Below are 288,358 nucleotides of genomic sequence, written 5' to 3'. Positions count from 1 at the left end.
CCTGTCTAAATAAGGTCGGAGTTTGTGGACACAAACGGCTTCCACAGCCTTGGCAGCTCATGACAAGAGCCTCAGGTGATTACTGACATCATAAATAAGAGTGGTAATTGCTAAATCAACAACAGGAGTCGCTGTGCACTTGCTCCCCATGTAGGACCTCTGTCTTTAGTGAGGTGTACTATGAGAATTAATGGTAAAACTGATCTTCAAACAGTACTTTATACTTTGTGTGTCTGTGTGGGTGCAAACCGTTGACATCTTTACTTAGTATAGAGTTGATCTTCTGTCTATAAAGATAATTAAAAATGAATCTTAATGAAGAATGGGATGGCAGAGGGAGAAGGAGGTGGGACAGGAATGGAGTTGGGAGGGCGGGTATAGGGAGAAGAACCGCTATAATCCAAAAGCTGTACCTATGAAATTTATATTTATTAAATAAAAACTTTCTTAAAAAGAAAAAAAAAAAAACCATGTGCTAAAGGGGACGCGGCAGCACCAATCTCCTAGGAGAGGGAAGGCAAAACCAGTGCTGGGCTGGATGAAAGGTTTTCCTGCTGTTCCCCATAACCACAGGGATAGCTGGAATCCAAAGTGGGTGTGGCACCTTGCAAAGATCACCTCCGGAATAACTGGGAAATGCAGCAAGGGCATCTCCAGGCCATGGCACTTAGACCTGTGAATCTTAAGGGGTGTCCCATCCCACCTTGGAACCTCAATCTCTCTCTCTCTTTTTTTTTTTTAAAGATTTTTATTTATTTATCTGAGAGGTACAGTTACAGACGGAGAGAGGCAGACACAGAGAGATGTCTTCCATCTGCTGGTTCGCTCCCCAAATGGCTGCAAAGGCTGGAGCTAAGATGATCTGAAACCAGGAGCAAGGGGCTGCTCTCTGGGTCTCCCACACGGGTGCAAGGGCCCAAGCACTTGGGTCATCTTCCATGGCTTTCCCAGGCCATTAGCAGGGAGCTGAATTGAAAGAGGAACAGCCAGGACTCGAACCAGCACCAGAGGCAGAGGCTTAACCTACTATGCCACAGCACTGTCCCTGAACCTCAGTCTCTTTAAGGTGGGGGTGTTAATAGCTCCCTCCTGGTTTGAGGATTAAATGAGATGCTACATATGCACAAAGCTCAGATGTCAAAATCACAGATAAAGAGATGGTAATGAGGAGGAACTATGACCTGACAAGAGAGGAACTGCAGCCAGAAAGAATATCCCCATTAGGGTGGGGTGGAGCTGACACCTGTGGTTGGGCCGTCTGGTCACCTGGCTTCCAACAGTGGGGGGGGAGGAGCAGCTAGAGCCCAAGATGGTGTCCAGGGTATAAATCACGCCACAGATAAGACCGTGCCATTTTACTAACAGCTTCTTTGGAGCAGAATAAATGCCTGATTTTTCTGAGCTGGCTAACAGACAGCCAAAGCATCCTAAGATAAAATACAAAAGAGGGCCATACGCCAAAGTAGATGTGGAAGCTCCCAGAGCTGCTCTCCAGGGATCCTGCCTTCTCCATGGTGATTTGAAATCACAAGGCCTGTGGCTCACCACCCTGCTCACAAAGTGTCCTGGTTTCCCTTTCCTCTCAGGAGAACCCCAGGTTTCCTGCTCTGACGAATGGGACCCTGGAAAGGCAGGGCCAGGTCCACTGTGGCCGCCCTCCCACCTCTCCTTCCCTCCAGGGATCAGCCCTTGGCTTCCCCCTTATGTGTCACCTGTGCCACCCTACATGCCTTTGTGCAGTCCAACCTCTGTCCAGATTGTCCTATATGTCCCCAACCCTTCACTCCCATTCGTCCTCCAAGGTTCATACCAACTGCTCTTGCCAGTGAGAAACTTGTCACTCTCCCGGCCCTGGTTAGCTCCTCGGCCTCTGCCGCCACGTGGCTCCTGTACTGACTCCTTAGACCCAAGGACAAGGCTCCTGAACCCTCTGGGAGGGGAGAATTTTGCAGTGTGATGACTGAAAGTCTTGCAGGAAATACAGCATTGAAGTCTTTGAGGTCACAGATCTAGAACACACCCTTATTTGGTGTTGAAGTAATAGGTATTGTTTCTAACCCACCAAAATTTTTTAGAGATTTATTTATTTATTTGAAAGTCAGAGTTACACAGAGAGAAGAAAGGCAGAGAGAGAGAGAGAGAGAGAGAGAGAGGTCTTCCCATCTGATGGTTCACTCCCCAATTGGCCGCAATGGCCAGAACTGTGCCAGTCCGAAGCCAGGAGCCAGGAGCCTCCTCCAGGTCTCCCACGCAGGTGCAGGGGCCCAAGGACTTGGGCCATCTTCTACTGCTTTCCCAGGCAATAGCAGAGAGCTGGATCAGAAGTGGAGCAGCTGGGTCTCGAACCAGCGCCCATATGGGATGCTGGCGCTCCAGGCCAGGGCATTAACCCACTGCCCCCACAGCGCCCCCCTAATATTTTTGTACTTAGTAAATATATAATCATTCCCTAGAAATGTCGCTGAGTCTGCCTCCACAGCAGTTTCCTTTCCTGCTCACTACAGGGGTGCCAGGAACTATTTTGTCTTCCTCGCTTGATTTTATGGCTTGAACCTAGGGGCTTACGTCTGCTGCCCCTGCCTGGTTCCAGAAAGTCACCTGGACGCTCTCTTCCTTCTCGAATGGGAAATTGCAGTGAAGTGTCAGCATTCACCATATCCGGTTTCTTTCTCCTGGAGTTGTGAAGTCCTTTCCTCCTGCCCTGACACATGGCTACCACCCTTTCTTCTCCCAGCAACTCTGTTTCTCATTACCCCCAAGGAAGTAACAGGTGATTCTCTGATGGCTCAACAACGTAATTTGGCAGAAGGAGGGGCAGGCGTTTGGCTTAGTGGTTACGACGCTGCTTGAGAAGCCCTCCTCCCACATGGGAGTGAGTGCCTGGGTTTAAGTGCCAGCTCGGCTTCCGATTCCAGCTTCCTATTCATGCACGCCGTGGGAGACATCAGGTGGTGATGGAAGTACCTGGGTCCCTGCACCCACTTGGGAGACCTGGATTGAGTCTGGGGCTTCTGGCTTGAGCCTGGTCCAGCCTTGGCTCTTGGAGACATTTGGAGAATGAATTAGCAAACGGGAGATCTCTTTCTCTCTTTTTTTTTCTTTTCTCTCTCTCAAATAAAACAAATAAGCAATTAAAAAAATACTTGGCAAAATGTATGAGTTAGATGCAATTACCTAAATTATCTCAACAGGGGACAAGATGAAAAATGCTGATTGGATAATGAGAGCACAAATATCTGTCTCCCCGCCCATCACAGGTGTGTTCTTCAAAAACAGGGCTGTCATTTATCCAGCTCCGGATCTCCAGCGCACTGTCATTACCAATTCCCCAGTAGTTCAGGAGGTGAATGAAGTAATCACTTTGGCTGAAGTGGGATGATCTCAGGCTTGAAGACAATAGCAGCAACCATGGCCAGGGCAGTTTGAATTTGGTGGAGAGCCTGCTGTTTGGGGAGATAATGCAAGGGTGCAGGTGGCAGAGAGAAAGCACAGCTGCTTTTCAGCTTCCCCCTTCTATCAAGGTTAATGATCTGTAGAATGGAAAACAGGGAGGCCAGGAAATGGAAAGCCGTGATAGGGGAAAGAAATGGGAGAAAAGCACCTGCTTGGAGCAGGCTCCTATCTGCTTCAGGCAAACTGCATGCAAATAAGACCAACCGCCTCTCAGTCATTTCTGAGGAATTATGGAAAACAGGGAAGTCCCACAAGATTAGAAAAACACCTCGCTCCTGGTCAAGAAAAGGAAAGAAGCTGGAGTCGAGAATTTCTACACAATTGTTCTATGGATGTTTAGGGAAGTCAGAGTTGTGAGTGGAAATTCAGCAGGAGCAGGAGTTCGCTCTAAGTCATCCCGGGTGGGTTTCCTGTTATCCAGGGCAGGTGAGGTCAAGAGCGTGTGTGTAACAGACACAAGGTATGTGCCTTGTAAGAAGGCAGCCAACAGACCCTCACGATCATTTAGGGACAAGAAGGAGAAATATTAGCGGAATTACTTGAGAGAGTTGATTTGCAACTTTCTCAAAGATGGTGCCTAAAATAGTATTGATGGATTTGGGTGGCAGACTAGGATTTCCAGAGGCACCCTTGAGTGATCAGGTTCAATGTCTATCTCAGTGACTTGGGTGCAGACCATGGATCTAACTGAACCTGAGGTGTATATAAAGATGTGTGATGCTAACTTTGATGGCAGAATTAGGACACAGAATAATTCCAGCAGGATGGTATTGTGGGATACTTGGACAGAGTTACATGACAGGGAAGATTTAGCAGGGAGTGGGATTTGTTTATTGATGCTGGCACAAGGCTCAGTGGATTCATATCCAAAAATCTGGGCCCTGAACAAAGCGGGAATTGCCTTATATACAATCATGGCTCCTTTGTCTCCCTTCTATGGTAACATACATTCCAGTTGGGTACTTGAAGGCTATAGGGTTGCTATAAGGTATTTGTAAGATTGCACATGCGTACAGTTGTTGGTTAGGCCACTTTGCCCTCTCTGTTCTGGGAGGGCCTGTAACTTTCCATGTGATTGGGAAGGCCCTTCACTTTGCCTTTTGAAAGTTCCTATCTCAATGGGACACCCTGACTTACAAGGTCAGGATTGAGGATCTAAATATAAACTCTTCCATGTAGGCTTTAAGCATGAACTGTCCCGGGAGACAGTGGGAGACAAGAGGCACAAGGGCAGTTCACTTAGCAGTGATCTCGGGCTTCCATTGACAAGTACAAAGGGACTTCAAACAGTTTATGAAACATGCAATTGGGGTTGATGTAGCATAGTGGGTAAAGCTGCCGCCTGCAATGCTGGCATCCTATATGGGCACCAGTTTGAGTCCCAACAGCTCCACTTCTGACCCAGCTCCCTGTTAATGTGCCTGGGAAAGCAGCAAGAGATAGCCCTGGGCCCCTGTATTCAGGTGGGAGATCTGGGTAATGCTCCTGGCTCCTGGCTTCAGCCTGGCTCTCTCTGTAACTCTTTCAAATCAATAAAATAAAAATTTAAAAGAAAATATAATTAAAGAATACTTTATTGGGCTACCATTGTGGTGCAGTGGATTAAAGCCACCACCACTTGTGCTGCCGGCATTCCATAGCAGCACTGGTTCAAATCCTGGCTGCTCCACTTTGAATCCAGCTCCTTAGCTAAAGCACTTGGGACATCATCAGAGGATGGTCCAAGTGCTTGCACCTCCACCACCCACTTGGGAGACAGGGATGAAGTTCCAGGCTCCTGGCTTCCACCTGGCTCAGCCCTGGCTGTGGTGACTATTTTGTGAGTGACCCAGTGGAAGGAAGATCTCTTTCTGTATCTCTTTCTCTCTCCTTCTCTCTCTGCCTTTCAAATAAAAAATCTTTTTTAAAAAAAAGATAAATTTATTTTGGTGTACAGTTTTGAAATACATGCATAGTTTGTTTCATAATAAGCATTTGATCAATTTTTAAATTTTTAAAAATATATTTATTTATTTGAGAGGTAGAGTTAAAGAAAGAGAAAAGGAGAGACAGAACAAAAGGTCTTCCATCTGCTGGTTCACTCCCCAAATGGCCACAATGGCCAGGGCTAGACCAATCCAAAGCCAGGAGCTTCTTCCAGGTCTCTCATATGGGTGCAGAGACCCAAGCACTTTGTGTAAGGCTACTACAAAACACACCAAACACCAGAGTAGGGGAAAGGGTTTATTGGGGGAAATCCAACAGACCAGAGGAAAGGGGCAAAGAAGGAGAAAGAGGGAGAAGGAGAGTGTAAGACAGAGATTAAGAGACAGAGAGAGACAAGAGACAAAGAGATCAGGAGATGGAGAGAGAAACACATGTTCAGGAACAAGTCCTTTTAAAACTTTGCGGGGGGGACAGGCAAAGAAGTATGAGCAGTGAATCCCATTAGGCTGGGGGTGGGGCTGACACTGATGGTTAGTCCATGTGGCCACCTGGCTTCCAGCAATGGTCAGCAATGGTGGCGGGGGCTGGCCGCGGGGAGCTGGAGCCTAGGATGGTGTCAGGGTGTAGATTGCGCCATAGATAAGACTGCACCATTTTATTAACACTTGGGCCATCTTCTATTGCTTTCCTAGGCCATAGCAGGGAGCTGGATCGAAAGTGGAGCAGCCAGTAGAACTGGTGCCCACATGGGATTCTGGTGCTGCAGGCGTAGGCTTAGCCCACTAGGCCACAGCCCTGGCCCCGGCTCCAGTATTTTATCAACTTTTAAGATTATTCATATGCATTTATTCCTGAACCCAAAAACTAGTTTTTTCCTTTTTTTTTTTTTTTTTTTTTTTTGACAGGCAGAGTGGACAGTGAGAGAGAGAGAGAGACAGAGAGAAAGGTCTTCCTTTTGCCGTTGGTTCACCCTCCAATGGCAGCCACGGCTGGCGCGCTGCGGCCGGCGCACCGCGCTGATCCAATGGCAGGAGCCAGGTACTTATCCTGGTCTCCCATGGGGTGCAGGGCCCAAGCACTTGGGCCATCCTCCACTGCACTCCCTGGCCACAGCAGAGAGCTGGCTTGCAAGGATTGTGTCCTTAACTCCCTGGCAAAGGTCCTCCCAGGACGCAGGGATAGAATGACAGCATTTGCCGGGAGGGAGGAGGGAGCCCCAGTAAACTGGCAGTGCCCAGTGGCTTCCTGAGAAGGTAGGGCCTGCAGGTGGGAAGGGAAATTGGCTTCCCCAGGCAGCTCTACAAAGACATTTTCCTCAGTTGGAGTGGAGGTGGAATGTATTTGCTAATATGCAACTTGATCTTCTTTCTTTTGTTCCCTGATTAGGAAACCAGAGTTTCTTTGTTAAAAGCAGGGCCTCCCCAGCCTTTTACTTTATTCTCATGTTTACATCCACGGAGAGAAAACACAGCCCATCGCTGACACTAATATTAACCTGTCCAAGGGCAAACAGGAAGGTTTCACTCCAGAAGCGAACACACAAGGAGAGAAATGTGAGTAAATTATGCTGCCAGTGACTCAGAAATCCTGCCATCCGAAATGAATTATCCGTGCAGACCAGACAACTGTTCCTGCAGGGGACATCATCCCAAACAGAGGGACGAAGCTGACATCCTGTGACAGCTCCCGTTGTCATTTATGGTCCAAAACAGACGTGCTTTGGAACATGTAATTTTATCTCTGAAATCAGTACAAGCTGGCCTGGGGCCAGAGCTTGGAATAGCTGTTGCAAACCTCCGGCAGGTGGAGAGCTGGCTGCTGCAGCCATCCCCTCCCCCCCGCCACTCTTCCCCTGTTGTCCCCCAAGCCACCGCCTTCCTCCTCAGTGTAGAGGGGCTTCGTTAGTGCAGATCCAGCCCTCCACACCTTCCTGCAATGTAGCTTGCTCTCTCTCAAAAAACAAACCGAACCATTATTTTTCCATTCTCTCTTACGCAGGCTGAGTCATAAAGGTCACTGATCATGTTGAGCCTTTTCTCTCCCACGTGGGAAGAGGTTTTCACGCCTGGTTACGTGCTGATCCCTGCCACTGCCCTTACTGCAGGCCCAGGAGTCTCCTGACAGTGTAGGGTAGTGGTTAGAGCATTGGTCTGGGAGGCCGAGCTTTGAGGTTCTGCCACTCCCCAGCTCTGTGAGCGGAGGAATGGCCCTGTACTCCATCGACACTGGGTAAAGATTGGCTGGGGATCTGGGGTTTTCAATCATTCTGCAGAAGTGCTCTGGGGGATCTGCAAACTTTTTCTTTTTAAACTTGACATATCATGCTAAACTTTCATGACTTTAATTATTCTAAATATTTATTTATTTTGAGAGGTAGAATTGCAGAGAGAAGGAGAGAGAGAGAGAGAGAGGTCTTCCATCTGCTGGTTCACTCCCCAAGATGGCTGCAATCACTAGAGCTGGGCCAATCCAAAGCCAGGAGCCAGGAGTTTCTTTCAGGTCTCCCATGTGGGTGCAGGGGCCCAAGCACTTGGGCCATCTTCTACTGCTTTCCCAGGCCATAGCAGAGAGCTGGATCGGAAGTGGAGCAGCCACATGGGATGCTAGCACCTTAGGCAGAGGCCCACTATGCCACAGCGTTGGCCCCTGCAAGCTCTTGCATCAAGTTTCATTTAAAAAATTAAAGTACCTATAGACTGCAATGACAAATTATATTTAAATAGTTTTAAATTTTTGTGTTTTTTTATTTTGTTTGAGAGAGAGAGGGAGAGAGAGATCTTGCACCCACTAGCTCAATGCCTGCAACAGCCAGATCTGGGTCAGGATGAAGCCAGGACCCTGGAACTCTATCCAGGTCTCCCCTGTGGTCAGCAGGGAGCCAAATACTTGAGCCATTATCTGTTCCCTCCTAGTATGTACATTAGCAGGAGGTTGGATTGGAAGTGGAGGAGCTGGGACTGAACGGGCACTCTGATGTGCGATGTAGGTGTCCCAAGTGGTGTCTTAACTGCTGTGCCAAGAAATCACCTCTAGACTATCTAGCTGTAGAGCACATTCACTTGTACTTGCATGTGTAATTGCTCTGTGGCCTTGGAATTCTTTTTTACATCTCTATCTTGCACATATATTTATATATTTTGCATGTGTGTATTGATCTGGAAGCCTGCTTGTCTGCACTGGTCTTGTCTTAAAATCAGGGCCATTCATATGCATTAGCATAGCTCCGGTGGGCCACACTGGTTTGAAAGCCATGCTAAACTCCGATTCATCCACCTGGCACACACTCTAACTGCAGACCAAGTCTCACTTGTGTAATAACTAGTAAATGCCAATCAAACATGTTGCAATTTGAAAACATCATGTTATAGATAATTTAAGCAATCACTGAGATTATTGGATGGTTTATTGCCAGGTTTTCTTTTTTTTTTTAAGATGTTTTTTATTTATTTAAAAGGCAGAGTTAGAGAGGGAGGGAGGGAAGGAGGAATACTGGTTCACTCTCTAAATGGCCACAGTGGCCCAGAGCTGGGCCAGGCCAAAGCCAGGAGCCTGGAACTCCTTCCAGGTCTCATTTGGAGGCAGGGAACCAAGCACTTGGGCCATCTTCTACTGCTTTCCCAGGTGCATTATCAGGGAGCTGGATCAGAAGTGGAGCAGCCAGGACTCAAACCAGCACCCATATGGGATGCTGGCATTGCAGATGGTGGCTTACTCCTCTGAGTCATGACATCATCCCTATAGCCAGGATCTCTCTCTCAAAAACATAATGTTATATATATAATATATATATAATCTCTCAAGCGTTACTGACAGTTTTAACATACTATCTCTGAGGTTGACAGAACAGATAATAAAACCCTAGAACTATGAAGAGCTACTTCTCTGTGGGACAGGGCTTTCCTGGTGCTCATCAACCAAATCACAAGCAGTGACGAAACAACAAGTTACTAAAGTTGAGAGACAGTCATCCAGTGTCGCAATTCCAGAGCATCTCTTGTTCATACTTTGTCAGGTTTTCATGAACCGCTGTTATAAACTTACACTAAAATAAACTTACATTAGCAAACTGTGATATGTATCTGTTTTGGACATAACAAGACACAGGACAAATCTAACGTGAAGGAAGAGAGGCGTTTCCTGCTGAAAACACGTGCATCCTCCGATTTTTGTTGCTATTCCAGCGAGGCCACCTTTGCACAGGGGACACTGTGTGATGTGACTCTGGGCCACCAGAGAACTCCTTGCTACCATTATGATTTACTTTAGCAAGGGGCAAAGCCTGTCCGTTCCGCCGTGAGGCTGCCTAGCTCTCATGCCTGTCCGCAGGAGGAGGTGTCCAGAGAGCCCTAGGAAGATTGGTATTAGAACCTTCCCAGAGGGTAGCTTTTGGCCACCGTAGAAGGCTCTGGATTGCCGGCGCCGTGGCTCACTAGGCTAATCCTCTGCCTGCGGCACCGGCACACCGGGTTCTAGTCCCAGTCAGGGTGCCAGATTCTGTCCCGGTTGCCCCTCTTCCAGGCCAGCTCTCTGCTGTGGCCAGGGAGTGCAGTGGAGAGACCAGAAGCACCTGGCTCCTGGCTTTGGATCAGCGCGGTGCACCGGCTGCAGCACACCGGCCACAGGAGGGTGAACCAACGGCAAAGGAAGACCTTTCTCTCTGTCTCTCTCTCTTGCTGTCCACTCTGCCTGTCAAAAATAAAAAAAAAAAATAAAAAAAGAAGGCTCTAAATTCATAGATGGAGTAGAAATGGGAGACTTCAAGGAAATAGCAACTGGAGCTTTTTTATTTCCTAAGTGGTTTTTGCAACAGAATTTTTTTTTAAAGATTTATTTTATTTATTTGAAATACAGAGTTACAGAGAGAAGTAGAGACAGAGAGAGAGGTCTTCCATCCACTGGTTCACTCCCCAGGTGGCCGTAACAGCCAGAGCTGCACTGATCCGAAGCCAGGAGCCAGGAGCTTCTTCTGGGTCTCCCACACAGGTGCAGGGGCCAAGCACCTGGGCCATCTTCTACTGCTTTCCCAGGCCATAGCAGAGACCTGGACCAGAAGAGGAGCATCTGGGACTAGAACTGGTGACCATATGGGATGCTGGTGCTGCAGGTGAAGGATTAACCCACTAAGTCACAGTGCCGGCCCCCTTGGCAACAGAATTTTTTAAAAATGTTCTCTGGTGACCAGGACTGGGATGGGGATTCTGTTTCCATTGGTCACTAGTTATGAATTCAGGGTGCTGGGTAACATTCTCACAAGTGCAACGTTTTCTTTTTTTTATTTAATAAATATTAATTTCCAAAGTACAGTTTATGGATTACAATGGCTTTCCCCCCCATAACTTCCCTCCCACCTGCAATCCTCCCATCTCCCGCTCCCTCTCCCACTCCATTCACATCAAGATTCATTTTCAATTCTGCACAAAACCACTGCTGAGCCCTCCTATTATTTCCAAATTCAGGATGTTGAAATTGAGATGTTGATATGCTGTGAGAGACCAGCCTGATAAAAGGCAAACTGAGATTGAAAGCCTCTGTGGTCTCCATTTGCAGTGGGGATAGAACCTGCAGCCTCTTCCCCTTTTGCTACAAATGAAAGGGTGTTGCGCACGCGTTGGTGCCTGAAGTCTGTGTGCACAGCCAAGTGGAAAATTACCCAATGAAAGTGGTAAGCTGTAAGTAGGCAGCTATTTAGGTTTAGGCCAGCTGGAACTCTTGGAACCCTGCAATGTGACCTTATCTCTTTAACTGTAGGCTTGATAATGTCCACCTTCCTGGGATGCACCTGTTTCTCATCCCAGTCTGGGACATGGACTAGGACCTCACCCTATTTGTTTATCTGATTAAGGCACCACCCCCTATCTCATTAAAGGGCTGAGAATAGGGCTGGGGTGGGGGAGGAGCCGCTCTTTTCACAATGAACCACACTTGGAGGTATCGCTCTATTTTTCTCTCTTTCATGGGCAACCCTCTGGCCCACACATCATGGGTATTCCTCTGTGTGGGGCTGCCCACACTCACATGTGACTATATGTTTCTGCTCTCATCATTAAATAAACGCTGTTCTCACTTGTGCATTATCTATAGGGCTGCCCCCACTCTGAATTCTTATCTCTGGAGGGACAAGGACCTGAAATAAAAATTAAGACACACAGGCCCGTATCAAAACCGGAGATGAACAGGGTATAAATGACAGGAGTGGACACCTGGGTCTTGAGCTTGGGCCTTTGCAGGAATCCACTGCAATCTGAGCTGAGGACTGTTTGGTTTGAGCCGGAAGAAGTGTAGATTCCCGGCAAGCAGGAGCTGAGCGGGAAGCAGAAGGCTTCTGCATCTCTGAGCTTATCTGAGTGGATCTTTGTATTTGATACTGATCGATAAATAGCCACAGCACTTCCTTGCACCCAGCTGATCCTAGTTAATGATTTAGCCAGGATGTGATAATGTCTTGTGGTTGTGAAGATAGCACTTCTATTCCCCAGCCTAGAGTTCCTGGTGGACAGAGACTGTTCAGGTGGGTGCCAGGTGGGTGCCCTACCTGCTGGCCCCGGCACAGCCGTCCTCTGCCACAGCGGCTTCCTGCAGAGATGGGCCCCAGAAAAATACACTAAAAGCCAAAACCTCCACCTGCAACGTGATTGTAATATAATCAGGACTCGGAGTCACCTGTGCCTAGGAGTGCAGTTTATTTTTTGATCAACGTAGTAAATGGAAGTTTGAATGTTGTTTTGATAGTGGAATTGTGTCGCTCAGGAGCGCCTCCTGCTGGCAGAAGGAGAATTAGCCACCATCCCAGCTGTGGCCCCTTTGGAAGCAAGCAGGCTGTTTCTAGCAATGCCTGTGCAGGTGGCAGGGCCCCTCTGACACATGGCTTTGGCTTTGAGGACACTCTGCTTGGTTGTTTGGGGTTGAGTTCTATCCCTCAAAATTCATATGTTGAAGTCCTTATCCTCAATGCCTTACAGTGGGATTACATTCAGAGACAGGGTCTTTTTTTTTTTTTTTTTTTTTTTTTTTTTTTTTTTTTTTAAAAAGGCAGAGTTACAGAGAGGAAGAGGGAGAGGCAGAGGCAGAGAGAGAAAGAAGTCTTCCATTCTCTGGTTCACTCCCAATATGGCTGCGACAGTTGGAGCTGGACCAGTCAGAAGCCAGGAGCTTCTTCCGGGTCTCCCACATGGGTTCAGGGGCCCAATGATGGGTCATCTTCCACTGCCTTCCCAGGCCATTAGCAGGGAGCTGGATTGGAAGTGGAGCAGCAGGGACTTGAACTGGCACCCATATAGGATGCCGGCGCTGTAGGTGGAAGCTTAGCCTACTACACCACAGCGTCTGCCCAGAGACAGGGTCTTTAAAGAGGCAGTTATGTTAAGATGAGGTCATACGGGTGCACTCTAACCCCATAAGACTTGTGTCCTCATCCGACTGGGACAGGACATGAACAAGAGAAAGACATGTGCAGACACAGGGAGAAGAGGGCCAGCAACAAGCCAAGGAGAGAGACTCTCGGAAGGAACCAACCGTGCCAGCCCCTAGGCCTGGGCCTTCCAGCCTACAGACTGTGAGAAAACCCGGGTGTGTGGTTGGGGTTGCCCAGTCTGGTCTGTGCCCCAGCAGCCTGGATCACGGCCTGGGTGAAATGCAGCCCAGCCTCCAGTCCTTCTCCCTTCACACCTGAGCGACCTGAGTTGCAGCCTGCCTCCTCCTCCCCTCCTTCTCCCTCACAGCTGTTCCCCCCTCCCCTGCCAAAACCTCTGGGCAGATTAATCCTGCCTTGGCATCTGCTTCTCACAGGACGCAAATATCACAAATAAAAGGGGAAAACCAATTTCATTTAGAGATACAACAATACATTCCTGCGATTATTCAAAATAGAAACTCTAATACTGACATATTTCTTGCAAAATAAGCCCGAATTTATTTTAGACTTAGGTCCCACTTGCTCTGACCCTGGGGACCCCCCAAGCTGTCTGGGGGCTGCCTATGCCTCCTTGGGGCAGGGAGATGACACCCCAGCAGGTAGAACGCCAGCATGCCAGAGCAGGACAGGACCTGAGAGGTGGTCCCTCGACTCCAGCCCTTTGCCTCCTACTCACAGGGACTCAGCACCCAAATAATTCAGCATTTAAGTGAGTCCCCAGGCATCCCAGAGCCCAGATGCAGCTCTTAGTGGAATCCAGGGCTGAATTTCTTAGAAGTAGAAACTGTTATCCAGAATGATTGTGTTTGGCTAACCTATGAGTTTCCAGTCACTTCTACTGGTTATCTCTGCCTCCTACCAATGACTTACTGGCTTTCTGGTCCCACACATACAGGCATTGGAGATGCGCCCCCCCCCCCCCCCCCAGCGCGTGCCAATGCCTGGGGCGAGTGCTGGGACACCAAGCTCCTGACAGCATGAGCGTGGGCATGCCGCTTGGGAGGTGGCACAGAGACTGATGCCTGAGCGTACCCACACGGCACAGCAAGGCCTGCTTGGGCTGGCGACAGCTGGGCAGGAGTGGCCTCTTCACCGCCTGTCTCAGGTTCCCGCATGAGCTGGGCTGGAGCAGCATCCGTGTGGGGCTGGAACGGTTGGGCCCAGCTTAGCCTGAGTGCAAGCATGTCGCTCCCCCATTCACGGAGGAATGACACTAGACCCTGCGCTATTCTTTTGTCTGCTCGGCCCTTCCCGGGTTTGCTGCTGGTTCTTCCCGGGTTGGCTGCCGATCCCTCCACCTCCGTGGAGGGGCGGCTCCCCCTGCCACTTTCCCCACTTCCGCGGGGGAGCGGCACACCGCCGGCCGGCTCTCTCGGGGGGGGCTGCTCAGATGTTATCCGGATGTTCCTGGTGCATGTTGTCTCTCTCCTCCTTTATAGTCCTCTTCCACCAATCACAACTCTGCTACCCACACGCCGAGCACGCTGCTCTCCTCCAATCAGGAGCAGGATCAGCTCCTGCAGCTCATCAGTCAAATTGGTGAGAGGCAGCTGTGTAGAAGTTGTTTACTCCTCTCCCAGCGCCATATTATGGGAGAGCAGATGCATAGAATAAGTCTTAATTCCAGTAACTTAGTCTAGTCCGAGTTGCTCCCCACACAAGCACACACATATTCCTGTTTGTCTTGCTTCGTTTGGTGGGCGGTAGCTTGTGCTGCTACTGTGGTGGGAGAGCCTCACCTCTGGAGGCCTGCTGCCAGCGGTTTAGAGCAGAATCAGTGGCTAGGAAAATGCCACACATGCCCAGCTTCAAAGAAGCCTCAGGGCCCAGTATCTTGTGAAACGCTAGCAATTTTGTTGGGAGGTGAAGAGGCAGGGTGTATCTCCCACAGGAAGTTATAAAAATGTATGAGGGGCCAGTGCTGTGGTGCAGCAAGTTAACGCTCTGGCCTGAAGTGCCGGCATCCCATATGGGCGCCGGTTCTAGTCTCAGCTGCTCCACTTCCAATCCAGCGCTCCTCTATGGCCTGGGAAAGCAGTGGAGGATAGCCCAAGTACTTGGGCCCCTGCTCCCACATGGGAGACCCAGGGAAAGCTCCTGGCTCCTGGCTTTGGATCGGCACAGCTCTGGCCATTGAGGCCATCTTGGGGAGTGAACCATAGGATGGAAGACCTCTCTCTCTCTCTCTCCCCCTCTCCTCTCCCTGTGTAACTCTGACTTTCAAATAAATAAATAAATAAATCTTTTTTTAAAAGTATGAGTTATGAGGCCGGCGCTGCGGCTCACTAGGCTAATCCTCCACCTTGCGGCGCCGGCACACCGGGTTCTAGTCCCGGTCGGGGCGCCGGATTCTGTCCCAGTTGCCCCTCTTCCAGGCCAGCTCTCTGCTGTGGCCAGGGAGTGCAGTGGAGGATGGCCCAAGTGCTTGGGCCCTGCACCCCATGGGAGACCAGGATAAGTACCTGGCTCCTGCCATCAGATCAGCGCGGTGTGCCGGCCGCGGCGTCCATTGGAGGGTGAACCAACGGCAAAAGGAAGACCTTTCTCTCTGTCTCTCTCTCACTGTCCACTCTGCCTGTCAAAAAAAGAAAAAAAAAAGAAAAGAAAAAAAAAGTATGAGTTATGACATAGAACTTATAAATGCAGGCAGTTACACTTTGCTCATGCAATTTTTTAAAAAATTACATTAAAATGTTATTAATCTTAACGTGGAGTTTTTGGTGCCCCTTTAAATCTCTCTCCTGAGCCAAGTGCCCCTCCTGACCCTTCGTGGTTCCAGCTGTGGGACATCTTGTGCTTTGTGCCCGGCATTTCATCCCCTCCCACGTGGCAGGATGGGTTTTCCTTGAAAATGAGCCCTCCATCTTCACTCCATGGGGGATCCTCCCCGGCCTCAGCTCCAGGAGCAAACCCTGGTGGGCTGAACTAGTCGGTAGATGCCTTCCCAGCAGGATGGTTGGCTCAAGGGTTGTTCGGTTAAGCTTATCCAAGAACAGTGACCCAAGAAGATCTGGGGGTGCACGGCCAGGATGCGTGCGCCTCTCTCTGTGGTGGGAGGATCTATGGCCAAGCAATGCTGAGCCCTTGGGAAACGGACTGCAGACTAAAAGCTCCGGGGCATCTCGGGCTTGAGGGCAGGCAGCGTCCAAGGTTGAATGCAGGTTTTTGCAAGGCCTGGAGTTTACACAGCTTTGTTGTCTATGAAAGTGAACACATAATTACAAAGGTAGAATTAAGTACAAACATGAAATATTCAGTTAGAACAAGAAAAGAGCCGGTGCCGCGGTTCACTAGGCTAATCCTCCACCATGCGGCGCCGGCACACCAAGTTCTAGTCCCGGTCAGGGCGCCGGGTTCTGTCCCGGTTGCCCCTCTTCCAGGCCAGCTCTCTGCTGTGGCCAGGGAGTGCAGTGGAGGATGGCCCAGGTGCTTGGGCCCTGCACCCCATGGGAGACCAGGAAAAGCACCTGGCTCCTGGCTCCTGCCATCGGATCAGCGCGGTGCGCCGGCTGCAGCGCGCCGGCCGCGGCGTCCATTGGAGGGTGAACCAACGGCAAAAGGAAGACCTTTCTCTCTGTCTCTCTCTCTCACTGTCCACTCTGCCTGTCAAAAAAAAAGAAAAAAGAAAAAAAGAAAAGAAAAGAAATCACAAACTACAAATTGGAAAGAGCTGACCAATACCACAAGACATCACAAGATCTAGGAAAACAGCTCAATATTTTTATTAATTAGTTGATACATGGCACGCATCTACAGTCTTTTCCCATGTTTTTGACTCTATATTTTTTGGTCACCTCTTTATATGATGGCAATTCAGTATATTCATAGAGAGGGTAAGAAAGGCAGTCTTTGCTTTAGTATAGATGACTGAAAAAAATGTTATGACTGAGAGTTCAGAAAATTACCAGTGTCGTAACTCATTGTTGGTGATGCATGTAGCATGTTTAGGATTGCTTTGAAAAAGGCAAACTTAAGCTTCATTACCTTCATAAGAAATTTACCTCTAATCTCATTCCTTTCTTCTATGTAAAGTATGTGTTAGTTTATACTTCCCCAACTCTCAAGATCTGTATAAGATTTTGACTGAAATCCACCTTCTGGATTATCTCACTTCTAACAGAAGTGAGATACCTTTTATTTATTTATTTATTTATTTTGACAGGCAAAGTGGACAGTGAGAGAGAGAGAGAAAGGTCTTCCTTTGCTGTTGGTTCACCCTCCAATGGCTGCTGCGGCCGACATGCTGCAGCTGGCGCACCACACTGATCCAAAGCCAGGAGCCAGGTGCTTCTCCTGGTCTCCCATGGGGTGCAGGGCCCAAGCACTTGGGTCATCCTCCACTGCACTCCCGGGCCACAGCAGAGAGCTGGACAGGAAGAGGAGCGACCGGGACAGAAACTGGTGCCCCGACCGGGACTAGAACCCAGAATGCCGGCCTCCGCAGGCGGAGGATTAACCTAGTGAGCCGTGGCACAGGCCCTGGATAGGGTCTTACATGCTTGTGATAGTGATTTCTGGGCAGCCAGCAGCTCTTCATCCAATTTCTAGTGACAGAATGTTCAATATTTCCTCCTGTCTCTCGTTGTTAACTCATACAGTAGAATGAGCCTCACGTCACAATTCAGGGTTGGAACACAGTCTTGTACCCGACAATTCCTGGTGATGCATTGCATTCCTCCTGGACATTACAGTTGGCTCTGGGATGGCCGTGAGTCTCAGTCTGTCCAAGATACTCAATTAGTCTTTTGTTGAAACTTTGGGGAAGAGATGTTTGCTCTCTCCTGAGCAGGTGTGAACTCTGATAAACTAATTAAAAGAGTCCAAGGGATTGCGGGACTGTGCGAGCTGGTTTGGAGAGAGGGAGAAAATTGGCTCTTTCCTACCTTTATAACCTTCGAGGGAATTCTCATCTTATTGTTAGGTTGACAGATGTCAAGGTCAGCACCAAAGGGAAGAAGTGAAGAAATGAGGAGGATGCATAAAAAATAGAACTTTATTCTCTTAGAAAAGGAATGCATGCAGCTTCTTGACCTTTCAGAGAAGATGATGGGCACAGCTGAGAGCAAGACAACCCTGTCTCTCTATAGACGAAAAGGTTTATAAAAATAGACAGCCCATTCAATTTCTTTCTTTTTTTTTTTTTTATCTTTTGCCAGGCAGAGTTAGACAGTGAGAGAGAGACAGAGACAGAGTTATAGACAGTGAGAGAGACAGAAAGAAAGGTCTTCCTTCCATTGGTTCACCCCCTAATGGCCGCCACGACCGGAGCTGCGCTGATCCGAAGCCAGGAGCCAGGTGCTTCCTCCCAGTCTCCCATGCGGATGCAGGGACCCAAGCACTTGGGCCATCTTCTGCTGCTTTCCCAGGCCACAGCAGAGAGCTGAACTGGAAGAGGAACAACCGGGACTAGTACCCGGTGCCCCAACCGGGCCTAGAACCTGGAATGCCGGCGCTGCAGGCGGAGGATTAGCCAAGTGAGCCATTGCGCCGGCCAGCCCATTCAATTTCAAGTCACATTTAATGCACAGAATATTTTAGTTCAGAGGATAATTCTCCAAAAGGCGATTTGGAATATTAGGATTTCATTAGCATTAAGTAAGTTTATGCATTCAATGGAAGTCTGACCGGCAGTTCTTATCGATCCTGCTTCTCAAATCACTGTGACACTGGGAACCTCCCATCTATAAGTGGATACCCTGTAAGTTCAAGTCAGGGTTAATCATTCAGCCTATGAGCTCCCATGGTGCTGTGCACTTTCACATCATGATGATGCTCTTCCATGGGAGTGTATGTTAACGTGAGTGTATGTCTCCCTGCTAGATCCCAAACTACTTGAAAAGTCCTTCTTCCCGGCCATTTCCCCAACAATTCCTGGCACGTAATGAGCACTCAAAGTAAGCCACACCAACGTAGCTTCGGCGTCTCGGTTCCTTCACCGGCTGAGTGGATGTCCTTGGAGAAGCTGTTTTATCTGTCTGAATCCTGTTGGCACATGGTGCAGAATATGTGCCCTGCCCCCTGAATGAGTGCAGCTAAGGAAAAGACTGATGATTTCCCAGCAAACTGCTAAGGACACAGACCTGGCAACAGTATGTGGCTTTTGGATTCTCTGCTCAAGAGTTTTAGGTGCCAAGATTTCTTCTGTCAACAGGAAGCCATTTCTGCTACCCATGCCCCACTCCAGCTTTACATGTTTGACCGGAGAGCTGTAGCCCCTAGCAACTCCCAGCCATGGTAGAGAGCACGCTACACAGAGGAACCACACAGCTGGGCTCTATGCACAGCTGATTAAATATTTGAGCAACTCATTTTGTGATGTGACTTCACTAAGTGCCTACCTACTGCGCCAAAGTCAGTGGCAATTAGACGGCTCAGAAATAGCCTCAGAATGTGAAGGCACATCCTTCAAGGCTTAAAATAGAAAAATCACTAGCGTTGTCCTGAGGGCTGGAAATAGGGATTGTTGGGTCATACTACATTTACAATGACTCAGCCAGAGACATGTCTGTATCACTGGGACTCCTCGGAGCTTGCCCAAACGTTATCATGTGATGAGCACCTGTAAAGCGTGATTTAGGCTGTGTGTCAGGTGGTGGAAACCTAATGAATGCAGCTTCAGTGGGGATTGACATTCATGGTAAGCTCCTGGAGAGCAATCACTTCCTTTTGAGTTGTTCGTGGCTGCCTGGCTTCCTCTGACGTCAATGAGTTAGGAGACTTCCTTTTAAACACACTTTAAAAAAAATCTAATAAGTTGGAATTTTCCATCCATGTAGGGCATTGGGTCCTGAATAGATTTTTTTTTTTTTTGAGTGAAATGGAATGGAGTGGCATAGAATAGAACATATCAGTCTCCATCACTTGTAGTAAGGGTAAGGAATACCCTTAGCAACTTTTAGTTTTGTACATAAACTGCATTGTGGTGTGAATGCATTACTTACTGTGGGTCATGGTAAGAAAAAAATAGAAAGTCACTGGGTTGAAGACACTCTGGCTTTTTATATGTGATTGTTTTATTCATCAAAGAGAGACAGAGTGATTCCTTCTGCTGCTTTACCACAACGGCTGGAGCGTGGCTGGACTGAAGCTGGGAACTGAATCCAGGTCTCTCACGTGGATAGCAGGTAGTCAGTCTCCTGAAATGTCATCTGCTGCCTCATGGGGCCTGCACTGGTGGGAAACTTGAGTCAGGAGCCCCCACTGGCACTTGAACCCAGGCACTCCAAGAAGGGATGCAGGTGTCTACACCAAATGCCTGCCTCAGCTCTTCCGTCTCCAAGGTGGTTTGTCCCACCCTTTTCTTCCTCTATTGCCACAAGTCTTTCAGAGGAAATAAAATCTCTTCATGGCCTCTTTGGGGAATAGTACCATACCTACCATTTTTTCCGAAACTCGCTTCATCTCTGACAGTATGGAAGATGCTTCACCTAACTTGTTTTCAAGGTAAGTCTTAATACCTTTATTTTAGCAATGAGGAACTTGAGGAATCTAAAATTTAAAACTGTTAATTGGCTTGTCCACTGTCTTTTTTTTTTTTTTTTTTGACAGGCAGAGTGGACAGTGAGAAAGAGAGAGACAGAGAGAAAGGTCTTCCTTTGCCGTTGGTTCACCCTCCAATGGCCGCTGCGGCTGGCGCACCGCGCTGATCCGAAGGCAGGAACCAGGTGCTTCTCCTGGTCTCCCATGGGGTGCAGGGCCCAAGCACTTGGGCCATCCTCCACTGCACTCCCTGGCCACAGCAGAGAGCTGGCCTAGAAGAGGGGCAACAGGGACAGAATCCGGCACCCCGACCGGGACTAGAACCCGGTGTGCCGGCACAGCAGGCAGAGGATTAGCCTATTGAGCCGCAGCACCGGCCTAGCTTGTCCACTGTCACACCCACCCACCAGCAAGTATCTGAGTGTAGGCCCTGCCACTTTTCCCTTATGCATAGTATTTTATTGAAAAGTAATTAAGCATAGCATTTTAATGAATGACTAACTAAGGCCTTTTGATTTGGGTTTGGAAAAGATTGGACGCCTTTGGGTTTGATTGTTTGGGAATTTGTCCACAACACACAGAGATCTGGATCTTTTGGGAGAATGCTGTGAAAGACAGAAATGAAAGAATAAATGTGCAACTGCCCACACTTCCTAGAAACTGACTCAAAAAAGGAAGCTTAAAAATAGGATGTGAACTGCACTAACTCTGAAACAAGGGAAAGGCATGCTTTAGGCTGCAGGTTTGGAGGAGTTTCTGTACGATACGAGCACTAAGGGCCAACTCACAGCTCTCTTTGCCGGGTAAGTAGAGCTGTGTCATGGGAAAGCCTAGCAGGAGCCCCCTTCCTGGCCCTTGCATCTCTTGCTGGTGGGGTTGATAGAGCCATCTCTAGCTCTAGCCTCCCCCTAAACTCCCCCAGGATGCCTTCCCCAGTGCTTATCAACACATGCAGGGTAGTTTGCCTCTCCTAGGCTTGCCCCTGTTACAACGCTGCCTTATCTTCTTCCCCTTCTCAGCTCTGTTCCAGAGAGATGGGAGAAGAAGGGGCAAGGTAGGGGCAGGAAAGGGAAGCTGACCCCTGCAGGTGGTGCTCCCCCAGCTTCCATGTCAGCTGGCAGCCCCCAGAAGATGGGTGGGTGGAAGGGAGAAGCCAGGGTATGGGCATCACTCAGTGTCCACAGAGAATTTGATACCAAACTCCATGATCATCAAGTTGTTCATTTAAAAATGGTGTAGTGGGGGCTGGCACTGTGGCCTAGCGGGTAAAGCTGCCGCCTGTGGTGCTCATATCCCATATGGGCGCTGGTTCGAGTCTCACCTGCTCCATTTCTGATCCAGCTCTCTGCTATGGCCTTGGAAGGCAACAGAAGTGCTTGGGCCCCTGCACCCATGTAGGAGACCCAAAAGAAGCTCCTGGCTCCTGGCTTTGGATTGGCACAGCTCCAGCCATTGTAGTCATTTGGGGAGTGAACCAGCAGATGGAAGACCTCTCTTTCTCTCTCTCTCTCTCTCTCTCTCTCTCTCTCTACCTCTGCCTCTCTGTGACTCTGCCTTTCAAATAAGTAAATAAATCTTAAAAAAAAAAGATGTAGTGTTTGCATAAATTTATATACCTCCTCTTTCATACTTTGTCATTTCCACATCATTTATAATCCCCAATTATGCAATGTAAACAGTTACACTGTACTGCTTAGGAAACAAGCTTATATATGTTCAGTACAGGTACTTTTTTTCTCTTAATGGTTTTGATTCATGGTTGGTTGAATGCTTGGACGTAAAGCCCATGGACATTGAGGGCAGAGTGTATTTTTCCCCTCCCTCTGCCTCAGGGGGCATCTCCAGCAGCAGCTGGAATTCTCTGCCACTCGAGTTCCCGTGGGACAGCCCAGCATGGCTCCAGCTTCCTGATGTTCCCTGGTCTAGAGGACTTGGCGATTGTCTGCTCTTGCTAATCTCTGGTTGCCTCATCACACTCTGTTGGCTTCTTGCTTTTCCAACACCCATGTAATTTGTTCCCTGCGTCAAAATCCCTTGATTTGCCTGCGACGCTGGCATCCCATATGGGTGCCGGTTCAAGATCCAGCTGTTCTACTTCTTATCCTGTTAGTGTACCTGGGAAGGCAGCAAAGGATGGCCTAAATGCTAGGGCCTCTGCATCCACGTGGGGGATCCAGAGGAAGCTTCTGACCCCTGGCTTCGGCCTGGCACAGCCCTGTCTGTTGTGGCCACTTGGGGAGTGAACTGGTCAATGAAAGATCGATCTCTCTCTCTCTCTCTCTCTCTCTTTCTCTTTCTCTCCCTGTTTAACTTTGACTTTCAAATAAATAAAAAAAACTTTAAAGAAAAACACTTGGGGGTCACGTGCATACTTCAGTTGGTCATGGAGAATTGATGGCCTGGAAAAGAGCAAGCACGGAGGAGGCCATGGAGTAGACACTGAGTGTCATCAGTGGAGTAAGTTGGAAAAACAACAGGCAACCCAACCCTAAGATAAATGTACGATTTCAATACTAGATTTTAAAACCATTGTTCTTGGCCAGCACCGCGGCTCACTAGGCTAATCTTCCCCCTTGCGGCACCGGCACACCGGGTTCTAGTCCCGGTCGGGGTGCCAGACTCTGTCCCGGTTGCCCCTCTTCCAGGCCAGCTCTCTGCTGTGGCCAGGGAGTGCAGTGGAGGATGGCCCAAGTACTTGGGCCCTGCACCCCACTGGAGACCAGGATAAATACCTGGCTCCTGCCATTGGATCAGCGTGGTGCGCCGGCCACGGTGCGCCGGCCGCGGTGGCCATTGGAGGGTGAACCAACGGCAAAGGAAGACCTTTCTCTCTGTCTCTCTCTCTCACTGTCCACTCTGCCTGTCAAATAAATAAAAAATAAAAAATAATAAAATAAAATCATTGTTCTAAAAAGTTAGAAATAAATAATGGCAAGTTTTAAATTTTTAAAAGATTTATTCATTTATTTGAAAGGTGAAGTTACAGAGAGGAAGAGGCAGAGAGAGAGAGAGAGAAAAGCCTTCATCTGTTGGTTCACTGCTGTGTCACAGTGCTGGCATGGTAAGTTTTAAATATTAAAAGAACATTTGTTTATGAAATACAGTGAGATTCTTGAATTTAATATGTATCTATAATAAATTAAAAAAAACAACAAAAAATATACACCTATAGTTGAGGAGTAACTGGACCTAATTCTGTTAAACAACCTGCAGAATCTGCTAAGAGGAGTCCCAAATATTTGTTCCATTTTCCAATGGGACGTCTACAAATGCAGAGTAGCACAGGTGTGTGCAGTCCAAAGCATGGGACATGACTCTCCACCATGGTGAACAGCTGAAAAAACCCACAAACTTCTCCTGATTTGCATAATCATTGTATTCTCTGAAAAGTCAATGCATGTGTTAAAAAAATGCAAAAACTATTTCATGTTATATGTAAAACAGTTGGATTCTTGCCTCTAATAATTATTCAAAGCTTTTGTCAGTGTGTGAATGCCTGCTGGAACATTCAAAAGTTATGCCAGGCCTGAGAAAATTCTTCATTGTATAAAACTATTCTGCTCATTACAGGTTGTTTAGATCTCCAGGCTACCTACAAAATGCGCAGCGTCCCTACAATCATTGTGCTGACCAAAAATTTCCCCTCAAATTACCACTGTTCCCCCTGAGATATGACATCAGCCTATTGAGAACCGCAGCTTCAGGCCACAAGATGATCTAATCTGCCTGTCGCCCAGCTGTTCCACCCCGAGCCCCTCTCCTCTCCACCCTCGGGACCGAGCGGCTGTCTGTTGCCCTGCACTCGCTGATGTAGCCTTCCCGGGACGTGACCCAGCAGCTGTGGTTCTGCACGTCATTAACAGTCCGCTCTCACACCTCCCCCACCCCTTCCCTAGAATAATAAGTGGCCCTCAGTCCACTGAGGATGTGAGCTAGGGAGAGTGTGCAGCAGAGACCTTCATTATGTAAATCACTGAGGTGACGCAGCATCCTGACTGCTAACCCTTTTACTGCAACGAGTACAGCAACTGCTTAAGCAGCAAGATTTCTCTTGCCGTTCTGTCCCCTCCTAATAAAGTAGGGGCTGCTGCAGATCTCTTTAAGGTCAAGTACTTGTCCATCAATTCCTCTCTTCAGGCCTTACCCAGGCTTCTCCTAGCCCATGTGGTCAGTGGTGGTGACAGTACCAATCTCTGAATTATGAAATGGTACCCCATGCTAGACATCTTTGTAGGAAAATGCCACAGTACACTGATTGTATCATAATAAATCCAGATCCAAATTGCTTACACTAGTAATATTCCTGGCGCAATTTCTCCTCCCCCCATTCACAGTCTGACCAACCACACAGGTGGCCCTGACCTTGTCCATCTGTATGATGTGATTCAGCCTGACCTTGTCTGTCTGTATGATGTGATTCAGCCCGTTGCTCTCTCCTGGTCATTGCTGACTCTGGTTATTTTCACTGAGTTAAATTAACAATCATCCATCGATCAGCTACTACATGCAAGGCTCTGTCCTCAGCATGGAGAAGGAAATAGAAAAGGGATCAATAGAAACATCGTTTAAGTTTGAGAAAGGAAAGTGTTATCTATTGCCCTGGCTGCTGCTTTTGGATCACCAACTTGAGGTTAGATAATTTGCCCAACTTCCTTGTAGATGATTTTTTAAAAAAAGATTTATTTATTCATTTGAAAGTCAGAATTACAGAGAGGCAGAGGCAGAGAGAGAGAGAAAGAGAGAGGTCGGTCTTCCATCCACTGGTTCACTCCCTAAATGGCCTCAATGGACAGAGCTGGGCTGATCTGAAGCCAGGAGCCAGGAGCTCCTTCCAGGTCTCTCAAGCAAGTGCAGCGGCCCAAATGCTTGGGCCATCTTCCACTGCTTTCCTAGGCCATAGCAGAGAGATGGATTGGAAGTGGAGCAGCTGAGACTCAACTAGTGCCCATATGGGATGCCGGAACTGCAGGAGGCGGCTTCACCTGCTATGCCACAGCACCCGCCCCTGCAGATGATTTTGTAACAATGATTCAATTGGTGTTCCACCAGTGTCTGAGTAGTGGTTTGAGAGGAGACTAGAAAGAAAGATACAGACAACTTAGACATTTTAAAAATATGAGCTTTTATTACTTCCTTCTACATAACATAACAGTGTTGGAATCTCAGTCTTGCTGGGGTATTATAACCTCTGGCCCTTAAGAGACTCAATTTCATCTTGAGGCTTGTCAAAGGATGATGTATCGCTTCCCAGGGTATCTACTGAGCATTTTCTTCAAGTGATTTCCCAGTAAGCTCCTTTTGTTTTTCAGCTAATAATGCACGGAGCATGTACCCTCTCAGGGGAAGACTACAGGCTTGTAATAAGAAAAAATTAATGACTTTAATTAGTTCTTTGGCATAAATGCAGTAATCGTATTTTCCTCTAGGAGCTCCTCAACACAGCGCTCGTGATTAAAGCCTGCTAATAAAGTTGTCCCTGTCTTAGAAAGATTTTTGCGAAGTATGCAAAAATCGTTAGGAAGATTGGTATGGGATCCTTCTAGTTAAGGTTCTTGGTTGAATGCAATTAAAACAGATTCTAGTCATTTAAGCAGAACAGGAATTTTTTAAAAAGATTTATTTATTCATTTGAGAGTCAGAGTTACACAGAAAGAGAAGGAGGAGAGGCAGAGAGAAAGGTCTTTCATTCGCTGGTTCACTCCCCAAATGGCTGCAACAGTTGGAGCTGCACAATCCAAAGCCAGGAGCCAGGAGCCAGGAGCTTCTTCTGGGTCTCCTATGTGGGTGCAGGGGACCCAAGGTCTTGGGCCATCTTCTAGTGCTTTCCCAAGCCATAGCAGAGAGCTGGATCGGAAGTGGAGCAGCCGGAACTTGAACAAGTACCCATATGGGTTACCAGCACTGCAGATGATGGCTTTACCTGCTACGCCACAGCACTGGCCCCAGGAATTTATTTAAGATACTGGTTTCTCATAAATCTCTAGGAAGGCTGGAGGATCAGGCTTGGAAAATGGGGACATGAAGGCTGTTTATGTAGTCAGAACAAGAGCCAAGGGCATCACTCAACCAGCCCCACAAAGTGGCTGATGCAGCCACCGTCGGCATGAACTCTGCTGTTGCTACCACCACCCCTCGCTGCCAGGGAGAGCCAGTGCTGCTGTCACGTGGCATCTGCTTCTTTGAGTCTTTATCTGAGAGCAGCTCATTGTCCAGCCAGACCATGGGCTCCTGTCCTAGTAATAAAATGAGCCTGGCTTTTTCAGCCTCTGTGTTGAGAGCTGGGCTTTGAGTCCTACCCAACCCCGGACCTGAGGGAATCCTGAAACATAGGAAGATAGTATAGATGGAGGTGGCTGAGGACAGACAAATATTCATGTATTTTATAAAATGACTAAGGGGAACAATTGGAATGTAAATATGTTTTATCTTAACTGATAGTTCATTTTAAAAAAATCTTCATTTCCTTTCTCCCATACACCCCCCAATAAGGTGCACCGGCTGCAGCGCGCTGGCCGCGGTGGCCATTGGAGGGTGAATCAATGGCAAACGAAGACCTTTCTCTCTGTCTCTCTCTCTCACTGTCCACTCTGCCTGTCAAAAAAAAAAAAAAGATAATAATTAAAAAACAGGACAAAGGTTTGTCTAAGAGGTTAAGATGCCCAAATCGCACAGCAGGCTATCAGAGTTTGATACCCAGCTCAGGCTCCTGCCTCCAGGTTCCTGCTAATTCAGACCCTGGGAGGCAGCAGTAATGGCTTAAGTAGTTAGGTTCCTTCCACCCATGAGGGAGACTGGATCGGGTTCCTGGAACCCATCCATCTTTCTCTCTCTGTTTCCCTGCCTCTCAAATAAATAAATATTTTTAAAGACAAAATTAAACTAGCATTATAGGTGATTCCCCAAGAGCTGGTGTTTGGAAAGAAGTACCTTTTTCCTTTGCTTAGGAATCCACGGCAGCTCGTGAGACACAGGTTTCGTACTGACATTCTATTGCTATCAAACCTGATACTGTCACAACAGAGTCCAGTAACTCAGAGCACAAGGCTTTGGGGGAAAGAAAGGGAGAAAACTTGATTCAGGCTGCTAGCAGTTGGGGAGGTGGCAGGTTAATGCCTTGGCATTCTACCCCCCAGTAAAGGAAAGGAAAACAGAACTTACAGAGGGAAATGCAGATTAGCCACATGACCGCCGTCATGTTAAGGGTGTGCAGGGGGAAAAGGTCTTTCCGCCATCCCGGGGTCACTCAGTGGATGGACACTTTTTTAAATCTGAAGCTTGGCTGTTTTGGCTAGTGGTTATAAATTTCTTCCTTATCTCATGATCAGTTTGCTCTGGTTCTTACAACCATCAGACCTTCAACAGATTCAGAAAGAAACAAAATTATCAGTCAAGGAGTGGGCAGGTTTAGCTCTCTGTTACACTCTGTCTTGCATCACTTCGTTCCCCTGGGTATGAATTTACAGAGACTCCCTATTGCCCACCAACAGTGAGTCCCAGCTCCTTCCATCTCATTGTCATGAGCACCCAGGCCTAACAGCCCACCCTGCCTCCAAACGACTGGAAACCTATCAGTGTACCGGATTCTTGCAGACCTGATTCCTTCGTGGAATATTCCATGAAGCTCTCCTCTGCATAGCCCTAAGGGAAGACGAGCCACAAAAGTGACCCTAAGTGAGTGTGGCCAACGTGTGTGCTCCAGCCACTGGGCCCAGGAAAGTAGCTGACATCTGTGTGTCATCTGTGTGTTTTTAACTGATCTTTGTTTTTTCGTTTTTTTTTTTTTTTTGACAGGCAGAGTGGACAGTGAGAGAGAGAGACAGAGAGAAAGGTCTTCCTTTTTTTCCGTTGGTTCACCCCACAATGGCCGATGCGGCCGGCGTGCTGCAGCTGGCGCACCGCACTGATCCGAAGCTAGGAGCCAGGTGCTTCTCCTGGTCTCCCATGCGGGTGCAGGGCACAAGGACTTGGGCCAACCTCTGCTGCACTCCCAGGCCACAGCAGAGAGCTGGACTGGAAGAGGAGCAACCAGGACTAGAACCCGGTGTGCCGGCGCCGCAGGTGGAGGATTAGCCTATTGAGTTGCGGTGCTGGCCTGTGAAAGATCTTTGTTTTAAAGATTTTATTTATTTGAAAGGCAGAGTTACAGAGAGAAAGAGAGATCTTCCATCCACTGGTTCACTCCCCAAATGGCCGAAATGGCCAGAGCTGGGCTGATCTGAAGCCAGGAGCCAGGAGCTTCTTCCAGGTGTCCCATGTGGATGCAATGGCCTAAATACTTAAGCTATCCTCTGCTGCTTTCCCAGGTGCATTCACAGGGAACTGGATTGAAAGTGGAGCAGCCAGGACTCGAACCGGCACTCGTATGGGATGTTGGCACTGCAGGCAGAGGCTTAACCTCCAGTGCCACAGCAATGGACCCTCTTTGTCAGTCTTTTAGATAGTGGCTCGGAAGCTTTTGTCCCAATCAGCAAAGATAAAGACCCATCACAGGGACGTAGTCTGATATCAAGCAGATATGGAGCTCTCCATTAAAATCACATCATCTGAGTCTATAGAACTTTTCTAAGGCTAAATGGAAATTTTTCTCCAACAGAAAATTCCCCTTATCTGTTATGTACCAGATATTTTAAGGCCCCTTTTATTATCAAATATGCCATGCTCAGAGAAACAAGAGCATGAGAACAAAAAGGCACAGCTCAATGATTAATCCCAAGACAAACTGACCTGTGTACCCACCACCCAGGTCAAAAAACGGAACATGTTTACACAAAAATCTATACGGGAACATTTACACCAGCTCTGTTCATAAGCACCCCCAAACTAGAGACACAAGTGTCCTTCCATGAACGACCGAAGAAGCCAGCTGGGGCATGTTTGTACTGTGGACTAGCATTTCACAATTCAGCAAAACTATCCATACGTTGAACAATTTGGATGAATCTCAACAGCATCATGGGAAGCGAAAGACTCCTTAAATGTTTACATCCTGTATGATTCCATTTCTGTGATGTTCTTGAACAGACAAAACTATGGTGGTAGAGGACAGGCCAGTGATGGCCAGGGTTTGAGGTGTGGGAGAGAGTATGGATATAAAGGCAAGCGCGAGGGATTTGGGGGGAGGGTGGTAGGGCCCTCAAATCCTGGTTGGGATGGTCACTACACAAATCTATACATGTGTTAGAATTCACGGAACTGGGGCCAGTGTTGTGGCACAGCAGCTTAAGCCGCTGCCTGTGATGCCGGCGTCCCACGTGAACACAAGTTCAAGTCCCGCCTGCTCTGCCTCCCATCCAGCTCCCTGCTAATGTGCCTGGGAAAGCAGCAGAAGCTGACCCAAGTGCTTGGGTCCCTGCCACCCACAAAGGAGATCCAGACGGAGCTCCGGGCTCCTGACTTTGACCTGGCCCAACTTTGGCTGTTGCAGCCGTTTAGGGAGGAAACCAGCAGATGGAACATCTCATCTCTCTCTGTCTCTCCCTCTCTCTCTCTGTCACCATGCCTTTCAAATAAATAAATTTCTAAAAATAATAAATAAAATTCATGGAACTACACAGTAAAAGGCGTAAAAAAAAATCAGTTACCCTGAGTTTTTTTTTTTTTTTTAATGAAATCAAATGAAAAGAAATGAGATATGGTGAGCTTCCCAGAAGCCCTTCTGGTTTCTTGTCCCACTGGCTACTCCTGAAGAAGTTATTATTTAAAGATGGACATTTTAGGGACCGGCGCTGTGGTGTAGTGGGCTAAGCCTCTGCCTGTGGTGCTGGAATTCCATGTGGACGCCGGTTCAAGTCCCGGCTGCTCCTCTTCCAATCCAGCTCTCTGCTATGGTCTGGGAAAGCAGTGGAGGATGGCCCAAGTGCCTGGACTCCTGCACCCATGGGGGATACCCAGAAGAAGCTCCTGACTCCTGGCTTCGGATTGGCTCAGCTCCAGCCTTTTCCACCATTTCAGGAGTGAACCAGGGATGGAAGACCTCTCTCTTTGTAATGCTACCTCTCACATAAATAAATAAAATATTTTTTAAAAAAAGATGGGCATTTTAAATAATTTCATATCACCTGTTTTGGCTCATACATGTGCTTCAGTCGGATCTGATTGCTGTTGGATGCCTGGCAATGTTTCAAGTCAAGGATCTACCTAGGAAGTTATACAAGTTCAAGATGCTGACATTTTGGGGCCATCGTGTGGTGCAGCAGGCAAAGCCACCATCTGAGAGGCCAGCATTACTTATCAGAGTGCCAGCTGGAGTCCAGCTGTTCCACTTCCAATCCAGCTCCCTGCTAATGCACCTGGGAAAGCAGCAGAGATGGCCCAAATACTTGAGCCCCTGCCACTTACATGAGACAGCCTAGAATTTGGTTTGGCCCAGCCCTGGCCATTTAGGCTATTGGGTAATGAACCAATGGGTGGAAGAGCTCTCTCCCTCTCTCCTTGTCTTTCTATCTTTCAAATAAATAAATAAATAAGTCCTTTTTAAAAAAGATTTATTTATTTATTTGAAAGTCAGAGTTACACAGAGAGAGGAAGAGGCAGAGAGAGAGAGAGAGAGAGAGAGAGAATATTCCATCCTCTGGTTCACTCCCCAAATGGCTGTAACTGCTGCGGCTGGGCCAGGCTGAAGCCAGGAGCTCCTTCCAGACCTTCCATATGGCTGCAGGGGCCCAAGCACCTGGGCCATCTTTCATTGCTTTCCCAGGTGCATTAGCAAGGAGCTGGATCAGAAGTGGAGGAGCCAGGACTCTAACTGGCATCACAAGCAGTGGCTTTACCACAATACTGGCCCCATAAGTGAATCTTTAAAAGAAAAAGATGTTGGCACTTTGACACAGTGCGGAGTTGTGCACTACCTACTCCACTCTACTCCTGTTTGAGTTCTCAGCTCCCAGTTTGTGCCCAGCCCCGTTGGGCATGTACAGGTGTTGAGGAGCGCACAAGTAGATAGAAACTCTCTCTCTCTCTTTTTTTTTTTTTTTTTGCCTTTCACATAAAATAAAAAAAAATTTAAAGATTTTATTTATTTGAGAGGTAGAGTTACACACAGTGAGAGGGAGAGACAGAAAGAGAGGTCTTCTGTCTGTTGGTTCACTCCCCAAATGGCTGCAACAGCCAGAGCTGGGCTGATCTGAAGCCAGGAGCCAGGAGCTTTTTCCAGGTCTCCCACGCGGGTGCAGGGGCCCACGTACTTGGGCCATCTTCTACTGCTTTCCCAGGCCATAGCAGAGAGCTGGATCAGAAGTAAAGCAGCCGGGACTAGAACCGGCACCCATGTGGGATGCCGGTGCCACAGGCGGAGGATTAACCTACTGTGCCACGCAGTCAGCCCCAAAATAAAATTTTTTAAAAATTGTTTCATAATGGTGGAATTTTGTTTTCCTTTTTGTTGTTTTTCCCTTTAAGCTTCCAAGTTGGTTTACATAGTAATTTTTTTTTATCACAAAGCATGTTATTTGGTTATTAATAAAGCTATGTACCCATGTGTGGCAAAGTGAGCTTATTTCTATGTATGAAGAGTGAGTGTTGGAGGACCAACATCTGTTGTTTTTGTCTTACCAGCATCCCTGCCCTCTCTCTTCTGGGACAGCACCCCCTCCAGTTGGGTGGCCTCCACCCCCACTGCTCTGTGAGGTTTTGTTGCACTGCCCACAGAAGTACTCCCATTCCCTTGGCACTGTGATTGATCCCAGGAGGATCACGTGACCAAGCCAGGCCAATCAGAGGCTTCCTTAGGGATTGAGCTGCTCTTCCTGCTTTTAAAACAAGCTAGAAATGTCCTCAGCCACAGCTGCTGCCCGCTACTCCCTCCACTCCACGCAAGAAGCCTGGTGACAATGGGGGAGAGAGCGCACGACAGGACTGCTGACTGACTGCTGAAGCTCAGCATGTTTAACAATGCAAGTACCCAGCGCAGGTGTTTAGTCTGCAGTTAAGATGCCAATGAAGACACCCACATCCGGAGGCCAGTGTTGTTGTACAGTGGGTTAAGCTCCCACCTACAACACCAGCATCCTGTATCATTATGCCAGTTCAAGTCCCAGCTACTCTGCTTCTGATGAAGCTCCCTGCCAATGCTCCTAGGAAGACAGTGGAAGATGAGTCAAGTCTTGGGCCCCTTCTACCTTTGTGGGAGATACAGTTAGAGTTCCAGGATCCTGATTTTGGCCTGGCCCAGTCCCAACTGCTGCAGCTATTTGGGGAACAAACCAGTGCAAGGAAGATTTCTCTGTCTCTCCTCTTCTCTTCTCTGTGTAACTCTGCCTTTCAAATAAATAAAGCATAAAAAAAAAAGGTGCCTGGGTCCTAGCTTCAGCTTCTCGCTTTGGATTTCTACAGGGTTAACCCCAAGAAGAAGGAGTGCTGGCTCAAGTAATTGGGTTCCTCCCACCTATGTGGGAACCCTGGGCTGAATTCCCAGCAACAGCTGTTGCAGGAATTTGGGGAATGAGTTAGCAGATAGGCAGGCTCTCACTCTCTCTCTCTCTCTCTCTCCCTCTCTCTCCTTCTCAGCCTGCCCTGCTTTACAATACCCTTATCCACTCCTGTGCTGGCGTGGAGGTGACAATTAACCGTACTCCACACCCAACTGTAAACAGTGAAGGTGATGAGAATAAGAATGAATGCTCCGCCGGCGCCATGGCTCACTAGCCTAATCCTCCGCCTTGCGGCGCTGGGACTCAGGGTTCTAGTCCCGGTCGGGGTGCCAGATTCTGTCCCGGTTGCCCCTCTTCCAGGCCAGCTCTCTGCTGTGGCCAGGGAGTGCAGTGGAGGATGGCCCAAGTGCTTGGGCCCTGCACCCCATGGGAGACCAGGATAAGTACCTGGCTCCTGCCATCGGATCAGCGTGGTACGCCGGCTGCAGCGCGCCGGCCGCATTGGCCATTGTAGGGTGAACCAACGGAAAAAAAGGAAGACCTTTCTCTCTGTCTCTCTCTCTCACTGTCCACTCTGCCTGTCAAAAAAAATAAATAAAATAAATAAATAAAAAAGAATGAATGCTCACTGAGCTTCTCTGTTGTATGAAGCTATCTCCAGTGTCATTTTGTTCTCACCCCAGAGTGCTTAAGGACTCAACCACAAGGTTTACAGTTAAGGAAATGGATACACAGAGAAATTAAGCAACGCATCCACAGTCTCAGGTAGCAAGCGGCGTTGCTGTGCTTCAGGCTGAGGGGGTCTGGCACCAGAGTTTCAACCAGGTGCTAAGCTTCCAATGAGAGAGATGCACATTCAGGAATCCATACCGCCTCCGTGAAGCCCTCTTTGATTACACAGGCCATATCGACCTCCCTGTGTCTCAGCCTTATTTGTCCACACGGTCACTTCACCAAGCAGCCAACACAAGAAGCAGGACGATGTGGTGGTAAAGAGTTTCTGTTCAAACTGTAGCATGGCCCCCTACTAGCAGTGTGATTTCAGCCTTGGATTTCTCATTTGTAAAACAGGGATAAAAAAGTGCACCTAACTTCCCATACTGTTGCTAGTATGTCACATAGTAATATACAACACATACACAGCAGGACCTTTCACGTCAGAAATTGCTTTGTGTTAGCTGTCATTATCCTGCTGCTCTCCAGCTGTTTCTGGTACCCACACTGTGAACCTGAGTCTCTGCTTGTCTTGCATCCTCTACAGAGGCTGCTGTAGTAGAAAGTACACAACAGGTGCTCATGGGTTAAATGCTTGTGGGCGAAGCCTGCTGGGTGTCCCCTCTCATAGCCTTTACTGGAGATGCAGGGGCAGGTGTTTGGGCTAGCGATTACAATGCCACTTGAGATGCCCGCATGCCACATCAGAGTACCTGGGCTCGAGACCCAGCTCTGCTACTGATTCCAGCTTCCTGCTAATGCACACCCTGGGAGGCAGCAGGTGTACCTGGGTCCCTGCCAACCATGTGGGAGATCTGGGTTGATTTCTTGTCTCCTAGCTTTGACTTGGACCAGTTCTGGTAATTGTGGGCACCTGGGGAGTGAACCAAAGGATCTAACTCACACACATACTCTCTCTCCCTCTCTTTCTCTGTCTTGCTTTTCATGTAAAATAAATAAATAAAAATCAAAGATACATTAAGGCAAAAATGTTCATCTGAAAATGCATTGTTCACACCTTAAGTTCATATCAGTGTCAGTGGAAACCTACAATTAAACATTTATGAGCCATAAAGATCAGAAACGCAGGCCTGAAAATTAGGCACCATGTCTGGGGAATTCCCCACTCCTGGCTCAGCATTTGAAATCTTACACCTGGTATTCTTCCTGGCAACCACTTGGACAGGAGGTGGCATGGGGAGGAGTGGCAAGGGAGGACCAGAGAGGAAATGGGCGCTCTGAGAAAACAGTCATCTCTTTGAAAATATCAGCAGCAGAATGGGGCGCGTCACGTCCAGCTGACATTTCCATTTTATGGGCAAGATGCAAACAAGCGATTGGGTGAGGTCTTTGGCCTTTATTGAATCAGTGTTAATTGCCCCCAGGGCTTTACGTAGTGAACTCACAAAGATCACCAGGCTTAACCTGCTAGAGTCTTCTTCCACGTGAACAGCTTGTCACATGAGGGCTCATGGGGGTCAGCCGTCCCTGCCAGAGGCTGTGCCGGAGCTCCTAGGGCCGATTCCAGATGTTTTAAAACAGGAAAGAGCAAAGCTCTGGAGGTGGACAGAACTGGATCCAGAACCTTTATCAGTGAGACATTCCAGAAACTTCTCTGGAAAATGCACATAAATCATGCCTACTTTGCTGGATTCTGGCAAGAATCTGAGATCATATAAGAAAAGCACCTAACTGTGCCTTGCAAATAGTGCTTAAAAGTAGCTTTCATGAAGGCTATGATGCCAAAGGGTGGTGGAAACAACAACGGGCCTGAATGATATCAGATTTTCATTCAACACTTGTCTCCTAACCAGGCAGCTAGGCTACTTGCAATTACAGATTTAGATACCAACTTTTTTTTTTGTAAAAAGACTTATTTATTTATTTATTTATTTATCAAATAGATGATATAGAGAGATAGGCCTTCCATCTGTTGATTCATTCCCCAAAAGGTTGCAACATCCAAGGTTTGGCCAGGCCAAAGCCAAGAGCCTGGAACTCCACCAGGTCTTTCACAAGGGTTGGTGGTGGGGACCCAAACACACAGGCCATCTTCTGTTTATATCCCAGGCCATTAGCAGGGAGCTGGATTGGAAATGGAGTAGCCGGGACTCGAAGCAGCACCAGTAGGAGATACTAGTGTTGCAGGTGGCAGCTTAACCCGTTACACCACAATGATGACGCCTCCTAGATACAAACTGAAGAAATGGAGTTTACCCCTCAAAACATCCTAACATTTGAATGAAGAGACCAGTGAGGAGGCCGGGGCCGATTCAGGCCTGAAGTGAGGACAGTAGCTGTGGAGGTGATGGAGCTGTGTCAGAATCCGGACATAGTTTCAAGGCTCCCCCACCTCCGCCAGCCTCCTTCTCACTCCCACAGCAGCGTCTGGGACCTCCTGGTCTCCCTTGGGCTTCCGGGAGCACTGTTGGCAAATCCACAGGCTTGGGGACCTGCCTGTCTCCCTCCTGCCGAGGATCCTAGTTTTGCGGGAGTCAGAGCGATGATAATGTTCAGGGAGCTGGCACGGTGGGGGCGGGGACAGGATCTGCTGGGCCTATTATTTTTTTTTTCTCCCAGGCCAAACACTGGTTTCTGCACTTCCACCCTTAGCATCTATGGTCAATGCAGGTGCAAGTGGGAGCCAGATTCAGCAAGTCACACGAAGTCTGCCCTGAGCTCAAAACCCCGCGTGCTTCCTGCTTTTGCTCAGCGCATGCGCAGGCGTCGACTTCCTGACAAGAGTCCAAGAGTCCGCGAGGTTCCTGCGATCTGGCCCCAGGACTTCTGCTGCTGCACCTGGCTTTCTCCTGCATCCTGGCCTCCGTGCTGTTCCTCTGACGCCCAGAGCCGTTTCCACATTAGGGCCTTTGCTCTAGCTGCTCGCTCTGCCTGGCGTCTAGCAGGTGGTCCCCCCCCCCCCCCCCCGCCCAGGTTTTTCGGGATATTTTTAAATTTATGTTTTGGAGAGACAGAGCGCTCCCAGTTACTGGTTCACTCCCTGAATGATCACAACAGCTGGGATTGAGCCAGGAGCTCAGTGCAGGTCTTCTGTGTAGAGGGTTGGAGCCGTCACTGCTGCCTCCCAGGGTCTGGGAGCCAGACTCAGGGTGGCTTCAGGGAGAAACAGGCCTGAGCCAAGACTTGGAAAGGGGTCGGTGTAGGTGTTCAGCCTGGCAGTGAAGACACTGGTTAGGAGGCCTGCACCCCGTGGCAGAACACCGGGTTTGGCTCCTGTCTCCAGCTGCCTTGCTGTTTCCTCCACACCCCGTGGCCACTCTGGGTTCTTCTTCCCTTCTTGACTTTTCACTTTTCTGTTGTCACCTTCTAATGTACTGTGTAATTTGTTGACTTAGTATGTTTGTTATTTAGCATCTCGCCTTTCCTTTTTAATATCAGGTCTATAAGAGCTGTGATACTCATCTTGTTATTGTTGTTGTTCACTGATCTTTCCCAGGCAGAAAGAACATTACCTGGCACCCAAAAAAATTTCAGCGAGTGTTTTTTGAGTTGATGAATGAATGAATGAAAGAGAGCACAGGTCCCTGAGTCCACCACTTCTTCATTAACTAAAACAGCTAGTTCATCTTTAAAATGAGCTGTAATGGTGGGTGTTGTGTAAGATGGCACTTACAGCAAGAATTCAGCCAGTACAAAAGCACATTCAGGAATCACAGCTGTGGTCCCAGCCTCCCTTTCTAGAGACACAGGAGCTGGGGCTTGGAGGAGTGAGGGCAGTCCTGGCTGGGAGATGCCAGTCTCTCTCGATTCACTGTTAGCCTCGGTCAGTCTTTCTCACACATCATTCCTCCTACACACCTCCCACTAGTCCTGCCTCAAATCTTCACACCTGCTTTTGGAGAAGCAGAGTTGCACCATGGACCTAACCAAAGAGTTCCACTGCTGGGAAACAACAGCAGGAGTGGCACTCTGGAAGCTCCCCTCCCTCTTTCAAGGTCCAATGAGCACGGTGACACGCTTGCAAGGATGTGATAAGCTGAGTTTCCAGTTTCCAGCCCAACCACCTCAGGTGTGACAAGGCTTGTTGGTGCTGTGATTACTAGTAATTAGCTTTTACATATTTTTTCTTCTGGCAACTCCCCGTTCCTAGAAATTTCGCAAGCCTTTCTCACATAGGCAAAGGTGAGTGGGGCAGTAAACACCGCCATCTGGTATGTATTTTTCTCTCCAGCAGGTGCTTTGTTTTTTGCCTCTTTGTGGTATCCTAATGGGGAACAGAGTTGAGCAATCATCCAGCCAGAGACCTGGAGACGTTTTATGGGCTTGTTCCTACTTCCAGCCCTGTGGGTGGGGTGGGGAACAAAGCAAGTAAACTTGCACAAAAATGTAGCTCTCCCAGTGAGGTGCTGGTGTTTCGGAATGAATGGTTTGACACTGAGGGACTGCTAACAGGGAGGAGCACATGCCCTCCCTCCAGGAGCAGTGGGCAGGGCGCTCTGGTGCTGGGGCCTGGGCAGGTTGGCCCAAGCTGCCTCCGCATTATTTCCATCCCCCACAGGCTTTCCTGACCCAACCCCTGTCCCTCCATCTCCTGGCTCTGATGCTTTCTCTTCGTGTTGCTTACTCCAACTGAATTTACCTTGACTATCTTTACCACTCACGTACCATCCGCCTCCAACACCCCCAGAATGGAGACCCCCTAACGAAACCCAGCCCCTTGCAGTGCCTTTCATGCAGATGCCACATGCACGCAGGCCCTCATCTTCCGTGGGTTCCGTCTCCCTCCCTTAGCTTCAGGTTTCCTCGCCTTGCTTCTGTGATTGCAAATCAACCTCTTACTAAAACCAACTCCTCAAGTTGAGGGAATGGTGCAGCAGGCCCCGTGGAGTCCCAGATCACAGGACGCATGACGTCATATCTCCTGTCATATCTCCTCTGTAGACAGAATCTTGATGCCCAGTCTTGCCTTGAGGGTGTTTCTGGAGTAAGCCCATCTTGCCCCCTTGCCATCAAAATCCCCAAAAGAACATGGCATTGGCGGCCAAAGGACGGCCAGGAGCACAAGGGACCAACTGCAGACCTTGCACAGGTCCTGAAGTACAAAAGAAACTTTACCCCTAACCCTGTGGGGAGACTTGGAATTAAATCACAGCTGCCTGGCCTCCTTGTTTTGCACTTTGCAAATAAATACCTACTTTTTTTCACCAGCCCAATGTCAGTGATTTGCTGCTGCGGTTCAGTGAGTGAATGCAGGATTTGGGTCTCTGGATGATGAGAGCCGGGGTCTCATCTGTCTTCTTTCTTCCAATATACTCCTGCCTGGAAGCAGGTGTATGGTGAGTTCAGTTCCTACTTTGATTTCACCAATAGTTTGCAAGTTTGTAGCTCACGTAGAGTTACTAATCTTTGGCTTACCTTTCCATCCTTCTTTTGCCATTCAAGTCTTTGTATCCTGGGCAAGCAATGTACTTGTTAAGTCAAATTTTGTTTGAGATACACAGAGTGGTTTCTGTTTCATGATGGGACCTTGTTAAAGGGGATGACACCACCTCTCAATATCTGGAAACAAAACTGAAAGGAAACCAAAGCTGACTTGTTGCCTACTGTGGTAGAGCAGGCTGGTCAGTTGCGTCTTTTCTGAGGAGAGGCATCTGGTGAAACTGTCTAAGGCTTTTGGAAAGCATGGAGTTCAGGAAGTGGAGGTCCTTTAGTGGCACTAGTGTGCTGACACAACCTGCAGAAGCGAGGTTACACTCTGTGGCTGCTGTTGATTTGTTGACACTCATTGTTAGTAAAATGTCGCAGTCACGACATCATCCTAGGCGCTAGCCCCCACCACCATTGCTGGAAGCCAGGTGGCCACGTGGCCCGACCGCCTGTGTCAGCTCCACCCCCATCCTAATGGGATTCGCTGCTTCAATTTCCCTGCCCCCTGCCAAAGTTTTAAAAGGACTACAAATGCTAATTTGTTGGCATGTTTACTGAACTGAGTCTGTCCTTGATTGGCTGGCTTTTGGCCGACTGTAGTGTTGTTGACACTGATTGGCTGGCTTGCAAAAGCAGCACTACTGAAGCAACTTGTTGATTAGTGGAACAGGGTTAAGACCAGGTGTGGTACTTTTGTGTCATCATGGCTACAGAAGTCAGTCTTTTCTTAAGTTTATGGGACTCCTTTGTGAACCCCAGGAAAAGCAGAACCTTCCAGATAAATCCTGAGTGGCTAGTTGGATCTAAAATTCAAACTGGAGCCAAGCAGCTATTTGCTGACTAGAGGCTACACACGGACTCGTTATGCTCTGAGTTCCTAGAACGAACACTGTGTGGCCTTCGCAGAGTCATGTTCCTTCTTAAACTGCTGAGATAAACAGGCTCTACCAAGTCCGGAGTCACCACCACCAAGAACTGACCAGCGGTCAGTTTTGAATATCAGCCAATCAGGACTGAGAACTTCTTGCAAGCTTACATCCCTCATTGGCATAATAGGCCAATGGACAGAAGTTACAGAAAGACATTGATGGGAAGCTTTGTGATTTCTCTCTACAAGTCTGTGCAGTCCTTTGTTCCTTTGGACCACACTTCCATTTTATACCAAAAGTGGCATCTTTCTGGTTTGCGGTCTGCATCCTGAAATAAAGTCTTCCTTTTTCCCTGAACTCTGTTCCAGTGGATTTTTGTTGATGATATGTGTATTCCATTCCCTCTTTTTTGGCCCTCATTTAGCCAAGGCTACGGGGAGACCATCAAGGGTCACACAACCCTTTACTGCTGTTACTGATTTTCCTTAACGATGAAGTTTTGTTTGTGGACACCTGTCTTCAGCTTGCACATTGACTGGTGTGATTTCATTCCATTTTCACCAGATAATGATTTGTTTCCTAATCTGTTTCACTAATGGCTACTGAGAAACATTCAAGAATCTGGAAAACAAACATTGTACACTTATGAGACAAGTAAGTGTAGTTAGTGGTATGTTATAAAAAGGAATTGTTAGCTACTTCAGAATGATGACTCAGGATTTTCTAGGCTTGCATCAGAAAGCAAGTCCCAGTGGCTCCCTGAATCTGTCTCCGATAGTTTTGTATAGATCCTTCTATCTTGGATACAGATTGTTTTATCTCGCCCCAGAGTTGACTGAAGTATGACATGAAATGCTTGCAGTAGGCTATTACCCAGTTTAAGAAAAATTTAAAAAATGTTTTTTTACACAAATGTTTGTTTCCTGGTCACAAACACTTCTGGAGTTACAGAAACATAATCATGGGAACCTTTTTCATTGAATATAGAGTTGCTGGATTAAGAATGTTATTACCAATGGGTGGTAATATAAGAAGAAATTGATAATAGTTGACAATAATACTTAGTACGAAAATGTTGGGTGCTTTCTGTTAGTGATGGGGATTTACTGTATATGCTAACATAGATTTAAAGGCTTTTACATCTAGTTTTAATTAGTTTACTTGAGGCCTCTTACTGCTCTGAGGCAAAGAGGCTAAGCAGTGGTTACTGAATGAAAAAGAGGCTTTCCCAGGTCTTTGTTGTGAGCCCTGTTTGGAGTTTTTATCAATAGCATGGCCTAACTTTTTCATGTTTATATAAAAAATGGTCAATGTAATTTGGAATTTCATGGTTCATTATTCTGATTAGTCTTTCTTATCTCTGGAGTCTTATGCCCCTAGGGATTCTGGGAAAGTATTTTTTGTAAATATTTGTATAGTGTCAGGATTCTTATATCTGGATCAACTATAATTTGATTATGTATAGGAACTATAGCACATTTTATCTGGAATTTCACTCTGTAAACTGTGCAGATGTTATATCACAGAAGATAATGGTGAATTCTTCTGATAATTATTGCAAAAATATCAGTTGCAGTTGTGTCTTCAAATTTGTCTTTTATAATTTTTGTTATTTTTTAAATATGTCACAACCAATCATTTCTAAGTTAAATTTTTCCCGTGTTAATTTTGTCTCTGTTTTTCAAACAATTTAATAATGTTTCTTTGAACACTCTGATGTTCTATAGTAGTGAGATTGTAGCAGTAGTTGGAGTATAGGAAGTAGTTGGAGATAATAGTAGCATCCACATGGTTGGCAGGAATTGAAATACTTGGACCATCATTCGCTGCCTCCCAGGCATATTAGCAGGTAGCTGGATTGGAAGTGGAGGTGAAACTTGATCCCAGGCACTCCCACATGGAATACAGGCATCCAGAGTAGCAAGTTAACCTGCTGTGCCACAATGTCTGTTTTGTATTTTTTAGTTTTAAAATATTTCTATTCCTAAATAATTTCTATGTTTTCTTTCTAACCTTGATGATTTAAATGTTTTCCCATCTAATGGGCAAAAAACTAATTGAATTACTTGGTAGGTATCTGTAGTCTAGAGCAATAAGCAGCTTACAAAGTTCTGAATTCTGTAGTAATATTTTATACATCTTCTGAAGCTTAGTAAACTGATTATAGTCATTCATTTGATTCTTGAGAAGTAGTTTTAATTTAACCTTATAAATGTTTCTTTCTCAGACTACGGATTTTACAATCTGATTGTTCTTTCCCTGAGAAAACCCTGAAGAGAATATAGCTCATAGAGGAGGTTAGGTAGAGAGAGGTATGCAAGGTTAGATGTCAGAGGTTGCACAGTTGTTGAGACAGCCTGTCTTGTCATTAGGTTTTTGTCTGAGGCTTGGGCATATCAAGAAGTAAATAATGTGGGTGGGCATTTGTTTCAGCATTAAGACCCCACTTGGGATGACTACCGCTCATGTCTGAGTGCCACGGTTTGCATCCTGGCTCCACTCCTGATTCCAGCTTTCTGCTAATGAGCACCCTGGAGGCAGCAGGTGATGGCTTAAATAGTTGGGTCTCTGCCCCCATGTGGGTGATCCAGATTGACTTAGCAGCTTCAGGCTTCAGCCTGGCCCTGCCTTGGCTGTTCTGGACATTTGAGGAGTGAACCAGCAAATGGGAGCCTTCTCTTTGTCAGTTTATCTGCATTTGTTATAAATTAAATAAATATCTTTTAAAAATAAAAAAATATTATTTGGGTTTTTTTGGTGTCAAAAGTCCTTCTTAATGGCTGTTTTTATTCTATGTCAAAATGTTTTGCCATTGCCTTTATGTGGGAAGCAAATTTCTTTCAGGAAGAAGCTGAGACTTTGACACAGACAAACTCATGACAAGAAATGAGAGACCTCTGGTCAGTCAACAGTGTGTTTGTCAACATTGTGTGGTGTTCCCCAACTGAGTAGAGGCAAGGAGGGGGCTGGGTGATCAACAACTCAGCCATTGACCTCAAAGAAGGACCAAAGGGATCTTTTAGAAACTGACAAGACAGGAAACGGCCCCTCAAGCTTCTGAAGTTGATTGGAGGCCAAGTTTGACCAGTCACTTTTTCACACATTTCTCCCTGGTGTGGAGGACTTCCAACCATTAGTTCCCAGGGGTCTATGCCTCCATCTGTTCTCCATGGACCACTTCTGTGTACATTCAACAGAAAAAGACAATATAGAACAAAACACATGACACAAGGCTGTCTACATGTTGACAAACAGTAACAAAAGCAAAGTAAACAGAACAACAATAAAGATCATGATAAAAATGTTTACCCAATGGTATACCTTCAAAACAAAAAAATCTAATGATGTTATCCTGGGTCTAATTGTTTACCAACTGGTGTAGTTCTGAACCAAGAGGATTAATGAACACAAAGCTCTAAGCTTTGTGATCTTACATGAAGACCGTCTTGCCTACAGTTAGCAATGAGCACTCAATGAAAATAGTCACTAACTCAGATAGTGACTGGGTTACTGAGTTGCCTAGCAATGGGTCTGAAGGACAAATGGAGTTTGGGCACCCACATCAGAGAGGTGCTCTGACAGATCGGAACACTACCAAGCTAGTCTTCAAAATCATCTTGGCAGAAACTCTAGAAGTATTAGAGGATGAAGAGGTCCACTCAGTACCTGAAGTTTCAGAACAAAATACAAGTCTGAGTTTATTGCCTACTCTGACAAGGGCAGTAAGGCAGGTTACCATCCGTTGATAGTAAGCAAAGCTCTGGAGGAGCGTGAAGTTCAGGAACCAAAGGTTTTTGGAGACTTAAATGTGTTGGCATTGTCTGTAGAAGTGTGGTGATTCTCTGGGGCTGTTGATTGGTTGGCTCTCAGAGGACTGTGTATTGAAGTGAACCCACTCTTGACTGGCTGACTTTTAGAACAGTGTTGACATGGATTAGTTGGCTTGCAAAAGCAGGGACACTGAAGGGAGTTGTTAAGAATAAAATCGGTTTTGATAACTTGTTACCATGGTTATATAACAATGAGTCTTTTTCTAAATTAGTGGGAACTTACCGGTACGTCTTAGTCTGACTCCAGATCTTTTTAGAATTATACTCTTTATTAACTTTGTGATATTTCTTAAGTCACTTAACTTTAGTAATCTTTACATATGTCATTTGTAAGAGAGGACTAGTGGTGTCTAACCCTAGGATTATTCTAAAGATTGAATGTTAATATCATTGTGAAAACTGTAAATTATAAAATATCCTGAAACTACAATACACATTTGGAATCCTCTTAAGATCTGATAATATACTATAATGGTGTGTAAACTCTAAATTTCTATAAAACTATAAACTATAATATATAAAAATTACGTTGTCTTATTTAGTACTTTTAAGTATTTATATTACAGTTATTTCTTGGTATCTGTGGAAGATTTGTTCCAGGTCCTTGCATGAATACCAAAGTCTGAGGATGATCACATCCCTTGTATAACACCACATAGTGTTTGCAGTTAACCTATGCAGCCCCTTCCATAAACTTTCAATCATCTCTAGAGTACTTAAAATACCCTAAGACAATATAAATGCTTATAAACATATGTCACTGTTATACTGTATTGTTTAGAAAACAGTCTGTCCAGTGCAGACATAATTTTGGGGAATATTTTTGATCTGAGGTTGGTTGAGTCAATGAAACCTATGGGTAGGAGAGCCAACTGTATTTCTTTTCTTTTTTTAAATACTTATTTATTTATTTATTTAAAAGTCAGAGTTACACAGAGGAGAGGCAGAGAGAGAGAGAGGTCTTCCATCTGGTGGTTCACTCCTTAATTGGCCGCAACAGCCAGAGCTGTGCCGATCCGAAGCCAGGAGCTTCTTCCGGGTCTCCCACATGGGTGCAGGGGCCCTAGGACTTGGGCCATCCTCTACTGCTTTCCCAGGCCATAGCAGAGAGCTGGATCGGAAGAGGAGCAGCTATGACTAGAACCGACGCCCATATGGTATGCCAGCGCTTCAGGCCAGGGTGTTAACCTGCTGCACCACAGCACTGGCCCCAAACCAACTGTATTTCTCATGTTCCCTGGTCCTTGAGCCCAGTCCTAGTATCCTTTCCTCTAAGAAAATATCTTTGACTACTCAAGTCCTTACGGATCTTTTTCTAGATTTTTTATTTATCTTTATGCAAAAATTAGCTCATAATTACTCCACCATGATTCATTCACTTTTTTTTTTAAAGATTTATTTATTTGAGAGAGTTACAGAGAGAGGTAGAGATAGAGAGAAAGAGAGAGAGAGAGGTCTTCCATCCTCTGGTTCACTCCCCAAATGGCTAGAACAGAGCCGAACTGAAGCCAGCAGCTTCTTCTGGGTTTCCTGTATGGGTTAAGGGGCCCAGGCACTTGTGCCATCTTCCACTGCATTCCCAGGCCATTAGCAGGGAGCTTGGTTAGAAGAGGAGCAGCCAGGACACGAACCAGCACCCGTGTGGGAGGCTGGTGAGGCTTAACCTACTATGCCACAGCACCGATCCCTGTTTGTCAGTCACTTGGCAATCGAAAGTAAGGAATCTGGTATTCATGACACCAACAAACAGTAGAGCTGGAAAGCTCTGGAGCCCAGGAGAATCAGTAGTAGCACACCTATAGAGCCACCAGGAGCTCTGTCCTTCTATGCCCGGGTGTTGTGTTGGAATTGTTTTCAGCGTGGTACTGCAGGCAGCAGCTGTAAGGTCAGCGGTATTTCACCTGAGATAAGCCGACTTGCTATGCTGCGTCTACTCTAACCTTCTCACTTTCCAGAAGGAGACACTAAAGTCCCATAGAGAGTGCAAAGCCAAAGTCGAGCTTCCTTCTCCAATACCTTCTCATCAATTGTCCTCCAGTGCCACTGAGCGTGCTGCATTGCTAACACATGCAAGCTGCCTGGGGCAGTTGCTGAGGTCATAGCTGCTGCTCATCAAATACCTGTAACCGTCTTTCTCCCAGCTGGGTGGTTTACTCAGGTGTTTGGAAAGCAGAGCACTTGCACGACGCTATTGACATTGTCATTTAATATTGTTGGCTCTTCCTGGATGGCAGCGCAATTCATGACTGTGTATTACTTGGGATTTAGTTTCTTTTTCTTCTACAATGAGGTTCCACCAAGTATATCCCACCTCTTCTGCTGTGTATGTACCACCACTCCATTTCAAATCTTGCCAAAGTCCACACATGGAACCATAGTTGCACAAAACCAGCCTTGTTAAACACGGTATTGGAGGGGCCGATGTTGTGGTGCAGGGGGTTAAGCTGCTGCTTGCCCCATCAGCATGCCATATCAGAGTGCCGGTTCCGGTCTTGGCTACTTCACTCCAAATCCAGCTTCTTGCTGATGCGCCTGGTGATTGGGTCCCTGCCACGCATGTAGGAGACCAGGATGTGGTCTAGGCTTCTAGCTTCGACTTGGCTATTGTGACCATTTGGAGAGTGAACCTGTGGATAGATGATCTTTTTCTCTTGATTCCTTCCTTCCTTCCTTCCTTCCTTCCTTCCTTCCTCCCTCCCTCCCTCCCTCCCTCCCTTCCTCCTTCCTTCCTATTTGACACGTAGAGTTATAGACAGTGTGTGTGTGTGTGTGTGTGTGTGTGTGAGAGAGAGAGAGAGAGAGAGAGAGAGAGAGAGAGAATCTTCCTTCCGTTGGTTCACTCCCCAAATGGCCACCACAGCCAGCGCTGCACCGATTTGAAGCCAGGAGCCAGGTGCTTCCTCCTGGTCTCCCATGCAGGTGCAGGGCCCAAGCACTTGGGCCATCCTCCACTGCACTCCCGGGCCACAGCAGAGAGCTGGACTGGAAGAGGAGCAACAGGGACTAGAACCCGGCGCCCAAATGGGATGCTGGTGCCGCAGACAGAGGATTAACAAAGTGAGCCACGGTGCCAGCCCTCTTTCTTTCTTTCAATCACTCTGCCTTTTAAATAAAGAAATGGATTAAATTTTTTTAAGATTTATTTGAAAGGCACAGTTAGAGAGAGAGATTTTCCATCTGCTTGCTCACTCCCCAAAAGAGCCAGGAGCCAGGAGTTTCATTTGAGTCTCCCGTGTGATTGGCAGGGGCCCTGGCACTTGGGCCTGTTTCCACTGATTTCTCAAGTGCATTAGCAGGGAGCTACATTGGAAGTGGAGCAGCCAGGAATTGAACAGGTGTCCATGTGGGATTCTGGCGCTACAGGCAGTGGCTTAACTTGTACACCACCACGCCAGCCACCATAACAACTTTCTTTATTTACTGATTTGTTAAGTGCCTGGTTAAGTGCCTAGAGAGGAACAATTAGTTTGGTTTGAGTCCTGATCTACTTCTGATTGTAATGTCTTGCTAATGCACACTCTGGGATGCAGCACATTTTGCCTCAACCACTTGGGTCCCTGCTTCCTTTGCGGGAGACCTGGATTGAGTTCCTGGCTCCCTGCTTCAGCTTGGTCCAGTCTTGGCTACTGTGGATTTTTGGGGAGTGAACAAGCAGATACGAGTTTCTCATTCTTTCTCTCTGAAATAAAATGGAAAGAAAGAAAGGGAGGGAGGGGGGCCGGTGCTGTGGCGTAGCAGGTAAAGCCGTCACCTGCAGTGCCAGCACCCCATATGAGTGGTGGTTCGAGTCCCAGCTACTCCACTTCCAATCCAGCTCTCTGCTGTGGCCTGAAAAAGCAGTAGAAGATGGTCCAAGTTCTTGGGCCCTTGCACCCATGTGGGAAGACCCAGAGGAAGCTCCTGGCTCCTGGCTTCGGATCAGCTCAGCTCTGGCTGTTGTGGCCAATTGGGGAGTGAACTAGCGGATGGTAGACCTCTCTCTCTCTCTCTCTCTCTCTCTCTCTCTCTTTCTCCCTCTCCCTCCTTCTCTCTCTCTCTCTGCCTCTGCTTCTCTCTCTGTGTAACTCTGACTTTTAAATAAATAAATATTTAAAAAAAGAAAAACAGGGGAGGGAGGAGGGAAGGAAGGAAAGAATAAAGAAGTGGATTTAAAATCCCTGACACGGTTCTTCTGGAAAACAAAACAAAATGATATGTACTGGATATAATTTGGGGGAGCACATAAACAGAGGTGTATTTGTGGCTGGCGCCGTGGTTCACTTGGCGAATCCTCCACCTGTGGCACCGGCACACTGGGTTCTAGTCCCGGTCAGGGTGCCGGATTCTGTCCCAGTTGCCCCTCTTCCAGGCCAGCTCTCTGCTGTGACCCAGGAGTGCAGTGGAGGATGGCCCAGGTTCTTGGGCCCTGCACCCGTATGGGAGACCAGGAGAAGCACCTGGCTCCTGCTTTTGGATCAGCGCAGTACGACGGCCGCAGCATGCCGGACACAGCGGCCATTGGAGGGTGAACCAACGGCAAAGGAAGACCTTTCTCTCTGTCTCTCTCTCACTGTCTAATTCTGCCTGTCAAAATAAATAAATAAAATAAATAAATAAATAAATAAATAAATAAATCGGAATAACTTGTTAGTTCACTGGAGTGATTACTATCATGCATATCGAAGCAGAAAGGGTGCCCGTCTGGGAGTCAGGAAGTGCCACTCGCCAACACCATACATCTGGAAAATCCTTTCACTCCGATCTGATCATTTCCTCTGTGAAATGAGGACTATGAGCAAGTTTTCTCATTTGACTCGTAGTTTTAAATTCTGTCATCTTTTACGGACTTCCTTTCTTGTTTATTTAAATAGAGTAAGAAAGTGTTTTATGGACCAGTGCTGTGGCGTAGTGGATAAAGCTGCTGCCTGCAGTGCTGGCATCCCATATGGGCGCTGGTTAGAGTCTGGGCTGTTCCACTTCCGATCTAGCTCCTTGCTAATGATTTGGGAAAGCAGCAGAGGATGGCCCAAGTGCTTGGGCCTCTGCACCAACATGGGAGACCCGGAGGAAGCTCCAGGCTTCAGATGGGCCCAGCTCTGTCATTTTGGCTACCTGGGGAGTGAGCCAGTGGATGGAAGATTCTATCTCTTTCTGGGTGTGTGTCTCTCTCTTTAATTCTGCCTTTAAAATAAATCTTTAAAAAAAAAAAAAAAAAAAGGTCAGCAAGGCTAGTCCTCAGTAGAAGGTAGCATGAACACCCAGAGGACCTCCCCTGAAGATTTCTCCCAGGGATACTGGGACCCAAGAAGCAATGGTTCTCGAAACCATTTTACTTAGCTCCAAAATCAAGTTCCATTTCCAAGGCTGCCTGATGCCTTTTCTCCGCACACCTCTAGGCCCCCACCCTTTGGGTACCTGAGGCCTAGCAGGAGCTCTGGGATCACATAACCTGCTCTGAGTCAGTGCCTTCCCTTCCCCAGCTGCACCATCAAGCTCTTCTCTGAGCAGCAGGCTCTACTCAACAAGCACTTCTTCCCGTGACTGGCACAAAGGGAGCTAGTGTGTCACGTGCCTACTGCGGTGCCTGGAACACGGTGAGTATTAAACAAATGTCAGAACTTTTCTCAATTCCTGATTCCTTCTTTTAAAGATCCCTGTCCATGGGCTGGCCTGTAGTCACTGCTTGAGCCGACCACATTCCATACTGAAAATCCTGGTTCACATCCTGGCGACTCTGCTTTTCATCTAGTTTCTTGCTAGTGCACAGAGGCAGCAGATAATAACTCAAGTAATTGGTTCCCTGTCACCCACATGTGAGACCTGGGTTGAGTTCTGAGCTCCTAGCTCAGCAGGGATTAGGGTAGTAAACCTATGCACAAAAGCTCTGTCTGTGTCTCTTTGCCTTCAGAATCCTTGTCTATAGTACAATTGTGTTGTGACTTGGGCAACTTTTTATTGAGTGTAACTTGTGTAACTCTTATATATAGGGTCACAGCTATAAATTAAGCGTCTACTGAACATGCTAACAATTTGGGTGGAGAATCCAGTAATCACATGAAAATTTAGAACCACTATTTATTTAGTGGCCGTATGTACCAGTCACTATGATGAGGACTTTGAAAATGTTGTCTCCTCTTATCCTTACAAAAATCCCATGTGCTGGGGCCAGCGTTATGGCGCAGTAGGTTAAGCCACTGCTTGCAATGCCGGCATCCTCTATCAGAGTGCTGGTTTGAGTCCTGGCTGCTCTGTTTCAGATCCAGTTCCTTAATAATGTATGTGGGAAATCAACAGAAGATGGACCAAGTGCCTGGGCCCCTGCCATTCAAATGAGAGACCCAGATGGAGTTAGGCTCCTGGTTTCAGCCTGACCCAGCACCGGCTGTTATGGCTATTTGGGGAATGAACCAGGAGATGGAAGACCTTTCTCCCTCTGTCTCTACTTCTCTCTGTAACTCTTTTTTTTTTTTTAAGATTGATTGATTTAGGCCGGTGCCGCGGCTCACTAGGCTAATCCTCCGCCTTGCGGCGCCAGCACACCGGGTTCTAGTCCCAGTCGGGGCGCCGGATTCTGTCCCGGTTGCCCCTCTTCCAGGCCAGCCCTCTGCTGTGGCCAGGGAGTGCAGTGGAGGATGGCCCAAGTCCTTGGGCCCTGCACCCCATGGGAGACCAGGATAAGTACCTGGCTCCTGCCTTCGGATCAGCACGGTGCGCCGGCCGCGGCGGCCATTGGAGGGTGAACCAACGGCAAAAAGGAAGACCTTTCTCTCTGTCTCTCTCTCTCACTGTCCACTCTGCCTGTCAAAAAAAAAATTTAAAAAAAAAATTAAAAAAAAGATTGATTTATTTGAAAGGCAGAGTTACAGAGAGGCAGAGGCAGAGGCGGGGAGAGAGAGAGGTCTTTCATCTGCTGGCTCCCTTCCCAGATGACCGCAATAGCCGGAGCTCTGCTGATCCAAAGCCAGGAGCCAGGAGCTTTTTCTGGGTCTCCAATGCAGGTGCAGGGGCCCAAAGACTTGGGCCATCTTCTACTTCTCTCCCGGCCATAGCAGAGAGCTGGATGGGAAGTGGAGCAGCCAGGACTCGAACCAGTGCCCAAATGGGATGCTGGCACTGCAGGCGGTGGTTTTACCCACTATGCCACAATGTCAGCCCCAACGCTGTCTTCCAAATAAATAACATAAATCTTTAAAAAACAAAAACTAAAAAAAGTAAGAACATCCATTACAGTGTTTAATATTACCCCCCTCTATTGAAAAAGCAATGGTGCCGGAGCCGCGGCTCACTAGGCTAATCCGCCTGTGGCGCCAGTACTCTGGGTTCTAGTCCCGGTTGGGGCACCGGATTCTGTCCCAGTTGCTCCTCTTCCAGTCCAGCTCCCTGCTGTGGCCTGGGAGTGCAGTGGAGGATGGCCCAAGTGCTTGGGCTCTGCACCCCATGGGAGACCAGAAGGAAGCACCTGGCTCCTGGCTTCAGATCTGAGCAGCGCGCCGGCCGTAACAGCCATCTGGGGGGTGAACCAAGGGAAGGAAGACCTTTCTCTCTGTCTCTCTCACTGTCTAACTCTGCCTATCAAAAAAATAAAATAAAATAAAATAAAATAAAATAAAATAAAATAAAATAAAATAGCAATGGCATTTAGAGAGGCTAACTGATGTGACCATAGATACAGGCAAACTGATGTGACCAGACACAGATAATCAATGACAACTGTTATCTGGAACCCCCAGTCCTCTGATTTTGAATTAAAATTCTTCTTTAACAGGCAGCACTTACAGAATTGCTACCACATGCTGCCAGATTTGGAGCTGGAGGTGCCCCTTTCACTACTGCCTGGGAGACACTGGCTCCGCAGCAGGGGGCTGGCTCTGAGGTCAGCAGTTAGCTCGGATTTCTGCCCAGCAGCTGCAGGGGGATCGGAAAGGAAGGGAGCGGATTGTCGCCTGCTTGCCAGCAGTGCTCTCTGTTAACCCACCCGGAAGCAGAGCAAGAGGAGGCGCCAGGCCCCGTCTCTAGTCAGGCTTTTCTCTAGGGATGCAATTATTATCTCCTTGTCTTGACTTTTACATAATTTGGTCCGGCCCTGTGGAAGAGCTCTTTTATTTGCATTGGTTTTTACCAACTAAATTAGTGGCCTTTTAGAAGGAATGGTAACCACTACTGAGCTCTAGTGCTATTGAATCAACACTGAGTATTTAAAAATCTGGAAGTTCCAGGACTTTTAATGAGCCAGGTATTACGTATAGCTCATATCCAGATAATGCTTGCATTAATTTGAAATTCTGTCCCAAATGTGGCCTTTGGCTAATTGCTGTTGCTGCTTTTTTAATTATTAAAGTAAAACTGTGGTCAAAATTCTTTTTTTAACTTTTATTTAGTAGATATAAATTTCCAAAGTACAGTTTATGGATTACAATGGCTTCCCCGCCCCCATCACTTCCCACCCACCCACAACCCTCCCATCTCCCGCTCCCTCTCCCATTCCATTCACATCAAGATTCATTTTCGATTATCTTTATATACAGAAGATCGGGCCAGCGCCGCGGCTCACTAGGCTAATCCTCCTCCTAGCGGCGCCAGCACACCGGGTTCTAGTCCCGGTCGGGGCGCCGGATTCTGTCCCGGTTGCCCCTCTTCCAGGCCAGCTCTCTGCTGTGGCCAGGGAGTGCAGTGGAGGATGGCCCAGGTGCTTGGGCCCTGCACCCCATGGGAGACCAGGAAAAGCACCTGGCTCCTGGCTCCTGCCTTCGGATCAGCGCGGCGCGCCAGCCACAGAGCGCTGGCTGTGGCGGCCATTGGAGGGTGAACCAACGGCAAAGGAAGACCTTTCTCTCTGTCTCTCTCTCTCACTGTCCACTCTGCCTGTCAAAAAATAAAAAAATAAAAAATATATATATACAGAAGATCAATTTAGTTTATATTAAGTAAATATTTCATCAGCTTGCCCCCACACAGAACACAAATTGCCAAATACTGTTTGAGCACTAATCATATCATTAATTCACATTGAACTACACATTAGGGACAGAGATCCTACATGGGGAGTAAGTGCACAGTGACTCCTGTTATTGACTCAACAAATTGACACTCTTGTTTAAGGTGTCAGCAATCTCCCCAGGCTCTAGTCATGAGTTGCCAAGGCCATGGAAGCCCCCTGAGCTTGCCGACTTTGATCTTATTTTGACAAGGCCATGGTCAAAGTGGAAGTTCTCTCCTCCCTTCAGAAAAAGGTACCTCCTTCTTTCATGTTCTTTGACGGCCCATTCTTTCCACTGGGATCTCACTTGCAGAGATCTTTCATTTAGGTTTTTTGTTTGTTTGTTTGTTTGTTTTGTTTTGTTTTTTGTTTTGTTTTGCCAGAGTGTCTTGGCTTTCAAGGCCTAAGATACCCTCGTGGGCTCTTCAGCCAGATCCGAATGCCTCAAGGGCCGATTCCGAGGCCAGAGTGCTGTTTAGGACATCTGCCATTCTGTGAGTCTGCTGTGTATCCCGCTTCCCATGTTGAATCGGTCTCTCCCTTTTTAATTCTATCAGTTAGTATTAGCAGACACTAATCTTGTTTGTGTGATCCCTTTGACTCTTAGTCCTATCAGTGTGATCAATTGTGACCTGAAATTGATCACTTGGACTAGTGAGAAGGCATTGGTACATGCAACCTTGATGGGATTGTATTGGAGTCCCCGGCACATTTCTAACTCCACCACTTGGGGCAAGTCCGATTGAGCATGTCCCAAATTGTACATCCCCTCCCTGTCTTATTCCCACTCTTATATTTAACAGAGATCACTTTTCAGTTAACTTTAGGTCAAAATTCTTTTCTAAAAACTCCTTCGTCCTTAATTTTAATGAATATGCCACCAAAACGCATGCCTGTTTCATTTACGAGCCTTTGGACATGTGTACGCAGTGTGTAAATTACAGCCCAGACTCCCTTCCGAGTACAGACTTGTCAGGGAGTACACTCCCATAATCCTCGTAGCATTCCCGTGCAGTGGGTTCTGTCGGCAGCCGTGCTGGACAGATTTCTCTAATGTACAGAAGCGACTGATAGCACGCTGGGGACGAAGCGTGACCCCTGAGCCTCATGCTCTTCCACTCTGGCCTTAGCAATCACCAAGAACTTTCCAACTCACGCTGTGCTCACAGTTCTGAAGGGAGCTGAAATACATGGTTGTCAGGATGCATAGGCAAAAAAACTGGAACCTTTAAATGAAGTTTTCTTCAAAAAGGAAGTTCAACTAGTGAGTAGGTAGAGAAACTCTCATATGTTGTTGTTGGGAAAGTAAAATGAAACACACACTTTGGTTGAGAGTTTGTCAGGTGACTGGTGCTGTAGCGCAGTGGGTTAATGCCCTGGCCTGAAGCACCAGCATCCCATATGGGCGCCACTTCGAGCTGTTCCACTTCCAATCCAGCTCTTTGCTATGGCCTGGGCCCCCGCACCCATGTGGGAGACCCAGAAGAAGCTCCTGGCTCCTGGCTTCGGATAGGCACAGCTCCTGCTGTCGCGGCCAATTGGGGAGTGAACCAGCAGATGTAAGATTCTCTCTCTCTCTCTGCCTTTCCTCTCTCTGTGTAACTTTGACTTTCAAATAAATAAATAAATAAATCTTAAAAAAAGAAAGAGTTTGTCAGGAGGCCAGCGCTGTGGCACAGCAGGTTAAAACCCTGGCCTGAAGCGCCAGCATCCCATACGGGTGCCAGTTCAAGTCCTGGCTGCTCCTCTTCCAATCCAGCTCTCTGCTATGGCCTGGGAAAGCAGTAGAAGATGGCCAAAGTGCTTGGGCCCCTGCACCCATGTGGGAGACCCAGAAGAAGCTCCTGGCTCCTGGCTTCGGATCGGCACAACTCCGGCTGTTGCAGCCAACTGGGGAGTGAACCAGTGGAAGGAAAACCTTTCTCTGTCTCTCCCTCTCACTGTCTGTAACTCTACCTCTCAAATACATAAATAAAAAAATCTAAAAAAAAAAAAAACTCACAGAACAGTGATTTTTTTACTGAATTAATGCCATTTAAACTCTCATATTCCCTACTACATAGATTTTTTTTTTTCAATGAGTATGTTCAGATATTTAAGCCACCAAGAGAGTGGTGCAGTGGTATAGTAAGTTAAGTGTCCGCCTGTGGTGCTGGCATCCCATATGGGTGCCGGTTCAAGTCCTGGCTTCTCCATTTCTGATCCAAATCCCTGCTAATGGACTGGAAAAGCAGTGGAAGATGTTCCACTTGTTTGGGCCCCTGTACTCATGTAAAAGACCTGGAGGAAGCTCCTGACTTCGGATCAGCACAGCTCTGGCCATTGTGCCATTTGGGGAGTGAACCAGCAGATGGAAGATCTCTCTCTCTCTCTCTGTCTCTCTCTTTCTCTCCTCCTTTCTGTCTGTAACTCTGCCTCTCAAATAAATAAATAAATCTTAAAAAAAAACACGCAAATAGGCAAGATGGTGTAATATAATTTGTGGAGATGTGGGTGTTGCCCAGTGAGAAACTAATTCAAAGGAGTTGAAAACATTTTCTCTTCCTTTCTTATAATCTAAAATATTTTTGGCACCTTCTGCTCTCCTTATTCAATTATTTTTCTGTGTGAATCTTCACTCTAAGGTAACACTAGCAACTGTCTTTAAGAACACTGAATTCGGGGCTGGTGTTGCGGCACAGTAGGTTGAACACACTACCTGTAACACTGGCATCCCATGTTAGTGCTGGTTCCTCCAGGCTGCTCCCTTTCTGATCCAGCTCCCTGAAAGTGCACCTGGGAAATCAGTGGAGGATGGCCCCAGTGTTAGGGCCCCTGCCACCCATGTGGGAGATCCAGATGAAGTTTCTGGCTCCTGGCTTTGAGCTGGCCCAGCTCTGACTATTGTGGTCATTTGGAGCTTGAACCAGCAGATGAAAGATTCTCTTTCTCTCTCTTTCCTTCCCTCCCTCCCTCTATCCCTCCCTTCTTATCTCTCTGTAACTCTGCCTTTCAAATAAATAAAAGTAAATCTACACAAACCAAAAAGAGAATGCTGAGTTCTAACATAGATTGGTTTTTAGTTGCCAAGGTCTACTAGTACTACATAGTGCTGCTGACATGCACATGAGGGCCACCAGGGGGCAGCAAGTATAAGCCACATTTAAATTTGCCTCCATAAAGGTTGATGTCATCACATTCCTATTCCAAACAAGATTTCTCAAATGTAAACAATTTAAATAGCTCAGGGATGTAAAATAACTTATGCACAGATCTTTCTCCTTTAATGTAATGATGAAAAGGCTCATCAGGCTGAAGAGCAAAATAGACTTGGTTCTAGCTCTAGCTCTTTTACTAACATGTAATTTGGAGCAATCTAAAACTTGCCTCTGGTCCACTCTATGATGTATAGATTTACATAAAATTATTCTTAATGTTCTTTCCAATTCTGAAATTCTATGGTTTTTAAATATTTATTTATTTATTTGAAGGCAGAATTATAGAGAGGCAGAGAAATAAAGAAAGAAGCCTTCCATCTGTTGATTCACTCCCCAGATGGCCTTAACGGCCGGAGCTGGGAGGATCCAAAGCCAGGAGACTGGATCTTCTTCCAGGTCTCCCATGCGAGTGCAGGGGCCCAAGGACTTGGGCCATCTTCTACTGCTTTCCCAGGCCATAGCAGAGAGCTGGATTGGAAGTGGAGCAGCCAGGCCTCAAATGGGTACCCATGTAGGATGCCAGCATTGCAGGTGATGTCTTTACCTGCTACACCACAGTGCTGGCCCCTATTTAACTTCTTAAAAAAAAAAAAAAAAAAACTGGGATGGGCATTGTTATGACAGCATCCCATAACAGAATGCTGTTTTGAGCCATAGCTGCTCTACTTCTGGTCCAGTTTCCTGGTAATATACCTGAGAAGGCATGGAAGATGGCCCAGGTATCTAGGCCTCTGCCTACCACATGGGAGACCTAGATGGGGTTCCAATTGCCTGCCTTTGGTCTGGTTGCCGTTTGGAGAGTGAACCAGTGGATGGAAGATCTCTCTGTGTCTCCTTTTCTCTGTTGCTCTGCCTTTCAAATTAATTAATTAATTAATTATTTTTAAAAAGTCTCATTAATAAAATAACATGCATATAACCTGGTGATAATAGTGGTGGCAACATTTTCTGGAATAACATCTTGTACTTTAAGCCATTAATGCGAATTGTTTTTATTTAAAAAAAAATATCAGACAGTCAAGTTGTTTTCACAGTTTTCCTTTTAAACCACTACATATGTGAACTCAATAGTAGTTACTCCATCAACATTCTAAAATCATGAAGGTTATACAATTTTTAAAAAATGGTTGGTTTGAAGGCCCAAGGAAATAGTGGGTTTGATTAGATGAAAGGACACGTTAGACCAAACTACCGCCATGACTCCATTGTGCAAGTGCTGCCAGCTTCTGAATATGGCTGATTTTGATAGGCTCATTGAGTTTAGAATTATTCTTTGAGATCATTCAAGGGTCTTCCTTAGGAATACCCATCACAATAACCCAGATTCCATCCATGCCTTCATTGTCAGTGAAACTCTCTTCTGGATAGAATTTTTTACAAGCACCCATGATAACACTGTCCACATATAAAGGGAAAACAGAAACTGCTTCTGAGCCCAGACAGGCCTTGGGATGGCATTTATACCACCACCCACACAGTGTACCGTCTTCCACTCCCTTAACCCTCATTTAGGACACCTGCCTTCCAGCATGCCTAAGGAAGGAAGAACTAGGCCTGGCTGGCCGTGGGTGCGAGGGCTGAAGGCAAGTCCTTCTCTGGCACAGCACACCAGGATGGCCGCAAGCCAGAGGTGGAAGGATGCTGTAGGCCTGCTCTAGACTGCCGGACCTGGCAGCTCATGAGCTGCCTCCCGCCCCTGGAGCCAGTCAGCTTCCTCCCCAGACAGTCCTAGATCCACAAACTCAAGTCAGTGCCCAAGTTACCAGCAGGAGGTGATACCATCTTCATTCCAACCAGTTTGCTAGAGTAAGAGCAATGTGATGTCTCAGAGCAACAACTTCAGAAATTGCCCAGTCTGTTTTAATGAGATGAGCCCTTTAGACATGAGTGAAAGACTGCCTAGATTCAGATCATGACTACTCGGGAGTCTATGCCTCAGTAGCCTCATCTGTAAAGTGGGCATAGCATAGCCCACATTTGCTGGCTGTTTGAAGAAGTAATACTTGGAAAGCTATTATAACTATTACTGAAACTTAGAACACTAGGATTTAATTTCTAATGTTTGGTTTTCTCCAGTGATTTTCCAGCGAGGTGTTCCTAAGATTTTCACACCGAGATGCTTACTGATAACTCGAAGTGCTTACTGATAACTCGCTGTGCACACTGACAGATCATTTGACCTCCTTTTCTTATCTGAGGTCTTCATGCTCCAGCTATGATAAACGCCCTCAGAGGGTCTCGATGGATGTTGGGAAAAGAACAAACCGAGGACATCAGCAAGTCGATCGCCCAGACACTCTCGGTCCTCACATCTCCTGGGGCTCATGATTTCTCAGCAGCGGCGTGTGGTGCACGTGAAACGCAACTGGCCCTGCACCCAGGGCTACACTGCAGAGCCCCATTCCATTGGTTGCAGATAGTTTTGAAGATATCTCTGCGCATAGCACATCCTTTCCTGTGATGGTTACGACCTCTGCCAGCACTCGGCCGAAACAAAGGCCCGATTAGAAAAATCGCGCGTTTCTTTTGTACACAGTGGCTGTCAGCGTCCGCGTGTCCGCCAGTCCTCCGGCGGGCAGAGAGCGTCCTCAGAGCAGCAGCAGCGAGCCCAGCGGCAGCTCGCCCTGGCCCAGCCGGCGGCCCCGCTCCAGGCCGCGGCCCTTGTTCTCGGCCTTGACCCGCACGGCCAGGCGGCGCACCTGCTCCTCCGTGAGGCCGTCGAAGCAGAAGTCCTGGTCCAGGGCGCCCTTGCGGCTGCGGCCCAGCACGGCGCGGCGCGGCTTGCGCGCGGAGCCCGGCGCCTGCAGGACCAGGCTGACGCGGCAGCAGACGGCGCGGGGCTCGGGGCCGCCCCCGGCCGGGCCCTCGGCGCGGAGCAACCGGACGCGGAGGCGCCCGCTGCCCGGACAGTACTCGGCGGCCAGGCGCAGCGCGCAGCCGGCGCGTCCCAGAGCCACGGTGCCCTCGGCCTCTAGGCGCTCGGGCCGCGGGCCCGGGGGCGGCGACGGGGACGCGGGGGCCGGGGCCCCGGGGTCGGCGCCGCGCTCCTCGTCCTCGTCCCCGCTGGAAACGGAGCGGGCGCGGTCCAGGCCGGGGCTCCCTCGGACCCGCAGCGCGCGGCTCAGCAGCCCGTGGGGGGCACGCAGGAGGCAGCGGCCGCGGAGCCGCGGGGCGAGCGCCTCCTGGGGCGGGTGGTGGCCGCCGGGGGCTGCGGGGCTGGTGGCGAGCGCCGCGCTCAGCGCTCGCGGGCAGCGCTGGGGCTGGAGCGCGCCGTCTCCTCCTCCCCCTCCTCGACCGCCGCCGCCGTAGGTGTGAGCCCGGCGGCGGAGCGCCGCCGCACCACGGCTGCCGAGGAAGAGCGACTCCTTGCGGCGGATGTGCGGGCTCTCGAGCAGGGCGCAGAAGCCGTAGGCGGTGCGGGCGCGGCGCAGGTGCGGCAGTGAGAGTGCGGCCTGCGAGCGCGGGTCCCAGTCTGTGCGGCCGGCGCTCTCATCAGTCCCTGCCTCCTCGCTCCAAGAATTTCGGAGCGCGGCCAAGGCCAGGCTGGGTTCGAGTCTCGGCGGGATGCAGAACTCAGGGATGCGATCAGGGGTGAGCACGTTCGTGAACGCAGCGGGCGCGCGGGGCCTGCCCAGGCGAGCCCGGCCAGGGAAAAATCCATCTCCGCTCCTCAGGAGACGCTCGGGACTCCAGCGGAGTCGCTCCAGGCACCACATTGGGCGTCAGGTGCAGGATCGGGGTGGGGGGAGTGGGGGCGGCTCTCCGCTGCAGCTGGTTAGCCTGCAAAACACAAGCGCACAGCTGCTGTCAGAGCGAGCCCCACCGGGCGCAGTCGTTTCTGTCCCCCCTCTTACTCCTCGGGGTGTTTCCCCCTGCCTCCCGGGTAAGTGGCAAACTGCACCTCACTTCCCTAGTTTTTCGGTGATTAAAAACCAACCGCCTTTCCCCCCATGCAGTCTCGGCTGCATGTGCACTTTGGGGCTGCTTATTTTAAATGTTCATTTGCTCCGCTGGCCCCGAAGTGCTGGCTTCTTTGATCACTGTGTCCTCGGTGCGGAGAGGCGCTTTGCTTTGTGCGGCCGTTTTCTGAGTTCTTAAGGGAGTTTTGTACTCGAGTCCACAGCGAAAATTAAAATAATGATCATCCCTTGCAGGAAATAAGGATCATCCCTTGAGGCTTATTCTCTCCTTTAAGACGTAAAGAGCCCCTTCCTCCCAGCCCCCACCCCTGGAAGGATTAAGCAAGCGGATGGGTCCCTGGTAAGGTACCTGGGGTTTGGAGCCAGGCGGGTGTCCACAGCGTTCTGCCCGGGGCACCGAGTGGGCGAGACGTGCAGTCTCTGAAATTCAAAGCGCGCGCGGCGGGGTTCAGCACCCGGACCCAAGGACAGCGGGTCCGAGTTTTTATACCCGCTGTGGGCAGCGCGGGCCAATGGGCCAGCCACGGAGCGCTGCCGCCTGGTAACCTGATTCCAGGCCCGCCTCTTTCCCGCTGCCACGTGGCTGGATCAGCGGCAAGGGTCTGGAGCCCTGGTTCTTTATCTTGCAACAGGTGGAGGTGTGGGAAGCTCCGATCAGGTTTCTCTTTCCTTACGGGCAAAAGCGGGTTAAGTTTCGATGGTATCGCGGCATCACTGTGAAGACCACCGCACACAGTGATCGTGAATGCGTGGAAGCACTCTACTCCCTCCAAGAAAAATGAAGACGGAAGTTGGGTTTGTCTCTTAGCTGATACTTTTCCTCAAATCCAGCCCTCCCCATGGCCCATTTTTGGAAGTTCTTGGTTTTGCGCTTTGCAGTCCTGGTGTTAAATGTTTTTTGTTGGGCACTGGTCACTATGGGTTTGGGCAGACCTTAAGGGGTGCTGGAAACTTTGTATCTTGCACTGGGTGGGGTTACAGTGGTGTGATGTATGGTATTTTAAAAAAAAAGTCATCTAGTGTACACTTAAGATAGGGCACTTTATTGTAGGTGTGTTGTGCCTCAGATTAGAAAAATCTCAACCTGCTTCTGAAACCAAGTGCTGATTTTTGCCTGGATGAATATAGTTTCAATGACATCTGTGCTGTTCGACTCATCCTTGGGAGGCCCCCTGACCACATGTGGCCTTTCTAGGCTGTGCCTACCCAACAGACCCTTTTTCTTCCTTTTCGGAACTAACCTGTGTTCATTCTGTAAGAGTTGCTTCCCATTAGTTCAGGCTGAAGGAGATCTGTGGCATTTTGAGCGGAGTTTGGCAGTGTGTTTTTTCCACTTTGGAGACTGTCTTGCAAATTAATTACTTTTCCAAATAATATTCAATGAATTCAGCTGCATTCATGCAAATACGTGTTCAGGACACGGACACACACACACACATATTTTTATCTAGTTTCCAGGACATAAAGGCACTGAGACAGTTGATTTAGTGATGGTCTATAGAACTGTCACAAAACCCTGTACATTCTGATCATCCTTGTTTTATAAATGAGAGACACTTTGAGAGGTTCATTAACTTGTCCAAAATCACAAAATGATGGGAAATAATACCTACTAATGGGTATAAATTGGCTTAGGGGGTAAATAACATAAACTATTTTCCGCTGTGTCTGGAGCATGATAAGTGCTAAATACACAGAAGCAGTATTAATAATAAAATGGAAGGGGCATTGTAGAATATAGTGGTTAAGGAAAAATAGATCTTAAGTCGTATCTCACTTTGATTCCACAATGGTGGCCACTCTGACCTTGAGCAAGTTACTTAGTCTTTCTATAAACCTCAATATCAAATGTAAAAGTGATAATAGTATCCACTTGCAGGTACCATAGTGTTGTCAAGAGCACATCAGAGTTTAGCATAGAGCCTGACAAGCACAATGTCAGATATGAAACTTATTTTTTATTACAGAAGAGAGCAAATGCTCATTAATTCATTTGAGCCAGTATTTTATGAATGCTTCTTGGGTTCCTGCCACCATGCTAGGCAAGTGAATCCAGGATGTACAAGACTGGGTCAGCTATGTACATCCATCAGAAAAGGGATGAAATGGTGAGATGAGATAGCAAAGACGCTATTGAATGCTATTTATATATATTCTCTGGGAGAAGTATTAGTGGGTCCCTGGGTTTTACTTGCCCTGTAGTAGCTACTTCTAAGTCTTGGTATCTCTAGCCAGGGCTAAATCTATGGGGGCATGATTACCTAATTATATATTCAAGGGTCATATGCCTGTGCTCTCAGTTTTTCTCAGGAGACAAGCTGCTGTTGGCTCTACAAGTGACATCTCAGAGAGCCTGCAGTTCCAAAGAGGACAGATCAGAGCTCACGATCAGAGAATTTGGGTAAGAAGTTAAGCAAATTTATTTAACATGTTTGAGTCCAAGGTGTAAAGTGGGGTTAATAATACCTACCACATAAAATTGTTCTAAGAGTCAAAAAGATATGTGTGAAAATGATTGTCAAAGTGTAAGTGCCAGTTAACAGCTGTTATTATTGTTATGTATGTTTGCTTGGTCAAAGATTAGCTGATGCACACACAGATTCATTCAACAACATTTCTCTGTCCAGCCAACCAAAGCAAATTTGTTTTGTTTTGCCAACAGTTCATCTTCAGTAACACCTTAGAAGCATTTCCTGTGGAAGACTTCTTGCAAACAGGAGAGATGTGTCCTTACGTGACTGGTTCCCTGTGACCACGTTAAGCCTTATGTTTTACTTAACACGGAAGTGTGAGCCGTCCAGTACTTGGGAGGATAGTTCAACAGGGTCAGGCCAAGTACCTGGACACGGAAATATCCGCAGAGGAAGACTGTGGCCATTCGAGCTCACAGCGTGAGCCACAGAACATCCGGTCATGGAGCTGGAAAACAATTCAGTGAAGCAGACATAAACAGGGCCCATATGGGAGAGACCAGAGGTATGCACAGAGTGAAAAGAAACGAACACTTTAAAGCAGACTCACACACCTGTGTATAGAAGGCTGCATTTCAAGGAAAGGAAGAAGAGGTTATGACCAATAAAATGCAAGTATTCTGGCTTATACAGAGATTTCAACAACTGAAGTATGGAAGACTACAAAGAATATAAACCAGGGAGTCCGGGCAGGGCTTTTAACTCAGACCAGTCAGTAACTGATGGGGCTTTATTCTCTCTGGCACCCAGTTCTGTCTGTCAAGTGGGGGGTTTGGATTACCCAGATGATCTAAAGCAGCCTTCTGGCTCTGAATTGTGCAGTCTATTCTTGTGCTTGCTCCAGGTTGACCTGGCTCCATTTTTACACAGGCCATGGTGCTGTGGCTTATGTTAGCTTCCCCCTACATTTCCTGCTGTCTTTTTCTGCCCAAACTCTTTTTTTCCTCCAGAAACTCCAGGGTTGGGAAATGGAGTGCAAGGTAGTTTGAAGTTAGAATTTCCTTACTTTTAAAGAGTTGTTCATTAGTAAAGTCCTCTAATTTTGACTTTTGTTGTAGCAGAAGTATTTCACTCATCTGTGTTTATTACTCAGTCCCTCATTGTAGTTTAATTTTTAACTGCCTTTGTTAGCCTTCCTGTTCTTAAACTGGAATGAAGGGAAGAACTTTAAGCATGAGAATGTTCATATTTTCTTCAGATAACCTGTGCATGCAAATTGTTTCTGGCATAGTGCCAGAAAGTGTACTGGGGTGCTACTGGTGTTTCTTGACACTATAGCTTGTTTCAAATTGGGATTGGGAATTTCTGACTTCTTAATGAAATAAGATTTGAGGCATTATTGTATGCATCTAATACCAATCTCTCAATACATGCTAATAGTGGAAAATACTGAAATTCAAAAACTATATTATAGTAACAGCACTGTACTTTTTTTTCTTTAAAGATTTCTATATTTATTTGAAAGGCAGAGTGACAGAAGGAGAAGCAGACATCTGCCATCTGCTGGTTCACTCCCCAAATGGCTGCAAACAGACAAGTCTGGACCAGGCGGAAGCCAAGAACTCCATCCTGGTCTGCTCTGTGGGCGGAAGAGACCCCAGCACTTGGGCCATCATCTGCTGCCTTCCTAAACTCATTAGCAGGGAGCTGGATTGGAAGTGGGGCAGTCAGGACTGGAAGCAGCACTGATACAGATGCCAGCCAGCATCCTAAGCTTAATCCACTGTACCACAATGCTGTCCCCTGTACTAAAAATTTTTAGCTTACTTTTCTGAGGGATGTTTTATTCTGCCATTATTCAGAGTGATATTTCTGAGAAATAGTAGCCCAGCTGTGATTAAATGTAATTACTGAAAGAGAAAATATGACAGTGCTCGGGGAAGCAATGAACAGTTGCTGTGTGCTTTAGGGTAAGTCATTTAACACTCCTGAGCTTAAGTTTTCTATAGAGTGTGGACAATACCACCTGCATTACTTACCTCACAGGTCTTTTTGTGATCTGTGTAATATGCCTGCGTTGGCATATTGGTAAGATTATTGCTCATGAGGTGGAACTGAAAGATAAAATTCAGGTTAAGTATTCCTAATACAAAATGCTCTGAAATCTGAAACCTTTTGAGTGCCAACATGACAGTCAAAAGACCTTTAGATTAGGTCTTGCAGCATTTCAGTTTTTTGTTAGAGAACTTTGGTGAAGTCTATGTAATTATTTCACTACCCCCCAAATGCCAAAATCTGAAACACTTCTGGTCCCAACCAGTTTTGGATAAAGGATACTCAGCCTGTAAAACGAAATGAGGCATATAAAAAGCACATTTATATATTTATGCTTTCAATTATCACACAGGCATTAATAGAGCTTATGTCTCCCACTAGATGATGCCATCCCACTGCCCAGACCAGGCTATGAGGCCTGTACCATCTCCTGCATGGTTATGGTATTGTTACTCACACATCCTTGCATTGGTTTTCCTTAAGCTTTTTTTTTTTTTTTTCCTGAAGCTTTTACACATGCCTTATTGCGACCAGAAGAGTTTCTTTACACTTGCCTCTGTGCAGAGAAAGTGTGAATGTAAAAGGCTGGGAGATTGCTAGGGAGTATCAGTAGAAATAACTTGGGGACACATTCAAGAGGGAATTCTGAACACTGGCAAGTTCCAGTATTTTTTAAATTTATTTACTTGAAAGTCAGAGTTACACAGAGAGAAGAAGTAGAGAGAGAGAGAGAGAGAGAGAGAAAGAGAGAGAGAGAGAGAGAGAGAGAGAGAGAGAGAGAGAGAAATCCTCCATCCACTGGTTCATTCCCCAGTTTGCTGAAATGGCCAGAGCTGTGCTGATTAGAAGTCAGGAGCCAGGAGCTTCTTCAGGGTCTTCCACGCATGTGTAGGGGCCCAAGGACTTGGACCATCTTCCACTGCTTTCCCAGGCCACAGCGGAGAGCTGGACTGGAAGAGGAACACCTGGGACCCAGTATGTTCTTGAGCAGGTGACTAAGTTGAGGTCAGGTGTGCTTTGGGAAACTAATTCTGATGTCAGCATGAACAAGGCAAATCTGGAGACTGGGAGAACCATCAGGGTGACTGCATGGTATAGGGAAGATATGAGAATTGGAAAAACAGAATAGATAGGTATGGCAGTCAATGCGTTGTGTGTCAAAGTGTCCCCTAACTGGGCGGTGCTGTGGTGTAGTGGTGAAGCCACTGCCTGCAGTGCTGGCATCCCATATGGGTACCGGTTGCAGACCCAGCTGCTCCACTTACAATCTGCTGTGGCCTGGGAAAGCAGTAGAAGACGGCCCTAGTGCTTGGGCCCCTGCATCCATATGGGAGACCCAGAATAAGCTCCTGGATCCTGATTGGTGCAGCTCTTGTTGCTGCCAAGTGGGGAGTGAACCAGCAGATGGAAGATATCTCTCTCTCTCTCTCTCCTCTTTCTGTGCAACTCTTTCGGATAAATAAATCTTTAAAAAAAAAAAAAAGTGCCTCCTAGGTATTTGTGTTAGTGGAAAAACAAATAGTTAAGGATTTCCCCCCCACTGTGGCAGGAGTGAAAGAGGAGGTGGATATTTATAAACCTGTTAATACTCTGGTTCCTTCTTTATTGTGTTTTTCCATCTCCAACACTTTCAGGAAATGTTCTATTTGATCCTGTAGAAGCCGATTTAAACAACAATACAGCCTTTCTCTTTCAGATCTACCCTAGCAAAGCATTTAATAAATCCTGTGTCTATGTTCAGCATTTCTTAGTTTCTGTTTACTGTCGCTCCACAGTTTTTTTGAAACAAATTTTAGAAAAAAATTTCCAGGGGGTGGTTGCATTTCACCACAGTTCCAGGACTTTGCGGGTACACGAGCTGCGCTTTGAATGGCTCGCCGGCCCAGGGACAGTTCCATGCCAGCATAGAAGAAAGTGACATAAATAACGGCTAACCCGCACTCACAGGGGAGAAGGAAAAAAAAAAAAAAAAAAAAAAAAGGGAAGTGCTCTGGTCTGCGAAGTAGCAGCTCTGGAAAGGGCTGAATCCGCAACTACCCCTGAGCAGTCCCCAAACGGTCTTCCATCTGGATGCGGCTCCGCTCCGCCTCCTCACCCCTTAGTAAGGTGTGTGTTCCAGAAGCCGAAGGCCGCGGAGACCTTGCCGCAGGCGGAGGGCAAAGTCGCAGGACAGGAAGCCGGGGTCTCCTTTAGTTTGCTTAGGAGACGCCCAGCGTGGGCAGCCGCGCACGCCGGCTCCGGGCAAGGCTCCCGGGGTGGCCTTCGCTCCGGCAGGGCAGTGACCTCCTCTGGCCCTAGGTCAGCAGTAGGTGACCGAGGGCTCGCAGAGCGGCCCCGTAGATGTCCAGGCGCCTAGGAACGCCTGCGCGCCCTTTTCCTTCCCGAATGTTCTCTGTGTCCTATAGGCCGCCCGGGAACAGCTGCTAAAGCGGGCCCTTAAACCAGCTTCCCCGGGGGCTCCAGCTGGCGGGGCCTGCTGCACCCCCGAGGCCGCGGCGCCCGGCCGGGGCCCACGCACTTCTGGCGCGCCGGCGGCGGCGGCGGCGGCGGCGGCAACGCGCCTGCGCACATTCGGGGTCACGCGCGCGGCGCGGGGGCGGGCTGGCGCCGGAGGGGCTGTCATTCGCGGCTCGGGTCGCCGCCCTTCGCTGCGCCCAGTGGGTTCCGGCTCCTCCTCCTCCCTCCGCCTCAGCCCCACCATGGTGCTGGAGTCGGTGGTCGCGGACCTGCTGAACCGTTTCCTGGGGGACTACGTGGAGAACCTGAACAAGTCGCAGCTGAAGCTGGGGATCTGGGGCGGTGAGTTGAGAGGGGCGCGGCCGGCGGCCGCGGAGGGGCCCACGCCGAGGGCTGCAGCGGGGGTCCGGTGCTCTCCACCCGCCGGGGACTCCAGCTCCGGAGCGTGTCAGGTGCGGGGCGCGGGGCGCGGGGCGCCTCTGTCCGCTTGTGTCTCCCGCAGCTTCCCGGGACTCCCAGGTCGCGGGGAGATGCTGCGGGGTCACGCCCGCGCTGTCCAGATTCCCACCTTCCCTGTCCCTCCGGTCCTGGGGTCCGTGCCTCTGCCTTGCTCTGCCCTGCCCACCTCGGGGGTCCTCCCGTTGCGTTCTGCCCGGCCCCTTTAGCGCCACAGCCTTACCAAAAAAAACCAACACCAAAAAAACCAAAAACCATTTCTGCGTGCGTCTCGGTGGAGTGACCACAGCTTCGTGACCATGGCCCAATAAAGTGGCACCCAGGAAGAAGAAGAGGAAGGTTGCCTCCCTGTTGTCTTCTTGGTAACAGGCACTGCAGGGTTTGAGAGGGGAGAGACGGGAAGAGCCTTCAGAAAGGCGTGCCCGTAGGGATTCCTACTGTTAATGCTTTTAGCTTTTGAAGAAGTCATTTCTTAATACTTTTCTCTTAACGTGAAGAGGCTTTCAGTTTTGTTTTGGAAGGATAGAAATTCAAGCCGTGACCAGCATCATCGTTAATTAGGTGCCTGCTTGGTTGCATGCCCAGGAATTCGTGCCAACGTTTTTTATCCTGGAGATTAAGTGGGGAAAGCTAGACAGTCAGTAGTATGTTTGCTTATCCTGCAAAGAGCTAAATTAGTTGCTTGAATTAACGTGTTAAGGTTTGGGGATATTGGATACTTTCTCACTCTAAAAAAGTTTGGCGGATTTTGTCACCTTTGGAGAGAAACCAAAACAACTGTTTAAATGAATGAAACTGCCTTTAATTGATCAAGCAGTAGTTACATACCTGTGCTGTTCATTAGCGGCCACTAACCACTGTAGCTAGTGAGCACTTGCAGTGTGTGGATCTTTTGAATTGCGATATTCTACAAGCATAAAAAGCACAACGCTTTTGAATACGTTTATTTCTTTTAATGAAATGGGGGAAGTGTAATATTAATAACTTTTGTTGCGATGAGAATATTTGTATTGGGTTAAGTTAAATGTATTATTGAAACCCATTTGCCCTCTTTCTACTGTTTTTTTGGTGTGACTCTTAAACTTTGTAATTATAAAATTTGTAATTATACGCGTGGAGCATGTTTATGTTGAGCCGTACTGTAACAGAACCGTGAATGCTGCCAGGAACTGTGGAGAGGACCCAGGTCCCTGATCATATGATTGGTTCACGGTGGTTTGTCCAACAATGCATAACTTTGTTTACTCTTTCCTCCCACCACTAAATACAATGCAAAAGGAAGGGAAGTGAAGACAGACCTTTACAAATTAAATATCCAGTACCTTTTGGGGAGATCAAGGGTTTCTTTGGAATATTGGCAATGTTACCACATATTCCTTGTGGTCAGTAAATGTATTGAAATATGTGAAAGCCAAGGGTTACCAAATCTGCAATCTGAGAAAGCATTGGGTTTTGGACCTGGTAGGTTGCTGTGTTGGACAAATCATTTACTTTACTCACCTTAGTTTCTTCCTCTTAGTTTATGCTTCGTTAGTTTATTTCCCAGCAGATACTTGGCAAAGTCAGATATTTCTTGCTTGTCACATTGAGAGATGTGTGCTGCTGGTACGTACTGGATAGAGCTAGTGACACCACACTGTAAACGTCCTCGTATGCAGACAGCAGCTCTTTGCAGCAAAGAATTGTTCAGCCTTAAGTGTTAGTTGAGAAACCCTGCTCTAAGGAGAATACTCTTCTGCTTTAAGAGGGGGCCTTCTGGGTGTTGAACCAACTATCATAAGGAGTAAATAAAGGACTTAGGGAGTATGTTGCTCTTATGAAATGTATAACTTGAGAGAGAGAAGTCTTTTTTTTTTTTAAAGATTTATTTATTTATTTATTTGACAGAGTTACAGACAGTGAGAGAGAGAAAAAGAGAGAGAGAGAGAAAGGTCTTCCTTCTGCTGGTTCACCCCCACAAATGGCTGCTACTGCCGGTGCTGTGCCTATCTGAAGCCAGGAGCCAGGTGCTTCCTCTTGGTCTCCCATGCGGGTGCAGGGGCCCAAGCACTTGGGCCATCCTCCACTGCACTCCTGGGCCACAGCAGAGAGCTGGAGTGGAAGAGGAACAACCAGGACTAGAACCTGGCGTCCATATGGGATGCCAGCGCCACAGGTGGAGGATTAACCAAGTGAGCCACAGTGCCGGGCCCAAGAGAGAAGTCTTAGGAAGTGACTGAAAGTTATCAAGTTGGTAAGAATGCATGATCTTTGGGTAATCTCAGGAAGTTGCTTACCATTCAGAATACTGTAACATGATTTGAAAAATGCACACATTCATACATGTATAGGCACTGGCAATGAAATCTGCAATAGGCAAAAATTATTCAAATGGCAAGAATCAGAAATGTTGCCTTTATTTAATTGTATTTTTAAAATGTTTTATTTAGAGGTTGGCACTATGGCATAGCAGGTAAAGCTGCCGCCTGCAGTGCCAGCATCTCATGTGGGTGCCGGTTTGAGTCCCGACTGCTCCACTTCTGATCCGGCTCTCTGCTGTGGCCTGGGAAAGCAGTAGAAGGTGGCACAAGTCCTTGGGCCGCTTCACCCACGCAGAAGAAGCTCCTGGCTCCTGGCTTCAGATCAGCCCAACTCTGGCCATTGCAGCCATCTCGGGAGTGAACCAGTGGATGGAAGACTTCTCTCTTTCTTTCTGCCTCTGCCTCTGTGTAACTGTCTTTCAAATAAATAAATAAATCTAAAAAAAATTTAAATGTTTTATTTATTTATTTGAAAGGCAGAGTGATGACTGTGTGGAGGGAGGGAGAAGGAGAAAGGAAGGGAGAGAGAGCAACAGGGAGAGATCTTCCCAATTGCTGGTTTGCTCCCCAAATCCCCGTAATGGCTTGGGCTGTGCCAGGCTGAAGCCAGGAACCCTGAACTCCAGCTTGGTCTCCTGTCTGGGTGGCAGGGATCTAAGTGCTTGGATATCACCTGCTGCCTCTCAGGGCGTGCATTTGCAGGAAGCAGAGCAGGGACTCCAACCTAGGCACTCTAATACGGGACATTTGCCTGCCACGCAGTGTCTTAACTGCTGTTCCCAACACCCACCCCCCAGATAGTGCCTTTAAGTTGGAGCTGAGAAAAACAAACAAAACAGCTGCCATCTTTTTTCCTGTTTCTACTTTTTTTTTTCTTTTAAAGATTTATTTATTTATTTGAAAGGCAGAGTTACAGAGAGGCAGAGGCACAGAGAGAGAGAGATCTTCCATCCACAGGTTTACTCGCCAAATGGCTGCAACGGCCGGAGCTGCACTGATCCGAAGCCAGGAGTCAGGAGCTTCTTCTGGGTCTCCCACACCGGTGCAGGAGCCCAAGGACTTGGGCCGTTTTCTTCTGCTTTCCCAGACCATAGCAGAGAGCGGGATTGGAAGTGGAGCAGCTGGGACCTGAACCGGTGCCCATTTGGGATGCTGGTGTTACAGGCGGCTGCTTTACCCACTATGCCACAGCGCCAGCCCCAAAATATTTTAATTCTTTAAGTCTCCATCTCCTAATATGCAGAAAGGATGTGTAACATGGTATTTATGATTTAAATGATATGAAAATTCTTTATATTTGTTAATAATGCAGTACTGATGATAAACCTTGCAAAATGATGGAAAAAAAGCCTATTTTGTTTTATTTTGCTTTCATAAGTATGCTTCTTCTACCTTCAGCCTTTGGGAGTTTTATATCGTATATAGAGTGACAATTTTGTGTAGAGTTAACATTAAGTATATAAACATTTCTTATTTTACAAACAGATTTCTTAAAGGACAAAAAAAGCTTTTTGAATTTGAGTTTATGCTGAGACTACTTCTGTTACCTGCCAGCCAGTTTGTACATCAGGTTTTGAAAGGCTCAAAGTGCCTGGTACACATGTGCTGCCTACGCAGGCAGGCAGGATTATCTGGGTTTTTGTCTCCCAGAGACTGGTAGCAGGAGATAAATTGCATAGCCCTCAGCTATTTGCAAGGCGTCCAATATGTAATTGTTTTTGAGAGTCACACATTTGAGAAGGTATGTTGAAATGCTGTATCTTTTGTAATTTGGTTTAAGTAGTATTGTTGGATCACAGACCTTTGTCAGTTTGATTTTTCAGTGATTTGCTGTGGAAGGGCAGGAGAAGCCTCCACTCAGAACTCTGTTGTTCTCACTTGCATTGTACAGGTGGAATAAACACAGAGGCCATGATGTGCTGGGGGCAGTGCTTGGCTGTAGAGACCAGGAATCGGAACCTCAGAGTGTGTAGCTCTGCAAACCAGACTGAGCCTGTGCTGTTTCCTGTATTGTCCGTCCTCCTCCTGACACTTCTCCATCAGCTGCCAGATGCAGACTGAATTTCCCTTTTCAAAATGCCTGGGGCCAGAAATATTTTGGGTTTCAGATTTTTAAAACTTTTAGAATATTTGCATATGCATAATGAGATGTTTTTGGGAATGAGACCTAAGTTTTAACACAGAATTCATTTATGTTTTTTAAAAACCTCATATACAAATGCTGAAGGTAATTTAATGCAGTATTTTTAGTATGCCCATTTTTTAAAAAAAATGTATTTATTCATTTATTTGAAAGGCAGAATAATGAGAGAGGGAGAAAGACACAGAGAACAAGATCTGCTATCCACTGGTTCCCTCCCTAAATGCCTGCAACAGATGGTGCTGGGCCAGGCTGAAGCCAAGAGCCTGTAATTCCATCCCTGTGTCCTACGTGGGTGGCTGGGCCATAATCTGCTGTTTCCAGGATGCATTATGAGGAGCCTTCAATGCAAGCAGAGGAGCTGGGACTCAAACCAGGCACTGTGATATGGAGTGGGGGCATTGCAAATGGTTGAATCACTTCCTGTACAATGGTGCCCACCCGAGTATGCCTGTTGACCGTGACTCATGTGAGGTCGAGGGATTTGCTGTTTGTGGCAACATGTTGGTGCTCAAAAGGTTTTGGGTTTTGGAGCATTTCTGAATTTGGATTTTTAGATTAGGGATATTCAGCCTGTACTGTGGAGCAGGACCTCCTAAGGAAGGGAAGGAGTGAGGATCTGATTATCTGATACTGCCTAGTTATATGGCTTTGGTCAAGCCACAGACCCGTGACCGTTAATTTCTTATCTGTAAGTTAAAAGATTAGACAAGATCATCTCTTATGGTTTTAAAGTTCTCTGGCTTGCTCAAGGCCAATGCAGCTGAGCTCCTTTGTTAGGTAGATGTTGCTGCTTCATCTGTATTCTCATTGAGACATAATAGCAAAGTAATATATGTATATTTTAAAGATTTATTTATTTGAAAGTCAGCGTTGTACACAGGAGAGAAGGAAAGGTAGAGAAAGAGAGAGAGGTCTTCCATCTGCTGGTTCGCTTCCCAGTTGGCCTCAATGGCTGGAGCTGCGCCGATCTGAAGCCAGGATCCAGGAGCTTCTTCCAGGTCTCCCACATGGGTGCAGGGGCCCAAGGACTTAGGCCATTTTCTACGCTTTCCCAGGCAGAGAGCTGGATTGGAAGTGGAGCAGCTGGGACTCGAATTGTCACCCATATGTGACGCCAGCACTGCAGGTGGCAGCTTTACCCACTGTGCCACAGCACCGGCCCAGTAAAGTCATATATTTTTTATCTTTCTTTTTTGTTCTTTGTTTAATATTGGTGAGTAAAGAGCCACAGTCATGACATACAAGATAATTGAAGTTCCAGGCTCAAGCTGATAGATTGGGAATCCAGATCTTGTATGTTACATGGTCTTAATAGGTAACTGTGCAGCACCTTGGAATGCAGAAAAGAACAAGTCTCTTTGTCCTATTTAAAAAAATATATTTATTCGAGAAGTAGAGTTAGAGAAGGAGAGACAGAGAGAAAGGCCTTCCATCTGCTGGTTCACTCCCCAAATGGCTGCAACTGCCGGAGCTGAGCTGATATGAAGCCAGGAGCCCGGAGCTTCTTCCAGGTCTCCCACGTGGGTGCAGGGGCCGGAGGGTTTGGGCCATCTTCTGCTGCTTTCCTAGGCCACAAGCAGAGCTGGATTGGAAGAACAGCCAGGACACAAACCAGCACCTAGATGGGATGCTGGTGTGGCAAGTGGAGGCTTAGTGTACTGCGCCACGGTGCCGGCCCCTTGGTTCTCTTTTTGCCTTTACACGTAAAATAAGCCAGTGCCCAGGTATTTCTAAACGTAGAGGGAGCTGTTTTTCAGTCTTTTCCTCTCAGCCAATACTTGATATAGTGATGGTCTGTTTTCATACTAGCTTGTTACGTCACATACAAAATAAGCAGTTCTTTAGGCAGCACTGTTGTATAATAGATTGAGAATAAATTACTATTAATTAAAGCAGTGCTTAACAACTTAAGTTGAAAATATCTTTCTACAGATTTAAGTAGCATCATTAGTTTAAAATGCACCCCTTTTCTAGAGATTGAACTGGGAGTAGTTCCTTTGGTCACCATTCCGCTGGGAAGCTGTGCCACACTGCTCACTGTTACGAGAGCCCTGAAGTGCATTGACAGGGCGAAAGTGTGATGGAGACACTGGGGCCTTCCCCCTTTCTCTGCTAAGACTTCCTCTTTCCTTTGGGAAATGGAAAGTTTGCTGGCGCCTTTCTCTCTCTCATCTTCCTCTCCCAAGGCAAGATCACTGTGAACTCCTGTTAAGGGAAGACTAGATTGGTTACTTGGAGATGCTTAGCTAGATTTATCTGAAATGCAGTGCTCCAGTATTTTCCTCAGTGTTTACAGAAAGTTCTATCATTAAAATAAGCTGACTTATGCTTTTAAAAATGGCTCATTTGCTTTAGCTTCTTAATTCTTTAGGAAATAAATGAATGTATCTGCACATTTTGATTTACTTTCAAATAAATGAGTGTTCATTTTATAGATAAGTGAAATCTTGAAAACTGAGTACATGGACTGTACTTTTTTGGTTATTTTACAATATGCAAATGCAGCTTCAGGGATTAGAGATGGCATTTTTGCGTGTGGATTGATTTTGTGTTGAATCATTAATCTCTATGTTTTATATTAAGAATACTGACCAAGGAGTCAGGAGACAAAATCTATTCTTAGTACTGCCAGGGAGTAATTGTATAACCTAGACTTCAGTTTCTTTATATATAAAATGAGAAGGGATTGGTCTTAAAATATTTCTATGGTCTATTTCTGAAACATAACTTAGGAATTTCTGTCCTTTGGGTTGAGAGAAAAGATTTTTACAAAGTATAAAAGTGACCATTTTGCAACTCTCTTACGTCACTGTTTTCCCTTTTGGCACTGTCCTTCCTTCTGGTAATGCTCTGGTATAACTCCTTGACTCTATTGTAACTTTCTACTTATGCCCTTGTGCTCATTTTAGTTGCCCTTTTTGTTTCTGGATTTTTCCTTATTTATTTTAAGATGCAAAGACCAAAAGCCTCTCAATGCTGATGTCCGCCCCCCCCTCTCCCCGCCCCCGTCAAGGGGAAGTAGATTTACCTTCTGAATTAAAATCCGATACCATTTTTGCTTTGCTGTTTGGGAGGGTGTGGGTTTCTACACTCAGCACTGAACCTCAGAAGATTTGAGTCTTGGCTCTGCCACTCGCTGGGGTGCCATATATTCCAGGCCTCAGGTTTTCTTGCTTAATATGTACATTCTGCTCCCTGCTCAGGAAGTTGTGAGGGCTGAATAATGTAGATCTGTCAGTGTTTTATAAAACACAAAAGTTCATGTTCTTGTATTTTCCACCCTAGTACAATCAATTAAGTCAGTATTTGTTGAGTACCTAATGTGAGGACAGTTGGTGAGTTGCTTATAACAATGTTAGGGAGTTATGTAAAGTTAAAAGTGGTAAGTATAGTAAGGAAATATAGCTGAGACTTCTTGGAAAGTTCAGAGATTATTTCTGGTTAGAGGTATTTAACATCAGCACTTTATTTTTTACATTTACTTAGTAGACCTTTATGAGTGTTTTAGAAACCTTTCTTAGACAGGCTCACTTCATATTATGATAGTATCATTTGATGTTTTTATTTATTTGAAGGCAGTGAGAGAGAGTGACAGTGACAGATCATTCCTCTGCTGGTTCACTCCAAATGGGTGCAGCATTCAGGGCTGGCCTAAGCTGAAGCCAGGAGCCTGGAGTTCAGTCTGGGTCTCCTGTGTGGGTGGCAAGGACCCAAGTACTCGCCATCACTACTGCCTCCCAGGGTGTGCATTAGTACGAAGCTGGAGTCAGGAGCCAGAGCTGGGACTTGAACCCAGGTACTCTGGTATTGGATGTGTACCTCCCAAATTGTGTCTTTTTTTTTTTTTTTTGATAGGCAGAGTGGACAGAGAGAGAGACAGAGAGAGAAAGGTCTTCCTTTGCCGTTGGTTCACCCTCCAATGGCCGCCGCTGCAGCCGGCGCACCGCACTGATCCGATGGCAGGAGCCAGGATCCAGGTGCTTTTTCCTGGTCTCCCATGGGGTGCAGGGCCCAAGCACCTGGGCCATCCTCCACTGCACTCCCTGGCCATAGCAGAGGGCTGGCCTGGAAGAGGGGCAACCGGGACAGAATCCGGCGCCCCAACCGGGATTAGAACCCGGTGTGCCGGCGCCGCAAGGTGGAGGATTAGCCTATTGAGCCACGGCGCCGGCTCCCAAATTGTGTCTTAATGTTACACTAAACGCTCATCCCTCGTTTGATTTATTTTCATAAACAAGCTAAATTGTTTTTAATAATTTGGCAGTGATTTTTTTCCTGTTTATTGTTTATGTAACTTCCATTCTTGGTGGCATTTGCTAATTTAGTGAATTTGCTTTCATTTCCAGCTTCTAGTTCATTTATAAAGATTATTAAAGTTTGGTTCAACATTTAACCTTTTAGGGTGTTTCTTAAAATACCCTTCAGTATTGACTTTGAAGCTATATTTGTGACTTTCTAGCGGTGGATGCTCATCCAAAATATTGGTATTTTGTTACTCAGAATCATATTGGGTCTTTTGTGATGCACAGACCATACCTTTTGCTACACTTGATCTTAGCTAAAAGGCGGATTATTACTTACTCTTGTCCTTTAAGCCTGTCCAGCATAGAGGGTGATCTCTACATTGAAGTTCCTTACTTGTCTTTCACTTGGGTCTTTTTGACTTGGATCTAGATTAGAGACACCTGTGTGGTTGTGGGACTGACTTTATACCTGCCTTGCTGAAAGAGTTTCATCTATATGCAATTGGTCTTCTTTCTCCTTCCCCCTAATTTTTTCAAAGATTCAAGAGAAATATTTACCCTTTCTTCACTTTTCCAAAAACTTCCGTATGCCTTTTTTATGTTAGCTTTGGTGGTCTTGCTACAGTGGTCAAGTTACTTGTTCATATGTCGACTTACTATGTTACCTTGATGCAGAAAAGGAAATCTGAATTTTTTCTTCACTATATCAATATAAAATGATTGATTTTTAGAGGGAGATCGACTTTTTTTTTTTTTTTAAAGATTTATTTATTTGAAAGAGTTGAGGAGAGAGAGAGTGAGAGAGATCTTCTATCCGCTTTTTCACTCCCTGAATGGCTGCAACAGCCAAGGCTGGGTCAGGCTGAAGCCAGGAGCTAGGAGTTTCATCCAGGTCTCCCACATGGGTGCAGGAGCCTAAGCACTTGGGCCATGTTCCACTGTTTTCCCAGGTGCATTATCAGGGAGCTGGATAGGAAGTGCCCTTATGGGATGCTGGCGCTGCAGATGGTGGCTTAACCTGTTGCACCACAGCACTGGCCGTGAAGGAGATCTACTTGAATTTAGTTTACAGATTTTTTTTTATTTATATGAAATTCCTGGCATCAAGGAAATACGATGAAACTGCTACATGCAGATCTGTCAGAATAGTGTGCAGTTCAGTGGAGAGCCTGATGCCGAACCTAGATGAGGTGTTCATCTGCTGGTTCAGAGAACGAATGCACTTTTACCCCTTTGCTGCCAGTGTTAATCTGGAATTTGCTGCTATTCCTCCCTTTGTGTGTGTGTGTGTGTGTGTGTGTGTGTGAGGACCAGTGACTCCTCCTTCAGTGCAAATAATTTATGGAATTACATTATTACTGTTTGTTAGATAACATTCATGTTTTTCGGAGAGGAAATACGCATTTGTGTGTTAGACTCTGAGTAGTGGAAGTAGATTGTTTTGTTTCTGTGGGTAAAGTAGATATTAGGGGAAAACTATATATAAAAATATTGAGGTCATATTGACATTAAGATTTACCTTTGTTTTATTTCCTCCATTTCCTTTATTGTAATTTGTATAATAATTTTACATAGTGATGATTATTATAAAATCTAGAAAATACTATAAAACATTAATAACTCAGTAATCCTTAATTCTACCACCCTATGATAATTCCTGTAATTTTTTTGCTAGTCTTTCTGAAAACACTTTTCTTTTAAAAAAATATTTATTTATTTATTTATTTGAAAGGCAGAGTTACAGAGAAGCAGTGGCAGAGAAAGAGAGAGAGAGAGAGAGAGAGAGAGGTCTTCCATCCATTGGTTCACTCCCCAAATGGCTACAACAGCTGGAGCTGGGCTGATTCGAAGCCAGGGGCCTAGAGCCTCTTCTGGGTCTGCTATGTGGGTGTAGGGGCCCAAGCACTTGGGCCATCTTCTATTGCTGTCCCAGGCCAGGCAGATAGCTGGATTGGAAGAGGAGCAGCCGGGACTCGATTTGGCCCCCATATGGGATGCCAGCACTACAGGTGGTGACTTTTACCTGTTATGCCACAGTGCCAGCCTCTGAAAATACTTTTTAAAAAACATGCTACTCATAATGATAGTTTTCAGTATTTCATATCTTAAATATCACCTGTTACTTCATCAAAGAACCACAGTGGGACTTCAGTAGAATCAGCCCATTTTTATAAGGATGTTTATATTTTTGCACACATTTTATTAGTACAGTAGCAGAAGTTAGAACTTCATTTCTAATGCAGATGCCTTCTGAGTGTCGCTGAGTGGAATGGGCAGAACTCCTGAGCAGGTTTGGATGTTTCCACGTGGGTCTTGGAGCTTGTTCAGCTTGTTTGACTGGCTTCAGGTATGCCCTGGGTCCTGTGCACATCACTTCTGTTGCCTCGACTTGAGTTCCCAGTTTCAACCACATAATTCCGTACGTGACAGAATTAAACTCAGCAGTATTTTTCTACTTATGCTTAAGGATTTTTTTCTTCTCAATTTGCCAAACCTGTCAGCCTTCCCTGACTATTCTGTTACCCCAGCGTCTGGGCAGTGATGGCTCTGGTCACTTCTGCTTCCAAAATAACACTTGCCAGTGATCTCCCCCTTTCACCCTGGAGTTACTGCCTCATTTTAGGTTTCAATTTCTGTTCAGGATTTTATAGAAGTTATCTGACTGCCTAATATAATTCCTTCCTAATATAATTCTATAGTATTTTCTTCCCATTTGTGAGGTTTCTTAACTCCTTTTTCCTTTAAATGCAGTTTTCAAGAGTTTCAAATTTGAACAATGTAGAAAATAAGAAAATTACCTATTCAAAGAAAATGAACTTTATTATGTAAAAATTAGCATTAGGGTTTCTTGTCTTAATTTGTTTCGTGTGTGTGTGTGTGTATGTGTGCATATATATATATATATTTTAAAGATTCATTTTATTTATTTGAGAGACAGAGTTACAGGGAGAAGTAGAAACAGAGAGAGAGAGGTTTTCCATCTGCTGGTTCACGCCGGAGCTGAGCTGATCCGAAGTCAGGATCCAGGAGCTTCTTCCGGTCTCCCCTGTGGGTGCAGGGGCCCAAGGACTTGGGCCATCTTCTACTGCTTTCCCAGGCCATAGCAGAGAGCTGGATCGGAAGTGGAGCAGCCAGGGCTCAAACCGGTGCCCATATGGGATGCTGGCGCTGCAGGTGGTGGTCTTACCCGCTACGCTACAGCGCCAGCCCCTGCACATATATTTTTAACATTATCTCAATCTGGGCATTCTTTTACCTTTTTAGAAAACAACATTCTGTGAATGTTTTCCCAAGCCCTTCTACATTTTTTACAGCATTCATCTACAGGGTATGTATATTATGACTTAGTCTTCTCACTGGGCATTTAGATCTTTAGGTCCCTACTTCCCTCTCCTTTGTCCTCACTCTTCCTTACAACCAATATTGCAGTATCCTCACAGCTGTATGGCTATTTCCGGAATGTTGTCCTTTCTCTTGTACATGTTTCATCTTTCAGTTGTGCCCGGTTTGCACTTTCTAAATCTGGCTCTGCCTACCTTTCTGACCTTATCGCCTAATTCTTTGCTCACACCCTCCAGATACAGCAGCCCTCACTGTTTTCTAAAATGCGTCTTACTCATGTGTTTGCTCTGTTCTTACCCACCCAGTAAATATGTCTTCAGCCTTCCAGCCTAGCCCTTGACAGAATTAGGTGGTCCCTCCATGCATTTTGTGCACTCTTCTGATGGAATGCCAAAACAATGTTTCTGAAATTTTTGGAGCGGAGTCTGTTGGTAGGCTGTGAGCACCTCAGGAGTAGGGATATTGTTCTAGTCATCATTTTCTTTACAGCACCCTACACATAGTAGTGCTTTTTTTTTTAAACCATCTGATATATATATTTTTTATGTTAATGTTTATTACTACAAAGAGGACCGGTTCAATGTAGTTCAGAGATACAGTTCTAAGAATATGGTAGCTGCTGCTTCCCTCACTCCCCTCCCTTCCCCTTTTTTCTGTTTTTGAGATTATATGTTTTATTTACATTACAGTCAAGGGCTTAAAGCTCCACCACATGAAGAATACAAGTAAAAAGTAAAAAGACCCTGGTTCATTGGGATTATAAGCAAGGGCTGTTAGTAATCAAATAGATGCCCATTTCACTCATATGCAGTAAATGTTAAAGAAATCACAGACCATTAAAACTATAGTAGGATAACACTGTTAATCATTGGTTGGACAAAGTATATTTGCAACATTACTGATACACACAGGCATTTCTTCCTTTTTTTTTTTTTTTTTTTTTAATTTTAGCTCCCAGGTATAATGGAGAACTTGTGGTATTTGTCTTTCTGTGTCTGGCTTATTTCACTCGTGGTGATGTCCTTCAGTTGTATCCATTTTGTTGCAAATACTAAAGTATTTTTTTTTAATAGCTGAATAATATGCACACATACACACACACCACATTTTCTTTATTCATTCATCTGATTATGGACACTTTGGTTGATTCTGTATTCTGCCTATTGAAAACAGTGCTGCTATAAACATGTTGGTGCAGGTATTTTTTTGATACAACATGTTTGTGTCTTTTGAGTATATACTCTGTAGGGGAATTGCTGGATCATATGGCAAGTCCATTTCTAGGTTTTGAAGAAATCTCAGTGCTGTTTTCCTCAGTGGCTGGACTAAATTACATTCCTCCCAAAAGTGTATAAATGATTCCCTTTCTTTTTTTATTTTTAATTTTTTTTATTATTTTTTTTGACAGGTAGAGTTAGACAGTGAGAGAGACTGAAAGAAAGGTCTTCCTTCCGTTGGTTCACCCCCCAAAAGGCTGCTGTGGCCAGCTCGTGGTCTCCCATGTGGGTGCAGGGCGCAAGCACTTGGGCCATCCTCCACTGCCTTCCTGGGCCACAGCAGAGAGCTGGAGTGGAAGAGGAGCAACCGGGACAGAACCGGCGCCCCAACTGGGACTAGAACCCGGAGTGCCGGCACCGCAGGCAGGGGATTAGCCTAGTGAGCCGCAGCGCTGGCCGATTCACTTTCTCACATCCTTGCCAACATACGTTACTCTCTGTGTTTTGGATATTAGCTGTTCTGACAGGGATGAGGTGTTATCTCGTTGTGGTTTTGATGTGCATTTCCCTGATGTGTAGAGATGTTGAGCATTTTTAATAGATGTTTGTTTGAATAAATTTGAGGTCTAAGGAAATTCAGATCTCTTAAAAAGGCATAATAAAATTAAATACACTTCAAATTTACTGCTAAATACCATGAAGACAAAGTTATTTGATTGAAAAATGTTAATAGAGACTATAGGTACTATAGTATTAAAAAGAAAAAGTCACAGGTAATTATAGCACATGTATGCCTGTGTTTAATTTGAAACTGTTTTTATTAACCCAAGTGAAATGAAAGCATGTTGCTGAAGTTAATGTATTAGTACGGGTGTCTAAGTAGCATGTCACCAAATATAGATATAATGTTTTAATTTGTGGTATGTAATAGCTACGCCATGACTTTAGTTTGTACATCATCTGACTAGGTTTCAGGAAAGCTGTACTAAGTAAAGACTTTAAAACCATAAGCAGTAATCATGGGGAAGGTGGGATGTTTGTAGCCATAAAAGACTAACCCTGTGTTCCTAAAGAAAATGTTCATTGATGCCATAATTAAGGGAGGAGTCTTGAGTTAGTCGTGATTGCTCTGTCTGTCCTCATGTTTGTCTATGTCCTTCTGCTGAGATTTTGCCTTAATTTTTAAAAATTTGGGGTTTGTTGGTGTTAAAGTTCTTCAGTAAAAGGCTCCCAATTCTTCCTCATTGTGTATCTAAACGTTAGCCAGTTTAAATATGTGGGAATTTCTTTCACATTGGACTAACCTGAGTATACCATAAGTAATAATTGTTGCCCAGGTACTTCAGCTGTCTTGGCCAATAGCCTCCAAAGTTCTTCAAGAGTGCTTGTTCTGCATTGTATTCTTAGAATTAGCACAATATGTTTGTGTTTGGTTTCTGATTATGACAAGTGATGCTAATAACTGGTGTATTAATGTTATATTTCCCCCTTTTTCTTTTGTAAAGGAAATGTGGCTTTAGATAATCTGCAGATAAAAGAAAATGCTCTGGTAAGTTAACTATGCTAATAACTCAGTTAATTTGGTCAACTCCTAGAAACGCGTGGTTACTCAGCATCTGGTACCAGGTACCAGATAAAGAAATTGAGTCACTCCAAAATGGATTGCTTTTTTAACGACTTGTCCTTGGAAAATCTTGAGATTAAAGATGTAGATTTTTCCTGTAATCATCAAAATAGTATACTTTGGAAAATGGTGGTAGTTTTTTTTGACCTAATTTGTCCAGCTTTATAGCTGATGTTTTTCTCACAGAAATGCTTTTTTTTTTGAGTAATCTTCACATCTTTTTCAAGTAAATAAGGGCTTGATGTTTAACAGTTTACCTAAAGAATAACTATATTTTTAAGAAATGATATATTAGCAGTCTAACTTTATAATACTATGGTAATATCAAGAGCTAAAGTAGAATGTTATCAACTCTTATTCCAGAAAGTGATTTGTGTCATTTATTCTTGAACTAAAAACAAAACAATACACTCCCTCCACCTCCCTGTTAGGTTTATATTTAGTGTGTTGGGCTAAATTTGAGTTACGAAATCACTTAAGTGTGTTTATTCTTTAATATTTCATGTTTCTAATTTCTAGTTTGGTAATTTCTTTGAGCATTAGTTTAATCATTTTTGAAGTAAAGTTAATTATGAAACAATATGTTATCTGTGTCTGTGGTTTGAATAGGATGAGAAGCAGAGCCTGTCATATAGTATGTGCTCAAAATATTTAAATTTTCTTTTCCTTTCTTTATATAGCTTGCTCCAACTTTTAAAGTTTTATCCACATATTTATTTAAAAAAAGGTTTATTTGTTTCATGAAGGGCAGAGTTAGAGGGAGAGACAGAGAGAGATCATACATCTGCTGGTTCACTCCCCAAATGTCCACAATGGCTAGGTGTGGTCCAGGCAGAAGCCAGGAACCTGGAACTCCTTCCAGGTCTCCAAGTGCTATCATCATCATCATCTTCTTTTTTTTTTTTTTTTTAAGATTTATTTATTTATTTGAAAAGTCAGAGTTACACACAGAGAGAAGGAGAGGCAGAGAAAGAGAGAGAGAAGTCTTCCATCCGATGGTTTACTCCCCAATTGCCACAATGGCTGGAGCTGTGCTGATCCGAAGCCAGGAGCTTCTTCTGGGTCTCCCACACAGGTGCAGGAGCCCAAGGACTTGGGCCATCCTATACTGCTTTCCCAGGTCATAGCAGAGAGCTGGATTAGAAGTGGACCAGCTGGGCTTGGACTGGCGCCCATATGGGATGCCGGTACTTCAGGACAGGTCTTTAACCCGCTGTGCAACAGCACCAGCCCCTAAGTGCCATCTTCTGCTGCCTTCCCAGGTGCAGTAGCAGGGAGCTGAATTGGAAGTGGAGCAGCTGGGACGCAAATGCACTCACATGGGATGTTGGCTTTGCAGCCAGAGGCTTAACCTGCTGTGCCACGGCCAACCCCATCCACGTATTTAGAATTTATTTAGATTTATTTATTATTTATTATTTATTTAGATTTTATTGCTGGAGATTGGAATAAAGCCCATTTTTATGTATGAAAATATAAGAAGAAAAATATACGGGCCGGCGCATTGGCGCAGTGGGTTAAAGCCCTGGCCTGAAGCGCCAGCATCCCATATGGGTGCTGGTTCTAGTCCCGGCTGTTCCACTTCTGATCCAGCTCTCTGCTATAGCCCGGAAAGCAGTAGAAGATGGCCCCAGTCCTTGGGCCCCTGCACCGCGTGGGAGACCTGGAAGATGCTCCTGGCTTCAGATTGGCGCAGCTCTGGCCTTTGAGGCCATCTGGGGAGTGAACCAGCAGATGGAAGACCACTCTCTCTGTTACTCTGTCTTTCAAATGAATCTTTAAAAAAAATAAAGAAGAAAAGTATAAATAGAATGTGGTGACAGGATATATAGCTAACATGCTTAGAACATATTTGAATTTATGATAGCCTTATATGAATTTTGGTTGTAATTAAATATCATAAAATATTTTATAATTTATATTCTCCATTAATTCAAACTGGCCTCCTTTCCCCCCTTTAACTAAGATGGTGAGGTTTTACTTTTGATGTGGATTCTTCATACTTATTTGGTGTGAAAATCATTTTAGGAGGATTGAAATGGCTGTGTGAGAATTGTGTAGTTTACAGTTTATATCCTGTACAATGTGAATTTTCTTGAATTTATCTTTCCCAGGAAAGGAGAGCTGTTTTCTTACTGCCAGTGTAGATCTTATTTTTTAGTCTAAAAAGACTCTTTACGTGTTTATTTTATTTGTTTGAAGGGGTAGTGGGAGAAGACACACACACAGACACACACACACAGACACACACACAAGCAGGAAGATACAGTGTGTCTGTGGGCTCACTTTCTAGATGCCCGCCTGGCTGTGGCAGATTGAAGCCTGTAATTCAGACCGGATCTCCCACATGGGTGACAGGGACCTATGTATTTGGACCATCATCTACTGCCTCCCAGCTTCATCAGCAGGAAGTTGGAATCAGAAGCAGAACTGGTACTTGAACCGCGGCCCGTCAATATGGGGTGCAGGCTTCCCAAGTGGTGCCTTAAAAAGACTTTTTTTTTGGGGGTAAAAACTGTTAGTATTTTGTTCAATTCTGCTTCAACTACAGTGCCCAAGTAATGAGATAATCTGTCAAATTGATTCTTATACTAGTTACTTGAAGCACTGTGTTGCAGTAGCCACGTTTCCATGGTACAGCAGAAAGTCTGTACCTTCTGATTTAATTTTCAGTATTCTAAAGAATTACGTGATCATTATGAATTTTGCTTGTTTAGTACTCTATGAATAAAAAGCTACCTGAACTTTTAGTGGTTTAGGATCTAGATAAGTGAACATTTATCATTTATTAATACTTGCCTATAATGCATTTAAAGGAAGTGCTAATTTGATAAATAATATATTGGGAATACCTTTTCTTATGAATTATTCATTTAGAAAATATTTGAGAGAAAATTATCAGTTTTCAACTAATTTGTGTGAAATAATTATTAGTTTTCAACTAATTTGTATGAAAATATTCCTTTTCCTATTTTAGTATTTTAGATAAGCAGTGTACATCTGTAACTTAACTGAGTTTCCATTACTTGGCTTATTAAATAGCTTCTTTGTATATACTTTTTATTTTTTCCTATTAATTTTCTTTTTTTGTGACTTTTTGCAATGTCAAAGTTTAAGTTAATAAAAGCTCTTTTATTTGCCAAAAGACATCATTAATGAGTTAGTCCAACGTAGAAAATTTATTTTTTGTTTTTCATTAAAGATGAGTGTATTTGAATGATTATACAAAAGTGATCTTTTGGAGGGTTTAATCATTTAGTGTTTCTTTTAAATTTTTTTTCCTTCTGAAGAGTGAATTGGATGTTCCTTTTAAAGTCAAGGCTGGCCAGATTGGTGAGTATCTCACTCTTCATTTGAATTGTTCTTGGTCCTTTTAGCTTTTTGTTTTGCCTGTGCAATTTAAACTAAAGAAAGCTTTTTTAGGTTGGCGAAAGTATGAAAGATTTTTGGCTCTTACATTAATTAGCTCTTGTGGACTTGTAAGTTTAATGTATATTATATGATATGTACATAATTTGTTTTTTTGACAGGAAAGTAGAAAATTTCCCTCTAAAATTGAATGACATTTAACCACAGTTATGTGCTTGAGGCTTTGGTTCTATAAAATATATCCTTAATTTCAGAACTGATATGCAAATATAGTATTTCTTTAATATGTGAAACTGTGTAATTTGCAAGCTCTAATAAATAAAGTTTAAAATGTAGCTTTTCCCCTCATGCTTTGTTTAACCATTTTTACTTGCCAAACTATGCAGCAGTATGCTAATGGAGGATATTTCTGGGTAAGTATGAAGTCCTTTTGTTCTTGCAGCCAAACTCTTGTACTAAGACCATGTACAACCAAGCATATGTGTTTGTTAAAGAAATTGTTTTATGGCAGATTTAATCCACAGAGTCCTTACAACTAGTCCATGCTAACTTTTACTTTGTTGTTGCTTAAGTATAAATTATACCCCAGATAGCTTGCACTTCCTTTAAGAGTTTTCACTTGTGTGACAGCCTTCCTCTCACCCCTGTCACCCTGCTATCTCACCATGTCACTTGCCTTCTTCATCTACTGTTCTGTGTTTCACCACAGTTACATCTGCTGGGGTTCATGTAACATCACATACTCATCTACATGTCCTTTTAATGTAAAGAAACATTTTCATGTCTCTGTCCCTTGAAACAGGAGACATTCCCTCAGACTGAAAGCAGCTCTGGGGAGTGAGCTCTCTCTTGTTTGCTGAGTAGTTCTGAGTGTGTTGATGATGTTTAACACTGTTCTGGAAGTATTGTTTTGGCTTTACAGGGTTAATTGAAATCCTAGAGTGCAGAAGTTGCAGCCATTATTTCATTCTTTTACAAACTTTGAAGTATTTATGTGCACATGCTGTGTGTGAGACTGTGTTGGTAGCTGTGGGAGTGGCAGGGGTGAATATGTTATCTTTGTCTTTAGGGAAGTTATAGAGATCTACAATTAGGACATAAATTGATGTTGTATTTCCAGGATATCGGATGAGTTGTAGTTAATTAAAGGAAATTTGCATTATTTGTTATATTCTTGCACCTAGGTTTATATTTGGAAGGAAGTTTTCTAATGGTTCAGAATTTATTCTTTTGATTTTTAAAGTATCCTAGGAGTTTAAAGCTTCCAGGATTACTCATTGAGTTATGAGAGGCTCATTACGTATAGGGATGCAAAGTGTATTTTCTTTATGTTTATCCTTTTCCTGGTTTATGGAGGATTTATATTAGTTATTAGATTTCTGCTTACCTTAAAAACCATACCTACCTGTAGAGTCAGTGGATCTAAGTAAGTACAAGCATGATTTGATTTTCCAAGAGCTGGACATTTTCGTAGATGTACATGGGTTATCCTTTATTTAAAATTTTAAACATTTTATGATCTACAAAAGGAGATAATAATATAATCACTAAATTCTAGGATGCTTTGATGGAGGAGGAGGGGTGGAGCAGGGGATAATGAATTAGGATAGATAGAGAGAAGAAAAGGTTTAGGAAACAGAATCCTTTCTTCTGTGTGCTTAAATGGACATTTCTTTTTCTTTTTTTAAGATTTATTTATTTATTTGAAAGAGTTACACAGAGAGAGGAGACGCAGGGAGAGAGAGAGAGAGAGAGGTCTTCCATCCGATGGTTCACTCCCCAATTGGGTGCAACAGCTGGAGCTGCGCCAATCCGAAGCCAGGAGCCAAAAGTTTCTTCTGGGTCTCCCACTCAGGTGCAGGGTCCCAAGGACTTGGGCCATCCTCTGCTGCTTTCCCAGGCCATAGCAGAGAGCTGGGTCGGAAGTGGGGCAGCCGGGACTCGAACCGGTGTTAAGAGGACATTTCTCATTTTTTTCCTGTATTATACTCATCAAGAAAGACATCAAATAAATTTTGTTAGCTGATACTGAGAAAATTATGAATAGCACTCATTATAAATATAGGTGGTATGCCCTGTAAAATTTTCATTTATGGAAGTTGACCTAGAAGTATACCGATTTTACCTCTAGACTCCCCTGACCTGGGAGCCATTTAAGAAACTCAGCATGTTTACAAGCCAATGAGAAATGAAATTTTTAGTGGTGAAATAATTTGATGTTTTAACCTGGGGACTAGACTCTTAAGACCTTTACATGGCTATCAGGTGACCCAGAATGTCCTTCCTTAGATTGCATTGTCCTATTTCCTCTTCAGCTTGTTGTATTGTTTATCAGTTCATTGGACTCTGTCTTTTCATTTAAAAATACCATTGTATTTAGGAGTTGTCACATTTATTCGTGTATTAGCATGACTTTGTTGAATCACTTTTTTCTTTTAATAGTTTTGATTAGCAATACTGAGGGGAACTAAAGTTTTTGTAGCGTTACTATTCTAAATTATGATGAAGGGATTTTATTTTGGTACGTGGGAAGTTCCAGGGCTAGGAAAGTCTGGACAGAATGATTGTAAAACTCTTGAGGCCAACTGGGGCATTTGCTCCTTGGCAATTTAGAAATAGGGAATACCAGAGATTAGGAAAAAGATAAAGAAAGAAATATGGGAAGATATTAAAGTTGATTTTGTCCATTTCAAAATATAGCTGTCTTCTCTCTTCTGCCTGACAACCTTTTCCTTAGAAAGTCCCAGACAGCTTGGTAATATTAGTGCCATAGTTCATCTACATTATGAGTGAAAGTGTTTGAGTTTTCATTTCTGAATGAACTGACATTAATACATTGTTTCCAAGAAAATGTGTTGTGCTTTCCAAGTGATTTATAAGCAAATATTTGGACTGTAACTGGTCTGAGTTGCGTGTAACTTGTAACACTATTCATAAAACTATTCATACACATTGCCTTAGAGCCATCCTGGTGTGGCTGGGCCAGTTTGGCATACTATGGAAGTTGTTCCTTTGGGACCCTCCTCGGTGTCGCTGCTTCAGTTCCAGGAGTCGTGCACAGGCATTGTTTCACAGTTCATCACTGGAGATTCAGTTGTTGGTGTGGGCAGAAGAGCAAGTGCAGCATTCAGATGTCATGTGCTGAGTTCTGGTTCCAGCAGCCACACCGATGACTGGGTAGAGAAGCAGTTAGTTTAACCTCACTGGGACTGAGTGTCCTTTTTATCAAAGTTGATACCTACCTCATTCATCATGTAGTTTTGAAATATTAAATGAGTTATAGTTATCAAAAAGTTTGAAAACTATAAAGCACAATCTGAATACTTACAGTAATATTATGTGGAAAGTATTTTTATGAGCTTTAGTGATGGTATTTTTTTTTTAAGTTTTATCTGAGTGATATATGTACTATGTCCAGAAAGAGTTTTGTTATACTTTTTCTCTTAATGGGGAGCAAGAAATTTATGTCTTCTTGAGAAATCAAATAAAGGTTGAAATTATGTTTCTTTAGATAAATTAACTTTGAAGATTCCCTGGAAAAACCTTTACGGAGAAGCAGTTGTTGCAACCCTAGAAGGATTATACCTGCTTGTCGTCCCTGGAGCAAGTATGTTTCTTTACGTGGTAACCATTCAGTGACACCATAGTGAAATTAAATTGTTACTGGGTTAATTATTTTAACAGAAGATTGAAGGTAATTTCAGTAAACTAAATTATAACATGTAGGCTTCTTACGTACATTTGCAGATGTATGCACATATATATTGCCACATTGGTATATAAAATATTTTTACATTATTGTTGGAACAAATACATTCAATCGGTTTAAAATTTATTCTGTTTTCTAAGAGTAATTATTTTGCATCTAAGGCTTCCCGTTTAATTGAAAGGCAGATTTATTGTTGGAGAATTACATGAAATTTTAAAAAATATTTCAAGATTGGATTTTCCTGTTTGTTTTTTTTTTTTTAAAGCTTTACTTATTTATTTGAAACACACAGTGATAGAAAGAGATGGATAGAGTTCTCTCATATGTCAGCTCACTTCCCAAATGCCCACAACAGCGTGGGCTGGGCCAAGATGAAGCTAGGAACCTGGAACTCTGGTTGGGTCTCCCATGTGGATGCAGGGGCCCCAGCACGTGAGCCATCTTCACTGCTTTCTCAGGCACATTAGCAGGAAGCTGGATTGGAAGCCAGAAATTGAACTGGTGCTCCAGTATGGGATGCAAGTGGTTACTTAACCCTGTGTGTCACAGTGCTGGCCCCAAGATTGGATTGTGTTGCTTCTGATTTGGGACAATGTTTTCTCAACAATGATGTAAACTACTTAATTTTTTGACTTAGAAATTATAGTATTTTGATTTTTAATGGATGTCTTAAACTAGTGGTTTAATATCTTTAGATTTTTTTCATTATAAAGAAAATATAATGTTAAGAAAAGTATAGATGTTTAAGGGAATATTACTTACAATTTCTCAATCATAATACAAATGCAACTTTTATTTTTATGTTTTGCCTACCAAGTCTTTCCATGTACATACTTGATTTTAAGTAGTAGGTATCACATTAAATATACAACGTTGACTTTGCTTTTTCGCTTAATACATGTATTTTGGGTACGTTTCACAATTCTTACGGTGATTGTGGCAATTTTGAAAAGCTGTGTGACAGTCCATGGTGGCCTGCCTACAGTGTTTTGCTATTATAGTGAATACTACAACCTCCCCTGTTATAAATTGTTTTTATTCTTTTGCATTATTTCTGCAGAAGTGAGATTACTGTGAAATGACATGTATATATATGTACATACATATACATGTACATATATATACACATATGCACATCTGTATTATTTTATGATTGTTGATACATATTCCTGAGTTACTTTCTGAAAGTCTTCTTATCAGTCTACATTGATGCCAGATGTTATTGGATGTTAATTTTTTTGAAGTTACAATTTCCACTTAGAGATAATAGCTGGCAATACTCTGATTTTTCCTCTACCTTTCTTCAGTGTCTTCCTCTTACCTGTCTATGCTCCTCCCTCCCCTTTCCCTCGCCTTCTTTCTCTCCTTCCTTCCTTTATGATCTAAGTTTTATAAATCCATAGGAATCACTTGACTAAATTTTTTAAAAATTAATAATATAAAGAATCTAAAAATATTTTTAAGCTCATACAAACTTACCTATATTAAATGCACCCAGTCATAATGAAGCTTAACTTTGCCTGTGTGTTTATTTACTAATTCTGAGTGTTTTTTTTTTTTTTTTTTGTGGGTTAACACTTTTCAGGTATTAAATATGATGCTGAAAAGGAGGAAAAATCCTTGCAGGATATTAAACAGAAAGAACTTTCCCGAATTGAAGAGGCCCTTCAGAAAGCAGCAGAGAAAGGTACAGTGTTTGTATTTTATAGAAATTTAGATAGACCTATATTGCAGGTACACTTAATGTCTTTTATAGTATGTTTTCATAGGCCTCCATAAATTGTACTTCCAAGGAAAGAATCTTCTGTAAAAATGATATCTCAAAATACTGTTTGTAAATATTCTGGTAACTCCTATTTAGGAATAATTGCTTTTTTCTGATGTTTTATCTTACTGCCAGTAAGGTACTTCACATTCTTCTTAACCAGCCATTTTTACTATGCTACTTCCAGAGACTTTCCGGATTTTATGAGTTACTGCAGACATGTGTGTTTTTGCCACAGTTTTACAGTCTGTTGTGTGTGCATCTCTGAAGTTAAGCATATTACTATTGTGAGCTGATGTCTAGAAGAAGTACTACTGTACTCCTAGTCCTAGCTCTCTCTCCTTTTATTGTATAGAATATTTTAAAAAGACTTGATTCTGCACATTTCAGTGGTTTAGCATTTTGATTTGTTTTAATTTTTGTTTTTATATGAAAATAAATATGATTTAATTATCTTAAATTTTGATTTATGGAGCAAGCACAAGGATAATATGAAAAAGAATAGCTTGTGCAGTGATGAGTTGAAGGACATTTCTAAGCATTCTGTTTATTTCTCTTTTTAAATGTCAAATCGTACTCCAGTTGCTGATTGGGGTATAAGAGTTATTAGCATTTTATATCTTTTTTGGTCTTTTATTGGCAGGTGTACATATTTCTATGATGAAGGAAGGTGACCTTTCTTACAGGATAAGGTGATTGTTGAGTTAGAAATGACATAAATTATATTTAGACATAACAAGATTTCTTTTTTTAAACTTAGGCTGCTGACATTTAATTAAATTAGTAAGAAATCTATCATCTATCTTAAGAATTGTTTACTTATTAAAGTGCTTTACCACTGATTCTGATTCTTTTTGTCTCAAGTATTTTTCTTATGCAGAAGTATTAATTGTTTCACGTAAAGTTATCAAACTACTCCTGAACTAATTAAAATCAGAGGGTGCCATAAAGGGAGACATTTTTTAAAAGCTTAAACTTTTTTTCCCTTTCTCTGCACACTTGAGCATATTTTTTCTTTCTGCTAAGGTTGATTATATTTGTAGGAAAATAATGTTGTTGTATCACTTTTTTTCTGTCAAAGCAAGCTGAGAATGGTTTTGGGACAATTTTTATCTCTTTTGGTAGTTGTCAGTTTGATAAATTGATAATCTTCCATATGCATTTTTTTAAGAATTATTTATTTGAGTTACACAGAGAAGGAGAGGCAGAGAGAAAGAGAGAGAGAGAGAGAGAGAGAGAGAGAGAATCGGTCTTCCATTCGCTGGTTTACTCCCCAGTTGGCCGCAGTTGCCGGAGCTGTACCAGTTCGAAGCCAGGAGCAGCTTCTGGGTCTCCCACACGGGTGCAGGGGCCCAAGGACTTGGGCCATCTTCCACTGCTTTCCCAGGCCATAGCAGAGAGCTGGATGGGAAGAGGAGCAGCTGGGACTAGAACCAGCGCCCATATGGGATGCCGGCGCTTCAGGCATTGTCTTTACCCCCAGCAATTTTTTCTTAACTATTTAAACATACGTTTGATAGTCTTGAGTTTATGTAAATATTCCTTTAGTCTCTGTGGATATTAGTTCTATCTTCATATAATGTTCATGTGAATGATAAAAGAGAACCCTGGCTTTTAGATGCTTCACATTCTATGATTATTAAGTTAGTTATTATTTTATAATCATATTTTATTATCAGACTTACTAATTTTCTTTTATTTCTTGATTTTAAAAGCACAAAAACACCATTGTACATGTATAGAGACTTAAGTAAGGGTAAGAGGTAATTCAGCTAAAGCAGTAGGTAATAAAAATGAAAGAAAAATTCTTTTTTTTAAAGGCTATACATCTTTAATTTTTAAATAAATTGCTTATTCTAATTCTGTTTCTTTTCACCCTAAATTCACCCCTCCTCATTTTGTTATAATATGCATATATAATTTTTGGCCAAGTATTGTACAACATTTATGTTATTGTGACAGTATAATTATTGTTCCTTGCATAGGCCAAAGATTTACTAAGGTTGTGTTTTTTTTTTTTTTTTTTTTTTTTTTTTTACAATTTTTTGCTTTTCTTGAGTGTGTAAGTGCTTCTTTTTATATTTCTTTATTCTTCTGGGTAAGCTGCATGAAGTGTATTAAATGAGTATGAATATTATTTTCTAGTTGTTCACATCTGTTGGTGCTCTCCCTGCCCCCTTTTTCTTGGAGCTCTACCTTTGAACAGATAGCTTTTGTGCCTGCTACACAAATGTCATCCTGAGGCTGGTCTTTGTAGCTTTTCTGTGTTTAATTCTTTTTTTCTTAGTTCACTCCTTTGTTTTGCTGAAGCACATGTAGCCACTTTTAAGAAAAGAAGGACTGTATATAATTATGAAAATTCTCTCACGTATGAATATCTTTGTATTTTACTTCTACACTCGTTTGATTTGTGTGGAGACAGAGTGCTAGGTTAATAATTAGAGTTTTGAAGGCAATGTCTGTAGCTTCCAGGTGCATTTCAGAAGTTTGTTGCCAGTCTTAACATTGTTGGAAACACAAAGATTAGAAAATCTCTGGACCCTATTGTTCAAGACCTCATATTTTAATAGGCACAATAAAATATTTGCATAATACTAAGCAGAGAAAGTGTTGCTTCCCGTTGAGGAGGTGCAGAATGAACACAAGTTCAACCAAAGAGATGGGGGCAGGCACTGAAGGTATATGTTTCAAGGAGGTCTCAGAGATGGGTATACCAGAAGAAAAGAGTGCATTCCAGGCACAGGGGACAGTGACCCTGGAAAAATATAGACAGTCTTTGGGAAACAATTAACAACTAGGGAATTTGATAGAGAGTAGTTGGATATAAGGCTGGAAAGCTAAGTATAGGCCAATTTTAAGAGATTTGGATGCTCTAATGATGGTAATGATAATGGCAGTGATAGCAATTGACATCTTTTGAACTTTTACTGTTTGCCAGTCGTTCCTCAAAGTGCTTTATGTGAGTTAACTCCTTTAATAGTCCCACTCCTCTGATACTGTCACTGTTCCCATTTTACAGTTGAGAACAGTGAGAATTAAATAACTTGTTCTAGTTCACACAAGTAGAAAATAGTGTAGCTGGAATTTGAATCCAGTCTGGCTCTGGATCCATACTCTGAACCCTATGCAATAGTGAGGAATCACCAAGTTTTCTTGTCTTTGAAAATCTGGGAAGTAACATGATCCAAGCTGTGAATTCAGGTAAACTTGCATTGGTGTCTATGCTAAGAGGGAAACAGAAGATGGTGCTATCTAACCTTCATTAACAAAAATGGGTATAGAAGATTAGGAACAGATTGCACTCAAGATGAGATCATTTTAACTGACTCTAAAATTAGTGTAAAATATCACAGTAATATTTTTAGTCTTAAAGTGGGCAAAATAGGCAAAAAGAAAACCAAACTGGAAAATTTTTACTGTGTTTGACAATTAATCAAAGGTTTCATTGAAATGTTAGCCCACATTGATTTTGCCTTCCTTCTTAATTTGAAATTTTTGTTAATTATTAAAAATTTTTAATATTCTAAAAATGAAATTTTATTTGTTGAAAGAGGGAAAATGATGTCACTGTGAATATTTCCTTAGATATAAATAGTTTTGGTGTTGCTAAATTGTAGTTGTCCTGTTACTTGAGTTCTAATTCTTTGAATTAAGTTTAGGCATGTTTTACATGTGAAATTAAAGGTGTCTTTTAAATACTTTGCGTTTTGGTTATTGCTGCCATGCGGATGCAGGCGCACATTCAGGGGAGTTCATATATGGCTTGGAAAACTTTGTTTACAAGGACATCAAGCCTGGTGGGTATGCATGGTTAATTCTGATCACCTACAGAAAATTGTGTTCTTTTCCACGTTATGTTTTCAGTCTGGTCTGTTTGATGATGTGCCATCCTTGTAGAAAATATGGAAATGTAATTCACGTTTCCCTCCTGACCATCATTTCCTTTGCCTCTGCAGTCATTCATTCATTCATTCGCTGATATTTGTGTGTCTTGCAGCAAGCACGGTGCTGGATGCTGGGTGTCTGTGGGGTAAACAAACATGATTCACTACCTTTGTGAAACCCAGCTTGATCCCCAGCTAACTTTCAGACTGCCTTTTTGATTTTAGCTCCATACTACAGTAAGAGTCTCTCAACTAAGCAATTCCTCTCTCGTAGCAGGTTTTTTTTTTTTTTTTTTTTTTTAAGATTTATTTATTTATTTGAAAGAAAGAGTTACACACACAGAGAGAGACCTTGACTGACCAAGAGATCTTCCATCTGCTGGTTCACTCCCCAGATGGCTGCAACAGCCAGGGCTGGGCCATGCCAAAGCCAGGAGCTCCATGTGAGGGGTAGGGCCACATATACTTGGGCCATCCCCTGCTGCTTTCCCAGGCCATTAGCAGGGAGCTGGATTGGAAATGGAGCAATCAGGACATGACTGGTGCCCATATGGGATGCTGGCATCTAGTGGTGGCTTTACCTGCCGCCCACAGCAGTGGTGTTTCACCTGGCCTCTGCAGTGGTTTTTGAAAACTCAGAAAAACCAAGTGTTTTCTTGGAGACTTTCTTTAGAACTTCGATGGGAGGTGCTCTTCTGAGCTTCTTCTCATATCTTGCCTGATTTGTTTTCTCTGCAAAGTTGCTTTGAGGGCACCCCTGGTCTACTGTCCTGTACATTGCATTTTTTCAGCTTCATAGAAGGCTAATTGTTTTAGGATTCACAGGATTCTTCCTAGTAAGAAAATTCTTTCCTAGTGAAGAAATATGCCAAATACATTAAAATAATTTAAAATATTTTCAGTAGTGATTTGATCTATTAAATTTCATGTTCTGTTTAACAGTTCAGTAACTTAATCACACTTAAAATTTATTTTGATAAAATGGCAAGTGAGATTTTTATCTGGAAATTTAAACCATAGACATCATATTAGAATTCTGTAGTTAGAAGCTTCTTTAGTAGGTAGGTTCATTATGACAAGCGGGACTAGAATTTGCATGGCTTTTTCATAGCATTAGGTGAAATTACCCTGAAAGCAGTTTCTCTTCTGACAGATCTGCTCATTTAGTAAATGTGTCTCACTTCCTTCATTTAATATGAAAGCATGGAGATGCTCACGGCTCATTATCCAGTTTTGTAGGTTATAATTGAACGAGCTGTCTGAGGTCTACTAGTACACAGTATTCTGTGCACCAAGAGTTAGTAAGCATCAAGCATTGCTGTGTGCTGATGTTGGTGCCTCTGGTCCTACTGTGAGTCACCTTCCTCTAAGATACACATGAGTTCTAGTGGCCCATTCAGGTATCTCAACAAACTCATTGAGTGGCAGCAGTCAGAGATAAATATATAGGAAAACCAAATTCATTCAATTCCCTCACCCCCACCTTTTTTAGGGTATCCTATCCTGGGTAAATGTTGGTGGTTTTGAGATGACAAGGGTTAATTTTGTTGATGGTGTCTGCATGCCATTGTCTGTAGGACTCAATGTGTGTTTCATGATCATTTCCCTTTTGCAGTTTCTAGGTGTCTGTTGCCTAATTTGGTGTCAGTTTTTTTTTTTTTAATACATTCTCGAGTAGCAGTTCTCAAAGTTGAAGCTTACAGTAATAAGATAGTTTGTTTTTTCACTTTTCTCTCATTTGCACTGCTGGTGTAAAAATCGGTGTGTAAAATTGCTGGCTGTCCTAGCATGCCTGATTCAAGGTAGCAGAGTCTAACCGCGGCAGTAGTCTTTGTATTTTCACTGCCATGTACTCACAGGAAAAACAAAATGCCACCAGCCAAGTGCTGGTTTTACTTAAAGGTTTTCTTGATGAAGTAGGGAATTTTTAATTTTAGTTAACTTCAACTCTTGAACACTTAGCTCTTTACTATTCTGTGCAGCAGCAGAGAAAGTATGCATAAAGCATTTCTGTATATTGAAGTAGAATGATTGTCTCAAGGAAAGGTGTGCAGTTTGAATTTTGAGCTAGTTGCTTTTCTAGATGGAAAACAATTTCTGCTTGAAAGAATGACTGACAGACTGTCATTATTCTGATTTGGGCATGTGGAAGACACTTCAGAGAAGCAACCTCAATCAACAGCAACTAGCAATATTTGTTGCCAATTATAGAATTTGAACTTATTAGGAAAAATTAGAATTTCAGAAAACTGTTATCTGTCACCTTGAGCCTGACAGCTTGTCAATACTTAAAGACTCTCCTGTTGAGATTGATGGTGATAGTAACAAGTACAACTTTTAATACTAAACAATGAAGTGACAACATTTGGAAGATTTGTGTAATTCAGTTGATCAGTATTTCTGTATTACCAATGAATAACAAAAACTCAGGCATGTATAAAAGTCCTATTTAAAAGATAGTGTAGGGCAATTTTAATTCGGGGTTGAAGATTCATTGGTAGGGTGTCATATTTCATATTGTAACTAATTTTAAGAAACTACCACTTGTTGAGTTTGAATGTAATATCCATGATTACATGAAAAGGCTGTGAAAATGATTCTCCCTTTTCTTATTACATATGTGTAGGAAGACAAGATTTCCATCAAAAATTTAAAACAGCATATGAGTATCTTAATAGGTTAATCCCTGGATTGCAAATCCATGCCACTTTTCTCACGACAACTTTGTGTTAAGAAAATATACTTTTTTTAAAGATTTATTTATTTACTTGAAAAATTTACGCAGAGAGAGGAGAGGCAGAGAGAGAGAGGTCTTCCATCTGCTGGTTCACTCCCCAGATGACCACAATGGCTGGAGCCATGCTGATCCAAAGCCAGGAGCCAGGAGCTTCTTCCGGGTCTCCCACATGGGTGCAGGGGCCCAAGGACTTGGACCATCTTCTGCTGCTTTCCCAGGCATAGCAAAGAGCTGGATTAGAAGTAGAGCAGCTAGGACTTGAACCGGCACCTGTATGGGATGCTGGCACTGCAGGCAATGGCTCTACCCATTATGCCAGAGTCAGTCCCAAGAAAATATGCTTTTAATAACTACATGTAATACATATTTTTTACTTTTAAATGATTGAGTAAACATTTAAAACACTTCTCAGTTTTGATTTCCAGTATGGTAAAGTATTAGTAGTTCTAATTCACATAAATGAAAAGCTCATGGAGCTCTTCTGGTTTTAAGTGTGTTGAAGGATTCTGAAGACAAAATATTTGGAAACTGCTTTAGAGTGTGATTGAACATCATACATTTATTATTCATCTACTTAAAGAGAAACTTTCTCAAAGAAAGAATTATGTAGTGCTCAGGTTGTATTGGAGATAGAAGAGTTTTAAACCTGCCTGGTGCATCTAGCATTGAGATTAAAGGCTGAAGAGGGGCTAGAACAAACGTGAAACCAGAAAGTCAGGATGTCAGCCATGAAGATTATACCCAGGCAGCAGAACCTGTCTCTGAAAGAAGTTCTGGTGCAGTGGAGTAGTTTCCAGGGCTAGTCTGGCTTTTTAACTTGGTTCTTTTCAAATGGTATTTCTTTTGGAACTTTTTCTATGTATTAATTTATGCCTGAAACAGAGTTGGGGACTATCAGTGTGGTAAGAAATACTTAGTATCAGCATCGTCCAGATTCTGTTATATATCTAGTAAACATTTTGTTCTTGAAACTTAAGGTTTTATTCTTGCAATCCAGGATTTGTTTCTCAATTTTTGTAGCAGGACAATTTGCCTAAATATATCAAGAAAAAAGAAATTAAAATGTTCAAGCTAAATGTCACATATATTCTCTTAAATATGTATAATATAAATTGTGTATATATTTTGTTACAATGTTCATTATGTGGATTTTTTGGATTCATTTAAACTGATAAGTCTCTTATAAGGTCTCCTGGGTGATGGCAAGAGGATTTCTCAGATACTTCAGATACAGAGTAGTCATTGTTCTCTGGAATTCTGTATGAGGTACTGGCCCTGGAGCTGCTTAGAGGAATTAAAGAAAGCCTCAAAGTGAGTAGTGCTAAGTCTGAGATTTGGAAGCTGCTTTGGAGTTTGCCTGGTGGACAGCTTCAGGAAGGGCATTCCAAGTTTATGGAATGAAATGTGTTGAGAGGCATTAGGCAGTAGAAAGTATGGCTTGTTTTGGAAAGTACAAATCCTGTTTCTCTGGTTTCCAGTGCAGGAAGAATGGCAGGAGATAGGACAGGGAGATAGGGGTCATATAAAAGGACTGTCATTGTCATGCAAACATGTTGTGATCTTATCTGGGGGGCTGCAGAGAGCATTTTATTTAGTTATTTATTTTTTAAGGTTTTTTTTTTGTTTGTTTGTTTGTTTATTTGAAAGGCAGAGCAATAGAGGGAGAGAGAATACTTCACTCACTGGTTAACTCCCCAAATGGCTACCATGGCTGGCTAGGCTGATCCAGAGCCAGGAGCCAGGAGCTTCTTCCAGGTCTCCCATGTGGGTACAGGGGCTCAAGGATTTGAGCCCTCTTCCACTGCTTTCCCAGGCCATTAGCAATGAACTGGATCAGAAGTGGAGCAGTGGAACTTGAATGCGCGTGCATATGGGATGCCAGTGTTGCTGGCTGTGGCTTAACCTGCTATGCCACAATGCCAGCCTCTGAAGGGAGAGCCTTTTAATAATTTTGAACAAGAGATTGAGTTGATGACTAGCATTTTAGAAGATCTGTCAGGTAGTAGTACAGAGGGTAGAGGTGAGGCTGGAGTCCAGAGGCCAGCAAATGAAACAGAGACTGCTTCAGAAGTTCAGACTGGATGTGATGCCTAGTACGTAGTTCAGTGTGAAGAAAGTTGGGTTATACCAAAACGTAGTGAAGAAATACCAAATGAAAAAGGATGAAGTTTTAACAAGAGTACTCAGCTAATTCAGTGTTGGGTTTTTTTTTTTTTTTTTTTTTTTGCCATTTTTATATACTTCATATCCTTAAGTTAATATTTTTGGTTGTGAGGTGAGTCATCAAGAATTCATCTGTCCACAACCTGCCCATTCATTTCATTTGTGTTCTATGTCCCTCCCTCACATTTATGAAAACTTTCCTCTGAAAGTTTTATATTCTCTCATTATTACATTTCCCATATTTTGGCTCCATATTGAAATTAAAATGAAATTTTGTATTGTGAAGTCATTAATAATATAAAGGGCGTTGCAAGTAGACATTTTACCCAATTTTTGTATAATTGCAACTGCCAAGCTATTTTCTAGATTAAAGAAGGTTAATCTTTACTGAAGAAGGTTATTCTAGACAGATGCAAGCTTGTGAGTTTGTGTTTGTATTGAAGTAACAGGTCAGTTTAGAATAAGATAAGGTTACTTGTATCAGAATTTGCTGTCAGGAAGAATTCTCTTGTTTTCTGTCCTCTAGTCTGCTAACTTGAATTTTATCCTTTTCTCACTAAAATGCTTCCACTGAGAAGGACGTAAACGTAAAAAGCACAAAAAACATTTTAAGAAACGTTTTAAAGGTCTTGATCGCTCAAAAGGTAGGTAAAGTAGTTTTTATGCCATGTGTTGTTTATACACATTGCCACTTGCTTTCTGTCTTGGAAGGTGAAAATGAATGTTAGATTACAATGTAACTCAAAAATAAGTTTAAAGTTGCAAATGTATATAAAATCTGAAGTAAATCTAAAAGACCCTAAAATAGGTGGTCATTTTCATCAAGTATGCCTTAGCTCTCCTTTGATCATTGATGGTAAGGTATGTGAGAATTTCAACTCCTGAAGTTGTTTTTTTTTTGTTTTTTTATAGATAAGCCAAAAGAAGCAAAAAAAGATACATTTTTTGAAAAATTGGCAACTCAAATAATAAAAAATGTACAAGTAAAAATCACAGACATTCACATTAAATATGAAGATGATGTAAGTAACCTCAATTTATTTGGTTTATATGAATCCACTGTGTCACAGAGCCCCCTCATGACCATACCATTTTTTATGATTTTTAAACATCTTTAAAAATGTCTAAAAGAATAATAGTGTACATTTTGGTACAGTTTTAATCACTGTGAAGATCATAAATTATATACCATTTAGAAACTGAGTAGAAGCTTAATATTGGAAGATTTTAGATAAAGGAATTGAAGACATTAAATATTAAGAATCTTGGGGCTGGAGTGGTGCAGAAAGGTAAGCCACCACCTGCGATGCTGCCATCCCATGAGTGCCGGTTGCAGTCCTGGCTGCTCCACTTCCCATCCAGCTCCCTGCTAAAGTGCTTGGAAAGCAGTGGAGGATGGACCAAGTGCTTGGACCCCTTCACTTATGTGGGAGACCCGGATGGTGTTATAGGCTCATAGCTTCAGCCTGGCCCAGCCCCTACCATTGCAGCTGTCTGGGGAGTGAACCAGCAGATGGAAGAGCTCTCTCTCTGTTACGTTCTCTGTTTAACACTTCCTTTCAAGTACATAAAAAATCCTTAAAAAAGAATCCAGAGTTTTTCCTAATATGGTATAATTTTTTTTTTTCCATTTTGTTTGAAAGACAGAGAGACAGAGATTTTCCATTCAGTGGTTCACTTACTGGGTTTCTGAAACATCCAGGGCTGGGCCAGGCTGAAGCCAGGTACCTAGAATTTAATGCTTGTCTTCCATTTGGGTGGCAACAGCTTAAGCTGCCTCCCAAAGTGTGCACTAGCAAGAAGCTGGATTGGAAGCCAAGTAGCTGGACCTCAAAACCAGGCACTGCATTATGGGTTATTGGCATCTCAGGTGGTGACTACTGTGCCAAATGCCTACCCCAGTAATTTTGAAGTAACAAGAAAATTGAAGACTTAAAGAGACAATTAACGTTTTTCTTTTTTTCTTTTAAAAGATTTTTTTTTTTATTTATTTGAAAGTCAGTGTTAGAGAGGGAGAGACAGACAGATCTTTGATCTGCTGGTTCACTCCTTAGAAGGCTGCAATGGCTTGGACTGGGCCAGGCCGAAGCCAGGAGCCAGGAGCCAGGAGCTTCTTCTAAGTCTCCCACATGGGTTGCAGGAACTCAAGCACTTGGGCCATCTTCTGATGCTTTTCCCAGGCCATTAGTAGAGAGAGCTGCATCAGAAGTGGAGCAGCCAAAACATGAACTGGTGTCCATATTGGATACTGGTGGCCGACGCCGTGGCTCACTAAGCTAATCCTCCACTTTCGGTGCCGGCACCCTGGGTTCTAGTCCCGGTTGGGGCGCCGGATTCTGTCTCAGTTGCTCCTCTTCCAGTCCAGCTCTCTTCTGTGGCCCAGGAAGGCAGTGGAGGATGGCCCAAGTGGTTGGGCCCTGCACCTGCATGGGAGACCAGGGGAAGCACCTGGCTCCTGGCTTTGGATCGGCGCAGCGTGCCGGCCGAAGCAGCCATTTGGAGGGTGAACCAACAGAAGGAAGACCTTTCTGTCTCTCTCTCTGTGTCTAACTCTGCCTGTCAAAAAATAAATAAATAAATAAATAAATAATATGGGATACTGGCATTGCAGTTGGCGGCTTTCCTACTATGTTGCAAAGCCGGTCCAATGGTTCACATTTCTAATCATGAAAACCTTAAATGTTTTAAAATGATTATTGGCAGTACTGTTGTCTGTAACACCTTGGTTTATTTATCTTGGGAGAACATCTTTCATGATACACATAAGGAGACTATCTCTTTTTAACTTTGTCGAGAGGAGTCTTTTTAATCCTAGTCATGAGTCTGCTTTCTAGTAAGAAGAGTTCCCCAGGGAAAGTATGATATTAATGTTGTAGAAGTGTAAGATGTATACCAGATGTGGGCCCTCATGGCCATGTTATTGCTTTCCTCCCCTTTCTTTTCCACACACCAAGCTGGGTTGTGTGACTGACTTGTGTACTCCGCTGCATGTTGTACAGGGTTGGGTGTGGGTGGATTCACTCCCACCGTCATTTAATATAATGTCACCTTTTCTTTGGTAGGTTACTGATCCAAAGCGACCTCTTTCGTTTGGTGTCACACTTGGAGAACTTAGTCTATTGGTAATGTTGGCCTTGTTGTTTAAATTTTCTATGGATCTTGTATTATTTTGAAGTCACAGGCTGAACTGCTTAAAATCAATAATGCTACAAATAGCTGTTATATTTTTAATGCATTATCTGGTACAGCTTTTCTAGAAGTTCACTATTCATAATGATGCTATTATTAACACTTTCTAATAATTTTTGTCTTTCCATGTAACAAATATGAATGTGAAACAATGTGATAGAAATTAAAAGCTTTATCTAAAACATTTGGGAAAAGAAGATAAATTTTTGTAGTTATGTACTCTTACCTGGTATAGATAGATATACATAGCTACATGTCTGTGTGTTATGGGGGGTGTATGTCAATTCATTTTGATTAAGTGTTTTATAATTTGGTTTGTTTTCTTCTTAAGTATCTTTTTTTTTTTTTTAAAAAAAAAGGCTTTATTTATTTATTTGAGAGGTAGAGTTACTGACAGTGAGAGGGAGAGACAGAGAGAAAGGTCCTCTATCTGCTGGTCCACTCCCCAAATGGCCACAATAGCTGGAGCTGAGCTGATCCTCAGCTAGGAACCAGGATCTTCCTCCGGGTCTCCCACATAAGTGCAGGAGCCCAAGCGCTCAGGCCACCCTCTATTCCCTTCCCAGGCCATAGCAGAGAGCCAGATCAGAGGTCTTGAACCGGTGCCCATATGGGATGCTGGTGCCTCAGGTGGAGGATTAACCCACTGTGCCACAGCGCCGACCCCCTTAAATATCTTTTAAAGATAGGGAGTTGTGTATATACAGGCAGGGCATTTTTTTTTCCTATTATGGGCAAATAAATTGTAGGTAACATGTTGTAGTGAAGAAAGAGAAAAGAAATTGGGTTTTTCTGTTGCACAAAATATGTGATTCACTTATATACATTTAAAGTTAAGGGCAGTGAACAATAAATCATACCTGTTATGGGTTTGCCTTTATGAATAGTTGCGTGGGTAGGGCCTCAGTAGGGAAAGAAACTACATTCAGTGATACAATAGCACCTATCTTTTAGTATTGATTAAATGCCATAGTTTGTGTAAAGCACTTGGCACATTGTCTGGCTCATTTATTTTCTGCTTCAGCTACTACAGTGGCTAGAAGAGTAACAGAAACAGCTAACCTACTTGTTTTCTCCTTCCGAATTATAATCGTACTAGATCTAAGGTAATCTTTCTTCTGCTCTGGATCTCAACTATTCCTTTCTAGCCTCTAGCCTCCCAGCTGTCGCTCCCCCTCTTCGTGGGGGAACGACACAGGACCCTGTGCTGTTCTTTTGTCTGCTCGGCCCTGCCCGGGTTTGCTGCTGGTTCTTCCCGGGTTTCGGCACCATTATGTCGCTCCCTGTCTTCGTGGAGGAACGACACAGGACCCTGCGCTGTTCTTTCGTCTGCTCGGCCCTCCCCGGGTTGGCTGCCGTCCCTTCCACCTCCATGGAAGGGCGGTTCCCCCTGGCCACTTTCCCCACTTCCGCAGGGGAGCAGCACACCACCGGCCGGCTCTCTCGGGGGCTGCACAGGTGTTCCTTCAGATAGATGTTCCCCTTAGATGTTCCTGGTGCATGTTGTCTCTCTCCTCCTTTATAGTCCTTCCACCATTCCCAACTCTGCTACCCACACGCCGAGTACGCTGCTCTCCTCCAATCAGGAGCAGGTCCTGCTGTTTATTGGTTGAACTGGAGGCAGCTGTGTAGAAGCTGTTTCCTCCTCTCCCAGCGCCATATTGTGGGAGAGCAGATGCATAGAATAAGTCTTAATTCCAGTAACTTAGTCTAGTCCGAGTTGCTCCCCACACCCAGCCTCCCCTCCTCCCTCTGTTCCTTCTTTCATAATTTCTCTCTCCTATATCTCTCTCTACTCTGTGTAAGCATTTAAATACCTTGAGGTCTTGTTCTTTACAACAAAATAAAAAAGTCTCTTTTAACCACCCCTTCCCCCACCCTATCCCCCAGGTTCCATCTGACTGCTTCCTTCTCTTTATCTTCTCTTTCCAGCTAGACCTTTGGAGAGAATTTTCTGCCTTTGTTCTTTCTGTACCTTCTGTTGACTCCTTACCCTCTGTACTTTGACTGTTATGCTACTCTGAAACTCTGTTTAACCCGTTCATCAGTAATGCCCTTATTTAAGTTTAGTATTTTGGCACTGCTGTCTGCTCTTTCTGGAAACATGGTCATGCTGTGCTTTCTGTCCTCTGCCAGCTTCCTTCCTCCTTCACAGTTCATCAGTTTCTTTTTAAGAGGATGTGTGGCTTCTTCAGTAGTGTGTAGGCCAGCACTGTTTTTATTCATACTTATTCTTTCCACAGTCTAGACACATAGTAGCCTTGTTAGTTATTTTCTGAATGAATTCGGTCCTCTTGTTCTTTTATTTTCAATTTTTTCTTAGATTTTTGCCATGTACTTGGAAATATGTAAAGAAACATAGCTAACAGCCAACATTAGCTAGATGTCTTTTCTTACTAAACTTTTGCTATAGTTTACAAATATTAGAGCACTATTTTGTGGCATATAGACCACATTTCACAATTACTGTCTTTTTTCTTCAGACTACAAATGAACATTGGACACCATGCATATTAAATGAAGAAGAAAAAATTATATACAAGGTATTATATTATTGTTAAAATAAAAATTTCTTGTTAGCTTCCTAAGTGCAAATATTTTTCTGGAAGAAACTGTGATGCAGCAGAGCATGCCATTGTACTGAGTTGAAAGTCTGGGGTTTGGCTTAGACTCTGTGTCTTACTAACCAGGCAACCTTCTATAAAAATTCCCTACTGTGAGGCTTAGATTCTTCACTGTGAAATGAAGAAACTGGACAAGATTTGTATATGCCAAATGGTGTTATTGAGGTCTTGTTAGATGTTGCAGAAAAAGCATTCTCCAGTCGCATAAGATTAATAAGTAAAGTACTCAGTTATACATGATTAAACAGTGTGCTTCATTTTTTTTTTTTTTTGAAGATTTATTTTATTTATTTGAAAGGCAGAGGCAGAGAGAGAGAGAGGTCTTCCATCCACTGGTTCACTCCCCATATGGCTACAATGGCTGGAACTGAGCCGATCCAAAGCCAGGAGCTTCTTCTGGGTCTCCAGTGTGGGTGTAGGGGCCCAAGGAGTTGGGCCACCTTCCACTGCTTTCCCAGACACACTAGCAGGGAGCTGGATTGGAAGTGGAGCAGCCAGGACTTGAACCGGCCCTATATGAGATGGTGGTGCTGCAGGCTGGGGCTTTAACCCACTGCACCACAGTACCGCCCCTCATATTGTTTTAAACTACAGGACTTCACAATGCATTAAATATGCTAATAGATACTGTGACGTTGTAAAAGCTGTGTTATTTAGTATGTAGCTTTCCCGCCTTGTTAATTATAGAATCCTTTCTGCTGTCCCTCCTCTTGTGACAGTCATTCACATCTGCTGGAGGGATCATGTCTTTCTTATTCAGCAAGGCATTTACAAGTTCTGTTAAATGCTAAATTATCAATAAATATTTGATAATTGAATAAGTAGACCTATTGGAAATTGTGTCCCTAGAATCAGTTTAGCAATTGTTAATTATAAAGTCTATGAATAACATGAATATTCCCCTCCCCCTCGTATGTGTATTATATTTTTCCTTTGAGAGTTCAAAATGGCAGTTTAGTGAACATGAGAGTACTTTTTAATGTTGATTCATAACATTTTCAGTGTGTTGCTTGATGGCCTTCATTTCTCTTTTTTAGCTTATAAAACTTGATAGCCTCAGTGCTTACTGGAACGTGAACTGCAGCATGTCCTACCGGGGATCAAGGGAGCGGATCTTGGTAATTCCCACTTAGACCTGGAAGAGCTAAACAGACTCCTGGGTTTGCTGAACAGAAGAGGTCCTGAGTGAGGACAAGATGCCAGTCATTTGTTTAACCTGAGTGCCACTAAATGATAATGTGCATTAGGAACATTTTTTGGAATCTAATCTGTATCTTCAAAAAAGCAGTTTTGTTTTTGAAGATCTTTGAGAAATTAATCACTAGACATTGATTTGAGAATCTATACTATTGAATTAAAACTGCATTTAGTTTGTTTACATTTGTTTTGATGGCATTCTTGTTACGTTATGGTATTTGGTATGAGAATGATCAAGAGTATTGTTAATGATGATAGTTTATCAGATAAAGCATATATGTTGGCAGTTGTTTTAAGCATTCTGATGATTCCCTGAGTAGTTGAAGATTACAATCTGAATATGCTAAGCCAGTCTTAGTCATCTTTTTTTACTTATAGGTAAAAGGAAGAATGGTTGAATTCTCTGAACTGGATTAATTTCAAGATTCTGTCTTGTATTTTTCAGAAAGATACTGTAACTAATCTTCTTGAGATTCAATGATTGTTTATAGTCCTTGTCTCTTGTTGAGGAACAGTGTTTTTTTTCTTCATTTTTTATTTGTTGAACTCTTTACTTATTGTAGAGTTAATTTTATGAGTATAAAGTAAACTGAAAATAGATCTTTCTAAAAATTAAGAGTGGGAATAGGAGAGGGAGGAGGAAAAAGAATGCGTGGGCAGGAGGGAAGTTAGAGTGGGAAGTATCACTGTATCTATGTATCTAAGTATCTGTATCTATGAAATACATGAAATTTGTATACCTTAAATAAAATTAAAGAGCCCAAAAAAACAAATCTTTTTAAGAATCAGAGAGGAATACAGTATTTATAATATTGTTTCTAGGTATTTTGAATCTATATATTAATAAAATTTATCTTTATTGTATAGTGTATTCTTTATATAGGCTAGTAGTAAAAAAGATAAAGATACTGACATAAGAACCAGTTTTTTTTGGTGTGTGTGTGGTGAATATGTGTGCATTTTCATTTTCCTTCTCATAAAATTTTAATTTTTCATTTAGGATCAGCTGAAAAGTGAAATTCTTACAAGTAGAAATATACCCCCAAACCATCAATATGGTAAGTAATTATCAACGTTTATTTCATGTTACAGGAAGAAACATGGCATTTAATACTTGCTTGTAGTGTACTTTTTATGATAAATTTGCTTTCACAAGCAGAACATATTAATTTTATACCTTAGTTTTGTGATGCAACATAACTCTCCATTTAGGAGAGTAAGAGAAAAAAGGTTAGTGTAGCTGTAGCTCACTCCTTGCATCCTGCTTTGACCTCCATGTTTTCTTCATACGTATTAGCCATTTTCTTTGATATAGGATTTAGGTTTTTGTTCTTTGATTTTTTAGATAACTGAGAAAATTATGGTGTCTAGATTACTCCTAGTGAGGTCACTATTGTGGTGTTTAGACAAACCAGCAACTCTAGACATTTTTTTTTTAACTTTTATTTAATGAATACAAATTTCCAAAGTACAGCTTATGGATTACAATGGCTTCCCCCCCCATAACTTCCCTCCCACCTGCAACCCTCCCCTTTCCCGCTCCTCTCCCCTTCCATTGACATCAAGATTCAATTTCAATTCTCTTTATATACAGAAGATCAGTTTAGCGTATATTAAGTAAAGATTTCAACAGTTTGCACCCACACAGAAACACAAAGTGAAAAATACTGTTTGAGTACTAGTTATAGCATTAAATCACACTGTACAGCACATTAAGGACAGAGATCTTGCATGAGGAGTAAGTGCACAGTGACTCCTGTTGTTGACTTAACAAATTGACACTCTTGTTTATGGCATCAGTAATCACCCTAGGCTCTTGTCATGAGTTTCCAAGGCTATGGAAGCCTTTTGAGTTCACCGACTCTGATCTTATTTAGACAAGGTCATAGTCAAAGTGGAAGTTCTCTCCTCCCTTCAGAGAAAGGTACCTCCTTCTTTGATGACCTGTTCTTTCCACTGGGATCTCACTCGCGGAGATCTTTCATTTAGGTCATTTTTTTCCTCAGAGTGTCTTGGCTTTCCATGCCTGAAATACTCTCATGGGCTTTTCAGCCGGATCCACATGCCTTAAGGGCTGATTCTGAGGCCAGAGTGCTGTTTAGGACATCTGCCATTCTATGAGTCTGCTGTGTATCTCGCTTCCCATGTTGGATCGTTCTCTCCCTTTTTTATTCTATCAGTTAGTATTTGCAGACACTATTCTTGTTTATGTGATCCCTTTGGCTCTTAGTCCTATCATTATGATCAATTGTGAACAGAAATTGATCACTGGGACTAGTGAGATGGCATTGGTACATGCCCCCTTGATGGGATTGAATTGAAACCCCCTGGTATGTTTCTAACTCTACCATTTGGGGCAAGTCAGCTTGAGCATGTCCCAAATTGCACATCTCTTCCCTCTCTTATTCCCACTCTTATATTTAACAGCGATCACTTTTCAGTTAAGTTTCAACACTTAAGAATAACTGTGTATTGATTACAGTATTCAACCAAAAGTATTAAGTAGAACAAACATAAAAAAATACTAAGAGGGATAACGTATTAAGTTGTTCATCAACAGTCAGGGCAAGGGCTGATCAAGTCACCGTTTCTCATAGTGTTCATTTCACTTGAACAGGTTTCCTTTTTGGTGTTCGGTTAGTTGTCACTGATCAGGGAGAACATATGATATTTGTCCCTTTGGGACTGGCTTATTTCACTCAGCATAATGTTTTCCAAATTCCTAACAGGGATCACTTTTCAGTTAAAATTTAAACACCTAAGAATAATTGTGTGTTAATTACAGAGTTCAACCAATAGTACTAGAACAAAAAAAATACTAACATGGATAAAGTATTACATTGTACATCAACAGTCAGGACAAGAGCTGATCAAGTCACTGTTTCTCATAGTGTCCATTTCACTTCAACAGGTTTCCCCTTTGGTGCTCAGTTAGTTGTTGCCGATCAGGGAGACCATATGATATTTGTCCCTTTGGGACTGGCTTAGTTCACTCAGCATGATGTTTTTCAGACTCCTCCATCTTGTTGCAAATAACTGGGTTTCATTGTTTTTGACTGCTGTATAGTATTCTATAGAGTACATGTCCCATAATTTCTTTATCCAGTCTACTGTTGATGGGCATTTGGGTTGGTTCCAGGTCTTAGCTATTGTGAATTGAGCTGCAATAAACATTAATGTGCAGACAGCTTTTTTGTTTGCCAATTTAATTTCCTTTGGGTAAATTCCAAGGAGAACTCTAGACATTTTTTAAAGTGAGCCTTTCTGTTTCTTTTCGGCCTCACCTTTATTTTAAAAGTAGATCTCTGACAAAGCTGCCTGCTTATTTATTCATTAATCCCAGTTGCTTTCTCCATTTCAGTTTTAGTCTAAAGAAGCTTTTTGTTTTTGTTTTATTTTGTGTACCCCATTGTTATTCTCAGCCCTGACTACTGTGTTCTCCCATATTCCATATTAACTCTGATTCACTGTTCTTTTCCTCTTCTACAGCCATTGGGGATGACAGTTGCTTCTTTCTCTTATGTTCATACAGCCTTGTGTTTAATGTTGGCAGTGTTTTGTTTTTTTTTTTTTTTCAAAATTTATTTATTTACTTGAAAGGCAGAGATACAGAGAGACTGAGGCAGAGAGACAGAAAAGTCCTCCATCCACTGGTTCACTCCCCAAATGGCTGCATTGGCCAGAGCTGCGCTGATCTGAAGCCAGGAGCCAGGAGCTTCTTCCGGGTCTCCCACGTGGGTGCAGGGGCCCAAGGACTTGGGCCATCTGCTGCTGCTTTCCCAGGCCATAGCAGAGAGCTGGATTGCAAGTAGAGCAGCCAAGACTCAAACTGGTCGACATATGGAATGCCAGCATTGCAGGTGGCAGCTTTACTTACTACTACATAATGTTTTCAATGCTTTTCATTTCAATTTCAATGTTTCAAATGCTGATAGTTTTGTTACAGCATTTATCTCATTGATGAGAAAATTAGTTCAGAAAAACCTACAAGATCATTCTTAGGCATTTTTCTATTTATAAATACAGTTGAAATTTTTGTACAATCTTACACAAATTGTATTTACCATAAGGTTCCACAGTTTCTATAATATTAATACTATTCAAATTAAAATTTATCACCTTGGGGCCGATGCTGTAGTGTAGTGGGCTAAGCCTCTGCCTGTGGTGCTGGTATCCTATATAGGCACCAGTTCATGTCCTGGCTGCTCCTCTTCCCATCCAGCTCTCTGCTTATGGCCTGGGAAAGCAATGGAGGATGGCTGAGGTGCTTGGGCCCCTGCAACCATGTAGGAGACCCAGAAGAGGCTCCTGGCTTCAGATTGGCCTGGCTCTGGCCATTGTGGCCATTTGTGGAGTGAACCAGCAGATGGAAGACTTTTGCCTCTCTCTGTATTTCTGCCTTTCAAATAAATAAAATAAATCTTAAAAAAAAAATAAAGAAGTTGTTTGAAAGTCCAAGAAAGAGGGAGAAAGAAATCTCCCATCTGTTGATTTGTTCCCCAAATGTCTGTAATAGCCATGGCTGGGTCAGGCTGAAGCCAGGAGCTTGGAACCCTTTCTGGGTCCCTCACGTAGGTGACAGGAACCCATGTACTGGAGCCATCATCTGCTGCCTCACAGGGTGCACATTAGCAGGAAGCTGGATATGAAATAGAGTCAGGAGTTGCACCCAAGGACTCTGATACGGGATGTGAGCATCCCAAGTGGCGCCTGAATCTGTCAAACACCTGTGCCCGTAGTAGTATTTTTTTATTTAATATTTATTTATTTACTTCAAAGGCAGACAGAGAAAGAGAGAGATTGATCGATTGATTGATCTTCTATCTGCTGGTTCACTCCCCAGATGGCTACAGTGGCTTGCTGGGGCTAGGCCAAGCCAAAGCCAGGAGCCAGTATTTTTAATGAGTAATAAAATGGCGAGGAAGGCAAGCCTAATTTTACACATTCTGTGAATAACCAGGAGTAGATTGTGTTTTGTACGTTTGTTACCAAGAATAAGCTCTAGTTTCTTCTTCACTTTATTGAAGTTAACAGTTGGTATTATGTAGATAAATAGATGCTTAAATACTTTCCTTGTAGAGACATTGTTAGACACAGTTTTGATCATTTCTTTTTAGTTTTGGAGTAGCAGTGTTCTCATAATTGTTTACAGCTGTTTGTGTGAAAGAACATGTAAATGTCTTACGTCTTCCCATGTGATGTCAGTTTTCCAGCCATTATCAGCCTCTGCAAAACTCTACATGAATCCTTACGCAGAAAATGAACTCAAAACACCCAAACTGGATGGGAACATAGAAGTGCAAAATATTGCCATTGAGTTGACCAAGCCTCAGGTGAGATTCAGGTGGACATTTTAACCTGGAGTAACTTTCGGTGTTGACTTTCTCTGTGTTTGTTTTTTTTTTTTTTTAAGATTTATTTATTTATTTGGAAGTCAGAGTTACACAGGGAGAGAAGGAGAGGCAGAGAGAGAGAGAGAGATCTTTCATCTGATGGTTCACTCCCCAATTGGCCGCAATGGCCAGAGCTGCGCTGAACCGAAGCTAGGAGCCGGGAGCTTCTTCCGTGTCGCTCCCCGTCTTCGTGGAGGAGCAACACAGGACCCTGCGCTGTTCTTTCGTCTGCTCGGCCCTCCCCGGGTTTCTGCTGGTTCTTCCCGGGTTGGCTACTATCCCTTCCACCTCCGTGGAAGGGCAGTTCCCCCTGGCCGCATTCCCCACTTCCGCAGGGGAGCGGCACACCGCCGGCCGGCTTTCTCGGGGGCTGCACGGGTTCCCTTAGATGTTCCCCATAGATGTTCCTGGTGCATGCCGTCTCTCTCCTCCTTTATAGTCCTCCTCCGCCAATCCCAACTCGGCTGCCCACACACCGAGTACGCTGCTCTCCAATCAGGAGCAAGTCCTACAGTTTATTAGTTGAACTGGAGGCAGCTGCGCGGAAGCTGTTTACTTCTCTCCCAGCGCCATATTGTGGGAGAGCAGATGCATAGAATAAGTCTTAATTCGAGTAACTTAGTCTAGTCCGGATTGCTCCCCACACTTCCGGGTCTCCCACGTGGGTGCAGGGACCCAAGGACTTAGGCCATCTTCTACTGCTTTCCCAGGCCATAGCAGAGAGCTGGATCTGAAGAGGAGCAGCTGGGACTAGAACCGGCATCCTATGGGATGCTGGCGCTTCAGGCTGGGGAGTTAACCCGCTGAGCCACAGCACTGGCCCTGGCTTTCTCTGTTCTTAATAATTATTCCTTCTCTAATGGTCTGGTGGTTCATTCACTTCATTATGTTGAGATTTTATTGAAAAATAAACTTTGTTTATTTTTGCAAGAAAATAAACTTCAAGTTTCAGAAATAACTTACTTTTATCTAATTTTTTCCCTAAATGGTGGGAAAATCTTATCAAACTGTAGTGAATGACATTATTTCTATTGAATTTGCAGTTGTATCTTAAATGTTACAGAGAGGTAGAGGTAGAGAAAGATTTCTTCCATCTGCTGGTTCACTCCCCAGTTGGCCACGAGGGCCGGAGTTGGTTGATCTGAAGCTAGGAGCCAGGAGCTTCCTCCAGGTCTCCCGTGTGGGTGCAGGGGCCCAAGGACTTGGGCCATCTTCTGCGGCTATCCCAGGCCATAGTGGAGAGCTGGATCAGAAGTGGAGCAGCCTGGGGAATTTGAGAAAAGAGTTGGAAGATTATAGGTGAAATGAAGGCAAGAAATTTAGATAATTAAGCTTTTGGCACACTGATGTACATTAAAAATAAAATGCAAGTTGTTTTGTAATTGCAGATTTTCTAGAAGATACAGTAGCAAAGTCAAAAACAGGTGGCATTAACTTTAATAACATTTTATTTAAGCTAACATTCCTGCAGTAGTATCATTTTGACATGTAATCGTTATAAAAATTATGAAACATTTTGTATTCCTTTTCTTCCATTAAGTCTTTAATCTGGAGTATGTTTTATGTTTACAAAGCATTTAAGTCCTGTCTAGAATATTTCAGGTGCTGAATCGCTCACACGGTAAGTAATACTTAGCTAAAATTGCGTTGAGAGAGGTTGTGGGGAGGAAGCTTTCTCCAGCTCCCTGTGGCCTCACTATCTCTCTCTGGATGTTTTTCCTTCAATTTTGAGCTGCTTATCAGATCCACACAGAGTTTCTGTGTTGGTGGTGAGATGGGTGCTTAAATGTCATTTCCTTGGTTCTGTTAGGCAGTAATTTTTGGGAATAATTGGAAAATCAGTTCATTGTTAGCCTTGGCTGAAATAGTGGTCTAGAGGAAAAATACTTTTAGAAATAGGACTATTATCAGATACTGTGTCTCATTGTTTCTAAGATGTACATTTATATCACATTTTAACATACCTGAAAATAGGCTGTATAATATCGATGACATAACAATTTAATCGATGACACTGGTTTCTTTTGTAGTGGAACCAAAAAATTATGGTACAACTTATAATTGATAGTGTATTAAACTTCATCAATTATATAATTGAGAGTGTATTGAAGTTGATTGATTACAGCATGTTACAGAGTTTGCAGTCAACATTGTTCAGGGTATTTGGTATCTCAATAGTTGGAAAATGGAGTAAAATTTGACCTTTATTCCTGTGTGTAATGTAAAGAACATAATTTTGTTTTTGTTTTTACAGTACTTAAGTATGATTGACCTTTTGGAGTCAGTAGATTATATGATTAGAAATGCCCCTTACAGGAAATATAAGCCTTATGTGCCACTTCATACCAATAGCCGACAATGGTGAGTTAGAATTTGTTTTTAATTTTGTGAGAAATATATAAATGTATACTTCAGTACACTCAGAGTCAAGAGACCTTTGAAGTTGTGTAGTCTGGCCCCTTCTTTCTTTAATAGACAAGAAGGGAATATCTTTTATTCATGGGAGATTAAAACAGTTCATGTAAAGTTAAGAAGCAACTCTTCATAGATTTGCACAAAAACTTTTAATTCTGTTTTTTCATAGTCTTTTTGAAATATCCTTAAAGGTTCATGTTACTTGATAAACACTCTTGTACTCTCCTTCCTGGATTCCCAAATTCTTAGAATTCAAGACTTTTAACATTTTAAAAGAAGTCTTATCAGTCAGCCTCCTACATGGACTCGGTAGTGAATTGCTTCATGCTGGAAGCATGTTCTGAGAAATGCATCTTTTGGGGACGGTGGATACTGCACTCACCCAGCGAGATGACGAGCTTATCATTAGATTACACAGTCTTGTGGGAGCACTGTCATATGCAGTCCATCGTTATGCAGGACATGACTATTGTTTGTGTTGTGTCTTCCCTTGTCATTTTGCTTTGGCATTCTCTCTTCTTGGAAGTTACTCCTTTTATTTTATTTTTTTTTAATTTTATTTATTTATTTGAAAGGTAGAGTTACAGACAGTGAGAGGGAGAGGAGAGAGAGAGGTCTTCCATCTGCTGGTTCACTCCCCAAATGGCTGCAATGTCTGGAGCCGTGCCGATCTGAAACCAGGAGCCAGGAGCTTCTTCCCCATCTCCCACATGAGTGAAGGGGCCCAAGCACTTGGGTCATCTTCTACTGCTTTCCCAGACCATAGCAGGGAGCTGGATTGGAAGAGGAGCAGCCAGGACTAGAACCGGCGCTCATATGGGATGCCGGCACCGCAGGTTTAGGATTAACCCACTGTGTCACAGTGCCGGCCCCAGAAGTAACTCCTTAAGCCGTAGAATTATACTGGAGAATTGAAATGTTATTATTGAGCTCTTATAGAATGAACGTTAAGAACAAAAACTTGACAATGTGAGATCTAAAACGTCAAAACTTGTTTATTATTTATAATCCTTGTCTCTATTCTTGTGGAACAGTGGTCTTTCTATTTTTTACTTGTTGGACATTATGGTTAGTGGTGCATTAAGCCTGTGATTATTAAGTAAATTGAAAGTATGTTATTACAGAAATTTAAAAAAAGGAGGGAGATTCAGGAAGGTAGAATGGCAGGAAAGTATGGTTATCTTAGAATTGTGTCTATGAAATATGTCAAATCTATTCTCTTTATATTAATGAAAATTTTAAAAATTAGGAAGAAGCTCTTTTCTTGCCTTTTTTTTTTTTTTTTGACAGGCAGAGTGGACAGTGAGAGAGAGAGACAGAGAGAAAGGTCTTCCTTTGCCGTTGGTTCACCCTCCAATGGCCGCCGCGGCCAGCGCACTGCGGCCGGCGCACTGCGCTGATCCGATGGCAGGAGCCAGGAGCCAGGTGCTTTTCCTGGTCTCCCATGGGGTGCAGGGCCCAAGCACCTGGGCCATCCTCCACTGCACTCCCTGTCCACAGCAGAGGGCTGGCCTGGAAGAGGGGCAACCGGGACAGAATCTGGCGCCCCGACCGGGACTAGAACCCGGTGTGCCGGCGCTGCTAGGCGGAGGATTAGCCTAGTGAGCCGCGGCGCCGGCCTTCTTGCTGTTTCTTAAACTTTTTTATTCAAATAGGCATTAATTTGGTTTTCAGGTGGAAGTATGCGATTGATTGTGTCCTTGAAGTTCACATAAGAAGGTACACACAGATGTGGTCATGGAGTAACATAAAGAAGCACAGGCAGCTGCTCAGGAGTTACAGAAGTGCCTACAAAGCCAAGCTGACCCAGACAAAAGTCTCGGAGGAAATACAGAAGCAAATTCAGGTACATCTTGCATTTATTAATAACAGCCACTGTTTGTCTAATCATCTTTTCTAATTAATTGTTTTACACTTAATTTGAAAAAATTTAATTCTAGAAAGAACAGAGCTCATTTCTTTTTCAGAGAGAGTTTCCCAGGAAAATACGGAGTATGTTTTTTTTAGTTTAGTTTTTTTTTCTTTTACAAAACCATTTTCCTAATCAGACATCATAAGGATCCAATGAAGTGTTTGGGGAAATATGCCCATTTTTTACAGTAGTGTTTAGAAAATCAGTATCGGAGTTGTTTAAATATGTTTTTATTAGATCTACCTAATTTTGCTAGTGAAAATTCGTGGATTTTTAAAAAGTTCAAAATAATATTTATAAAGAATTTTTGCATAGTAGTCTCAGTTACCCTTTTTAAATGGAGAAGGCATACACTGGATACATAATTTGCTGTTATCATGATCTAGGTTGTAGAATTATTTCTGCTACTTACTCAAAATGTCAAAAATGAATTTCTGTTATTCCAAAATTATTCTAATATGTTGTCTTAGAAAAAAGCATAGGAGTTGGAATCAGGTAGATATGGGTTCAGATGGATTCAGGTATTGTGTTCGGATCATGGACACAAGTTCTCAGCCTCTCAGTCTGCTGCTCTGTGTTATAAAATGAATGCAATATTTGTCTTACAGAGTTATGAGGATTGCAGGAAATAATATATAAAGCATCTAGAAGACGTCACTTTCCTAAATATTCTTATTGGCATGTACATATATGCACTCTGTGCATTATAATAACTTCACAGAAAAATTCTTATATTGTATTTAATGGAGAATTTCTTGAAAAACTTATTTTCTCATAAAAATTTTAAGAACCTAGTATATGTTCTAATTTATACTTGAGTTTTCATTTGATAATGTACTGGTAATGGACTGGATGAGCCTAGAAAACTTAAAAGAAACACTTTTTTTGTCTATTGATCATTTTCCTGTTTATAAGTGTGTCTTTGTTTTGTAGGACTTGGAGAAGTCTCTGGACGTTTTTAACATAATTTTAGCAAGACAACAAGCACAAGTTGAGGTAAGCATTGTTATTAATTGTTTTTATGTTTTGAAGATTTATTTTTTATTTATTTGATAGGCAGAGTTAGAGAGAGAGGAGGAAAGACAGAGAGGTCTTCTATCTGCGGGTTCACTGTCCAAATGGCTGCAATGGCCAGGGCTGGGCCAGGCTGAAGCCAGGAGCCTGGAGTTTCGTCTGGGTCTCCCATGTGGTTGCAGGGGCCCCAAACACTTGGGCCATCCTCCACGACTTTCCCAGGCCATTACCAGAGAGTTGGATTGGAAGTGGAGCAGCTGGGCCTCCAAAACGGCTGTCACAGGAGGAGGCTTAACCTCTTAAGTCACAGCACCAGCCCCAGTTTATGTTTTAAACATGTTAATATTGAAACTTATGATTGGGAAAGTTTCATGACAAGGTAGTTGTTGAAATTTACCCAAGTGATAATAAAAGTTGAGTTTTTAATCACTTATTTTGTCTCAGGAGAAAAAAGACTGCAATACTAGAAAAAACCATTAACATGCAAGGGGAAAATTTTTTTTTAAGATTTTATTATGTATTTGAGAGACAGAGTTACTGACAGGGAGAGACAGAGAGAAAGGTCCTGTATCTGCTGGTTCAACTCCCCAAATGGCCATAACGGCCAGAGCTGGGCCCAACTGAAGCCAGGAGTCAGGAACTTCTCCTGGGTCTCTCATGTGGGCGCAGGGGCCCAAGCACTTGGGCTATCCTTCACTGCCTTCCAGGCCATAAGCAGAGAGCTAGATAGGAAGAGGAGCAGCTGGGGCCTGAACCAGCACTCAAATGGGATGCCGGCGCCACAGGCAGAGGCTTATCCTGCTACACCACAATGTTGGCCCTAGGAAAAAGTTGAAAAAATTTACAACCCAGAATTTGAAAACTACCAAAAAGAAAATCAACAAAAGTTCATCCATAATCCTAGTAATTTAGAAAGCTACTGTTAATGATTTTGCATATAGATTTCCAATTTTTGCTCCATGTTTATATGCCTTCTTCTTTATGTTTTTTCTCTCCCATTTCTTTTACTTTTTTTCTTTGTTTCCTCTTCCTTCCCTTTGGGCTTCTTTCCCCCTTCCTCTCTTCCTTTTTCTTCTTCCCTCCATTCTTCTCACCTTCCTTTCTCCTTTCTTATTTTCTTTCTTTCCACAGTTGGAATCAGCCTGTTCATAATAGTTGATAACTGCTTATATGTTGGTACCCTGTGTGCATTGCTCCATGATGTGATTATAAATTATAAGCTGTGTTTCTATGACATGGCTTTTTTTGGTAATTAAAAGATGAATGACGAATACAGTACCATTAAATATAGAAAAATTTAGAATATTATAGAGCAACAAAAGAAGAAAACAGAAACATGCATACCTCACAGACTCCTTGGCTCATGTGCTGAAGGGAACTGCTGTGAATACCTTTGAGGATAGTTAGGTTTATACACGAAATGACGAAATGCACTCTTTTGTGGCTCTTTCCCCTCTGGCATCTTCTCCTATACTCTGTGGTTTTCTTGGACTCTGTTTTCTGGTTCGCTGGCTGGAAATAAAGAGTTTCTCTCAGGGTTTTAGCTACCTGCCCAATTGTACACAGTAATTACTTCAGAGTTTCTGTGGGTCAGGAGTCTAAGCTTGCTTTGGCTGATCAGATTGCAAGATGTTGCAAGATACTAACAGAGACTGTTATCCTCTGAAGGGTGACAGGTGGAGGATCTGCTTTTGTTTCTTGTGGTTTTAGTAGAGAAGACGTTAGTTTTGTTGGCTGCTAGCTAGAGACTGCTGCCACCTCACTCGTTTTATGTTCAGTTCTTGGTCCAGTGGACTCCCCAGCATAGACCGTGAACAGCATGCCAGCTTTCTTCTTCATTGGGAGAGACAGACTACCAGGATGGCGGCTATGGTCTTACATAGTAACAAAGCCCTTGTACACAGAATCACAGAAATCTCCTCACCGGTTATAGGCCAGGCCTGTGTTCACGACAAGGGTCTGCCAAGGTGCAGGGACCTAAGGGGCAGAGTCACAATGGGGTGACACTGAGAAAACAAAAGGCACTGGACACTCACTCTTGCAGGTCACTTCTCCAAGTTGGACTTCCCTCCCAAATCTGCTTGCTTTCCTTACTTTGTAGTCTGTGATGAAAGTTTTTATATAGTCTAGAATTTTGTGTTGTAATCAGTAGGAAGGTTGGGCTAGGAGGACTTATGCTGTCATGGAACTGAAACTTTTCCATGGGATTTAGTAATAAAGAAGTCTCTTAAAGAGCAATTATTGTTAAAGCATGTGGACAGAAGAAACTTGATGGGAATAAGCAAGAGGGAAATATTAGGAGTTGGAGAAATTATAAACAGAATGATTGCTGTATGGGGAGCTGGTAACTAGAGTGGTAGATGGTGTGGAATGTGGAGTCAAGAGAAAGTTTTAAAACTTGCTTTTCTTTCTTTAAAAAATTAGGTTATTGTAGTATTTCATTTTCAATGGCAGTAGAATAATTTATTTGACATCATTATAAATAAATAGCTGGAGCTGGCGCTGTGGCATAGTGGGTAAAGCTGCCACTTGCAGTGCTGGCATCCCCTATGGGCGCTGGTTAGAGACCCGGCTGCTTTACTTCTGAGCCAGCTCTCTGCTATGGCCTGTGAAAGCAGTAGAAGATGGTCCCAGTCCTTGGGTGCCTGTACCCTTGTGGAAGACCCGGAAGAATCTCCTGGCTCCTGGCTTCGAATCAGCACAGCTCCAGCCATTGCAGCCATCTAGGGAGTGTACCAGCAGATGGAAGACCCACCCCTCTCTCTCTGCCTCTCCTTCTCTCTATATATAACTCTAACTTTCAAATAAATAATAAAAATAAATCTTAAAAAATTAAATAAATAACTAACTAGATAATATTTGTTCTATGCATATGCCAAAATTTGCCTATTTTCCCCTGGTTACTGTATTTAATCATAAGTGGCACTACAATAAATAGTCTTATCCCTATGTTTTTTTCTCTTCTTTTCTTTTTTTTTAATATTTATTTATTTGACAGAGTTAGACAGTGAGAGAGAGAGAGAGAGAGAAAGGTCTTCCTTCCATTGGTTCACCCCCCCAAATGGCTGCTATGGCCGGAGCTACGCCGGTCCGAAGCCAGGAGCCAGGTGCTTCCTCCTGGTCTTCCATGCGGGTGCAGGAGCCCAAGCACTTGGGCCATCCTCCACTGCCTTTCTGAGCCACAGCAGAGAGCTGGACTGGAAGAGGAGCAACCAGGACTAGAACCTGGCGCGGATGCCAGCGCCACAGGCAGAGGGTTAACCAAGTGAGCCACGGCGCCGGCCCCTCTCTTATTTTCTTAAGGACAGTTTCTTCAAGGTTGTTGGATCAGAGAGTATGAATATTTTGAAAAGTATTTGCTACTGCTGTGCATTGTTCTTATCAAATAGTCACTGGAATGAGTCATTGGAGGAAACATTGTTTTACTCCTCTCTAATTTTTGTCACTTCAGATTAGTTATGTATTCTTAGTACCAGTTACAGTAGTTTAAAAATTGAAGAAAGATTAATTATTAGATACAGTAGACAAAAAAGGAAGGATTAAAGAAAAAGCAATTAGATTCATCCAAGATGAATGTTTTTTCCTTGTAATGAAAAGTACATAGCACCAGAGTTTTAAATACAGGCAAAGGATAGTCTGAAGTTAGTTTGGGGCTTTTAGCTGGACAGGGAAGTAAGTGCAGGCAACAGCAGGGTATTTGGGAAGAAGTGAAAGGGATCTGCCTCTGTTTTCATAGGAGATTTCGTACTGACCAAGGGCTCCCCTTCTTAGGCTCGCAGAAAAGAAATGCTTTATTGTTGTGAGGTCACCAAGCAAGGAGAGAAGAGGCAGGCTTATTCTGTCTTCCAGTTCTGTGATCTAGGGCAGACCTCCTGGGCAGGGGCGGACCAGCTGGTGTGTGGGAGAACTAGCAAGGCAAGTTCTGATCAGAGGGCTTTAGCAGCAGATATTCCCATCCTATCTGAAGGGGTTCGGTGTTGAGGTCTTCTCGGTTCCACAGGGAGGAAGCAGTGGTTCCAGGTGTTACTTGAGATTACAGGCTTCCTCTTCAAGTGCATGCCCATGTTCTATGACTTGCATTTTTTGGCTCTGTTGTTTTTGTTGGCAAGAGCTAGTCACCTGTGTTAGGATCTTTGTCAACAATTAAACGTGCCTCAGGTACTTGGTCCCCTGGGTGTTTCCAGCTCATGTGATTGAGACTTAATCTGTAGCGCTCTCTAGATCTACTTAGAACCAGGCTAGGGGTTTGCCCTGAAATGTGTAACTTCCAGGATCTTAGGTCAAATTTCGATCTGGCAGCTTCTGTCCACCCTGAGTACCCTTCCTTCAGTTCTATCCAAGTAGCCTGGTGCCATCTTACTCAGTGCACACTCACTTAAATCCAGAGCACACTGAGCTCAATCCAAGCTGTCTTCATTGGCTAAGAAAGCCTCACTCCATCTGTAAGCTGACGAGCAAGATCAGTTTGAGTTTACAAGATAATATGTATCTTTTCATTTATTTGTGGTCTCATATGTAGTACTTTGGGATAATTATAAGTTCATAGGAAGCTGCAAAGATAGTTTATAGAGGTTCTGGGTACCCTTCACCCAGTTTCCCCCAATGATGACATCTTACATAATTATAGTCTAATATCAAAACCAATAATTTGACATCGGTACTTTGTAATGTATAGTTCTATGATTGCTCTCATGTTTTAAAATTTTTTATGTATTTGAGAGTTAGATTTGCTACCCAAATGTCTTCAGTAGCTAGGGATGAACAAGGATGAAGCAAGAACTAGATACTCAATCCAGGTCTCCTACATTGTGGCAGAAACTCAACTACTTGGACTATCAACTACTGCTTCCCAGTATGTGTATTAGCAGGAAGCTGGAATCAGTAGACAAATCTGTTTATACAGGACTCAGGTGTCCCAATCAGTGTCTTAAGTGGTGGGCCAAACAGCTGCTCCTGCTGCCATTTATATATTTGTTTATATTTTGCTTGAAAGGCAGAAGGAGAGAGGTGTTCCCACTACTGGTTCACTCCTTCAGTGCCTGCAGGATCCAGGGCTGGGCCATTCCAAAATGCGGAAGCCTGGAATTCAATCTCCTTTCCTTCCGGGGTGGCAGGGACACAAGTCATAAGCTATCATCTGCTGCTTTCTGCAGTATACATTATCAGGAAGCTGGAATTAGAAAGAGAGCTGGGATTCAAATCCAGGCATCCCAGTAAGCGATGTAGATATCCCAAATGGTATCTTAATTGCTTTGCCAGATGCCTGCCTCTCATATTTTTAAATAACAATTTGTATTTTTTTAAATGGTAAATTGTCAGTTTATAGGGAAGCTTTAAAAAAAATACTGTCTTCTATTTATTTTCTTCATAGCCTTTGTCATTGTTTAAAATTAATGTTTTTACTTGTGTTTGTTAATTCATTTCTGCTTTTCTCTGTTAATTTTGTTTACGTTTTGAGTTACTTTGAAGTTCCTTGAAATTTATAGCATGCTGATCTACTTTTATCCAAGATTTCAATACTAATAGCATCTTTATCTTTTTTCCCTCTACTTTTTTTTTTAAGTAGAGATTTGGGAGGGGGAAGATTGAGTGTGGGGAGTTTGTGAACACATTATCTTGATAGGAAATACTGTTTTCAGTACTTGGTGATTAACTTTTCCAAAATAAAAATGTTCTTCCTTCAAGTTTAAAAATACATCTTGTGTGTTGTTGTAGAGTTAAATCTTTGTGGAGAATAAAAGGATGGTAATGCTCTACTAAAACAACTATCAGTTTACTTAAAAAGATGTTTATAAAATATTCAAATACCTTATAGTTATTTCTGTGTTTAGATTTATAAAGAACTCTTCAAATATCCATCTGTTTAAGACAGAATATGTAAGAGTGCTTTAAGCTTGCAGTCTCTGCTTGCATTTTCCTTAAAAGAATTGGTTATAGATTCTTGGCCACTTAAAAAACTGAGATGATAGACATTTAATTGGGTGTCTTTTTCCAGAACAGCTCACTTTCATCTACTTGTGATCCTGTTGAGTAGTTAAACTTCCTGCTTGAAAATGTGTGCAGCTGTTGAAGGAAACCTTTCTTGTCATCTCAGTGGTTCTGGAGAACACTTGCGAGCTTTTAAAAAATACTGATCCTGAAACCGAATCCCTCAGAATTTGATTTAATTGGAGTGTGGTGGGCTTTTGGCATCTGCCATTGTTCAAAAAGCTTCTTGATGATTTTTTTGTGCAGCAACAATTGAATGCCGCCGAGCTTGGGGTATCCATGGTAGCTGATGTGTGAGGTTCGCTTTGTAAAGTTGAACAGGGCTTGAATGTATGCACTCACGCCTGGTTTGTGACAGAGGTTTAACATTTTCCACATGCTTTGCCTTTACATTCATGAATCAGTCTTTGGTATAGGATTCAACTTTTTTAACTTCTCCTTTAGATTATTTTAGTTTTTTTTACACACAGTGGTTTTTATTTGTTATCAGTTTACCATTGACTTAAAATGTTTTAAATTCTGAGTGGGAAAAGTATTAAGATTTACTTGATTGAGTGACTGAGGAGGACATAGAATCTTATTTCCTTTTTTCTCTTTCTCTGTTTTCTTCTTTTTTGGTTATCCACCAATATTTTACTGAAAGTGGGCAAAGATAAGGAACAATTGAAAATCAAGTCAGGATTTGTTGAGAAAAGAGAACAAAATAAAATTCAGTGAGTTTTTTTACTGTATGTTTCCTTCCCTCACCATGCCCGTAGTTAAGCAAAAAAGAAATATGTTTGAATTCTGATGTCTAGTTGTTTTGAACTAATACTTGTTGGGTGTGGAAGCATCTTCCTTTCAGGGGGCTTTTCATGTCATAAACTTCTTAGTGTTCTGATGGCGGCTTTACTTAAAATTTTGAAAATTCTATTCCTTGGGAAAAAATTGAAATCTTAATGATATTGCTGGTAAAATGCAGCCTCATCAAAATGTTTTCAGTTGGTGTGCGAAGTAAATTATCACAGAAACATGTTGTGAGCCTGATTTCAGGAGGAACCCATTTCATGACTGTTTTTAAAAAAATGGCCAGCGCAGTGGCTCAATAGGCTAATCCTCCGCCTGTGGCGCCGGCTCACCGGTTCTAGTCCCTCTTCCAGGCCAGCTCTCTGCTATGGCCCGGGAGTGCAGTGGAGGATGGCCCAAATGCTTGGGCCCTGCACCCGCATGGGAGACCAGGAGAAACACCTGCCTCCTGCCTTCGGATCAGCGTGATGCACCGGCCACAGCGCGCCGGCCGCGGCGGCCATTGGAGGGTGAACCAATGGCAAAAGGAAGACCTTTCTCTCTGTCTCTCTCTCTCTCTCACTGTCCACTCTGCCTGTCAAATATAAAAAAAAAATAAAAAAAAAATAACCATTGTTTTCACTGGCTACACTTGAAAATGAAGAGGCTATTGTTTCTCAAATTTTTTATTTTTCAGGTGATTCGGTCGGGGCAGAAATTAAGGAAAAAGTCTGCTGACACGGGGGAGAAACGTGGAGGCTGGTTTAGTGGGTTTTGGGGTAAGAAGGAGTCTAAGCAAAAAGATGAAGAGTCATTGATTCCTGAAAGTAAGTTCCAAGTCAGATCACTTATTGTACAGTGTTAAAAAAAACAGTAATTATGCCGCAGCCTGTCAGTTGAATGTTTTAAATAATACTATTGAAATAAAGTTAGTTCAGTGTAGTGAATATGTAGACTGGACCGTTTCTGTATTTAACTAAAATAAAACAGATTTTCTTGAAAAATTATATAAAATTTAAAATGTTTACATTTTAGATGTAAATGTTTAGATATCTCAACATTTAAGCATTCCTTATTGTTACCTTTTACATGAATTTATTTACAAGTTTCATTTAAATTTTAAAATGTTTAGCAAATGGGACCAGTGTTGTGGCACAATGGTTAAGCTGCTTCCTGCAATGCTGGCATCCCATATGAGAGTTGGTTTGAATCCCAGCTGCTCCATTTCCAATCCAGTTCCTTGCTAATGCTCTTGGGAAGGCAGCGATGAATGGCCCAAGTTCTTGGGCCATGCTACCCAAGTGAGAGACCTAGATGAAGTGCCTGGCTTCTGGCTCCTGGCTTTGAACTGGTCCAGCCCCCTGTGTTTTAGCCATATGGGGAGTGAGTCAGCAGATAGATCTCTCTGTCTCCATCTCTTACTGTCTGTAACTGTTATGCAAAATAAATAAATCAATCTTAAAAAATAGGGAATTATAAAATCCTTATGAGAGAACTGAATTTGCTTAATAGTATCTCTGCATTTTATCGACAAGTAAGCAAAGATGCAATGCTTGTTTTAACAAGTCAAAGCAGTATGTTAGAGGAAATTACTGGGCTGCGTTGGCTTAAGCATTTATGACTCTTGATTTTAAAATGCTTGTTTAGTTTGTTTTTTCCATTGTCATGTAAAAAATTAAGAAACTCATTTCTCGAAATATTGTCTATTTTTTGTAGCTATTGATGACCTTATGACTCAAGAGGAAAAAGATAAACTCTTCACTGCTATTGGATATAGTGAGAGTACCCACAACTTAACTTTACCTAAGCAGGTAATTATTGAGGTAGCTTTTATAGGTATTTTGTCTCAGTTTACTGTATTATCTTGAATAAGGTTAAATAAATTACTCTTTTTTTTTTTTGAGTAGCTAACATAACTGAATTATCATTAGTTTATATTTCACTTTTTAATTGTTAAATGCTTTCAGGTAGGCTCTCCTGTTTACTGTCTTCAGTTTTAGATTTGGTTGCTTTAGTTAATATAAGATTAATTTTATGAAAAGTACTTCTTATAATGATAAATTGGATCTTAAAAATATTTGTTATAAATTTTTCCTAACTTTGAACTATAACTTGAGTAGAACAAAAATGTACTGCTCATTTGATTGATCAAAAGGAAAAAAAATTATATAGTTACTATCAAGGTTAAAATTTAGAATGTTGCTATCACAGTAGAAGGCCCTGTGCTTCCCTGTTATTGCTTCTGGAAAGGTAAGTGTTAAAATGATCTTTCTAGTACTTATTTCTTTGGTTTCCTTCTTTTTTTTTTTTTTTTTTTCTAACAGCATAAGTATTTTGTTTTGTATTTTTGTAATCTTTGTATAAGTAGACTCATAGGGTCTGTGTTCTTCCGTGTCTGTCTGTGTTGATGTGAGACCTGTACGCTGGCTTGTTTGCCTCATTTTCATGGCTGTATACGATTCTGTCATCTGAAAGCTATCGCAGCTTAATCATACTTTGGTTGCTGAGCATTTGTGTTGTTTCTAGTTTGCGGTTATTGTGGATATGCTGCATTGAATTTCTTGTAAGTGTCTTTTTATGTGCATATGTAAGATTTTTCTGTTCAGCGTGTACTTAGGAATAGGCTTGATGGGTCAGAGTATATATTTAATATCATATTCTATTAAAGAGTTTCCCAGTGTGGAAAAATTTCTGTGAGTGGTATGTGGAGATTCTTGTTGCTGTACCTACTCACTAACATTTGACATCATCAGTCTTTAAATTTCAGCCATCCTAAATGGTGGTATACCGTACAGTAGTTCGTTATGATTTTAATTTACATTTCCTGGATGACTAAAGGTGTTTTGTACATTTAATGTATTTATTGGCTGTTAGGTATCCTCTTTTGTGAAGTGGCCTTTGAGTTTCTTCTTCATTATTAGATTCTTTCTTGTTGTTCTTGGTTCATAAGAACTCTTTTTATATTCTAGACATGAAATCTTTCTTGTTAGACATGTTGCTGGTACCTTCCCCCATGATTTCTTTTTCCACAGCTAGAGAATTGGTCTGAAGTGCTTTGTTTGCTTAAATGAAAGCTATCATCATGAATTTTTATGCCACCAATGATTTGTGATTGTTTCATTGTTATTACCTTTAAGAGAAATGGATTTTTAGAACATTTATAAATGGCCTATTTTGGTAGGCTATTTCATATTGTATGTTCTGGTGTTCTTCACTTAAAGTTAGTATATGGATGCCAGAATCTACCATGTTCTAGTTGCTCATTCACTTTGAAGTTCAACAGGTTCCAATAAGGAGATTTTTTTATAATTGTTTCAATGAATAACAGCTTTCATTCATTCTTTATGTTTAGTATGTTGCTCATATAATGACCCTCAAGTTGGTAAGCACCTCTGTTACAATCAGAGAAAACAGAAATGTTCCAGAAATACTAAAAATTCAGATAATTGGTTTGGGTACCCAAGTATCTCAGCGACCAGGAGCACAAGCCCTTAGGTAAGTTTTGAAAAACTGATTTCAGTTTTTATTTCTAGTTATGATTTCAAGTCAGAAAATCTGGCATGTTATTTGGCATGAAAAAACTAATTATTAAATTATCTTTTTTGATTTCTTTGTGTATGGCAAGGTAATTTCTTTATATTTTCTTATATTTCGTTTTGGCGCTATATGGGGAGCTCATCATTTGTTCTACCCTCTCACCTTCCCTTTACAAATATTTAATGGCTACTACTTCATTTATAGGCTTAATATTTTAAAAAGCCATGCATAGGTATAGTAGGATTTTATTTTCAAGTTTTTGTTATGGTTGATGAAAGAAGGTGTATAAAAAGTTAATAGTTCAATAGCAGTATAGTACATTAGTTGCAAATTAAAAGCCTCATGGTTGATTCTGTGTAGGCTCAGTTGTGCAATAGAAATGTGAGCTAGGAGAAAGCTTAGGCTATCTGAATAGAGAAGAGTAAGCAAGGTAGGGATGAAGTGGGAGGGTGTGGAGGGCCTTGGAATTATGGAGGGAGATGAGTTTATCCATGTTACAGACAGTGGTGATCAGAACTTCTCTAGTGTTCTAGAATTGGCTGCAGTGGGTTTTTGATGTGGATGATGAGAAGTTAATAACAATAAAGCAACAGAAACAACATGTGTGGGTAATTGAATGCCTGGCTAAGGAGATTAAATTTCAGCTCTGGGTAATGGGCATAGTCCTTGCTCTCAATGAGTTTTTTACAGAGAATTGCTATTTTGCCTAAGAATTGCAAAAGATCTTATTTATATGACTTATTTTTTCATTATTGGACTATAGGGTGGAAGCAAAATTAGAACACTGGTATATAACAGGTCTGAGACAGCAAAACATTATACCATCACTTGTGGCTTCTATTGGTGATACTGCGTCATCCTTGCTTAAAATTGAATTTGAAACCAACCCAGAGAATAGTCCTGCTGACCAGACGCTGATTGTTCAGTCTCAGCCTGTGGAAGTCATCTATGATGCTGTAAGTGCCAAGAAAAAGTGAATCTTTATTAAAACCATCTTATACTTCTTACATGGGGCTTTATTATTTCTTCTCTTTCATATTTCACATTGATTTACTCTTCAGGTGAGTTTTCTTGCAGGGGCTGATACTGTGGCTTAGCAGGTAAAGCATGTCCAGTAAGCTTGCTAGGGCTATTTTTTCTCTAAGTCCTCTTTGATTGTAGAAGGAGGTGCAACGGGACAGAGAATCTTTGGAGTCCCTTAGTTAAAATCCACAGCTCTTTAGAATTGAGGTGACACCTTAAAATTTGTGATATTGAAATACTATCTGTAACATGATTGTGTTTTAAAATTATTTTACAGAAAACCATCAATGCAGTGGTTGAATTCTTTCAGTCAAATAAAGGGTTGGATCTTGAGCAAATAACATCAGCTACATTGATGAAGTTAGAAGAAATTAAAGAGAGAACAGCTACAGGTAAAGAATTTGTATGTCTACATAAGCAAAAATTTTATATGTTCTAATGTAAAAATTTTGTATGTTCTGATGTAAACATTGCATTTTATAGTATAGATTGCAGTTTTTCTTTGTCTTAAACTCAGGCTTTACTAAACAGTGGACATGGCTTACTTAAAGTCAAACATACTTGTGAGACAAGAATACTGTGAGGCTCAGATGGTTCTGCATGAAATTAGATTCAAAAGCCTATGTCTCTGAATGGGCTTGAGGCAGAAAACATCCTTTCATTTCAGTTCTTAAAAAAATTGTTCACTGAACTTTGTGCAAATCTGATTTTAAAGATACTTTTTTTATATAACATGGCCTGTAAACTCAAACTACTCATTATGTTGTTTTGTTGTTTAATCAAGAAATCTATAAACTGTTCTTGTATAAAATACTAGCTCTGTTGGATTTACTGTACTGTGCTATGATGTGATTGTTGTGCATTAACTGAAGTTTTCATCTTGCACATTGAATTGAGAATCGGAAATGACATTTCTCTATGATGTTTTCTAAGTAAAGCTCTTTTCCTACTCTAGTTATCTGATTATGTATTCAGATTGACCGTCTAATTTTTCATTATTTCTTTGCCTTTAGGACTTACACATATTATTGAAACTCGAAAAGTTCTTGATTTAAGAATAAATCTGAAGCCTTCTTATCTAATAGTTCCACAGACTGGTTTCCATCACGAAAAGTCAGATCTTCTCATTTTAGATTTTGGTACATTTCGGGTAGGCATGTGCACATTTTTCTCTGCCCATCTTTGATCAGCTTGGTAACTAGTTATGTGTTAGCTTTCTGTTTTGTTCTCAGAATTCAATTAAATCAAACCTACACTAATTTTTCTTACCTTTTTGTCAACCCTACCTTAGAGTGTTTTTTTTTTATATATGTCATGGTTATTAAAACAAAGGAAAACTAGAATTTTTCTGCTAATATGTGATTTGATGTCAAAGTTTGGATTCCGTCTGTCTTTTCCTAATTGAAGAGGAACATTCCTAGTTTTCATGATTTAGTTATGCAGTGTTATTTGTTACATGTATATTTTGACAATAAGAAATTATACACATTTGAATGAATATTTGTTCAACTATTGTTGGTGTCTAAGTGGAATAAAAAAAAAACTCCTAAATTTAGGAGTTTTAGAATCTTAAGGAATCCAGACTTCCATGGAAAGGTAAAGATTTGAAAAAAAAAAAATTGTCTTGAATTAATCCTTGTTTCTGTGGGGTATGGACAAATGGAAGAGTTTGGAGCTAAATTCTAAGTGGCCTGACTATTCTTGTGATATAATGGGAAGAAGGTGCCAACCCTGATATTCCTGGTTGATGGATATAGGGTGGCTGCTAGGTAGCTGAGCTCTTAGTGGCAGTAACTGCTGAGATCCAGGAAGAAGAGTTGCTTTTTGAGATGTACAGCTGTTTAACTGGTCTCTTAGTTAATGAAAATGTGTTGAACACTTAGTACTCCATAGAGATATATACTGAAATACTGTATTACTCATGAAGTATTTGCAGATAAGTATCAATAAATTATGCAGGGGGCTGGCATTGTGGCACAGTGGGTTAAGTCCAGGGGCTTTTTCCAGGTCTCCCACATGGGTGCAGGGGCCCAAGGACTTGGGCCATTTTCTGATGCCTTCCCAGGCCACAGCAGAGAGCTGGATTGGAAGTAGAGCATCCAGGTCTCCAACCGGTGCACATATGGGATGCCAGCGCTTCAGGCCAGGGTGTTAACCCACTGCGCCAAAGTGCCAGCCCCAATGTATGAATTTTATACTGTGAAAAAAATTAAAATTCTTTTCTCCACTTTAGCTCAACAGCAAAGATCAAGGTTTACAGAAGACTACTAATTCATCTCTGGAAGAAATAATGGATAAAGCATATGACAAATTTGATGTTGAAATAAAGAGTGTGCAACTACTCTTTGCACGAGCAGGTAAACCACGTCTCAACTTTTAGCATCTTGGAATTACATTGAATGTATTTGGTGATGGATGTGTTTGTGTGTATGTGCATGTATATCAACTCTGACAACCATTTCGCACACATATTCTATTGTTTACTTACGAGTACCAAAGAAGAACCTACTAGTGCAAAATCACTGTCACAATTTCAAATAGAAATAAAAATTTGGATATTCGTTTTAACAGTACATAGCACCGTTTAGATTAAGTCTGTTTATGGTCTGCATTTTTGTGATGTGACTAAAACTGTGCAGAACACAAAATGGAAGTTGCATTTGGTTCAGTTTCCTCTGTCCCAGTGCTTTTGGAATGTTTCAGTGCTGTTTTCCTTGCTACATTTGTTGTTAAATATTTTATTCTTACTAGTCTGTTCTTTGTTTCAGCAACATTATATCTCATCCATTTGTAGATATCTATGAAATATACATCTACAGATAAGTCAGATTGAGCTTCCCTAATCTGAAAACCAAAAATCTGATGTGATCCAAAAAACTAAAAGTTTTTGAGGCCTGATAAGATGCTACAACATAGAAAATTCCATAGATTACCTCATTTGACACATCTTAGTTAAAATGCAAGTGCCCTGAAATTATTATGTAGAATAGCCTTCAGGCTATGTGTATAAAGTGTATTTAAAACATAATTAAATTTCATCTTGATATATGTCCCATTGCAAAGATATCATTATGTTTATGAAAATATTCCAAATTTCAAGAAAATACGAAAATTGTTAATAATTCTGGTCCTAAGTATTTAGGGTATGGAATATTCAACCAGTAGATACAGCCTTAAAACCTTGAAGGTAATTAATGTAATTACCTTCTCAAAGCTTTGGTGTTTTTATTGCTTACGTAAAGATTTTTAGTTCTTTTTATCTCTTTAGGTTTTTGAAGCATGAAGTATTAATTAAATGTTCTTGAGTTTATCACTTTGTGATAGGTTTCTGGTGGAAAGTATAAAATTTATAGTCTAGTAGAAGTGATGAGATGTATTAAAATGTAATGTCATTGAACCAGAATTATTTGCTTTTTTCCTGAGTAGAAATAAAAATGTCAGTCAGAAGCATTTGTCACACCAAATACTTTATTTGCAATGATAAGGAGACCATCAGGAATCCCTTCCAAAGCTATGACTCTCCAGCGTAGAGACACTGGTTTCTTGTTTTAGGGGAAAATGGATGTGCGACAGGAGAAGTGTTTGCCATCACGTGTAGGGGTGGACACACGCTCACCCAGGCGAGGTTTGGAAACATGCCTTTATGTATGTCACATGGTAGAAAGGTGTAAGCTCCTCCTGGGGTGGAGATCTTAGCATTAGAATCAAGTAAGGGTGACCTTACACACTTTGAGACCCATCTGCACAGCTCTTGCCCTTCTGCTAGGATCTGCACCAGTTCAGGATACTTGGTGGCTGTATTTCTTTTTTGGCTCATAACTGAAAAACCTAAAAGATAGCTTTGAAAAGCAGTAGGTGCTTTGGAAGCTTTAGGGTTTTGAAGTACATACAAATCATAATAAAGAATTTTGAGCTGCTCAGAGCATTAGCCAGTAACATTAGGAGTCTGTGAATTCCTGGAAGGGAAGTACTTACACAGACCATTAAAGCTACCTTTTTCTTTTGTATGTACTTAAGAATAATTTTTTGAATTATAAATGATTGAAGATTTTCATTTATTGTCATCAATAAAGATCTGTTAGCCATTGGAAAATTCTGTCTTTGGGACCTTTTTTTTTTTCTAGAGGAAAGTGATTATCACACATTTTTAACATAAAATATTGCTTGCAAGTCATTTTTAGTTTGGAATTGTGTGCTAAGCTTTTCTAATTATTTCAGTTAGGAATCTCATAAATGCCCTTTTTTCCTTCTATTTTTTTCCCCTTCTTCTCATTGTCACCACCCACTTTGATTACTTTTTCTGGAATCCAAACATTAACTTGTTGGGCTTTTCCTCCTGTTTGTTTTGAAATGCAAGATGATTGCATATGAACATTCTTTACATATTCAGAATTTTTATATCTCGTGTAAACCTGTATTTAAAAATATAGATTATTTAACTTGTAAAAATTGGTGTTCATTGAATGACTGTTTTCTAGTAACATAGTTTTTCCACAAAATATCTGATAATTTAAAAAGTTATTTAATATTAAAATTTTTTTTAAAGAGGAAAACTGGAAAAAATGTCGATTTCAACATCCATCATCTATGCATATATTGCAGCCCATGGATATTCATGTTGAGTTGGCGAAAGCAATGGTAGAAAAAGACATTAGAATGGCCAGGTAATGTATGAGTTATTTTTGTTACTAGAAAATCAACGCAGTGAAATGTATGTGCATCTGTTACTGGCTTTTAAGGAAGCAAAAATTTATGAAGGAGACAGAAAAAAGATAATGATTATTCTATCTTGCAGTAGAAATACATTTCCAGTAAAATGTGTATTTAAATTATATATCCCCTCTCTTCTATCACAAGTCCTGTTTGAAGTTTTTTTTTTTTTAAAGATTTATTTGTTTGAAAGGTGGAGTTATAGAGAGAGAGGTCTTCCATCTGCTGGTTCACTCCCCAAATGGCCACACAGTTGGGGCTGGGCCGAAGCCAGGAGCCAGGAGCTTCTTCCGGATGGGTGCAGGGGCCCAAGTACTTGGGCTCACCTCTGCTACTTTCCCTGGTACATTAGCAGAGAGCTGATTGGAAGCAGAGCAGCCAGACTTGGACCAGTAGTCATATGGGATGCTGGCATCACAGATGGTGACTTAACCTGTTGAACTGCACTGCTGGCTCCTGTTCTGCTTTCTGACACTGTATATTTGTTACAGTTTTAGAGTTTTACATGAATGGCATCATAAGAATTTTAATTTTTGTTTAATTTCTTTCATAATTAATTAGAAATTCATTCATGTTGCATGTTTCAGTAGTTTTCTTATACCCTTTACCTGGTAGATGTTAAACCAATCTTATATTACCAGATGATGGCAATGATGTATTATTCTTTTAAAATATCTTTGCTTTATAAAAGTTTTTGTTAAAAAATTTTGTATCTATGGTTGTAAGAGATATTGATCTGTGTTATTTTTTTTGTTGTTGTTGTTGCATAATGGAATTTATTGAATGAATGATTTCCCATTTGAGTTATTCCACCAACTTTTCTTTCTTAAAGCCATTTTTAAGTATGCCATTTGGAAGCATTACATTTTCCCAGTGACTTTTATTTAGAAATTGGAAATGTGACCCTTTGAGTTGATCTGCATTTCCCTTAGGAAAGGAACTAATATGTATTCATTTCATGTGTGTGTGTCAGGCACTCATGTTAATTAACACTGCAGAGTAGGAGTCTTTATGCAGATGAAGCTGAGGCTGTTCGAGTAATTTTCCTGAGTCCCCAACACAAACTCTGACAATGTGTGGGCTTTTAATTTCATTGTCATGCTTCCTAGGCAGATGACTAACATGGTAGCAATCACATGGCATTCTAGTCCCCTTTGGGTATTTAAAAATACCCAGAGTTACAGTTCTGTTAAGTAGTTCACTTTTCCAGTTTGGATGTTGTCAGTTTGGAGTGCTTCCTTGGCCACATGTCGTTCCCCTGGGCCACACTGGTGGGCAGAGGGCCTGGGAAGGCCTGACTCCTTTAGTAAAGCCTGTGCTTCCATTTCTTCCCTAGAGCCACCATTAACCAGAAGTGTTGCCTGGCTAATTCTCTGCTTTCGAGAGATTAGAAAAGAATTTTCCCTTTCAAAGGCCAAACCCCTCAGGATTCCCACCCCTTTTCCTGCCTCCTTGGGGCTCCATACTGTTCTGTATGGGCAATATGTATATGAGCCCTGTGATTTTTTTCTTTTTCTTCTTAAATGTTTTATTAATCAAAAGAGAAATTTCATGTATTTCATAGCTACAATTCTAAGATGATATCCATACTTCCATCCCTTCCCCTCTATTTCCCTCATCCCCCTCCTTCTTCCTTCCTTCCTTCCTTCCTCCCTCCCTCCCTCCCTCCCTCCCTCCCTTCTTTCCTTTTTTCCTTTTTTCCTTTTGTTTTTTTCAGACACATGCTTTCAGTCCACTCTATAATCACAGGTTAATTCACCACTAACCATAATATTCAATGAGTAAAAAGTAGAGTAAACACAGTTTCATAGGAGTATAAACAAGGGCTAAAAACAACAGTCATATCATAAAATGTCTGTTTCACTCCTACACATTTTTTTGTATTCTATATTAACTGTCACAGAGCAAAGAAAATACATGATACTTGTCTTTTTGGGGTTGGCTTATTTTACTAAGCATAATGATTTCCAGTTGCATCCATTTTGTTGTAAAAGACAGGATTTTGTTCTGAATGTTCTGTAGATATCAATTAGGTCCATTTGGTCCATGGTGTAGGTTAGCTGTGTTGTTTCTTTGTTGATTTTTTTTTTTTTTTTGAAAGCCAGGTTAGAATCCTACTGTTTATTTTATTTAATTTTCATTTATTTATTTATTTTAACATTTATTTTATTTATTTGAGGGAGTTATATAGAGAGGTAGACACAGAGAGAGGTCTTCCATCCGCTGGTTCACTCCCTAGATGGCCTCTGGTCAGAGCGGCACCGATCTGAAGCCAGGAGCCAGGAGCTTCCTCCAGGTCTCCCATGTGGGTGCAAGGGCCTAAGGACTTAGGCCATCTTCTGCTGCTATCCCAGGCCATAGCAGAGAGCTGGATCAGAAGAGGAGCAGCCAGGACTAGAACTGCCGCCCACATGGAATGCCAACGCTTCAGGGCAGGGTGTTAACCCGCTGTGCCACAGTGCTGGCCCCTCTTTGTGGATTTTTTTGTCTAGTCGATCTGTCCATTGATGACAATAGGGTATTAAAGTCTCCAATTATGAGTGTATTGGATGATATGTATTTCTTTTGATCCATTAACACTTGTTTTGAATAGCCAGTCACCCTGATATTGGGTGCTTATATATTTATTATAGTCACATCTTCCTGTTGAATTGATCCCTTAATCATTATATAATGCCCTTTTTTGTCTCTTTTAACCACTTTTGTACTAAAGTCTGTTTTGTCTGATATGCTTTCTTTTAACATGGAATTTCTTTTCCCATCCTTTAACTTTGACTCTGTGTATCTTTGTTGGTGAGGTGTGTTTCTTGTAGGGAGCAAATAAATGGGTTTTGTTTTTTTAATACATTCAGCCAGTCTATATTTTTTAATTGTAGAGTTTAGTTCTTTTTCATTCAAGGTTATTATTGGTAAGTAATGACTTGATCCTGACATTTTTTTCATGAATATTCCTATTGTTTTTCTTTGGATTTTCTTGGTACTTTTACTAGATTTTTCTGTTTCCACATTCTTTCCTAATGATGACTATTTTTCTGTGTTTCTGTGTATAGCATATTCTTAAGTATCATTTGTAAGGCTGGACGAATGGTGAATATAATTTCAGTTTCTGTTTGTTTTGGAAGGTCTTTGCTTCACCTACATTCATAACTGAGATCTTTGTTTGGTATAGTATTATGGGTTGACAGTATTTTTGTTTTAGGACTTGAACTGTATCTCTTTATTCTCCTAGCCTGTAGGGTTTCTGATGAGAAATTGGCTATCAGTCTAATTTGAGATCCTCTGAAGATCATCTGGTGTTTCTCTGGTATATATTGTAGAATCTTTTCTTTATGTTTTACTGCTGAAAGTTTGACTATAATGTGTTGTGGTGAAGATCTTTCCTGGTCACGTCTATTAGGAATTCTGTGTGATTCCTGTAGTTGGATGTCCCTGTCTTTCTCCAAATTAGGGATGTTTTCTGTTGTTATTTACTTAATAGACCTTTTAATTCATTCTCTCTCTCCACACCTTCAGGAACTCCCAAGACACATATGTTAGGATTGTTTAGTAGTATCCCATAAATCTTGAATGCTATTTTTAGTTTTAAATTTTTTTTTGTTTTTGTCTGAATGAGATATTTCCAAAGATATGTCTTTTAGCTCAGATATTCTTTCTTCTGCTTCACCGTGTCTGTTGTTAATTCTTTCCACTGTATTTTTTATTTGGCCTATTGAATTCTTCATTTCTTTCAGTTTGATTTCTCTTCAGTACCTCTATCTCCCAACAATATTTTTCATCCATATTGTGTATGGATTTCTTTATCTCATGTGTTTGCTTCTCTGTGTTTTTTAGTAATCTTTTATTTGTTTATTTTTTATTTTTATCTTTTTAAAGATTTGTTAATTTATTTGAAAGAGGATGAGAGAGAGAAAAATAGAGAGGTGGATCAATCATCTATCTGCTGGTTCATTCCTCAAGTGGCTTCTGCAGCCGGGGCTGGGCCAGGCCTAAGCCACGGAGTCAGGAGCTTCTTCTGGATCTCCCACGTGGGTGCAGGGGCCCAACCTCTTGGGCCATCGTCTGCTGCTTTCCCAGGCACATTAGCAGGGAGCTGGATTGGAAGTGGATCAACCAGGTCTTGAACTGGCGCCTATTTGGGATGCTGGTGTTGCAGGAGGTGGCTTAATCTGCTATGCTGCAATGCTGGCCCCTTGAGTAATCTTATGATCATTCTTTTGAATTCCTTTTCAGGCATTTCATCAATGTCTTGTCTTCCCATTCTAACATTGAGGTGGTGTTGTGTTCCTTTTAGGGAGTCATATTGTCTTCCTTGTTTGTGTTTCTTACATTTCTGTGTTTATTTCTAGGCATTTGTTTCTCCTCTGATGACTTTTTTCTTTGAAATATGCCTCTGTGGCTTAGTGGGGTGTCTGCTCCTTCAGGTACTATCTAGAGATGTGTGCTTGCTGCAAGAAGATGGCATGTCCTCTAGCTCCCTGCTGCCGGAGTCGCTGGGGGTGCCCTGGCTCCCTGCTGTGTTCGTACTGTCCATGCTGCTGCATGGTATCTCTCTCCTTTCCATAGAACTTCCTCTACAAATTTTTCTCCACCTCTCCCCTGGTAATTCAGTCACTCCACTTCTCTTCTGTTATTTTCCCTTGGCCGAAATCAGAATGTCTTTTTCCTATTTAGACATCTTGGATCTGGCCCTTATTTTTTCTTATTTTGGTATCAGAGTAATGTTGGCAACTTGGAAGATGTTATGTAAAATTGGTATTATTTTTTCCATAAATGTGCATAGAATTCACTTGCAAAGAAGCCATCTGGGCCTGGAACTCATTAGCTTATTAATTTATTTTTGAAAGCGTTATTAACCACAAATTCAGTTTCTGTAATTGATGGAGAGCTGTTCGGATGGTTTCTTCTTTTGAGTGGTGGTTTGCATGTTTCAAGTGCTTTGAATATATTTATTTTGAATGGTTGTTTATTTCAGGAAATTTGTCCATCTTAGTTGTTGAGTATAGTGGCATAAAGTTGTTCATAGTGTTTCGTGATTACCTGTCTGAGTCCTGAAAAACCTGTAACAAAGTTCTCTTACTCCTGATGTTTGTTTTTTGTGCTGTTTTTCTTTTTTACTTGAATTAGGCTGATAAGCAGTTTATTGATTTTGTTGACCTTCTAAAAGAGAACCAGCTTTTGGTTTCAGTTATTTTCTTTTGTGTTTCTGGTTTTTATTTTTTATTTTGTGGTTTCCAGTCTCATTCATTCTTTTTCTTTACTTTGGATTTCATTTACTTTCCATTCCTAGTTTAAGGTGCAAGCTGAGGTCATTGATTTGAGACCTTTCTCTGTTTCTGATATAGGCACTTAGTGCTTTTAATTTCCCCAGATACTGTTTAACCATGTCCTAGAGCCTGTCTGACAGGTAGTCCTCTGTCAGCTTGAGCTGTTGATACCCATTTGAAAGAGCTTTATGAGCAGTAAATGGTTACCAACAAACCTGGGGCAGTTACTTTGGGTGGGGAAGCAGAATAAAGCAGCTTCTAAAAAGTAAATGACTGATGAAAGTAGATTGGTGATTCAGCAGAAAATCAGGATTTCACGGAGCTTGTGTTCGTTCGTTCGTTCTTTCTTTCTTTCTCTCTCTCTCTCTCTGACTTATTTATTTGAAAGACAAATTTATAGGGAGAGGTAGAAACAGAAAGAGAGAGGTCTTTCATCTGCTGGTTCATTCCTCAAAAGGCTGCAATGGCTGGAGCTGAGCCAATTTGAAGCCAAGAGCCAGAAACTTCTTCTGGGCCTTCACATGTATGCAGGGGCCCAGCATTTGGGCCATCCTCTGCTGCTTTCCCAGGCACATTAGCAGGGAGCTGTATAGGAAGTGGAGCAGCTGGGACACAAACCGATGCCCATAAGGGATGCAGGCACTGTAGACCAGGGTTTTAACCTGCTGTGCCACAGTGCTGGCTCCAGAGCTTGTATTTTCATCAGAAGAAAATAAAATAAACAGATTTGTGTCAGGTGCTGTTAAAGGCTTTATACACAGAAAAAGCATGGATAGAGAATGCTGAGGTGGATATGCTGATGTTTATAATATAAATCTTTGATAACAGGAAATAAAGTATATATAGTATTTTTGGTTTTAAAATGTAGAGATTTGTGTTTGGAGTGTTTTAAAATAAAACATAGTTAACTTAAAAAGATTTGAGGGGTGGGCATTGTGGTCAAGTAGGTTAAACCACCTAGATCTCATTTCAGAATATCTGGGATCCATTCCTACCTCCAATCCAACTTCCTGCTAATGCGCACCCTGGGAAGCCACAGATGATGGCTGTATTGCTTGGGTTTCTGCGACCCAGGGGGAAGACCCAGATGGAGTTCCTGGTTCCTGGCTTTGGCCTTGTCAAGTCCTGGATTTCAGGCATTTGGGGAATGAAGAATGGATGGAAGCTCTCTCTCCTTCTCGCTCTCTTTTTAATATTTATTTATTTATTTGAAAATCAGAGTTACAGAGAGAAGGAGAGGCAAAGAGAGAGAGAGGTCTTCCATCCGATGGTTCACTCCCCAGTTGGCTGCAATGGGCAGCGCTGTGCCTATCTGAAGCCAGGAGCTTCCTACAGGTCTTCCCACATGGGTGCAGAGGCCGTCCTCTACTGCTTTCCCAGGCCATAGCAGAGAGCTGGATCGGAAGTGGAGCAGCTGAGACTTGAACCGGCACCCATTTGGCCTTTTCCGCTATGCCACAGCGCTGGCCCCCCTCTCTCTCTCTGTCTTTCTGTTGTTCTGCCTTTAGAATAAATAAGAATAAACTTTAAAGAAAAAGTAAAAAAGAAAATTAAAAAAAAAAGATCTGGCTGATTGAGAATACATTTAAATTACCTTGACACTCTTGCAGTTCCTTGAGCATGGTTTAGGAATGAAACATTAGTTTGATTAAATTTAAACACGTCCATAGTACTTACCCTTTACAGTGTCATTTTTTCCTCCAGTCCCTTACCCCTCTATAACAAGAGTATGGAGAAGCTGACCTTATTAAAAACTTATCCAGTTGATTTTTTTTTTTTTTAGGTTTAAAGTATCAGGGGGACTTCCTTTGATGCACGTGAGAATTTCTGACCAGAAGATGAAAGATATGCTGTGTTTGGTTAACAGTATACCTTTGCCACAGAAATCATCTATCCAGCCTTCAGAGAGACAGGTAAATGGATATAGTGAAAATGCTTAATCTTTTCTTTCCACTACTGTTTTAGACTGGTGGTAGAAAGTCAGTTTTAAGGTAAGCTTAATGAACCAAAAATAGAGAAATGAAAGGAATATGTCTTTCAGATTTATAAAGTTTCTTTTAAATAAAACTAGAAATAAATTATTTTTAAAAAGTAAGTAAAAGTTGTTATAAAATTTTTTATATGTTAGACTTAAATGTTCTAGCTCACATTAATTGGAATGATGTTTATAGCATAAAAGAAATGTTGGATTTCCACTTACTTTGAAGTGAAATTTGAGAGAGCCAACTGGTGACATCATTTGACATCATTTCCTGGGACCCTGTAATAAATGTGTGCTTTAACATTGTAATAGACAACAACTAAATGACATGCAGTGATAAATAGACTTCCCTACTAGAGTTGTACATAGTTTTGTCCTTGAAAGAATAATAATCTTAATAATTTTGAAATCTCAACCACCTGTTAGTGGCTGAGTTAGTGAATTCCATAATGTGTTTTGTTGTATTCTTTGTGTATGTGGCTTTCCATATCTCTGTGCTCTGTTACTTTTTGATTTTTCTTTCTTTGGTGTGCACTGAATCCTGCTAAGTCAGTGTTTTGAAGAAATATTTTTGTGTTCTTTGCTAGGTATCATCAATTCCTGTTATTTCAGGTGGGACCAAAAGTTTACTTGGTGCTTCACTATTACTAGAGGGAGTGGAATCAGGTAAGGGGTATAAAATACTGTGAAACCAAGCCTGTGTATTATCATGTGGAAGAAAGATTTAAAAAAATAAAGAATTTGTGAAAATATAATAGTGACTTACTGGTTCTAGTTCTTGTTGTACTACCCAAGCAGCAGTGTGCCTTCGGTCACTTACCTTTCTTAACTCTGTTTCTTTACTGGATAAATGAGGGATTTTTGTTGTTGGCAGTGCTTACTTGATATTCTGAATAAGCTACTCTTGTGCCTCAGCCTGCCAGTCTGCATGTGATCCTTTTCTGTAGCTCTGGCCTAACAGATCTCTTGATTTTGAGCTACTGTATAAACTCCCCGAGGACAAGACCATGCCATTCCTGGCGCTTCTGGTGTCCTTAATGGCTGACACAGCCTGAGGCATGGTAGCTGATGCCCAGAATTATCTTTAATTGAATACTGAATGGATGAAGGAAAGTGAAAAAGTCAGAATCATCAAAAAAAAAAAAAAAAAAAAAAAGAATAGTACAGTTTGATTTTTTAAAAAGATTTATTTATTTATTTGAAAGGCAGAGTTACAGAGAAGGAGAGGCAGAGAGAGAGAGAGAGAGAGAGAGAGAGAGAGAGAGAGAAGAGAGAGAGATAGATTCATTGATTGATTCTTCCATCCACTGGTTCACTCCCCAAATGGCCATAATGGCCAGAGCTGCGCTGATCCAAAGCCAGGAGCCAGGAGCCGCCTCTGGGTTTCTCACATGGGCTTAGGGGCCCAAGCACTTGGGCCATTTCCACTGCCCTCCCAGACCACAGCAGAGAGCTGGATTGGAAGTGGAGCAGCCAGGTCTTGACCGGAACCCATATGGGATGCTGGTACCACAGGTGACTGCTTTTACCAGGTACGCCACAGGGCTGATCTGAAGCTAGGACCCAGGAGCTTCCTCTGGGTCTCCCATATGGGTGCAGAGGCCCAAGCACTTGGGCCATATTCCACTGCTTTCCCAGGCCATAGCAGAGAGCTGGATTGGAAGTGGAGCGGCCGGGACTTGAACCGGTGCCCGTATGAGATGCTGGCACTGCAGGCGGCAGCTTTATCCACTAAGCCACAGCACCAGCCTTGCAGTTTGATTTTAAATTTGATTATTACGTGCCATCTTGCATCACTTTATGGGATTTTGTAAAGAAAACATTGAAACTGTCCTGATTTTCAATATGAGAATTATATATATTATAAGCGCATTTAGTCTTGGGAGATTTAGTTTTGAGTGCCTTACGTAGTTTTCCTTGGACATTGTCTGAGGTGAAATGAATGTCTTTTTCCTTTAGATTCTGAGGATGAATATTTTGATGCTGAAGATGGAGAATTACAGACTGGTAAAAGTATGAAGGTATCAGAACTGAAAAAAGCTACAGAGGTCCCAAATGAAGAGCTCATTAATCTTCTACTCAAGTTTGAAATTAGAGAAGTATGTACATTTTTTGCTCCTAAATACATTCTGTTGCTATTGTCTTATAAACTAAGACCAGCTAGACTCAAATGTTAAGTATATTGAAACTGTGGAATGGTGTCTTCTCTACTCCCCAGAACATACAAACATGCATGCACATGTATGCACACATACACACAGCATTTTTAAAATATTCAATGTTATTTCTTAAAAACTCACACAAGAATGATCTGTGGTATATCTAATATATTTTAGAAGAGCTCAAGACTCTTATTTAGGATTTGATTTTCTACAGAATATTTATGTGATGTAATTACTTAAATTTTTAAATAACTTCTACTTCCAAGCTAAATAATATTGCTGATTGTCATGTTTTAAGATTGGAAAAATGTGAATAACTTAAATTTCCAACACACTCCCTATAGGTTTTGAAAGTCACAGGTATATAAGTGAAATTGATGTCTTGAGATTTGATTGTTAATAGGTCTTGGCTATACTCCTGCAGAATAATGGTCTTTCTACCTTATACTGTTGAATACTTTATTTAATTTAGGATTAAGCCTTTGATTAAAGTAAATTGAAAATATATTATCAAAAAATTTAAAAGGAAAAAAAGAGAAAGGAGGATGGGAGAGTGGGAATTATCATTGTGTGCTTAATGTTGTGTATGTAAAAGATATGAAATCTGTTGTCTTTATATAAATAAAAAAGCCACATAAAAATAAACATGGAGAGACATTTATGATATATCATTATTTGGGAAAAATAATACTAAGTATATGCTTCTTTGGCAGATGGCAGTGTTTAGGTGATGTCATTACAGGTTTTTATTTTTATCTGTTAGTTTTTCCATGTATTCTGAAATTTCTATAATAAATATGTATTTCCTTGATAATAAAATGGAAAAGATAGAAAGTAGAGATGTTCTTTATTGATTAATATCCTAAAGTGAGAGCTTATCCTATAAATACAAAGCCAGAAGTTCCATATTTGAATTGTATGTAGAAATCTAAGTATTACTGTTTTTTTTAAAGAAAGGTATGTTTTCTACCTTACTGTCTTTGATTTTTCTCTCTCTTTCGTACTTCCATACAAAATACCAATAACTTGACTCTTAACTTCAGAATACATTCATACGATTGTTTTTCTCCTCACTGCAGCTGTACTGCCCAAGTCATCATCATCTCTTGTCTCAACTCCTGTCTGCTTTCCTCTGGTGCTCAGTTCTTCATATAGTGGCTGAAGTGATCTTTTTAAAGTAAAAGTCAGATCATGTCACTCTTCTGTTCAGAACCTTCCACTGGCTTGATATCTTGCTCAGACTGAATCGTCTCATGTACTACAAGGCTTTACAGGGGTCACCCCATGTGGCTGGATTTATCTTCAGTTCTTCCCTGCCTTGCTCACTGTATTCTAATCTTCATTTATTTCTTAAGTATAACCAATGTTATTTTGGTTTCTGGAAAACATCAAATGAGGAAAGTTCTTGCCTCACAGAGTTTATACTTTTGTTCTTTCTTACACAGACTGAAGTGTATCCTTTTTTTTTTTTTTAATTTGCATGTATTTGAGAGACAGAAACAGAGGCTCATATCTGCTGATTCACTCCTCAGATACTGCAGCATCTTTTTTTTTGCTGCTGGGCTTGGCTGAAGCCAGGAGTGCTATCCAGGCTCTCCATGTGAGTGGAAGAAACTCAGTTGCTTGAGCTGTTACTGCTGCCTCCCAGAGTCCACATTAATAGGAAGCTGGAATCAGGAGTCAGTGTGTGGTACTGAACCCAGGTACTCCACTGTGGGATGCAGCAGTCTTAACCAGTAGGCTAAATGCCCACCTCACAGAAGAGCACATTCTTTGTGTTCCCTTTTCCTTTGCCTGGAACACTCTTGTCCTACATTGCTTGATTTTATTTTATTTTTTACCTCCTTCAGTATTTGCTCACATACTGTCTTGGAAGGTCCTGACCACCCAACGTTAAGATAGCAACATTCACTTTTCCCAACTCTCCTTCTAACGTAAAGTTCATGAGGACAAGGGCCCTCTCTGCACTGGTCACTTTAGGATCCTAAGTTGCTGGCATAGCCTGGTTCATGGTAGATAATGCCCAGTAAATATTTTATTGAGTGTTGAATGAATGAAGTGAGGTAGAAAGCAATCAAAACCATTGAAGGAAAAAATAGTAGAGCTTTGGAAGTATTTTTCCCAAAGTGATTTTATTTTTTGCCATTCTATGTTTTAAACATTTCTGCAGTGCAGTTTTTCAGTTTTTTCTTTATGTTCTAGTTACAATATGTGTAGGAGATAAACCAACCTGAGACTACCTACCCACCAATGGTTGGACTCAGAAACATGAGGGATGCACCCGGACTTGAGAGCAGTGACCAGCTCCTTTTATCCCTGGCATGCAGGGGTCCCTTCCCCAAGTTTCTCATTGGTTGGGAAACTTGGGAAGTATGATCTAAACCCAGCATGGTGCCTAAGGCTGGTGCTGGAGAAATAACAGTAGTGGGTGTTGCTGGGCAGGGCTAGGACAGAAGGGGAGTTACATCATGGTGTCTTCAGGACTCCCGGGACTGAGACAGGAGAGCGCTGTGTAACAGGCATGCAGTGGTTACAGATTACAGAATTGCTGAAGCTTATAAAGATAACAATTGGTGAGGGTTTGCAAAGCAAATTGGGCAGTTGACCGCCTATGGGTTTATTTTTTTAAATTTTTATTTATTTATTTATTTATTTTTGACAGGCAGAGTGGACAGTGAGAGAGAGAGACAGAGAAAGGTCTTCCTTTTGCCGTTGGTTCACCCTCCAATGGCTGCTGCGGCTGGCGCACTGTGGCCGGTGCATCGCGCTGATCTGAAGCCAGGAGCCAGGTGCTTCTCCTAGTCTCCCATGCGGGTGCAGGGCCCAAGCACTTGGGCCATCCTCCACTGCCTTTCTGGGCCACAGCAGAGAGCTGGCCTGGAAGAGGAGCAACCGGGACAGAATCCGGTGCCCCGACCGGTACTAGAACCTAGTGTGCCGGCGCCGCAAGGCGGAGGATTAGCCTATTGAGCCGTGGTGCCGGCCCCTTTGAGTTTTTTGCAACCCTCTATTGTACATGCTACTGAGGCCTAGTATCATGGCTATGCTAAGGCTAAGGCATCTCTTATAAAAATACACTATGGGGTCAGTATGTGTTTAGAAAATTCTCTGTCGGAAAAGACATCTACCCATGGTTTTTATGTATTACTATATGGTTTCATTACTTTCATCTTAAACATTGTATTTTTGCAAAACTTTTTGTGTACATCAGTTTTGTGCTTAATACCTTATTTTTCAGTTGATACCATTGGTTTATAACATCTGTTAATAATACTAATTTTTTTTTCAGTATTTGTGTTGTTCTGGCTACTATTGCTCCTTATCAAGTTACCTAAAACTTAGTAGCTTAAAATGACTGTTCTGTTTTGCTCCCAATTTGTGGATTATGAATTTTGGAAGGGCCAAGCTGGATAATTTTGTGTGAAGTCTTCCATTTGATTGGAGTGCTTTGTTGACTGGGACTGCAGTCATCTGACATCTGATAGTGCCTGTGGTGGCGTACTCTTGAAGCTGGTATTTGATGCTGATAGTTGACTAGGAGCTGAGCTGGGACCCTTGCTTAGACACCCACCTTCCCAGGAGGATAGTCTTAGCATAGTTGAGCTTTTTGCATGGCGGTTAGCATTCTCTGAACATTGCCAGTAAGAGTTTCATGGTTGTGTCTGCGATCAGAATTCATTTTGTATCACTTCCTCTGTACTCTTCTTTTTTTTCAACTTAATATTTTATTTTTTGAGATATTTTAAAATTTATACTCAAAGGCTTAATGCTCTACTACCAGGGAAGGCAGTGGAGGATGGCCCAAGTCCTTGGGCCCTGCACCCGCATGGGAGACCAGGAGGAAGCACCTGGCTCCTGGCTTTGCATCAGCGCAGCACGCTGGCCATGGCGGCCATTTGGGGGGTGAACCAACGGAAGGAAGACCTTTCTCTCTGTCTCTCTCTCTCTAACTCCACCTGTCAAAAAAAAAAAAAATTAAATTAAATTAAATTAAAATGACTGTGTAGTTCAGCAGAAAAATAAGCAAGGTCTATAAACAATAATCAAATGAAAAGATGTTCAACTTTATAGAAAATAACTTTTAAGATAGTCACAAAACCATTACAACTAGTGCTGTGTAATTCCTATTAATTTGTTTGACAAAGGTTTAAAACAGAGTTTGACAAACACTGTTTGCAGCTAAACTGACACGTAGGCATTTCTTTCTTTTTTTGATTTTAAAAAAAAATTTAAATTACATGTAAGGGGAAACATGGCAGTAATTGCTTATGTCTGGCTTGTTCAACTTGATATCTAACAATTCAACCCTTTTGCCACAGATGATAGAATTACAATTTTTTAAATAACCAAGTAATATTCTATTGTGTGTGTGTAACTGCCACATTTTCGTCATCCGTGACTTCATTTGATGATGGACACTGGGGTTGATTATTGATTAAAGCATTCACAAGGCTGCCCAGACTCAAAGGGTTGGGATAAAGCCTCTTTATCTTTTTAAAAATTGTTATTTATTTATCTAGTTACTTACTTGAAAGGCAGAGAAAGAGAGGGCAAGACAGAGAAATCTTCCAACCCCTGGCTTGTTTCCCAGAGGTCTGCAACAGTCAGGCTCAAGCCAGGAGCTGGGACCTCCTTTTGGGTCTTCTGTATGGGTGGCAGGGACGAAAATACTTTAGCCATCATCTGCTACTTTCCAGGAACATTGGCAGGAAGTTGCAGGCACTCTGACAAGAGGTGGCTTCACCTGCTGCACCACGCCGTCCACCCTAAGCCTACATCTTTTAATAGGAATATTGAAGAATTTACCTCTTCTAAACATTGCTACATATGTGTTTTATTTTTTATTGGCTAAATATATTGTTCATCATTTCTAGAATTAATATAAATGGTGGTATGACAGTAAATATTCTTGTCTTTTCACTTTGATGGGAATGATTCTATCATTACAGGTCAGGATTTTTGTTTTGGATATAGGTTTAAGAAAATCATATTAAGGAAGAACTCCTACATTTCTTTTTAGTAAATTAAAGAATTTACTTTAGTAAATTAAAGAATTTAGTAAATTAAAGAATTTAGTAAATTAAAGTAAATCAATAATGGATGATAAATTTCAACTGTCTTATCAATGTGTTATATTCTCAATGGCAGAATTTGAGGTGATAATTTCTAATCAGATTTGCCTGGTGATGTGTATGGACAAAGATTCTGTTTCTGTCATTTTCAATGTGGTGCAGACTTCCTACCAACTTTTCATTGGCTGTGCTTACTCTTTTAGGTCATTTTGGAATTTACTAAACAACAGAAAGAAGAAGATACCATTCTAGTATTTAATGTTACTCAGTTAGGAACAGAGGCTACAGTGAGAACCTTCGACTTAACTGCAGTATCTTATTTAAAGAAAATTAGCTTGGATTATCATGAAATTCAAGGTAATTGCTGTGAAAAATACAAAAGTAACTAGTAGTTAAAGTGGCACTCTGGAGTTAAAGTGGCACTCTCACAGTCATGTTTGTAATAAGTGATAGCTGACACTGTTGAAGCACTTTTCAGATAACTTGCTTAATTTTTATTTTGTTAATTTTTAAATGGTTTATACTTGATTCATGAAGCAAGGTTGATGTCTTATTTTTTGTCTTGTGGATGAAGCTTTTTTTTTTTTTTTTTTTTTTTTTTGGCCAGGCAGAGTTAGACAGTGAGAGAGAGAGAGAACAGAGAGAGAGACAGAGCCAAAGGTCTTCCTTCCGTTTGTTCACTCCCCTAATGGCCGCTACGGCCTATGGCTGGCACTTCGCTGATCCGCAGCCAGGAGCCAGGTACTTCCTCCCGGTCTTCCTGCAGGTGCAGGGACCCAAGCACTTGAGCCATTCTCCACTGCCCTCCGGGGCCACAGCAGAGAGCTGGACTGGAAGAGGAGCAGCCGGGACTAGATCCGGTGCCCATATGGGATGCTGGTGCCAAAGGCGGAGGGTTAGCCAAGTGAGCCACGGAGCTGGCCTGAAGCATTTTTTTTTAAGGATTCACTTATTTATTTGAATGGCAGAGTTAGAGAGAGTGACACAAATAGTCCATCTTCTGGTTCACTCTCTAAATGGCTTGAGTCAGGCTGAAACCAGGAACTGGAAACTCCATCCAGGTCTCTTTCACCTGACAACAGGTGCCTAAACACTTGGAACATCTTTCACTGCTGTTCCCAGGTCATTGGCAGGGAGCTGGATCAGAAGTGGAACAGCTGGGTCATGAAACGGGGCCCATATGAGATGCCAGTATTACACCCAGCAGCTTAATCCCCTGTCACAATGCCAGCCCCTCATTTACTCTTTACAACAATACTATGAAGTAGGCAGTATTATTGTCTCTAGTTTACATATACATAAACAAAGATATGGATTGTTATGATGTACCCATGGTTGCACAACTAGTAAGCTATTTGAAAACCCTTGAAGTATAACGCTAGGTTTCTTTACACTCAACTAGTATGCTCTGTTGCTTCATACATTCCATATAAATTGCTTTGATGTAGGTAGTGCTATTTCTAACCTATAAAAGAACAATGAAATAAAGACATTAAGTGGCTTACTCAGTATTGTGAATCTTGTGAATGGCCAAACCAAGATTCTCTCTCTGGACTTCTGACGTTAAAGGCCTTGTTCTTTCTATTAAATAGTGTTTGTATATAACAAGAAGCACCAGGTTATAAACATAAAAATGGAAAAATGTAAAATTAACTCTTAAAAGTTTTTGTAGTTTATTCATATCAGTGTCTATCTTGTGTGCCTCAGATACTTGAGACTTGAAGAGATTGATGAATCTATACTGGTTAAAATTCCTAATATTTTTAGTGCTTTTAGTCAAATATGAAAACCTATGTTTTGTATTTTTTCATAATTGAAATTAAAAATACCATAGTTTAGAAGAAAAACAATATTTTATATGTTAGTAATTTTCTGTAGGTGCTGTGTTAAAGTAGAGTTCATGTTACTGTGTTGAGGAAAAATATAAATAATCAACTTTCTAGACTATTTTTTTCATTTAGGGAAGGTTATGCCCTTGCAGGTCAAGGGAAAATTTTGAGGTATTTCAGATGCCAGAGTTACAGACTTGCAAATGATAAGGATGAAATGATGAAGAAGTAACTTCTTCCTCCTTGGCTCTTAGAGATTTCTTGGTACATCCACAAACCTTCATAGAGGGCATTTGGTGGTGTCTGCTGTTTTTCAGTTAAAAAGAAGCTTAACAATTTTTCTCCCTTAAAAATGAACTTTTGTTTCTGTGTAAGATGCCACTCTGTCAAAATAAAGGAAATTTATTTAAATTCTTTAATGTAAATAAAATAAACTGGAATTTTGGAATTCAACAGGATATTAGAGATTTTCCTAATCTCACTTCCTTGTTAAAAATTTAAGTTAATTAGCTTTTGGTAAGGGTGGAGATTAATTAGAATTCATACTTCCTGATTGTTAGACCTTTAGTCTTTCAAACTCTCCTACAAATGCACAGATGGCTTTACAAGTACTTATAAAATTTTTGATTATTTTTGAATATAGATATGAAATCATATGAATACAAATATGCACATTTTTGAAAGTTGGGTGCTTTGGGCAGAGGTTTAGAATGGTTTATGCCTTCAGCAATGTTGGCCATAGTATTTACTAGCCATGAAAATATGTACAGATATTCTATCAGAGCTTAATTAGTAATTATTTAAAAATATAAAAGTACCTTGAAAATTCCAAAAGTTTAAGAATAATTTATTTGAAATACACTTTTTTCCTGTTTTTCTTTAATCTAGGATCCAAAAAGAAGCCTCTTCACTTGATAAGCTCTTCTGATAAGCCTGGACTAGATCTTTTAAAAGTAGAATATATTAAGGTAAGGACAATAGTTATATTTATTATAATCTTTGAACTATACTCCTGGAAAATAGAAGTTAGCACTATATTACTACAGTTTCTAGATATGTGTCACAGTTTTTAACTGTCAGGATATCTAGTATTTCTTTGTCCATTTGTACACCTCCTTTCTTTTTCACCTGAATACAGTTCTGTTAAAAAGCCACTAAGCTCTTGTCCCCAGAAATTGAAACCTGGGATGAAGTAGGAGCTGCTTCTATCTTCTTAGGCATATTCACATGTCTGTCTGTCTGTCTCTCTGTCTCTCTGTCTATACATTTATATATATACACACTTACATATATAGGTGATGTGTTTTGAGTATCCTGCATCAAACTGGAAAGGCCAAATTGGATCAGATTCATAAGAGAACTGCTGGGAATGAGAAGGAACTCAAAAATACATGAGAAATGCTGAGGGAGCTGATACTGTTTAACTTCATTCAAGATCAGTTGTTTAATCATTGACCAAACATGCCTATAGTGATAGGTACTTGGGATACAGAGATGAAAAAATATTCCTTGTTCTCAAGGAAATTCAGTAGGGAGATAGACAAGAAAACAGAAATTCAGTATAATGTGAGGGGCTGGCATTGTGGTGCAGTGGTTAAGCTGCAACCAGCAGTGGTGGCATCTCATATGAGTGCCAATTCCTGTCCCAGCTGCTCCACTTCTAGTCTGTCTCCCTGTTAATGCTTCTGGGAAAGCAGCCAAAGATGGCTCAAGTATTTGGGCCTTTGCCATTGACATGGAGAACTGGATAGAGTTCCTAGATCCAATCCTGGCCTTGGTGTGGCCATTTGGGAAGTGAACCAATAGGCAGAAAATCTCTCTCTCTTTGGGTCTGTCTAGCTCTCTCTTGCTCTCTCTCTCTCTCTCTCTCCACTCTGCCTTTCAAATTAATTAATTAATTAAAAGAGATGTGATTGATTTTTGACTGCAGAAAGGCACAAAACCATATGGGGTCAGAGTGGTATGGGAATTATTCAGGTCAGAAATTTCTCACAGGGGTGCATCTTTGTAGTTAGCATTTACTGTGTTCCCGAAGTACAGAACTAGAACTATGTGTAGTTATGATGAGAGAGAGAGTTTTGAAAATGTTGATTTTCATTATTTTTGAAAAGCAGAGAGAGAGAGAGAGAGAGAGAGAGAGGTTTTTAAAATCTGTTTCACTCCCCAAATTCCCAGAGAGCCAGAGCTGGGGAAGGGCAAAGCCAGGACCCTGGAATTCCATCTGAGGTTCCCAGTTGGGTGGCAGGGCCCAAGCACTTGAGCCAGCTGCTGAGTCCCAGGATGCATTAGCAGGAAGTGGGGTTAGAGGTGGAGTCACACTCTAACTAGAGATGGGCACATCCCAGACTTTGACTTAAGCTGCTACATCACAGCACCTTCTCCATGGGAAGTCAATTTTTGATCTCTTTAAAGAGATCTCTTTAGATCCAGATTCTTTGAGTTTATAAGAAAATGAGGTTTTTTTCATTGAAGATAGCAAAAAATAGATGTGCCAGACAACATAGACAACATTGCAGTGTTGGGTGATGGATTAACTGGATTATAGCTCCTAAGCTTCTGAGTTTACCCTTCTGATGCCTAAATTCGTTTCTCATAAGTGAATATTCTCTCATATTTGAAGAGAATGCCTTGGGACTCTTGTAATAAATAAGTTATTTAAATGTGACATTAAACCAGTGAACATAATTTAAATATGGGATGTATATAAAAATACATTATACTCAAATATGAATAAATTAAGCAGAGATCACAGATATGTGATTGAAATGATTCCCTCTTTAGAACTTTTGTTTCTTTTTTCAGGCTGATAAGAATGGACCTAGTTTTCAAACTACTTTTGAAAAAGCAGAACAAACATTTAAGGTAAGAAATTATATTAAATAAGGGAATGCTATAGGCAAAGGAACGTTGATTTACAAAGATCTAACAGAGTTCTAAATAAAGCAGATATCATCATTTAATGCAGGAGTTAAAAAAATTATGTAAAATAACCAGGAGCAATGCTGAGTACTTTGAAGCCATGCTGCTTTGGTAGTAGCACAGAGCAAGAAGAGTCAAAGGGTACTTGTGGGTTGCATTAAAAATAAAATGGGAGAGATGAGCTTTAGGTGACATTTTTGAGGGGTGGGAGAATATTGTACTATTGTGAAGTTTCCTTGTTACAGATTTTTATGTACATTTAGTATTTTGAGAAAAATGAAAAATTATTTTCTATAACAGATATTTTTTCTTTTAATTTTCTATTAGCAGCCCATTTTAAAGATTTTTAATTGTCACATAGTAACAGCACATATTTATGGGGCACAATGTAACATTTCAGTGTCTGCATGTGATATGTAATGGCTGCATCAGACTAACTGGCATATCCATTATTACCTCAGATGTTATTTCTTTGTGGTGGGAGCATTAAAAATTTTCTCTACTAGATATTGTGAAGTCATCAGTGTTTTTGAGCATAGTTACCTGCTTTGTTCTATGACATTATTAGGGGTTACTCTGGTCCAGCCACACTCCCGTACCAGTTAGTCATCCTCCCTCTTACCCCTTCTCCCTGACACCCTTCTCAGGTTCTAGTAACTACTACTCAGTTCTTCTGTTGGTTGACTTTTTGCTTCCATATATAAGTGAGAACATGCAGTATTTGTCTTTCTATATGCAACTTATTTAATTTAACATAATGTTTTCCAGTTCCATCCATATTTTCCAGTTCCAGTTCCATATTGCTGCAAATGATAGAATTGCATTCTTTCTTATGGCTGATTAATATCCCATTGTGTATATATGCTATATTTTCTTTATCCATCTGTTCTGCTGTCGATGGATACCTAGGTTTTTTGCTTATCTTGACTACTGTGAATAGTACTGTGATAAACATTTGTACGTAGGTATGTCTTCAGTGTACCGTTTTCCTTTCTTTTCCTTTGGATCCGTACCCAGTAGTGAGATTTCTGGGTCATATGGCAGTTCTATTTCTAATATTTTGAGGAGCTTCCATAGTTCTTCCCAAAATGGCTGTACTACTTTGCATTCCTACCAACAATGTATGAAAGTTTTGTTTTTTTCCCAAATTCTTGGCAGTATTTGCTTTTTGTTCATTTTTTTTTTTTAAAAAAAGATTTATTTATTTATTTATTTGAAAGGCAGAGTTACAGAGAAACAGAGGCAGAGAGAGAAAGTGAGAAAAGTCTTCCATCCACTGGTTTCACTCCCTAAATGGTTGCAATGGCCAGAGCTGGGCTGGTCCGAAGCCAGGAGTGAGGAGCTTCTTCGGGGTCATGTGGATACAGGGGCCCAAGCACTTGAGCCATCTTCTGCTGCTTTCCCAAGAGAGTTGGATTGAAAGTGGAGCAGCGGGGTCTCGAACTGGAGCCCATATGGGATGCCAGCACTGCAGGCAATGTGGCTTCACCTGCTATGCCGCAGCACTGACCCCTTTGATTTTCTTTTGATAATAGTCATTCTTACTGGGGTCAGATGATACCTTGTTGGGTTTTGATTTGTGTTTCCCTGATGATTAGTGATGTTGAGTGTTTAAAAAAAACACATTCTTGAAAGCAATTTGTGTTGCTATCTTAGCTTTTTAGTCTTTTTTTTTTTTTTTTTTTTTGTAAAAAAATAGTACTTTCTTCCTCTAAGTTTTACTGGCACATTCTGTGTTTGTTTTTAGAAGATCATTTTGTAAATGATAACTCTCTCATAATTGTGCTTTTTATATTTTAAATTCACGAATGCCAAATCATTTCTAGACATCATGGCTCTGGAACTTCATTTTTTAAAAAATATTTATTTTATTTATTTGAAAGGCAGAGCTACAGAGAGAGAGAGAGAGAGAGAGATCTTCTATCACTGATTCACTCCCCATGTGTCCTCAATGGCCAGGGCTGGGCCAGACTGAAGCCAGGACCCAGGAGCTTCTTCCAGGTCTCCCATGAGGGTGCAGGGGCCCAAGTACTTGAGCCATCCTCTGCTGCTTTGATGCCTATAGCAGGAAGCTATATCGGAAGTGGAGTAGCCAGGACTTGAATCGTTGCCCATATGGGATGCTGGCATCTCAGTTGGCATATTTACCCACTATACCACAGTGCTGGCCCCTGGAACTTCAGTTCTGACTTACGTGTCTTAGATAGTCATAGTAAACATTTTACTAAAGATCAAGGAAGCCATATGTATGTAAAATAATGAAATGACTGAGAAGCAGAGTATGCAAGAGAACCTAAAAAAGGTCTTGGAAAATGAAATTGGAAGAGAAGTTTATTTTGGTGCAGAAAATTTTTGAGATCTTGTTTTTGAGATCATATGATAGGTGTTCAAAAAGTTTGTGGAAGATGCATGTCGTGAAAAAACTATGCAAAGACTTCAAACTTTGCACTGAAGGAAACTTATATTTTAATTCATTTTGCAAGAACTTTCTGAAGTATGTTCATGTGCTCCGTGATCATTATGCTTGTAAATGGAGTGATCAAGGTCCTGTGATACTCTGCTGTGTTGCTGAAGTGTGTCTTTGTGATTCACTCTCTGCATATTCCCTATTGAAGGGTTGTGGCACTTTCTTCCTCCTCTTCCTTCCAAGTGGTAGAAAGCAGTGATGCCAACCAAACTGGGAACCTTTTGGTTTTATCATAAATATTACAGGTTCTGATTCACCAAGGAAGACTAATTTTCTTTCTAAAACATGCTTAGGTGACCTTTTCATCTTTAAATTTGCTGCTGCAAACACAAGCTCTTCTCTCTTCAATTAATTACCTGACAGCCATTATTCCATCAGATGATCAAAACACAGATGTTGCCAAGGAGGTACAGATTCCGACTGGGAAACAAACAAGTTCAACTCTGCAGAAAGGTGTGAAAAGTGCTTTGTTGTTGGTTTGTAAGGGTTTCAGCATTTTAGATCTAAACTAGGAATCTTAGAGATTGTAAGATTCAGTCACTTAAATGGTACCCTCTCCCTTCCTCCCTTTTCTTCAAGTTAAATTGCGTAAGGAAGCCTGATATGTAAGGCAGATTTGTAATTGATGCTGTTGTTTTTAAAAATGTTTATTTTTCTTCTTGTTTTGTTGGTGATGGAGGATGATAGGTAGGTGACAGGGGAAGAAGACTCTCATCTCAGTGGTCCTGAAGGGTTCCACAGAGAGCTTGATCCTCCCTCTTACTTACTTACTTATTTTTTAAGATTATTTATTTGTTTGAAAGTCAGAGTTATACATAGAGTGTAGGAGAGGCAGAGAGAGAGAGAGAGAGATCTTCCATCCACTGGTTCACTCCCCAATTGGCCAGAGCTGTGCCAATCTGAAGCCAGGAGCCTTCTCTGGGTCTCCCGTGCGGGTTCAGAGGCCCAAGAATTTGTGCCATCTTCCACTGTTTTCCCAGGCAGTAGCAGAGAGCTGGATTGGAAGTGGAACAGCCAAGACTTGAACTGGCGCCCATATGTGATGCCGGCACTGCAGGCGGTGGCTTTACTGGCTACGCCACCATACTGGCCCCTCTTCTTATTTTATACAAGAAATCAAGACCCAGGGCATGAAGGCAGAGGGTTGGGATAGCACCTCTTTGGCCAGGAACCTAGATTTTGGGTCAGAAAGAAGTCATTTCAGATCCTGGCCTTGCTCCTTAAGCTGTGTGACCTTGGGCTCTTTATTCACTTACCTGAGCTTCAGTGTTCTTATCTTACCTTCTTTATTTATAGTGTTTTTTTTCTTGCTTTCAAATTAGAACCTCACTATTAAAAATGTGAAAATGTATAGAGAGTAACAGAAAAGAAAAAAGAAAAAAATGAAAAAGAAAAAAGAAAATACAAACAAAACAAAACAAAACAAAAAAAGAAAATGTATAGAGAGGAAAAGGTATTTGGTATCTTTCAGAGTTTGAGAATTTTATGATGATTTAATAGAATTAGGATTCACTTAATAAAGGGAAGAAACCTTTAGTAGTAGAGTTTAGATTTTCTAGATTTCTCTGTGATAGAATGCTTTGTTTTATTTTTAGTGATTGTGTCCTCTAAAGACACTGACTTGATTGGCTTCAGGCTGTTTGCCAAGTTGAACGCTTTCTGTGTCATTGTTTGTGATGAAAAGAATAGCATTGCTGAAATCAAGATTCAAGGTAAAAAGTTCTGACACTACTAAAAATTGGTCAAAAGACAGGCTTTGCTTTTCTGCAGCACTAAGGAATATATAAATGGAGGGCTCTTGGCTCTGAAAGCTAGAAGGACACCCTGGGACTGCATGCGCTCTTCTCTGAGATGCGGATGTAGGTGATAGTCTGATCATGCAGTTGAACCCACACAGACACTGCTATTGCAAGAGTTGTCTGTGAGGGAGAAGGGTACTTATGTCAGTGTAGGAATGCTGCTGATGGGCTGGGATAAGTGGCAATCCAGAATACATGTGAAACTCTGTAAATATGCATCTATTCACCCATTTTTTCTATTTATTTTTCACCTTTATATATTTATACATAGTTGTACATGTATGTATACACTATAGTTTTATCTTTCTATACTTATACTTTATGAAAAGCAGCCTTGTAATAAAGAACAAAACCACTGAACTCAGTATATTCTTTTAGGCAAAAGCTACTAATAGTAAGAGGAAACTTACCTCTGTTTCCTCAGACCTGTCTTTACCAGCTTACTATGATCAGGTAGATATATATAAGTTTTGAAATAATACCATTTTTTCCCCAGGCCTCGATTCCTCCCTTTCTCTTCAGTCAAGGAAACAGTCACTGTTTGCCAGATTGGAAAATATTATTGTCACAGATGTTGATCCTAAGACAGTTCATAAAAAAGTAAGTGATGGTGAACACTTCATAGTTTTTGATGAGTGAATCTGAGATTCTGCTTTAAAATATATTTTATTAAAAATAAAAAATATATTTTAGTAGAAAAATATTTCTTTTAAGGTTATAAATATAAACTCTTTTCTAAGGAAATTGTGTTTTATCTTTAGCTTCTTGGATAAGATACATTCAGATCTCTCTTTTTCAGGCTGTGTCCATAATGGGGAATGAAGTTTTTCGTTTTAACTTGGATTTGTATCCAGATGCTACTGAGGGAGAGTCCTATAGTGACATGTCCAAAGTGGATGGTGTGGTATCCCTGAATGTTGGCTGTATTCAGATCGTCTATCTGCATAAATTTCTTATGTCACTCCTGGTAAAATCACCGTTTGTGTATTGATTTTTGAATTTAGAAATATTTAAGTCTGATAATTATGACTGTAAATGTAAAAATGTTTAGAAGTTAGTGTGGGCATGGTTTTGATATGGTATTTATGCATGAATGTACAAGACAGATGCCTTTAACAGTCGAAATCTGAATAATTTAATATTTTTTGTCAAGAACTGAAATTATTTTGTTCAGTTTTTTTTTTTTTTCTTTTTCTTAGCCGTATAACATTAGCTCTGGTCAGGGTGCTCATAACTATGGGTGGATTGTTAGTCATACCTTTTTTTTTTTTTTAAGATTTTATTTATTTATTTGAGAGGCACTGACAGAGAGAGGGAGAGACACAGAGATTGTCCATCTGCTGGTTCACTCCCCAAATGGCTGCAACAGCTGCTGGGCCTATCCGAAGCCAGGAGCTAGGAGCTTCTTCCAGGTCTTCCATGCAGGTGCAGGGACCAAGCACTTGGGCTATCTTCTGCTGCTTTCCCAGGCCATATCAGAGAGCTGGATTAGAAGTAGCCAGGTTATGAACCCGTGCATATATGGGATGCCAGTGCCACAAGTGGAAGCTTAGCCTACTATGCCACAGCGCCGGCCCCAGTTATACCTTCTTAACATTAGAAAAATAGGGGTGTGCCATCATTGTGGCGTAGCAGGTAAAGCCACTGCCTGCAGTGCCAGCATCCCATATGGGCACCGGTTTGAGTCCCGGATACTCCACTTCAGATCCAGCTCTCTGCTATGGCCTGGGAAAGCAGTAGAAGATGGCCCAAGCGCTTGAGCCTTTGCACCCACATGGGAGGCTTGGAAGAAACTCCTGGCTCCTGGCTTCGGATCGGCACAGTTTCGACCGTTGCGACCAACTGGGGAGTGAACCAGCAGATGGAAAATCTTTCTCTCTCTCTGCCTTTCCTTCTCTCACTGTGTAATTCTTTCAAGTAAATCAATAAATTTTTTTTTTTAAAGAAAAAGAAAAATAGGGCTCAGCTGAAAATTACCTGTTGGAAAAAAATTAGCATGTTTGAAAAGAGGTGTTGTTAATGACTGATGTGCCTGTTTTCTGTTGAATTTCTCCTTTGATGTTTTGTGTCACAGAACTTCCTGAACAATTTCCAGACCGCCAAAGAGGCTCTGAGTGCTGCCACAGCCCAGGCGGCCGAAAAGGCTGCCACAAGTGTGAAAGATCTTGCCCAGAGGAGTTTTCGTGTTCTGATCAATATTGACTTGAAAGCACCAGTGATAGTCATCCCACAGTCTTCCATGTCCACTGATGCAGTTGTGGTAGATCTTGGATTAATCCGGGTTCAAAATAAGTTCAGTTTAGTTTCTGGTGAAGACTCCTTGAATCCTCCAGTAATTGATCAAATGGATGTGCAGCTAACAAAACTTAAGCTTTCTAGGTATGCTTTTTCAGTAATTATGGGTTTCATATTAAGATTTCTCATGAATTTCTTTTGAAATTCATACCCAAAATACTTGTATAACATATAATTTTTAAAAATTGTTTAAAAAATAGCTTTATTTGGAAAATTTTATACCTACAGAAAAGTTGCAGAAATAGTACCATCAGTGCATACTTTCATCTAGATTATTCACATTTGCTTTTAATTTGTGTATAACCATATTAATATTATGTAAAGATTTACTCATTTCAGAAGCAGAGTTATAGACAGAGAGATGGAGAGACAGAGAGGAAGATCTTCCATCTGTGATTCACTCCCCAAGTGGCCACAGTGGCCGGAGCTGGGCCAGGCCAAAGCCAGGAGCCAGGAGCACTTGGGCCATTTGCTACTGCTTTCCCAGGCTATTAGCAGGGAGTGGGATCGGAAGAGGAGCAGCCAGGACTTGAACCGGTGCCCATATGGGATGCCAGCACTGCAGGCGGAAACTTAGCCTACTATGCCATAGCGCTAGCCCCCATGTTTTTATTTAAACCATTTTTTTGCTCATCCATTTGAGAATAGACTTCTTGATCTTTTGCTCTTAAATACTTCAGCTTGTTTCTTAAAAAAAAGAATATCGGGCCAGCATTGTGGCTCACTTGGTTAATCCTCTGCCTGTGGTGCCAGCATCCCATATGGGCGCCGGGTTCTAGTCCCAGTTGCTCCTCTTCCATTCCAGCTCTCTGCTGTGACCCGGGAGGGCAGTGGAGGATGGCCCAGATGCTTGGGCTCCTGTACCCGCATTGGAGACCAGGAGGAAGCACCTGGCTCCTGGCTTCAGATCGGCGCAGTGTCGTCCGTAGCGGCCATTTGGGGAGTGAACCAATGGAAGGAAGACCTTTCACTCTGTCTCTCTCTCTCACTGCCTAAATCTGTCTGTCAAAAAAAAAAAAAAATATCAATTTCATAAATTAACCTCAATTTTGGAAATTTACTATTGGTTTAATAGTATTATTTAACATTCAGTCAATATTCAGATTTTATGAGGTGTAACAATATTGTAATTTCTCTCCCTTTCTAGGGTCACAAGTGACATTTAACTGTACCTGGTACAACTGAAGGGAATTTATTTACTAATACACTCTTACTCTTTAGCCTTAATCTCTCATAATAATGACAGTTTGAACATTGTAGTCAAGTTGTTCCATAGAACACTTCTGAGTGATTCTTCCTAGTTTTTTTGAGCTTATACATTCTTTTTTTTTTTTTTTTTTTTTTGAGCTTATACATTCTTGATTGAAATCCTGTATAGGTAATGTTATATCCTTAGGTGCTCACACTAGGTGATTCATGTACTGTGTATGTAATTTATTTAAAAGTCACTGTCTAGCCCATCTAATATTTCATTATCCAAAATAAAAAAGTAATGATCATGATAGCAAGTCCAGAAAATAATCTTGGAGAAGAGTTATGAAATGCCTTAGGAAATGCTAACTGTTCACCTCACCATTGTTTTCTTTTAAAGATGTATTGATTGATCCATTAATTGAAAGACACAGTGACAATAAGACGGGGGGGAGAGAGAGAGAGAGAGAGAGAGAGAGAGATATTTTCCATCCACTGATTTACTCCACAACAGTCAGGGCTGGGCCAGGCCGAAGCCAGGAACCAGGAACTCCATCTGAGTCTCCCACATGAGTCGCAGGGGACCAGTTCCTGGAGCTGTCACCATTGCTACACAGGGTATGCATTAGGAGAAAGCTGGATTGGAAGCAGAGCAGCTGAGACTCTATGTGGCATTCCCTTTTCAGAGTGCTGGTGTTGCAGGCAGTGGCTTAACCATCCTTGCCACAATGTCTGTTGTTTACGTTAGTGTTTGTACTGACACATGTATGAGGGACCTTCACTAAGGTCATGGAAAAAGTGTATTATGAACAAAAGCTATGCATTCACTTCAAACAGTTATTTTGTAACTAAGTGAACTTTTATAGCTTTTTTTTTCTTTTTAAAATTTATTTGAGAGATAGAGAGAGAGAGGTCTCATCCATTGGTTCACTCCCCAAATAACCACAGTGGCCAGATCTGAGCCAGATCAAAGCCTGAAGCTGAGAATTCATTCTGTGTTTGCAGTGGGAGTGGAACCCAGTTACTTCAGCCATTACCTGCTACCTCCTATGAAGCTGGAATTGAGAGCCAGACTTGGGTAAAATAAACCCAGATGCTAATATGGGTCAGGGACATCTTAACCATTAGACCAAATGCATCTGACCCTACCCCCAAGCTTTTGATTTGTCTTTCCACAGATTTTTTGAAATACCCTCTTGTTATTCCTGAGAAGCTATGATCCTGAACAACTGTATTTGATTATTTCTCCCATATCTTCTACATTGATAATTTACTTTTAAAATTTATTTGGGGCCAGCTCTGTGGCCTGGAAGGTTAAGCTGCTTCCTGCAGTGGCCGCATTCCATGTCAGCGCCAGGTCTAGTCCTGGCTGCTCCACTTCCAGTCCAGCTCCCTGCGAATGTACCTAGGAAAGCAGCAGAAGATGGCCCAAATGCTTGCGCCCCTGCACTCACGTTGGAGACCCTGTTGACTCCTGGCTCCTGGCTTGGGCCTGGCCAAGCCTTGGCTGTTGTGGCCATTTGGGGACTGAATCAGCAGCCTCTCTCTCTCTCTCTCTCTCTCTCTCTCTCTCTATATATATATATATATATATACACCTACATATACATACATATATATATATATCTGCCTTTCAGACATATTCATTTTTTAAAAAATTTGACTTTTCACATGTCCTTTAATGAAAAAATTTCTTAATGATTCATTATAGTATCACACAATTGAATCTTTCCTTGCTAGTGGATTATAGATTAAGCTGTTTGTAAATTCAATTTTGAAATCACTTAAGCAGTACTGTTATAAGATATTTAGAATAGAAAATAACTACTGGACCTTATTTTTTAATATTTCATCTGCCCCCTTTATTTATGCAAGTTTGTTATTTTTGCTTTTCTTTAGGACAGTGATCCAGCCAGGCATCTCACATCCTGATATTCAGCTCTTTCATCCAACTAACTTAGAGTTTTCTGTAAATCGGAATCTAGCTGCATCTTGGTACCACAAGGTGCCTGTTGTAGAAATTAAAGGACATCTTGATTCAATGAATGTAAGTATAAAAGTGAAAAGAACATGAAATTTTAAACAATAAAGACTTTTTTAAAAACAGATCCAAATGAAGAAGGTCTTAGTGAATGGTAGAAAAATTTCAGTGAAATGTCCAATGAAATTGTTACTATTTTCAGGAGAGTCTAATTAAGTTAAATGTTAACTTAAATTTGCTCTGTGTACACACTGGTAGAGATCTATAAGCAAATTATTTATCAGTATACTGTTACCTTGAATTATTTATGGAAATTTTATACACATAATTTTATTTTTGGGGATATCTAAGTACTCCTGAGATAATTATAACAGTAAGAGAAATGCTTATTTTTCATGGTGAAGACATCCTTTTTATATCATTGGAATTCTTATTTTTGTTTTAAGTTTTATTTTATTTATTTGAGATGCAGAGTTGGGCAGGGGTAGAGAGAGAGAGAGAGGAAGAGAGAGAGAGAGAGAGAGAGGTCTTCTATCCCCTGGTTCTGTCCCCAAATGGTCACAAGCCAGGGCTGGGCTGGGTGGAAGCCAGGAGCCTGGACCTCCGTCTGGGTCTCCTGTGTGAGTGGCTGAGGCCCAAGTACATGGGCCATCCTCCCCTGCCTTTGCAAGCACGTTAGCCAAGAGCTGGATTGGAAGTGGAACAGCTGGTACTCAAACCAGTACTCATATGGGATACTGGGCTTGCAGGCATCAACTTAACCTGTTATTCCATGATGCTGGCCCTGAGAAAGTCTTAATGTTTAAGAAAAGGAAATCATGTGGTTTCTGAATTTCTTGCTTTTTAAAAATATGTTCAGATCTTTGATCATAATTAATTTTAGTGAATATTGTATAATTAGTGGAACTAATACTGATTTATAAATTACATTTTTCTACAGTTTTATCTTTGAAAATAAAAATATTATCATGAATTAAATAGTGAAATACTTGAGTGAGTAGTGATTCAGTAACTTTTCAGCTTCTGTAGTAGTATTCTTTGTTTCATTACAGGGAATTTATTCTTTGTTAGAATTGTTTCATTTTAAAATGAAATATATTTATCTTTTAATGTGATACTTCACAGGTTAGTCTCAATCAAGAAGATCTTAATCTTTTATTTAGAATATTAGTAGAAAATCTTGGTGAGGTGTCTGAAGACTTCAATAAAGTAAAACCAAGAATACAAGACAGAGGTAAGAGGCTGACAGCAGGTGGCAAAATATACATGTGTCTATTTACAATTTAGTCAGAAAGAATAAAAATGATGTAAATAAATACATATCTGTAAACTATTACTTGTATTACCAAGGAACTCAGCAAGGTTATTTTCAAAAAGTTTGTTTATTTTATTTGAGAAGCAGAGAGATGGAGATGGGAGGGAGGGAAGGCGTGAGGGAGGGAGAGAGAGAAAGAAATAGAAAATCAAACTCTCCCATCAGCTTGTTCACTTCTCGAATGCCTGGGAGCTGGGAACCCAGTCCAGGTCCCCCCACATGGGTTGCAGAGACTGAGCTGTTTGAGCCATCATTGACTACTTTCCAGGATGCTGGAAGGTGGAATGGATCTTGAACTTGAGCCCAGGCACTCTAATGTGTGATGTGGAGTCATAAGCAGTGTCTTAATCCCTGTGCCTTGATTGATTCTATTAAACAGTCTGTCAGTGACAGTTCCAGGCTTTTTCTAGATTTCTTGAGAGAAAACCAGAAAGAAGATTCAGATCAATGGTGGATTCCTGGATTATTTACTGAATTTGTTTTATATAGAAAAACATTTTAAGTTGGAACCAGGCTATGGTATTATGTTGTATCTTATTTTTATAAAAGGCTTAGTAGTAGTAAAATATGTATAAGAATTGAAATGATAAATTACTACTTCTGAAAGGCACTAAAATTATATTTCAATAAAAATGCAAGGGAATTTAAATTAGTTATAATGGTTTAAAATAACTACCAGATTTATTTTTAAGCTGTTAAGATGTCTATGTTGATACCATGTATGCATTCATATACATATAATCTGTGTTTCAGAAAAAAATGGTAACAGCTGTGTGTGAGTTAGTGTATTTATCTGCTTTGCTGGTTTTTAAAAAAATTAACACTGTATCTGTGTGCCTTCCTTTTATGTATGTCTATTATGTATATTTCATTCTTTTTAATGGCTACTTGTTTTTCAATTCTGTTGAAGGCTCAATTTATTTAGCAAATCCCTGGCGATGAACCTTTTAAGATTTTTTTTAGCCTTTATCATGTTGATTGAATGTGCTTATTACATATAAACTTTTACAAGTGCATGTTTATTGGAGAATACCAGTTAAAGGGCATACAATTTTGTCTCATTCAAATTTTATTAATAATTCAAATAATCTCATTCAAATGTAATTTATTAACTCAATAAGTAAGTGTAATAAAATTAATATAAGATTTTGAGAGCTTTTGCTAATTGCCCTCCATGGAATTTTTTTTTTAGTTTCTTATTTTATTTTATTTTTTTAGCTTTTATTTAATGAATATAAATTTCTAAAGTACAGCTTATGGGTTACAATGGCTTCCCCCCCATAACTTCTCTCCCACCCGCAACCCTCCCATTTCCCTCTCCCTCCCCCCTTCCATTCACATCAAGATTCATTTTCAATTCTCTTTATATACAGAAGATCAGTTTAGCATATATTAAGTAAAGATTTCAACAGTTTGCACCCACATAGAAACACAAAGTGAAAAATACTGTTTGAGTACTAGTTATAGCATTAAATCACAATGTACAGCACATTAAGGACAGAGATCCTGCATGAGGAGTAAGTGCACAGTAACTCCTGTTGTTGACTTAACAAATTGACACTCTTGTTTATGGCATCAGTAATCACCCTAGGCTCTTGTCATGAGTTGCCAAGGCTGTGGAAGCCTTTTGAGTTCACCAACTCTGATCATATTTAGACAAGGTCATAGTCAGAATGGAAGTTCTCTCCTTCCTTCAGAGAAAGGTACCTCCTTCTTTGATGACCTCTTCTTTCCACTGGGATCTCACTCGCGGAGATCTTTCATTTAGGTGTTTTTTTTTTTTTTTTTTTTTTTTTTTCCAGAGTGTCTTGGCTTTCCATGCCTGAAATACTCTCATGGGCTTTTCAGCCGGATCCGCATGCCTTCAGGGCTGATTCTGATTCTGATGCCAGAGTGCTGTTTAGGACATCTGCCATTCTATGAATCTGCTGTGTATCTCGCTTCCCATGTTGGATCGTTCTCTCCCTTTTTTATTCTATCAGTTAATATTTGCAGACACTAGTCTTGTTTATGTGATCCCTTTGGCTCTTAGTCCTATCATTATGATCAATTGTGAACAGAAATTGATCACTTGGACTAGTGAGATGGCATTGGTACATGCCACCTTGATGGGATTGAATTGGAATCCCCTGGTATGTTTCTAACTCTACCGTTTGGGGCAAGTCAGCTTGAGCATGTCCCAAATTGCACATCTCTTCCCTCTCTTATTCCCACACTTATATTTAACAGCGATCACTTTTCAGTTAAGTTTCAACACTTAAGAATAACTGTGTATTGATTACAGTATTCAACCAAAAGTATTAAGTAGAACAAACAAAAAAAAATACTAAGAGGGATAACGTATTAAGTTGTTCATCAACAGTCAGGGCAAGGGCTGATCAAGTCACCGTTTCTCATAGTGTTCATTTCACTTTAACAGGTTTTAATTTATTTTTAAGATTTATTCATTTATTTGAAAGGCAGAGTTACAGAGAGGCAGAGAGAGAGAGAGAGGGAAGGAAGGAAGATCTTCCATCTGCTGACTCACTCTACAAATGACTGCAACAGCTGGAGCTGCACCGATCTGAAGCCAGCAGCCTGGAGCTTCTTCTGGGTCTCCTATATGAGTGCAGGGGCCCAAAGACCGGGGCCATCTTCTGCTGCTCTCCCAGGCCATAGCAGAGAACTGGATGAGAAGTAGAGCAGCTGGGACTTGAACTGGTGCTCATGTGGGATGCCGGCACTGCAGACGGTGGTTTTACCCGCTATGCCACAGCGCCAGCCCGCCCTCCATGGAACTTTTACTGATTTTGTGTCCCCATCTGATTGTTTTTCTGTACTTTTTTTTTTCCAAAGATTTGTTTGTTTATTTGAAAGGCAGAGTTACAGGCAGAGGCAGAGAGAGAGAGGTCTTCCATCCCAGTTTACTCCCCAAATGGCCGCAGTGGCTAGAGTTGAGCTGATCTGAAGCCATGTGGATGCAGGGGCCTAAGGATTTGGGTCATCTTCCACTTCTTTTCCAGATGCATTAGCAGGGAACTGGATTGGAAGTGGGGCAGCTGGGTCTTGAACCGGCACCCATATGAGATTCCGGCACTGCAGGTGGTGGCTTTACTCTATGTCACACGTCACAATGCTGGCCCCATATTTAAAACTTTTTATTGCATGATAATCCACAGAATGATTTACACAAATTGTAAATGTACAATTCAGGAAATTTTCTTAAGGAAATCTCTGTGTAATCACCATGATCATGGTATAAAGGAAATTCAAGAAGTTCTTAAAAATGGAATTAAAAGACAAAAAATAAGAAAAATGTATTTCCTGGGGCCGGTGCTGTGGCTCAGTTGGTTAATCCTCTGCCTGCGGTGCCAGCATCCCATATGGGTGCCGGGTTCTAGTCCCGGCTGCTCCTCTTCCAATCTAGCTCTCCGCTGTGGCCCGGGATGGCAGTGGAGGATGGCCCGAGTCCTTGGGCCCCTGCCACAAGTGGGAGACCAGTAGGAAGCACCTGGCTCCTGGCTTCAGATCGGCGCCGTGCCTGCCGTGGCTGCCATTTGGGAAGTGAACCAATGGAAGGAAGACCTTTCTCTGCGTCTCTCTCACTGTCTATAACTCTACCTGTCAAATAAATAAATTAAAAAAAAAAAAGAAAGATTTTCTATCTTGTCCATTAAGGATTTCTGTAGTTCAAGAATTTGTTTTTGAGAACTTCTTAATGTTGTTTATCAATTTTTTGAGATCTGCTTCTTGCATTTCTTCTATGTCATCATCTTCATAATCTTGAATTGGGGTGTCTTTTTCATTTGAGGGCGTCATGGTGACTTCCTTGTTTTTATTACCTCGGTTTTTGCGTTTGTTATTTGGCATATTGGAGATATTTGGTTTCTTCACTGTGGTGCTTTTTCTTGTTATACTATGACTCTAGATTAAGTGGACTATCTGTTTTTGATGGAGCCTTAGGCCTTGAGATGGGTGTGGCCTGAGAGCTCTGTTTGGTGTGCCAAAGGTGACACTCCCAGGTTAGGCGTGGTAAATCTCTCTCTTTCTTTTTTTTTTTTTTGATTCAAAAGGGAAGTAATTCCGCACAGCTGAACGAAGTTGGAGGTAGTTAGCAGGCAAATGATATACCCACAGGAGCCAGAGATCGGAAGCTCTTTCCCAAGAACCCCACAGGGAATCTGTTCGGCCCTCAGAGTGGGCTCAAATTCTCCTTCAGCCTCCCACTGGGTTGCCAAAGTTACGGAATTGTAGCGTCTCTGGAGAGTGCTCACGTGAATTCCGTGAGTTCTCTCCCCCACTGTCTCTTTTTTCACAGTCTCAGTTCAGTAGCACCACAAATTTACTAGGTCCTAATCTCCTGTTAATTCGCCCCGCCCAGAGTCAGGTTTTTCTGCTAGGCTCAGGGCCGGTGCAGACCTGAGGTCGCTCTGCTTATGACGTATGTCCAAGATGGCGCCTGCTCTTTGTCTTGCTCGCCCTTGAGAGGTGAGCGGAGAGAGAGAAACCCGTGTCCGTACTAGTCACCCTTTTTTTTTTTTCTCTCTCTCTCTCTCTTCCAGTTAGCCTTGTGAACTTCCCCCCCTGGGGGTCGTTCCCTCTAGTCTCCTCTCTCTGCTTGCCTGCCGGTGTCTCGGGCTATTGAGGTTTGGCTCACCTCGCGTTCCAGCGCTGGTGTGTTGAGTCTGCCGCTGGTGTCCCGAACTGTGGGCTCCCACGCTCTCCACGCAGGTCCGCTGTAGCTGTCCAGATTTTATATAAATTCACAAATTGATAATAACTTCACATCCCTCTTCTACAGCATAGACATACATGCCTTGGTATCAAAAAAAAAAAAAAAAAAAAAAAGAAAGAAAGAAAAGAAGACTGTATTTCTTTTTAAAAAATTTATTTATTTTTTAGGAATACAAATTTTATAAGTACAACTTCAGGAATACAGTGATTCTTCCCACCATACCCGCCCTCCCACCCACACTCCCACCCCTGCGCCTCCTCACTCTCCCTTTCCCAGTCCCATTCTCCCTAAAGACTCATTTTCAGTTAACTTTGTACACAGAAGACCAACTCTGTACTAAGTAATGATTTCAACAGTTTGCACACACACACACACACACACACACACACACAAACTGAGAACTAGTTTTACAGTTAACTTTTTTTTTTTTTTTACGTTAAAGAGTTTATTGGGGGAAACCCGACAGACTGGAGGGAAGGGGCAAAGAAGGAAAAGAGGGAGATGGAGAGCATAAGAGAGAGAGAGAGAGAGAGAGAAAGATCAGGAGACAGAAAAGAGAGAGCAAGCCATGTGTTCAGGAACAGGTCTTTTTAAAACTTTGCCAGGGGTGGGCAGGGAAGTAGGAGCAGCAAATCCCATTAGGATGGGGTGGACTTGACACTGGTGGTTGGGCCATGTGGCCACCTGGCTTCCAGCAGTGGCGGCGGCAGGAGCTAGAGCCCAGGATGGTGTCAGGGTGTAGATCGCAGCAGAGATAAGACTGTGCCATTTTACTAACATTCCCCTCTTTTGTTTTTTATAAAGCAGGAGTTGTATGGGATTACATTAGTCCTAAAAGTCCAGGAGGAGTAGAGGGACAATGTTCTGTCTTTAGCTCTACTTCCTGCTGACATGGGAAGACAAGGTACTCTTTGCTGGCATGGGGCGATGTCTCAAGCTGCTGTCTCCTGGGTGGGGAGCCGAGTATGTCCTTGCAGCAGCATTTGGTTGATCACCTGGTTGCTGAAGGCCTTGGTTCATTCCAGTATTACCTGCTGTAAACACTTAAACAGACACTGTAGTATAAAAGACAGGGTGACAGTAGCAACCAATGATCCTAAGAGTAGCATTAACCAGCTAATGAAAGGATTTCATAGAGGAGGGGAAACTGCGGGGGGAGGTTGTCTCTGGACCTTTGTGCAGACTGTTTGATGGACATGGTTTAAAGCTGATCCCAACCAAGACCAGGAGAAAGGCCACTCATCTTTTGCAGGTTTGTTTGTAGAGAGTATCCTGAACAATCGTACAACCTTGAGTGGGGGAGAGGAGCATCAATATACACAGGTCTGGAGTAGAGCCATGGATGTTAGAATAGAGGCTATGATTACAAAGGAATGAGGCCCCAGATGGGCTAGATAGGGTCTAGAACAAAAGACAAAGTTATTATTAGAGAACATAAGAGAGGTGCTGTCTAAGCCACAAAAAAGTTCTCCAATTGAGAGGCAAATAGAAACTGACAGAAGGGCTTGATAATAATCTGGTGGGCTTTAAGGCCTTGGCCTGAGGCCCAGACCTACGTATCTCTTCACATGGGGTACATCCTAAGGGAGGTGTGAACCTCTTGGGAAGGCACCCTGTTGACTTCCATTGCCTAGTAGGCTTGGGAGGAGAGCTGGCCAGGTAAAGGCAGGTAGCAACTCTAACAGGAAATCTACAGTTTTGCCTGCAGTGTTACTGACCCTACTTGGCCATCCCCTCAGCAGTAGTGGTCACCTTGGAAGCTGGGTCGAGTGAAGAGCTTTTCAGCTTGTAGCCAGCAAGATCTATGGACCTGGGCATCCTTCAACACCAAGTCAGTTCTATTTAGTGATCCAACTCTTGGCTGGCAGAGCTGCCAGGGCTCTTCATAAGCTGACTTCTGCTGAAGCCCAGGCTTACCACATTGAAAGCCACTGCAATGGACTGGCCTGTTGGGTCTCCCTGATGGCAGATCACTGTACAGAGCTGCCTTTAATAGGCCTGCCACCTATCTTTACATTGCTTCTGATGCCTAGCTTTCTTTTCCTCCTGGTTTTTGTTCAAGCAGACCAGAGGATGCAAGTCAAGGGGGTGCTCAAGTTCCATCTCTAATCTTTGGTGGCCTAAACTAGAAGTCTATAGTCAAAGGCATGTTCTGGTAGTGGTTTTTCTGAGGTAAACATGCCCATGAGGAAAGCTGTGTTCTTACTTTAAAACTTTCTCTCCCTTTGGTCTGAAAGGGAGGTCTTGCCTGTTAACAGTTAACTCTTATAACTCATTGAGGACAGAGGTCCTGCATGGAGAGTTAGTGCACAGAGACTCCTGTTGTTAATTTAACAATTAATACTAAAAGACTGTATTTCTTAACATAAGTGTCTCCTTCAAGTTCAGAATACTCTTGTAGAGGTGAGCATTTGGTACAGCATTAACACTCCACGTGGGATGCTCTCATTCCATACTTGGAGTGCCTGTTTCAAGGCCTGACTCTCCTGATCCAGCTTGCTGCCAGTACACCTTGGGAGGCATCAGGTGATGGCTCAACTGCTTGGGCCTCTGCCACCCACGTGGGATACTTGGGTGGAGTTCCTGGCTCCTGGCTTTGGCCTGGCCCAGCCTTAGCCATATAGGGGATGAACCAGTAGGTGGAACATCTTTCTCTGTCAGTCTCTCTCTCTGCCTTTTAAATACAATGAAAATTTAAAATGGATTTTTTTATTAATAATGTTATAATCTTTTAGTCAGTTCATCCCCAAAGAACTGAGGATCTGAGAAATTTAACCATGTAAGTTCAGTCATTTTTACATTATTAACTGCAGATAAGCAAGTGCCATGAAAAGACTTAAGATCTAGAAACAGTAAGAAGTCACAAGGAACCAAATAGGGACTGTAAGATGCATGCATAATGATTTCACATTTAATCTCTGGCAGAACTGTCTGTGTTTGATGAGAGGAATGAGCAGGAGTGTTGTGGAGCAGGACTCTTGGGCGAAGCCTTCCTAGGGGTGTTGCTACTGGATGTCTGGCTTTCCTAGAGCAGATGTTTTCCTTCTTTGACCTTCAGAAAGTCAACAAGCAAAATGTGTTGAGCAACTCCCAAAACATTTGGCGTGACCTTTACTCTTAACAAGTCCACTTCTGCTTTGATGGCACTGCTTGTACCTCTTGGTAGCCATTGGTTTATTGTGCTTCATTTCCACAATCTTATTAGTAAAGCCACCTTTCATCTCCTGTTACACTTCTTTAAAAAAAAAAAAAAAAAAAAACAACACTTCAGGATCTTGTCCCCATGTTTTGAAAATTTCCGTTGATAGCCTTGCTCCTGTCTGCAGCTCATCTGGGTTTTGGTACCCGTCATGCGGAAAGTTGGGCATTCTTGAATTGTTCAGTCAGAATTGTCAGCCGAGTCAGTTGAGATGTCTGTGGTGCTGGCTAATTGTGGTGATTTTTGGTCCTTTTATTTAGGGCACAAACAAAGCTCTAGTTTTCCTTATGTATTGATGTGGGCTGCTCCTGGGGCTTCGTGTTCAACATCGTCACATCCCTTCTTAAAACAAGCTGTCCTTTTGTAAACTGCTAATTTCTTTGGGGCAGTATCCCAATAAACTTTTTGTAAAGCAACAGTGATTTCACCGGTCTTCTATCTGGGCTTCATCAGTTTGGTGTTTGTTCTTGTTTCCATTTTAGCAGAATTCATGTTGCTCTAATAGAGACTTTATTCAAACTGATGTCTTACCCTTCTTCCTGCCTCCAACTAGGTCTTCTTCTTATATGTTGTAACAAGGTAGTATGAGTTATTGATACCAAAAATTTTTGGTATCAATAGTTTTTCATAATAGCATTTTAAGTAAGCTTTTTATTTTTAAAGATTTATTTATTTGAATGTCAGATTTAGGGAAAGAAAGAAAGATGGAGAGACAGAGAGAGAGAGAGAGAAAGAGAGATGTATCCATTGTTTCACTCCCCAGATGGCTGCAACAGCCAGGGCTGAGCCAGGCTAAAGCCAGGAGCCAGGAACTTCATCTGGTCTCCCTTGTGGTTAGCAGGGGCTCAGATGCTTGTACTGTCTTTGCTGCTTTTCCCAGGCCAGTAGCAGAGAGCTGGATCTGAAGTGGAGAAGTTGGGACTCAAGCCAGTGCTGATATAGGGTGCTGTTGTCTCAGGTGGTGACTTTACCTGCTGCACCATGCAGGTCCCTCCATGAGCTTTTTGAAGACCTGTCATATAGCACTTTTCTCTGCAGAAGACTTTCTGTTGCCCCTTCCTTGTCAGTAGCCGCCACCCAACCTGCCCCTAGATGTACCCTTAGTAACTGCCATGCTAACTCGTGACACTGCAGGTGGATTAGTTTTGCCTCTTCTTGATTTTCACATAAATGGAGTATTCAGAATTTACTCTTTGGCGTTTGACTTTTGTTCAGCACTTGGTGAGGTTTCTCAATGTTTTATATAACAGTGATTTGTTTTTTTGTAGTCCTATGCAGTATTCAGTTGTCTTGAGTGTTTCTTTTTTTTTTTTTTAAGATTTATTTATTTATTTGAAAGCCAGAGTTACATAGAGAGAGAAGGAGAGGCAGAGAGGCAGAGAGAGAGAGAGAGAGAGAAAAAAAGAGAGAGAGGTCTTTCATCTGCTGGGTCACTCTACATTGACCGCAATGGCCAGGAGCGGGAGCTTCCTCTGGGTCTTCCCATGCTGGTGAAGGGGCCCAAGCACTTGGGCCATCTTCTGTTTTCCTAGGCCACAGCAAAGAGCTGGATCAGAAGTGGAGTAGCCGGGACTTCAACCCACGCCCATATGGGATGCTGGCACTACAGGCGGCGTCTTTACCTGCTACACCACGGTGCCAGCCCCCTAAGTGTTTCAAAATTTATTTTATCCCTTCTTTTTTGTTGGACGCTTGGTTATTCTCCAGTGTGTCTGGCTGTGTCATGCACAAATCTGTTGTAGGTGTTCTTCTACATTTCCTTGGCATTCAGTAGTTACCCCTTCTCCCTGGGTTTCAAGGTCTCTGCAGCTGCTCAGGGTTAGCTGACGTCTGGAGATATGAACTGAAACATTTCAGAAGGAAACCGTTTATAGGTTTAAGTTGTATGTAGTTTGAGTAATAAAAAGTCTTGTGCCAGTCTGGCATGTCTAGCCTGGGGGGTAAATCATTCCTTTGCCCAGTATACTCATACTGTACACACTAGCCATCAGTTAGTCTTGATTGTCCTGTGATGGTATCTCTGTGCTTGGCTTCAGGAAATGTTGTGGCCCTTAATGATAGCCCTAAAACACAACAGTGTTGATGCTTGCAGTTTTATACAGGATATTGCTATAATTGTTCTATTGTGTTACTGTTGTTAATACCTTATTGTGCCTTATTTGTAAATTATACTTTATCATGGGTATGTACAAATATACTTGTGGAGAAATGTAATGTTAATTTTATTTTGGTACAAAATTTTTGAAGTCTGTGCATATGAGTACAGTACTGGTATCTTTGGGTTGTATGTTTCCAGTGTATGAGTAATACTACAGTTTGGTAACAGTAAAAGTATTTTAAGGAGTATGGTTTACCATTTTATTACTATAAAAATGAGTTGATATCAGTTGACCACCTTATTTCCTGATGAAATTTTTAGTTGGAAGAAAGAAATGAGTGGAAGAAAAAATTATTTTGCTTCTATTTGAATTTTGAGTACTGACGACTAAAATAAAACTATACTGTGGGAAGTAAAGGAATACTTTAAAATTTAGCAAAATAGCTATAGTATTCAAGTATCTGAAATTTTGATGAGTCTTAGAATTTTAGACTTGCCTCTTAGTGACAGTCTCTAAGTTATTCTTAAGAGTCACACTTGATAATCTTGCTGACTATAAGCAGCTAACCTAAAATTAAAGATATTTATGTGACATGAATAGTCTGTTTTAAAATTATACATTTTATATAAACATAAAATCTAAAAACTATGCATGAATATCAAAGATTTTTGCACAAAAATGAACTTAGATTTTAATTACATGCTCCATAAACTTTTGAAGTACTCTCATATATATATATGAAAAATCATGATACACATCTGAGTGGGGCTTGATACTGCCTTTGGTTTCAGGTATCCACTTGGGGTCTTTGAATGAATGCTCTGTGATAAAGGAGGTAATGCTGTACTCATATACTCCTTTATTTTGGCTACGTGGGTAAGAGTAGAATGCCTGGGTCATGGTAGGTTTACAGTTAACTTCAGTAGCACATGTCAGATTATACCAGCCAGCTCTCTAAGTGGTAGTTATACCAAATACTTACCTACTAACAGTATATCAGAGTTCCAGGTATTTCATATTCTGCCTGTACTTTGAATTGTCTGTGTGTTTAAATTTAGCCATTCTGATACATATACAGTTAGATCCCACTATGGTTTGTGTGTTACCTGATTACTGATGAAGTTGAGCACTTTTATGTGATTAACTTCCACATAGATATCTTTTGTGATGTGACTTCTCAAGCCTAGTGACTAATTTTTATTAAAGTATTCATCATTTTTTTTCTTATTGATATACGGTAGATTTTGTATTGATTTTGGACACAAACCTTTTGGAAATTCAGTGTGTTACATGTATATATGTTGCTGTACATACCAAAATACCTTCTTCTGGCCTGTGGTTTGCCTTTAACTTTCTTATTGGGTCTTCGGATGAAGAGAATTTGTTAATTTTAATAAATTCCAACTTACTGTCTTTTTACATCAGTGCTTTTTGTTTCCTACTTAAGAAATCTTTGCCTGTTCCAGGAAATGTTTTGTAAAGACAAAATATTTGCTAGATTTCTTTTGCCTGGTTCACAATATGTTTGGAACTTTCCTGCTTCACATTATGCTTGGAACAGTGCTAGGTAAGGTGACAGTTAAGAAATCTTGGCCAGAGTCTTGTTTTATTAAAGGCAATAATTAAGAGCAGTGGCTTGTATGCGTGGTTTATACTGCAGGGTTCCTGTATGCTGCATTAGTGGTCACAGTAGTAAGTGATGTGGTGATATTGAGGGATAGATGAGAATGAAGGAAATAAGGTCAGACTGATGAACTTGATCTTCACCAGTTGCCATCTGTGTAATAAATGGACAACGTGGTACATTTTTCCAAACCTATTTGCTCATCTGTGAACTGAGGATGATAAACTTCCTCAAAGGAAGTTGTGAGAACTTTGTATGACAATCCATGTGCAGCCCTTAGCACGGTATCTGGCACAAATTACATTAGCAAGCAGTAGCTGTCATTGTTTTTATGTGTTACAGTTTGGAAACAGTTTTTTGCACTTTTAGGGGAACTCTCAGAAAAACAGCACCAAAGAGCTTTATTTGTTTCTTAGTATGGTATAAGAGGCCTTAATTTCTCCTTTTTTTTTTTTTAAAAGGTTTATTTATTTATTTGAAAGGCAGAATTACACAGAGAGAGGAGAGGCAGAGAGAGAGGTCTTCCATCAGATGGTTTGCTCCCCAATTGGCTGCAACAGCTGGAGCTGCGCTGATCGGAAGCCAGGAGCCAGGAGCTTCTTCTGGGTCTCCCACATGGGTGCAGGGTCCCAAGGACTTGGGCCATCTTCTACTGTTTTCCCAGGCTATAGCAGGGAGCTGGATCAGAAGTGGAATAGCGGGGTCTTGAACCGGTGCCCGTATGGGAGGCCGGCGCTGCAGGCCGGGATTTTGCCACAGCACCAGCCCCTAACTTCTCTCTCTCTCTCTTTTTTTTTTTTTTTTATTGCTTTACAGCCTTGCTACTTGATATCCTCCTCATGATGTAACCATATCCAAATCCCTTCTGTATGCAGAACCCGCCGTGTGTAATCTCTCTGTGACTTCCCACACTTTCCTACCCTTCTTTGTTGGAAGTCTTCTCTGTGGAAGGAGGGTCTTCCACCCTGCTTGAATGATGCCTCCTCGGTTAAGCCTTTCTTTCTTTCATAACAATGGCGTACCTTAACCCGTGCTTCCTAAGAGTTTTATATAGACCCTTCTAACATTTTTCCTCTTCATATGAGTAGGTATATCCTGCTTATTTTGTTTGTTATCTTAAAGCTGTTGATCTCTTTTTTAAAAAGAGATATTTTTGTTTATTTGAAAAGCAGAGTGAGAGTGAGAAAGAGATCTTCCATCCAGCCAGGGCAGGGCCACGCTGAAATCGGGAGCCAGGAACTCCATCCAGGTCTCTCAAATGAGTAGCAGTGGCCCAAGTACTTGGACCATCATTTGCTGCCTTCCCAAACCAGGTGCTATGATAATGGGATGCCAGCGTTATAAGCTGTTGTTTAACCTGCTGGGCCAGGACACCTTCTCTAGTATTTGTCTCTAGTACTAACCTGAGTGTTCTCTTAGGGCAAGAGCTATTACTGATCTGTGAATTTTCAGTGGCTATGCCAGGTCCAGAACACACATATATGTCCTCTAAGTACTTATGGAAGAAATACGTGAACAGAAGTGAATGAATTTCTTTTAAACATCTTTAGGTGAAATTAAAGAGCACCATGTGATCTCTGTCCCCCATCGAGATGCACATGCCTCACAGGACACCTTAATAGTTGGAATGGAAGCAATGAGATCTGTGGACATCGTCAGTATACTCCTGAATTTTGAAATTAAAGAGGTCTGTACTTTTCATCTGTTTTCGTAAAATAAAGTGAATAAATAATGGATACTTAGAGCATCCTCTATTAAAATAAGCATAGGTTAATGATGTGGATAAAAAGTCTTATATAGGCTGTTAACATATAGCAGTGATGTTTTAAAATTTTAGAGTTTGTTACGGATGATATATTAGAGGGATATCATATCACAGAGAAAAGGGTAGCATTTCCTTGTATCATGCTTTTTAGTGACTATAGGACAGGTGGAATCTGACTTGCTGCGAATTTCACATTAGAAAGTAAGGAATGGGAAATAGTGATAGAAACCCTTTTGCAAGTATAGGCACTGTTGATAGAGTAAATAATAGCATGTGTACAATTTTTTTAAAAGATGCATTTATTTATTTGAAAGTCAGAGTTACACAGAGAGAGGAGAGGCAGAGAGAGAGTGAGAGGTCTTCCAACCGCTGATTCACTCCCCAGTTGGCTGCAACAGCTGGAGCTGGGCCAATCCGAAGCCAGGAGCTTCCTCTGGGTCTCCCACATGGGTGCAGGGCCCCAAGTACCCATCTTCCACTGCTTTCCCAGGCCATAACAGAGAGTGGGATCAGAAGTGGAGCAGCCGAGACTTGAACCGGAGCCCATATGGGATGCTGGTACTGCAGGCGGTGGCTTTACCTGCTACGCCACAGCACTGGCCTCATCTACATTTTTTTAAAATGTTACATTACTGCTGTCGGCTTACCATCTAGAGCTGCTTGAGGAAAAATTGGATTTTCCTCTGGTTTATTCACACACTGAGCATTCAACAAGTATTCATTGTATGAGCTTGGTGTAAGACTTAGACTCTGAACTCAAACAAGAAAACAAGCAATTAAACTTTTTTAAAGTGTTCTAAAAATGTGTATAAAGTACTGTTGGAGCTTGTGATGTTGATGGTAGGGAGGGAGCATTTAGGCATACTTGGGGAGTCAGGAAAGATTTCCTGGAGGAAGGACGTTTGAGTTGGATTTTTGAAGAAAATTAATAGAGAGAAGGAGATCAGGAAAGGTCCTAGGACCAGGTAGGAGGAGGAATGAGCATAAGTGTCTGTGCAGAAAAGCAGAGTGGGTATAGACACCTGCAAGAACTTCTTTCCAGTGCTGCCTTTATTCAATTCTGTGTAGTGCTTTTATTCTTTGTTCTGAGTAAAAATATTAAACTGTTGGGGCCGGCGCCGTGGCTCACTGGTTAATCCTCCTCCTGCGGTGCTGGCATTCCCTATGGGCACCAGGTTCTAGTCCTGGTTGCTCCTCTTCCAATCCAGCTCTCTGCTGTGGCCTGGGAGGGCAGTGGAGGATGGCCCAAGTGCTTGGGTCCCTGCACCCGCATGGGAGACCTGGAGGAAGCTCCTGGCTCCTGGCTTTGGATTGGCGCAGTGCTGGCCATAGCAGCCATTTGGGGAGTGAACCAACGGAGGGAAGACCTTTCTCTCTGTCTCTCTCTCTCAGTATCTATAACTCTGTAAAATAAATAAAAAAAAAAATTAAACTGTTAAACATAGTTTGTACTTTTTAAGATTGAAATACATGCTTTGAAAGTAACTTCTTTCATGATAAACTTATGTTTTTTTCTGGTTAATATCATAGTTATTGAAGGTATTTAAGCTTTGATAATTGAAACATTGGTAAATCATTCTATTTGTAAATTTACTTAATTAACCTAAGTACATAGAAGACTCCTAAATCCTTTGTAATATCACTTGCAATGCTTATTACAATAATTACCTTCCCTTAGGACAGTGGTTGAGGTGGAGGGGAAGCAAAATTTGCAGCCCCTACCAGGAGAGGATGCTGCCTGGTACCTGGTGGATTGAGGCCGGGTCACTGCTAAACATCTGCATTACACAGCACTATGCCTACTAGGAAACCTTGACAACTCAGAATGTCAGTAGGACCAACAAGCCTTATGAGTTGTTTAAAGCTTGGCTGCTGTTCTCATGAACTTTCAGATGAAAGGCTAACCATTTGACTAGAACTTCTAGGAATAATATGAGCTCCCCCCAACACTTTTATTTATTTATTTATTTATTTATTTTGTACTTTTAAAACTACTAGAATTAGTGGTGATGCCTCAAAAGTTTAAATAAGCAAATGTGCCTTTTGGGATATAAATAAGGCTAAGCAATTTTCAGGCACAGATGAAAGCAAATTTCTTTATAATATATTAGTTTCTTGGTAACATCACTCTGGATGGTTGTTAAATTTTCTCGACTTTATCTTCATTGTGTATTAATGAGTTAGTTTGTGGTAATTCTGGTACATTATTCTAGGTTGTTGTTACTTTGGTGAAAAAAACAGAAAAGAAAGGAAGACCTTTACATGAACTCAATGTCCTACAGCTTGGAGTGGAAGCTCAAGTTAGAACTTATGACATGACTGCTAAAGCTTATCTAAAAAAAATTAGTATGCGATGCTTTGATTTCACTGGTAAGTGTTAAGTATTGTCTGTGTAAATTGTTTAGGAGGCTGATGGTCTTTACCTTTTTATCAGTATTAAACATATTGATTTATGTCACCATTATTTAAATTCATCACATTAGTACAAAGGATTTGATATTTAAAAAATTCTACCATTTTATGTAGTTATCATAAACCAACAGTATATCTATATGTATATGCATTTTTTAAAAGATTTTATTTGAGAGGTAGAGTTACAGACAGTGAGGAGGAGAGATAAAGGTCTTCCATCCACTAGTTTACTCCCCAAACGGCTGCAACCGCTGGAGCTGAGCCTATCCGAAGCCAGGAGCAAGGAGCGTCTTCTGGGTGCAGGGTCCCAGGCACTTGGGTCACCTTCTACTGCTTTCCCAGGCCATTGCAGAGATCTAGATCGGGAGAGGAGCAGCCGAGACTAGAACCAGTGCCCCTATGGGATGCTGGTGCCCTATTGTGCCATAACGCTGGTCCCTCCAACAGTATATTTAAAAAAATATCTTTTTATCTAAAAATCCAAATCAATGAAGCATATGTCTTCAGTGTTTATAACACTTCAGGACTTGTAAAAGATGCCATTTTATTATAACTTTGCCACGAGTACTGGCATCACAGGAAATCAGAATCCAGGTGAAACTCCCAGTTACAGAACCCAGGACTCCTTTTGAAAAATTATTTTAGTTTAATAGGAAACCTAACTTTTATTTGTTACTATTCATTTTTAAATTATGTGAGTTTTAGAAATTTTTCTCAATTATACTAATATATTCTTTGGAAAAACAAAAATCAAAAAGTATAGAAAAATTAAAAACATCTAGAAGGAATCATTTAAACTTTAATTAAAAATTACCTATAATCCCCTCCAAATAAATACTAAGTTATTGTTTAATAGATGTCTTACCACCTTTTAAATTCACTTTCTAAATTGTACCAAGCCAACTTTTAAAGTTGCTGTGGGTGTTTAACATTTATAGGGACACTGTGGGATATATTTAAGTAAAGTAGACTTGAGTTAATTCCGACTATTATAATATAGCTTTTTTTTAATGATTTACTTAAGTGAGAATAATACTGTTAGTACCAAATGTTATAAAGGTGGTAACTGGTACCATCTCCGATGTTTTCATGGAACTTCATTATTTTTTTTGAAAGCCAGATTTATGGAGGCATGATTTATGTACAGTATGAGTCACCCTTTTTAATGTATAATTCTACGAGTTTTGACAACAATATGTATGTTTGACATGTTTAAGAGACTTAATGGATCAAACCTTGTCTTGTTTTGTACCAGGTTCAAATGGAGAACCTCTTCACATTATTAGTTCTTCTAATATAACTGATGAGCCCCTCCTAAAGATGTTACTGACAAAGGTACCTAGTTTTGTTTTTAAGGTTTTCTCATATTTTAATATGTAAAGTTACATCTGTATTTATCTATCTCCCTTTTATTTAATACTTTATTTTTTTCCTCTAAAATTTTTCTTTCTGAATTTGTTGATTGTAGTTGATTGAATTTGTTGATTCGGTTGTATGGAAGTATCTGAAAATCCTGAGTACTTTATTAACCTTCTGATTACTCTAGGTTGTTTTAATAAATAAAGGCCCACTGTAGTCTAAATAGAAGTGTGTTATAGTCTATATGTACTAGCATTTTTTCTGATCTTTTAGATTATTAGTATGCCTAATCTAGATATATTAGCATTTCCTCCAGAGTAGGATAAGGGATTTGAGTTTTTGTTTCTGTAGGTTGTGAGGACTGTTTATGTTGTCAGTTTTCTGTCATGTTCTTTACCATTAAGAAACTGGTGTATACTGCTTTATATGCATCCTATAAAAAGAAAGATGATGTGTTTCTAATTGTGTGATTTTTTTAGTGTCTGTAACCCAGGGGTTTAATTCTCCACTGTTTGTAGGCAGAAAGTGATGGACCAGAATTCAGAACTACTCATGACAGTACTAAACAGAAGTTGAAGGTAAGTCTGGGTTGTCTGAGTGATTAAATATAGCTTCATGGCCATTTTCAGTTGTGCAAGTGTGAGTTCTAATATTAGAATAAGGGTGGCAGTACCAACAGATCTAATTTTGTAGATAAAATAGTTATGGAATTGAAATATAATTCATACAAAAAAGTGATTGATTCCTACAAGATTATTTGTTTCCAAGATGTGAATTAATGATTACTTGTTGAGTATACAAATCATCCATTTTTAAGAGTGTTTTGTTAATTTCTGTCCACCGTGATCATTTGGCCCAGTGTTGATAAAAGCATTAACTATTTGAATTATGTATTTGCTTTACAGTTAGAATAAGATTAAGGTGAAAAATAATGCATGACCTGGTTCAGACATTGCTCAAGGTCCATTTGAGCAAAAGTAGTCAGTCATGGAATCATCTGAAATGTAGTTTAAGGCCTGATAATAATTCTTGTACCTTTATTTAAAGCTCATCAGGTTTTGTTGAGGTTATAATTATAATGATACCTGAGAGTGGGCAGAATGTTGGTTTATTGTCTGTTAAAGGTTGACACTGTAATAGCTATTTCTTGAAAATTGGAGCATTCTTGTGCTACCTGTGTATGTTGAAGCTTGAGGTAAAAATGTTACCATATCTGAATTCTGTCTATTTTCATTATTTTAGGTTTCATTTACATCCTTAGACTTAGTCCTTCATTTGGAAGCTTTACTTTCATTTATGGATTTTTTATCATCTGCCATTCCATGTTCTGCACCTTCCTCCTCTGAGCTGAAACCACCTGTCGGAGAGTCTAGAAGTGTTGCTGTTAAAGCAGGTATTCATTTTTGAGTCATTGTCCCCTACTTTGTATCTGAAATTTGGTCAACATATAGTAACTTACATATGAAACTGAGATAAATATTTAGCACCCTGACAGTGGAGCTGATCTGATAAATTAGATTTGTTTCAAAATAAAGCAAATTTTGTCCTTCTGGGATTATAGGGCAGTTGAGTGAGGAATTTTTAAAAAAGTTTAGTATATATTTACTATTTGATTTTGCTCTCTAGATTTTACATAAAATAGAATTTGTGTATACCCTACATTGACTTTTCTTTGCAGTCTTCAGTTCACTGACAATGAGAAAAGAAGTTAGAATATGGATATAATCATGTCTGTTTCATTTGCTCAGGTAGTTCTACCTGGTACTCAACGATTTTAAGTATTTTTTTGATTTATTTTATTTGTTTGAAAGACAGAGTTACAGAGTGAGGTAGAGACAGAGAGAGGTCTTCCATCTTCACTCTCCAGATGGCTGCAATGGCCGGAGCTGCACTGATCCGAAACTAGGAGCTAGGAGCTTCGTCTGAGTCTCCTTTGTGGGTGCAGGGGCCCAAGGACTTGGGCCTTCTTCTACTGCTTTCCCAGGCCATAGCAGAGAGCTGGATCAGAAGAGGAGCAGCTGGAACTAGAACTGGTGCCCATATGGGATACTGAAGCCCATATGGTGCTTCAGACCAGGGCTTTAACCTGCTGCACCACGGTGCCAGCCCCAACAATTTTAAGTATTTTAAGAGACACCGAAGAAGGGAGTTCACAGGAGAGACAGATGGAATTTGATTTCTAAACAAAGTTGTATGTTGATCACACACACCATGTTCCTTAGAGATACGACTTAGGATATAAAAAAATGTTAGATTGGAAATAGCCTTTGTGAATAAACAACATGTGCCTGTTTTTAAAATCTATTTATTTGAATGAGTACCAGAGAGTGATAGAAGGAGAGATCGCCATCCACTTGTTTACTCCCCTCCAAATGCCTCTGATAGCCAGGGCTAGACAAGGCCAAAGCCAGAAACCAGGAGCTTCATCTGCATCTCCCTCAGGGGTTGCAGGAACCTAAGTACTTGGGCCACCATCTGCTGCCTTCCCTGGCATATTAACAGGAAGCTGTATCAGATGAATGGCATAGCTGGGACTTGAACCAGGTACTCCAGTATGGGATATGGCAACCCAGGTGGAGGCTTAACCCACTGCACCATGATTCCTGTCCCATATGGTTCTTTTTAAGTCAAGAACTATTTGGATATTTTTCATGTTATATTTTATATATATATATATATATATGTAATATCTAATTCTTTAATTTTTAGACCTTTATTAGATTATTTGAATCTAGTTGAATAAATTACAGAAAATCATTATTTTTCTTTGTAGTATGTAAGTTATTTTATTTTTTTACCTTTATTTATATGAAGGGAACAAATTTCATGTATTTCATACATACAGTTTTAAGAGCATAATGATACTACAAATAATATTAGACCAAAGAAAACAGTCTCAAGTTTTGTTATATAGTGAGTTTTTATCATTTGATTATGCTGCATGGTGCTGCAGGAGGAGGTTCAGCCTAGTACGTGTGCCACAGCGCCAGCCCCTGCTGTGTTTTAAGAAGGCTCTGTTTCCTTCAGGTGGGACAGGGTTGTAGCAAAATACTCTCTAACTTTATTAATCAGGACCTGCACAAATGTAGATTCAGGGAATCCATTAAATTGAGATTCGTAAACACACAAAACACACGCATACCAGGAGATATTTCTTTTTAAATTTTTTTTAACTTTTGCCATTTGTATTCACTTCTCTATGAATTCGTTTTATATAACCTACTGAAATTGATTCTGCAGATAATTACATGTATGTGCCATGGTACATATGAATTTTATTATTCATTTTTGCTTTTCATTAATTATTCTTTGCTTTAATATATGATATAAAAAGGAATTCAAAATAAGATTCTAAAAACAGGATTTCTGTTTTTCCCATGAGAAAAATTTTAGTAAGGTTTCTGTCCTGCAAATTGTAGTTTTAAAGTGCTGCTAATATTTATCTTTGTTCTTAAAGGGGAACATGTTAGTTTCTGTCTGATTGACACCCTAAATTTGAGTCAAAATCTGTATTAATTATATGTTACTTTAATGGGGAACTTTTTGGTTTCACATTGTACTTTACATAGTCTTAATGATTTAAATGATTATTTTGTGTGTCCTGTTATCTTTGCACTTTGCTGATTACAACATTTCTGTGACTTTTCAGTATCCAGCACCGTTTCCCAGGAGGATGTGTTTGATTTGAAGGTCACAGCTGAATTGAATGCATTTAACATCTTTGTTTGTGATCAGAACTGTAACATTGCAGATATCAGAATACATGGTAAATAATTATTCCTTGGTGTAGGTATTTCTGGTCCTTTACAATAACATACCGGAAAAATGTGCCTGTAAATGGTAAATGTCTCATGAGTCATTTATTAGTTTACTTATATTGAAGATGTATGCAGAGTTTTCAAAAATGAACTTTGAAATGTTAGAGGTAAATTTGCTACAATCCATTGCTGACTTGAGACATTCTTTATGTGTTTAAAAAATTTCAGAGTAAACTTGAAGTTAATTTCTTATTGTACTGGTTGCAGTTTCAGAATATCGTGGTACATCTCACAGACTGAAGAGTAATGTCATTATCCTTATTGCACCAGTGTTTTCTTATTGTATCAGTATAGCAGCAGGAAAAGAAGTTTCTACAGGACATTTTGTGAGCCTTTCTTGTCATCAGCTTGATGTAAGAGTAAGGCAGCCTGATTGAGCGGTGCCATAGGTTTGGGAGCCAGCCTGCCTCTAGGCTCAGGTCCTTGCTGTGATACTCACTGATATTGAGCAAATTGATTAGCCTTTCTATGCTTTAATTCTCCCTTTTGTAAAATGCAGATAGTAATAATTTTACATGGGACTGTTTTGAGGAATAAGTAAAATCTGCACATTTACATAGGCTTAGAAAATGACTAGTACTATAGTAAACACTCTTTAAAAAGGTTAAAAATTATCTCCATTTAATAAGTAGTACTGTATATCTGTTTAATAGCAGGAATGGTAATGGTTTTGGAACATTATTTAGATGCAGGCATTCTCTCTTTACTTTGAAATTCATGTGCCTTTAGAAATTTTGAGGATGACAAACTCTTTGGAGAGAAGTCCTAGAAGACTTTATTGTGGTTACAGTTTATTAGATAAATAGGAGTACTAACTCATCAAATAGTTTTCATTTATTTTTATTTTATTTATTTATTTATTTATTGACAGGCAGAATTAGACAGAGAGAGAGAGAGACAGAGACAAAGGTCTTCCTTCTGTTGGTTCACTCCCCAAATGGCCACTACGGCCAGGGCGCTGCACCGATCCGAAGCCAGAAGCCAGGTGCTTCCTCCTGGTCTCCCATGCGGGTGCAGGCGCCCAAGCACTTGGGCCATCCTCCACTGCCTTCCTGGGCCACAGCAGAGAGCTAGACTGGAAGAGGAGCAACTGGGACAGAACCGGCGCCCCAACCGGGACTAGAACCCGGGGTGCCGGTGCCGTAGGTGGAGGAGTAGCCTAGTGAGCCGCGGTGCCAGCCTCATTTATTTTTAATTACTGGAGCAACAGTTTTAATAGAGTAACACGATTATTAGGTGGCTGTTTAACAAATATATCTTTCCAAATGACCAGTTCTGATCTTGCCATTGCATAGGATATTTGAATTTTTTTTTTTAAGTTTGCTTTAAAAAAAAGATTTATTTATTTATTTGAAAGAGTTACAGAAAGATGGAGAGAGACAGGTCTTCCCTCCTCTAGTTTACTCCTTAAATAGCCACAATGGCCAGGGTTGGGCCAGGCCAAAGCCAGCATCCAGGAGCCTCTTTCAGGTCTTCCATGCGGGTAAAAGGGCACAAGCACTTGGACCATCTTCCATTGCTTTCCCAGGCATGTTAGCAGGGAGCTGGATTGGAAGTGGAGCAGCCAGGACATGAACCTGTATCCATATGGGATGCCGGCAACTCAACTCGCTACGCCAGAAGGCTGACCCTAATTATTTGACTTTTTGAAATGTGATTTTTTTCCTTGAAATTTAGTGTTTTTTTTTTTTTTATTTTAAAATTTCCATTTTTGTGTATGAGATGTCTGTAGCACTTAAAGATATTACAGACTTTAGGTATCTCACACCTGGAAGTTGATACTGTTAATATGTCTAATTGTGACATTATGTATCTTGGTGGTATCTGTTGTGGTCTTAAGATACTCCTAAATTGATTCACTTTGAGTGGAAATTTTATAAATGTTGTGTTTCTCATAGGGATGGACACCTCTATTTCTGTGAAGCCAAAGCAGACTGATGTGTTTGCTAGACTTCGGAATATTGTAGTTACAAATGCTGATTTGCTGTCCATTCATAAAAAGGTGATTAAAATAGATTTTTATATTGAAATTTATTTTGTTCTTTGGATTTGAGATACTGTGATCCATTTAGTCTATTTGGTATAGACGTATTAGTTGTCATATGTCAGGCATTTTGTTAGGGTTTGGGTGGGCATGGTAACAGTCTGCTTTCACACTTTGCACAGGTGAAACCTCCTTACTTGCAGTAAAAGTTATTTCTGAACAGTTACGTGGTTGATATTTCCACTCATAATTTCATAGAAACAGGAAAATGTTACTGTTAAGTATTAAAATTTTTTTAAAGATTTATTTATTTGAAAAGCAGAGTTACAGAGAGGAGAGACAGACAGAGGGAAAGAGGGAGAGAGAGAGAGTTTCCATGCACTGGTTCACTCCCCAGATGGCCAAAACTGCTGGGGCTGCGCCAGGCCAAACTTCCGGGTCTCATATGTAAGTACAGGCCCAAGCACTTGGACCATCTGCTGCTGCTCTCTCAGGCCATTAGTAGGGAGCTGGATTGAAAGTGGAGCTCTGGGACATGAGCCAACACTCATATGGGATGCTGGTGGTTGGCTTGTGGCTTTACTCACTATGCTACAACCTCGGCCTCCAAGTTAAATATTTTTAAATAATTATTTTTCAGGTTGAATTTGTATGTTGCTCCTTTCTGTGTCAGTCTGTAGTAAGGGAACTATGGTATAGTGATAAGGCTATTCAGCCCCTTTGATGTCATAACTGGTTAACCTCATCTTTTTAGGCTGTTTCTATTTTGGAAGATGAAGTCTTTAGATTCCAAATGACTCTTTATCCAGATGCCACTGAGGGGCAGGGATATGCTGATGTGACTAAGGTGGACGGCAGACTGAGCCTCAGAGTGGGTTGTATTCAGATTGTTTATGTTCATAAATTCTTCATGTCTCTTTTGGTAAGTGTTTTAAAAAAATACTTCTTTCTCATTGAGTCTTAAATAGTTTGCCTATGTGATTGAACCATGTTAATCAAAATCTTCACTAATAGGGCAGTGTGATAAATTCCCAAATGCTAAATAAAAAATTTTTAATTCCATGATGGATAACCAGTGAATTTTTAAAAATCATTGTTTTGAACATAGGAACTGTTCTCTATAATTTTCAGTTACATGCTTTAAAAATTTTTTCTGATCAAATTTAGGACTTTTCGCTGTTGTTTGATGAAATGTCTTTACAGGTATTCAGCTGAAAGGAAGCTCATTAGGCAATAGAAAGACTAATAATGGAACTTAACAGAAGTTGGTTATATTTGTGATCAACAAAGCCATGAAATTCTCTTATAATTCTGTGTGTCATGGGCAGAAGAGTTTCATTCTGCCTCTGCCTCTTCCTGTGGCTGCTAATCAAAGCTTTCAAGTCAGGAATTTCTACCACAACCACCATGTTTACTTTTGTAGAAGATAATTTATTTTGGGGAATGGGAGAGAGATTAAGTTGCTTTTGTATTTATTAATTGATGAGCATAAAAAATTGCTTCTAAGAATGACCTTTTCTTGAGTGAGGAAAGTCTGTTTTTAATTGAAATTGGTATGAAATGGTTCTTACCATTTAGAGACCTTTTGAGTCTTATTAATTGTAGTATCATAAAGAATTGAATATCTTTGTGAATGCTTGAGTACATTTTTTTAAAAACTTTATATTTTTTTATTTTTTATTTATTTATTTATTTTTTATTTATTTATTTTTTTTGACAGGCAGAGTGGACAGTGAGAGAGAGAGACAGAGAGAAAGGTCTTCCTTTGCCGTTGGTTCACCCTCCAATGGCCGCCGCGGCCGGCGCACTGCGGCCGGCGCACCACGCTGGTCCGATGGCAGGAGCCAGGAGCCAGGTGCTTTTCCTGGTCTCCCATGGGGTGCAGGGCCCAAGCACCTGGGCCATCCTCCACTGCACTCCCTGGCCACAGCAGAGAGCTGGCCTGGAAGAGGGGCAACCGGGACAGAATCCGGCGCCCCGACCGGGACTAGAACCCGGTGTGCCGGCGCCACAAGGCGGAGGATTAGCCTAGTGAGCCGCGGCGCTGGCAAAAAACTTTATAAAGTAGCTGACAGAACCATAGGCTTTTATTTTTTAATATTTTTTTTTTTCTAAATTTGAAAGAGTTACAAAGAGAGAGAGAGAGAAATCAAGATCTTCCATCCACTGATTCACTCCCCAAATGGCTGCAATGGCCCCAGGGCCAAGGCAGGCCAAAGCCAGGAGCTAGGAGCTTTTTCCATGTCTCCTAAATGGGTTGGGGCCTAAGCACTTGGGCCATCCTCCGCTGCTTTCCCCTGTGCTTTAGCAGGGAGCTGGATCAGGAGTGGAGCAGCCGAGGTGAACCTTGGGGCCCATATGGGATGCCAGTATCACAAGCTGGCAGCTTAACCTGCTATGTCACAATGCCAGCCCCCAAACCTCAGTTTTTAAGAATTAACTTTATTCCTCTGACCCGGAAGGAAAGCACTGAATCCAATTTGGGAAAAGTGAAGTGCTTTCTTTTTCTTTTTTTTTTTTTTTAAAGATTTATTTTGTTTATTTGAAAGAGTTACAGAGAGAGGTAGAGACTGAGAGAAGTCTTCTATATGGTGGTTCACGTTCTAGATGGCAGCAATGGCCAGAGTTGTGCTGATTCGAAGCCAGGAGCCAGGAGCTTCTTCCGGGTCTCCCACATGAGTACAGGGGCCCAAGGACTTGGGCCATCTTCTACTGCTTTCCCAGGCCATAGCAGAGAGCTGAATTGGAAGTGGAGCAGCCAGGACTAGAATTGGAGCCCATATGGAATGCCGGCGCTTCAGGCCAGGGCTTTAACCCACTGTGCCACAGCGCTGGCCCTGAAGTGCTTTCTTTTAACCCTTTCATTTATTTGCTTATTTCTTTTCTTTTCTTTTTTTTTTTTTTTTTAAGATTTATTTATTCATTTGAAATGCGAGTGACAGAGAAAAAGATAGGGAGAGACAGATCTTCTGTCTGTTGGGTCACTCCCCAGAAGGACTCAGTGGCTGGGGCTGGGGCAGACTATCTGGGTCTGCTACCTGGCTGGGAGGGACCCAAATACTTGAGCCATATTCTGCTGCTTTCTGAGGCACATTACCAGGGAGCTGAGTCATGAGAGGGGCAACTGGGACTTGATTGGGTGCTCTGCTAGGGGATGCTGATGTTGCAGGAGGTGGCTTCAGTTATCTGTGCCACATGTTGGCCCCTAACCTTTTCATTTAAATTTGAGTTTTCAGTGACCAGTGTTCATTAAAAAAAAAAAAAAAGAAAAAAAAAAGGTGTAAAAAAGAATTAGTAGAAAAATTTGTCATAAAAATTAAATAGTTCTGAAATAGAGAAAATGAAAGTTAACTCTTCTAGAGGCAGCTGTTGTTAGTAGCTCGGAATGTATATTTCTAGGCTTTACTCTGTGATATATACAACCATAAGCAGCATCTCTTTCATATGACCTATTTTATTTAGTTTTCCTCTTTAAAGTAAATGCTTTTAAGAAGCTTTTCCTTTTAAAAATACTTGCTTTTTGAGAAAATTCTCTAAGCAACAGTGTCCTCCAACAGAATTTCCTCAACAATTTCCAAACTGCTAAAGAAGCTGTGAGTGCAGCCACCGCTCAGGCTGCGGAAAGAGCTGCTTCCAGCATGAAGGACTTGGCTCACAGGAGTTTCCGCCTTTTGATGGACATCAATCTGAAGGCACCAGTTATTATTATTCCTCAGTCTTCAGTGTCACCTAATGCTGTCATCGCAGATCTGGGTTTAATCAGAGTTGAAAACAACTTCAGCTTGATTGCTGTGGAGCATTATTCTCTTCCTCCAGTCATTGATAAGATGAACATCCAGCTCACTCAGCTGAAGCTTTCCAGGTATGAGTACAGCATCTAGTTATGTATTAGAGGATTTTTGTAGATATCTTTCCTGTGTTAGCATAGTTTACTGCTTGTGATGCTCATTTCTTATTGTAATTTTGAAACCTTGACTATTGGTTTTTAGTTAGTGGTTAATAGTAGTGTTTCTCATAGGGCCTGCATTTTGTCTTGCTAAATTTATAATGTGTATTTTTCCCATTCTGTAAAAATTCCCTGGGAATTTTCATTGAGTTGTCTAAAGGATTATTGAATCCAGATGAGAAAGAGTTGTAGGAATACTTATTTGATTTTGTATATGTTTATTGGCAGGCATACTGAAAATAACAATATTATACGTTTAACTTTTAGATTTGGTGAGTTTTCTCCTTGTTTTTGGAGAAGTACCAGTAACATAATCAGGATTAAATATATGATACCTTTCTTTATCTTCCAATTTTAAGAGGATATAACTTTTTTTTTTTTTGACAGGCAGAGTGGACAGTGAGAGAGAGAGAGAGACAGAGAGAAAGGTCTTTCTTTGCCGTTGGTTCACCCTCCAGTGGCCGCCGCGGCCAGCGCGCTGCGGCCAGCGTACCGCGCTGATCCGATGGCAGGAGCCAGGTACTTCTCCTGGTCTCCCATGGGGTGCAGGGCCCAAGCACTTGGGCCATCCTCCACTGCACTCCCTGGCCACAGCAGAGAGCTGGCCTGGAAGAGGGGCAACCGGGACAGAATCCGGTGCCCCGACCGGGACTAGAACCCTGTGTGCCGGCGCCGCAAGGCGGAGGATTAGCCTAGTGAGCCGCAGTGCCGGCCGAGGATATAACTTTTATTTGCATGGCATTGCTATAATAAATTGTCTTTGTGTAAGTAAATAATGCACTAGTCATACTTTCTGAAAACTGTGTTTGAAATCAGTATATTACAGACTTTACTTTAGATACCTCTGCATAATAAATTTGATTTAAACTGACTCGGGCCGATTTGTGACAAAGAAGTGTGTTCTACAAAATCCTGATAGGAGCCTGAGGTGCTTAGGAAAATGCTATATGGAAATTGTTACACAATATGAAAATAGCCCCCATTTAAAGTGCAGATTAAAAAGTATATATATTTATATATGTCATATATATGTATTTATGTAAAGGCACTTCAGAAAGTTCATGGAATATGGAATTAAAAGATGAGTTTATTTTGATGCAAAGTTACCCTATTTGGAGTTTTCAGAAGGTTTATGGAAATGTATATTATGAAGATACAGATTTCAAGATTCTTTGCACTAAAATAAACTTATCTTTTAATTCCCTTTTTCATGACCTCTTGTTTTTCTTTCAGAACTATTTTGCAGGATGACTTGCTACAACCTGACATTGAAATTTTAAAGCCAGTCAACATGCTTTTGTCTGTACAACGAAATTTATCTGCAACATGGTATATGCAAATTCCAGATATGGAGATAAAAGGAAAGCTAAAACCTATGCAGGTAAGTATATAGTATTAAATTTATGAAAATTGCTGTATAGGCTTTTGTCATTGATCACAGGGAAATTCTAGTGTATATCAGAAATAATGCTACATTAGAAAGGAATACTTGGTTACCTGAAATAAGATCATCCTTGTTTACCATGCTTTTCTGTACTTCATTTTATTTATATGTTTGGTAGAAACAGCAAGAAGACTGAGATGAACTTGTTGTGGTATAGTAAAAATAGTCTTCACTTTGGAAAATTCTATTAAGTCTTAACACAGTTAAATTGTATGAGTCCAGAGTGAGGTTCAGATAAACATTGAAAGCACTTTAGTATTTTTGATGTGTAGAATCCCTCTTCTAAAAAAAATGCTTATTTATTTGAAAGAATTACACAGAGATAAAGAGATCTTCCATCCTCTGGTTCACTTACCAGATGGCCACAATGGCTGGGGCTAGGCCAGGTCGAAGCCAGGAGCCTGGAGCTTTTTCCATGTCTCCCACGTGGTTACAGGGGCCCAAGCACTTGTACCATACTCTGCTGCTTTCCCAGGCATATTAGCAGGGAACTGGGTTGGAAGCGCAGCAGCCGAGACTCAAACTAGCACCCAGATGGTATGCTGGCGCTGTAGGCAGTGGGTTTTCCTGCCAGATACTGTCTTTTAATTAGAGAAGTGAACATCATTTTGAACAGGCATATGTGTTTATTTGGCAGCAGTAGTGATAGCGTGGTGAGTGGATTACATCCCAGCTTACAGGAGGAAGTGAGACTGGTGAAGGCAGTTCTGGAAGTGTAGGCATCCTGTGTTCTGTGTTGGCTGTAGTGAAACTGTTGAAGTCAAACAACAGGGGTTGGGGCTGGAGAGGGAGAGACTTAAGCAAATAGAGTGTTTGAAAAGCAAATAAAAACTTAGTAGTTGAGAAGTTTTTTATATCTATGATTATTTTAGGCTAAATTCTATAATAAAATAGAAAGGAATTCACTAAGGAGGAAATTGAAGCTTATTGTAGAAGTGGATATTTTATCTCTGTTTGCAAGACTGGATTTATTACATGAGAAGCATACTGAATTGTATCTATTGGAAGTGTTGATGGAGAAGTCTCTATTCCAGAATCTGAGTGCCTTTTCTTAGTTTCTCTCTTATAGCTAAAAGATTGGGTCCTAAGATTAATATTTGATCTTTTCTTCCAAAGATTGTGTGGTCATAGGTTTGCTGAAAGCAAAAGTAAAATCTAAATGTCTATCAGTAGGAGAATGTATATGAAATTATGATATATTCACACAAGAGCATTGCAAAGCATATAAAATGAATGAACTAGAGCTGTCTGAAACAAAATAAGTATATTTTAAACATAAAAATGAAAAAAGTGAGCTGCAAAATGGTGATATTGTTCTGTTACATTTTACAGCAAGCAGGGCAATGCTATATTATTATAGGGGAGGCAGTAGTAAATGTAAGAAAGTCTTCATAGGAGTGATAATTCTCTCACTCAGGATAGTATCTTTCTCTGGGGATGAAAGGAGAAGGGACTGGAGTCTGAGAGGTACACGCAGGGGCTTCAGCCATGTCTGTCATGGGGGAAGATACCTGAAGGAAGCAGAGCTGCTTGTTAAGTTTTGACACAGTTAGGTGGAAAGGGCTAGGGGAGGACTACAGTGTGCTCTGTCCTTGGGCTTTATGTTTGAAGTTTCCCAAACATGGACAGAAACAGATCCAACGGTTTAGCCCCTATGTGTGATCCTTACTTTAACCAAAAAAGACACATGTTATCTCTACAATGCAGAGACACTGGATAATGTTCCCACTGCCTAATTGGCCAGCCCTGTTGACGTCTCTAAACACCCTCTCTTTAGTCATACTCTGTATAGTGTTTCAGGGCTACGGTGCAGCTGAGAAGGAGTATTACCTGGGTTACACCATTAAATTCTAGAGGTTGGTGCTTTTTATTTTTAGTGTTTTTTCTTTGAATTTTTATTTCAGGACCCCCTTCTACACATACACACACACATACACACAAACACACACACTGTGTGAGAGAGAAGGGGGAAGAGTTCTTGTCCAGTGACCCACCCCATCAGTGCCAGTGTCTTGTGTCAAAGTCAGTAGTCAGGAGCCAATCCAGATGTCTCATGTGAGTGGCAGGAGCACAGCCACTGGAGCCATCACTGCTGCCTTCCAGGGTCTGCATTAGCAGGAAACTGGTTTCAGGAGCTGGAGTCTGTCCTGGAACCCAGGTGCTGCAGTGTGAGACACAGGGATCTGAATAGGTGTCTTAACTGCTAGGCTAAGTGCCTGCTCCTGATAGTTGTTAAAGCACTGTAGAGCTACCTTTCAAGATTGTCAGACTCAGTGAAGATCAGTCTAATAAGACCTCAGAAAGTTCACAGTAAATCTGTATTATGAAAAAACTATGCATGTATTTCAAGTATTTTTGCACCAAACTGAACTCTTCTTTTAATTCCATTATTTCATGAACTTTTTGAATTGCCCCATGTGACAGAGTTATTCTTCTACTCACAGCGAAGTGCCAGAGATAGTGTAGTTAGCTGTTCTTCAGGCAGCTGTGATATCGTGGTTGCTGTCCTGAGTAGAGATGGATCCACAGGAATTTCTAGGGTGTTACAGTTATGCCTGTTGTCTAAGTACTGTGGTTTGAGGTAAACAAGAAATGCCTGATTATTATCCTAAACTAAAAATTTCCCTATTTTCATTCAGATTGGCAAGCAAGCAATTTCCCTGGTGACAGGGATCTAGTTTGGGTCACACAGGGTCCTGCGGCATTCAGAGGAGGTGCTCTGTGTGTGCCTGCATGTTTATATGGATTTGTGTGTAAACACTTGAAACAGGCTTTTGGATTACTGTATCCTATAGAGAAAATTTTTTGTAAGGTAGAAGGGTAAGAAGCTCCAAAGAAAGTACTGATTTTATAGACTTTAATAGCCCAGGGCAGCTTTGTTAATTTTAGCTGCTTCATATTGTTCTATAGCTACCTGTGAAGAAGATATTATTCCCATTTTTAAAGACATACTTGAATTGAGGAGGCTGACAAACTTAGTCAACAACACAGTTTTAAAGTGGTGGAACTGCTATAGCAAGAGCTGCCTTTTTTATTTTTTTATTTTTTTTGGCTTTTTGCCATACTTCTAGTTCTGCAAAGACGAGAGATGAGCAGAATTCTTTGTTTTGTTCATAAAAATTATTTTTAGTTGAATTTGTTATTCTAAGAGATACTATTTTTGGTAAGTTCAGTGAGTGTTTTATGTATGTCTGACTGTGTAAGAATTGGGAATAAGAACCATATACACACATCCTTATTAACTTCCGAATTGTGACTGTAAACTGAAAAGCACTATGTTGAGTGTGGGGAGGAGTAAATGGTCTAGAGGAAAGAACTGGTTCTGGGTGAGGAGAGAGGTGGGGAGACTGGGAGAGGTGTGGTATGGTGTGGTAACAGATCAGGCAGGAGGGGTCTTCGCTTGGATACGGTGGAGGCAGGAGTGTATTCACACTCAGGAGGCATGTCTCTTCTTAGAAAAGATGGAATTTTCTCCTGATATTTGGGGTCTCAACACTGACTCTTTATTTTCTGTTTTAAATAGATCAGCACATTGTTAATTTAGAGAAACATAAACTGAGAATTAGGTCTGATATTTTGCATTTTTTATGACATTATGTTAGCAACAAATTTTTCCTGGTTTCTAGGTTGCTCTCAGTGAAGACGATTTAACAGTTTTGATGAAAATTTTGCTGGAAAACCTTGGAGAAGCTTCTCCACAGCCAAGCCCTACCCAGTCTGCCCAGGAGGCAGTAAGAGTGAGGAAAGAAGTTCCAAGTGGACCTCACCACCTCAAAGGTATAAGCTGATGAAGATATTGCTTTGTGGAGAAAAGTGAATGTTAATATCATCTTTTTTTAAATATTTTATTTATTTGAGAGGTAGAATTACAGACAGTGAGAAAGAGACAGAGAGAAAGGTCTTCCTTCCATTGGTTCTCCCCACAAATGGCTGCAATGGCCAGAACTGTGCTAATCCGAAACCAGGAGCCAGGTACTTCCTCCTGTCTCCCACGTGGGAGCAGGGGCCCAAGCACTTGGGCCATCTTCTACTGCCTTCCCAGGCCATTAGCCCGGAGGTAGTTTTGAAGTGTAGCAGCTGGGAAATGAACCAGCACCTATTTGGGATGCTGGTGTTGTAGGCAGTGACTTAACTGACTATGTCACAACACTGGCCCCAATGTATTATTCATATTTAGTGCTTTTAGTTGTCCAGCGTAGTGTGGTATGAACTGAGGTGATACTATGCTGTCTACTGTGGAAATCTGCCGTGCTAAGGGCTGCCTGTTGAGAAGCTCCCAGGGGAAGATCTGCCCACTGTCGCCACAGGCCGACATTCACCTTGCGTTGCCTGTGTGCTGCTCGTTTGCTCTTGTGAAAGCTTAATTTGGTGAGTTCACCAAGCACTGAGGGTGGTATGTCTTGAGAGAAAATGCAAACTAGCCATGCAGCGTAGTAAGATCCCAAACTGATAAGAAAGGAAAAGACCTTAGTGTCACGACTTACACATAGTCACTTGAACTGTGAGAAAGGAAGATACTCCTTGTAGCAACAATTGTACCTTTTGTGGCTTTATTGGAAAATCATGTAGTTAGATACATAGGAGGATTTTTCAGGTTATTAAAATTGAACCTTTCAAAGGCAGAAATTTCTTAAGTAACACCATTTCTAAAATATAAAGTTCCTCTTGTTTTCTTAAACAGATTATATGAAATATGGCAGCCTTATTATTTAAAGTCACTCATGAATATCATATGACCTACTAAACCATAAATGGGTCAATATTTCCCTAAGAAGAGATAAATACCGAGTGCTTTAAAAATAAATGGTCCCGGCCGGTGCCGCGGCTCACTAGGCTAATCCTCCACCTAGTGGCGCCAGCACACTGGGTTCTAGTCCCGGTCGGGGCGCCGGGTTCTGTCCCGGTTGCCCCTCTTCCAGGCCAGCTCTCTGCTATGGCCCAGGAGTGCAGTGGAGGATGGCCCAAGTGCTTGGGCCCTGCACCCCGTGGGAGACCAAGAGAAGCACTTGGCTCCTGCCTTCGGATCAGCGCCATGCGCCGGCTGCAGCGCACCAGCTGTGGCAGCCATTGGAGGGTGAACCAATGGCAAAAGGAAGACCTTTCTCTCTGTCTCTCTCTTTCACTATCCACTCTGCCTGTCAAAAAAAAAAAAAAAAAAGGTCCCAGGCGACTGTGCTTTTATAATGCGTTCAAACCATCAGCTCTTTATTCTGACAGCAACACCAGACAACTGCACTGCTTCTGTTGTTACTCCTGTGTGTTTTGAAATCACACAAATGAATAGACCAGTGAGCAAAAGTAGTTTCTGACTGAAAGAGATAAAATGTGAGCCTGAAGAAGCCAGCATCTTCTCCCCTGGTGCTGTGTGCCACCTTGTAGACAAATGCTAGGTCAGTGGTCTGTTGTTACAGTAAGGGAGGAATTATGTAGACACAGATACACTGCAGGAGGAAAACTTGCTGAGATTAGGGATGTCATGTTCAGCTGGGATCAGATTTATGTATCTACTTCTCCATATGTGGTGGATTTGGTACTTGGGAAAACTGGTAAGTTGAGATGAAAGCTGCAAAGATGATGAATTTTGGTCTATAAATTATTTTCAGGAAACTTGCAGAAAAATATCTAATATTTTCTAACTTGGAAAAACCTTATGTGGTTAAAGTTATGCTGTGTTGGCTTTTTCTAGTAACTTGAAAGAACATGCTTTCCTGTGGAATAACCAAAATATAGAATCACTCTCCCAAAAGATTAGAAAGTAACAACTTTTCTGCCTGTTCTGTCTGCAGATGAGAGAAAAGACTAACTACTTCTTGAAGTTTCTTTTTTTTAAAAAAATATTTATTTATGGGGCTGGTGCTGTGGTGCAGTGGGTTAACACCCTGGCCTGAAGCACCAGCATCCCATATGGGCTCTGTTTCTAGTCTCAGCTGCTCCTCTTCTGCTCCAGCTCTCTGCTATAGCCTGGGAAAGCAGTGGAAGATGGCCCAAGTCCTTAGGCCCCTGCACCCATGTGGGAGACCCGGAAGAAGCTCCTGGCTCCTGGCTTCGGGTTGGCGCAGCTCCAGTCATTGCGGCCAGCTGGGGAGTGAATCTTTGGATAGAAGACCTCTCTTTCTCTCTCTCTCTCCCTCCCTCTCCCTCTCCCTCCCTCCTCTCTCTGTGTAACTCTGCCTTTCAAATAAATATTTATTTATTTGAAATTTATCGTACAGCAGAATTACAGAGAGGCAGAGAGAGAGGTCTTCTCATCCACTTGTTCACTCCCCAGTTGACCACAATGCCTGGAGCTGCCAATCCGAAGCCAGGACCCAGGGGCTTCTTCCGGGTCTCCCACGTGGGTGCAGGGGCCCAAGGACTTGGGCCATCTTCTACTGCTTTCCCAGGCCACAGCAGAGAGCTGGATCGGAAGAGGAGCAGCTGAGACTAGAACCAGCGCCCATATGTGATGCTGGCCCTGCAGACAGCAGCTTTATTTACTATACCACAGCGCTGGCTCCCTTGAAGTTTCTTTAACCTTAAAATTTCAATCCCACCTTACCATTTTTGAACTCTATTTGATTCTACTGTGGAGTTCTATTCTATTCTTCTTAAAGAGGTATAATAGATTGGTATAAATGATTGGTATAAAAGATAGCTAAAGATAGTGAAAAGTATACTAATTTAGTAGGAGCTGTTTTATTAGTTGTCTAATCTAGGACAAAGTATTTGACTTTTCTGGGCTTCTATAATCAGTTAGGTGAAAATACCTTACTAACTATAAGCTGCTCTATAAGAAATAGCTTTGCTTTTGAGACACTTTTGTTGTTGTTGTTAGTCTTTACAAGCCCCATCCTTTTTTAAAAAAGATGTGAGTAATCTATCTCATCTACTTTGCCTTGTATTTACTAAATACATATGAAGTAATTATTGCCACTTTTATTGTTTCAAAGTATGAGTTAAATAATCCTAGAAGGCCTGTATAACTTTATAATAAAAATTATCAAAGCTTTTTGAAAATATGTAAATCAGTATACCAACTTAAAAGCTTTATTTTCCTGTCTGTGTTGGAACCTGTAGAGCAAGAAGACTTGACAGACTCCCAGCTCTCTGTGGACCAGAACGTCACCCTCCAGTTTGACTTTCACTTTGAGTCTCTCTCTGTTACACTTTATAACAATGATATCAGCCAGGTATGTAATAAACTTCTGAAGTTAAAAATAAATCCTGAGCTCTAGATACTCAGTTTTAAATACTGACTTTTTTTTTGTGCTGTGACTGTTCATTAGAAAATTTAAAATTCTGTTTAGCCTACAAATTGTGCATTTGTTCTGCCCTATGTTGTTACCTTGTTAGTGTTCCTAATATTATTAGGCTAGAGGAAAGATCTTAGAATTTTATTTCTTCACGAGTGACATCAGAAATAAAATATTTTAATTCATTGCTAATATAATTTGCTATGGGATTAATTGCATGCACAGTTTTATCGTACAGCTAGAAATATGTGTATATATAACTATTTGAGAAAAATAATTGTGCTTGCCGGCGCCGCGGCTCACTAGGCTAATCCTCTGCCTAGCGGCGCCGGCACACCGGGTTCTAGTCCCGGTCGGGGCGCCAGATTCTGTCACGGTTGCTCCTCTTCCAGGCCAGCTCTCTGCTGTGGCCTGGGAGTGCAGTGGAGGATGGCCCAAGTGCTTGGGCCCTGCACCCCATGGGAGACCAGGAGAAGCACCTGGCTCCTGCCATCGGATCAGTGCGGTGCGCCGGCCGCAGTGCGCCGGCCGTGGCGACCATTGGAGGGTGAACCAACGGCAAAGGAAGACCTTTCTCTCTGTCTCTCTCTCTCTCTCTTTCACTGTCCACTCTGCCTGTCAAAAAAAAAAATTAAAAAAAAAATTGTGGTTTTGGAGCTAAAACAAATATTCTTAAATTCATGGTTGTTTCTGATATATAAATATTAATTGTGTTTTTACTGAGTAAATTTTATATATAGTAGATACATACTAGGGATGCAGATTAAAATACTGAAGAACCAAGATCTAGTGTCATGATGATTTGAACTAAATAATATATTAGTAGTATTGTAGGAAATTTTTTAATTTTGTAAATGGTGAATTCCAGTAAATATTTTTGATTATGTAAAGTAATTATATGCTAACACCCATAACACACATGCCATATTATAATACCCATATTTCATTGATTTTGGATATTATATCTGTTGCTAATATAGTTTTTATATGCTAATTCAGCTTTGATATTGTTTTTTAAAATTTTTACAGTATTCATACATTGCTACTGTTGAACTTTGGGTTAGTGTCCATCATTTGGGTAATGAACTGCCTTCATGAAAAATTTATAGTGTTTGGTGTTCATGAAAACACCAGGGCTGGCGCCGCGGCTCACTAGGCTAATCCTCCACCTTGCGGCGCCGGCACACTGGGTTCTAGTCCCGGTTGGGGTGCTGGATTCTGTCCCAGTTGCCCCTCTTCCAAGCCAGCTCTCTGCTGTGGCCAGGGAGTGCAGTGGAGGATGGCCCAAGTGCTTGGGCCCTGCACCCCATGGGAGACCAGGAGAAGTACCTGGCTGCTGCCATCGGATCATCCCAGTGCGCCAGCCGCAGCACGCCGGCCGCGGCGGCCATTGGAGGGTGAACCAACGGCAAAGGAAGACCTTTCTCTCTGTCTCTCTCTCTCACTGTCCACTCTGCCTGTCCAAAAAAAAAAAAAAAAAAAAACAACAAACAAACAAAAAAAAAACCAGAAAACAATCTTGTAGAAAATGAACAGTTTAGTTATTTTTTTTTTTTTTTTAAGATTTGTTTATTTGAAAGTCTGAGTTACACAGAGGAGGAGAGGCAGAAAGAGAGAGAGAGGTCTTCCATCTGCTGGTTTACTCCCCAATTGCCACAAAGGCTGGAGCTGTGCCGAACCATTGCCAGGATCCAAGAGCTTTTTCCAGGTCTTCCACGTGGGTGCAGCGGTCCGAGGACTTGGACCATCTTCCACTGCTTTCCCAGGCCATAGCAGAGAGCTGGATCATAAGTGGAGCAGAGGAACTCAAACCAGTTCCCATATGGGATGCCAACATCGCGGCAGCTTTACCCGCTTCACCACAGCACCTGCCCTGAAAGCATTCTTCATTTCACTTAATCTGCCAGTGTCTACTAGACCCCCAGATGTAGAATCTTATTTTCCTGTTTATTTCCTTCTCTGTTTGCTGTCCTAACTCATTTAGATACTGAGCGCTGTTCTTCACGTCAGCATTTGTTCTTTTTTAAATATTTTTAATTTATTTTTATTTATTTGACAGGCAGAGTTAGACAGTGAGAGAGAGAGAGACAGAGAGAAAGGTCTTCCTTCTGTTGGTTCATCCCCCAAATGACTGCTACGGCCAGAGCTACACCAGTCTGAAGCCAGGAGCCAGGTGCTTCTTCCTGGTCTCCCATGCGGGTGCAGGTGCCCAAGCACTTGGGCCAATCTCCACTGCTTTCCCAGGCCACAGCAGAGAGCTGGACTGGAAGAGGAGCAGCCGGAATTAGAACCGGCGCCCATATGGGATGCCAGCACCACAGGTGGAGGATTAACCAAGTGAGCCATGGCGCCGGCCCCAGCATTTGTTCTTTGTGTCATTTCTCTAGTTTTGTTTGAGAGTCTTAGCTCACACTTAGAATATTCTAGTGACTGTTGGTCACTCTTTTTCCTTTAATCCATCCTAGATATTGACAAGCTCAGTTTCCCAAATGAGTATTATAGCCATTTTCCACTTCTCATTTTAGTTAAGTATGTTCCATATGATTTTATGTGAATTTCTCCTTATAAAAAAAATCCAGTGACTCAAAATTGTGTACTTCAATAACTTGTATTTAGGAAATAGTGTATCGTAGATAATTTCTACTAATGGTTACAGAACAGAAGCATGTGAATTACTCATTTTTATAAGTTAAAGCATTCAAAATATGTCAGTAATAATGCATTCTCCACTTATATGCTCTGTACTGTCGTACACAAGAGAAGATGTGAAGTTTCAAGGATTTTGTCATCAGCATTCCACTTTTCAATGCCATGATCTCCAATGAGCAAATGTGACATATGTTCTTTACTTTCCTGAAAGTTTTTGTTTGTTTGTTTGTTTATTTGTTTATTGGTTAGATTCTGTTCCTTTTTTTTTTTTTTTTTTTTTTTTTTTTAAGATTTCTTTCATTTATTTGAAAGAGTTACAGAGCAAGGTAGGGACAGACAGAGAAGTCTTCCTTTCGCTGGTTCATTCCCCAGATGGCCACAACAGCTGGAGCTGTGCCAATCTGAAGCCAGGAGATAGGAGCCAGTAGCTTCTTCCGGGTCTACCACGTGGGTTCAGGGACCCAAGGACTTGGGCCATCTCCTACTGCTTTCCCAGGCCATAGCAGAGAGTTAGATAGGAAGATGAGCTACTGGGACTAGAACTGGCACCCCATATGGGACATGGGCACTTCAGGCCAGGGCTTTTTTTTTTTTTTTTTTTTTAACTTTTATTTAATGCATATAAATTTCCAAAGTACGACTTATGGATTACAATGGCTTCCCCCCAATACCGTCCCTCCCACCCACAACCCTCACCTTTCCCACTCCCTCTCCCCTTCCATTCACATCAAGATTCATTTTCGATTATCTTAATATACAGAAGATCAGCTTAGTATACATTAAGTATGGATTTCAACAGTTTGCTCCCACACAGAAACATAAAGTGAAAAATAATAGATGATTTTTTTTAAATGATGATGAAATTAGATCAGACCTATTGTCATGTTTAATCCCAGTGAGAGTCAAGTTGGGAATTGATAATTTCTTTTTTTTTTTTTTTTTTTTTACAGAGGATCAGTTTAGTATGCATTAAGTAAGGATTTCAACAGTTTGCACCCCCATAGAAACACAAAGTGAAATATATTGTTTGAGTACTCGTTATAGCATTAAATCTCAATGTACAGCACATTAAGGATAGAGATCCTACATGAGGAGTAAGTGCACAGTGACTCCTGTTGTTGACTTTACCAATTGACACTCCTGTCTATGGCATCAGTAATCTCCCTATGCTCCAGTCATGAGTTTCCAAGGCTATGGAAGCCCTCTGAGTTCTCCGATTCTTATCTTGTTTAGACAAGGTCATAGTCAAAGTGGAGGTTCTCTCCTCCCTTCAGAGAAAGGTACCTCCTTCTTTGATGACCTGTTCTTTCCACTGGGATCTCACTCGCAGAGATCTTTTGCCAGAGTGTCTTGGCTTTCCATGCCTGAAATACTCGCATGAGCTTTTCAGCCAGCTCCGAATGCCTTTAGGGCTGATTCTGAGGCCAGAGTGCTATTTAGGACATCTGCCATTCTATGAGTCTGCTGAGTATCTCACTTCCCATGTTGGATCACTCTCCCCTTTATTTACTCCATCAGTTAGTGTTAGCAGGTACTAGACTTGTCTATGTGCTCCCTTTGACTCCCAGTCCCTCCACCATGACCAACTGTGAACTGAAACTGATCACCTGGAACAGTGAGATGGCATTGGTACATGCCACCTCGATGGGATTGAATTGGAATCCCCTGGTATGCTTCCAACTCCACCACTTGGGGCAAGTCAGCCTGAGCATGTCCCAAATTATACATCTCTTCCCTCTCCCATTCCCACCACCATGTTCAACAGGGATCACATTTCAGTTAATTTTCAACACTTAAGAATAACTGTGCATCAATTACAGATCTAAACCAGTCATATTAAGTAGAACAGATAAAAAAACTACTAAGAGGGATAATGTATTTAGTTGTTCATTAACAGTCAGGGCTATGCTGATCAAGCCACCATTTCCCATAGTGTCCACCTCACTCCAACAGGTTTCCCTCTTGGTGTTCAGTCAGTCGTCACCGATCAGGGAGAACATATGGTATTTGTCCCTTTGGGACTGGCTTATTTCACTCAGCATGATGTGTTCCAGATTCCTCCATTTTGTTGCAAATGACTGGATTTCGTTGTTTCTTACTGCGGTATAGTATTCTAAAGAGTACATATCCCATAATTTCTTTATCCAGTCTATCGTTGATGGGCATTTAGGTTGGTTCCAGGTCTTGGCTATTGTGAATTGAGCTGCAATAAACATTAATGTGCAGACAGCTCCTGAACAATGCAACATGCTCCTGAATGAACAATGGGTCATAGAAGAAATCAAAAGATTTATTAACGGACTTAAAGGGAGACTTAGACCCCAATACAGTAGTACTGGGGGACTTCAATACTCCACTCTCAGAAATAGACAGATCATCCGGTCAGAAGATCAACAAGGATACAGTAGATTCTGTTCCTTTTAAATTCTGGGCATATCTAAAGAATTTGCCAACAGAAATGAAAAAAGAGCGGGCGTAGCCATCTTAATATCGGACAACATAAACTTTACCACAAAAACTGTTAAGAGAGACAAAGAGGGACACTATATCATGATTAAGGGATCAATTCAACAGGAAGATATAACAATTATCAATGTATATGCACCTAACTACAGGGCACCAGTTTATCTAAAAGATTTATTAACGGACTTAAAGGGAGACTTAGACCCCAATACAGTAGTACTGGGGGACTTCAATACTCCACTCTCAGAAATAGACAGATCATCCGGTCAGAAGATCAACAAGGATACAGTAGATTCTGTTCCTTTTAAATTCTGGGCATATCTAAAGAATTTGGAATTTAATGTTACAGTGGAGTAAAAATTGAAGTTCATTTTCCTATAAATAGGAGTTTACATCTTTAGTTTAGGATTGGCTAGAACCCCAGGTTTCTTTTCTCCCCAGTCCCTACCCTTCTTTAATTGGAATATTCAAGTCTAACCACCCTGTATCCTGTGCACTCTGAGTGTCTTGCATGGTTTGCTTATGATCCTTTCCCCTCTACTTTGTCCTCTACCTTCTTACTCTGATTCTGGTCATCCTCCAAGGCTCAGTTAAGTTTTCTCCTTCTTCACCAACTTCTCCAGACAACAACAATCCATTTGCCTTTTCTGAGCTTTGACTGTTTTCTTAACCTAATTACCTAATATGCTTTGTGAAATGTGGGAAGGTATAAGGATGACTAAATAAATTACTCTAAGGCAAGGTATTTGATCATTTGTAGCATTCGTTGTGATGTTCCTTTCTGTGCTTTTCTGTTTTGTTTTCTTATTTAGGTATAAGCTCTCTGAGGTCACCGACACACCTGGTCCTTCCCTGAAAGCCCCCTAATTGTCTCATAGTGTTTTTTACAGAGAGTGCATTAGATACTAAGAAGTTAGATTGATTAATTGGCAACATGTTTCCTGATTGTTTTTATTTGCATTGAGCTATAAATATTAACCAAACCATTCTTGAATTTCACCAACACACATGTCCATGCCAGCTCATAAATGTGTGTATTGTTCGGTTCGGTTTATGTGTTTCAGCATCCATACTCTTAAAATGTGTGAGATTCGTTTGCCTCAAAAGTTTGAATTAAGAAATATGTATAAAATAAATTACATGGTATTTAAAGGTAACTGATTTCTTTTCTTGAAAAATACACTACAGGAATCCAAGCTCTCGTTTCATAATGACAGTTTCCGTCTCGGTGAGCTCAGACTACATCTGATGGCCTCCACAGGGAAGATGTTTAAGGATGGCTCAGTGAATGTCAGCGTTAAACTTGAGACATGCACCCTTGATGACCTCAGAGAAGGCATTGAGAGAGCAACTTCGAGGTTTGTCAGATCTGGATTTGCTCTACGTTACTTAGGGGTGACACTGCACCTGGTATTACCATCAGACATAGCTAGGCCTGGGATCATCAAAAGAGTCTCTGTCTTTGGGTCATACTTCCTGATTGGAATGGCGTTAAGAAGTGTTCTTATTTCATTCCACAGATTAAGTGGAAGTTTCTTAGTAAAATGGAGTGCCATCTTAAAAATGGAACTAAGAGAATGTAAAAGTTTGAATAGTTAATTCCATGTGGGATGATGCATCGGATAATGTATTTTTCCAAATTGTCTCCAGTATATAATAGAATTCAGTTCTGTTAAAAAGTTTTAGGTCTTGTCTTTGTCTTATTTATTTTGTCTATTTCTCTTATTTTTTTAAATTTTTTTTGTTTTTTGAGATAATATGTTTTTAATTTGTATGACAGCCATAGACTTATTTCCACTAAGTAAAGAGTTCAACAAATAAAAAGTTGAAAGACTAGCCCAACAGGAATGTAGGCCTCGGCAGTACACAAGAATTAAAGAAAAAGATGTTCAGTGTCACTCACATAAAGTAAATTTTAAAATAGTCAAAAAATCATAATTGTTATAGTAGTAAATAATTCCTGTCACTCTGTTTGTGAAGTATTTAAAACAAAGTTTTATAAAATACTGTATTTGCAGATTTATAAACTCAGGCATTTTTTTCTATTTCTTCTAAAGCAATTCTGCGAAATTTCTTTCAAAGTTTTCATAAAACAGAATGTGGTATAATTACGTTATATCCTTTGTGAAATGTAGGAAGGTATAAGGATGAGTTAAACAATTACTCTATCAACCCATTTTTGAAAAATTAGCTTTTATCATCCTAATGAAAGGTGACAGATACATCATGACAAAAGCTTCAGTTGCCTAATTATGTTTTTATTCCTTTCTCAACTGATGAGACCAATAATTTTGTACTTGATTTAAAAACTTATTTTTGAAAAAAACTATATTAATAATAAAACTTGGACTCTACTGAATACATAGGAAATGCTTTTGAATCTTCTGTTTCTCAGAAAAAGTAAATGAAGAAAGAGTGCTACCAACTAACCAGCTTTTCCAGTTTGCAAATTTCCTGCCTGGAGTAGCTATTCCCAGCTCTGTGAGCCAGGAGAATACATGGCCACCATCTATTTGGTAGCCTGTTCTTCTAGCAGGAGCGAGGACCTATAGAAACTATCATTGCAGGCATTTGATAAATACTTGCTGATTTGAGTTGCGTTGAATACTGTCAGAACCTAATTGTACAGGATGATCTTTGGAGGTGAATTCCTTCAGGGAGGTTATATTTTGTAAAAAAAAAAATTATAAAGACATTATCTTACATTTTGTGGAACCATATGGATGTGTTTTGTTAATTGGCCTTCCTAGCAGTCATTGTTTTGGTTCTCTAGTACAACTTTGCATTGTAATTATAAAATATTTTATAATTACTTAATAGCATGAATCTTGCTTGGAGATTAGGAGACCGTGTCTTGGTTTCTACTAGATAATTAGGTTCCAGTTAACAGTGTCTTGTTTTCTATTCATATAAGAAACTGAAAGAAGAAAAATGATACTGAAATATATGGGAAACTTTTCTTTATTTTAATTATTTTATCTGGAATAAAATAATGAATACTGTATATGTTTTCAGAATGATTGACAAAAAGAATGGCCAAGATAACAATAGTTCTATGATTGATATAAGTTACAAACAAGACAAAAATGGAAGCCAGATTGACGCTGTTCTTGACAAGCTGTATGTGTGTGCCAGTGTGGAGTTTCTGATGACTGTGGCAGATTTCTTTATCAAAGCTGTGCCTCAGAGTCCAGAAAATATGGCAAAAGAAACACATGTTCCACGAAGACAGACTGCCATGGGGAAAGTCAAGATGGAGAAAGGTTAGCAGAATTTATCTGCTGCAGTTGTTCATTTTTGAATCTGTTATAGCAAAATGTTGAGAAAAGTTTAATAACTTGTAGATGACGTGTAGTTAACTGACATGATTTTGGTTAAGTAACACGATTTACATTAAAATATTTTTGTTCCCTGTGTTTGTTCAGAGGACTCTGTAAGATCCAATATGACGTTAAAGGCCATGATCACAGATCCAGAAGTGGTGTTTGTGGCCAACCTGACAAAGGCTGATGCCCCTGCTCTGACGGCCTCGTTCCAGTGTAACCTCTCTCTGTCCACGTCCAGACTCGAACAGATGATGGAAGCTTCTGTGCGCGATCTGAAAGTGCTCGCGTGCCCTTTTCTCAGAGAAAAGAGAGGGAAGAGCATCACCACAGTAAGAATTGCCTTGTCTCCTAGTCTTGGATTGAAAATGGCAGAAGTGGTTGATTCATAGAATTCTAGAGTAAGAGAACTGATAATATCAGACTTTAGAGAATATTTACTACAGACATGGGGCTCTGTAGGTAAGGATGTTGAGCTCCAGATGTGTGAAATGACTGTCATGGCTGCTAGTGACAGAGTTGGAGGCTATCTCCAGAGTGGTTTTCTTTTCATTATTCTATCTTCTGTTGAATAGTATTTACATTTTATTGTAAGTCAGTGTTTGTTGTCCAATATAATATGCCTAAGGGGTAAATGACTCTTTAAATTGAGGATGAGAAAAATTCAGTTAGATCTATGGGACTAAAAGAGATGGAGTTCTGTGGTTATTTATTAAAAGTTAACTTCAGGGCAGATGTTTAGGCTACTTGTTATGATGCCTGCATCCTGCATCAGAGTACCTGAATTTGATTCCTGGCTCCATCTCCTGACTCCGGCTTGATGCTAAAGCTGCCCTGGAAGATAATAGTGGTGGCCCAAGTCATAATTGAGTTTCTGCCAGTGGGAGACCTGGGTTGCATTCCTGGCTTCCAGATTTAGCCCTGGCCATTGATTGGATTTGAGGAGTGACCCAGCAGATGGGTGTTCTCCCTGTCTTCAGCCAAAAAAATAGACAAGCAGAAATCTTTTAAATGCAAATGTCAAATTTTTCTCACATTATTAAAATATTATTTTAGTTATTTACTAGATTCATTACTTTTAATGTTAAGTTGATAATTTTGTGATAAGAAAATATATATTACATGACTCATTTTCAATGTTATTTTAAATTTAAAAAGGTGTGGGCTGTTACTTGACTGGCTTTGTCTATATGTTGTCATGAATTATTTTTGGACAGGATTTTTTTTTTTTTTTTCAGACAGAGTGGACAGTGAGAGAGAGAAAGAGACAGAGAGAAAGGTCTTCCTTTGCTGTTGGTTTACCCTCCAGTGGCTGGTGCGCTGCAGCCGGTGCACCGCGCTGATCCGAAGGCAGGAGCCAGGTGTTTCTCCTGGTCTCCCATGGGGTGCAGGGCCCAAGCACTTGGGCCATTCTCCACTGCACTCCCTGGCCACAGCAGAGAGCTGGCCTGGAAGAGGGGCAACCGGGACAGAATCCGGCGCCCTGACCGGGACTAGACCCCAGTGTGCCGGCGCTGCAAGGCGGAGGATTAGCCTATTGAGCCACGGCACCGACGGACAGGATTATCTTTTTTTTTTTTTTTTTTTTGACAGCCAGAGTGGACAATGAGAGAGAAAGAGGCAGAGAGAAAGGTCTTCCTTTGCCGTTGGTTTACCCTCCAATGGCCGCCGCGGCTGGAGCGCTGTGGCCAGTGCACTGCGCTGATCCGAAGGCAGGAGCCAGGTGCTTCTCCTGGTCTCCCATGGGGTGCAGGGCCCAAGCACTTGGGCCATCCTCCACTGTACTTCCGGGCCATAGCAGAGAGCTGGCCTGAAAGAGGGGCAACCGGGACAGAATCCGGCGCCCCGACCGGGACTAGAACCTGGTGTGCCGGTGCCACAAGGTGGAGGATTAGCCTATTGAGCCACGGCGCCGGCCCAGGATTATCTTTTAACATATCACAGAAAGTTTATACTGCATTTAAAACTTATCCTCATTATTTTAAAAATGAAAATTATGTAATAATTCTTATTACTCTGGTCAGTTCAGAGGCATGGTTCTTTTATTTGTTTAATGATATGTGAGAGCATAGACTATATTTTTAATATCTCATCAAGTTTGAATATTTGAAATTTATTCTAATAAGGACATAACATGATATTGAAGATTGGCCTGTTAATTATCCAGAGACTTTTCATTTACTTTTCTTACCTCATTCTTGAGCTGATTTTTACAGCTACTTACAGGAGGCATCTTGTGAAATATGATTCAGCAAGAGGAGACATTTTAAACTTCTGCTATTGAAGTACACCTTCCCTTAAGGATTTGGTGTAAAGAAATCCATCAGAAGTGCTTCAAGTGCTGTATAGTGTTCACAATTTGTTGTAGTTCAGAGTTTGACCAAGAGCTTCTTAGCTAGTTTGCCTTGCGTTTCTGCTTTTGATAGTAGACTATAGTTAAAGCGCTAAGTTAAATACGCTGTGGCTCTTCTAAGTATGTATTAATTGTATAATGAATTGATCACTAAAGACATATGAATTTCACTTATTTGTTACTAGGTATTGCATCCCTGCTCTTTATTTATGGAAAAATGTACATGGGCTTCAGGAAAACAAAATATAAATATTATGGTCAAAGAATTTATAATTAAGGTTAGTGCTTGTCATATTTTTGGGTAAAAATTCTTGTTTTTGTAACAATATTATATATTTGCTGTTCCTTGAGATAATATCTTTTGCTGTCTTTTCATAATTTGAGTATCAGTGATAGTCACGTTCAGTAATGAGTAAATAGTTGTAACATTAAAATATATTTTAAATGCAAATGTTTGTTTCTGTTTTCTCTGTAAGAGCACTTTTAATATTTATGAATGAACAAGGTAGTGTTCTGTTATATTTGCACGTGTGTGTTGGAGAGGTTGAGTTCGAGAGGAGAGCAGAGCTGGGGTGGGAGGAGAAAGAATTAGAGGAGGTTGCTGTTATTGTTACTTTTAGGCTTTTATTTAAGTATATTTTGAATTTCATAACTGATATTTTGTTTGGTTCATAAAATATTTGAAATAACAAATGTATGGTAGAAATAAATTAGAATTTTTTTTAAAAATCCCTTATATTTAAAGTATTGAAAAAACAGTTTCTGTTCTTTAGCAACATTTGTATTTTTTAAGTACAACCCTATACCCAGGTAAAAATAGAAGATACAGAATGCTTTCTGAAATCTGTTTCTGTCCAGAGGACACAGAAATGAGATTGTTAATGCCAGTAATGATGGTAGCTTTATTCATAGGTCTTTGACCAACAGTGGTAGAATTGAAATTCACATTAATTTCATTTTATGTACCATGTATGCAACACTGTAATTTTTGTCCAATATTTAAAAACATGATGTAGTCTTAGATTCTGTTTTATTAACGAATTTATACTTTTAGGATATAAAGTAGCAAATGGGGGGAAATTCCTTGAATTTTGCATATATTTAAATCCCTGAAGTACTAGATTAGGTACTAAGAGGACCTTCCACTTTTTTGTACAAAACTTTTTTATTCAGCAAACATGTGTGTGAGAAGGAAGTAAGTAACTCAGTGATTATAGCTTTCAGTTGAGGCATGCTCCAGGTGCTATTGCGAGCATGAGCACAGGTCCTCTAATTCAGACCAAGACATCAGGAAAAACTGGGGGTGAGACTACCTGAACTAAGTTGGGAAAGGCAATGAAACTTAGAAAGATGGAAAGGGAGGGGGGAGGTTTCTCCAGACAGAACTGACAGTATGAATTATGAAAATAATTCTTTAAGCACTTAGAGTAGTAGTTCCATATGTCCAGACAGATGGTGTGGTAGTTTTTAGGACTGAGGTCATCAAATATTAGTGAGTATAATAAGTCAAGAAGAAACCTCATTTAGTTGACAGGAAATTAGGAAAGTGTTGCTAACTAGGTCTTCCTTTTGGTAATGTAATTACGTCTCTTTAGCATACTGGGTAAGTAGAGGTGGAGAGAAGTGAAATGTGAAGGACTGCATTTATCTTACATGACTCAGTGTTTCTTGAACTGTGGGGATCTCTGGCTAGCTGATTAGACACTAGGTCACAAGGAGCTTTGTGTACCAAGCCATATGGAGAGTTTGTATTTTGTCCTGAAAGTTAGAGGAAGTTGTTGAAGATTTTAAGCCTAAGAATGAAATGGCTGGTAGCAGTTGGGAGGGTGATGAGTGGACACACAAAGTACCATCATTTGTATAATGAAAGCATGGTGAGGAAGGTGAACAAAGATACTGCTCCCAAATAAGGCGCAACTCACAGATTTTCAGTAAGATAAAAGGGAGCTATCTGTGTATAACTCAGCAAAAGATCATGCACTTTGCTTACTTAATACAGCTGCTTGAAGAATGGAAAAGTTGATTACACTTCTCATATTTGTCCATTCATATAACATTATTTTACTCTGAAGTGATCAGTGTAAGTTTCAATATGTAACACAAATTAGTTCCAGATAACTGAGTGAGTGGAAATCTGTGTGGTACAGTTAGTTGACACAACACATGATTTTGTGTTCTCTCTTTTGTTCCTGAGTTACAGATTCAACACATTTACATTTTAAGTTTTTAACTTTTGTGTCCTGTATTTGTTAATTCTCAGCTGAGAAAGAATCTATTCTGAACATTTTTTGCTTTCTTTTTTTAAAGATTTCACCCATAATTCTTAATACTGTAATGACAATCATGGCTGCCATGTCTCCAAAACCAAAAGAAGTTGAATCCAAAGATACAACTAAGGAAATGGAAAACCTTTGGAGTATCAAGTCTATTAATGATTATAATTCTTGGTTTCTTGGTGTTGACATGGCAACAGAAATAACTGAAAATTTCAAAGACATTGAAAATCCTCTCATAGAAGAGAATTGTACTCTTGCCGTGGAGACAGTTCAGGTTACCTTGGAATGCGGCCTTGGACATCGAACTGTACCCTTATTACTGGCTGAGTCTAAGTTTTCAGGAAAAATTAAAAATTGGACTTCCCTGATGGCTGCTGCTGCTGACATGACACTACAGGTATGGTCATAGCTCTTAGTCCAGAGCCAGCTTCTTGAAAGTACAGCTGCGGAATGAAGATACAGGCCTTTGTTGTTTATACCTAGCCACATCAAGTATGTAAGTGGATGGAGAATATATTCTAACATTTGGTTTGTTGGTGCTTAGTATTTTTTCATACTTATTTTTAAAGAGTTTTTGCTAAATAATTTTTTGTTGCAACAAGTAATAGAGTAAATGAAAAGATGCTCTATAATTTTATGTCTTTAAGTGAATTTCAAAATGGCTATTGAGATATAATATCAATTACTAAATATTTTTCCAGCTGGTTACAGAAATATGTAAGTAAAGTTGAGAAAGTCATGTATTACACTTCTGTGCCTTTCCAGGTTCATTATTACAATGAGACCCATGCTGTCTGGGAACCACTGATTGAAAGAGTGGAGGGGAAGAGACAGTGGAATTTAAGTCTTGAAGTAAGTAAGGAAATGGTTAAATATCTTTGTATAGAGTGACATTATACATATCTATTGATACTTTTAGTTCAATCATTGCAAGATGTGTTCCAGGATCCTGGAAGGCCTTTCCTGAAATTCATGAGGTCAAATTCTACTTTTGTAATAATATTCAGTCATTTATATCATTTTAATTTGTATTCTCTTAGGAGCATTCAGTAGAGTTTTTCAGAGATTATATGAATATGAGATTGGAGCAGTTTGAGCCAGGACAGAAATGGTAGCTCCTCTCTCTTCTCTTAAGGAGGCACCACATTTCATTGTTTATGTATATATAAAGAGACAGAGATCTTCCATCTGCTGGCTCATTTCCAGACATCCACAGTAGCATGGTCTGGCTAAACTGAAGGCAGGAGCCTGCAGCTCAGTCCTACTCCATGTCGGAGGCAAGGATTCAAGTATTGGAGCTATCATCTGCTGCCTCTCAGGGAGCACGTTAGCCAGAAACTGGATTGGAAGAGGAAAAGCCGGGACTCAAACCCAAGCATATCGATAAGAGCATGTGACTGTCCCGATCAGAAATGCTGGCTTCTCACCTTTTATATTTTTAAGTAGTTATTTTTCATTTCAAATGTTGTTTATATTAACATGTAATTTTTATTAAATGGATATTAATTTTTTCCCAGTTTTAATTTCTGATAGAATCCATATAGGTACAGCTCACAGGAATGAAGCTGTTTGAGATAGTCAGTGGGTTGTAAGGGTTAAACCAGAAAGTTTTGAGAATTGTTACTCTAGTGCTTGAACTGTTTTGCATTATCTCTTTATGCTATGTCTTGAGAACATTTCAGAATTATAGATATCAAAGCACGTAATTCCAGGGTAACAGGAATGTGAATTGCAAACTGTTAACAATTGTTACAGCACATAATCTTTAAATTCTAGTTGAAAAGATTGTAATCCTTTACTGAGGAATCTGGCCCTAAAAGAGACTCAGCATATTTCTTGTGTTAGGCACTTAGCCCGTGTCCTAATTTCTCTGAATAAAGTTAAAGTAACCAAGAATGTTTCACAAGGCTTTTGAGATGCTTTTAAAACAAAATCTGATGGAATCTGGTAGGTAGCTGAAAGGAAATCTTATGACTTAGTTGTGCATGTTACTATTAGAAAGTAGGAGAGAAACCTTCTTCCAAATGGTACCTCCAGTAAGGGTGAATTTAGACTTCAGGTTCGTCTTAGATTACTCATCAACACATAATCAGCAGTTAGGCCCCACGGAGTAACTAGCCATGCTCTGGGAAACTCACTGGAGACAAATACTGTAGCTGACTTTGAACACATTTGTGACCTGATTCTGAACATTGCCGTGTGCATGGACTGTGTGTTGAAAGAAAGCTGCTTTGCACCGAATCAGAATGATGCTCTATGTATTTTTGAAAAGAAGACATTTGTGGAGTCATAATGAAAAGTGACCAGCTAAGGAGAATTTAGCACGGTTATTTTAGTTTTATTATTGGTTAATATGTGAAATTTATATTATTTATCTCCATAGGTAAAGAAGAACCCAGTCCAGGATAAAAGTTTGATGCCAGGAGATGATTTCATTCCTGAGCCACAAATGGCAGTTCATGTTTCTTCAGGAGATACAATGAATATTACAATATCTAAAAGTTGTCTTAATGTTTTCAACAATTTAGCAAAAGTATGTTTGATTATTGCTTTGAATATTTCAAGTAGAATTTTAATGTGAATCATGTATGGATTTTTTTGGGCCAAAATTCAGATTTTAAAAAGTACATTTTACAAAAATTTTATTATGATATGTTCTTTTTCAGGGTTTTTCAGAGGGCACTGCCTCTACTTTTGACTACTCTTTAAAAGACAGAGCTCCTTTTACAGTAAAAAATGCCATAGGTATTCCCATTAAGGTGCAGCCCAATCATAATCTCAGAGTAATTGGCTGTGTTGAGAAAAGTGATATTTACGATGTTGCTGCTGGTCAGAATTTGGAATTGGAGTATGCCAGTACGGAACCTTCACAACCAGAAAGACTCTCCATGTTGAGCCGCCAGGAAAGCTCCTTCTTCACTTTCACTTTTGGTACGCCATGGTCTTTATCTTGCTTTAAGATCATCTCAGGAACTGTTGTTATGGACTTATTTTTGATAAAATAATGAAGGAAATATTTTGCTGCACATATTTTGGGAGATACTATTTCTAAAGGCTTGAAACAAATTGCTGATAAACTCTTATCTCTTATCTTTTTCTAAATTTGAGAAAAGTTAACTTGATTAACTTAAGAAGGACCTTAGAAAGTTAGATTATTTCTGTACCCTTCAATAATAAAGTAAGGAGTGTACATTGGATAGGATGGGAGTTCAGTGAAGATAGAAGGTAACTATATTTGGAAGTTCTAAAATGTTGACATTAGTGATTACCATTACAAATAAAGAAACTTGGAGATTGTTGCAATATACTTGAGGTGAGTTGCATTTGACTTGTTTTAATATAATCACCCCTTATATTTTAAATCAAAAATTGTATATCAATAACTGTTTTCCTTTAGTTCCTGTGTGTTAAAACACTTTTTAGTCATCATTTCTAGTCATGAAAACAAATAGTCTTGTCATTGTTTTGAGGTGTTGATGATGATTCTGTCACAGAGCAATATTGATAAATTATTGTTTGGAATTCTTTTCACTTATGATGTGCCTCAGTACCTCATGGATATACAGAAGTTGCAAATATCCCGGTAGCCCGGCCTGGACGGCTGTTGTACAATGTACGGAATCCCAGCGCCAATCGTTCTGACTCAGTCTTGGTACAGATTGATGCAACTGAAGGGAATAAAGTAATTACCCTTCGTTCTCCTCTGCAGGTAACACTTTAGAGTGAATTGTGTCCCTTTCAGTATGTCTGGAAACATTAAATCATTTAGCTGGGTATTAGAGTATAGTAAAACTTCTTTAGTTGAGTACTGATTATTTAGAATCGAATAGTAAACTGAAATGACTTCCATTTTCTCTTTAACTTGCTTTTGCAGTATTTTTTATTTTAAATATCTGTAAACAGGTTTGTTCATTTAAAGCCCATTTTGCTATCTCTTGGTTTAAAATTACTGAAGGTTTTTGTATATTCCATTAAAGATTCAGAAATAAGGAATAAAACTATAATTATAGTTGGTCGTCAAGCGGAATAACATCCTGTTTTCTTTGTATATCAGTTGGGATCATGTTTCAAATCTATCAGAAGTAATGTTGGAACGATTATTTCCCCTTAATAAAGTCATACAAATATTCTGATTTCTACTTTTAAAACTTTATCAAAGCATTTTTACAGATTTTAGTATGTGGTCAGCAAAAGAATATCTTTCTACCTATATAATTTCAGGTAATAAATGAAAATATTTCAAATTTTGGCCATTGTTATCTCTTATTTATATATCTCTTATTTTGTGTTATTTTGTTTTATATATATTTATGTATATATTTTCTTGTGACATGTGTCACACTGTAAGTCCAGAAAACACTTGTACTATTTTTCTCATAATTCTTCTGTGGTTTTCTGCTTGGTCACGTGATAAACTGGAGAAAATTTGTAGTGGACAAAATGTGACTGAAATCTTAAAAGAGTAATACACATTTGACAATATGTAATATTCTTTTTATTTTTTTATTTTTTTTTATTTATTTATTTTTTTTATTTTTGACAGGCAGAGTGGACAGTGAGAGAGAGAGACAGAGAGAAAGGTCTTCCTTTGCCGTTGGTTCACCCTCCAATGGCCGCCGCGGCCGGCGCGCTGCGGCCGGCACAGCGCGCCGATCCGATGGCAGGAGCCAGGAGCCAGGTGCTTTTCCTGGTCTCCCATGGGGTGCAGGGCCCAAGCACCTGGGCCATCCTCCACTGCACTCCCTGGCCACAGCAGAGGGCTGGCCTGGAAGAGGGGCAACCGGGACAGAATCCGGCGCCCCGACCGGGACTAGAACCCGGTGTGCCGGCGCCGCTAGGCGGAGGATTAGCCTAGTGAGCCGCGGCGCCGGCCGACAATATGTAATATTCTAAGCATATGAATATCCGTGTCACTTTTTATAGTCAACTGAAGCTTACAGTTTAATATAGATAGCACTGAATGTAAAAATTTTCAATTGTTAATAAAAAATAACCTCCAATATTCTTTGAAGCATTGTAGATCTAAACATCTTTTTAACAACTTTTCTGTCTTTTTGTCTGACAGGTCAAAAATCATTTTTCTATCGCATTTATCATCTATAAGTTTGTTAAGAATGTGAAACTGTTGGAGCGGATTGGAATAGCCAGACCTGAAGAGGAGTTCCATGTTCCTTTAGATTCCTATAGGTAGATACTTTTGAATACACTAAGCTCTAAAAAATTCACACCATTTTTTCCTATTATTATAAATTGAGATTTCTATTTCCACTTTTTAACGATCTATTACTCTTAAAGAGTAATGGAAAATTTACATTAACACTGAACTTACCAGATGAAAAGTACTTACTGTATGTTTGCTATTTTAAACTCTTATTTATTAGATTGTCTTGTATTTGAAATGAAAAGTGTTTTGAAAGTTTTTCTTGTTTCGGAATTTTTTTCTACAAAATTCCTCCATGAGTTAGTTATGTGACTTTGGGAAGTTTGTTTTTTAGATTTGTTTTTATTTGTTTTATTTATTTGAAAAGGCAAAGTTACAGAGAGGGAGAGGGATTGAGAGAGAGAGAGAGGGAGAGAGAGAGAGAGAGAGAGAAAGAGTTCTTCCATCCTCCAGTTCACTCAGCAAGTGGCTGTAATGGATGGGGCTGTGGCAGTCCAAAGCCAGAAGCCAGGAACTTTTTCCGGGTCTCCCACATGGGTGCATGGGCCAAGCACTAGGACCATCTTCCACTGCTTTCCCAGGGGCATTGGCAGGGAGTTGGATAGGAAGTGGAGCAGCCGAGTTTCTAATTGGCACCCATATGGCAGGTGGTGGCCTAGCTGTACCACAACTCTGGCCTGGGCAAGTTTCTTAACCTTTTTTAGACATGGTTATCTCATCAGAAAAGCCAGGAATACTAGTACCCACTCTGTAGTGTTGTCAAGATGATTTAATGCACTTTTTTTTAAAAGTTCTTGGTTAAAACAACCCCCTCTACCCGCTGTGGTTCTCTTTTTCTGAAGGTGTCAGTTGTTTATCAAACCTGCTGGGTTCTTAGAGCATCAGTACAAAGAATCCACCACTTACATTTCCTGGAAGGAAGAACTTCACAGGAGCAGGGAGGTCAGATGCATGTTGCAGTGTCCATCAACAGAAATCAACTTCTTGCCTCTCGTGGTGAATACAGTTGCTCTGCCGGATGAATTAAGCTATATCTGTCCACGTGGGGAAGACTGGGATCCAGCTTACATTATTCATCTTTATCCTCCTCTCACTCTGCGGAATCTTCTCCCATATTCTCTAAGATTCTTACTTGAGGTACATCTCTTGCATTTTGTTTGATTTTTATTCCTGCACAGAGTGAATTGTAGTTTTGTTTTAAGGAATTTTTAGTTCCCATCATTTTTTCTATATACCATACTTGTAGTGCTTTATTAATCGTGATGACAAAAATGTAGATAGCATCTGCTGTGTCAGGCACTGTGCCATGTTTTTTTCTTATATTAACACTTCCAATCCTCACAGAAACCTCCAGGAAGGTAGGTTCTTTTGCTAGATTCACTTTACATAGGCAGAACTTAAGTCACAGAGACATTAAATGGCCCGTGGTTCCAAGGTTGTTTGGCTCCTTGATATATATCACTTTTCTCTGCTGCATCTGACATGAATTAAGACTGATAATCATCTCTTTATTAAGCAAAATTCCATTAGTTAATGTAAAATAACATTAAAAATATTTCATATTAAAGTTTTTGTTATAAAATTAATGTTAAGATTATTTGACCTAAAATTCTATTGAAAATAAATTACTGTTTTCAAAAACAATAAGGAACTCTTTCGAATAATTAGATATGCTAAATATTCTTTAAATTTTTACATGCTATGGTATTTTGAAATACAGAAGCATTTGGAAACCTAGATTCATTCTTTTTTTTATCTGACAATGAGCCATTCCTTAGTTGAGGAGACACAAATTGATTAAATTAATGAAATAGTGCTTCTTTCAATAAAGAAGACTGATTCATATGTTGCTGTTACTCACTTTTAAAATAATTGCACCTTACTTAGTTTGTCACCGTAGTTTGGCTTCACTTTGGTTATTACATTCCTATGGGAGCCACTTGCGTGGTATGTGAGTAGAGGATGAGACTGAAGCCCAGCCAGTTTTGTTTTTTGTTTAATGACATAGCTCAAATGGGTAGCAGCCAGGATTCCTGAACCCAGTCTTTGCTTCTTGGTTTAAATCTGATTTTATTTTTTCCCTGAAACTTGGAATTGTTGGCCTACTAGTAGCCCAAAGATAGTGTCTGCCTGTGACTTTGGTCTGGTGTCTTTTCTTTTTAGCTGTTAGTCCTGGACATTGGTAATATCTAAACATGGTCATTGAAGAATTAGTAGTTAACCTGTGTCTGGTTATTTAGCATTTGCATATAATATGGATTTTTCTACTTAAGAGATCATAAAAATGTCACTAAGCAAACTTAGTTTTCGTTTTTAGGGAACAGCAGAAACTCATGAACTAGCAGAAGGCAGTACTGCTGATGTTCTGCATTCAAGAATCAATGGAGAAATAATGGAATTAGTCCTGATGAAGTACCAGGGCAAAAACTGGAACGGACATTTCCGCATAAGTGATGCACTTCCAGAATTCTTCCTCGTGTGCTTTTCTTCTGATTCCAGGGAACCAATGACCATTGACCTGTCAATACATGTCAGGCGAATTGGCTGCCGGATGGTGCTATCTGTCTTTAGTCCCTATTGGCTAATCAACAAGACTTCTCGGGTTCTCCAGTATCGTTCAGAAGACACTCATGTGAAGCATCCAGCTGATTTTAGGGATATTATTTTATTCTCTTTCAAAAAGAAAAACATTTTCAGTAAAAATAAGGTATGTTTTTATTCACTTAACAAGTTAGAGTAGATAAATTCCTAATCTAGAAACCTGGAATCATTGTCTTCCCTAATTGTAAGTATGTATTTCTTAATCTTTGTGTTTAGTTGGAAGCTTGTGAAGATATAGAAACTGCCCTGTATTCTTCCAGTCTCCTTATCACAATACCTTTCATTTGGTATCTGCTGAATAATGTTGAAGATGTAAATTCTGTGTGTGTTGAAACTTTAAGAATGTGTGGTCCATGTATCATAAGCCTAACACTGAGAAATCTCATTCTGAAGTATAATTCTTTATAAGAACAACCCAGGGTCTCATTAAATGCGCTGTACTCATTGCACAGGTGAACAGGAAGATCACTGCTATGCTTTTGTCATACTGTCCCCTAGCGTTTTCTGGAGTTGTCTGTCCCACTGGCAGTATGACTTTGATTATATTGTTTCTATGTCCCATGATGCTAAAGACATTTCCAGTAGTCTTATACCCTTGAATCAGATATAGTTAATTTCTTCTTGATTTCTTATATAGTGATATATGTTTTCTGGTATAGGTACAGTTAAAAATTTCAACCAGTGCCTGGTCCAATAGCTTCTCATTGGATACAGTAGGAAGTTATGGGTGTGTGAAGTGTCCCGCCAACAATATGGAATACCTGGTAAATGTGCTAGTTTGTTTGCCTTTGACTGTGTTCATCTTTTGTGTAGTTCAGTAAACCAATTGATTCCTAAGGAGTACAGAAGTATCATGTTGGGGCTGTCTCTGTAAGTTTCTGTGACTACTGCTATGAAAGCAAAACCTAGTTTGTCAAAATTTAAGACTGTAAGTTGAATCCTTCCAAGTGAGAAACTTGGTAAATATTCACAATTTACTAGAGCTTTCATTCAATACTATCCTTTGCCAGACATTTCTTAAATCCTAAATGTGAATACCAGGAAATTTTGAATAAGAGATATTAATTGAACTATTTTATTACTGCTTCAGAATTGTTATTTTATTAATAACACATAATAAAGCAGTAAAACTTGAAACTCCATGCTGATTATTTGACAGCTTGTTCAGTGTGTTAACAAGCATACTAGACAAATCTTACTACAAGTCGTCATTGATTAAATAACTGTTAATTCTTGAATTGGTTTCTGATGGAGTCAGCTAAGGAACCTAAATTTTCTTCTTCATAAGAAGATCGTCAGGATTGGAGTATAGCTAATAGTAATTACTTTAAGAGTTCTTATTTTAAAATGTTTTGTATTTGTATTGAATGAGAGTGTGTATATATATTTCAAAGTACTGGAAAATAACTTTGTTTATTTTCTACAGGTTGGTGTTAGCATCAAAATGAGCAGTTTTAATCTTTCACGAATAGTTACTCTTACTCCCTTTTGTACCATTACAAACAAGTCATCATTAGAACTAGAAGTTGGTGAAATTGCATCTGATGGCTCAATGCCAACTAATAAATGGAATTATATTGCTTCTTCAGAGGTAAGATTTTCCTTTAATATAACTTCTTCCTAAGGTAAACAAATAAATTTTGATTTATAAGTAAGAATTTCCCATGCCTCTTTGTCATATTCCCTTGCTGTCATATTTTTGTGTTAAAATACTATAGGCAACTTTGAAAGATTTTTCTTTTGTACAGTAAACATATGTTAAAAAGAGAAAAATTTTTGGTATTTACCCCTGTCCCAGTCCAGCTGATTGATGGTCATTCTTAAGCTCTTCCTGTATGTGTAGAATGTGGATATAAACTATGAGAAATACATAGAGATTATGTGCTGTGTATTGTCCCGGGTGTCAAGATTATGTGACTGTGTTCGAGAAGCTTTAATCTTGTTGAAGAAGCCCAGGACTCAGTCATACAGAGCAGGAGTAGAGAACTTTCAGCTTGTGATATGGCCTGTGAGATACTTAGTCTGGCCCTGCCAAGACAAATAAGGGTGGGACTCAAAGTTCAGTACACCTAGAGCAGGCTGATTTTTAAGTTGATAATTTTGTATGGCCCATGAATAATGTTACAAATATCCAAACGGCCCATGGCAGAATAAAAGGTTGTCCACCCCTGCTATAGATTAATACTTGGAACAAAAGATAGTATATACTAAATTTCAGGGAATATAGAATTTTTAAATAGGTGAGCTGGAAGTTGCCTTGAAAATTAAAATTCACCCCTCTTGCTAACATAGGTAGTTGTGATCATAGTGATCTAGATGAAAAGGAAAAGTTGTAAAGGAAAAGCGGGATTTGAACTAACTTTGCAGGCTCCTTAAGATTCAAAGAGGTGGGCCGGCACTGTGGCTTAGCGGGTAAAGCCTCCACCTGCAGTGCCAGCATCCCATATGGGCATTGGTTTGAGTCCCAGCTGCTGTACTTACAATCCAGCTCCTTGATAATGCACCTGGAAAAAGCAGTGAAAGATGGCCCAGGTGCTTGGGCTCCTGCACCCACATGGTAGACTGGCAAGAAGCTCCTGGCTCCTGACTTTGGATCGACCCAGTTCCGGCCCTTGTGACCACTGAGGGAATGAACCAGCAGTTGGAAGATCTCTCTTACGCTCCGTCTGTCTCTGTAACTCTGCCTTTCAAATAAATAAATAAACCTTTAAAAAAATTAGAAGAGGTGACAAGAATGAGGGAGACAGTGGGGAAAAGGACAGGTACAAAGGTAAGCCTGAATGTGTGACTTAAGATTCCAGGCAGACCAGCTGACTTTCCATTCTGCAGTGTATCTTAAAAAGAAAGGTTTCTAAGCCTTTTTAAAAAAACAGTACTTAGCAAAAGACTCAAAAGGAAGGATTCTAATCACAATGTAGACTGAGAGCTCTAAGAGGCTTGGCTATTTAAAGGTGCCTAGGGTGATCTCCATGACAGATGCGTGCTTACTGTCTTTGATGTGGGCTTGATAACAATAGTGTTTTTATTCAGAAATGAAATTTACCCCAGTGTTTTATAAAATAAGGCCAATTTGTCTTAGGAAACTGAAACTAGTTTCACAGATAATAAAACTGAAGCTCAAATAAGTATGATGGTACTTGAAAAAGTGTTTGAAAAAAACACATGTTTTGAAAAAACTGGTTTTTAGCACAGAAATAAATTTATCTTTCTTTTTTATTTTTTAAGATGTATTTATTTATTTGAAAGAGTTACACACAGAGAGAGAAGGAAAGGCAGAGAGAGAGAGAGAGAGAGAGGTCTTCTGTCCGCTGGTTCACTCCCCAGTTGGTTGCAACGACTGGAGCTGTGATGATCCAGAACCAGGAGCTGCTTCTGGGTCTCCCATGTGGGCATCCATCTTCTACTGCTTTCCCAGGCCATAGCAGCGAGCTGGATCGGAAGTGGAGCAGCCAGGACTCAAACTGGCACCCATATGGGATGCCAGCACTGCAGGTGGTGGCTTTACCTATTACACCACAACACTAGCCTCAAATTTATATTTAAATTCCATTTTTCTACAGGCTTTTTGAAGTCCTATCAGATATAGTTTGATGAAGATCAAACGCAAAGAAAGTAGTTTCAAGCCGGCGCCGCGGCTAACTAGGCTAATCCTCCGCCTTGCGGCGCCGGCACACCGGGTTCTAGTCCCGGTCGGGGCGCCGGACTCTGTCCTGGCTGCCCCTCTTCCAGGCCAGCTCTCTGCTGTGGCCAGGGAGTGCAGTGGAGGATGGCCCAAGTGCTTGGGCCCTGCACCCCATGGGAGACCAGGATAAGTACCTGGCTCCTGCCATCGGATCAGTGCGGTGCGCCAGCCGCAGCGCACTGGCCGTGGCGGCCATTGGAGGGTGAACCAACGGCAAAGGAAGACCTTTCTCTCTGTCTCTCTCTCTCACTGTCCACTCTGCCTGTCAAAAAAAAAAAAGTAGTTTCAGTACTTAATGACAAGGTCCTTGATATCCTTGCTTCCTTCTTCATTGGCCTTTCTGGTTTATCTAAGATAAGATACTTTGTGAAAAAATTCACTGTGTATTAATGAATTAATATGGAATCTGTATAAAAGCAAATCAGGATTATGATTTCTAAATATGCAAGGTATTTGAGATTTTTTATTATTATTTGAGTTATAAACAGTGAAAGAGAGAGACAAAAGTCTTCCTTCCGTTGGTTCACTCCCCAAATGGCCACTATGGCTTGCTGGCTCTGTGCCAATCCGAAGCCAGGAGCCAGGTGCTTCTTCCTGGTATCCCATGCAGGTGCAGGGGCCCAAGCACTTGGGCCATCCTCCACTGCCCTCCTGGGCCACAGTAGAGAGCTGGACTGGAAGAGGGGCAGCTGGGACTAGAACCTGGTGTCCATCTGGGATGCTGGCATGGCAGGTGGAGGATTAACCAAGTGAGCCATGGCGCCGGCCCTTTTTAAAACAACAAATTTCCTTTAGTTTCTCAGATAGTAACCATACCATAAATATCTAAAAATTAAAGTCTCTGTATTCTTCAGGTGAAATTTCTTTCATTGATTTCACAAATAGTCACTATATTGTCACTAATCTTAATGCAACATATGAGAGGAGTATTTTAAGACAGTGATGATTGAATCAAGATCAAATTTAGAACTGGAAAATTAATTAGCCAGTGTTTTATACCTCAATTTTTTTTTTTTTTTGGTGCCAATGTTAAATACAGGTTTATTTAAGATGTTGCCTTCAGTATTTAAGACTGATGCTAAGTTTTGTTTTTCCAGTGCCTTCCATTTTGGCCTGAAAATCTGTCAGGTAAACTTTGTGTGAGAGTGGTGGGCTGTGAAGGATCTTCCAAACCATTCTTCTATAACCGACAGGACAACGGCACTTTATTGAGCTTGGAGGATCTGGTGAGTTTTCGTGTCTTAAAATAAGGTGTCTTTGAGTTTTAAAATTTGCTCTAAAATATTTAAACTATGCTATAAAAATCTGTTATCACTTTAGTGCTGCAATAACAAAATATAATGCCATATATGTATTTTTAGTAGCTTAGAGCCAAATTTTTTCAGTAAGAATTGAAGAAACCAAAGCTTTTGTGTTTTCTTTTTTGTGTTTTCTTAAATTATATTCGTATGTAAAAATCAGTACACCAAACATTGTGTTTCTTTTCCTACAATAGAATGGAGGTATCTTGGTGGATGTAAATACTGCTGAGCATTCAACTGTCATAACTTTTTCTGATTACCATGAAGGATCTGCACCTGCCCTGATAATGAACCATACACAGTGGGATGTTCTCATTTATAAACAGAGGTATGAGAAAAGGGTTAATGGAGAATTGGATTTGCTGTTATTGATCAGTCCCTTCTGGGAAACACTTGAGTTTCTTATTGTAGATATTTATAGATTTTAGTCAAGTAATACGGATTGTAAACTGTTTATTACTGGTACCCTGACAGATTTTGTGATGGTATTCTATAATCGAACACATTACTTTTCCATAGCAAAACTTGTGAATATTCATACCAAGTGGAATAAATAGAAACTATTTAGATCTGCATCACAGATCAGGTGTTGCTGCCAGATTACTTTTAATGCAAAACTTAAAAATCTTTGGGCTTTTACAGCTTTTTCAATTTCATAATTGCAGAGAAAATTCTCTGAGCCTGTTTGGCATTATCTTTGCTTTTGTACTCTGCTAATTCTTCGTGAACTGTTCCCTGCAAATCCTTACCTGTTTTTTTGTTGTTGTTGTTGTTAGGTGTAGTAAAAGGTTACATATAAGGAAAGGAGGAGGAGGATGTTGAATGTATAGTACAGCTTGATACAAATTCTGTTCTTGCCTTTGTCATCATTTGGCTTGCATTATGCTATTATTAATGGTGTAACTGATAGTTTTAAGCTCTTAATTTTATACACATGAATATTTATATGTAGATTTGTGAATAAGAAATGTCAAATGTATAAATTTCGTGGAGAGTTTCCTATTTTTAACTCTCTTGGCTTGAATCCAGTGAGATTTAAAAGCAGTCTAGGATTTAAATCTTGTTGGAATACTGGGAATCTTGTTACGATGCAGATTCTGGTTGACTAGGTTTTGGGCATTTCCCAAAGTTATGCCAGTGCTGCTGGTCCATTGACTAAAAGGAGCAGTAGTGGTGGGCACCTTTTTTTTTAATTTTCCTGAGACTAATAATATATCTCATGTATTGCATTTGATTAAGAAGTTTAAACTTGGGGGCCAGAGATGTGACGCAGTGGGTAAAGCCGACACCTGTAACACCTGCATCCCATATGGATGCTGGTTTATGTCCCAGCTGCTCCATTTCCAATCCAGCTCCCTGCTAATGGCCTGGGAAAAGCAGTGGAAGATGGCCCAAGTGTTTGGACCCCTGCCACCCACATGGGAGACCCAGATGAAGCTCTTGGCTTCTAGCTTCAGCCTGGCCAGCCCTGGCCATTGAGGCCTTCTGGAGAGTGATCTAGTGGATGGAAGTTCTCTCTCTCTCTCTGTCTCTCTGTAACTCTTAAATTTCAAATAAATAATCTTTTTTTTTTTTTTAAAGCTTAAGCTTGAGCACTGAATAAAGTCTTCTGCTACTAAACATTTACTGTTTATAGCCTTTCTATAGGTTGACACTGTGCACCAATCTATTTACCTTAAAGATATTCTGTTGGTATGATTCTGCCTGGATCAGTTTAGATTGTATTGCAGTTTAAGAAAAGCCAATAGGTCTTTCTCTCCAAGCTTCAAAACTATTGATTGTTTGGGCATTTTAGGATGCTGATTGTTAGGCAGAGTTAAGGCAACATTGTAGTGGTTTGCGCGAGTCCGCTCCTCAGTAAACTAGAGGAATGGGTTTCCCAAGGCAAAGGTGGCCTAAGGTGGTCTAATCTTTGCTCTGTTCACTGTGTTTTAGTGGGTCACAGGAAGAAGTGGCATTGCTACCTAGACAAGCACGACTTTTTGCCTGGGCGGATCCTACTGGTACTAGGAAACTTATGTGGAGATACGCTGCAAATGTCGGGGAACAAGATCTGTTAAAGGTATTGTTTCATGTGAATGAATGCTATTCGAGGCACCTGATTTTGAGGAAAGTAGACAAGTGGGCTTTACCAAATCCTTTTTGTCCTTACTGAACTAAAAATGAATCAGAAATACTTCAGAATAAGTTGTTTTTTTACTTTAAATTATAGATTGTAAATACCAACATTGTGTGGATCAATGGAAAAATGTATTTATAATTTAATTTTTGAAGAACTATAAGTCAAAGGAAAACTGTTAAGTAGATTATGATACTATGGTAAAGGAGTGATAACCATAAACATTTAGGTAATGATTAACATTGCTTCCTAATATGAAACTTAAAATGTTGGAAGTTAACGGGAAAACAGTTGCCTGGGGATATTTTAACATATCTTAATCAACTTTTAACCTATCAAGTAGATGAAAAACAAGTAGAATCAGAGTGTATGGGAAAAAATAACTGAGTTTCAACCAATTTGCATAATATATTTTGTAGTTTTCAGGTAAACAATTCATCTATTTAATAGGGTTGCATATTAGAATAAAAAATATGAATAAGTTATTGTTACATACAGTATACCTTAAAAGTAATAATAAATTTCAAATAACAAAGAAAAACTTTACTGTTCATAAATCCCTGTTAGCGTTCTCTTTGTTTTCTTTTTTCAAGAACCCATGAGATTAACTGTACGTAGTAGGTACTTGACTGCCTAGTGAAATGAACAGTTGTTGAATTTGTGTTAAGCCCAGAACAAATTGTAAAATAGTCTCTGAAAACATTGACCCAATTGAGCCTTATTTTTTTTTAAGATTTTTTTTTATTTATTTATTTAAAAGAGTTACGGAGAGGCTGAGGTAGAGAGAGAGAGAGGTGTCTTCTATCCTCTGTTTCACTCTCCCGATGGCTGCAATGGCTGGAGCTTCACCAATCTGAATCCAGGAGCCAGGAGCTTCTTCCAGGTCTCTCCTGCAGGTGCAGGGGCCTAAGGACTTGGGCCATCTTCCACTGCTTTCCTAGGCCATAGCAGAGAGCTGGATCAGAAGTGGAGCAGCAGAGACTCAAACCAGTGCCCATATTGGATGCTGGCACTGCAGGTAGCGACTTTACCCGCTACACCACAGTGTTGGCCCCAAGCCTTATTTTTTTAAGTTGCTATGTGAAACCTTCAGCCCAGCAGGCTGTTCTTAGTGGAGCTTAGTACAAACTGATCACCATAGTTAACTGGTTGGCACTGTGATTTATCTAGATATTTGTTATGTTATAGATTGTTAAGACATAAAAATAAAGCTTTTCTGAGGTTAATTTTCTCCTTTTTAAAAATTCCATTTATGTTTATTTAGTTGAGAGACTGACAGAGCGCCTGTTTGCTAGTTTACTCCCCAAATAACTTCAATAGCCTAAAGCCAGGAGCTTAATCCTGGTCTCCTGGGTGGGGATAGGGACCCAACTACTTAAGCCATCATATGCTACCTCCCAGAGTGCACATTAGCCAGGAGCCACCCCATGAGTTTGTTTTGCTGTAACTTCTGAGTCATTCTGTTCTCCAGCTTTGGGGGAAGTAATCATCTGTGGCATTGGTGCCACCAAAGGATACTCATTGCTGCTCATTGCTCTTTGATTTGCTAAGTAGGTGACTCAATTTAAAGTATCCAAAAAACTAAGTACCATTAATCCTTGTCATTGTTTGAAAACAAAACAAAAGGGTTTGTTCTAACATAGATTATATGTCATTTCGATGGTAAGAATTTTCCAATTTACAGTTGTGCCTTTCAACTTTTCTTATGTTTCTCAGTTACTTAGTTCTACTTCAGATGATAAAGCTTGCTTATTTGTGACTTGATGAAAAATCTGTCTCCTCCCCAGGATGAATGTGGACAGTTTCCCTATGATGCAAACATCCAGATACACTGGGTGTCATTCCTAGATGGGCGCCAGAGGGTTTTGCTTTTCACCGATGATGTTGCCTTGGTTTCCAAAGCACTGCAGGCAGAAGAAATGGAACAGGCAGATCACGAGATAACCTTGTCACTTCACAGCCTTGGGCTTTCTTTGGTGAACAATGAAATCAAGCAGGAAGTTTCATATGTTGGGATAACCAGGTATGCGAGAAGGAGGATAAGTCAAATAAGTCATCAGAAATCATTAAAAGGTGTTGAGTTCATAACACTCAACTTGATGAAAATAAAGAAATCATTCTGCTGAGTTTGATATACCGTATATTCTTTGCTAAGACTTACGGAATAATTGAATTGAACTTTAGTTGAAAAGCCCCAAAGATAGAAAGAAGATTAAGATCTTGTCTTTGCTTTCATAATTCTCATTACAATTGTTGGAGTTAGAAGTGGTTTGCTTCTTTCTTTGCTGTTTGAAGGGCTTTTGTTTTGTTTTTAAAGTGAATTGCAAAAACCCTGAGGTATACTATAAAGAAGTATGGATATATACATGTTTTTCGTCATGGGAAACCAACAGAAATAAATATGTAGGAAAGATCATAGAGGAGGCCATACTTGATTTGAGTTCTAAATCATTAATACATGAATGTGTAGAGTATAGCAGTATCTGAAAAAATATTTAGGTATTTATTTTGGTTTTTAAAATCACAGTAAGTGTGATGACTGAATTTTTTTTAAAAGGACTTATTTATTTATTTGAAAGGCAGGATTACAGAGAGGGAGAGGCAGAGGGAGAGAAGTTTTCCATCTGCTGGTTCACTACCTAAATGGCCATTGGTTGGGCCAGACTGAAGCCAGGAGCCAGGAGCTTTATCTGGGTGTCCCACATGAGTGCAGAGGCCCAAGCATTTGAGCCATCTTCTGTTGCTTCCCCAAGTGCAGTATCAGGGAGCTGAATTGGAAGTGGAGCAGCTAGGACTCAAACTGGCGCCAATGTGGGATGCTGATGCTGCAGGTGGCAAATTAACTTGCTACACCACAGCACTGACCCCCAGTGACTTTTTTTTTTAAGAGTGATGTACAGAATGTTAACATGGTACCATATATAACCAGCTTAGGATCTATCAATAACCATGTGGTTAAGGAGTAAAATATTAAGTTAAAAAATTAAATAGGCAGATAATATTTACAATACACTTTGTACAATACCTAAAAAACTAATGGTTCTTTAAATGGTATCATATATCTGTTAATATCATATTAGTATATTTTTGTATATATAAGTAGTGTATGAGAAGGTTCTAGAATTTCATGGAAAATGGAATTAAAAGATAAGTTTATTTTGCTGTAAAATTTTTTGAAATGCTTGAATAGTTTTTTCATAATATACATTTTTCAAAATTTTGCCAAACTCCTGCATATGCATAGGAGCCAAAAACTTTTTGTACCAAAATAAACTTAAATTTTTAATTCCATTTTTTGTGAATTTTTAAAGTCACCTCAGAATCTCTTGGTTATATATTTCAGTATTAGATAGAATTTTTTATTATTATTATTTATATATATATTTTAATTTATTTGACAGGTAGAGTTATAGACAGTGAGAGAGAGAGAGAGAGAGACAGAGAGAAAGGACTTCTTGTTTATTGTTGGCATACAAAAAAGGAATTGACTTATTTATTAACCTGGTGTCTTGCAAACCTTGTTTGATAATTATTAGTTACAGCAATTTTTTGTTGTTATTGATTCTTTGAGATTTTCCATTTATGTCATCTGTGAACAAAGGCAGCTTTATTTCTTCTTTCCCAGTCTTGTCTGCCTTTATTTTATTTTCATCTGTTACTGCATTACTTAGGGTTTCTAATACAGTGTTGAATGAGAGTGGTGAGAATGGATGTCTTGCCTCATTCTCAGTCTTAGTGAGGAAGCGCCTAGTTTCTTATTGTGATTGTTGATGTTAGTGATAGATTCTTTCTTTAACAGATACTCTATATGAAATTCCCTCTATTTCTAGTTTCCTGAGTTTATCATATGTAGTGATTGGATTTATATAACTAATAATATTTATTTTATTTAATACCTTGATTGAATAATATCCCCTAAACAAATTATATAGTGAAGACATTAGCAGTATCATTGACTGATATCAGTAAGCTACAGAAATTGAAATACTACAGGTTAATATTTTATTGTATTTCAAGCAGTATTCTCTTAATTCAAATGTAGGTGAAATGTGGCTTGTGAGCCACATCTAGTGCCCTGCCTGTTTTTGCACGCCTTTTTTTTTTATTTTTTATTTTTTGACAGGCAGAGTGGACAGTGAGAGACAGAGAGACAGAAAGGTCTTCCTTTTTGCCGTTGGTTCACCCTCCAATGGCCGCCGCAGCTGGCGCGCTGCGGCCAGCACACCGCGCTGATCCGAAGCCAGGAGCCAGGTGCTTCTCCTGGTTTCCCATGGGGTGCAGGGCCCAAGCACTTGGGCCATCCTCCACTGCCTTCCCGGGCCACAGCAGAGAGCTGGCCTGAAAGAGGGGCAACCGGGACAGAATCCGGCGCCCCTACCGGGACTAGAACCTGGTGTGCTGACGCCGCAGGGGGAGGATTAGCCTATTGAGCCGCGGCGCCAGCCCTTTGCACACCTTTTGATCTGGGAATAATTTTATATGTTTTAAATGACTGAAAAAAATCATAAGAATAATAATATTTTCTAACACAAGGAAATAATATGAAATTCAACTTTTGTTGCCTATTGATAGAATTTTATTGGAACATGGCCATTTTCATTCTGAGTGTATGACTGCTTGTGTGCTGCATCTCAGTGTAGTGAAAATCATAGTTAAGTGTTTTGGAAGTATATGTGTGGCATTTCTGTATTTCATATTACTAGTGGACGCCCACCATGTCAACTCAAGAGGAGTGTAGTGGACTCCAGATGTCACTGTTTTGTAGCAGAGGGCATGTGGATTATATTCTTACTAAACGGCAAAGAATCATTCTATTTTGTGATGACATTGTAGCTGTGCTACAGTAATAGAGTATATGTTGACATTTCCCAGTTTAGCACACACTGCATGGTTCTCAAATCTCGGGAATGCCATGGTCAGAAAAATTAGAAAATTTGGCCGGCGCTGTGGCTCACTAGGCTAATCCTCTGCCTTGCGGCGCTGGCACACTGGGTTCTAGTCCTGGTCGGGGCACCGGATTCTGTCCCGGTTGCCCCTCTTCCAGGCCAGCTCTCTGCTATGGCCTGGGAGTGCAGTGGAGGATGGCCCAAGTGCTTGGGCCCTGCACCTGCATGGGAGACCAGAAGCACCTGGCTCCTGGCTTCGGATCTGCACGATGCACCGGCTGCAGCGCGCCGGCTGCGGCGGCCATTGGAGGGTGAACCAACGGCTAAAGGAAAGCCTTTCTGTCTCTCTCTCTATCAATGTCCACTCTGCCTGTCAAAAAAATAAAAAAAAAAGAAAAATAAAAATTAAAAAAAAAATTAGAAAATTTATTACACAATATCTCATCAGCAAAATTTCTTTACAGAAACAAAAACCAAAAAATCAGACTGCAACCAAAGTAAGTTTCTGAGTAACTCATTTGTTAGCCATGTGTGGAAAGCCTTTTTACTAAAGCGTGTTAATTGAATCATGTCTGATTGCAGCAGCTAAAGAGATGCGTACGGAGAAAATAAACGTGTTTAAGGCCATTAGCCTTTCAGTGAGAACAGTTACATAAAGAATTCAGGACATTCAGAACAGCATCATTAGTCAATTAAAAGGAGAGCAAATGATAGTGAGTGCTTTCCTCGGCTCTTGATGAGTCAACAGATGTTGCTACCATTGCTGTGCATTTGTTGGATACTGAGAAGTTAATATTGAGTTTGAAATGACTGAACAATTAGCTTGTATGCATAACAACTACCAGTGAGAATATTTTTAATAGGTTAAAGAAATACTAATTTGGTACAACCTGAAGCAGAATCATCTAAGATACGTTATGACTGATTATGAGAAAAATTTAAGCAGAAAAGCGTTTAGTTGAACACATCTACAAGGCTTATAAAATGTAGATCATTTAAAGTCTGTGTTCCTCACTGTATTTTTTGTCAACAGGTGATTTATGGAAAACAACTTAATCTATATATTGTTATCATACCTGTAGTATCAGACTGAACTTAATTCAGTTTCATGAACTTAACCATCAGCAGTTCTGTGCATTTTGGTCAGAAATAGGAACTCAGTGTCCTGGCTTGACTCACCATACAATATCTGGATGATTGATTATTGATAATTATTGGAGTTGTGGCTCCAGGGGTTAAGCCGACTCTGATGACTCTGGTATCCCATTAGAGTGCCATTTTAAATCCTGGCTGTTCAGCTTCCCACCAGGCTCCCTGCTAATGCTGCTCAGAGAGCAGTACAACATAGCCCACGTGCTTGGGCCCCTGTCACCCTACCTGGATGCAGTTGTGGGCTCCTGGCTGTGGCCTAGTCCAGCACCCAGTGGTCATTTGGGGAGTGAACCAGCAGATAGAAGGCCTCTGTCCCTCCATCTCTCTCTCTCTCACTCTTTCTCTCTCCTCCCCCAACTTTGCCTTTCAATTAAAATCTTAAAAAAAAATGTGGTGTAATCCATAAACTGTACTTTGGAAATTTATATTTACTAAATAAAAGTTAAAAAAAATTTATGGAGATTACGGAGATTTAGTAGTCTGATACAGCCCTATTCAAGAGAATAATAAGAGGAATCACATTTGTAATTTTAAATGTCCTAGTCATTCCATTAAAAAGTGAAATGAATAAAAAAATGTGGTAACTTTTTATTATACTCTCTTTGAGTTATCATCCAAGATTAAATTTTTTCTGAACAACAGGAGCCACGCTCAGTCACTGTTACCGGATACTTAATGGCTTTGGAAACTAGTTGCTGCAGAATAGATGATATTTCTTGATGTATTTTAAATTAAAATGAAAAGATGAAGCAGCACTTTCTGTGAAATGTGATACTATGGTAAATTCATTTAGATGGCAACTAGTCATTGAAAAAATCAGTTTTTGCCACAAAATTGGTGATGTTTCTTAATGAACTTGAACCTAAAATTAGAAAACAAAATAGCTCTTACATCTGAAACTTAATACCATAGTCAGTGCACTTTGATGACAACTGGTGTTTGAATCAATTGTTTTATATTTTTCCTGTGCTATCCAAAGTTGAAACCAATTGTGTGATCGCTGATGTCGTATGTATTTTGAGAGGGTGTATTTTGTTACCTGCAACTTTAGTCCTGGCAGCCTTTGTTCTGACTTCAGTGCAGATGCACAGGAAGTGCCCACATTTCAAAATCCGTGTGCAGTTGAGGAGCTTCCATCTGGCCTGCAGTTGGAAGTGATTGATCTGCGCTGTGTTTATGTACATGCAAAAATATCAAGAGAATTTAATAGAATTTTTATAAGTTTGTCCTTGTGTTATATATGCTAAATTAAAGTCATATTCTCATAGATTGATTACCAGTATTTGGCAGTACCTACCTCTGAAATATTATTTATTTTTAAAAATTATTTGAGAGACAGAGATAGAAAGAGAAGCAGTCTTTCCTGGTTCATTCCCTAGATGACCCTTCAAGCCAAGGGGCCAAAGTCAGGACCAAGGAAATCAATCCAGGTTACCCACCTGGGTGACAGGACCTCAGTTACCTGAGTCATCACCATTCCTGTCCGGGTCTGCAGAGCAGGAAGCTGGAGTCAGGAGCCAGACTCAGATGTTAAACTCTGGCACTCTGATACGGGATTTGGACATCTTAGTTACTAGCTCAAACGCCTGCACCTGGAATCGCATTTTGAAAGATGTTCATTATGGGGCCAGCACTGTGGCGTAGCACGTAAAGCTACCACCTGAAATACTGGCATCCCATACGGGCGCCAGTTCATCTCTTGGCTGCTCCACTTCTGATCCAGCTCCCTGCTAATGACCTTGGAAAGCAGTAAAAGTTGGCCCAAATCCTTGGACCCCTACACCCTTGTGAGACCTGGAAGAAGCTCCTGGCTCCTGACTTCATCCTTACCTGGCCCTGGCTTTTGTGGCCATTTGGGGAGTGAAACAGCAGAAGGAACAATCAATCTCTCTCTCTCTCTCTCTCTCTCTCTCTCTCTCTTTTTGTAGCTCTGCCTTTCAAATAAATAAATAAATCTTGTAAAGTTTGCTACAGATCAGCATTGATAGGTGAACATTATTTTTTTAAAGATGTATTTATTTGTTTATTTGAAAGAGTTACAGAGAGAGAGAGAGAGAGAGAGAGAGAGAGAGGTCTTCCATCTACTGGTTCACTCCCCAGTTGGCCACAACAGCCGGAGCAGTGCCGATCCAAAGCCAGGAGCCAGGAGCTTCTTCTGGTCTCCCAACGTGGGTGCAGGGGCCCAAGGACTTAGATATCAAGAGATCTGGATCAGAAGTGGAGCAGGTGAGTCTCGAACCGGCACCCATGTGGGATGCCAGCACTTCAGGTCAGGGCGTTAAACTCGCTGCGCCACAGGGCTGGCCCCGATAGGTGAACATTTGCAATAGATTTTTTTTTTTTTTAAAGAAATTTTTATTTGAAAGGCAAAGTTACAGAAAGGCAGAAGCAGAGAGAGAGAGGTCTTCCATCTGCTGGTTCACTCCCCAGATAGACGAAATAGCCGGAGCTGCGCTGATCAGGAGCCAGGAGCCTGGAGCTTCCCCCAGGTCTCCCACGCAGGTGCAGGGGTCCAAGGCCTTGGGCCATCTTCCACTGCTTTCTCAGCCCATAGCAGAGAGCTGGATCAGAAGTATAGCAGCTGGGACTGGAACTGGCACCCATATGGGATGCTGGCACTGCAGGTGGCGACTTTACCCGCTACGCCACAGCACCAGCCCTGTGATAAATTTTGATAATATAGAATACTTACTCAGTAAAATGCCACTCCCACAAAAGAAGTGTATTTTTCTCATTAATAGACTCATGTTTTTAAAGATTATACTCAGTTGTTACTGTATATTTTAAGTTTCATCAATTAAAAAAATGTTAGGAGGGTCCGGTGCAGTGGGTTAAAGCCCCGGCCTTCAGCACCAGCATCCCATATGGGTGCTGGTTCGAGTCCCAGCTGTTCCACTTCCTGTCCAGCTCCCTGCTAATGCTCCTGGGAAAGCAGCAGAGGATTGCTGAGTCCCTGGGCACCTAAACCCATGTGGGAGACCCAGAAGAAACTCCTGGCTTCTGGCTATGGATCGATCCAGCTCCGGCCATTGAGGCCTTTGGGGACTGAACAGCAGATAGAAATCCTCTCTGTTTCTTTCTCTCTGTAACTCTTTCACATAAATAAATCTAAAAAAAAAAAAAAAGTAAGAAATTTTTTTTTCTCTCTTGATATCTAAGTCCATACATACTTTCCTTGATTCTGTCCCAGCCCACAAAACCTGAATTACTTACGTTCTGTGGCCTTTTGCAGGAAAAGTTTGCCAGTTCTTTAACAGACGTTAGGAGAGACAGAAAAGTGTTTCCTCCTTCCTCCTTTATGTGCTTTGGTCACCCAGGTGTACTTGGATATTTTAAAAAATCTCATATCAATATAATTTTCTTAGGTCATTTGTGATTGTAATAACTTAGACTTGGGTAAGAGTTCCATAACCATAAATGCGTTCCTAATTTAATTTTGTGAATTTTAGTTCTGGTGTTGTTTGGGAGATGAAACCAAAACAGAAATGGAAGCCTTTCAGTCAGAAGCAGATAATCTTACTGGAGCAGTCCTATCAGAGACATCAAGCATCAAAAGACCGGGGCTGGATTAAGCTAGACAGCAATTTTGAGGTATCACCGAATTCCTTGCCTTTGGATTTTGTAGATGTGTTCTGCTGGGGGTGGTGGTGGTGGCTGTACACGGAAGCTTACTTTCCAAGTAAAAATGTGTAGAAATTTATTTTTATTCTGTTACTTAGTTTTTAAATAACAGAACTCTTAGTAAGAGTTTGTTTTGAATGATACCAATATATATTGCTAATGACTAAAACATGTTTCATTAATAAAAAAACTAAAAAAATTGTGCTCAATTAAACTTATTAAATGTTAATGATTGCTAGACATGAGCAGGCATTAGCAAGTTAGGGTGTGCTCCACTTGAGCCTTGACAGAGCTAAAACTAAAAGTCACCACTGCTTTGAAACTCCGGGAACTTGGCTTTGATTTCCCACTTGCTTTGGTTTACTTAGGCCCCTTGGTTATTCTTGAAAACCAGTTTTTATTCTTGGCTGCCAGTTGTGTGTCCAGGCTTAACTGTTCATTATAAAACAAGTTTGTTTAAGAATAGTCAGGAATTACACTGAGTTTTTTTTCCCATAAAGCATTTTCTTAAATTGTAGTTTTTATAATTCAAAAATTGACCATCCTGTTGTTCTGACTTTATTAGAAAAATGATACTTCTGCTTCAGAGATCTCAGCTTCGATCACCTTAAGGTGGATCTTTTGATGAGATGGATTTTTTTTTTTTTTTAGGTTTTAATTCGTTAGTAAAGAGACATTTAATATAACAGAATGGGTGCTCTGCTAATGCCAGCTCTTCATAAAAACATGTGCTTTTTTGTTTTTTTTTTCAAGGTCAATTTCGATAAAGTGCCAATGGAAATGCGCCTCCCCATCCGGTGCCCTATTAAACGTGATTTTTTATCAGGAATTCAGGTTGAATTTAAGCAGTCTCCTCACCAAAGAAGTTTAAGGGCCAGGTTGTACTGGCTTCAGGTGACACTGTCATTCTCAGATAAACATTTTCATATTGTAGCTGTGTCTTCTCTGCTTCTCCCACGTGTGCTATGAAGTCAGCATCTTCCTTACAATCCAGATTCAAAGATCTTGTGACTGTTGAGGCACTTGAATTTGGTCAGTTCGCCTATGAGGGTGTTTGTACTGACGTTATTTGTAATATTCCTTTGATTTGTCATGGGTTTCCCAAATGAGATCGTCCTTTGTCCTTCTAGGCAAAAAGCAGAGCTTTATGGGGGGTGGAGAGAGGGGCTGTTGTTGAAGGCATGCTTGCTCACTCCCTCCAGCCTCCCTGTCTTTCTTCCTTTCAATTCTTTAAGTGATTTTAGAATATTTTTCTTCTTTATCCTTATCCTCTTACTTCATGTTCAGTTACATTTAAATTTTAGAGAATTGAAATCTCACATGATCTGTAGGTACAAATATTTATATTAATGTTGTACATGCCACATAATGTTAATGAATATGAGAGTTTTTATACATTCTTTTGTAAAAAAAGCTCATTTTGTTGAGTTTTATAAAAACTTCTACAGCTTTATAGTGAAACTCCTAATGACACTAAATATACATTCAGATATTTATTATGAAATTAGGTGATAACTTTTATAATCTTAACTGTGAAACTAAAAAAAAATTAAATTATTTTAAATCCTGCTGAGTCGGTCTTCTTTTCTTTTAGGTTGATAATCAGTTGCCAGGTACAATGTTCCCTGTTGTTTTTCATCCCGTGGCTCCTCCAAAATCTATTGCTTTGGATTCAGGTAAAAACAAACAAAAACCAACAATGAAAATTAAGTTGGAATGGTCATGAAGGTGTACTTGATTGTAGAAGCAAAGTAGACACTAGTTTGTTCTGAAACAAGGTTTGATTTTCTTTTCTTTTTTCCTTCTTCCTTTTAGAGCCCAAGCCTTTCATTGATGTGAGTATCATCACAAGATTTAACGAGTACAGTAAAGTCTTACAGTTCAAGTAAGTAAGGATTCCCAACACTTATCTAAAGGGATTTGAAGTAAAAGTCTGCTTAAAAAAGAAATTTTATTCTTTTTGAAAGTGACTTCTAAATAAAAATTAATTTTTAAATGAACACACTAATTTTTTGGTCATGTAACTTTTTATGCTCATACTTATTTTATTAATAATGTCTACACATTTAAAGTGTAGAATTCCTTTAGCCACCTTCTTCCTTTGTAACTATAATTAGAATATAAAATAGTAAGTAAGGCATAAAGTACATGTATTTGTGAGCTATGTTCTTTAAAGCAATTGCAGTGCAATTTAAAAATTGAATGATTTATACATTTGTGTCTTCTTTGATGTGATAAGTGGGCTTTTCAGTGCAAAGTGTTCATAAAGCCACACTGCCTCCAGAGAAGTTTTCACTCTAATGGCGGCATCGCTGTAAGTCAATCTTCCTAACCAAGTGTTTAAGAGGTGAAGGAACAGGACCTTATTGTGGCTTTTGGAGAAAAGCAGAGTTTTAGCATTTAAAATTGCATGATTGAATAGAAACTCTTTCCATCTTAAAAAATTCTTTTCCCTTAGGTATTTTATGGTTCTCATTCAGGAAATGGCCCTAAAAGTTGATCAAGGGTTTCTTGGAGCTATTATTGCACTGTTTACCCCAACAACTGACCCTGAAGCTGAAAGGAAACGGGTAATAATTTTTATTTATTAGGAAAATTAAAAAGTAAAAAAAAATTAAATCTGCCATTATTGAAACTAATTGTGGTAGAGAAAAAAATTAAAAGCAATTCTGATTTCATTTCTTTCAGACAAAGTTAATCCAACAAGATACTGATGCTCTAAACACAGAATTAATGGAGACTTCAATGACTGATATGTCAGTTCTTAGTTTCTTTGAACATTTCCATATTTCTCCTGTTAAGGTTTGTGGTAATTATTATTTTGAAAATTTAGTATAATTGGCTTAGAACTTTTAGAAAGTCTCTTTACAAGTGCAGGTTTTAATTTTGTGCATCACATATTTGGTGGGAATTCTGTTTGATTAATGGAAATAATTAAGACACTTCTCTGTGACATATGTGCAGCCATAATTCCCACAGAGAAACCACCAGAGCATGTTCTCTAGTCTTGAATTAATAACCCTTTATTCAGTGAAGAAGCTGACAAAAGCATTTCTTAATTAAGCGTAGAAGTGCTTACCAATGTGTAATGTTTTGGTTGCACTTTGTAACTCGTATCACTGTCTAAACAGAACGCCATAATGGGTGCCCTAACCAGAATGGGAAAACGCTGAAGTAGGTATTAGACTGTTGATGTGGTATTTTTCCTCCATCCAACGTTTGACTGTAACTAAGGGAGTGGAAAATTAGATACCTTTCACTTGCCTGCTTTTGTACTTTATGAACCCATTTCCTTTCCCCCTCTGTTGTTCCGTTTAGCTTTTATCAGGGAAGGTGACTGCTTAGTAAATTCACAAATGCTATCAACCATAATGCTCTAAACTTGTGTAATGGGCCAGATTTACAATTAAGTAACTCTTTAAAATATTGATGATCCATTACTTTCTCAAAAACTGTTTACAGGGCATTATTTTCAATTGCATCTGCCAATTTGTTCAATTAAATGAGTGGCTTTGTAAAATTGAGTTATTACTTTAAATTGACCTATTAGTTTGCTGATATTAGTCATGTCCCTAGTGACAAGTTAAAAATTGATAGTCTTTTGTGACAGATTATATTAAATTTCTTTCTCATTATTAAGAGAAAGTAAGTTATTTATATGATTGAACAATATCTCCAACCAATATTTACTGAATGAAGTTACCATGGAGGTATAAAATGACTTTATAATCTAGGGAGTGAGTTTATATTATATAATCTAGGGAAGTATTAATGATTGGTGATTTACCTATCCATGTTCTAAGGCACATTGGGAATTGTGCTGTGAGGTTGCACAGTGAAGATAATGAAGGACAGTTATTTTCTTCTTCCATGGTTTCTGCCCTGGGGAAGGACTGAATCTCTCCACCTGAGCATTCTTTCCTCAACCCGGACACTCGCTGACTCCATGAAGGCAGGAGTCCATGTCAGAGGAGAAGATACACTGCAGCTTTCCTGGCGAGTAGAACGCTGGGGGCTGAGGAGAGTGACGGGTCATCTGCTCTGTCTGCACATACCCGTCACCCCTGTCTTCTTAAACTGGGCTACCAAATGGTGACACAGCCCAAGTCGGAGCTGAAGAGCAACGTGTGAAATCCACGTTTCTCCCCTGAGTTTGGAGGGTCTGTAGAAGCTGCACACCTTGTAACCTTTGAAAATTTATGTGGCAGCTTGCTAATTGTTACCTTGGTGGTTGTGCTATTGTTATTTTTGATTGTTGTGGTGGTGTAATTATAACATAATTGTTATTGTTAATTTTTGCAATGAATGATGTACCTTAATTGGGTAAAAATAACTGATTTGATTATTTGGCAGAAAACTTGTGCCAGTTGATGTATTTTCTTAAAATGGTTATGCTTGTTTTGTAAGAAAGTATTAGTCTCTTAAGAACATGTAGTATTTATATACTTAGAATAAAGTTAGAGCTCTGTTTTTGGAACATACTAACTTGTGTTTTATCAAAAAGCACATGGGAATCAAATGTAAGTGGACTGTTTTGTGTGATGTATAAAGAACAAATAATAACTTTCACTGGGATTCTGATGGAAAGATTTTTGTGCATCTGGAAATTTCTGTTTCCTATAAATGTAAAATTTTTGTTTTTAGTTTTCATTTGTGAACATTATTTTTCCTTTAGTTGCATTTGAGTCTGTCTTTGGGTTCTGGAGGTGAAGAATCAGACAAAGAAAAACAGGAAATGATTGCAATTCATTCTGTCAACCTGCTGTTGAAAAGCATAGGTGCTACTTTGACTGATGTGGATGACCTTATATTCAAGTAAGATATCTGTTAAATACATTGGGAAGCATTTGCCCAAATGTTACGTTTCTGGTTGTTAATTCTCTCCATTTGTGCACTGTTAGCTTAGAAAATTAATAACTTTACTACTTGTTCTGAAAGAGTTTGGTCCATGTCTGCTCTTTTAAGTATGCTTATTTTATTCATAATGTTAAAGTAGAGTCCTATATTTCCTTTGATTACTCATATCTGGATAATATGTGCATGTAGGATAAAAATGGAATTATTTTAATAGTATATGATAAATTGGCTTTTTAAAAAAGATTTATTTATTTATTTGAAAGGTAGAGTTATAAAAAGGCAGAGGCAGAGAGAGAGATCTTCCATTCACTGGTTCATTCCTCAGATGGGTGCAATGGCTAGAGCTGAGTTGATCCAAAGCCGAGGGCCTGGAGCTTGTTCAGGGTCTCCCACATGGGAACAGGGGCCCACATTCTTGGGCCATCTTCTACTGCTTTCCTAATCACATTAGCAGGGAGCTGGATTGGAAGTGGAGCAGCCAAGACTCAAACCGGCACCCACGTTGGATGCTAGCACTGCAGGTAGCAGCTTTACCAGATACACCACAGTGCTGGCCCCGATAAATTGACTTTCAAACAGAATTAGATTTAGAAATATATAGTAATAGGATGATATTTCAGTATTATCATACAGCAAAGAATAGAAATAAGAATGCACTACGTGTAATTTGAGAATGTTTATGTATGCCAGGTAAATATAATTCAATTTTCATTTACTGAAGTGAATATTCAACAATGGTATTGAAACAATTAGTCACCTAAGAGAAAAAAATCCATTTAGATCGTTTCTGCCCTACATGAGCACTACTGCATTTCAGAGGAAACAAATGACAAAATATAAAATTTGAACTGAAAAACACCCCACAAGTTAACCCTGTTACCAAATCTCTGAATAGAGGAAGTCTTTATAAGTTTAAAAACATTGGGGGGAAATTCCATTGGAAAATGCAAGATAGATTTGATTATATAAAAAGTATACACTTTAAAACAAAATCAGCAAAAGTATTTAAAAACCAAAGAACTAGGGAGATAGAATGACAGCTAGGACAGAAAGAGGATTAAGTTTAAAATCTAAAGATTCTAGTGGATAATGACCAGAGGACAATAACAGATCATTCTTAAAGAGGGAGATAAAGTGGTCAATAGATATTTAAAATGTTCAACTTTATTATTTATCAAAGAATACATGTAAATCAAAGCAAATTTTCGAAGATTTCAAAGTATGAGTGAGCCTAGTACTAGCAGAGAAGCTATGTATCTATCAAAAGCCTTAAAAGTTTTTGTTATCTTTCACTTAATAATTCTCTTTTGGGGAATTCAGTTAAAAAGTAATCTTGGAATGCAGTCAGAGTTTGATATTCAATATGCACTTGGCAACCCTGACAATTAGAAATGTCTGACAGTGGAGGAATTGTTTGTTGTGACACGGCCAACGTAGTGGAATGCTGTATATCCATTAAAAAGGACCGTCTAGAATTTTGAATAAATATATAGATAAATACTTTCCTTACAATATTGAGTGTAACTGCGGCATGTAAAATGTTTTAAATATTTTGTAGTTGTGTAGAAAAGCAAAGGAAGAATTCAGAATTGGGGGAATGGGAAGAAAAATCTTAGAATTCCACTGTGAGCTGAAGTTGTGGTTGACTGTTTAAAACCTTTGTAGTCTTTATGTGTTCATGAAAAAATTAAATATAGGATTACTATTTTTATTGCCATAAAATTAAGATACCAATGATAAATTGTATGTGACAGATACACAGTTAATTGTGAAGGAATTAGCTATGATTAGAATTATGCATCACTGAAACATTAAGTCCCTCTTTTCAAAAATACCATCTCAGTATCTTGCAATCTTTGTTTTCTCTCCTTCTAGACTTGCTTATTATGAAATTCGATATCAGTTTTACAAGAGAGATCAGCTCATGTGGAGTGTTGTTAGGCATTACAGTGAACAGGTAATTTCCTATCATAGTAGCTGATATTGCATAGATTCATGATGTGTCAAAACAAAACACATTTACGTGGTTCTACAGTGTGTAGTAGTGTTTAACTAGTTTACCTTAATTCACAATTGCAGTACTTAGTGGTTTTCTTGCATAGTTTGTCTCTTTAGTTCTACCTGCCTTTATCTACCTTTCTAAAATTTTCTCCATGCTTTTTCCCTTTGTGATTATATTTGTCCCTTGGGAAGGAATAGTGGTTTTTGCATCATTATGCTTGAGTTCTTCAGTGACTGTAGTTTCTAAGTGTAGTCTAGTGGAACTGCAAGAGGAATTCTAAACTAGCTTCTTCCTTGTGCATCAGTTACTCTGTGGTTCAGGTATGTATTCACAGAGTCAGAGTAATTGTTACAGGCTCCTGGGGACCGTTGCTGTATAGGGTGATATTTCTCTTTCCTTCTTCTGTTGGAAGATCTTTTCTCCTATAGTGTGTAAAGGCTGGGTTATTACATGTTCAAATAAGAATATGACATCCCTCACAACCCTCCCCCCCATTTTGGTCACTAACTATTCCCCATCTTTTTTAGTAGTGATGGTAAGGTAATATTAAAAATAAGTAGCAATTATCGAATTATACATTCATTTAAGGTGAGTGTAACCATCCATTTTATAGATGAGAAAACTACACCACCAGATAGAAACTCAGTCACTTGTTCAAGGTCATAAACTGCTAAATGGCAGACTGTACCTCAAACCTATGTTTATCTAATTTGAAAGCCCAACAGGAAGTATTGACATTTTCTTACAATGAAAGATCAGGTAATGAGTGTGGTGGTGATTATTCTACACAGCCCTTCTTTAACACAAACTTCAGTAATCTCTCCTTTTTTCATGTTGCATGATGATGTTGTTTCTTACAATGGTTATAAAAGACTTAGTTTGCGCTTTTTTTCTTCTTTAGTTCTTGAAACAGATGTATGTCCTTGTTTTGGGCTTAGATGTGCTTGGAAATCCATTTGGATTAATTAGAGGTCTGTCTGAAGGAGTTGAAGCATTATTTTATGAACCCTTTCAGGTACTGATCTTTAATTATTTTAAGTATAGGTGTATGAAAATGAATATTTTATGGACAAATGATTTATACTTTAATTGAATCTGGGAACTGAGTAATATTGAACAAAATATGTTTGACATTTTTATTTAAAAGTACTTGAGATGACATTGAAAGATTGTTTTAGAAAGGATTCAGCACTTCTAGTGCTTATCTGGGCAATAAGACACGCACATTTTCCAGAGCTTAATGCTGTTAGAAGGACATTTAGAGTGGTAGGTAGATAAAAGACTGTCTCAAGGCTGTTCCACCATTGTGGTTAGGACTCATGGGGCATTCAAAGCTTGCTTTGTTTCTTATTCAAGCTTGCATCACCTCCGTTTAAAGAATCCAAGAGTCCAGTAGGGTTCTAAAGGACAAGGCAGAAAGAAACACTTGAAGAACAAGAGAGCTAAAAACATGTGGATTCACCCTCCTGCCAGCTGCACACCTCTGCAGTCTGATGGAACTGAGAGGCCAGCATCAGTCTGTGATTGAAGCCTGGTGATTTACACCTGTCAACTTTAGTCTTTTTAAAGAATTTGCTAGGATTTTATGGGTTAAAAGTACCTGTAAACACAAAATTCTTCTATCAGTATTTGGTATACAGGATGAAGATTGTTTCATCACAATTTTTATGGATCTTTCCAGATTGTGTGTCTTCAGGAAAACTCTGAAATGTTTTATTAAAAAATCTTAAACTTATTTAAATTTTAAATGTTCAACTTTTTTTTGGCCAGGGTGCTGTTCAAGGCCCTGAAGAATTTGCTGAAGGGTTGGTGATTGGAGTGAGAAGCCTCTTTGGACACACAGTAGGTATGTATCACCTGTTCATATTTTTTTTCGTTTTATTATAAAATGCATTGTTTATGAAAAACATTTATGTTAGTAAAACTGATAACTTTCTTAATAGTCCCTATTAAAAGACTAATTTCCTCATTTTTAAAGGAAAATAAATAGTGGCCTGGTAATTTTTTAGTATGTCTATCATGTTCAGTAGTTTTTTTTTTTTTTTTTTTTTTTGAGGTTTAATTTTGTTTATTTCAAAGACAGAGTTACAGAGAAAGGCAGGGCTAGAGAGAGTGAGAGAGGTCCTCCATCTGCTGGTTCACTCGCCAAATGACTGCAACAGCCAGAGCTGAGCAGATCTGAAGCCAGGAGCCAGGAGCCTCCTCTGGATCTCCTGCAGGTGCAGGGGCCCAAGGACTTGGGCCATCTTCCACTGCTTTCCTAGGCCATAGCAGAGAGCTGGATCGGAAGCAGAGCAGCCGGGACCTAAACCAGCACACATGGAATGCAGGCACTGCAGACTGAGGCTTTAACCTGCTGCGCCATAGCGCAGGCCCGTTTTTTTTTTTTTTTTTTTTTTATTAGTATTTAAATTTTTTCAGTAGTTTTATTCTTTTTGATAGAAGGGTAAAATTGATTTCCTCATTTTTGTGTATTGGACAAGTTGAATTTAAGCTTTTTACAGCTTAAATTTAAGAATTACAGAATTTAAGCTGTTTACAGCAGTTGCACACTGTGTATTGTGATAATGTTCTCTAAAGGAACAGCGTGATTTACTTTTCTGGGCCTTGTGATAGGTGGTGCAGCAGGAGTTGTATCTCGAATCACTGGTTCTGTGGGCAAAGGTTTGGCAGCAATTACTATGGACAAGGAGTATCAGCAAAAAAGAAGAGAAGAGATGGGTCGACAGCCCAGAGACTTTGGAGACAGCCTGGCCAGAGGAGGAAAGGGCTTCCTGCGAGTAAGTCTTCTGCAGTGTCTTCAAGAAACCCTCAGCTGTCTACCTGTGCTGTCAGCCATGTGCTCTCGCTGGCTGTCTGGGACTTAGAATGCCGTTGTGAGTCTAGCCCTGTCGGGCAGCAGGGGTGTTAAGTGGTGGACTTCCCGGTTTCCCTTTTGCTGTCCTTCCCTGTTGTCACCACCAGATCTAGTGCTTAGTTTCCAAATGTGCTTTTGCATGTGGGCTGGAGTGAACTTGGTGATGGTAGGTGAGCACCGGTGAGGACGGTGAGGAAGTAGAGGAACTATTGAGGGCATTGTCAGTCAACTACTTCTGTAGAAGGAATACATGCTTAACTGATGATAAACCAGCAAATGCCTGTCACTACTTTGTAGTACTTGTAAAATTATATAGGGAGCATGTAAGTGTTGTTTAATTATATGATATATGAATGAATATTCTCTTTTTAAATAAGGATGTGTAAGTTTTATTTATAATAAGTAACTAAGACATTCCAGGTAAGGCTTTTTAAAATTACTACTATTCGTTAATTTTTTGAAAAGCAGAGCTACAGAGAGAGAGAGAGAGAAAGCTTCTATTTGCTGATTCATCCCACAAATGCCTGTAATAGCTGAGGCTGTGCCAGGCTAAAGCCAGGATCCCAGAACTCCACCCAGGTCCCCATGAGGTAGCAGGGACTCAAGTACTTGCACCATCATCTTGTTGCCTTCCCAGGCCACATTAGCAGGAAGATGGATTGGAAGCAGAATAGCTGGGACTTGAACTAGCCGTCTCATATGGGGTGCAGGCATCATGAAGGACTTTAACCTGCTGTGCGACAGCACCTGCTCCTAGAGTGCTCTTTGTTCACCCCTCACCTCTTTCCAGAAAATGGCTAATCTTTTCAGTTTTAAGTATATCACTTAGTTCTCTTTCTGTGTATTTTTGAAATAGTTTAGTTACTACCATTGCTTGTCAGTTATTAATAATGTATAAATATCCAAATGTTTTGATTTTGAAAATTATTTTAAGAAGCTATACCTGCTGTGTTTGTGCCAGTGATTTTAAAAGTGTGTCATATTCTCTGAAGTGCTTTTGTCAGGTAATTTGCTATCCTAAGGGGTTCCTTTGTTTTCAGTTACATACACTTTCACTTACATAGTAGTTTCCTTAAAATTTATACTTAGGTCTTATGGAAACTGAGACTTGAAAGATTAAATCAGCTACCCATGGTAATGTAACTGATTAGTAACAGAGCCAGATTTAGACTCTTCACCTGCTTTACTGCTGTTTCTGTTATAAAATTAGGTGTTTTCATTTAAAATTTACCATGTTGGAACACTTGCAAACCATGTAAAAACCTGAAAGTGTTCACTAACCTGCAGTTGTTCACATGTACGTTCTCAATTAAAAAAATAAATAATTTCCAGTATGTCTGTAGAGACCTCTAGTGGTTGGTTTAAAATCAGGCACCATCCTTTCAGTGGCGACTTCATGATTGATTTCTGTTTCAGGGAGTTGTTGGTGGAGTGACTGGAATAATAACAAAACCTGTGGAAGGTGGGTTGAGAATATTTCCTCCCTGTACAGATTTGGTAAAATTGATGCATATTAAAGATAATAGATGTTCTTACTACTAGATACTTGATTGATAATATTTACTGACTGAATCTTATTTTAATTATTTAAAGAATAATTATATAAAGCCATATAAATTTATTATTTTATAAAATTACATAAAATAAATTATCCATTGGAAAGATCTTTCATTCCCTCATTTTTTTCTCCTCCTTTAAGGTAAGTTTATGTTAGTGTAACATTTTTAAGAAATATGTTTATGTATTTTCATTTTGTTTGAAAGGTGGGACAGGGAAAGAGAGAGAGAGACAGAGAGACAGAAAGCACGAGTGAGTGAGCTTCCATCCTCTGCTTCACTCTCCAAATGTCCAACAGCCATGGCTGCACCAGGCTGAATTCAGGAGCCTGGGACTCAGTCTGGGCTGCTCTTGTGAACGACAGGGAGCCAGGTGCTCCCTGAACCATCACATGCTGCCTCCCAGAGGGGCATTAGCAGGACGCTGGACTGTAGGCCGGGTCACCGGGTCCTGGTCCAGGCACTCCTGTATGGGAAATGGCCTCTCCTGCAGCAGCTTACCCGCCACCCCGGGTGCCTGCCTCCATGGACTCCTGGTTTTGATTGATCAGTGTATTTTCCTCAGGAAGTGGAGAGATAAGCAGAATACTATTTTCAGTAGGACCATAGATAAACTACATTTCTTGAGGCCCTCAGTAGCAGTAGAATTTTGATAGTTTTATCCCATTAACAAAGCATATTTCTTGCACAATGCAGTCCCTGTCAAAATTTCTGTTGGCTTCGTCGCAGAAATTGACAAGCTGAATTTAAAATTTGTGTGGAAATTGAAGGGACCCAGAAAAGTGAAAATAGTCTTAGAAAGTTGGAGTTAAACTTCTCAATTTCAAAACTTACTGTAAATCTGCAGTGGCTAAAACTGTGTGGTATAGGCATAAGGATACACATGCAGACCAATGTGATAAAATTGAGACTCTAAAAATAAACTGTACATTTATGGCTAATTGTTTTTTTTCTTCTTCTTTTTTAATTTATTTATTTACCTGAGAGGCAGAGTTATAGACAAAGAGAGATCTTCCATCCGCTGGTTCACTCCCCAGATGGCCTCAACAATCAGAGCTGGGCCAAGCTGAAGCCAGGAATCAGGAGCCTCTTCCAGGTCTCCCGCATGGGTGCTGGGGCCCAAGCACTTGAGCCATCTTCTGCTGTTTTCCCACGTCATTAGCAGGGAGCTGAATTGGAACTGACTGATCAATTGGGGCTCAAACCAGCACCCTTATAGGATGCTGGCACTGCAAGCAGGTGTTCAACCCACTATACCATAGCACTGGCCCCTAATTGATTTTCAATAAGAGTGCTCATATAATTCAATAACATGTAAAAGAAAAAAATTGCACCATAGACACCATATATAAAAGTGAACTTGGGACCAGTACTGTGGCATATCTGGTAAAGCTGCCACCTGCAGTGCTGGCCTCCCATATTCTGCTTCACTTCCCATCCAGCTCTCTGCTATGGCCTGGGAAAACAGCAGAAGGTGGCCCAAGTGCTTGGACCCCTGCACCCACATGGGAGACCTGGAAGAATCTCCAGGCTCCTGGCTTCAAATCGGCCCAGCTCTAGCCATTCCAGCCATTTAGGAAGTAAACCAGTAGATGGAAGATCTCTCTTTCTCTGCCTCTGCTTGTTTTAACTCTGTCTTTCAAATAAATAAATAAATAAATCTTAAAAAGAACCAGTGATTATGGTGATGGTTGCATGATTCTGAATTAGCATTTAATTTGTACACTTTACAGCAGGGGTGGGGGACATCCGGCCCACGATAAAGCTCGTGAAATCATTTGGTCTGGCCCTGCCAAGACAACCACGGGTGCCACTTGAGATTTAGTAAAGCAGTAGCAGGCTAATTGTTCAGTTGCTAATTTTGTGTGGCCCATGAATGCTGTTACCAATATCCAGATGGCACCTGTAGGAAAGTTTGCCCACTCTTGTGTTACAGGGTGTTTTGAGGTACGCGAACCTTATTTCAGTAAACTTATTTTTTTTTTTTTTTTTTTTGACAGGCAGAGTGGACAGTGAGAGAGAGACAGAGAGAAAGGTCTTCCTTTTGCCGTTGGTTCACTCTCCAATGGCCGCCGCGGATAGCGCGCTGCAGCCGGCGCACAGCGCTGATCCAATAGCAGGAGCCAGGTGCTTCTCCTGGTCTCCCATGGGGTGCAGGGCCCAAGCACTCGGGCCATCCTCCACTGCACTCCCTGGCCACAGCAGAGAGCTGGCCTGGAAGAGGGGCAGCCGGGACAGAATCCGGCGCCCTGACCGGGACTAGAACCTGGTGTGCTGGCGCCGCTAGGCGGAGGATTAGCCTAGTAGCCGCGGCGCCGGCAACTTATTTTCTTTTTAAATACACTGGTTAAAAAAAAATCTGATGGTTGTCGTTAATAAAACAGTGTTTTCTGGTCATGGTCACAGGTACCCACTAGCCTCCTAGCTTGGTGGTTCTCAAACTTTAATGTGCTTTGGGATTACCTGGTGTGTTAGTTCAAACACAGGTTGCTCTCCCCACCTCCAGAACATCTGATTCAGTAGGTCTGGTGTGGAGTCCAAGGGTTTGCATTTTGGACCCACTTTGAGAACCACTGTTATATCACTCAGATCTACATTTAATTTAATTAGAAAGCATGTTCTGGTAGCTTCCTGGGTAAAACAGTTCCGTATTTGTCTCAGGTTTTAGTTGAGGTCAAGCTTGCTTATTTAAAATGTCATTATGTGCTGTCTTTGACTTTCTGAAGGTGCCAAAAAGGAGGGAGCTGCTGGATTCTTTAAAGGAATTGGAAAAGGGCTTGTTGGTGCTGTGGCTCGTCCAACTGGTGGAATCATAGATATGGCCAGCAGTACCTTCCAAGGCATTCAGAGGTAATTGAGTAGACAGCATGTGCAAGGTGGATGTCCAGGTACTGAGTGCTGCTAGGGATACATACACAGGTTAGGTGGTGTGGTTTGGCTGCTCTTCTTTCCTTATTTTTTTTTTAATAAAAATTATTTATTTACTTGAGAGGCAGAGTTACAGAGAGAGGGAGAGATGGAGAGAGGTCTTCCATCCACTGGTTCACTCCCCAACTGGCTGCAACAGCTGAAGCTATGCCAGTCTCAAGATAGGAACCAGGAGCTTCTTTCAAGTCTCCCACATGGGTGCAGGGGCCCAAAGACTTGGGCCATCTTCCATTCCTTCCCAGGCCATTTAGCAGAGAGCTTGATTGCAAGTTGAGCAGCCGGGACTTAAACCCGTGCCCGTATGTGTTGCTGCCACCACAGGTGGAGGCTTATCCTACTGTGCCACAGCACCAGCCCCTTGACTGCTCTTAAGGATCTTAAAGTAATGAAAGCTATGACAGCTTCACAAGGTAAAGTGCCACCAGAAAAGAATAACAAAAGGCATCGTTTACAGCTCAGTTTCTCTTTTATTCCTCAAGTGTTTGTTGGTACCTATCTCACGCCAGGCCCTGTGCTGACACCAAGGAAACAAAGAGCAGATGACCTCATTCCAGATTTTACTGTTTTGACATTTCTTTTTAAGAGTGGGGAGATGGACTTGATTTTAATGCCTTTTACATCATGTTGGGGAAGTTATTTAAAATGGCTGTTTCTGTTTTTTTTTTTTTTAATCATGTTTATATGTTTAAACAGCATATTTATTTGTAGTACTTTGAAAGAGTCTCATGTATTTTCTTACACATACTTGACTGCTCTGTTCAGGGCAGCAGAATCCACTGAGGAAGTGTGTAGCCTCCGCCCCCCTCGCCTGATCCACGAAGATGGCGTCATCCGTCCCTACGACAGGCAGGAATCTGAGGGCTATGACTTGTTTGAGGTAAATTCTGTTCTCTGTGGTCCTTAGTGAAATTTATTTCAGATTTCTGGGGCCAAGATTTCATGAGTGGTTCTTAAAGTTCTTGATTAATGAATTTCTTTGAAGGATTGTTTGTAGAGTAGATTTTGATCTTTGGTTTTTTATTTTAGCATAATGTGTTATGTGGAAATAACTGGTTTTTTTTTCCCCCTTGCACAGGAGCAAAGCTCTTTTTGTGCAGTAGAGATAGTGTTAAAAGAAGCCAGAGGCGATACCACCATTTCTGTAATAGCTCATTTAGTTAACTTTAGTTTTGGTTTCCTGCTTTGTAGCTAATTACTGGAATTTGCTGCTTTTTTTCTCCCAACCAAATTAATTTATTTACACTACTATGCAAATCTAGATTTTTTTTTTTCAGGTAAACAGAACTGGCGGAGAGAAAAAAAGATTATATACAATTAAGATCTTGTTAACCTTAAGAAAAAAATTCAAGGTTCTCTGGGCTTTTATTTCAGTTTAAACTTCAGTATATATAAATAATACATACTTGTGCAAATTGCTATTCTTCCATGACTAGCTTATCCCCAGAGACATTTATTAATATGTTTTACCTTCACTATAAAATAAAATGACCCTTAATTGTTCTTAGCCTTTGGTTTTTATTGTAAATGATTACATTTTATCTTTCTGCATGCTTCTAATTTTATTTTCTTTCTTTTTCTGCCTACACAGCAAGAACTGGAAATACAGGAGTAAATGTTTCCTATACTACTACTTGATTTCATCCTTAAAAATCAAAACAAACTGTGGTACTAATTGTGTGTAAATTAACTTGAGAGTCAATTTTAATGAAATTTCCTTGACAGTTCTCACCTCCACCTGAACTTCTCACAGTAGTGGCTTGACTGCAAATAAAAATGGCAGTGTCCCTGGAACTACTGTGCAGGAATACATAATCAGTGTAAAAGATTAAAGGGTGAAGGAAATCAAATCCCTCTTCATCTAGTGCATGAAAGACGTTTTTGAGTTCAGAAGGAGATACTTTTACTATCATCTGGAAAATTTTATCTTACAGTATTTGTATGAAATTGGAAAAAAAAGGAGACAATTACCATGTCCATTCTGGGGGATGTGTTCTTTATGTTTGTGAGCCTTGGGTGTGGAATTACACAGCTATTGTCATCCACGTTTTTTTGTTTTAAAAAACCATGTCAGGCTGGGTGGCTTTTCACAGAAGAGAAGTGTATTTTGCTCACAATTTCGGAGGCTGAGAGTCCGAGATCAGGCGAACTCTGTGTTTGGCTTCTGGTAAGGGCTCACTTGGACTGTGTCACAGCATGGTGGACAAGTGGAAGGGAAACAGGCCAGGTGTGGAAGAGGCCTGGATTTATAACAATCCCTTCTCAGGACAGGTGACTCACTTGCAAGGCCGGTGTAATCCTGCCGAGGTGGGGCTCCCGGGACTCCGTCATCTCCCATCAGGGCCCATTTCTAGAAAGTTCCACTACTTCTCAACCTCAGCATCCTGTGAAGCAAGCTAGAGTTCTCCTGTTTTGTTAGTTCTTGTGAAGATGCCAGAAAGCTTTACAGCAGGTTGATGTCAGAACCTCTGGGGACATGCTCAAACCAAACCCAAACTATAACACTGGTTTTCTGTTTTGCAGATAACTGGAGCATATATTTTAGTAACTGAATGTTAGTTGCCCTTTGTTGAGCCTTTGACTTCAAATAAGGGCTGCCATATGAATTTTGAGAATACATTATCCTTCAATTTATTTTTTCCTGCTTGGACCTATTAGTATTGTTCATAAATAAATAGCAATCATTTTATCTTAAATACATTTTCAGCCGTTACCATTTATGCTTTTCAAAAACTGAATCTCCCTATTTGCTATACTCATAATTATTAGTTTTAATTAACATTAAAGAAGTTGAACTTGTAATTATTCAGTTTACTTATGTGGTACTTGAATACTTACAGATTTCTTTGCCTTTAAGAACGAACCCTTTTTTGCTTTTCATTCCTTAGAGAGTATTTGTTATCTTAATGACAATTATAATGATGATGAACTATCATTTTGAAATTAGGCCCCCATAGTTAATTATTAAATTATATTTCAGTCTATTTTTCATAAATGATGGAAATATTTGACTCAGCACTGTTTTATACTGCAGCTTTCCTGCTTCCCCCAAATTGAAACCAAAGTGTAAACTTAGATTGAATGTGTGGTATATTTGAAGAGAATGAAACTGTTAATGTACAAGTGTTTATTTTAAAATGATAATTATAAAAATAATAAGTTGAATGTTTCCTATTTAAAATAAGTACTTTAAAGAAAAAAGAATGACATCTAAGGACTGCCCTGTACTGCATATGCAAAAGGAGTGTGACTTCCATCCTTAAGGGATCAAATGTAACAAAACATGTAAATATTAAACGTAGCTGACAAACTTTTCTTGTGCCTAGATAATTGAGGGTTGACAGAAATGTCACTGCATGTACAGTTTTCTATGAGAATCAACACAGTGACTAATTCAAGATGCTGTCTTAAGTCATCACTAATAATTCCCCTTCCTAAGATTCTTAGGTAAAAGTAATAATTTTTAATTTTCCTAGATAGATTGCAGTTTTAATGAGACAACTTTTGGGGGCTCCTGTCCCTTATTTTTTCCTGTTGTTTACTTCTTCTTAATTGTTCAGTTCATTATCTTACTAATCTTTTCTTTGTGGTTTCCCTTTTTACAACTGTGTGTTAGTAAACACTAAACTTCAAGATACTGTTTATTATTTCGGCTAAATATAGGTTGAATATCTTTATCCAAAATACTTGGGATTGGATGTGTTTCAGTTTTTTTTTTTTTAATTTTAGAATATTTCCCTATATGTAATGAAATATCCTGGGCATGGAACCCATTTCTAAAAACAAAGTTCATTTATATTTCATACATATCTGCATAGTCTGAGGGCAGTTTTATACGGTGTTTATAGTGTGCCTGTGTTTTGACTGCAGCTGTCACATAAGGCTGTGTGTGGAATTTTCCACCTGTGCTGTCATGTCCGCATCCAAAAACTTTCAGATTTTGGAGCATTTTGGTTTTTAAACTTAGGGATTCCCAACCTGTAGTTTCCTTAATCTTTTTATTAGCTTTTGTTGAGGTATTAATATTTTAAACTCTTAAACTTTAATATATTATTATAATTACTGGATGAAATAGAATGATTATACATTAACAAGTGGACTGAAACTTTTTTTTCCCGTGGGTGGCAAGTATAGGCACAGAAAATTGAGACATTTAGGCTATTTCATCTCTTGCCCATCTTGCTGTGATCACTTTGTTGAGTAAAAAGTATTTGTTATTTAGACTGTGCTGGGTATACAAAACAAGTACAATTTCTGTCCTCAATGGACCAGAAATAATAAAACATGTAAATATAAGAGTGTATTGGGGTGTAAAATGATGTCCTCCTAGCCCCTTTGGTAATATGGCCACATTCTAAGTAATTTGCTTGGTTACCTTTTGATCCTCATTTACTTTTTCTCCCAAGTATTGCTTTGTGTCCTTTATTACTCAGGTTGGGAATTACTAAATTATACACTGTTTTTATAGGTTATTCTCTTCTGGTAATCCTCTATTCTCCTAGGGTAATTACTGTTTATGTCATGTGTGAGTGTGTGTGTGTGTGTATGTTTGTGTGTGTGTGTGTGTGTGTAAATAGAGAGACACCTGTATGTATATATAGCCAATTTTTAATTTAATATTCATTTTGGTTTACATATTTATGATCACTCAATACTTAAAATTATGTTTATTTCTTGTAAAAATTATGTTTCTATATATTCTGAGAAATGCTTTAAAATTCTTAACTTACCTTATCATCTCTGGAGGTAGTCTGATGTGGATTTCACTTTTCTTAATTCCTAAAATTTAAATAATTTTTTGTATTTTATTAACAATAATAATGTTGTGATAAGACTCACTATATATTTTTTGTCATCTTGTATTATTTCCTTAGAATTTGAGAAAATTGAATTACTGATTAAAGGGCTTGGGCGACATATTATTAAGTTCATCACATTGCATTTAGGAAAGGGGGAATAACTTTTTTTGTTTTTTAATTAATCTGATTTGCTGTCATCAGTGGTTGAATACCTTTATCTAAACCTCAGAGTACAGTGGATTTTTAGTAGCACTAAAAACAGGTTCCCTAAAGTGTGTTGTTATATAATAAATTATACTTTAAGCTCTTAATGGTTTGAAGCACAATAGCTTGTTAACTAATGAAAATGCATAAAAGATAGAAAATATTTCTTGTACTTGCAAGTCAGATCAAAGTATTTTACCATAATAAAATTTCAAACCACAGATAAGTATACTAAGTTAATATATTCCTTTTCCAGTTTCTGTCTGAAGAAATTGAGGCATAAATGTTAACAGGTTTAAACTAATTCACACAGGTGAAAGTTATACCCCTTTCTGAGACTCATTTTGAAGATGATGTCCTGGTTCTAACTGGGGACTCATCTTCCTTGTTTGTTGCCTTCTGTAATTGTTGAGGAATGACTGGGGAACAAGCATCTTTTTAAAATGTGCATTTAAGCATTAAAATAGTAACATCAAGTTTGCTCTCTGCTTGTGATCATATTTCTTATATTTAATTACATTATATTTAATAATGTTAGTATTGTATTCTTATTTACAAAATATTATTTTATCTGTTAAGTATGTATATATCCTGTATATTCATATATGTATTATCATCTGATCTTCAATCATGCATTATAGATCATGTCAATAATATTTCATTAGCATTAATTATTTAAAAAATATTTTGTGGGGTTTCAATGTGTGTTGACAAATTCAAGAACCAGTAGTTTTGAGATAGTTGAACAGGAAAGTAAAAGTATTATAATGTACTGCTGTTTATACTTGAATTATTTTGTGCTTGTATTTATCTTTAGGAATAAATTGTGCCAGCTATTTTGAAATCTTAGTAATCTTCATGTTTGTATTAACATTGTGACTACGCCTTCTTTTCGATCAGAAATATAATTTGATACATAAATATACTTTATAAGATCAAATATTAAAAAACACTAAATATCAGTTATCTTAGAATTTTATTATGTGTATAATGTCTATCCGTGAATGGGATCACAGATGAAAATCACAAAGCATCCTTTGAAAAAAGTTGTAGGACCATATTTTTTATTCTGTGAGGCAGTTCATAGAACCACCCCTAAGTCCTGCCATGGACCCCTGTTTAGGAATCCCTGTTAATTTAATAGCTTGATATTAGCATAATATGTTTATATGATGCTTAATTTAAATGTGTAATTATTTCTGGTAGATATTTTAAAATTTTAAAGTTACTTTAGAACAAAATATATTTTACCAGAAGATAATTTGGTAAACATTTCATACATATTTCTCTTTTAAGGCAGTAACGGAAACTAAAAACATGCTGCAGATATTTTTCTAACATTATTTGCCAATATAGAGAATTATATTTTTGTTTGAGTAAATTTTTTCTTAACACTTCTATTATAATCAGCTAATACACTGTTTGAATGCATATCCTTCCCAAATCTTAAGTCTTCTTTCTTTTTCAGAATCAAGTCAAAAAGATGGAAGAAGAAACTTACCTATACCACTGTGCTGTTCCCGGAAGCAAGAAGACAGTCTTCATGGTTACAAACAGGTATTAACTTCAAGTGGCATTTTCGCCAATGCAGGCCACTTGTATTCAAAGTCAGAATGTTGAAGGCTAAAGCTGCAGGGGTGTTGGAGAACTATACTTCAGTGGGAAAAAGGTCATTTTTGTAGAATTGTAAATCATACACATACAGGTACATCCTTAGGGATTATCTTCTCCACAGCCATCATGTGAGAGATGCTGAAACCAGTACTCAGCGTGGTCCATCCAAGCTGTGTGACTGCTCAGGCAAAGTCTCGAAGAGGCTTCACACCTGCAGTAGCCATACTGTGTGTTGCTTGTGAGCTGCAAACCTTGTTTTGGAGGCTTGCTTGATAATCACTTTTCCTAGGTATGATTTAGCAGACCCCTTTCAAAGGCTGGCTTTATTGTTGTGTGTTTGCCCCAGTTTTTCCTAAGCCATTTGGAAGTGGTAGATAATTTTTCCAAATAAAAGAACTTTAGACAAAACGACCGAGTTTGTTTTCCCCTGGGGTTTATCTGGAAAAGAAATGTATCCCAAAATCATAGTTATAGACTGGTGAGTTGCAGACTTTCAAGGTAATGTACTTTTTAAGGACTAAGATGTGGTAGGCAGAATCTGCATCCTTGCTGTGGCACGTGAATATGTTTGGATAGGAAGGAATGAAAAGAAAGCTGAATGGCAGGATTCAGACTTCTAGACTTGAAAGTTTTTTCAAAGAGAAGGTCAACCAGTTGTCTAAGAGATACCTAGTTGTGTGAATTGCCCATTTGTTAAGAAGTAAAATTATACACAAAACAATGTAAAAAGCAGCTTTCAAATTTGACAGGTAATCACTTTTTTGTAATGCATATAATTTAATAAAATTTTCCAATTTTCCAATAAATTAAACCATGATGTGTATGATACTTAGCTGACAGTGGTAATATGTTAATTCATTTTAAACTTCTATACTTTTTATGTAATTCAATACTTGGCATTGGGAATCAATTCTTTTTTTCCTTCCCTTTTTTTTTTTTTTTTGGTTTTGGTAATATGAGTTAGTCCTTTTCTGACTTAAATCATTCTATAGGAATTTTTTTTTCAAGTAAATTGGAAGATCATAGCAATTTTACATCTAGTCACTTCAGGAACTTTTCAGGAGACAGTGAAATAACACACCTGACCAGTACGATGAAGCCTTCTTGCTAGGCTTGGTTGACTCTTTCTAAAGGATTCTCTGATTGAGCTGGTTATCTGTATGCTGATCTATTTGGTCTTTGATGATTATATTGAAATAACAGTTCTTCTAAATTCAGAATTCTTAGGAATACTTAAGTTAATTCTTAAAAATACTTAATTTTTTATTGCTTGAGTTATGCTTATTTATTATAGATAATATAAATCAGCAGTCAACACACTTCCTTCAAAGAATCAAATAATAAATACAGAGATGTTGAGAGCCCTGTTGTGGTTATCAGCTTTTTATCCCTGCCCTTGTCATGGGAAAACAGCTTTGAACACCATATGAAGAGTGAGCATGGCTGTGTTCAGTAGCATTTCATTTATATAGACCTTGGGCTCGGTTTCACTTGAAGGCTATAGATTGCCAACCTCAGTACACATCGTTAGAAAGATAAAAATAACTAAAGTCACCATGAATTCTGCTTGCATGGGACAGAGATAGTTTGTCTCAATGTAATTATTAACAGCTGTCCTTTTTATTCTTAAAAATGTTCTAGTTTAAAAAAAAAGTCATGGTTCGAAGATATGATAACACCCCAACATATCTTTACCAACAATCTTATCATTCAGAGATGCCCAATATTGGCTCGCATATAAGGCTGCAATGTATATTAATATGATAACATACTATTAAAGCTACAAAAATGTATTATGTTCATTCTTTTGAATTGGATTTTTTATGTAATGTTATGTTATAGTGTGATTATCTTCCCAAACTATTAAATATTCTTTGATAACATCATTATTTAATCACTACTTAATGTTTATGAATGTATTGTAATTTATTTAAATTATTGCTATTTGATACTTAGTTTTTGCCTTCCTAATATTTTATAACTAATGTTTTATGATTTATTTATTTACGTAGTTATTTTATTTGAGAGGGAAAGAGACCAAGAGAGAGGTAGAGAACTCTAATAAGCTGGTTCACTCCTAAAAATGCCCATGATAGGGGCCGACAGTGTGGTGTATCAGGTTAGGCCACCGTCTGCAACACCGGCATCCCATGTAGGCTCCCATTCGAGTCCCAGCTGCTCCACTTCCAATCCAGCTCCCTGCTGATGCACCTGGGAAAGCAGCAGAAGATGGCCCAAGCGCTTGGGCCCCTGCATCCACATGGGAGACCCAGATGAAGCTCTTGACTCATGGCTGTGGGCTGGCCTTTCCCTGGCCATTGAGCCATTTGGGGAGTGAACTAGTGGATGGAAAATTCTGTCTATCTATCTATAATTCTGACTTTCAAATAAATAAATAAATCTAAAAAGAATAATAAAATGCCTACAACAGCCAAGGCTGGGCTAGGCTAAATCCAGGATCTGGGTACTCATTCTGTGTCCCCTGTTCGTGGCAGGGATCCAACTATTTGAACCATCACCTGCTGTCTCCCTGGGTGGACAGTAGCAGGAAGCTGGAGCTGGGACTTGAACTTGGACTCTATGACATGGGATGTGGGTGTACCAAATGATCTCCTAACTGCCAGGCCGAATGTCATTCTCATAGTTTTATTTTTACAGCAAAGAATGATGTTTTGTCTATTATTTCATTTTTTTAAAATTTTATTTAAAAAATTTTTAAAGATTTATTTATTTATTTGAAAGGCAGAGTAACAGAGAAACAGAGGCAGGGGGATAGAGAGAAGTCATCCATCCACTGGTTCACTCCCCAAATGGTGGATCTGAAGCCAGGAGCCAAGAGCTTCTTCTGGGTTTGTCATGTGGGTACAGGGGCCCAAGGACTTGGGTCATCTTCCACTGCTTTCCCAGGCCATAGCAGAGAGCTGGATCGGAAGTGGAGCATCCCAGGACTCAATCCAGTGCCAGAATGTGATGCCAGCACTGCAGGTGTCGGCTTTACCTGCTACACCACAGCACCAGCCCCTCTATTATTTCTTTACAAAAAGTTCTTATAGATGGAGTTTCTAACCTAAAAGAAGTTTGGACTCTCTTTGTACAAATTGCCAGGTTGTTTTTCAGAAAGGTTGTATCAATTATTTACATATCTGTATGAAAGTGGCTTTTCTCCTTTGTTTGCTGAGACTGGGAGTTATCACTTAAACTTTTAATTTTGGTAGCTCAGTGGTGGAAAATACCTTGTTTTAATTAGCAGTTCTTTGATTATTGAAGAATGAACATTTTAACGTGATCCATTTATAGTTTCTGTTTTTTGAATTACTTGCTCATATTCCTTACTCACTTTTCATTCATCTATTTTTTCTTACTGAATTTAAAGAACATTTTATACTGAATGATACTATTCCTTTTTTACTTAATGTCTTATTAATATTTTAATGATTTATTGAGTTTTTCAGTGCATAGGACTTTTAATTTTTACATATTGAAACTCATCCAAAATGTAATTCCAGTGTTGGTTTCTTTTTAAAAATATTTATTTGTATTTTTATCTCCTTGAAAGATGGAGTGAAAGAGAGAGAGAGTGTGTGCATGTGCTTCCATCTGCTGGTTCACTGCCCAAATGCCTCCAACAGCCAGGGCTATGCCAGGCTGAAGCCAGGAGCCAGGAAGTCCATTCAGATCTCTCACATGGCTGGTGGGGGCCCGTGCACTTGAGCCATCATTTCCGCCCCCAGTATGCATTAACAGAAGACTGGATCAGAAGCATAGTAGCTGGGACTGAAACTGGCACTCTGCTGTGGAGTGCAGTGTTGCATGTGGTGGCTGGCCCTGCTGCATCACGGCACCTGCCCCTGTGTTTTTTACCTACTGGATTAGAAGCAGACCACAAATTCTCATGATATAAATGTATTAAGCTAAAACTATAGTACTTGTTAAATAATGTGTTTCAATAATCTTTATTAGGATATCAATTATTGAGCTAATTTTTTTTTTTTTTACCATTATTATTTGATAGATGTAGGGACACAGCGATGAAAGTTGCATCTCTCTCCTTTCCTCATTTCAGGGGACCTACAAATCACCTGACAGCACAGTGTGACAGGTGCCAAGAAAAAGTGGTGTTCAGAACTCTAAGAACATAGGGAAAACGATTGGCTCAGTAAGATGGGGACCAAAGTTTCATGGGGAAGAGGTTTTCTATGATGGGGGTTGCTTCAGCATGTGTCTATCACACAGGTAAACAAGAGGCTGGCAGCGGCGTCACACAGAGTGGCAGGTTAAATAGGTCAATTTGGAATGGCTGGATGGTAGGGTGTTAGTGGGGACGTGTTGGGAACTAAAGCAAAGAATCATGGGTGGCTGATCATAAGATCTTAGGGGTTTAGGTTTTGCCGTGATTGCAATGGAGAATCATGAGACTGTTATTGTTGACTCTCAGAGCTTCTCATATAGAGATGTAGGCACACAGTACACACAAGTGATGTCTTCTCTTTCCCAGTGACATCTTGTGAACAAGGAGTTAGATGCTGAGATTTGTGGTATAGGAAGACCCCTAGCAGCAGTTCGAATACTGAATTGGAAGAGGGTCAGACTGGAGGCCAGAAGCTGCTTAACAGTTTTCTATTTTTGCACACGTTTCCACGGAATCTGCTACCAGCCTTACTTATTATTTGCAGAACTCAGTTCCTTGCAGTCATAGGACTAAGATCCTGGTTTCCTTGATCTCTGAAAGCAGTGGGACTGATCTCAGCTCCTTGAAGGCCACCTTCATTCCTTACCATGTGGCTCCCTCCACCATCAAGCCACCAGAGGCTCCCTGAATCTTGGTCTCTGACGTGGAATTAATGAGTCCATGTGATTAGGCCAGGACCTTAAAGTCATCTTTGCCTTAAAACAAAACTAATCATGAGAATGAGGTCCATCATATTCTCAGTCCTGGGGATTACACAGAAGGCACCTTGGGGCACGGGGCCTTAGGGACTGTCTTGGAATTCCATCCAGCACAGAGACTATGGCAGTTAATTTGGTAGGAAGTGGTGAGTGCCTGAACCAAAAGGAGGAGAATGAAAATAAGGGGCTGAACGTAAGAGAGAATGCTGTGACTGATTGGACAAGGAAGAGATGGAAATCGAAGATAAGCCTCTGAATTTTGGCTTGAGTACCATTTGTACTAATTTAAGGAAAAAGATAGCGACTTTCTAGTTTCTGTTTTTAAACCTCCTGATTTTGATTGTGATAGAGATGCCTCAGTAGTTGGGGCCAGATGTTACTGGAGAAGCAGGGGTTCTTGGCTTCATGCAAGAAAGAATTCAGGCCTGAGACAGAGAGCAGTGGAAAACAAAATAGCAAGGTTTAATAGGGTAGGGACCCATCCATAAGAACTGATGGGCACCTCTCCAGACAACCTGAGAGAGAGTGCCCAGTTGCTCGGACTGGGGAGAGCGAGGTTACATGGTTGAGTGGAGAGAATACACCTGGGCAGGCCAGGCGGGCGGCTCAGCAGAGAGGCAGAGGGCTGAGTGTGCAGTCCAGTTGGGGTGGGGGGAGGGGCTAAGGGGATGGGTCTTGCCTTCTCTCCCCCTCTCCTTCTCCTCCTCCTGAACAAAGGACTTTTTGGATGTAAATACGAAAAATTCCTTTCTGAGTTTCCCCCCTGAAGTTATCAGACAGGGGGAAGCCTGGCTGGTGTCTCCTGGTTAGAGGAAGGATGGTTAGCAGGTAGAAGGGGCAGGGCGTTTGAAGTGCAGATACCGGGCTGCACCTGGAAGGTTACCAAGATGACTTTGAGATGTGGATGCTGAACCTAGACGTCAACTCCTTAGGCCTTTGTCACACACATAAGCTCATTTCTGACTTCCTACCTAACAGTCAGTCTCTGAGCAGGACTTTGAAGTGCAAGATGCTGGGCTTTTGGAGCTTCCGCAGTAGGTGCTGGTCTTCAGGCCTGTTTCATAAACACACATCGGCTAAATTTCTTACTTGCTACCTAGCAGAACCTGCGCCCATATGAGATGCCGGTGCTTAAGTCCAGGGCGTTAACCCACTGTGCCACTGTGTAGGCGCCAAGATTTTATTTATTTATTTGAGAGGTAGAGTTACAGACAGAGAGAGGGAGAGACATGGAGACAGGTCTTCTGTCTCCTGGTTCACTCCCCAAATGGCTGTAGTGGCTGGAGCTGGGAGGATCTGAATGAAGCCAGGAGTCAGGAGCTTCTTCCAGGTCACCCACACAGGTTTAGGGGCCCAAGGACTTGGGCCATCTTCCGTTGCTTTCCCAGGCCATAGCAGAGAGCTGGATTGGAAGTGGAGCAGCGGGACCTGAACCAGTGCCCATATGGGATGCTGGTGCTTCAGGCAGAGGCTTAGCTTGCTCTCTTCTGTCACTTACTTGACCAGTAGGACCTGCCTTTCTCTGCAGTGCTCCAGAGCACTTCTGCCAGCTTGGTTGCAGCACTTGTCTAGTTGTGCTGTAGCGTTTGTTTACATGTGAGTACTTCTCAAGCAGAAATGTTATCTTCCTGGTTCCCTTGGCACCCCTGTGTATTTGTTAAATCAACAATTCTACTTTTCTGGGTTTGCTGCCTGCAATAGAAACTTAAAATTAAGCGTGGTTCTATTAGTAATTAATCTAAATCAAAACACAGGGAAATCAGTGTGGGTGCCCTTTAAGGATTCTGGTCCCCCCCCCCCCCCACTTATTGCTGTTGAGTAAAATGGGAAACTCAGTCTGTGATATAGTATATTAGCATTAAAATGTTCAAATCTGATCTTTATTAGTAGTCCTAAAGTGAATCTTTGCTGACATTTCAGGTTTGTGACATTTCCTGCACATTCTTCTTGACTGGAAGGCATAAATGACTGACAGTAAAGAGCAATTAATACTTTTCGAAGTAAAACATTTTCAGGGGCTGTTGCCTTTATTGCTTCCCAGATGAGAGTGTGGTCTATTCCTGTTGCAAAAATGATTTTCCTATAAGTTTTTTTTTATCATTTAAAAAAAGTTACACTTTTCTGAGTTCTGCAGGATTGGCAGAAGGGAGATTTTGCAAGTCGGCTTGGTTAGGTGGTAGGTGTCCTGTTTGCTCTTTGACAGTTGCATCGACTTTTTCCCCACATGAAGCGTGCATCATTGTCGTGCCTGTTCTAGCTGTGCTGTCCAGCCCAGTGAAATGTGTGGGAGAATAATTAACTCTCTTTATCACTACCTGGATGTTTTTGTCTTGTTTTGCAATACAGGCGAGTGTTGTGCTTAAAGGAAATTGAAATACTAGGCAATATGTCTGTAGACTGGCAGTGTCCGCTTGAAGACTTTGTGTCTCCTCCTAGTGTCAGCGACAATCTGCTCAAGCTTTCCGTGAAGGTAAGAGAAACGTGAGTCACGCCACACGGTAGTGTCAGGAATTGAGTGAGTGAGTGGAAACCAGAGCTTTTAAACTCTGGCTCACGGTTAATGACGCACAGTGTCTAGAGGATTATCATCATTATTGTGTGTTGAGGTGGAAAGAAAGGCACAGTCCCTGTGTTGGTGGAATTGTATTTTCTGACAGCCTTTGATTCTGTGATTTGCTAAAGTAATTGGGGTACTGATATTTTCTTTTTGACAGAATTAAGCACCAATAAACAGGAGATTCTTTTTACTTCATTGGATACTCATTTTGCTATAGTCTTGGCATTTCTGGGAAGATTCTCTCTTTTAAGCTTTTAGGAGATTGTATTAAGTATTTTGGTAAAAAATAAATATTATGTTTAAAATATCTGTTTTATAATATTTGGCATTTATAGAATGCTGACATAGTTTGTGTAACAGTGCCATCGTGTCTCTCCTCCCATCATTTTCTAGGGAAGAATTTTAAGGACATAGTAAGTTTTTAAAAAAAGGTGATGCCCCATCTTTGGCTTAGTTTCCAGTCACTTGACTTTGAAGCATACTGATTGCATTATGCATATTTTCATCCCTTTAAAAATCTCACAAGTGGTCATCCTAAATATGGTAATTTCTGTAGTGTACTGGTTTTCCCTGAACAGTAATAATGCTCTCTTACCACTGAAGTATCTGAGAGACACTTTCCAAAATGAAGATGCAGGTGGTGTGACCCTTTTTGATGTGTTATTTTTTTTTTAATGGAAACTTACACATCAGAGGAACTCCATGGCCGCCCGGCCAGTTTTCGTGCTTTCTTCATCACTACCTCACTGTGGCATGTCAGAATTTGAAGTGTGCCCTGGTGTATAAAACCCAGCTTTCAGACTAGGAACGACCGTGTGTCACTAAGCATATAGTTTGCAGCTTCCTCAGTTACCACTTTTCTTTCAGATTAGGGGTGAGAATTGATTCACGGTATTTTACATTGTATAAGAATTTTATCTCTCAGCAAAGAACAGGAAGGATTTTTTGATTTGTCAGATGTGATGAGTTACCAAGTGGTGTTTCTGTAGGCTATTTATCATAGCCTGTGGAAAGTCATTATTTTATACTGATAGATGTACATTCATCCAGTTTCATAAATTTTAACTCACATACAGAATCACTGTCCTTCCACCAAGATGATTTATTTCAGATTATACTTGAATATATGTATTCGTTTGTCTGCCAGTTATAAAATTGAGTTGACATTTAAGCATCCAATTAAAGATTCCAATTTTTTTCTTTTCCTCAATCATTTCTTTCCTGTCATTGTTCCTTTTGAAACAGGAGCAAGGTCTGTTCTACAAAAAAGACAGCGCCAGCAGAGGCTGTCTCCAGAAGATTTACCTGAAGGACACGGCCACAGCCGAGGTCAGCGATTTATTTCAGAGGGCAATGTTCCCCTCAGGTGTTCTTTAAACCCGTAACCGTGAACAGTATCCGTTAGTTCTTCCCAAAGCTCTTCCCTGTTCATGTTTCTTTGGATGGATATATACATAAGCTTAAAGTACACACTGTGGACTCGGGAGGGCAGAAGGGTCTTGCTTTGCGTTCCTTGTTGGGACTGATGAGCTTGTATTTATCTTTACAATCCCAAATAAATATTTTATTTTACAGACAGCACTTAATGCCATCGAGGAAGCACGGTCAAGGAGACACCAACAGAAATTGGTGAAGCAGTCATCACTGAACCTTCTCAGGCCTCAGCTACTCTCTTAATCCCAGATCCCAGGGGATTGTGACTAGAAGGAAGACCAGGCGTCGGCGTTGTCTATAAATCGCTCTTCTTGTCTTGTTACAGATTTTCAAGCAGTCCTTTAGTTTTATTTTCATAGAATTGCTAATATTGGACTCTACACTTTTCCCCTTGAGTTTTGACTGTCATTTTATAACCACGTGTATGTTAGCAATCCAGTTCTACACTGCCAGCTGAATGGGCCAGACCCTTGAAGAAATACCACTTTAAACTCAGAGTGAAATTTTCATTAATATTAATATTGTGAAGCAAAGGGCAATAGGCTTATTTTTAATTAAAGTCTATTATGAACAATAAGAAAAGAGCTTAGAATGACTAGTGTTCTTTAAAAGGTAGCCATGGACAAATGTTGGACATTTTGACATTTTGTTTAAGGGTAATTTGTTCGCTAAGTGAACCGAGATAACATTTTTCATAAACCAGGTAATTGAAGCCACTAAAGGGAGAAATGACATTTTTCTGATTTTCTTTTCATGAAAACATTTTCTGCTAATGAAACAAGTTTTACTTTGGAGCTTGTTTTCCTTCTTTGCACCATAAAAAAAGAAATATGAAATTCCAAACTTCAAACATCCATACTTGATTCTCTGTATAACCTTCACAAAATCTGGAAGTTCAATATGAGCTTATATGGCAAAATTGTAATTTGCTGATACATGGAAATGTTGCACTTTGACTTTTTTTAAGACTCAGATATGTAAAATTCAATATTTTTATATTCTCAGAATTTGGTTCTTTTGGAAAGACTTTTAAGGACATCATAAATTAACATTTAATGCTAATGCATACCTAGAAATGTATTTAAAATACTTAGTAATAAGAGTGAAGAAAGTTTCTAGTTGCTATATACTTAAGGAAAATAAAGTAGCTAGATCAGCCCTGTGGAATGTAAGTGGAAGTGTTAGATGCGTTCTTTGGGGGAACAGGGCTGTGGGAATCAGTTAGGTGCAGTGCTCTGGTCCTTTTTGCATTTCTGTTATGCAGGTCACAGGTGGACTGCTTATTAAAACTTCATGAAGCATATTCCAAAGTGTTTCGCTTCCTTGGATGAGCTTTAGATGTATTCATGGTATTTAATATGGCATTTATTTCAAAATCACTGAATTAGTGATGAGATGAAGATGTGGACACACTTGGTTTGCTCTATTTTTGTTGATGTATCATTGCTCTTTTTTTTTTTAAAGATCTGGCCATAACCCTTTTTAATTTTTCCTAATGCTATTTAGCAATTCATCTAAAAAGAGACTGCAGTAACTCATTGTCATTGTCATTTCCACATCACCCTTTTCTTATTTCTCTGAAGAAAAGTGTCAAATATAAAACTTCCTGCTGAATTTTTGTATTTTACATTTTATTAAAAGGAGCATTGTAAATAATTTCATAATAAATGTTCTAGTATTTTGTGTCTTTAAAAGTGACCTAATCAGGAATTTGAAATAAGATTATATTTTTCATATGAATCACAGCTATTCAGTGTCCTAAATATTTAAAAAATTATATTACACTGATAGTGAAAAATGCGTGCAGAAAATATTGAACTAAGAAAAATTATAGAAATATAAACTTACCATCTCAGTTGACCTAGAAGTACACTTTTAACTGTTGGTATTATTGTTTAATTTTATCTCTGGAGACAGAGATAAACTCATTAATAAAGAGTAATAATGGCTGTTTAGTTCTTTAAAAATGCCTTGAGAATCAAGTACCTGGATATGAACTACTCTAAGGAATAAAACCTTTGGTGCATTGTTTACAGGTATGGAAGCTTTGTGAGTTTGTATTAAATATTCAAATAACATTTGCTTTTACTTTGTGTCCTTCCCCGTTCTCTAATAGTGAGAAGTTAGCTTGTTTGTTGTGGAGGGATTTAAAGATAATAGGGAAAGCTTTTTCTTGGGGGTTCTGAGCCCCTTCACCCTCTTGGAGATCTGTGGTGCAGACCCCCATCCAGGCAGAATACAGAGCATTCACTGGCAGGGGTCCAAGTGCTGCGTATTGCAGTCCATCACTGTGTTTACATTGAGGCCATGCCTTCCCTGGCTCCTGCCTGCCACTGACTGAGTGTGGCAAGGGTACTAAGGCTGGCCCTTCCTGGGAGACACAGATTCTGACAGCTGGCTGTGGCTTGAAAACTGTGTGCAGCCTTGTAGACTCTCTTTCACTGCATGGCAGTCTGGGATGTCTCCCTCTCCCTCCCTCCCTCCCTCCCTCTCTCTCTCCCTCCCTCTGCCACCTCCTCTCCCCATCCCAACCCCGAGTCTTCCAAAGGTTCCTGTGGAGTTAGAGGTTGCTCACAGAGCAGTCTGTCCTTAGGGGACAAGCCCTTTTGGTGGAGAACCACTGCCAGTGTCCTGCGTGTTGTTGCGTCCGCGGAGAAACTGAGACTCACGGGAGTGGAGGAGGCTTGTTCCTCTTGGTAGTGAAGCCTCTGGTGGGAGCATTTAGGCTGTTGTTGAACTCATGCTTGGAAGAAGATTGAGCTACAGTTTCACATGATTCAAGTATTCAACACTATGGATCTCTGAGCAGAGTCTTTAGAAAGACTTACGTTGTTTGATTTTTGTGTACTATAGGCCAGTGGTTGCTTATCCAAAATTCAAAAAACTCTGAAAACCACTGTTTGCACAAATTTGAGACAAAGATATTTGGCAGCAAAATACGCACTGACATGAGGCAGTTCATAGTGTGTATTCTGATTAGTGGAACAAATTTGGATGTAGCAGAATCAGTAGATTTTTTTTTTTTTTTTTGGACAGGCAGAATTAGAGACAGAAAGGTCTTCCTTGTGTTGGTTCACCCCCCCAAATGGCTGCTACAGCGAGCGTGCTGCACCGATCTGAAGCCAGGAGCCAGGTGCTTCCTCCTGGTCTCCCATGGGGTGCAGGGCCCAAGCACTTGGGCCATCCTCCACTGCCTTCCTGGGCCACAGCAGAAAGCTGGACTGGAAGAGGAGCAACCAGGACAGAATCCAGCTTCCCAACTGGGACTAGAACCCGGGGTGCTGGTGCCGCAGGCGGAGGATTAGCCAAGTGAGCCACAGCACTGTCCAGAACCAGTAGATTTGATTATGGGGTGCTGCCCCAAATTTCATTGGAAATGCATAAGTTATATGCTTTATGGACAGTATCTTTCTTTTTTTTATTTTTATTTATTTTTTTTGACAGGCAGAGTGGACAGTGAGAGAGAGAGAGAGAAAGGTCTTCCTTTGCCATTGGTTCACCCTCCAATGGCCGCCGCGGCCGGCGCGCTGCGGCCGGCGCACCACGCTGATCCGATGGCAGGAGCCAGGAGCCAGGTGCTTTTCCTGATCTCCCATGGGGTGCAGGGCCCAAGCACCTGGGCCATCCTCCACTGCACTCCCTGGCCACAGCAGAGGGCTGGCCTGGAAGAGGGGCAACCGGGACAGAATCCGGCGCCCCGACCGGGACTAGAACCAGGTGTGCCGGCGCCGCTAGGCGGAGGATTAGCCTAGTGAGCCGCGGCGCCGGCCTTGGACAGTATCTTTCTAAAATTTTGAGTTCTTTGGAATGTTTTCAACATAAAAATGTTTGAGTAAATAGGTATGTTTACTTTGATTGGACATATTATGCAATAAATATGAGAATTGAAACATCTCTGGTGCCCCATAAATATGTACTTATGTCTATTAAAATTTTTTAAAAAGTTAAAACCAAATAAAGTGCAATAAGTAAAATTTAGAGTTCTATATTCTGGTACACACAGCTGGCCCTCAGTGTTCCACATAAAAGATTGTAGCTCTGTTTGCCCTGACAGATTTCTATTACATTTCCAACTCGAATACTAGAAAAATCACAGACTATAGGAGGAACTATGAGAAACAACAGAATTTTCTTCCCTCTTCAGATCCTGCTAATGTTTCATTTTACGGTTGTGCTGCAGTTGTTTGATAAAGTGTTCAAAATAACCAGTGTCAGCTTACAGAGGACTGAAATGTTGCCATACGACTGTGCATCATAAGGATGTATGACTCAAGAAAAAATACAATCAGAAGAGCATAATGATTCCTGTACCTCTTGTATATTAAGTAGATATTGTCTGCTTGCTAGATAAAAATATTTTGGAAATTGACCTGTAGAGGGAAAATAATTAGCACAGTAATGGAGCCAACACAGTCCTCCAGGTTGATAGTATCCACTAAGATTATAACCAGCACTTCACAAAGAGGGTTAGTTCTTTAGCATTAATTCTTTTAAACCTGAAGATAAAGCAGCTTCCCCAGAGAGTGACTATAATGCTTAAAATTTCCCAGCTGTGGTTTAAGTCCCATGATAATTTTCATCAAAAATAGGTTTCATATCTATTTATTTGGGTTTTATTGTTTGTTTTTGTAGAAATCATTCACCTTATTATAACAGTTTTTTTCCTCGGTAATCCACTTTCTCTGTTGCCACCATTTACGTCTTTTATGATTTTATCTTTTCATTTTATGATACTTCTTTTAAATTATTTTTATTAATTATCTGTAATACTATTGTTTGACAAACCATCTATGAGGCAATTCGTCTGTTTGTATAAATAAAACTTTATTGGAGTACAGGCTGACCAACTCATTCACGCTGGTTGTGGCTGGTTTCACTACCATGGAAGAGTCACAGCATAGCTGTGACAAAGACAGTATGGCTGGTGAAGCTTAAAAGGGTGACTCTCCAGTCCCTGTATTATTCCCTACAATTGATCTTACAGATAGGACGAAAGCATATTCCACATGGCTTACCTGAGATCCAATGGCAAGAAAGGAACTGAGTTAGCATCCAACATATCTTTCTCCTCTTTCTTCCTAAAGACAGCGATCTATGGGAAGTGAATGTGGCCAACGTTGGCCTCTTGGGTTTCTCTTTTAGAACCTTATGCCCTTCTCCCCAAGTGATCCACCCATTTTCTCCCCATGTACGTTTAGGCCTATTGGTGACTTAAGGATTTCGCATAAAGACACAGAGTCTCTACTGACCCTTAGCTGCACATTTTTTTCTAAAGAATTCTCACATAGAGTCTAATATTACTGTCACAGTTTACTAGCATATGTAGCTTTTGAGATATAAAAACAAGGAAATAAAAACTTTGGATATAGAATGGAAAACTTACTCTGATTCCTAATGCACAACCAGAACTAAAAAGCAAGTGCATGGAATCCACTGTTGGAGAGCTCTGCTCTTAGAAGCAGAAGAAGGCCGGCACCGCGGCTCACTAGGCTAATCCTCCGCCTAGCGGCGCCGGCACACCGGGTTCTAGTCCCGGTCGGGGCGCCGGATTCTGTCCCGGTTGCCCCTCTTCCGTCCCGGTTGCCCCTCTTCCAGGCCAACTCTCTGCTGTGGCCAGGGAGTGCAGTGGAGGATGGCCCAAGTGCCTGGGCCCTGCACCCCATGGGAGACCAGGAGAAGTACCTGGCTCCTGCCATCGGATCAGCCCGGTGCGCCAGCAGAAGCACGCTGGCCGCGGCGGCCATTGGAGGGTGAACCAACGGCAAAAGGAAGACCTTTCTCTCTGTCTCTCTCACTGTCCACTCTGCCTGTCAAAAAAAAAAAAAAAAAAAAAAAAAAAAAAACACAGAAGAAACAGGCCGCAAATAAGTTCCTTGTCACACCTGGCTGGGGACTTGCCACAGAAGAAAGTAGTTGGGAGTGCAGTGGGTGGTGGTAGAGAGCAGTGGTGTAACAAACGCACGGGTGTTCAGAGATTGCAGTTTGCATAGAGACTCCTCACCCTGGATGCTGCTGCACATTAGTTAAGCAAGCAGTTATTGATCGTTTAAATTAGCTCGACTTGAGTAGGGCACATTCACCTTCCCTGTGGAGCACTGAGAGACTTAACCTACTTCGACACTTGTGATCAAATCTTACCTACTTCATTCTATTCAGAGTGATTCATGCTTTCAAAAATAGTAAAAAAAAAAAAAATAGGTCATGAATTAGAGGATTACAATTAAGAGTTCTTTTTCAATAATGATTTCATGGTCTCTAGTCATTTGTGTAGTCTGCTCACTACATTATAGAAGTAGTAGTTTTTTTTTGTTTGTTTGTTTGTTTTTTTTTTTTTTAAGCCAACATAAGGGAGTCCTACTCCTAAGATATGGGAATAGTTAGTTGTAAACTCCATGGGACATTCGAATATATCTGGAATTATTGACACTAGGAAACAGTTGCTTGCTCACGTAAAAGATTCTTACATTTAAAGTTTGGGGACCTGGGCCTCACAACTTTTGTGCTGACTCCAATGAATAGAGTAAAAAGCTTGCATGCCTGTGATTACAATCCAGATGGTGAATGGGTACCACTGCAGTCACTGCTTTTGGACAGGCCATAAAGACTGATTACTCGTGACTTAAACTGGTGAGTGAGAATATATTTCCCATTATACCTAAAATTAATGCTCAACTAATGTTGAATTATTTAAAAAACTTTGGAAGTACTAATGATATTTATTTCAGATGGATTGATATTTAATTTTTAGAGAAGAATACTCAGGGGTCTGTTTATTGTACTTAAAATCATAAACTTCTAGGTTCTTATATTCAGGATAGATCTGTTTTCTTGTGGCTTCTGTCCATTGAGCTCATTCGTAAGTCCTGGGGACCATCAGAATAAGAGTGTTGTTTTTGCTTCTGGAAGCCCACAGCTGGAGCACTGCCAGACAGAACTGAAGGCTGGGCTTCAGATGTGTCCTGTGCATTTAGCAAGCATGGACATTTTCTCAAGTTCTCATCTTTTTCTATATAAACCATCCCTAATTTGATGTAACTTCCAAGTCATCCTATATTTTGTAAATATTTATTTGAGAGTGATGCAGAGAGATCTTCCATCTGTTGGCTCATTCCCCAAAGGACTGTAAAAGCCAGGTCTGGGCCAGGCCAAAGCTAGGAGCCAGGAACTCCATACAGGTCCCCCACGTGCATGGCAGGGGCCCAAGCACACAGGCCACTTCCGTTTGCTGATTTCTCAAGTGCATTAGCAGGAAGTTAGATGTGAAATGGAGTAGCCTGAACTTGAACTGGCGCTCCAAGACAGGATGCTGGCATCACAAGTGGAGGCTTACCCTGCTGCACCACAACACTGACCCAAAGACTTCCCATAATCCTGATAGCTCTCCCCTAAACAAAAAGTTCATTGCTGTCCCTCTTAGAATATAGAGGTTCCCATGAGTGTTCCAGGAATCCACCAAGGCAGAATGGTCCATGAACAGCTCCAGACTTCCTATTCCTTTATAAAAGTCGTAAGTCTTCCAACCTATTAAAGCAATTACTTAACAGAAAATAAAGTGTCTCCATTATTGTAGTTTACTAATCTTGTAAATTTACATAAGAATATTGTTGAATCATTCTTTTATCCCTTTTACTAAAAAAGACCTGAAATTTGTGTGGTGGTGTATGTTGAAAAATCAAAACACCATGAGAAAATCCCTTGCCCTCTCTTAGCCTCATTTTATTTGAAAATCAGACCCCTGAACCAGATCTCTATGGATTTTACAGATATTTCTAAAATGATCACATTGAGAGTTCTTTTGAAAGTGTGAGATGTGTTGCCTGAGCGTTTTGTTCGCGCTCACAATATTTCCTTGGACATTAAGTAAATGTTCTGCTGTGGGCATTTGGCATGGCAGTTAAGCTGCTGCTTGGGATGCCTGTGCCCTGTATCAGAATGCCTGGGCTCGACTCCTGGCTCCACATCTCATCCGGCTTCCTGTCAACGTGCAGGTGGTGGCTCATGTTGTTGGTTCCCTGCCACTCACATAGGCAGCCGGTCCAAGGAGGGCCATGAGCAGGAAGGGCTGGGTCAGAAGCCAGGCCTCTGCTGTGCACATGGAGTATCGCTCTGCATCCTTGCATTGCACCCTTAGTGGTGCCCTTCAGCCATCTGAGGGGCCATGCCCTGTGGCCCGGTCACAGCACACAGCCTGCCCAAGTAGGCCTCCTTAACGCTTCTCCCTCACAGCAGGTGTCCTGCAGGCCAGCCTGGCATCTGAACTGTGGTGGAGTCCTTGCTTTGCATCAAGGAATCCAAGTGTTAACCCTGAGTAGCAGGCTTGGGGTGGGGGGGGGGGGGGCATGGGGTCCTGAGGCAGGCTTGGGACTGGCAAAGAGAGAGCACCTCCTCCCTCAGCGGGACACCCTCAGGCTGCTGCCCTCCTGGCCTCTGACTCCCCGTTGAGGGAGGAGCCACAGCATTATCCTGACAGCCAGGAACCCATTGCCCATGACCCTCCACCCTCGTTACCCTCACCCTTGGCTCTGAGCCCTGTACTGACCACATCACAGTGATGAGTTTTAGGGGGTGGGTGGGTAAGGGGAGGAGTGGGAGGTGACCGAACCAACTTTATCAGCATTTTGTATATTTTCTTCAACAAGTAACCAATCAATGACTTGTCACTATAGCCAGCCAATCGATGGATCCCCTCCCCACAAAAAATCGGGTTAACTTACTGAATCAGAAAAAGGGTAGGTCACTTGAATAGCATTTTGGAGAGCTTTACAGCTTACAAAAGACCACAGACCACACAGTAGTGCTAATGGGGGGAGGGGTTGCTCACAGCAGCCGAATGAGAAGGAAGGGAGGATAGTGGTGCAGGGATGTTCACTGCAACACTTCAAATAAAAGCTAAAATGTGAAAGCACTGGCTCAGTAGGAGATTTTTAATTCACAAAAGAGGAGCCCAGCCGGCATCCCTTATTGGTGCCAGTTCCAGTCCCTGCTGCTCCACTTCCCACCCAGCTCCCTGCTAACGTGCCTGGGAAAGCAGTGGAGGATGGCCCAAGTGGTTGGGGCCCTGCACCCATGTGAGAAACCTGGATGAAGCTTCTGGTTCCTGGCTTCAATCTGGCCCAGGATACTGAAATTCTTAAATACTGTATAGAAAGAGTAATATAGCTCGGGAAAGCAGTGGAGGATGGCTCAAGTGCTTAGGCGCCTGCACCCGTGTGGGAGACCAGGAGGAAGCACCTGGCTCCTGGCTTCGGATCGGCACAGCGCCGGCCGTAGCGGCCATTTGGGGAAGACCTTTCTGTCTCTCTCTCTCACTGTCTGTAACTCTACCTGTCAAATAATGAAAAAGTAATATATAGATGTAGATATGTGTATATATATGTATATATATATGAGAGGGTTTAAAAAATGAAGTTGCAAAAGGCTACATTTCATGTAATTTTTAAGTTTACAGAAGTGTATTTACCTTTTTTTCTTTAAAATTTATTTTATTTATTTGAAAGAGTTAACAGAGAAAGGAAAGAGAAAGGTTTTCCATCTACCAGTTCACTCTCCAGATGGCTTCAATGGCCACTGCTGGGTGAGGCTGAAGCCAGGAGCCAGGAGCTTCCTCCCTGTCTCCCACTCGGGTGCAGGGGCCCAAGGACCTGGGCCATCTTCCACTGCCTTCCCAGGCCCTAAGCAGGGAGCCGGATCAGATTGGGAGAGTCTGGCTGGGAAAGCTCCTGGGGAGGGTGCAGAGGGATGGTGAAGGGACACAGGGTCTCTCCGAAGCAAGGGCAAGCCAAGGGGGAGGTCAAACCGCACCCACCCAGTATCTGGGAAGGAAGGAGAAAGGGGCGCCCTGCAGGGTGAGGGCAGCACAGGAGACAGGGACCCAGCTGAGGGGCAGGACTGACTGTGCTTGGCTCAGCCCGCCGGCTGACGCTGGGTGCCACAGGACCCAGCACGGGTGGGGATGCTTGGCCGGCAGTGAGCCACAGACCCACAGAGAGAGAGCAAGAGAAGGAGACCCGCGAAGGCATCCCCAGCCTCCCTCAGTCAGCTGCTAGCCCTTCTGGTGACATGGCAGGAGCTGCAGGCACAGGGTGCAAGCAGAGCCTGGAGACACTGAGCCCGAGCCCCCAGGCCCACTGCTCCTCCCGCGCTCTGCTCTGAGCCTGGCGCCGAGACGCAAGCACGGGCATTTTGCTTCCCTGCTGGAGGAAACAGATCTGTCCAGGAGACAGCTGACACTTGGAGACTTGGACTTGAGAGACTTTCAGCGTTGCACGGGCCCCGACACAGCGGCTGGCTCTGCTCCTGACATCTGATGGCCGCTGCAGTCTCTGAGCGTGATAGTGAACTTGGGAGAGGAGGCCTCTGGGAGGTGAGGGACCTGCCCCGGGGAACACGGAGAAGTCAGACGGGGTACCACCACGAAGCAGGGTGAGGACACACAGGGCAGACTGTGGGGACAGAACTTTCAAGGAAAGGCCACTGTCTTCCTCTCAGGCACGAATAGTTTCAGCCTTGGAAACTAGGCTGTGACAGCAAAGTCTGGCTGGGCTCCGGGGGACCCGTCTTAATGAATTCGAGCTGATTCATACCTCGGATTCTAAATGATTGTCAATTGCTCCTTCTCAGGTAATTGAGAATGCTCGAAAGGAAATGGAAGTGACACTTTATACTATTAATTAGCTCTCCCTAACTTTTATGCGGTTCATTGATAGAGCCAAAAAGACCTGGTTTGAATGACTTCGGCGATCCAAGCGAGTGAGGTTTTCCGGGTAAGAAAACGTTCCCGGGCAGAGGATCTCACCCAGCTTCAGAAAGGGTTTGACCCTCTGGGGACACTCGTTGAGCAGTTCCACGGGACAGCCCCGGCTGCACCCATCTTGTGCAGCAGCTAAAGAAACGTTTCCATTGGAAATCTGTCTCTTCCAAGGCAGAACCTGCGCAGACCAGAAGCAAACGTGACTCAGAGCTGATCTGCTTAATTATTTCAGGAAGCAGGGCTCTGGGCAGCGAGCTGGCTGCTTCTGGAACGTTTGTTTTTGATTCAGCCTCTTGGTCAAAACAAAGATAAACAAGGGATAAAGTGTCCTTCCAGGGGGAGATCCGCGCCTGCTTGTGTTTGTTCTGGGGGGAGGCCTGCCAAGCCCTTCTGCTCCTGAGAAATATGTGGAGATGGCACAAGGACACTCTCCATGGCTTCTTCTGGGATGGCTAAGCCCAGGACCGGGCCACCCGACACTCCCCACAGCGCCATGTTGGAACACGCGGCTCCGAGCCCAGACAGATGGCCCACTAGCCACAGCTGATGCTACCTTTTGCTTTTCCCTGTAGTGAACTCAGAATTTGTGTGGCTTTGGCATCTTGTGTAAACACGAGGGGACTTCACAAAGTTCATGGGAAAAGAGAAAGAAAAGTTTATTTTGGTGCAAAAAATTTAAAAAGTTGAAAAAGCTAGTTTATGGGGGCAATGTGTATTATGAAGAAACCATGCAAGGACCGCAGAACTGAAGAACTGGGTTTCAGCCAGGGGAGAGCCAAGGCGAGGAAGAGTCACCCGCAGGTCTCACTGAACTTAGTCGTTTCCACTGCTTTTGAAATCTGGAGGGTGGCCTTCTCGCTCTGTACTTCTCCTGAAATAGAAGCTTATATATTAATACCTGCATAGTTATTATTAATCTAAGAACACTTGAATTGTACATGTTAGAATTAAATTATGAAGCATAGTCTTCTTAATGCAAAAGAAAAAAAAAAAAACTGGCCAGGCAGGCTTGATGGATTCAGTTGCCTTTTATAAATGCTGAATTGGCTTCTTGAATTAAAATAATCATGTGTGTCTTTTGAAAAGGTGTTTACGCTGACAGTTTATAAATGCTAACTAAATTCTTTCCAGAGCAAGCAGCCCCGGCCCTTAGCCTGGAGGCATTTGATTTTAGGGAAGGTGAAGTTTAAGATGAATTAATCGTTGGCGGTTAGATTTTTACACCACTTGTAGTATTTTGGTAATTACTTAAATTCAAACCAGGCAAGAGCCAGGGTTGTCCCTTGCCTGGGATAGCCTCTGAGTTTCAAATCTGTCATCCACACACCGTGCTTTTTGGTAGGTCTGGATTTTGGTGAAGCTGTCTGTCTGGGGTCTCTTACCACTGCTTGGGGGCACAGTTCAGTTTTGGTCTGTCAGGTTCCAGTGTATTCACGGCATTTGGATTGGAGACGGTGTTCAGAACCGCATCTCTCATCTGAAGCCCTCTTTGTCTAAAAGCTCTGGTTGCATGTTTGTACAGCATCCTTTCTCCTTTTAAGTATTTAATTTGACCTTTCCGATTCCAAGTTCTGTTTGTCTTAGGTGTTTTCCTTTTTTAAATTCGGTCAGCATCCTCTGGTTTAGTGTACCTTCGAAGTGGATTATCCTTGTGGGTACTGAAAATACTGCTAAGGAGGAAGTATGGGTGATGCTGGTGGTGGTGGTGGTGGGGGGGAGGGACAGCTAACTGTCCCTGGTTAGCTTCCTTTACAACAAAATGGACAATGACCCAGAGCCCGCAGAGGTGTTGGGGGAATTAGGCGAGATGACGCGTGTCTCATGTCTTTGGTACAGTGTGCAGGGAAGCCAAGTAACAGGCAGCTAATGACTAAGTCCAAAGGCCCTTTGATTTTATCGTTTTTCGCTCAACATTCCTGCTGAATATCCATGTTCAAACACTGTTAGTATGGTCACTATGTCATATCTAAAATCACAGAAAAACATTTACAAGAAGTCTGTTGTAAATAAATGTTAATAACCCTTCAGAAAGTACTCCCAAAAGTGGGGATGGAATTAACAGCAAAGTTTATTTTGGTGCAAAATCTCTGGAATTTTTCACAATTTTTCATAATATTCAGCTCCATGACCTTTTGTGAAGACCCTCTGTATACATGGATTTCTAAGTATTTTGCACCAAAATAAGCTTAACCTTTAAAAAATTATTCAAGAGGCAGAGAGAGAAAGAGGGAAAGAGCGAGCGAGCGCTCTTTTTGGCAGGCTCCATCCCCAAGTGCCCGCTAAGCCCAGGCAGGGGCTGGGAGAGACAGACCCAAGGCAGGAGGGCCTGCAGGAGTCATCACCGCCCGCCCACTGCCTCCCGGGCTGTGCTGGAGTCAGCTGGGGACGGAACCCAAGCACTTGGGGATGGCATGTGGGTGTTGTAACTGCCAGGCCAGTGCCTGTCCCATACTTATCTTTGAATTAATTCCATTTTCCCATAAACTTTTTGAAGGTTCCTCCTATGTTCAGTAATTCCGCTGGATGACTTTGAGCCGAGGGGAGAGCCTACGCCCACCTCTGAGCCCGCCCACCGCAGGGCGCTGGGCGTGTCTGCTCCGCGGTGCTGGAATCCCAGACTGAATGGGTGTGTGCTGCAGAATGGACTTGGGGCTTTAAGGCGGCAATAAAAACTCCCAACGCCCCGCAAGCGTTCGAGAGAGAGAGGAGGCCTGCTTGTCTTGGTTCTCAGACCTCCTCTTTGAAACAGCTGGGCCTGGACTCCATGCCCACACTTGAAAGCGCCCTGAACCCCACACCACGCGTGAAACACATCAAGGAGCAAGGCTTCCCCAAAGCCAGGCTTCATTGTTTTCCTTGGAGGCGGTGAGAGCTGCTGTTCAGAACAATTCCCAAGGTGCCTGTGATTTGTTATGAATCGAAGGTCGTTCCCAGGGCTCGATGGTCGGAGGCCCCGCAGCCAGCCGCCGGCCCGTCCCCGTGGGCGCCGAGGTGTGCTGGCAATTCTGCAGCTGGAGTTCAAAACCCGGCCTGCCTTGAGGCTGCCTTTCCTCGGTCTCCCACAGGAGGGCGCCCAGTCACCAGTCTCGGCTCCACGGAGGCATCTCTGGGATCCCAGGGGGCTCCCGGGAGACAGTGTGGGCCAGCCACTGACTCAGGAGCATTCTGAGCTCAGCCTGGGGCCCAGGGGTCCCTCAAGAGGTGACCCCGGGCTCCCTGGGAAGGAGGGGGCTGTGGGAGCCCCTCCCTTGAGGATGGAGACCTCAGACATCCCAGGAAGGGCTTTTTACTTTCAGTCTGCCCCATGTCTTCGTCTCAAAAGGCTGCTGTAGACATGAATGGTAAATAATAAATATATATCCCAGGAAGCAGGGGACTGTGTCTCCTGATCTCAACAGTTGGGGGACCTTGACAAGCGCGTGTGTCTTTATGGGAGCAAGAGACTGGAGTATTAAAAACAAACAAACAAACAAAACCCGAAAAACCAGGACTCCGGAAAATCCAGAGCCGACAGCTTCCTGGGTGGCTTGGAGCCCCTGGGTGGCCTGCCCCTTGCCAGTCACCAGGGCGAGGGCAAGCTGTGGGTGAGGGCGCTTCCTCTGGCTCAGAAGCCTAGCGAGCAGGTCACTGCTGCAGGTGCAGCACGAGGCTGTGTGATGTTGCCCTAACTCGGACCGGCCCTGTGCTTTCCTCCCGACACTGTCTGCACACCTGCTCTGAGCACCCTGCCTCCTGTGGGGGCCTTCTGAGCCACAAAGCCTTGCCCTGGGGTTGCACACAGGGTGCCATCTGCCGCTCCTGTCTCAGATGGGAGTTATGAACCTCCACCCTCCCAGGTCACAGATGCGAATAGTAGAGTTCAAGGTGCTGAAATCAGGACTTGAACTCTTCATCGGCCTGATCCCGCGGGGGTTGTCATGTTTTGGTTCAGGTCTCTGCGGCAGTCGGAATTGGGGTTTGACTTCAGAGAAATCCCAGTTCGCTGGCCTTCATATGCCTGGGTGTGTGTTATCGGGAGGCCTGGTGCTCCCTCTAAACACTCTTCAAAAATGGCAGCAACGTTGGTTTCCTGGGTGGGTTCAAAGGCATCCTTCTCAACATGGGAGATGAATGGGGCGAGCCTGGGGGTGGCCAGGACCCACACTGCGGTGTGCTTGGAAACAGATGCATCCGTCCCTCTAGACACGGGAGCACGTGTGTGCCACTGGATGACAGCAGGCAGTGCCCCATCCCGGTAGGAACCGCGGTGGCGCCTTTTCACAGGTGCACCTCTCCGTTAGGGACCAGCCACTGGAGCCCATTGTTCAGGAGCTAGGCTTCCGCCCCAGGGGGAGACTGCAGTTCTCCCGGTGGCCACAGGGTGGCGGAGCGACTTAAGCTTCGGGCCTCGTTCAGTCCAGGACAGGGAGCTCAGCTGGAGTCCAAGGGAGGAAAATGGAGCAGCTGAGTTTGCTCCGAGGACGGTGGGCTGCACACTTGGGAAAACCCATAATGCTGGTTTCCTCCCTACCCTCCTTATTTTTCTCTCTTTCTTAAAGAGGTGGTTTCAGGGTTTTCTGTTTGGAGGAAATCAGGTGTAATGACCTTTCTGAACTCCGTATCTGGGTCTATGATTGTGACATGCGTGGCACAGCGAGAAACAATGATGCGATCTGGAGCTCATTCGACATCGTGGGATGTGCAGACACAGTGCACGGGTGTGCATGCACACACACGCACACGTGAAGATGTGCCTGAAGCACTGTGCACCACGCTTAGTGTGTGTGAGCCCTGGCTCCAGACGCCAAGGGCCTCACCCTGCTTCACCCCATTCCAGGGGAGGAGATTCCCTTTTGGTGCCCTTGTAGATGCTCTGGGCTCTGACGTTCTGCACCTGTGCGGAGGCCCTGACGCTGCCATATCGGGTCGGGAGAGGTTCGTGCAGCAGTAAGGAGATTTGCGAATGCAGGGGAATTGCCACGTTGGAATGGTTTTCGTGACCACCTGCAGGGATGGAAGGGCTTCTACTATTATCGGCAGGGAGAAATTGTCCTTTCTCAAGGCGGAGTTCATAGGCTTGTGTGTGTGTGTGTGTGTGTGTGCAGGTGTGGGTGAGACTTGTGACACAAGCCCATGTCACTGGGGCGGGGACTGCTGCTGCCAGTGCAGAACGGCCGCGTCACATGCTGGGCTCCCTCCTTCCGTCGGTATTTGCATGTGCATTGACATGGGTGTCATTTATTAAGTCAAATCTTCTGTAGACATTCATGGATCACCTACTGTGTGCTGAGCAAATTAAGGCATGACATGTGGTATTTATTATTAGAAGCAGATCGCTCTTTTCAGATGCGAAGAAAGCAGTGCTGTGCAGTTGGCTGAGGTTACAGGCTTGGAGCGTGGTTATTTGGGTTTGAGTCTGGCTCAGATCCTCCTAGCTGGGGTCTTTTGCTCAATTTCCTAAACCTACTGTGTACCCACACCACACACTGTTGTAGGACTACATGAGCTACAGAAATGACTTTCTGGGGCTGGACTTATGCAGCAGCAGGTTAAGCCGCCACCTGCAGTGCCAGCATTGAAGAGGAGTGCCGTGCCAGTCCCGGCTGCTCCGCTTCAGATCCAGCTCCCTGCCAATGTGCCTGGGGAAGCGGTAGAAGATGGCCCAGGTACTTGGGTCCCTGCACCCACATGGGAGACCCGGATGGAGTTCTTGGCTCCTGGCTTTGGCCTGGCCCAGCCTCAGCTGTTCTGGTCATTTGGGGAGTGAACCAGTGAAGGGAAGATTTTTATCTTTCCTTCTTTCCTTTCCCTGTCTCTATTGCTCTGCTTTTCAAAGTAATTAAATATTCAAAAAAGAGAAAGAAGCGACTCCACATAACACACAGCACAGAGTTCAAGAAATGGGCAGTGTTACTATTACTCCCTTCTCTCAGCCAGTGGGAGCAGGTGTCCCACCTTCCCCTGGACACAAACATCCAGTGTGGGCCACGGACCCGCCGCTGCAGGGACTGGGGGTGAACCGGACACTGTCCTTTCAGCTGAGGGAGAGCTGAGGGCTCCCAGGAAGAGGCAGGTGGGGGCAGGGGGAGTGCTGGTGTGGACCCATCCTCTGGGTAAGAGGGGTGGTTGCAGATGTGGAAAAACACCCCAGCTGTGGCTCTGGCTCCCGTTGCCTGCTGGCTGGGGGCACCAGCACCCTAAGGCACCGCACTGTGTAATTTTCTTTCTTTCTTTTTTTTGACAGGCAGAGTGGACAGTGAGAGAGAGAGACAGAGAGAAAGGTCTTCCTTTACCGTTGGTTCACCCCCCCCAATGGCCGCTGCAACTGGCGCACTGCACCGATCCAGAGCCAGGAGCCAAGTGCTTTTCCTGGTCTTCCATGGGGTGCAGGGCCCAAGCACTTGGGCCATCCTCCACTGCACTCCCAGGCCACAGCAGAGAGCTGGCCTGGAAGAGGGGCAACCGGGACAGAATCCGGCGCCCCGACCGGGACTAGAACCCAGTGTGCCGGCGCCGCAGGCGGAGGGTTAGCCTAGTGAGCCGCGGTGCCGGCCTGCGCTGTGTAATTTTCAAACAGTACAGCCCCCGACGACAGACAGCCAGGACCTGCAGCAACACGGAGGTCCCGTCTCCTGCTGAGAGGGTTGTGGGGCACGGGCCGTGGGCTGGCAAAGCCGCCCTAAGCTCTGGGGTGCTGGGGCGGTCTGGGTCACCGGAGCTGGTGATGGAGATGCAGGCCCATGCCAGGGCCCAGGGGAAAAGGTGCCCTGAAACGGGGAGCACCCGCCTCTCAGCTGGGGCTGCCTCGAGCTACACCTTCCCAGGGCACGGATGCAGGTGCCCGGGGAGGAGCCACGCAGAGCTCCCGAGCTCTCAGGATCCGACTCAGTGTTTGGATCAAGAGAAACATGGGGGTGCGCCGAGAGGGCCAGAAATTCCTCTTCTCCGCCTCTGTCTTCAGGAAGCTTCGCCTGCTTTGCTGCCTGTGGTCCATCCTCCCAGGTACGTCCCCCCACATGCACATCCTGGCAGGGTCAGCGGCTACGGCCAGGTGCCTCTTGCTTCCAGGCCCCGGCTGGGTGTGGGCCATGCAGAGCTAAGTGAGCCGCCGCCACTGTCTCCAGTGAGCTTGGAGGCTGGCTGCGGGGCGGCGGTCTCGGTTTTTAGATCCGGGTCTCAATCTGGCAGGTGCAGAGCAGATCTCTCTGGTTCCCCCGGCAGAGTGATACCACACATGCTCGGTGTTCCTCCAATGCCGCTGCCTCGCCATGCTCGTCCCCGTCAACGGTGGCTACGCAGTGCCTCTTCCGTTCCAGCTGCCAAGAACAGGGAGGTTTTCCCCGTGGTGCTTCGGGTCTGGCGGAGAAAGAGGGGAAACAGAGTACACAAAAGAATGGCAGGCACGATGGTGTGCTTGTGGAGCAGTGCTGGCTGCTTCTGCCGCGTGGCCTGTGGAGGTGCAGCCAGGTCCCCGGAGCGCTGGGCCTGCCTCCGGGGGGCGTCCCGTGGGCTCCTTTCCCTGTTCCCAAGCCGACCTTCTCACGGGGCCCCTCCTGGGGGCCGCGGAGCACAGGACGGGATCGCAGCAGCGACTTTAAGTTCTGCCAAGGGCGATTGCTCTGGGCGCTGTCCCTGATGCTGAGCGGAGAAGTGGACGCCGTGCACGCAGCGGGTGCACGCGGCGGGGGCCCGAGGGCCCGCGGAGACCACTGGGTGCTCGCTGCTTCTCCCTGGCACGTCGTTCTGCTCTCCAGCCTCTCCAGCTGGTCTTCTCCAGAGTCCTGCCCTCTTCTGAGCCTTCGATTCATTAAATCTTCCTGCGTGCTTTCTCCCATCCTTTACCCTCCTCCCCGGGCACAGAGGGAGAAACACACACGGGAGTGGGTCCTTCTGTTGATGGGGGGGGGGGGCGGTGAAGGTTCCGCCTGCCCCCTGCAAATCCCCATAGACCAGGGGCTGGAAGCTAAGCCCACACCCCACACTGCCATCGGTAGCCCAGCCAGCTTTGTTTTTCACAGGTTAACCATAAAGAAGAAGGCAAGGGGCTGATGCTGTGCCATGGGAGGCTGCGCCTTCAGCTGCAGTGCCGGCATCCCACGTGGGTGCCGGTTCTAGTCCCAGCTGCTCCTCTTCCAATCCAGCTCTCTGCTGTGGCCTGGGAAAGCAGTAGACGATGGTCCAAGTCCTTGGGCCTCTGCACCTGCGCGGGAGACCTGGAGGAAAATCCTGGCTCCTGGCTTCGGATCGGTGCAGCTCTGGTCGTTGCGGCCATTTGGGGAGTGAACCAGCAGATGGAAACCTCTCCCTCTCTCTCTACCTCTCTCTGTAACTCTACCTCTCAAAAAAATAAATAATTAAAAAAAGAAGAAGAAAGGAAGATTCAACGAGTGCTTGCATTCACTCCTCCCATCACGGCCGACTTTGACACTAGAACCCTGTTTTCTTTTTCAATCTAAATGCGGCTTCTTTGGTCTCCTTGTGAAGTGCTTTATCTTTGCTTTTCTGGATAACTAGTAGGCAGGCATGGCCCCGACCTCAATTGGTGCCAAAGGGCACACAGGGAGGGACCCTTTGTTCCTGCTGCCTTCCCAAGCCACCTGCTCTCTTCCCAAGGGAACTGCCCCACCATGTTCTTTCTGCATGTCGGGATATGGTTCTCAAGGTACCCGCGATCGCCGCATCACCCCTGTCGCGTGAAGTGATGTGAAGTGGTCAGCCTGCATGGCGGGAAAAAATGGGCCAACATGGCGGCTGGGTGGAGGCGGTGTGCCGGCTGATGGCGGCGGGGTTCCAGGGCAGACTGCAGAGGCAGAGGCGCTGGGCACGGAGCAGCACAGGGGGCTGGTGCCCATCTCTTTCTTTCACTACATGCTCTCGAGCAGGAGGGGCTCCCGCTGGGGCAGGGGGTGCAGCAGGCACGGGCTCACGCAGGGGTCTGTCCGCTCTGCACTCTGGCACTCTCCACCCTGTCTTTGGTACTCAGAGGGCCCCTGAAGTGGAAGGCAACACTTTCTTATTGTTATTATTTAATATTCATCCAGTGCCCGTGGTATATTGGACGACTTTGAGGAAGATTCATGGCTGGGGAAATTAAACTGAGCTCAGAACTGGCCTGGTGCCTGTGGGTGCTTGGCAGGCTGGGCTCCGGCTTCTCCTGTCTGTCCACAAGAACAACCTCACGGACCAGGACGAGAGCCCCCACCAGCACTGACCTGCTGCCGATTCTCCTTGGGAAAGGCACCGATCCCTGTCCTTGTCCCCACTGTGGGTGAAGGCGGGGATGGAACCGCCACCACCATCCTCCAAGAGAGAGCCCAAGAGGGAAGGCAACCCCACGTGGGTGCAAACGGCATCCTTGAGCCAATCCAGGAGCTCAGCAAAGCTGAGCTTCAGGCTCCCTTCCCCTTCCCTGGCTGGGACACTCCCTCCCTAGGATCAGGGGCTATGCATCTTTGCTGCTCTTCACGACCTCCTGCCTGGCAACAGCCACACACTTTCATACTCACGAGTGAGTGACTGACCTTAGCGCCGTGGTTGAGGGTGAGCCAGATGTTTCCCCTTCTGTGATTTCATGTTGCACTCCCAACAGCCCTTCCTAGTAAATACCATCCTTAGCCACGTTTTATCCAGGAGAGGACACGGGGCAGGTGCCTGGTGTGGCAGTTAAGATGCTGCTTGGGACGCCGACGTGCCATATGGAAGTTTCTGGGTACGCGTCCTGGCTCCTCTTCCAAGGCCCCTCCCTGGGAGGCAGCAGGTGATGGTTTAAGGGCTCGGGTCCCTGCCACCCATGCGGGAGTCCCACATTGAGTCCTGGTCTCCAGATTTTAGTTTTTAAAATTTTTAATTAATTTGAAAGAGAGAGAGAGGAAAAGCAGAGAGAGAGAGAGAGAGAGAGAGAGAGAGAGAGCGAGCCACATGGCTGCGTTGGACAGAAGCTGGAAGACTGGAACTCCATGCAGGTCCTCCACGGGTGCAGGGGCCCAGACACCTGGGCCATCTTCCACTGCTTTCCCAGGCCATTAGCAGGGAGCTGGAACAGAAGTGGAGCAGCCAGGACTTGAACCAGCGTCCATATGAGATACCGGCACTGCGGGTTGTGGCTTTACCCCTTAGGCCGCAGCGCTGGCTCCCTCAGCATACACCCCCACTCCTATCCCATCCCCCCTCCCCCAGCTCTTACAGGCATTTGGGGAGACAAACAGCAGATACAAAATTTCTGTCTCTCTCTCTCCCTGCCTTTTAAATCAAATAACAAATAAATTAGTTAAACATTAGGAAAACCTGAGAGGACATAGTGGTTCAGGCCATCCCTGCGAGGCCAGCCCAATGGCGGGGAGTAGGTTAAGTCTGGATCTCCAAGGCCTTTTTTGTGGCTTCTCCCCGGGGGCATGGGACCTGTGGCTTCAGCAGATGAGTGACACCCAGGTCCTTATTTGCGTGTACCTTGGGGAGGGAGTGTGTGCCTTGCTAACCCTTGTACCCTTCTCTGGTCTTAGTGCACAGCCGGAGCCTGGCAGGGTGCCTGGGTGTCTGAGGCTTAAACGGAGACCGTTTTTTTTGGCTGGCCGGAGCAGGCTGGCCCCCTATGCACCTGGGGAAGCGTCAAAAGCAAGAGCTCAGGCTGGTGCATGGAGGCCTCACCCAGGCTCCAGGGTTGCAGCCAGCCAGGCTTCTCCCAAAAGGCTTCTCCCACAAGGACCCTGCCAGTCATCAGCCCCGGGGATCGGCTGCCATTCGTTCTGCTGCTTGAGCGATCGGCACCAGCTGCAGCTCATGGGGCCCCGGGGGAGGCAGCAGCAGAGTCCAGACGAAAACTGAGTCTCAGGGCAGGGGTGGGGGTGGGGGTGGGGATTCGCCTCTGCTTCCAACCAGGTAGCACAATGCCTGGAAAGCCACGGGCTGGGCTGTGGCTGGGAAGCAGCCTGGGCGCGCTTGTTTTGTGCCTGGTGCTGTAAGATGTTTTGTTTTTTAGTGTTTATTTGAAAAACACAAAAGGTAACAAGTGAGTTATCATCTCAGCCCTGTGCCGGGTGCTGGGGATGAGCAAGCTGGAGGGCCCTGAGCGCTCACCTGGGCCGCGTGGTGTGGTTTGATCCTCCTGACTCTGTCCCTGCGTGCATACTGGCTGCTCTGCCCTGTGGTCAGCGTGGACTTTGTGGGCTGCAATGCCTTTTCTTTTGGACAGCGACATCCTGTTCTCTGGGCTGGTTGAGACTAACCTTTTTAAACTTCTGCACAGCCTTCTAGTACATGATTGCAACGTAATTTTTCTATCATTCCCTTACTGGTAATTCATTTAGATATTACCATTAGCCTTTTGCT

The 288,358-nt window shown here is 41.6% G+C and overlaps 2 protein-coding genes and 1 long non-coding RNA gene across 8 annotated transcripts; 2 read left to right on the top strand and 1 right to left on the bottom strand.

The window, feature by feature from the left end:
* Positions 1-56,566: 56,566 nt before the first annotated feature.
* On the bottom strand, positions 56,567-59,985 carry LOC100355644 (C2 calcium-dependent domain-containing protein 4A). The gene is made up of 2 exons (XM_051822346.2): positions 59,861-59,985; positions 56,567-59,371 (listed from the first exon to the last, which is right to left on the bottom strand). The coding sequence occupies exon 2, from the start codon at positions 59,305-59,307 to the stop codon at positions 58,180-58,182; it is 1,128 nt and encodes a 375-aa protein (XP_051678306.2). The 5' UTR covers positions 59,308-59,371; positions 59,861-59,985; the 3' UTR covers positions 56,567-58,179.
* Positions 59,047-65,716, top strand: LOC103351093 (uncharacterized). Of its 2 annotated transcripts, XR_011380927.1 has the most exons (5): positions 59,047-59,182; positions 59,746-59,851; positions 61,812-61,912; positions 62,174-62,487; positions 63,427-65,716. It is a non-coding gene; the product is annotated as an uncharacterized lncRNA (long non-coding RNA). The 2 variants fall into 2 exon arrangements; XR_518882.4 differs by lacking the exons at positions 59,047-59,182; positions 59,746-59,851; positions 63,427-65,716 and adding an exon at positions 60,169-60,306 and having other exon boundaries at positions 62,174-62,311.
* An 831-nt stretch (positions 65,717-66,547) lies between these two features.
* On the top strand, positions 66,548-268,382 carry VPS13C (vacuolar protein sorting 13 homolog C). 5 transcript variants are annotated; one of them, XM_051822342.2, is made up of 85 exons: positions 66,548-66,776; positions 81,642-81,685; positions 85,051-85,093; positions 88,641-88,736; positions 90,424-90,525; positions 94,338-94,400; positions 99,966-100,031; positions 100,300-100,409; positions 102,450-102,509; positions 105,060-105,119; positions 106,238-106,318; positions 107,398-107,455; positions 111,603-111,730; positions 114,045-114,151; positions 115,880-116,051; positions 117,051-117,113; positions 124,582-124,711; positions 125,601-125,695; positions 127,237-127,379; positions 128,185-128,377; positions 128,722-128,836; positions 129,458-129,594; positions 130,678-130,801; positions 132,991-133,108; positions 140,202-140,331; positions 140,987-141,065; positions 142,359-142,498; positions 147,837-147,990; positions 150,351-150,430; positions 152,265-152,324; positions 155,142-155,301; positions 156,444-156,560; positions 157,144-157,247; positions 157,447-157,614; positions 158,722-159,026; positions 162,033-162,180; positions 163,240-163,348; positions 176,616-176,752; positions 179,044-179,200; positions 180,498-180,577; positions 181,120-181,179; positions 181,844-181,994; positions 184,251-184,367; positions 186,318-186,421; positions 187,158-187,325; positions 189,961-190,265; positions 191,583-191,730; positions 195,420-195,570; positions 198,850-198,962; positions 205,326-205,495; positions 207,153-207,400; positions 207,563-207,792; positions 209,999-210,091; positions 212,121-212,486; positions 212,855-212,941; positions 214,473-214,622; positions 214,756-215,020; positions 215,638-215,798; positions 217,155-217,276; positions 218,093-218,387; positions 219,568-219,957; positions 220,511-220,615; positions 221,278-221,442; positions 224,631-224,759; positions 225,029-225,162; positions 226,770-226,896; positions 228,741-228,976; positions 236,441-236,582; positions 237,366-237,506; positions 238,207-238,288; positions 238,428-238,497; positions 239,071-239,182; positions 239,301-239,414; positions 241,288-241,427; positions 243,345-243,426; positions 244,373-244,486; positions 245,242-245,317; positions 246,088-246,251; positions 247,745-247,790; positions 250,611-250,734; positions 251,575-251,689; positions 257,281-257,369; positions 264,660-264,783; positions 266,116-266,199; positions 266,446-268,382. In XM_051822342.2, the coding sequence occupies exons 1-85, from the start codon at positions 66,677-66,679 to the stop codon at positions 266,545-266,547; spliced, it is 11,247 nt and encodes a 3,748-aa protein (XP_051678302.2). In that variant the 5' UTR covers positions 66,548-66,676; the 3' UTR covers positions 266,548-268,382. The 5 variants fall into 5 exon arrangements, 4 of the variants coding, with proteins under 4 accessions (XP_051678302.2, XP_051678303.2, XP_051678304.2 ...); XM_051822343.2 differs by lacking the exons at positions 94,338-94,400; positions 99,966-100,031 and having other exon boundaries at positions 66,549-66,776; XM_051822344.2 differs by lacking the exons at positions 257,281-257,369; positions 264,660-264,783; positions 266,116-266,199; positions 266,446-268,382 and adding an exon at positions 252,401-253,508 and having other exon boundaries at positions 66,549-66,776.
* The last annotated feature ends 19,976 nt before the right edge of the window (positions 268,383-288,358 follow it).

This window comes from Oryctolagus cuniculus, chromosome 12 (assembly GCF_964237555.1).
Source record: "Oryctolagus cuniculus chromosome 12, mOryCun1.1, whole genome shotgun sequence".
NCBI classification, from domain to species: Eukaryota; Metazoa; Chordata; class Mammalia; order Lagomorpha; family Leporidae; genus Oryctolagus; species Oryctolagus cuniculus.
This window is presented reverse-complemented; position numbering and strand designations above follow the sequence as displayed.

Excerpts from the sequence above, each read along its gene's own strand:
- LOC100355644 (XM_051822346.2), bottom strand. The coding sequence starts at position 59,307 with ATGTGGTGCCTGGAGCGACTCCGCTGGAGTCCCGAGCGTCTCCTGAGG.
- VPS13C (XM_051822342.2), top strand. The coding sequence starts at position 66,677 with ATGGTGCTGGAGTCGGTGGTCGCGGACCTGCTGAACCGTTTCCTGGGG. Across the intron at positions 81,686-85,050 it reads AGATAAAAGAAAATGCTCTG|AGTGAATTGGATGTTCCTTT; the intron begins GTAAGTTAACTA and ends TTCCTTCTGAAG. Across the intron at positions 236,583-237,365 it reads AGCTAGACAGCAATTTTGAG|GTCAATTTCGATAAAGTGCC; the intron begins GTATCACCGAAT and ends TTTTTTTTCAAG.